We start from the raw sequence: 288,358 nt of genomic DNA, 5'->3' as shown, positions 1-288,358 counted from the left end.
GAACTGGAGCGGAGAGTGCTGTGGATTGGGACAGCGGCGGTGCCACCATGGACAACACGCTAAAGGCAGGCTGCGCCTCACGGAAACCCTCATCCACGGGGTCGTCGGGTGGAGGGGAAGGAGGGAAAAAGAGAGGCCGCAGGTTGCCTTCCTGCTTCAGCTCGTCCTGGATGCGCCTCAGCATGTTGTTGATGAGCACGCGTTTTTCCAAGCTGGGCTCAGTGAGCGCCCGGTGGTTGTACAGCTTCATCAGAGACATGTTGAAGATGGTCTGCCTCTGCAGCGTGTAGGAGACCTTTGAGAGCCCGTCGACCATCGCTCCGGGCCCTGCCGCCAACGCTTTGCCTTCCAGCCCCTCTTCATCCTCATCTAGTTTCCGCTTTGCCCCTTTACCCAACATATATCTGCTTAGAGTAAAGAGAGAGAGAGAGAGAGAGAGAGAGACACAGAGATTGTTAGCCACACAGCCACTCATTACGTTCATGACTCATTGCAGTTTATCTCTCTTATGACTCAACACTGGTTCCATATAAATCTCTTGATCTACAAAAAAATATCTAAATGGCAAAAAATGTCAAACATACACATTTCAAGAAACTGACATGTTAAAGGTGTAAATGTGTAATTCTATGTTAAAATACTTTCTCTATGCTAGTTGAATATAGAGAGACAACAATTTAGTCAATTTTAGGTTATGTGCCCTTCAAGTGGAGTCAGAAATGTTGTACTTAGGAGTTACGGGCACATGAGTGACCCGAGCAAAGTTATTTTTACAAGTGGGAAACTGTGAATTCTGGATATTACATCAGTTGCCAAGTAGTGACGTTAAAAGGACCATGTTGATTTGAAACATGGAGGAAACTAAGTTTTCAAAACTAATGTAATGCATATTTTTGAGTCATGAACAATGTGTTTAAACAAGCTTCAGTTATTAAATAACATTTTAAAGTATTTAAATTCATTTTTTGACTGTTTTTATGTTACAATCAAATAGTTATATGTATATACTGTAGTTATATCACCTGACATGGAAAGTGTACCAACCTAGCAAGTGTACCAAATTAGCAGGGGTTTTTTCACTCTGCCCCAAGGATCATTTGGGGTCCTCTGGATGATGCTTTATCATGTTTACTGTTATTACCTTGTCAATTCATAATGAAAGAGCCATGTTTCCAGTTGTGCGACCCTGACATTTGAGAATATACAAATTGCTGAACAAAAGTTTTTCAATTATCTCAACAGCTTTAAAGGTGCCCTAGAATCAAAAATTGAATTTATCTTGGCATAGTTGAATAACAAGAGTTCAGTACATGGAAAAGACATACAGTGATTCTCAAACACCATTGTTTCCTCCTTCTTGTGTAAATCTCATTTGTTTAAAAGACCTCAGAAGAACAGGCGAATCTCAACATAACACCGACTGTTACGTAACAGTCGGGATCATTAATATGTACGCCCCCAATATTTGCATATCAAGGCATTAGACAAGCCAGTATTAACATCTGGATGTGCACAGCTGAATCATCAGACTAGGTAAGCAAGCAAGGACAATAGCGAAAAATGGCAGATGGAGCAATAATAACTGACATGATCCATGATTACATTATATTTTTAGTGATATTTGTAAACTGTCTAAATGTTTCGTTAGCATGTTGCTAATGTACTGTTAAATGTGGTTAAAGTTACCATAGTTTATTACTGTATTCACAGAGACAAGAGCCGTCGCTATTTTAATTTTTAAACACTTGCAGTCTGTATAATGCATAAACACATCTTCATTCTATATAAATCTCTCCAACAGTGTGTAATGTTAGCTTTAGCCCATTAGCCACGCAGCATAGCCTCAAACTCATACAGAATCAAATGTAAACATCCAAATAAATACCATACTCACATGATCCGACGCATGCATGCAGAATTACACATTAGCTGTGTGAACTTTGTAAATGCACTGTATTATGGTCGAGAGCTCGAGGGGCAGGGAGCGTGCGATTTAAAGGGGCCGCAGCCTGAATCAGTGCATAGTTAATGATGCCACAAAATAGGCAGTTAAAAAAATGAATTAAAAAAAATCTATGGGGTATTTTGAGCTGAAACTTCAGAGACACATTCAGGGGACACCTTAGACTTATATTACATCTTGTAAAAACTGGTTCTAGGGCACCTTTAAAACTACTGATATTTATGAAATTTGTTTATATGCAAGGTTTCAAACCCAAAATGATGCCACAGTATTTTTATTATTAAGACACCATTTTAAATAGTTTTCTTAGTCTGTTCATTTGTTCGGACAGTTGCACCACCTAATATGTATTATTTAAATGTACTAAAAATGAATTCAAACTAAATAGGTTTTACAGAATAAAGTGATATATGTCATGAATTTATCAAATTATTTTAAAAGGAAATAATGCACTTGGACAAAAATGCATTTCCCCCATATACAGATCAGTGAGAGGAAAGCAAGTCATATCAAAAACTTTCACCATTTGTTTTAAGTAACAAAAACATTGATATTATTATTTATAAATAAGTAATTTATTTATTTACGCCATGTCAGCAACAAGGCTATTTTCATGGCGGAAACAGAATAAACGGCAAAATTCACACAATTAAGAAAAACTATATAAGACATTTTAGATGTAGTTATTCATTTGGGTTTATTGTTCACAATATAATTGTTTTGTTTTGTTTTGTTTTGTTGAGGCTACTTCCGTGTTATTTTTCCTACATGAATATGTGACATGGCATAATAACAAGGAACATACAGGAAAATACAGGCAGAGTGCCTGGGTCAACGTTTTGATAATTCACAAAAACACCACATTTTTGTTTAGAGATAATCAAAAAACTTTTTTTCGATAAAGATAATATAGTGTTTTAACTAAATTATGTACATATTTTTAGACTATATATGCAATAGATGAATAACAGATACAAACAGAACAGGCCACAGCAGTTATTTTGACCCAGCTGACCAAACAGACATGGTAAAAATTAGCATTCGGTGCCGTTTCTGGGGTGAGAGTCAGTACAGTCCCTGGGCATCAGTCGCTGACAGCCCACAATGCCTCGCGTTAACTGTGCCAAACAGAGAAGGTAACAATATAGGAACACACTTTGATGTACACACAGTCTCCAACAGGACATTAGCAACAACAATCTCCAAACATAAGAATTCAAACTTTTGAGTTGCAGGGGAAAGGTGTGCTTCTGAAATTAACTGTACGCCATGAGTCGCTACCGCAGGAGCGTTTACAGGAATACAGCTCTGACTACTCCTTCCTGAGCCGTGCTGCAGCGAAGAGGGAGGCAAATGTGTGTCAGACTTTCAGTAAGTACTCACGGTAAGAATGTGTCACACGAGCGCAAAGCCCTGATCACTCCCTGCTTAAATACATGTTGGCTGCAGGAAGACAAGATCCAGCTGAGTGTTTGGTGGAAAAGGGGGACGGAGAGGAGGAGCGAGTGTGTGACCTACGCTGAGCTTTGAATGTAGGTTCAGATACTGTAGTTCTAGGTTCATGATACAAGAGATTTAAATCAGATCACATGGGCCACCGTAATATTACAGTACACTGCTCAAGGAGAGAGGACAAAAAGGGTGTGGGGGTGTGGAGACGCAGATGGTCCAATCAACTTGAGTGTTAAACGTACACTGGAACGTTTCACCATGTTTACAACTTAGCGTGAGTATGTGTGTTCCCTGGGAGTTGAACCCATGACCTTGGAATCTGGTGCACCATGCTCTTCTAGTTGAGCTACATTAAAAGGTGCTGTATGTAATTTTTTTGACTGTATAAAGCACAAAAATACCATAATATGTTTGCAGAGATTTAGGAAACATGCCAAGTTCATGCCAAGTTTCTCCGAAAAAACAACCCCACAGCCAGTTATTCTACTTTGAAATGTGCGTTCCGTGTCGCAATGTCCGTTTTTGTTTTGGTCTGTGTGATCCCACCCGCTGCCAATTTACCCAATAATATTTGGACACCCCGGGTTGCCATTTGGTTGAAAACACAGCATATTGTATAGCCACGGAAGCAAGAAAACAAACTAGGTCTGACTCAGAGATCGCAGATACAACCCCACCTAGAAATCCTCAGCATCCATCTCAAAAGCTCTATGTCCAGAGGCATATTAAATCGCAGATAAATCAACTCATCAACTTACAGTGTAAAGCTGGATTTATACTTTCGCTTCGCTCCGCGAGCCTCCGCTGACTGCACGCGCATCTCCCCAAACGGACGAGGAGTTTATGCTCGCCGTTGTTCTATTCTTTGAAACGACAGGGGCCGACTAGGAGAAATTGTTCACTCGATCAGCAGTAAGCAGCGGTGCGAAGAAGAAAGGTACATGTGACGCTGTTTATTCTAATTTACACTTCACCAAAACCACACAGCAAAAAGAATCGTGTAAAACCCAGTAAACCTTGATTATTACTTTTGACATTAGAACAAAATATATGGATATGAGAACATGTATACAACTAAATTAACAATCTAATTTCACTAAACATTTTCATTTAGTTTCGTGAACATTTTTATTAAACATGGACATTTATTTTCATTAAAGGGGATTATTTCTGGTATTGTTGACATTTTGTAAATGGTAAACGATTAATTTAGATGCGAAAACTGGTGCTGGTGTGGTGAGATGTACATACTCGGCCAGATATGCCTCGCACTCCTGCAATTTCGGGATGCGTAGCCACGTGGAGTAACAAAATCTGACGTGCACACCGCAATGTGAAAAGACTTTGTGCCTACTTAATGCACACTTCCGCCAACGCCGCGATGACATCATTTTTGTTGCACGCACCCAAGCGAACTTGCGGGCGCGTCAAGTATAAATCAGTCTTAAGGCTCGTCGCCTGCATTGTCAATTGCACTTATTCATGTTGCATGTCCTCAATCTGGCAACCAGCATGAGCATTGAGTCTGAGGAGGACGGGGCAGGAGAAACAACCCTCTCCAATTTTTTTGAAATTGGACTGCAGTACCCATTTCAACCACTAGCTGTCAATATTACATACTGCACCTTTAATACATTTCATTCATTCTTTGAGACTCTAGTATGTTTAAAATGGCATTCTGTAACATACATAATACAATACAATACAATACAATACAACATAATATAATATAATATAATATAATATAATATAATTTGGTGCTTTAATGAATAAACAGCATTTACTTAAAATATAAATATTTTGTAAAATTATAAACACCTTTACTATCACTTTTGATCAACTTAATGCATCCTTGCTAAACAAAAAAAATTTATTTCTTCCATAAAAAATTTTACTAACCACAAATGGTAGTGTTTGTTCCAGTGAAATAGGATTTCCAACAAAGAAAAAAGGATGGCACTTGACTAAGATCTAAAATAAAAAAGTTTTTATTATGCAACTGATATGACTGAAGTCTTCACCTCATGTATGTGTACATGATTTTAAACATTTTATTAAAACTACAATTATGTGTGTAAAACTTTTAAAGAGGCAATAAATTCTGACTGTATACCTTAAGACAGTTCACACATTAAATATGGTGTCTAAACTGACTCTGGTCTATAAGAGAGGATTTGGTGATGAAAGTAGTTTCAGAAGCAAAGCATTTTATTACATTTTATATTAAAGATTATTAAGACCAATACTTTTTTCCTTTGGAATAAAAAGTGCCAATTAATCATTCACAAAAAGACCATGAATAGCCTATGTATTAGGAAAGTAAAAAGAGTGTATTTTGATTTCAAATTGACTTTAAGGTCAGTATGAGGGTTATTTATCGAGTAAAACATGTATGAGTCATTTAAAACAACACATCAATCTTCTCTTTAGCCCACAAGGAAAGCACAGAGATGGCAGCAAGGAGTCAGTGAGAGAGACAGAAAGACAAGGAAGCTCGTTCCTGAGGCCTCCCCTCATTAGCATAAAATGAAGCCCGGTAGCAGTAGGCAGCATTGCAGTGTGCTTGAACCTAATAAAGGCTGACAGCCTCACGCACCCTAGCCCTGCCTGCACACACACACGGCGCAGGCGCAGATCTGTCAGGCAGCTCCTCTCACTCAGGAAGTGCAAGTGGCTGGGCCTGTTGCCTTGCTGCCTGTTACCATGACAAACACAGTCAGCTGGGAATCCACCCAAAGACTTGACAAAGAGCGCGAGAGAAAGAGAGAAAGAGAGAGAGAGAGAGAGAGAGAGAGAGAGAGAGAGAGTTTGGGGGAGAAGAGGGGCTGAGGAAAGTTAAAGAAAGAAATGTTTCTTCCTTGACTGCAATGCTTCTGAGCAGATGAATCTAAAACAACATACGACCAGCTGGAAAGAAAAACAGGTTACATCTGCCAGAGTTGGATGCACATTCCAAAGCATGCAGTTTACATGCAGAGAACACAAATAATTCATAAGATGCAGATTTACAGTCATATGCCATTTGGTTCAGTTTCAGTAACATTTAGGGCGGACACAGAGTGAATGTTTCAGTTTAAAAAGATATCTGATGTTTAAAACAATAAGGCATGAGATAAAATAAGCCTAAAATTGGAAGTATAACCAATAAAATAAAATAAAATAAAATAGTAACATGGATATGATCACAAATTAGTCATTTAGTTTAACTTCTAAACACCTCCTCTGCTACAGTAAAGGATCAGCAATTACAATTGTAACGTCTATAACGTAACGTCAGACCGAAAGACAAATTTTACAGAAAAGCGTTACAGTAGAGAAGACAATTTCAGGCTGTTTTGAGAGGTTTTTTGGAGGATGAGTAAAAGAAAAGGCTGTAAGAATGACTCAAGTAATAAAAATAGCATCTTACTACGCAGCTAAAAAGTCACTGCAAATTTGGGTTGAGATCTATGAGTATTTCGGAGAGGCAGACACAAATATGACAGTAAATAACAGGCAAAAATCAGTACCACAGAAGTGTTTAGTCATTCGCTATGGCTATAAACTCACCCAGAGTAGCCCTAGAACTGTATGCCATTGTCTGAAGCTTTCAAGAAAGTCTCAAGCAAATAAAGTTTCCCACAGTAATCCACACAGAGGAATGCCACGGCAGCTGAACGCGTCCTTGTGACTCACGCTGAGGAGTGGATACGACTGTCTGCAGCGCTCAAATGCCACTGCCGCCCCACCCTACACATTCCTTCTGATTTTGCCTCTGTCTGCTTCTGCTTCCCTCCATCATTTCACTTTCATCTTCAGTGTAAAAGGTCAAAGTGTGTATCATTCTGCTCCCTAGTACAGAAGTACACTGGCCAGGGAGTTTCTAGGCCTGTTCTGTTCCATTGTCAAAATCACTTCAGTGCACTGAAACATTCACTCCCTAGAAATTCCCAGAATGTGTTGTAAAAGCCAGTACAGATTGGCTGCTCACTATATTCACTTACTGGAAATGTCATCAAAGGACAAGCACAAGTACCAATATACAAAGACAAAAGCTTATTTTCTGTCTTTAAAAGCGAGTTTGTTTGTAATTTATCTGTTTTACCCCACTAACATGCATGAAACTATTATTCAGGAATTAAGAAGATTGAAAAGATAATTTTCACTTTATTTGTCTATTTACTTGTACTGAGGTGCTAACATTTATAGTAGATCCATCTTTTCACACTGAGGACAATTGAGGGACATTTCAAACATTCACTGACGGTCCAGAAGGAAACACGATGCATTAAGAACCAGGGGGTGTAGACTTTGAGATTGAAGATCAAGGTAAATTATACATAATTTGTCTTCTGCAAGCGTCTTCTGTTGCTTCTGAAAGGGCAGTACTAAATGGGGACACAAAAAAAAAAAAGATATTTAAACAAAATAAGAAAAATTTGGACATAATGTTCAAAAGTTGTCAGCCCCCGGCTCTTGATGCATCAGTGATTGTTTCAACCTTTTTTTAATACTTGCGTATGAGTCCCTCAATTGTCCTCAGTGTGAAAAGATGGATCTTTTAGAGACTGGATGGAGAGTGATGCTCAACTTGTCTCTTCAGAATTCCCCAGTGGTGTTCGATTGGGTTCGGATCAGGAGCCACTGAATCACTTTCACCCTGTTCTTCTTCAGAAATCCAACAGTGGCCTTAGATGTGTGTAGGATCAATGTCATGTTGGAAAAGTGCATGGAGAACTAAGAAGGGAACTAAAAAGTATAATGATACCCAACTATAGAGATAGACAATATAAGTGTGGAGACCTTCACCACTACTGTGGCTTCTTGGTTCTCTTGGTTCTTTTACTCCATAAGCTGGTCAGCTGCCTTTACAAGAATTAACTGTTCAACCTGTACTTTGGCTCCTGACCTGGATATACTAACCACAGGAAGAGAACAGAAAGAATGAGGAAAAAGGGGAATATTGAATTCTCCTCAGTAAGAAGTGCTGGGGCAGCACACCGTGTTCCCTCACGCAAAGAGACATTCATAAACAGACAACCTGTCTCCACGCTCCCTAATGCACCAGCGCTGAGCAATGATCCTGAGTGAAAACTCTCCAAGGAGAGGAAAAGACACAACGTCAAAAAATGTCTATAGTGCAAGACAGGCTTTATAGAGTTTGACAAAATGGCTGGCAGAAGCCCACCTTTAAAGGACACTTGCAAAAGAGCAACTTAGTTCCTGGATATGGCTCCAGCCAGTAAGTACGTTTCTGAAACACAGCACCGGATAACGGTGGAATTAGCGTAAAAATGAAGGCAGAGACCTTTCCGGAGGAGAGCTCCGACTGAGTTGTCAGAGCAGAGCCTGGAAATATGTCAGGGCTGCTAGGCAGGCTGTACGTTCTGTTCCAATCCTACACATAACACATACGGCACATGAGGGACCGGGTGTGACGCCGGAGCTTCGGCACTTGGTGTACTGGTGGAGGCAGAGTGAGAGAATGCGGCAGAAAGGATGGTGTGAGCAGGCGAACAAGTGCAGCGGAGAGGATGGAGCACAGAGCGCAGAGTTTTCAGTGATATTATGATCCTGTAACAGGATCTGCACGTTTCCATGCCTGTGCTTCAGAGCTCCCCTCCCCCTTCACCTCCACACAGTGCTATTTCAGATCCGGAGGGTACTGATTCACACAAACACACACTCACACTGTCTCTAGCTCTCAAACACCTGCAGATACAAAAGCACAAACATAGACAAAGTCGAATGTATACTGAGAAACACTGAGATTCACTAATGGCAAGTGGGTGCATCAGATGACAAGCACAAATACAGACATAAATAATTTGCACACACATAAAGGACAACACCAGTCATGAAGCGTGAAAGAGTGATCTGGATGATGCTACTGGAATGGATGATGCTATTTTTCCCCACAGGGATTTAAGAGTCTTTGTTTAAGAGTCATAAGCTATGAACCTAACCAACCAGCTACAAGGTGAATCACAACATTACAAACTTTGATTTAAGGCAAACAAGCATTTGAAAAACAGATAAAAAGACAAAAGAACAAGACTTTTAATTAACGACTTTAATGATGAAGCGAATGACAACTGAATGAAAAATTGCAAAGCATGCATATTATTCATACAAATATTTGTAGAGACACTGTGTAGAGAAAGTGTAAAGACACTGACTCGATTACGTCATTCACAATGCATCATGGGAGTGGGTGGGCACTAAAAGTTGTTTTGGCATGATTTGCTTGTTTTCATTCTTTTTTGCAGAATCATGGGTAATGTGGTTTTCACCAGAAATTCCTCTGTTGAACACAATTATTCTAAAAAAGGCATATCCCATTGATTAACAACCTAGTTTGCACTAGGTCAGTCTTTGAGGGTTTATAAAATAGCATTAAAAAAATTATCTGTGAAGAAAATGATTATTAGTTATGCCACAGCCATTAACAATCACTTGCAATTGTTAGTCAGTTGCACTTAATTAAGGGGAGGGGCATTCACATTCTAGAGATCTCATTAGACAAAAAAAACTGTCTAGTTCAAGATGAGTAATCAATCATTTTAGTCCATTTTCCCAGATTAGAAAAATTAATTAAATTTTAAATAAAAGAGATTTTTGTTAAAAATTAACACATATCAACTAACAGGCACAAAACACAATTTTTCCCTTAACGGGGTCTTTAAAAGCATATGATAAGAGAGGGGAGAGACAGAAAAACACTCAAATCTGTAGTCTTACTGTTATTGTAGAAACATTTTAGATACGTGTTTCACCATCCTCTCCACTTGGGCTCTCTACTTAGTGTAATTTGTTGCAGCGGAAAGTTGGAGTGCAATTTAACGGGAACTCCTGATGAAGGCCCAATGACACTGAACAAACAAGCAAATAAATGAGAAAATGAGACAGACTAAGAAAAACAGGGGAAAAGGCAGTGAGAGAAAAGATAGAAGGAGAGAGAGAGATGTGTGAGACGGTAAACATAGAGCGATTGAGACAGACAGATGGAGAAGGCCCAGACACCACATTCTCACACAGCACTGAGCGAAAGCTGCAGGGGTCAGACAACCGTCTGACATCTTAAAAACTAACAAAATAACATGTCTGTAAAACTGTCGCATGGTGGGTCTGTACTGTACCTCACCCATGCCTGCCTCACGATCTTTACTTCACAGCAAAGTCTTACAATACTAAAGACAGTCAAACAAGCGGACAGATACACAACTGTTGCTGCACTGCTGTTTATTAGACTTTGATCTCAACTGTTTTGCCCAAAATTGAGAAGTAATAAAAGCAAACATCAATAAACAGAAAAATGAGACATGTGGCCATATAAAACGTTAGAGCTGCCTGTCTTTACTTTCAGATAGCTGATGAAAACTCATTCTGCAACTGATGCTCTTCAAATTAGCAGATAAGATGTCTGCAACAGCTTTTTTTGACCACTGTGAGTCATAACTAGTAACGATATGTAAAAAGAGTTACTAATGACTAATTATATAATATATATACACACACACACACACCGAATGTATCAAGAATACAGTAAAAACAGCAATATTGTAAAATATTATTAAAATTTAAAACAACTGTTTTCTATTTTAATCTATTATAAAATTTAATTTATTCCTGTGATGGCAAAGCTGAATTTTTAGCATCTCATTACTCCAGGCTTCAGTGTCACATGATCCTTCAGAAATCATTCTAAGATGCTGATTTGCTGCTCAATAAACATTTCTTATTACTATCAATATGTTTAATTATATATATATATATATATATATATATATATATATATATATATATATATATATATATATATATATATATATATATATATATATATATATATATATATATATATATATATATATATATATAGACATGAATCCTTTTTTAATTTGTGATAATTTTGCACTAATAAGGGACAACACAAACTACGAAAACATATTTTATTATCTAAACAGTTTATACATAGAAAAAAAACTTACATTTTCGATTCATCAAAATATCCAGCATTAGCAGCTATCTGACCTAAACTGGGTTCTAACTGGTTCATTGTATTCTAAACTTAATTGGCAATCAATTGTTGAAGCTATTAAGGTGTGCTGACCCAAAATCTTTTACAAACCTGGGCCAAGTTTAAACCAGTAACCAGGCATCACAGCTGGCAAAGGGGTATGTCTGACTTTGACATGTATATATTGCCATTATTATGTAATCAAAATGAAAATTATTATTGCTGGTCTTCAATGATAATGTCAAGTTACTTTAATGTATTTGCACCAAAAAATTATAAGGATTTATGCTGACATTGTCCAAAACCACAGTTTGCCAGGGGTGTTTCCAAATTTTTGGAGGGCAGTATATATATATATATATATATATATATATATATATATATATATATATATATATATAAAGCATAAAAGTGATAAAACTTTATGGAAGTCACTCATAAATGAAGTATGGGCTGGAGTGGGTGAGACTTCAGAGTAGGCAGAGCTGCGGGTCTCAGAGACCAGCAAAGAGGCGACACACTCTGAGAAACTTCTTTACGTCAGCAAGAGAAACAAGACAACCCACATTACAGATTTCCACAGGCAATGAATGTTGCAAATCACTGTATTACGCACTCATATACATACTTTTTAAATTACATTGGAGATGTTCACTTTGTTGGACAACTTTGTCCATACATTAAGGAAGGATGTATGAAAGCTTTGCACTTATTTTAACAGAAAATACTCAGTAGTTTGGCACTAAAATTATTCCCTAAAAAAATACCACAGTTTTTGGAGTACCCTAAACTGTGCTGTAATATATACTAAACAAAAACACCAAAAAAAAAAAATATATGTGCAATATACACGAGGAAAGATAAAAGCTTCCCTTGAACTTCTCCTAAATGTCAGAGTCCTGTTAAAAAACAGCTAAACAGTAGCATAGAGAGGAACGCAATTCAAACCGGTTTGACCAGAGGGGCAGAAGTCTTAGAGCACTATGTGAAGGCGTAAGATAGGCGCACACACACCATTTAAACGAAAATAAAACTCAAGCAACAGGTGACGTGAAATGAAACTATAATAAACAGTAATTATTAGTCTTCCTTCTTTTCATTACTAGTCCTCCTCACTACTAATCAGTTAGTGTCATATCTCATTTTAAGAGACTAGATTGTAAAACAAGCTATTTTATTTGCAACTGAAATAGCAATATATAACTGAAACTTATAGGATATCCTCTCTGGAACAATATCTAATTCACAACACTAACTAATAATACTAACTTTGCAGCATAAACTCTTTAGGAAATATATCAATATATATAATGGCAAAGAATAACTTTGTCCACTCGCACAACACTATAAAAGTCAAAAAGCTGAAATTCTCTGGACCTTCAATACACCCACTATATGTGGCATTTATGATTAATTGAGGGACAAAACCTCATTTTACTTCTGTGACTGTTGCAGGAAGGAAGTGCACATTTAAAGATGACACAGAGAGTACAACATGTAAATGTCAGGTTTTTTGTTTAAAGGAAATAAGACAGCAATACGATGAGCAGACTGACGAAAGCAGGGGTTGTAATCTACTTTGCTTAATGTGAACCGTGCATTCACTAGAAAATCCAACTGGACCTTGATCCTCTGAATTTACTGAGTGTGTGCGTGTGTGTGCGTGCATGTGAGTTATTCGGACTTTGAATGCCAGTGTGTCTGACAAGGATAGCAACTGCAAAATAAGTGCAGCTCTGAGTCGCCACAGATTCACAGACGTCTTTACAATAAAAGATAAAAAATAATCAGTTTAAGTTAGTATTTTTCACTACATTGTGATGAATTTATCACTGCAGGTTGTGACTTAAGATTTTACTTTAAAAAATAAACTTCAGTTTAACTCTGCAGGTTTTTTTTACAGTGTTAGTTTAAAGCAAATTTTTGAAAACCAAAACGAACAACTTTGCTCACACACCGAGACATATAGACACTGTCCTTCAATCCCCTCACTGCCATTTTCCAGCATGTGAATTTGTTCCATGACGACCAGATACATTTTTCTTAAATCAGATGCCAAATAAAATTGTGTCCAAACTATTCAATGAAAATTTACCGTCTAATCAAAACCAAAAAGTCAATTTACAAGCAACAAAGAAGTGAACATGCAAGCCTCAAATACACAATGAGGCTGTGAAAATAATCATATTAATATCTTTGTTTTCATTCATTTAACCTGTCACAATAATTTCAGAGTTACAACTTCAATAGCAGTTAAAAGTGGTTGAAAGGTGCAATGAACAGGCTGTCACTTTGATTTTACCTAAAAATAAATAAATAAATAAATAAAATAAATAAACTTTACAGTTAGTTACAGTAAGGCCCAACATCATGTTTTATCGGTTTCAGTTTAAAGTGTCTGTCTGGTTCTGGACCTCTGTCCCAGAGCTGAACTCTTTAGCCAGTTGTATCTGTATCTTTAATATCAGTAAAACAGAGCGCAAGCATAAACATTTAGAAACATTAAGATGTTTAATTTGATTAAACTAACGACTCGGTTCGGCTACAGAGCGGTTCTGCCTTGGGTTGCGACATGCTTCTGAACTTTCCGAAGATCGCACCGACCGCCAGACAACAATGCACGAATACATGTATGACTGTTGCCTCTGCTATGTGCAACATCAGTGACGCCGCAGCGTTTCCACGCCACTTACATGATCTCAGTTATTTATGAATAAGCCGCACGCTTACCTCGTCTACTTCAAGTGGAGGAATAAATTGAAGCATCGGGATGGATCTTTGTTTTATTGTTGACAGTCGGTACCGATAAAACTCTCGCAGCTGATGAGGAAGGTCGGCAGTGAGTTTGTGGAGAGAGAAAAGGACGGCAGACTATCCGCGAGCCCGGAGTCAGTCACTATGACCGACAATCGCCTTCGAAAGCGAATGACGTCGAGTGAGACTTGTGCTCGACTACACAGAGCCTGGCCTCGGAAAAGTCCAACCCCTACACACGCAAGCACACCCTCCACGCGTCCACCCACTAACTCTCGGGCTGTGTCTCAAAACCTAGCGTGCTGCCTACCTAGATAGCCTCACGGGCGCATTGCGTGAGTTGAACTGACGCCGAACGCGTTAGGTGAAGCAGGCAGCTCAATAGGTTTCGAGACACAGCCTTTGTCTCTCTACATAGCACATAGGCACATTATAAATAAGACTGACAAAAGTTCTTGTAGTCTACATGTCTTTTTTTCTTCTGAACCTAACAGGGCCCGAAGCTTTGGTCAGTGAATGCAGGCACTTTGTCTGCAGAAAATGTTAATGGCTACTTCAGGAGATCAAACTAAATTTCATGTGGTTTGATTTACTTTTCTTTAGGGGGTTGTGGTTTTTAACTCAAATTTGTGACAGTTTAAAACAGATGTGTGATTTTAGCAATTATCTTGAAATAAACATTATATAAAATATACACAAATAAAAAAACTACACAAGAATGGGTAATGGGATTACAATTTTAGCTTAAAGGTGCCCTAGAATTAAAAATTGAATTTATCTTGGCATAGTTGAATAACAAGAGTTCAGTACATGGAAATGACATACAGTGAGTCTCAAACTCCATTGTTTCCTCCTTCTTATGTAAATCTCATTTGTTTAAAAGACCTCCGAAGAACAGGCGAATCTCAACATAACACCGACTGTTATGTAACAGTCGGGATCATTAATAGCCTATGTACGCCCCCAATATTTGCATATCAAGGCATTAGACAAGCCAGTATTAACGTCTGGATGTGCACAGCTGAATCATCAGACTAGGTAAGCAAGCAAGAACAACAGCGAAAAATGGCAGATGGAGCAATAATAACTGACATGATCCATGATAACATGATATTTTTAGTGATATTTGTAAACTGTCTTTCTAAATGTTTCATTAGCATGTTGCTAATGTACTGTTAAATGTGGTTAAAGTTACCATCGTTTCTTACTGTATTCACGGAGACAAGAGAGCCGTCGTTATTTTCATTATTAAATACTTGCAGTCTGTATAATTCATAAACACATCTTCATTCTTTATAAATCTCTCCAACAGTGTAGCATTAGCCGTTAGCCACAGAGCACAGCCTCAAACTCATTCAGAATCAAATGTAAACGTCCAAATAAATACAATACTCACATAATCCGATGTACGCATGCAGCATGCATGACGAACACTTTGTAAAGATCCATTTTGAGGGTTATATTAGCTGTGTGAATTTTGTTTATGCTGTTAAAGGCAAGCGGGAGCTCCGTGGGCGGGGGAGCGCCAGATTTAAAGGGGCAGCAGCATTGGCTCATATTTAATGATGCCCCAAAATAGGCAGTTAAAAAAATTAATTTAAAAAAATCTATGGGGTATTTTGAAGTTGAAGGTTGAGCATGAGGAATGCAGTCAACACTACAGTTTGTATTAAAATTGAGAACATGAAATGAGATTATTTACTTGTCTTCCCACCATGCTGTAAAGTTCAAATGATGCTTCACAATTTCAGTTCAATTTATTGTCATTGAGCAAAGTATGAATACAGTTAATATCCAACAAGGATGCAGAAGGAATGTTAAATTTTTTGTAATGGTAGTCATGCGTTAAAAAGGTTTTGCACAAAATGAGGGAAACTGCTAAACATTGCATATTGATCATTAAAATTAGTTTTTTTTAAGTAAATAAATATTAATTATCTATATAAATTCAACAGATGCTTTAATGCTTTTAGTGTACTGTCATGCAAATGGTTAAGGCTAATAAAACAAAATGTTCTTAAGTAGATTTCATGTAATGAAAAAGGGTTTCTTTGTAAATAGAGTAATATGCATGCATGACTCCAGCTGCATATACTGTATGACCTTACTGATGATGTTCTTATAGAGGCCTCAAGCTATCAAACTGCCACCACATGGCAAGGACAAGCACTGCATGGTTCATGACTGCCTTATACTGTATTCCTGTACATTCGAACTCCAGCTGTATATTAACAGATAAAACCCAGACAGTTAAATTAAACAATATAATTCAAATGTATAACAAACAGCTCAAATGCATAAAGCATTTTCACAAATATGTTGCCAACCTTGTTCACACTGTCAATTCTGCCAGGAGAATAACATACAACATGAAAGAGAATATAATATCTGATTCAAAAAAATCATCCTTTCTGTAAACATTTAAAACTGGCTAAATGATTGCTTTGCCAGATATAAATACACATCATTTTAAACTGGACACAAGACGACATATGAGATCATAAAAGTGGCACACTTGTTTTAAGCAATGCATCATCCAAGAATAAAATGCTTCACTGTCTGCTCTTATTTTTAGACGTGATCCACTGTATTTATGTGGCAATTAAGTATTATTTCCAAAATAAATACGCAATCCAAAACACATAAATAAACTCTCTGAGGGAACCAACTAACACTGTTTGCACAGTTCAGCAATGTAGTGTGATTTATTGCTACCACTGCAATAACACAGGGCACGTATACAGTACACCATTCATGTACCATTGCTAGTGTATTTGACGGGCACAACACTCACCTATTTTAAGTTTCAGCCACTTTAGGATATTGCCTGTCTGAATGTTGAACAAAGCCTTGCATACTGTACAAACAACAACAAAATATACACAGTGAATTGCACAAAACTAAAGATGACCTATTATGCCCTTTTACAAAGTCTTGATTTTGTTTTTAGGGCTTACTAGAATAGGTTTTCATGTTTGAATTTTCAAAAAACACATTATATTTCACACATTTTACATTGTTGCAGCACCTCTCTTCCCAATTTGTCAGTAACGCTCTGGGGTGCGTTTCCCGAAAGCATCATTAGCCAACTATGGTCGTAAGTCCCATTGAACTCTACTGGTAATGACGGAACTTGTGACCATAGTTCGCTTTGGGAAACGCACCCCTGTTTATTTCCTGCCTCTATGAAGCCCCTCCTTCTGTAAAGCGCACTGTGCTCTGATTCGTCGGCTGGATCAGTGTGTTGTGATAGGTCAACTCTTTCAGTAATGTCAAACTCCTTACCATAACAGCTATTTTCATCACACTACTAATGCAATTCAGGCCTTTTTTGTGTGCGTGTGTGTGTGTGTGTGTGTGTGTGTGTGTGTGTGTGTGTGTGTGTGTGTGTGTGTGTGTGTGTAAGCTTTGGGCAGGAATTATTTAAATGAGGTATATTGTTACTTACACGGTCAGAAAACTGAAGACTACAATTTTCAGGGAATTCAGAAACAGTGCTTACTGATATAGTGAATCAACCTCTTGATTTACTATATCAGGACTTTGTGCTTTTTAACTTTGCAGACCTTTTTCATGTTCAAACAGCAACATTTCACTGAAGAAAATGTAAAAAGCATAATAGCTCCTCATCTAAAGTCACATCTCACACTTCACTATAGCTACAGCCCTCAAATATCCCACACAAAAACATCACTGGAGTAGATGTGAGACAAAAAAGCAGCGGTGTGAATCCATGTTCCTCTGCCTATCTCTGAGTTGTTATAAATGAGGAGGAGAGTGCTGAGCAGAAGGGTGGTTCTAAATAAAGATTTCAGGTCAAAAACAGGAAATGGCTCAGTGAGCAGTCGAGGTAGGACGGAGAAGTGCTGGCCACTGGGCGGCATCTACAACATCCCCTTTGTTCCCCCACACTGCAAGCAAGGAAACACAGCCCGTTCCATTTCTCTCTCTCCCCCTCTGTTTCTGTCTCCCTGTGTCTCTCTTTCTCCCCTCCCTTTCTCTCTCTCCGGATCTCTCCTGCCTTCATTTGCGAAACCTGTCTTATACATTGTGACAGTGTATGATCATTTGCTGTGGGAACCTCCCAACAATTGCCCCTTCAGCAGGAGCTCTGAACATGGCACGAACAGTGTGGGCATCCATTCAAAAAAACCATATGAGTCACTACCAAATAATGAGCAATTGCTTTACTTCCTGGACTAATCCTTCTACGATGTGCAAGTCTTTCATATTTAAGATGAGAAACAAAAAAAATCTGACATTTTTGCATTACATACACATGAATATGTGCACTGTAAAAAAAAAAAAAAAAAAAAAAAAAAAATTACCGGTAAAAGACAAAAAAAAAAACTGTAATAAATCTAATGGGACATTTAATGTCATTTTACAGTAAAATACTATTAAATTAAATTACAGTTTTTAGAAGTGAAAAATAACAGGTCGTTTATAATTTACAGTAAAAAAAAAAGTAAATTGACAGTCCCAGAATTCCCTGTGTGACACTTGTTTTTTATTGAAATAACTGTTTCTTAGTTTTTTCTTATCAGTTATGGGTTTTATAATCTTATGTTGTTAAATTAATTTTTATTACATTATTTTAGTGTTGTGTGTTACCATGATTGTGTTTATTTGTGTGCATGACACAGTGTACCTTCTACATATTAATATTTACCTCAGCTTGTGGAAAAGCTTGTGAGGAGCTTTGATTCAACATGTGGCTTTCCCATTACGCCTGTGTTTTTTGGTGGTTGTACGTATATTATAAAAGGTATATAAAACAGAGTTAGTACTTCAGTAGGTTGGTATTTTAACTATATCAGTTAAAGGGTTAGTTCACCCAAAAATGAAAATTATGTCATTAATGACTCACCCTCATGTCGTTCCAAACCCGTAAGACCTCCATTCATCTTTGGAACACAGTTTAAGATATTTTAGATTTAGTCTGAGAGCTTTCTGTCCCTCCATTGAAAATGTATGTACGGTATACTGTCCATGTCCAGAAAGGTAATAAAAACATCATCAAAGTAGTCCATGTGACATCAGTGGGTTAGTTGGAATTTTTTGAAGCATCGAAAATACATTTTGGTCCAAAAATAACAAAAACTACAACTTTATTCAGCATTGTCTTCTCTTCCGGAATCCTTTCCATTGAATTGATTCCATTGAATTGATTCCATTGAATCCTTTCATCTGTTGCCGTTGGTAATGCACTTTTACGTGGTTGTTTTTGCCGATTAGGACATCCGCGACATGCACACTTACGCACCATTTTACAAAAATATAGCAATACCAAAATACAAACAATGTAGAATAGCTTGAATACAGCGTGCGTCTTCCTCAGACTGTAAACGAAGCTCGGGCGCACCGGATAACACGTCAGCAGCGTCTTGCATCAGCAGCGTCACTGCGGAGTCGTGAACCCGGATTGACAACAGATCCGGAAGAGAATACAATGCTGAATAAAGTCGTAGTTTTTGTTATTTTTGGACCAATATGTATTTTCGTTCGATGCTTCAAAATTTCGCAGATGTCCTAATCGCCAAAAACAACCATGGCGACGTAAAAGTGCAATACCAACGCCGACAGATGAAAGGACTCAATGGAATCAATTCAATGGAATCAATTCAATGGAAAGGATTCCAGAAGAGAATACAATGCTGAATAAAGTCGTAGTTTTTGTTATTTTTGGACCAAAATGTATTTTCGATGCTTCAACAAATTCTAACTAACCCACTGATGTCACATGGACTACTTTGATGATGTTTTTATTACCTTTCTGGACATGGACAGTCTACCGTACATACATTTTCAATGGAGGGACAGAAAGCTCTCGGACTAAATCTAAAATATCTTAAACTGTGTTCCGAAGATGAATGGAGGTCTTACGGGTTTGGAACGACATGAGGGTGAGTCATTAATGACATAATTTTCATTTTTGGGTGAACTAACCCTTTAATGAAATGCAGGTTTTTACTGTAAATTTCACTTTTTTTTCAAGGGAAGTATCAAGGGAAAAAAGTGAAACCTCTGTGATCATTTACTTACCTTTATGTCATTCTTATCCCTATGTCTTTCTTTCTTTTGTGGAACTGAAGATCTGTTTTTGTCCATATAATGAAAGTCAATGGGGTCCAAAACAACACTGGACCCTACTGACTTTCCTTGTATGGACCAAAAACAAACAAAAAAACAAATTCTGATTATCTCCTTTATGGTTCCGGAGGAATGTTTTAATACTTCCTATAACTAATGGAGGAAGCTCCCGCTTTTTGGTGTTCGCACCGCAGAAACTGGGAATGATTTTAGTTATAGGTACACCTTTTTGGAGGACTAAGGCTGTTTCTCAATTCCAAGTCTAGGGAATCTATTATGGGAGAAAGAAGAGTAAAGCTTACAGGCTTCTGTACTGTCTTCTGGGATTTCTAACGGTTCGATTCTCTCAAGTCTGCATTTGATGCATCCTCGATATCAAGAACACATCTGGGTACTTCCATGCGTCCTCTGTACTTGCGTTCTTGAGTACTGGAATTGAACTTTTGATGATGACTTAGTACGAGGCGCAAGATCACTTAAGAATGCATATTTAGAAGCCTAAATTAGCTCCTACTTCAGAGTAGGGTGTAACCCTGAACAATATGAACTACCAGTGACGTAAGTGTACGTTGTCCGAACGTATACCATAAGAAACACCGGCACTCGCCATTTTTAACACAGTTTACATATAGTTACTCCAGGAACACGAAAAACAGCGATAGATGAGCGACAGGTAAATGCTTGTCTGTGGCGTTGTGTTCTTTTCTCAGACTCAATGATATGTAGCACTAAGTTGTCGTAGGAGATTTAGTCTCTTAGCCCACTTTTTTGTTCTTTCAAATGCATAATTTATACATCCCAGCTCTGTTATCACAAAACCCACGAAACACAACAAAAACACAGCTCCAATCGCTGTCGGCCCTCTTAAGTCACTTCAGAGTTCCTACTGGTGGTGCAAATGCAACCAGGAAAATGGCCCTAGGGAAAAAATTGTTCTCAGGGGACTGCCCTTGGCTATAACTAACCAGTACAAAAGCCCCTAAAGACACAGGTTTGCAATGACATGAGGCTGAGTAAATACTGCCAGAAGTTTAATTTATGTGTGAACTGTCCCTTTACGTGAAAAGCAGCAGATCAACAGGTCATGCCTGACCTAAGTAAATGTAAAGCATTTTAGTCCATGATATGATGACAGATATTTGGTGTTGATAACACCAAAAGTGGTGTGAAATCATTCTGCTCTATTACACACAGTTATGCAAACAAAAGAGCCTCTTGATTGCAGTGCTGTTAATTACAGGCCTCTTTAGGGTCCAAGTGACACAGACACAGAGTTTTGGTGCCAGCAGAAACGGCCCTGACTAAACTGCTGCTAAACCCTCCTTTCTACACCACAGTCCACTCCACTCCTCCTCTACACTCTGTCGAGTACCCTTGGCACGTCTGTCTCCCTCATTATCTAATTTGGCTCATTATTATGCAGACACACTTCAGCAGGGGGTGCTCCCTCATCTTAACGCCATAACTGATTGGAGCCATCGATAAATAGCTACTTATATCAGTGGCCTGGAAGAATGGGCGATATACACCACCATTCAAAAGTTTTGCATATTGTTCCTTGTCTTGTTATTCATAAATATGAGCATGTTAAAACATGCTTTCATAGCACTGGAATTTAAAAAGTACTATTCATTTCTCCAAAACAGAAAAAAAAAAAGATCAGTTCCAATAGTTGGCTTCAGTGAATCAATTTAGAACCGATTCAATGATTCATCATCACTCAAAATGTTCTGTGTGATTGTTCATATATTAAAATATTTTGTTAAAAAATATATGCAAGTAAATATTGCTGTTTAATACCAAGCATTTGTATATAGATGCATATAAATTAAAATAAAAAAACAAAAACCTTTTAAACCTTGATTCATTTAGTGTAAAACTAAGATTAGATTTAATTGTTTTACTTATTTAAAGATTGTTGGCCATAATGGGTGTTTGGTTGAAATGATGTTTCCACCGAATGCAAAGAAATTTTTTTTTCTAAAAAACATTTCTTGGGAGATTTTCTAGAGTATATTGCCCAGCATTGTGGCCAAGGAAGTTGAGAAGTTAAAGCCGGTCTGAAATCTGATTCCCTTTTTGTTCCTCATTTATTTATTATTTGCCGTGGTCAGCCCATGTGTGAGGTGCACCATGTGCCAGGCCGCCGGACAAGCATGGCATGATTCTTCCCCTGTGAATCCAGCTGCCCACTTTCCCAATGGCCAACATTATAGCATTTCTCTACTGCGCCACCTCCACATAAGAATCACTCAGACCCTCACGCCAAACCTCCTCTTACTGCATACATGTGTGAAGCAATTCTACAAATCTTGAGTCATGCAACATTTCAGAAAGAGAAATCACGAGGGAAAACCAGGAGATATGAGAGTGTGTGTAACACTCTTGCCTTGCAGATAGTGGGCAGGTAAAGAAAAGAGGACAAGATAAAGAGTGGAAACACAAAGAAAACAGATATTTAATTATACAGATCATCTTAACATGAGCAAGAGGGGGAATTTACAAGTAAGCCTACTAGCAATTTGCTGATAACAGTTATTTTGAAATAAGCAGAAAATGTGATAGCTTGATAACAATCATCATCTCAATAGCAAGGGAACAGAAGATAAATGAAAAAGGGTTATTTTAAGTCATCCATCACTGCTCTCCCTAAGGTGCTATGTATTAAGGCAAAGAAAAACAGGCTGTGCTATGAAGCATGCTGTGCTTTACGAAAAAAAAAAAAAAATGAACGAACGCCGAACTTTGTGTACACACGCTTGTGTTTTATCCCATTTCCATGGTGATTATGTAGAACAATATTGATATAACACAGGGTTTTCCTACCCTCCTCCAGACATTAATAGGTTTGCACGTCTCACATGAACATATGCTCACATAAATACACTTACACACCCCGGCTGGAGCAAAACCAATGCAGTGATGGTTGTGGTTTTGGAAGTGGACTCCATATATGACAGGACATCATACATCATGCTGTTTTTCTTTTTCATTCTGTGACTCTCCTGGCTGGCGCTGGAGAACTTCAAAACGCTCAAGATGTGTTTATTGGGAGCCAAATTTTTGAGTGGACACAAAGACCAAGAACGAGCGGAAAGGTCTTACATTAAAGGCATAAACTTTTGGCACAGAGTATCCTCAATAAAATACTGCAGGAAAAGGAAGATATTTCATTAAAGGCTGGTGCCACGACTAAAACGAAATTCTCTATGGGAGGATAAAAAGATAATAATTCAACAGAAATATGAAGTAAAAGGGTCAATGTCATTCTTTTGTCCGCATCTACTGATTTATTCACAAATACTTTAAAAAAATATAACTAATGAGTTCTATGATGAGTATATTTTTATTTTAATAAATAAATTGAATAATTTTAAAATATCAAATAATTTGTCCTGAAATCATAATAAAGAAAAATCCTCATTATAAAGATGAAATTCATGAAAAGAAAACCATGTTAAGAAGTTGGGTATAATTTTTTAATTATTATTTCTTAGAAAATGCAGAAAAACAACATAAAACAGGAAACTATATCATAAAGTTAAAGTCAGAGTTAATCTTAACATATCAAATAATTTTTCGACAAGGCAAAGTAACTCATGTGGTGCAATTCACCCAAAACATATATATACACTGATATTTATGAATTAATAATTCATGATATTTGATAAATGTTTTACTTTGAAAAATTTTAAAACTTTATTGAAAATAATAATTAAGATGTGTACATTCACATGTATTCAAGGTGTAAGGAAAATACTTTTTACTTGATATGGCTACACCACATAAAATATTACATTTCCCATCATCACATTTAAATTTGTCTTGGTCTAAAATGATAATAAAAAAAAAAAAACACATATACTGTATGACGTGCACATTTCTAAGAACTTGATTGTTTTTTTACCGTAAATTTTACTGGGATTTTTTTTTATAGTGTAGATTTTTATAGGTTTTTGTTGTTGTGGACACTCTTATTTGTCACTGGTGCGTTCAGTGTTTGTGAGTATGTCCACTGGCGCCAACAAAAAACTTTATCACGTGTGCATGTGAGTAATCTGCCATAATGTCTGTAAATAAAAGCATAATTACATGGGCGAGTACGAAAAACTGAGCAAGTCTTTCTTGTGTGTGTCTGTACACTTAATGCTCAATGAATTATTACATTCCTAGTGTGCTATTCATAGACTCACGACTAATGTAACAGTACCAAACCCATGTTGGGAGAGACAATAATTGCAGAAAAACAGGTACGTTTGTAGAGTGGTCAGGTCACACTTGACGGCAAACATTCCCCTATCATGAATTGCTTTTTTTTTTTTTCTCAGGCTGACTAATTCAATAAACATTCCAGCATTGGACATTGCACCATCTACAAATAGTGAAACTTCTTCTCTAAACATATCTTATATCGGTCTTCCTCACATCAAGCAGTTGTTTGATGGGGTACAGTTGACAACCCACAGCACCACTGATTAAAAAAAGCATGAATCTATGAATATTAGTCATAGCTGAAGATGGCCTGAGTCATAAAAGAACATGTTTTCACCAACATGGCAAGAGTTTTATGCTACATGGCTTCGAACTAAAAGACATGATAGAAGAAAAGAAAAACAGCAGGTTTTAAATGAAAAAGATCAAATGTCTTGATGAAAAACAACTCCTAGCAAAAAGCAATCATTTTGGTATTTAGGGCTTCTGCATGCCAGCACCTCCGTATTCAACATGTCTCTTGTGTTTTCAAAATTGTGGGCTCCTAAAGAATGTCTCAAATCCCAATTTCCATGTTCTTCTTTTTTCCCCCATTTAATTTTGGTATTTTGTGGTCAACTGCTTCAGTTATTTTAGTTTCTGTTTACTTGCTGAAAACACTACAGCATTTGTTGCTGTGTCTGCTCTCTCTGAAATGGCCTGTTGAAGAGAATGAAGCCACAGATGTCAGTAAGAACATCAAACACAGAAAAATGAAAGGCACCAGAGTGCTTAGGATTGTGGGTAATGAAATGATTAGACAACCCTGGACCAAAGCCACTGCTGATATATGTCACTTGGGATAAGAGCTCCACCAATAATCACTGATCACGGTGTGATGCTTTCATACCAGTATCAATATTAGCCAAATTCAGAGTTTCATGACCCAATTTATGTCTTCTAAAAAAAAGAAATATGACACAATTTCATATTTGTAGTCCAGACTCCCCTGAGCCAAGCCATTATGGGTACATTGTTCAGCCTGGTCAATGTGGCAGTTGGAGGAGCACAGTGGAGTGAACTTTGTGGTGGGTGCGTATGGAGAGACTGTTTACAATGGATGGAGGAAGACCCCTATGGAGAGAGTTTGCTGCTCCAATAACTAAAGTCCAGACTTACCACAACAAAAACACAACATTAAGGTCACCAAGAACACTTTTCTGGACATTTATGTTTTACTTTTTGCAAAACATGCAAAAAAAGTGCAAAAATTGTACCTTCAGGGGCACAACAGTTTGTCACTGAGGCTGAACCCTTATAGGGACAACTTTGCACCTTGTATACAATTTAAAGGTTTATTGTAGAACCTTAAGAGTACATTTGGTTCGGTATGTTTTCGGTACAGCAGAGGGAAAATATTAAATTGAGTTTCTTTTTTATTAAACAGTGATTTACTGAAAAAACTATGGTGCTGTCTTTAAATTAAATGCAAAATATTTTAGCAAAATGTAAATTTAATCAGAATTATTGTGCTCTCTTAGTCTGTTAGATGTACATGCATGCTGGCACTTTGTCAGTAAAGTTTAACAGAGACTCATTTGCTGTCAGGACAAACCTTTATGCAAAATGTAAATACTGGACTTTCTAACATTTATAGATAATGACATAACTGTAAGACATAGGTAATGGGCTGAGGAAAGCAGGTCTCAAATGCATTAAGCAGCATACGCATCTGACAGGAGGTGTATCACTGCACAAAAATATCAGTAGTATGTTCAAGTTGTAGTCAGGTGACTATAGTATAGCATGGTATAATTTTATTTAATGCCATGTCAGCATCTGAGGCTATTTTCATGGCAAAAACTCAATTTAAAAATACAAATATCAAATAAATACAATAAAAACCAAGCAAACAAACACAGCAAATCAGGTGACAATAGAAAACACATTCTGTGAATATTCACTGCACAAAAATTCAATGTAAACACACAAGCTTCAAGTTTAGAACTGTTAAATCCTTCAAAATAAAAGCCTCTTTGCAGAGCCTGATAATATGAGAGGTTCACATTAACAATCAGCAATAAAATGTGCAGCTCAAAGTTGGAGTGAAATTATCTTACAACCATTATTGGGATTATTATATTCATGTAAAAGATGAATTTTCAGCATCATTACTTCAGTCTTCAGTGTCACATGATTCTTCAGAAATCATTCTAATATGCTGATTTGGTGCACAAGAAACATTTATTATTACTAGCTGTGTTGCTTAATGTTTTTGTGGAAAGCGTGATAATTTTTTTCAAGATTCTTTGATGTCTAGAAAGTTCAAAAGATATAAATATTTTGCAACATTATAAATGTCTTTGCTGTCACTTTTGATCAATTTAATTCATCCTTCCTTGATGAATAAAATAATTAATTTCTTAAAAAAAAAAAAAAAATCTTATAAATCTCACCCCAAACTTTTGAATGGCAGTGTATATATGCCTTTAACTCTCTATGTCTCGTTCCATTTCTGTGACTACATTTCCCAGCATCCTCTTCAACACAAAGCCATATGAACTAATTTGCTTCAGCAGTCACTTTTTTTGTACTAATTGCACTCACTTACACAGTGATTACCTGACCTTCATAAGAGCACTAATGCCTCCTTCTGTTAATATCAGCCTCCTTTTCCCTTTCTTTTTCCCCTCTCCCTGGTACAGACAGACACACAAAACAGCTTAATGTGTGTGTGTGTGTGTGTGTGTGTGTGTGTGTATCTGTGTATGTGCCTCAGGGCTTCTCCGACAGAGTGAAAGAGAAAAGCTTTGGCCATCACAGCTGTTCCCAATGCTTTAGTCCCCATTGCTCAGCAACAGAGAACAAAACAAAAGCACATCCCTCCCCTCCAACCCTTTCCATCTCCTCCCATCCTCTCCAGCACCACTGCCACATTACAAACTGTTCGCTCTACCCCTGCTCACACACACACACACACACACACACACACACACACACACACCCCTTCTGTCCTCATACCCTCACCCCTCCCACCATCCTCACACACAAACACCAAGTCCTTTGTCCACATTCACTTGGCAAAATATATATATTCTGCACTAACAGTGATTAGGAGTCTAGCCAGAAAAGTAGTAGGAACAAGTCATGTTCTGCTGAAGCAAACCAATAACTAAACAAATCAAAGTAAATCTCCATTCCAACTTATTTTTCTTGCTGTTGTGGTTCACTTGCTGAATAACTTAATTAGGTAAACACATTGTCACAGGTCTAATCTGCCAACATAATTTTGGGAAACAAAGACTGAATATATGAGGCTAAAAGAAACATACACTTTTATGTGGACTACGTCCCGACAAAATGTGTAGACCCAGGCTAAATGTAAACACTGAGAGCATTATTTTAACTGACATGGTAAATATAACATTGGCTTGAAACATTGAAGGCATTTTTAAGGTATCTTGCCCTCCTTAATGCAGACATATTGCTAGTCACACAAGATACAGTGAGAAGGAGGCCCAGACACAAATATATAAGGGGTCCAAACTTGGCCAATATTAGTTTAATAAATAAAAAAAATGTATAATATCAACTGTTAAGGTACTAATATATTGTGCGTGCATTGTAGGGGTGTGTGATATTGACCTATTGACCAAAAAAAAAAAAAAAAAAAAAATCTCGATATTGAAATATGAAATGATTATTAAATAAAAGGAGATGATACTTTAAATATGAAACTAAAACTGGCAATAGGTTTCGCAGATTCATTCAAACGGCTGATTCATTCAGGAACGAAGCAAGTGGCTTTGGTCATTGAATCATCGACTTAAGGCCCCGGTATACTTCAAATGTAATCGAAGAACGAACTGATGTGACGTCATTTCGAACAAAATCAGGCCAAAGTGAAGTTCATTTTGTGTTCTTTTTGGAAGTTCGAAACGGCTTGCCAAAGCGAACTTTCAGGAAAAGTTCACTCCAGCTGCAAAACACCTTCATGCCACCATAGAGTGCCTCAGGGATGACGCATTTTTGTAGGCAAAATCCGGAAGCGAGTTAGCATTTTAGGACTTCTGGTTCCAACGCCGTCAAGTCTATGGGTTTTTTGAATGGGTTTTTGCTAAATCGCCTGAAATAAGGTCTGTGGTTAACAAAGCCTCTAAATACTTTCATGTTTTGATCTATGACATAAAACACACCAGTTATAACCCACTTTTGATTTTTTTTGCTAACAAATTGCTAAAAGGGACTACTTCCTTTGGCGGGGACTTTAGACGTCATCATTAAAAACAGGACATTTGGACAGCATTTCTCATGAAAAAGTGGATAAGTATTAATAAAAGTGCAGATCATAATCAGCGAGCATGTTTTTAAATAAAGTTGTTTTCTAAATAAAGTTTGATGAAGCTTGGTGGTGACAACGTTGATCCGTGACTATGGTGTGCTGTAGTCCGTTTATAGCCTACTGTTAGCCTTTTATATCAGACTTGATTTAGGCTTCAAAATCTATAAATGTTGTGTTAACTTGTAAAGATTATCTTGATAGACAAAACGTGTAAGTGTCATAATCCTTTATTAAACACAGAGCTTATTTTCTGCGATTTTCCAAAAGTCTATGGGGAAAATGCATAGGCTTTCAACCGAGGGAACCCGTGCGCCGCTAACTTCCGGTTTGGCCTACAAAAACGCATCATCCCTGGGGCACTCTATTGGTCAGTGACGATAACGTAACAGGAGGTGTGCGCTGAGGCTCCGCCTTCACTCATGTGGGACGCGTCTTTGACTCATTCCGTGTGTTTGAGTTTGTTGAGGTAAGATCTCCGCGGGTGAAAACATGAACACTCTGGATAGCCGCTTTATAGTACAAAATGAAGTTGTGCTTGTAAAAAAAAAATGAGGCACTAACACTGTTTTTCATGTTTGATACTGTAAAGCTGCTTGATTTTAAGCAATCTATTGAATAAAGTGCTATATGAAGACGTGACGTGACTGGAGTGCTAATTTGCAGAGCTTGTGCTAACATACCCATGTTGTTATGATCAGACGCTTTCTTATGCTTTATATAATAAATGCTTGCTGTTTTCTGATTTTTTTTTTTTTGTGTGTGTGTGTGTGTTTATTTTGAGAAGAAAGTGCACGGCACATATTTAAATATTCATCTAAACGCCGATCTCAGCAGTGTGAGCGGCGTCAGATGTTCATTTACAGTGTCGCTGGTCTCGCATTTCGAACTTCGTTTTACACCTAAATGAAGAACGAAAAAGAACTTCGTTTGAAGTATACCGAGCCTTTACCCGATTTGTTCAAAAACGCGGTTTCATTCAGTAAAGAAACAACTGTTGCTTGAAGACGTCATTTTTGTTGGTGAAACAGAGCGAAAAACATACAACATTGACAATATTGTTTAAATCTAAGTCAATTTATATTTCTTTTTTAGTGCTCTGTTGTCAATCAATATCACATTTGCAATTGTGCTGATATTTAGGTAAAAAACAGCACTCGTTTGTGTGATATTCTTATATCATATGATATAAATATAAAAAACAAGGACTCATACAGGGGCATTTTTGCCCTTATATCTTGAATTTTGATTATATCTTGAAGGATTGCAATATTATCATAGACATCAAACAATGCATCTTATGTAGTGTTGTCAAAAGTACCGACTTAAAAACATGACACATTGAGTGCCGTCGAGCGGATTTGTAAGAGTAGATTCGTAAACACCTCTGACTGGCCATTGTGTTCACGCGCTCATCAGATATGTCTGTGATTAGCTACAATGATCAACACTTCAAAACAAGTTGTAAATAGACATCAATGACGCTCTTCACCAAGTGCTTACACTGAGACACGCTCCCGCTTTCAAATTCAAACACTTCTGTGTGCTTTCAAACGCTGCGTTGATTGTTGTAGCCAATCATAGACATATATGTTGAGTGTGTGAACACAATGGCCAATCAGAGGTGTTTACGAATCTGCTCAACAGCACTAAAAGCATCACATTTGTCGACATGGTATGGAAGTCGGTACTTTTGCAACACTAATCCGTAGTGAAAATGCTATAAAACTTTTGGCTTATTTCCAGTTTAAATTAGTCTTTGAATCCCAGATTTTCAATATGACCTTTGACTTTTAAACCCCACTGCCGGTTTGTAAAAACATAGACTGACATAAGGAGGTTGGTGGTGTCTCTGTCTGGATGTTGTACTCAGGCAGGACAGTAAATAGCTGTCTATCTCTTATTTCCAAACTTTATTTATGCTGGCTACCATAATGAGAATTAAACAGAAATACAATATGTGTCTCCAAACAGAGCTTTAAGGTGCTCAGTTTCCTAATAGCCAGCTGACAATAGGGAGGAGCAGGGTCTGTCAAACAGCAGGTCACAATGCTGACAACCCACCCTATCACGACAAGCAGGAGGGTGGAATCTCATATGGCACACAGTGCCCACAGCCTTTTCTCACACTCGGCCATGATTTTGACCCTGACACGCTACGTGAATGAGTCGGATTAGATATCGAGCATCTGTTTGATGAAGTGGTGAAGGCGTCTGCATGGTCTGCCTTTCTCCGAGACAGCTGCTGCGCTATTAAAACTAGATGCTCCGATGGTTCACACCTCAACACTGAACACATGATAATAAAAATATGTTTCCCTCTAAGGGATCTCTCAGTAACCTTCATCTGTATCAGTAGTCTTCAACCTTTTCAGGCCATGGGACTCTTGCTGGATCAGGCACCCCGCTGTATAGCATACTGTATAAAACTGAGTGTTGCATGTTAAGCCTGATCTATAATATATGAAAAAATGTCATCAGTGTATTTACATACTTTGTTATGATCCTCCAAATACTTGGAGGACTACCTGTTGAAGACCCTTGATCTATAAATTTTGACGCTTTCTTTAAAGAGTTGCAGTATCAGTGTTGTTCAAAAACCTTATCAAATTAAGAAAACAGGCCATCATGCCATCAAGATGTTTCGAAAGACCACTGCTTACAAGAGTGAACTTGCTTCAACACGTCAGCTTCATTGTTTCTGTTAACTTACTGTACTGAGAGGCCTTTTTGTACAAGATAGTTATTTTACAGCTTCTGGCGGTGGGAGAAGAGAAGTTGGCTCAATGCGGTGTGATAATAGACAGTTTTATAATAAGAGTCGAGTCGACTTTGCTCCACTCCACAGACATAATGAGGAGGTTGAACGAGAGGGCCAGGCATGTGAGAATGCGCCCTTTATTCCTGCAGCTCAGAGCCTCACTAAAGCCTCTGTTGTGCGGGCCTGGCATACATTTATGACACAGGGCACCAAACCAGCGCCGGTTCTGCGTCTTTGACTACAACATGGGGCTCAGATGTTAACACATGGTGCACACTGTGCAATGAGCCCACAGCAGTTAATCAGCTGATAATTATCCCGCTGGTGTAAACACAATCACGACCACGGGCACCAGAGTGACTGTGGAATGACAAGAGGTTTATTATTTAAGTATTCCGATAAGGTACCAAGCGTGCAAAGTAATGACACCCATGGTATAAATCGTAACTAAAAATGCACATTAAGACATATCTGAGATTCGTGGCCGAAAATAATAAGCTGTGGTTTGTAACTAGTTGTTGAAAGGTAGGGGTTTGATCTCTCTTACTGTACTCAGTGTCCTGCTGCCTGTCTGATAAGATCCCTGAGACAGACACACCCCCGGATTCTCCTCATCTATTATTCAATAATACCAACAATTCACAGCACAATGAGACTAGGGAAGAGACCATTTGAAAAGCAATAACAACACTATGCCTCTGACATACAATGAGATCAGGCAGCATGCAGAAGTTTAATGCCTATGCAGGCTACTTGTTTCTTTGCATAAGGAAATTAACAAATACTAACTGATCAATAAACACATTACAGTAAGAGCGGTTTCAAAATGGTATCCTTTGGCAAGAAAATGTTTGAATTAAATCAATCCTGGATGATACTGCCCCCTTCAACCGTAATATATTTATTTAAATGAAAATTCTGTATCATTTTCTCACATATAAGAAGAATGTGAAGAATGTATTGGCTGTTCTTTTGATTGTAATTAAAGGTTCTGAAATTTTCAAGCATAAAAAAAAGGATGAAAAAAGTCTATTTTCTTTGTCTTTTATAATTACTGCAGTTCAAAAGTTTGGGGTCTGTAAGATTTTTTAAAATGTTTTTAAAGAATTGTTTACGCTCACTAGGGCTGCATTTATTTTCTGAAAAATATAACAAAAACGGTAATATTGTGAAATATATATATTTTTTTAGTATATTCTAAAATGTAATTTATTCCTGTGATGGCAAAGCTGAACTTTCAGCAGCCATTTCTTCAATCTTAAGTGTCATATGATCCTTCAGACATCATTTTAACATGCTGCTTTGGTGCTCAAGAAATATTTTATTATTACTAAGTAACCGTGATTAATTTTTCCCAGAATTCTTTAATGAACAGAAGTTAAAAAAAAACAAAATTATTTGAAATCTTTCACATAGAGTCACATATATATCTTTCATATATAATTGAGTTGTTATTGATGAAAATCAAACTCTCCTTGGCATATTCATGATGATTCATGAGGAAAAATAGCACAAATTAATTCTCATTGATTCCACTGATCCAAATCACACACACACACAAAAAAACTATGTATAAATGTATTTGAATTTGTTCAGTTCTTCTCAGCCAAAGCTACAGTGTTACTTCAAAGATCTGGAATATGGCACACAAGTCATACAGACCTTTTTAATGACATTTTTATGGTGCTTTTTCATGCTTTTAAAACCTTTAAAGCAACATCCAACATGCATTAATTGTATAGATAGCACAACCAGCAAATTTCTCATTTTTATGTTCAAAGGAAGAAATAAAAAATGACATGATGGTGAATAAATGATGACAGAATGTTCATTTCAGGGATGAACTGTCCCTTTAAGACATGTTCACTGCAGGTCAGAGATCTTGTATGTCCAGCAGAAGATGTGTGCTTTAGTGCTTAGTCATCAAAATTCCCCTGCCTTCTGCAATACACACAGGAGTGTATCAAAGCAAACCTCAGGGAGAAAAACACAGATGCCTGAAAATGTACTACACCACAATATTATTCAATTATCAAATATTACTGATTACAGCTATATTTATATCCGCTTAAGAAAAAAAAAAAGAAATGAACAGAGAACAATTATCTGAGACATTATAAATGATGAGCTTATGTTGATTCCAAGCATTTATTTCCAAACATGCACACATTGACTCCTCACTATCCAAATTAAAGAGGTGTTTACAGACAATGTATTCAGAACTGATCATGGATATGCCATTATTCCACCCCAATATTCAAACATCTTATAAAATACCATAATATTTTACACAAGAGCAGAAGGAAAAATTTTCTCATGCACAACTTAGGCATGCTGCACAAATGTTTCTCATGCTAGAGGGGGGGGGGGGGGAAGTAAGGCTGCATTGAAAATACGCCAGAAAGACAGAGGAACAGAGAGCTAGAGAGACTGGGATTCTTTATCAGGGGGTTTCCTGCATTTTTGGAATAATATCTGACATAATCTGTGTTTTAATGTGGGAATCACTAAATGCGTTTCCCAACTGAACCACAGTGCGTATGGCTGGATAACACAAAGCAGATTACTTGTGTGAACCACTGCATAATATACAGACCTGAGTGACCCATTTGAACTCTACACAGATTTTTATACTTTAAAACACATTGGAAGAAATTAAACATTTCAACTGAACATTCTGAACCACAACGACAAAAGAGGAAGAACTATGTCAATCAATGCAGTAACATCAACAGTGGTAACTGTGTCTAAATTCATATTCAATAATCATTCAGGGGAATGAGGAAGTTTGCTTTATTTTTATTACAACTATAGCAGTTGTAGTTATAGATTAATCTTATAGTTTAGATGATCAGGATGAATACGCATGGCTATAGTCATATTATTTTAAATAGCCCAATAGCCCCAATAGCCCCAATTCAAAAGGCTCCAGATGCTTAGATCAATAATAACTATAAAAATAAAAGGTAATTATGTTAAATATTAATCAACTAACAACCCAGTACATAAACTACCTCCAAAAACTATTTTGTCCCAGAAAATTCACAAAAACATTCAATATTTCCATATCAGGCTGGATGGACATACAGCTTGGTTCAACATTAAATCCACAAAGGCGGAGCAGTCGAATTTGAGCATGTATAAAGTGGAAAATGAACTTAGTATTGGAGAGTATTTGAAGCTTCATGCATCGTCATGGTGTGTGCAGATGCTTAGCATGCTTTATTGAGCCATGGAGAATGCCCTCTGAGCTACGCTTTTCTGAGGCCTCTCTCCAGCTCGTTCTCTCAGCCCTCCTCGTTCTTTAAAGGTGGGTGTATGAAATATTAATGCTGCAGTACAACTGGCTGTAGGAAAGCGGCCTCTCTCTTAATGTGTGTGCGTGTGTGTTAGAGAGACAGCCGGCTAACTCTGGCATTGCCGCTGTTCCAGAGACACCCGATCTCTACAAGGCTCCCCAACCTGCTGGGGCCTTCGCTGCTACTGCTGCTACTGCAGATCATTTGAGAGTAAATACTCGAGAACACTGACTCAATATCAGCACTTTATTATAATGGGATTTAGATAACTGAAGACAAAGTATAAGCAGTAGATCTTGCATGTGTCATGCATATTTTTTCAAATGTCTAGAAGTCTAAATGACTGGATCTCTCTTGACTTTATCAAAGAAAACTGCTGAAATACGCTTATGAATGAACATTGATATTAGAGCTACCTGTATCAGCAATCTGAGAGATGAGAAAATCAACCAAATTTCTCAAATCAGGATCATTGTGGCAACATTTCTTCAAAATTATATTATATTGCCTCTTTGCATGTTTCACAGAAGTATCAAAATGAAACGTCCAATTGGTGGTGCTAAATGTGCGTTCAGTTTTATCTGAAACAGATGAATGTGAATCTTTGTGTTTAATCACGTTGGATTTTGTACGTATCGCACCAGTTTGAAAAAGAAATGGCTTAAAGGATAATGCTCATGTTTGAAAATAATGCAATTTTAGCTTGCCTTTGAGCTCTTTTATCTTGACTCGTGTTGCACGGGACTCGACCCAAGTGTTCCAGAGCGCAAGTGAAATTCTGTGTCAGGTGAGCTACCGAGCAAGTTTACTACATCAGAAAAGCCAAAAAGCAAATCTCAAAATATGTTAGTTTATTAATCGTAGACTATGGTGGTAAGTGTTTTGAGGTCATAACATAGCATTGTGCAAGGAACCCAATGAAAATAAGTATTTATTAATGTATAATCTACCTCGTAATCATAATTTGTGTGAAAAGGAATAAAAGGTTTTGGCATTTTGCATTGGAGACTGCAGTACATTGTAGAGGAACTATTTCTATTGCCAATCAGAAACACTGTTCTTGAAAATTAAGACAAAAATATACATGAACAATACCTGAACTAACCTTTTGTAAAATCACTCTTGTAAAAGGGAACTGCATGATAATAAAAAAATCTGGTGCTGATCAAACTATGTTGACAACATATAACACAGCGATACAATACAGCAATACAACAGGATGCAGGCCACAGGTTATAAAGTTCTTAAGGGGACTTTTGACATCTCCCTAGAGGTTTAGCATTCAAAATCCCCAGGTCATCAGTGTGCCTGATGCTTCAGAGTTCAACACAGTGAATGTGCTTCCTGCACATTATAATGAAAAGCAGGTCACTGCCCCAGGCACTGGCAGTTCATTTACACAGAATTCAATGCAAATGCATTTGAGCAATTCAGTAACACTAGACTCATAATTTATAGCACATTAAAACATTATAGGCTGGCAGAAAATGTTACTATGACCATGTTATGGATTTAAGTCTTCCATGGGAAGCTTATTCAGGCTTGGCCTAAGCACATGTTAAAGGAATACAAAACAGACTATGGAATTACAGTCAAGGAAAGCGCTTAATGAAACTATGAGCTCCACTTGCTCCTATAACTGGTGAAAGTTATCTCCAGGCTCTGTTACACAGGATACCTCCTTTATCTATGCAAGCTACACACTGCAGCTAAATACAGTTGTAACTTCTCTTCTGAGTGCTTAAACACAGAGTTTGGTTATTAATGAGTGTGATAACAGTATTCTACAACCAAGTACATTTCTTAGTGGCAGTCAGGAGAAAGATGCTTTTGTATCCTTTTAAAATTTAAAAACAAGTCACTATCCACTGCTATTATACATGGAAATGTCAAAATGTCTTTTTGTGTTCCATTTGGAATGGCATGAGGCTGGGTAAATAATTACATAACTGTCATTTTCGGTGAACTATCTCTTTCAAATCAAATATTGCATAAAAACAAAACGTTAAAGTTTGACAACATAAATATTGTTAAACATAACAGGCTGGCTGGAGACTGTATTAATTTATCAAAAAGTGACCTCTAATGAGGTGACGAGTCTCTGAGCTCTCTGACCCAACAAAGCACTGTACGCAGCACACACCCTAATCTGGATTATCAACTAAATTAGATGTGTCTCTAATCCGCAATTGCCAAACTCTTGCCTTAACCACTTGATTCCAGACCGGCAGGACACACAAACCATTGCAGCCTCCATAACTGTATTGATCTTATTGTGAAAGAATCATTCAAGTATATGTTTTATTTATTTTTTGACCTTGTAATCTTTAATCAAAATATCAAATCCTTCTGGTGAAATGACAGACTTCTCTCTGGTGACCTATGCAGGACTTCTCCAATCACGAAGCTTGAGATGAGCAAAATCTGCGCAGAACCGATCACCGTGAGATGCATGCTGACGTACATCAAAAAACTCTTGCGACAGCGAGGTGGCTGTGCAAGACTGCGGAGTTGGGCGCAGTTGCTCTCCACCGACTGCACTGATCAAAAGCTCGATGGGAAACGGCTTACTGACAACACATCTTTATCCTCATTGGTTTAAACAACCATGATGCATTGTTCCTTTTCTAAAAGCTTTGATTTTGAAACTCTGATATTGTTTTTATGTGTATAAATTATGTGTGAATATTCCCAAATTCTCTGACAATGCGACTGCCATAGTGATTAAGTGATTGTTGAATCTAAAATACATCTGTATTAAAGTAAAAATGGATGGAAAACACATCTTTCAGATAGAATAAAATAAGTACTTGTTTGGGTGTCTTACTCATCACGTTTGTTTTCATATAAAAGAGAACTTAAATTACATTCAGTTTATTAGCAACACAACGCATGAGCTTGAATAACGCAATATCCATGTTTGACCTCGTAGGTGTATATGATCCACTACTAGAAGAGAGAAGTGTCCGTCTTGACTGCATTTATTTCACTCCTCCCCTCACTGCAGCCGCCTACTCTTGTCTGAATTCCAGGCCATCTTAAACTAGCCTATTTAGTCCAGTGGTTCCCAACCCTGGTCCTGGAGTACCCCCAACTCTGCACATTTCGTATGTCGCCCTAATCAAACACACCTGATTCAACTCATCAGCTCCTTAGTAGATGAGCTACTTCAAGATCTGAAGGGTACTTCACAATTAGAAGTCTGCATCCTAGCGAGGCTGCGCCCTTACACCAGTCCCCCTGAGGATTGTGGGCTAGAGTCCTCCTCAGAATTACATGCTAGAATGAGATGGTCTAGCAAGAGCGCATGGCTACATACATCATAAAGGTTTCCACACCCATGGTCACGGCATGAACATACTATTAAAACTGTGGAAAAATACTTTATATTAAAAATTATCTGATATATGCAATACAGTCAATGACAACTGTCTATGGTCACCCAATGGTTTACTTTACGGTGTTATAATTTACAACAAAACAAAAGAATGCCTCTGAAATCCTTTTTTTTTTTTTTTTTGCATTAGACAATGAAATTGGATGAGCTCACTGCTCATTTTCTGCCTTTTTTCCCCCCTTTTTTTGTGAATTGGAATGTGTGCAAAGGATTGTGGGTGACTGAAGGACATAAAGGATACACTTGATGCATCCTTCAAAATAAGCAGATTGAAGGACACAAAAGGAAGGCTGCCTTCCAAGGATGCTTCAAATTAAGATGGTCTTTGATGGAACTTGATGATGAGATATGCAGCCTTACTAGGATGCAGCCTTTGAAGCACCCGAAATGGTTGTGTCAGATTAGAGAAACATACAAAATACATACTTATTGGGGTTCTCCTGGACCAGGATTTGAGGTGCGTTCACGCCATTTCATAATTACTGTAACTACGAGATTCTGGCTCGTAAAAAGCATTCACGTCCTCGTAAAGCTCATAATTACAGTTTGTAAGCTGGGAGTTTTCTGCTGTACCACCTGACCACTGTAGATTCATTTTGGCATTGATAGTGGTGCCATAGATGCATAATTCCCAGTCCGAGAACGTGAACAACTCCGAATATCTTAATATTTCGGTAATTATGTGGTGGCATGAATGCAGCATTCGTCAGCTTAAACCCCACCCACATCTCAAAGTCCAATCAACAACCAGTGAACTGAACTAAGTCCCTGCCCTCAATAATCTGATACACTCGGATATACATCACAATACGGAAGAGAAGATCGGTCTCTACTTTGGTTTCATCACAACTTTAAAAGAACTTTCATTCAGTAATTTTCTATTCTCAAATGATTGAGGTGTGTTTTGACCAACCCAAATTTTCCTCTGAATTCACGCGATCTGGAGTTTCACATAAGGGTGAAAAAAGTTCCCACCACAGATTTTGCTCATGTTCAAGCTGTTCCCTCAAATTTTCTGCATTGACCAACAGAAAACTGGTTTAAAAGTGACTTCTGAGTGAGCTGTGCTTTATGAATTGCTACAATATTGGCAATGGACAATTTTTTTTCACTAATGTGACTGCACTTTAAGTTAATTTTTGAGGTTACTAAAAAGTTTTTTGAAAACGCTGTTGAAATGCATATATACTTGCATGTAAAAATACACACTTTTAATGCACACTTTTAATACCCCCTTCCCTTTGACCTCCTTTTCAAGCCTTACTTATGGAGTCATAATTGACAATACTGAATATTATTATTGCAGTAATCATTCCATAAAAACTATTTTAGCTTTGGAAGTTGCAACAGACTGCATCAGCAGCTTTCACCACTCATTTCTATATTTAGGCCTTTTTTTTAAATCAGAAAAAAACCTATGAAAGCCACTGGTAACTCTTCAATCTTTAGTTAATCTAGCAGGAATACTGTACAAAACATCAAGTACTGTACGCCATATGGGCGAACACTGCAGCAGCACGTCTCAACGGCTTCAGAAAACAGTTATATAATAACATCAAAACAAAACAAAAATGCACTGCTTACTCGGGTCGATTACAGAAAACTATCAACAAGCAGCAATCATAAGAATGTCTTGTGGCTCTCCTCGTTTAAAACATTAACTATTTTGCATCCACGCCAGTGGTGGTCTTCTACAACTGGCAGGTTGTGTTTACAGATATGCCAATTGCCACGTTTGTAGACATAGGCTATACACTGTAAGCAAACAGGTTACTGCTGCTGGGGTCAGTATATGCAAGTCAGCACACTTGCAGGAGCGACCCACATCAAAACTGACCTGTCAAAACACACTTTATGTTGATAATTCAGTAGGAACGTCCACTCACCCTTCTGAAGGACTTGTACGATCCGGTTAAATGACTGTAAATCACTGAGTGCTCAGCGGATTTATTCTCGAATGCGTTTACATTGTATCAGTGCTTTCTGCATGCCTTGCTAGTCGACATGAATTCACATAGCACTTTTTAAGCGTCCCGTGCCCCATCAGCCTGAGAAAAAAAGTAAACAGTTGCACATACGAGAGTCAGACTTCAAAGTGCCCCCAAAAGTAGTAGTAGGCAGGTTGCCTTCGGTGACTCTGCGCGTGGTCGCAGTAGCAAGACATTGGATTTGAATGATAGGTTGTTCTGTGAGTCGAGGCGGAATCCCAGTTCGCAAGTCCCGCCCCCTCTGGTAGAATCAACAAATCAAAATGCAGAACAGGCTGCTGTTGGACATGTTATTTAAAGAGCCTAACAGTCTAGTAATGTGATATTTACAGCACGACGAAAAAGTGACGGAGCAAAATGTGAGCTCACAAATCAGTCTAAAAGTCATGTCACACTGACACATTATGCATGGCGAACATATCTAGACTTTAAAATGTATATTTAAATATATATAATGCGTATATTGTGTTGCTGCAACACCTACTGTACTTGAAGCATCAATGGTCACTTCTAGAGGACTTCAGATGGCCAGAGTTGAATTCTGAAGTGGCGGAACCGAGAAAAGGCAGCATGCTCTGGCAAGATGCCCACCGACAGCTTGGCTCAATCTTTTTTGTTACAAGTTCAATCTCTGCTGCATAACAGGAAATGGAGTGTTCAAAAAAGCCTGCCACTGCGGAAAATAGGCATTAACTTAAAAAAAAAAAAAAAAAAAAGCAGGGAAAGAGGTGAAAGATGTTTTCTCTCATATGCTTGTTCTTAAGTGAATTCACCGGTAAAGGAAAACATGGAGTGTTTACCCTAATGTTTGACTAAATGGGACAAAGAGCCAAGAAAGCCTACCTACACTTGTGTGTTTGTGTGTGTGTGTGTGTGCCACAGCTGATGGAGCGTGGACTGATGGAATAAGTGCAAACAGTCATTAATCTTGGGAGTCTGACATTTGATTTCAGGTTTTCAGGGTGAAGCTTGCTGCCCTGACAGACTGCTCATTATCTGCTAACCATAACCTCCCTATTAGATTGTAGGCCTCTTAAAAATTAAATTTTTATGATAATATAAATTATACTAAGGTAAGTGTAATGTTATAATTCTCATTGAGAGAAGTGACTTCATAAATCACCACAATAAAGCACAAAAATCACCATAAAATGATTAACATTACTTTTATAAGAAAAGCGTGAATATGAACAAAAAGATTTTTTTGCTGTGCATCAATATAATATTACAAGATTCTGTGCTTATATATGTCGAAGAAGCAATGATCAGTAGTGCCTGATGGTTTACACCCAGTTTTCTTCTCAACCACAGAAAGGACTTTACAAGACAAAGGAACGCCATCTGGTGGTTGGAGAATATTATTACAGTCTTGAGGAGTTAATCTACATCCCTTTTTCTTATTTAACATACAGTATGTTGCAATTTGTATATCTAGTTTTTGATAACAATAATGCAGTTTTGAACCACAATTTAATCTTTTAGGAGCTATTTCTTAAAGTAGACTATAATCTTGCTAATAATGTACAGATTACTGTAATGAGTAAACATAAAATATACATTTAGAAGTATGTTTATTTTTTAACAAACCATATTTTGGTATGGAAGTCAAATTTAATCCAATTTCTCTGCAGAACATACAGTTAAACCTGGTACAGAAAGCAGAGGAGAGACTTTTTTAACTAGATTAGGAGGGGGTCTTATGGACAGAGCTCATCTTTCTTCGGCATGACAGCAGCTGCAAGATTTGGTCTGATTTTACATACAGTCAGCTGTTTGTTTACCACCTTTCTTGTTACTGTTTTGTATTACATATTGTATTACTTTTGCAATACTTTGTAACAATATTATACCTTTAATGCAAGCTACTTTTGAAGATTCTTTTCAGTGTACAAGAAGAAGACATATTGGGGCCTAAAATCTTCACAGTCTTGTTCCGTCCCAGCCTCCTCACAGTGGGGTTCAGTATATTATAGCAAAGACTGGAGAGCAAACTCAGCTTCCTGTGCTCCTGGTTTGGCAGCTGTGAAATGTTATTTTTGGAACAGAATAGTTGAGGTTCAGGGGAAAGCAACTACAGACAGCTAAAAAGAACTGAAGTTTTCACATCTTAGCCTCTTTAACTTGGGGGAAAATGTACAGTATGTGGGAGTCTAAAATTATGATTTATATAATTTGATTATAAGCACAGAACGCAGAAATTGCCCTCACAGAAAATGTTGCAAATATGGCAACTGAAAATTGTGCAAATATTAATGAAAAATAAATCTACCGTTGTCTTAAAAATGACAAACAACAATGGAATTTACAGTAATAATGGGATCATTCAATGAAAATATTAAATTATTTTTGTCATCTTTAACAATGAAAAGCGGACACTACATTGTTCTTAACACATAAACAGAAATCCATGTTTTTTGAAGATTAGATAGATAGAGAGATAGATAGATAGATAGATTAAACCTTTGTCTTGTTGCAATTTATTAGCACACGAAATGGAAAAAGCACACATATGAAATCACCCAATAATAATAAAATAATAGCCTAGTAATAATAATAATAATAATAATAATAATAATAATAATAATTCATTAATTGGTTTTAGCCTATATCAGCAACCCTTTGCCTTGTTGCATCATTTCATCGTGGTCCAGGAGTGCGCATGCCCTGAGTCTTCATCTTTAGAAGACCCCTCGTCATTGGTAGATGCAGCACATGTATAAGTGCCGGCCGGTTTTTACAAGCGCTCTCCAGTCCGCTCCCTCCCAAGCGCGCGCACGCTGCTGATGAGAAAAGCCTGGTACCTCTTATAAACGAGTGGAAAAACTGAGCGTGTAGGGAAAATCATGGAGGAGAAGAGCGAAATCAATGGACACGCCGGGCACAAAAGCCCGTTGCCAGCGGTCTCAATAAAATCAGAAAAGAAAAGCTTTAAAGACAGGTTGATGGTCTTCTTAAAAAGAAATCTCTTAGTGATCCTGACGGTGTCCGGGGTTCTGGTGGGCGTAGGGCTCGGGATGATGGTCCGGAACATGAACCTGACCCGAGCGCAGATGACTTATTTCGCCTTCCCCGGAGAGATGCTGCTGAGGATGCTCAAGATGATCATCCTTCCTTTAGTGGTTTGCAGTCTGATTTCTGGCGCTGCGAGTCTGGACACGCGCTCGCTGGGAAAGCTCGGAGGGATCGCCGTGTCTTACTTTCTGGTGACCACTCTGATCGCTTCATCCATCGGGGTTGCGCTCGCCTTCATCATCAAACCCGGCGTGGGAGCCGGAGCGCTGAACACCAACAACTTGGGGCTGGAAGACGTGAGCTCCAACAAAGAGACAGCGGATTCGTTTTTAGACCTTGCAAGGTATCATTTTGGTAACATTACTGCTAATAATATAGGCCTATAGTAAACATTGGTGATAACAATATAATTTAACATGAGAAATAAAGCAGTCCATTAGCAGCAATTAATCCGCTTCTGAAGTTGCCGGTAACACTGGCGTGATTAGAAGACCATGCTGAGATTGAACTCACACTTTACCTGCAGATCATGTGACAATAATTTCATACTTTGCATCTTTATTTATTTATTTTAGGTATTTAAGTCACCTATGCTGTGCATCCTAATTATTGCCTCAGACAGAAAAAGAAGAGCTGGAAAAACAGATGGAAAATCTGAAAAAAAGAGGGATAAAGAGGGACAAAAAAAATATTGATAAGCTTCTAAAAATCAGGAAACAATCAAATGTTAGTAATTAATTAATAACTGTCACATGGGCCATTGTCATTCTGAAAACGTTATTATTTGCCTGGTATCATAATGGACATCATCATGTTCAACATATAGGAAAATCCATCAACAAATTGAACTAACCCTCTAAAAGCCTCTATAAAAATGTCAAAACACTGACACTACACTTTTATTAGTGTTTTTTAATGATGATCAGATGGACAATTACAAAAAATATTTTATTTAATTTTGTCTGTTTTAAGTGCCGTATCTTTTTTTAACGTCAAGGTATAATGTGACACTTTTTGAAACTTTCTAATTGATTTTGACCATTATGCATCATACTATTAGTTAACCTGGCATATGGTAGCCTACAAGAGTTATGATATTTCATAACAGCCCAATTGTTGCTGTGCTATAGGACAAAAATAAGGCTATGCCTCCCTAGGAGTTATCTTTTTGATGGTTGCTGGTTTTTTTTTTTTTTTTTTGCTGGACATATATGGTGGTTTTTATTCATCCAAGTTGATGGACAAAATGGATACCAGCTGGTGGAGTTGACCTGGTAGACCTGTTATGGTTGGTAGACCACCACAGACCAGTAACAAATCAGCTACAATGTTGCAAAAAAAAAAAAAAAAAAAAAAAAAAAAAAATTGTTTTGTTTTGATTTTCCAGCTGGAAAATAATTGTGACAATTTGATTTTTCATTCAAGGAAATTACATTTTTGTAAATTCCAGCAAACGTCCTAGCTATTAACAACATCACTGTCCTGCTTTTTCCACTAATTTGTAATTTACACATAGAAATTACATCAATTCCACAGAATTGTTCACCCCATGTGGAAGAAATGTGCACATATCTTGAAACCTGAAACCTGTTACTAAAAAGTCTTGAAAGTTCCTCTTGTTGGAGTATAAATCTTCTATCCAATTATGTAATCAGAACTTGAAGAATGACTGTATAATAGGCTTGCATGAACCTGGAGAAAATACACTTCTCTTTGCCACAGGGTTACTATATTAATCCTCTTTTAACTCAGGTCATATGATGAATAAGAACTAAAACTCAGTTTAGTTTAAAATAATCCACTCTGTAGCCTGAGTGAATGGATATCTGTTTGTAGATAAAGATATTGATCTGTCTGGATCAATGCAGAACTTCCTTTACAGGTCCATCATGATGCAAACTGGTGGGAATTTAGCAATGGAACACCAGTTGTGTCCATCTGTGATGATAAGAGCTCATTTTTACACATGTCTGCATCACTGGTTTATCTTTCTTGCTTGTTTTTCCTTTTCAGAAACCTGTTTCCATCCAACCTGGTGGCTGCAGCTTTCCGCTCAGTGAGTTACTTTTGTTCTCCAGCTGTCCCCAAAAACACACACACACAGGCGCGCACACACACACACACACACACACACGCACGCACTCACTCTCACACACACACACACACACACTCTTACACAGCAATGGTTATGTCCAGAATTAATATTTGTTGATCACTTCCTCCATGTTAACAGCTCCTTCATCTCTAATTGAGAGAGTCTCAAAATGGAGTAACCATTTTTGTCCCTGCTTAATAAATACCTCCCATCCTCTCTCACCACTAAACAACCAGGCAGTTACCATAGAAAGCTGATTCCATTCCTTGGTGCCTGGCAACCTGACTAAGTTCACTGAGTTGTACCACACGGTCAGCTGCTCAACAGTGAGCACGCTTTGCTCAAAGGAAGGTCAGGGGTTTCGGTGGTCGGGGTGGGAGATAACGTCTCTGTGCCCAGACTATAGCATGTGCACAACCTCACTGACACAAACTGAACAGGGTACCCAGTTGTTATCTATTTGCAAAAAAATATGTTTTCCTAAAGGCCAGAGTAGCTTTAGAAAAAGAAACAGGGTCATTAGGTGCAAATGGATGTTTCTTTATCCAATGGGAGAATGTTTCTCTATTCAGTGGGATTTCCATCAACACTTGCCTGGATGGAGTCCAGACAGGCTTTAAAGAAAAAGAGACACAGATTAACAGGATTAATACAGAAATGCCTGGGAATTATTTTAATCGCCATCTACATATGGACTTGTCCAAACTCATTTTTGTAGATCCATTCCAGGTTGTCTTAATTATCTCTAACTGAAATATGTTTATGCACGTCAACATCAGATTATCCAAACACAGTGTAAATTCATCTAAGTTAAGGAACCATTACAGATAGGGTGTCTGTGAACCTTTAGAGCCAGTTCACAAATGAGTTTTTGCTTTCCACTGGACTGATATTTTAATATGTAAACATATGTTTTTCTATGTAATCATGAGATACATGGACATCTATCACTACTGAGATGTAGCTGTTTTTTTTTTTTTTTACGACAAAGTTCAACTTTTTTTACAACTTAGTCCAACTTTTATAAAAATGTATCTTGAGACCTCACGTTCTTTTCTAATCCATGGCATGTATCACATTTTTTAAAATGCAAGAAAGCATTCTGTGAGAGCGGTGCCCCACTCTTCTAAACTTTTCAAAAAGGCACCTTCTTTCATTAAAGCTGGCGTGAAATTGAAGTGTCCTTTCTTTCCTTTTGTGGCATATATCTGAGTGAAATGGCTTCTCGAACAAGAAAAATGTAGGGCGAGATTTGATTTTGGCCATCTGGAATTGATTGGATCATTGGATTATTGTCATTTGCTATTGCTGTTATCTCATGAGAGTGACAAGTTGTTCCGCCCTCACACCACATTGCAAGAGGGAGGGGAAGTTATTTTGATTAAAGATTACGAAGGCATGTGAATAAAAAAAAAGAAAAAAGAGGTGCACGGATAAATAATTTATAGTAAATACTGCAATATTCCATTAAAAAATAAGAATTCCGCAGCAATTTTGCTGCTTTTTTTTACATCGCCAAAAAGTTTAAACCTTAAAAATGTCTCGAAACCCAGCATTTTTTCAGTGCCATCTTTACATTTCGTGTTTTTAAGGCAAGAACACATTGTGTGCGAATGGTGCTTACTCCATTTGAGGTAGGAAGTAGGCGAAAACTAAACTGTGAGCTTAGTGGCTTAGCTCATATAATTGGAGTTTTTGAGAAGAGGTTCTGAATAGGAGAGTTGTGGGGGATCACTGTCATTGTCTCTGTGTGTACCAGTCTCAAAGTCCTCTTGAGCTAACTTTAAATGCTGCTTTTGTGAGTATTTTGGCACTAGACATGCACATAAACACGCTCAGTGCAGAGAAATAATCGAATGCATCGCAGTTCATGAAGCCGCACACTGGAATGGACTGAAATTGGCCAAAATAGCTCTTTGATAAGCACTACATGTAGCTCATGATGTTTTTCTCCTCTGTCTCTCACTTTTGTCACAGTATGTCACTGATTACAAGATGATCCTTGTTGGAAATGGAACAAATGGAACCCTCAACTACCAGAAGGTACATGATCTCTTTATTTTTAATAATATTTTATTATTATATTAATTCATTACATTCATTGTATTGAAATATTATTAATTTACATTAGTATGAACAGTGATAATAATATATTTATAATAATTATAATTATTAATATATATTATATTAATTAATATAATTATTAGTAGCATTAGGTCCTTCCTTTTCTTATATTAAGCATGCACTGTCAACATTTGTCAACACACATCATGTCACTTGCTGAAATGTCAATTTAACCTAGTAGTTTTGCACTTTTTAAAAAATTAAACTCAAGTCCAGTTGGGGTTTCTTGGCTGGTTTTGTCAGACCACTCAGTAGTGTTTGGCTCTTTGGCAGCCTTGAATGAGCTTGCTGTTTGTTTGCACAGGGCCAGGGTTGACGCAGCCGGTTTTGCTGCTCCTGTCTACTGAGCTCTCAAGCAGCTGGAGATGGCAAGCCTTTCCCAGAGGGCTTTTTTCTATGTGCCTCCCATGTGTCTGCATTGTAGTCTCAGCAAAGTGCTTGTAGAATGACTCAAGATGTGCTAAGAGATATTCAGATTTCAAATAATTTTCCAATTAACATTATCTGTCATTATATTATTAGTATACCCTTACGAAAAAGTATACTTCAAGTTAATTTTATTAGGTATACTTAAGTAATGTTCAAGTATATATTTAAGTATACTTTATGTAGTAAGTATACTAATATCAATGTACTAGTAGTAAATGTGACGATGACTTGGGATCCATAAGTGGTTTATTGGTAAACAGCAAGCTCACAGTACAGGCAGGCGTGGGGCTTATCACCAGTGTAAACAACAGTGTCAGAGGCAGCACAATAATTGTAGTCATAACTGGGCAAAGGATCAGGGTAGGCAGCAAACAATCAAAATAGCCCAGGCAAACAACAGGGTAACAGGCAGGCGACAAACAATCCAAGGTCAGTAATCCAAACAAGGCCAATACACAGGCAGACACAAACAGGAATCAAACACTCAGAATTGTAACAGGGCAAACAATACTTCACAAGGAGTGTGTGTGTGTGTGGCTTAAATAGCTGGTTGATATGAAACAGGTGTGCAGTAATCAGGCCAGGTATGTGGGTGCTTGGGATTTGTAGTCCATTAATACTCTGGAGAGTGAGACCTCCGGTGGCTGATTGAGGGATCTTCGCTGGCATTCGTAACAGTAAACTTGTAAGTGTACTATTTCAATACTGCTTGGGACTAAATTGGCCAACTTTTAAGTATATAAAGTATACGTTTAAGTGTACTATAAGCGTAACAGTAGTAAACTTTAAGTGGACAACTAGTGAACGTAACACCATACAGTTTAGTATTTATATATTATTTTTGCACTTTAAGTATACTACTATGTTCCTATTTAGGGATAAATCTTTTATACTTGAAATATACCTTTAACTGGACTTTAACTCTTTCTATTTTAAAAACATTTTATTCTAGCTTCATGCATTCTTTTTATCAACACTTGAATGAAGGTAAGTTTCATTAAAAAAAAAAGCAACACAATTTTATACAAAAAGCTGAGAAAATCACATTTTTGTCAAAGACTTACGTCCGGATGGGATTCAGAACGATGATCAAAACATAGACGGACTAGATCAAGTCCATCAACACCACCCAAAGCTTCACAATCGTTTCTTCTTCATATCATTTGGTAATGTTAGGTAGTTTTGAACTTATATGCTGTTTAATGTTCGATGATTGCTTTATTATCAATCTTCTGTTGCTGCTTCTTCTTTACCTGTCTTTTGATCCGGATATTCTGTACTCTTCAGAAGATACGTAATAGCGCCATCTACTGTACAACAGTGAAAACATGGATAATTCAGTCAATGGCGTGGAAAGAGTAGATTTGAAGTAAATTCCTATGCACACTACCAGCTAGCCTAGCCTACACAAAAATTCAGATATTTAGGAACATATCTGATTTCTTTATAAATCAATAGTTTCAAACAATGTAATTTTATAAGAGGGTATGTAAAACTATGTGAAAAAAATAGGCTACTAAATAGGCAAACTCCAGACCTACATGCATGTATATTTCCACAGAATTGGAATGACCTTCATTAACAAAGTTTATATGTCCTGCGACTCCTGCCTCTTGCATATTTGTGAATGTTTAAATATATTCCATCAGTGTATCCTTCAAATTCAGTGCAAAATATGCAAAAATAAAAACATTCACAGATTGCAAATGAACTACTCTATCTGCTGTATGTGATTAGCCTTTGAATAAATCATTGGGTCTTCATTACATCCTGGCTCAGATAAAATGTCTCATATCTGCTGGTGCATGGGCAAATATGTGGGCAATCCCTCAGAACGCTTGAGGTCCGTAATTGCTTAAGTAGGGCTTACAGAACAACCAGTGCTGTGTGCCAAATAATGAGCCATGCCTGGATGTGTGAAAAAGCCCAGAACAAGAGAGGGATTCAGTTGAACAGTAGCTCAGTCCCTTCAGATCTTCATCACCTGTGACCCCACTGCCACAACCGCTGAGGGACAGTCTGTCTGAGAGCCAAGCTTCATCACTTTTTTGGCTTTTGAAAATCACTTGTCCATGTACAATCATATCAAGTTCAGTGACAGGAAATATGAAACTGCACCAGTGAGTGGGAACGTTATTTATATAGGTTATTAGCAAATTCAGCAGTTATCAGAGCACATTTACATGTCACATTTTGTTGCTTAAAACAATGTTATCATCAGATCTGTTTTACTCTTGCATTGTTCGCCTTAAACCAGTTCTTAACTGTGTGCTGCCAAGACAACATTGAAAAGGCTGAATGGCAATATTTGAATGTCTACTTATGTAAGCCACTTTATAACAATGGCAAACATGTTTTGGTGGGTTTCAGGTTCCCTATGGAACAGATGCAGATGGAATGAATATTCTGGGCCTTGTTCTCTTCGCTATGGTTTTTGGAGTTGCTTTGAGAAAACTTGGGACAGAAGGAGAGGAGCTCATTCGCTTTTTCAATGCCTTCAATGAAGCCACCATGGTATTAGTGTCCTGGATCATGTGGTAAGTAAAGGTCAAATTGACATCTAATCCAGTCTAAGGCACAGAGCCTTAAAGATAATATAATATAATATAATATAATATAATATAATATAATATAATATAATATAATATATAAATGATTATATAATATATATCGCGATTAATCGCATCTAACATATGTGTGTCTATATATACTTATATACTATATATACTCATCATTACTTCAGTCTTCAGTGTCACATGATCCTTTAGAAATCATTCTAATATGCTGATTTGCTGCTGAAGAAACATTTATTAGTATCATTATCAATGCTGAAATCATTTGTGTATTTTTTTAGGATTCCTTGATGAATAGAAAGCTCAAAAGAACAGCATTTATTTAAAATAGAATCTTTTGTAACATTATAAATGTCTTTACTGTCACTTTTGAACATTGTAATGCATAATCACTGAAAAAAAAAAATATTTCTTTAATTTCTTGGTGAGCATAATATTAATATTCAACACTGAAATCTCAAAGAAAGTAAAACTTTTACACATTCTAAAAATTTAAGTTGTACTATATGCACATGATATCTGATCTGATTCTGTTGTTTTGTCCTTCAGGTATGTGCCATTTGGCATCATGTTCTTGGTTGGCAGTAAGATTGTGGAAATGGAAGATGTGGTTCTGTTGGTCACTAGTTTGGGGAAGTACATCTTTGCCTCTATCCTGGGCCACATCATCCATGGTGGCTTTGTCTTGCCTCTTATCTACTTTGGGTTCACTCGTAAAAACCCCTTCAGTTTCCTGTCTGGCCTCATCACACCTTTCACCACAGCCTTTGCTACCTGCTCCAGGTATTTTTTTTACTTATTTCATACAGTATGTAATCCTAAAAGCAGTTTTAGATGAGCTAACCTACATTCATACAATAGCTTAATGCAGGCAATAATGCAGCTTAATGTTTGGGTTTATTTGGTTCCCAAAATGTGACTAACAAGCTTTGTTTCCTTTTTTCCTGGAACCACCAGTTTGCTAAATCTTAAGTAGTGTTGTTGGAAATGCAAAAACCTTGATTCGTTGGCAAAGGGCCCTTAATCGGGTTGACAAAGTAAGATTCTTGAATGGTCTTTTCCATAATTTGATGGTTCAATTGCAGTCTCAGTCCTTTTAGACCAATCTAAAGCAGTGTTGTTAACTAAAACTAAAACTATTGCATAATGTTTTTGTTAATTGAGATAAAATTGAAATGAAGTTAATTGTAAATATTACATGAAAACTCAATATATAAAAAGAAGCTAATTCAAAGCAATAAATACTATAATAGTATATAAGTACTATGAAAATAACACTGATTCAAAGTTATGTAATGGTTTTGATGTTACTAAAAGTTGGTTATATACCTTTTTTCCACCAATAGAATGTCTATGGCCACTATTACATCTATTTTGCCATTACATACTCAAACTCTGTCTGTTTTCTATGCCTGTGCAGCTCAGCGACCCTGCCCACCATGATGAAATGTGTAGAGGAGAACAACGGTGTTGACAAACGAATCAGTCGGTTCATTCTACCGATTGGAGCCACTGTCAACATGGACGGAGCAGCCATTTTCCAGTGCGTTGCGGCTGTGTTTATTGCCCAGCTCAACAATGTTGACCTCAACGCAGGCCAGATCTTCACAATCCTGTGAGTGTACATCCCTATGAGGTCTTTCTTGAATCAGCAGGAGTATTCATAGATACTCTGAACATTCCTGTGTCTACATGTGCTCTGTATCTAATTTTACAAGCAACATACACTCACTTTCTGGAGCCTAGCCCAGTGTGGCAGGTTATGCTGGCCTATGCAGAACTGAGGCTCTGATGGAAGGATGGATGGTGACAGCTTTTAGCATCATGGAATTTGTCCCTGTAATAAGTGTACCATTTGTCACTTTGGATAAAGCATCAGCTAAATGACTGCTAATTTGCATATTCACAGGGTGACAGCCACCGCTTCCAGTGTGGGAGCAGCAGGTATCCCAGCTGGTGGGATCATCACCATCGCTATCATTCTGGAGGCCATTGGTCTGCCCACCCATGACCTGTCACTCATGTTGGCTGTGGACTGGATTGTGTAAGACAGTTTCTCCCATTTTACTTATATTTATATTGGTGTCAATCAACAAATGAATACATGATATCGATATTGTAATTAATACACTTAACCTCATAGATCAGTGTTGTGTTTTTGAGATGCCATATCAGTGACAAATTTACTTATGGGACGGGATATGATTAATTGTATGTAATGTAAAAAAAAAAAAAAATCAATTTTATTTATGTAAACTATTTAAATGTAATTTAAAAGGTTCTTAAAGGGATAGTTCACCCAAAAATGAAAATTTGATGTTTATCTGCTTACCCCCAGGGCATCCAAGATGTAGGTGACTTTGTTTCTTCAGTAGAACACAAATGATGATTTTTAACTCCAACCGTTGCGGTCTATCAGTCGTATAATGCATGTCAATGGGAACTTCGTCTATGAGAGTAAAAAAAAAACATGCACAGACAAATCCAAATTAAACCCTGTGGCTCGTGTCGACACATTGATGTCCTAAGACACGAAACGATCGGTTTGTGTGAGAAACCGAACAGTATTTATATAATTTTTTACCTCTAAAACACCACTATGTCCAACTACCAAACAAAGTCACCTTGGATGCCCTGGGGGTAAGCAGATAAACATCAAATTTTCATTTTTGGGTGAACTATCCCTTTAAGGGTCTTCTAAAGTCTTTTAAAGCTTCTTTTCATGATCAGAAACATACTTATAAGAAACTTACATCCTGTATATGCATGAATACATGTAAAGTTTTCAATATGAAATACAAAACATTGCTTTTATCCAAAGCAACTTATATTTGAACCCATGGCCTTGGTATCGCTAGTCAAGCGCCATGCTCTACTGTTTGAGCTACATGAATATGATTTTCTTATGTCTGATGTGTTATCAGTGACCGCACCACCACCGTTGTGAACGTGGAGGGAGATGCCCTCGGTGCTGGAATCCTTCACCACATCAATGAGCAAGAGATGAAGAAACAACAACAGCATCAAGAGGAGCAGGAACTGCAAGAGGTGAAGGTGGAGGTGGTGGCTAATGTCAAGGCAGAAGAAGAGACCTCCCCTCTCGTCACACACCAGAACCAAGGAGAAAGCTCCTCACGTGAAACACTCAGCGAAAAGGACGGTGTGGAGTCTGTGCTGTAAAGTGTTGACTCTGGTCTCCCATCTCTTTCTTCACTCTTTCCTCTCTTTCACTCTTTAAAAACCACTATAGACATGATGTCGCCACCAGTGTGAAGTTTACATCAAAAGTACAGTTTACTTATTCCTGTGAATGGAACACTAATGGTCAGTTTGCTTTTACATTTAGTTTGAAGTACTTGATAAAAGAACAGGTTTTGTTATGATAATCTTATCCAACTGTGCCAAAATTATTTCTTTTTATCAGTTTTTGTGTTTGAGAACATGTCCCAGATTATGTGCGAACTGTCTAAAAGGGAATATTTCCAGTCTGCAAACAGAGATGGGCGGTAATGAAAATCATTCACAGACTGACCTCTTGCTCTTTGTTTGTTTGCTATATTTTTACTGACTGTGTGAAATATTAACTAATTTCAAAGATATACCGGAAAGTATTTGCTGTAAATATTTGCGTCCCTAATGGAAAATCCTGTTGCATTGTGGTATAGTCTGGTGATTTTGGGGGGTTGTATCAAAACTGTGCATGTGTGCTTGTGAAGTACTAGCAGATTCAGAGCTTGTGCTTTATAGTTTTAGTTCTTTCAAATCTGATTTAAGTCAACGCCAAGCTCAGAGATTGAGACAAAACTCAGGATCACATGTGATATTAAACCTGATGATGAGACATTGTAGGGTCAAACATTTCCTGATAGACCTCCGTTCTCTACATAAAAGATTTATTTTGTTGTTTGACCCAACAACATCACCCATGGTATCTAGTGACATCTAGTGGTAAGTGGGATTATGAGCAAAGACTTTGTCTAGACTTTTTTGTACATTTTCTGCCCAACTTTTAGGTTTGGTCATTAGTTAAGAAGTAAACCATTTTAAAACGACAATTTGATAAGTATGAATGAGTTTAATTTATTCTAATTGTTTAGCCTTTTGTACCGCATTGAAAATTATTTTCGTAATCTGTCGCTATGAAAATATTCAGATGTTATTTAGATGAACTCTAAAAGCTATTAATTAGCACTTGATTGTTGTGTTTTTATATGCATTTTACCTCCATATACTTTTCCACTATCTTTTAACTGTAAGTTATCTTCTTGTTACCGATGTGTCTGTGTCTCTGCTTACAATTAAATCAAAAGCATTTGTGTCTCTGATTTACATGTGCTTTTGCCATTTTTTACACAATTGCATTATTATAAGAAGCAAATCTTAGATTTACACTGAATTCACATTTTCCTGCGTTTGACAGGGATTGTTGATAGTAATAATGTAGGCCTAACTGTAATTAACATTTGTAAACTTTAATTTTTTTTTTTTTTATTTAGTTAAACTTAAGATAAACTTTAATTTAGATTTATAGCTAACAATCAAACTGAATCCAGACACAATAATTATTTTTAAATCAAATAATCGCAAACTACTGTGATTGGTTGATTCTGACAAGCGCTGAGATATGTAACACGTATGGCGTGATAAGGCGTTATTTCAGCAGCGGTCTGAACAACAATTTATATATTAATGACAATAAAAATCCTTTAATAAACATTCTATTGTCTCAACCAGTGGACTCGCCACAATAACTAGTATTTTACAAATTGTCATGCGCATGCGTATTAATAAGAAACTTGAGTCGGTATTACTGAATTTAGGCTCGTGCAGTTTTATGTCGCTATTGGCTGGAGAGGCGACAATCTGCGCTACTTGTCCCGCCTCAGTGTTATGAACCGTTTCCTTAACCGCTTGGATTCCTCAACAGCACAGCGGTGTTTATTATTTACCCTATTATATCTCTAATTCACAGACACGTAGTTCATGGAGCTGTCGATAGACCTTCCATAGCCAAAAGCGGTACGTAAACACAGTTTAAGATCAATTATGCAGGGTGTTTCGTGAAAGTGAAAGTGATATCGACATAGGTGTGAAGCCGTTGTGTGACAGATCAATTTTTCTGGCTGATACATATTAGCATAACATTATTCACTTTGTTTTCTGGTGCTGTGACCGATGCCCAGATACATTTAATCTATCATTCCATCATCGATGAGTGCAACAGTTACTTTCTTTATTCTAAGCAAACAGGTACTGGTTGCAGATTGTGGCTTTCAAAACAAGTAGATTGTATATTGTGAATCATACATTGTGTGTTTTATATTTGAATCATTTTAAAGCATTTCTTAGAGGCCTTGTATAATGCAGACACTGTGCCATCTATCTATCTATTTATCTATCTATCTATCTATCTATCTATCTATCTATATATATATGGTGTCGTCTCTACTAGGCATTTGTTTGATGACTAGGTTGCTATGGTAACTGCCAATCAAGCCTGTATATGACATTCTATAGGATTTCGCACTGCCTTATTTGATCTAGTGCCATTGTAGCCCACAGGATCTTGCTGGCTTTTTATGTCCACAAAAACATATTGATTTAATTTGTTTTGCTTCCTTGCTCTACAATACAAAGTAAACAAATTCATAAATATTGCCTTGCTAATGGTCAATAACAATTATGCGAACCGACTAGCCGTGTAAGTATTATATTAAAAATAAAAGGAAGTCCATGAGGGTTCTGTGGTGAAGACACATGATTGTCTTTGTTTGCAAGCAGGCTACGATTTAAATGTACCCACGTGATCACCTCTCATGACATGCCATTTTCTGTCGGTTGCCATGGAATCCAGAAGAATGAGCCAATCAAAAAACAGTTCCAGCCTAGTATTTCACAGAAATACAAGAAACTGCTTTGTCTGCACCCTGTTGCATTTATTACAGTTCATCTGACACATATTAATACTCATAAAAGATTATATATATATTTTGTCAGTGTACAGTAAGTATTATTTTATTACTAAATAATTTTTAGCTATTAAATTTAATTACTTTATCTTTTTTTTTTTAACAACAAAATTGAGCATTCATGACAGAGCATTCGTGCATTTCAGGCAAGCCTGAACATGTAGATAATGAGATTACATATCCAGAGCAGAAGTAAACCTAATACAGTAAACGAGTCCTGCATCATGTTAAGACCACATATATCACAGAGCCTCCTTCTGTGATAATTTTCAAGCCTTTGCAGAGTTTAAAACACAGTGTGGTTATGACCTTTTAGCTGTCGCTCTGGACAAATGAGGAACTACAGAATCTGGATGTGTTGCTATGGCTCTCGGAGTTGACAAGGCTTTATCAGACACCTCCTCGCAGATGGAGAACAAGAGCTATGTGAGGTGGAAGACCAGTATCCCAGAGTTCATTCGCAGCGGTCACTCTAAACCCCTCAGTCAAAAGGCAACTGAGAAGACAAGGCCTACAAATGTCCAGGGAGCCAAAGACTCAGACAAAGAGAGGAGTGGCTGCAAAAAGACAGTCACCATGGCACCTGTTTCCAGGTATATGACAGACAGAAGCCTCTATACCATGAGGAAACCACTGATCTCCACACAATGCCAGATGCCCATCCTGAAGAACTCATCCACACATGAAGACTCGGAGAGGGTAAGAATCTAATGACGCACATAAAGATGATGTCTTAGTGGACTGTTAATAGAAATGTTGTGAGTTTATATGCAGTTCATGTTGAATCAGGAACTATACGACCACTATTTACTAACTGAAACAATAAAAGAGCATTTTACTGCAAGTGTTAATTAAAAATTAGTTCGGAAAGCTTTCTGCGAGTCCAAATGTGCGAGTGCCAACCAGGGTTTCCTGCACACAGCAACAAACAGCACAAAGCTGTGATGTCCAATTCGCAAACTGTTGATGTTTTTTTTTTTCAGTGAGATTTGTGAATCTGTTTCAAACTTGCTTGTGAGTTTAATCAGATTAATTTAGTCAGTGAATAATTCAGATATTACTGCGCCATAACTCACTGAACCACAAGTCATTATTATTTTTGGTTATGTCTTATTCGAAATGAACAAGAAATTGTTACTTCTAATTAAAGATACATATTCACAGTTGTGTTACCTGTTCTAAATGGTATTCTGAAATATTCAGATATCTACAAAAACTATATTATTGATCATGGTTTAGCATAGTAAGGTCCAATTGTAATGTTTGGGAATTTGGGAACTTTGGTTGAATAAAACTGTAAAAACAATATGCACTACCGTTCAAAAGTTTAGGGGATATTTTAAAAGAAATACTTTTTTTAGCATGGATGCATTTAATTAATCAAAAGTGACAGTAAACTGTTTTCAACATTGATTTCTTGAGCACCAAAACAGCGTGTTAGAATGATTTCTGAAGGATCATATATGACACTGAAGACTGGAGTAATGGCTGCCGAACATTCAGCTTTTCTGTGACGACAGGAATATATTAAAGGTGCCATCGAACGTTTTTTTACAAGATGTAATATAAGTCTAAGGTGTCCCCTGAATGTGTCTGTGAAGTTTCAGCTCAAAATACCCCATAGATTTTTTTTAACTGCCTATTTTGGGGCATAATTAAATATGAGCCGATTTATGCTGCGGCCCCTTTAAATCTCGTGCTCTCCGCCCACGGAGCTCGCGCTTTCCTTAAACAGTGCATAAACAAAGTTCACACAGCTAATATAACCCTCAAATGGATCTTTACAAAGTGTTCGTCATGCATACTGCATGCATGCGTTGGATTATGTGTATGCTGTTATATTGTTTACATTTGATTCTGAATGAATTTGAGGCTGTGCTCCGTGGCTAAAGCCATGGACGCACTTAACGATTGTAAGGCCGATTATAAATGTAAATTGATACTTATGACTGATCTCGCTCAAACGCATCCAGTCAGAGCCAGTTGCGATTAGTCTGCGATTACAGTCGGTGTTCAAATTCCATGTGTGAGTTTATAAATCAGCTCCAGTCTTAGGAAACAATCGGTATGTGTGTTCAGTTCAGTCTTAGAATGTTTCAGCTAATCGTTAGGTGTGTCCCCGGCTTAACGGCTAATGCTACACTGTTGGAGAGATTTATAAAGAATGAAGTTGTGTTTATGCATTATACAGACTGCAAGTGTTTAAAAATGAAAATAGCGACGGATCTTGTCTCCGTGAATACAACAATGGTAACTTTAACCACATTTAACAGTACATTAGCAACATGCTAACGAAACATTTAGAAAGACAATTTACAAATATCACTAAAAATATCATGATATCATGGATCATGTCAGTTATTATCGCTCCATCTGCCATTTTTCGCTGTTGTTCTTGCTTGCTTGCTTACCTAGTCTGTTGATTCAGCTGTGCAGATCCAGACGTTACTGGCTGCCCTTGTCTAATGCCTTTCATAATGTTGGGAACATGGGCTGGCATATGCAAATATTGGGGGCGTACACCCCGACTGTTACGTAACAGTCGGTGTTATGTTGAGATTCGCCTGTTCTTCTGAGGTCTTTTAAACAAATGAGATTTATATAAGGAGGAAACAATGGAGTTTGAGACTCACTGTATGTCATTTCCATGTACTGAACTCTTGTTATTTAACTATGCCAAGATAAATTCAATTTTTAATTCAAGGGCACCTTTAATATATAAAACATTTATTTAAAATTGCAATAATATTTCACACTGTTACTGTTTTTCCTGTATCTTTGATCAAATAAACATAGCCTCGGTAAGCACAACAGACTTCTTTCAAAAACGTGAAAAAATCTTTTCGCCCTAAAAGTTTGAATGGTAATGTATGTTTATAGGAGCCAATGGCTTTCCGGTCATGTTTTAGTCTACAACCCAGGATTTCCAATTAACATGTCCTGTTTTTGATTATTTTTTCCTCAGATCAGTTACAAAGCAGATTCCTCTAAAGAAAAGGACAAAAGTCTGCCCAAAGAATCATTCAGAAGTATCACACAAGTTTCTCCATATTATAAACCCTCCCCGGCATTATCCAGAGAAGACCTGGATACTTCCATGAACGTATCGGACCTCAGACCATGGTCACGTGACAAGGATCCTATTTTTAACACTTCGGCTGCTAAACGCAGTTTGTCCAGTCCCCCTTCAGCTTCCTTGAGCCTCACAGAACCCCCAGTGCCTAAGTGGATGTCCACTCCTAGAAGCGCTTCTCACTCGTCCAGTCATACGTCTCATTTCACAAGAAAGGTAAAAACAAGAACAGGTGAGATGACGGACACAGGAAGAGATTCTCTTCTTAACACAGGATCTTCTGAGTTTTACAACAAGAACCATCAACGTGGGTTCAAACACATGTCACCTTATCAGGCCAACTATTGGGCATGTGCCATCCCCAAATCCATGCCACCCTCCCCAAACCGCAAATCCCCCAGCTGGGATCCTGAAAAGGAATACGAGGCGCTCCTAGACTACACGTACCCTCTGAGACCCAACATCACAGGCACAAGCACATTGGGTTCACCAGAAGGAGATCTTCTCTTACGAAATGATCTGTTGTTGCAAGACTCAGGCATTGAGTTGGACCGCTTTTGCAGCTCTTCCACCCTGTCCGGTTTGGACTTATCCCATACAGGGACTCGGCAGGGATGGGGTAGTCCAGGAACAGGTCGAAAGTCAACTGAGTTTCATGCACTAAACCAATCACATTCAAAGACCTCAGACGGTATCATGTCCAGTAGCCTGTACTCCTCACTAGACCAAGCTGGCTTGTCAGTTGAGAGTCTAGACTACGACAGGCAACCAGGGGGTCATTACCGTAAATTTGGCATCTTCTCAACGTTCAGATCTGTCCCCACTTTCATTAGTTCAACACATATCCTTCCCCGTCCTAATGCGCAAGACGAGTTAGACGAAGAGTTCCTTCGCCTACCAGAACGTCTACAGGAACTTCAGGTGCTTTCACAGCAACTGAGGGACATTAGTGACCAGATAAGCCAGCCGGTCATCACCAGCTGGGAATCCCTGGAGAGCGGGATTACCTCCATTAGATCGCCAACGGTTCAAGTGGGAAAGCATGAACCGTTGATGGAAGAAAGGGGCAATGAAGATATTGAAGCAGAGAGGGCATCTGAAGTTCCTCTCACACCTGAGGATCATTTAGAGAAAGCAAAGGAGCCTGGTACCAGAATCCAGATGATTAGCCCAGACGTGAATCGAAGGAACCTGAGGGAAGTGGAAGCTATTATGGATCAGCTGAGTGGACTGTCAATGTCAGAGCTTCAGAGGACAATACAAACAGATCAGGATGAATATGAGACCCAGGAGTCACTAATGCAGCACATACAGGTGAGTAGACTTTTCTCTGGTGATTGCGAAGTTCTGAGATGGCTGAGAATTAATGAGAACTGTTACGTCCTTTCTCCAACAGGTATTTTGCTCAAACCTAGAAAAGCTGGTTCAGTGGCTGCACAAGGTGGTAGAGAAAGTAGAGTTTCTATCTCCTCCCATGGTTGAATTGGAGAGTGTCAAAGCCTCCTTGGCTGATTACAAGGTTTGTAAACTACACTACCATTCAGAAGTTTGGGGTTGGAAAGATTTTTATTATTATTGAGAGAAAGTAATATGTTTGTTCTCCAAGGATGCATTAAATTGATTGAAAGTGACTGTAAAGACATTTATGATGTTCCAAAAGATTTCTGTTTCAAATAAATGCTGACCTTTTAAACTTTCTATTCATCAAAAAACCTGAAAAAAGTATCACTGTTTCCACTACTGTAAGAATTTCCTTCAGGATTAATAAAGTATCAATCAACTGTTTCTTGTGCACCAAATCAGCATGATTTCTGAAGGATCATGTGACACTGAAGACTGGCGTAATGGCAGCTAAAAATTCAGCTTTGCCATCACAGGAATTAATTACATTTTAAAATATATTAAAATAGAAAACAGTTGTTTTAAATTGTAATAATATTTCACAATATTACTGTTTTACAGTATTTTCGATCAAATAAATGCAGCCTTGGTGAGCATAAGAGACTTGTTTCAAAACATTAAAAAGCTTACCCACCTCAGACTTTTGAACAGTAATGTATATGCATCTAATAAGAAATAATAATTTTATTCCAAAAAGAAGTTCATTAAAAAAGAACATAACTGCATCACATGATATTTTTCAGAGTTTTCAGGAAGAAGTTCAGGCTCATAAGCCCCTCACAGCAGATGTTCTTCAGACTGGAGAGATGCTTTTGCATTGCATGAATTCAGCCTCTCCGTGTGAGTCTTGTTAGCTCTATCAAACTATAATACAGTAAGATAATATAATTGTTTTTTGAAGAACAGCTGCAACAGCTGAAAAGCTGCATTTTGTTACTGAACCCTCAGTAGTGGCTCCAGAACTGTGAAGTGAGAAATTATATTTTAAATTAGATGAAGCATTAGAGCTTTTTACCTTCCAAATCACTATAATGGACTTTTTGTTTCTTTATCATTCGGTACACTTCCACAAGTGTCTACAGCTTCTCAGTTTTGGACATGTTGTTCAGTGTAACCCAATACTCACAGTCTCATCGGACAGAAACAGGAAACGCTCTGCTGGGAGAATGCGGCCATGCATGCATGAATTAGAGAGCATTCTGCATTCACATCAAGCATTAACACCATTACTTTTGTCAACACATCACTAGTCTTTAGATGTTCTCATACTGCTGCTAATATTTTTTTCTCTGATCCTACAGTTCTGAAAGACACACTGGTGCTGATAGAGAGACAGTCTCACACACTGGAAACTCATTCAGAGTTTCTTTTCTCCTCTATTCTGTCAGCCATGGACTGCCTCACTGACCCTAGATCTGAGGAAGCATCAGGTAAACGATCTACCATTATGTATAATGCCCTCTAGTGTCATCAAATGGTTATATATAGTTACATATAATAGTGGTTCATTGATGACATTTTTGTTGTACAACCTAGAAGTTGAATAGAATTTCTCCATTGGCTTTTGGAATCCAACAACAGTTTATGATTCTGACATGTTTTGTAAATCATGATAATCTTCACAAATGAACACAATTTTTAGGCATTTTGATGCCTAAATACAATGGCAGAAGTAAAAAGCTAAATGTAGGCTATACATTAACTACACCACAGTCACGTGACTAACATCAGCACCATTAGGCTTCCAATAACTCTTTAAGTTCTTATTTAAAGAACATTTTCCTTAATAGTTTGAGCTAGAATAGATTGCAAGAGCTTGTCTATAAACACAATGATGCTGTAAATGCGGACTACTGTGTAGTTGAGTGTTCCTCTTCGGTGTGCTGTTTAATGTAACCGACAACCTCTGTGGTCCCATTTAGCCACTTGTTAGCAAATGCCTTTTTCAAAAAAATCACAAGGGGGAAATATTGACGTAATTTATGTTGTAGAATAAAATGTGAAAGTAATTTGAGCTTTTATTAACCACATACTTTATTTCAGGCATTTAGCCAAAAAAACAAAACAAAAAACACTGGCTAAAATTCTGATTTCTGGGTTTTGACCTACAAAAATATTTTATCCCTGCAGCACTTTACTGGAATCCCTATACTATACAGTTCATTATTCACATTTTTCCCTCTGACTGTCGCCTCTTTTGAAAGTGCCGCATTACTTTTTTCACTCTTTCTCCCCAGAAGCAATTTCCTGAGAATTATTAGGAATCTGAGAAGGCGAATGTCTGGTCTGCACACTGTCTTCACTGAGACGTCCTTTTTGGTGTTTTCACATGAAAAGCACTTCTAACTAGAATCATGTCACAAATATCTTTGTTTTACACGTTTACTGAATCCAGAACTGGTGTTAGGTTCTGTTGTCACAATTATCTGTCTCAACAAATGTGTTAAACTTTTCACTTTGTATTTTTACATACTGTCTATACATATTGTAACATACTGATGTCAGAAAATGTCCTGAGATGGCTTAATTTAGTAATACTGTTCGGCTCTGCTGAAGATGTGCACAATGCACATACATGGTGCCAATCGTGATTGTGATCTCAGGTTATTACCCTATTAAGTTTTAATGGAGGACAGCTCAGCCTTCATTAGCATCACTGCAGCTTCAGTTTCTCTTCTGAGTAACCTGTGCCTCGAAGATATATTGTATTTTTTGACTGATATTAGTGTCAGTAATGGTATCATGACTGAATATATGAATAATCTGTTGGATGAGCATTCATACTTTTTAAAATGTTTCTGATTAGGAATATATTTTTTATTGTTCACCCAAGAATGAAAATGATCATTTACTCACCCCTGTCGTTCTAAAACTATGATTTTCTTCTGTTGAACATAATATATATAAATAAAGAAATGATTCAGTGTTATTTTTTCTCTACACAATGCAAGTCGAAGAGGGCCAGTGTTGTTTAGTTACCAACATTGTTCAAATATCTTTTTCCTGTAGCTCAGTGGTTAGAGCATGGCACTAGCAATGCCAAGGTCATGGGTTCGATCCCAGGGATTGCACACACTCAGATACAAATGTATAGTATAATGCAATGTAAGTCGCTTTGGATAAAAGCGTCTGCCAAATGCATAAATGTAAATGTAAATGTAAATCTTTTGTGTTCCACAGGAAAAAAAGAAAGCTTAGAGAGACATGAGGGTGAATAGATGACAGGATTTTCATTTATGTATGAACTAAACCTCTAGGGTGAAAGCAATATCAGTATGTTAACATTAGGAGATGTCAAAGGAACAAAATGCAAAAAAATAAGTTATGGTGCATAATGCATGTGAAATGGATTCAGCTGAAAGAATGACAAAAAACTAAACCTTGAGGCAGAAAGTTTGAGAACTTCAGCTGTAGAGATCACAGATTGATGTGTAACTGTTTTTGGATTTATGTATGTATAAAAACAGTCTTTTTAACAATAAAGTCTCCTTTTTGATAGTTTTCTTGTGTTTTAAGTTAATATTTCTGTATATATTTTTATATCATTTTCTGTATAATATATTTCTGTTGGTTTCGATAAGGATACTTGATTAAATGAAAAAGTACTCAATTACAAGTATGCACATAATGTACTGAAGTATTACCATTCATGCATACAGATTCATATACAGTGTATTAAAAGAGGTCCTCAATTAATTCAGGCCTTTATCTGCGAGAAGTGAAATATTCATCTAAAACTTCAAAAAAATGATGATAAACTAGACATGAGCGGTTTCCAAGTTCATTCAAAAAATGAATTCATTTGCCTTTATTATGAAAAAGAGAACATAGTGTTTGTCACATATGCGACCGTGAAATTGTTTCTTTCAATGTATTCCGCAGGTAAATGGCCAATATCGAGAGATTGTAGATTATTGGATCAATATATTTGCATATAAATGTCGAATAAATAAAACACAAAGGGTTTCTACATGTCCCACCAAGAATTGCAGACATACTGATATTGTACAGTATGGTCGTACAATATTTATTTATATTTTTGTTAACTGTTACACATTGCGCAACAACTACACGTCTGCAGCCACAACTTAAATGAAAAGTAAGGTAAAACTACTCGAATCATGTATTTAACTCTACAGAGCTGTCAATTCAGATCTTACATATATATACATAATGTATATGTACATATATTTTACTAAACAGATGTTGGGCTGTGAACCACCGCTGCCCGGTCGATCGCAACAGACTGGCAAAACAATCTGTGGGGACAGAAACCTACACATGCAAATATAAACAGTAAAATAATCAAGTAAGAATAAAGTAAGAAAAGCATAAGGACAGAAAAACAAAACGTCATTGAATTTTGACCACAGACCAGCCCTGCAGTAGGAATGCAGTGAGATAAATACACACATTATTCTTAGAAACCTGCACACAGAGGATTTAAAATCGTTGAATGAGAATGAAATCCATCCTTTCTTGATGTGGGGTTGGTTAAAAGCAGCCCCTGACAGACGGCAGGGGTGAAGGGGACTGACCGTTACCAAATCTCGGACATCTCATCAGTTATAGTTTGTGAAAAGCAAGGGGGGAGGGGGCAGCAGATTTTTGAATGTTTTTGGTAGTGCGGCTACATACAGTACAACTTGGGTAACTTAAATTGTTGCCTGTTTCACACTCTCTCTTTTATTCTTTCTATTCTCCATATTCACTCTTTGCTCCATAACAAAATGATCTATTCCCCTTTCTTTCTCCTATTGTGGGGACTCTTGCTCCAAGATCCAGGGGCCGAGGTGCGGGGGGTCGGGGTTGAGGGGGCCTCAGCAGCAGCCTCCAGATGCAGGCTTCACCGGAGTGCTCTGGATCTTCACGTTAGACTTCTCAGCGCCTCCAGCTGTGGCTCCGGGGCCCATTCTCTTCTTGATCTCAGCAGCCATGGTCATGAAGGCCTGCTCCACGTTGGTAGCATTCTTAGCGCTAGTTTCCAAGAAAGGAATGCCAAGGGAATCTGCAAATTCCTAGAGATAAACCAAGCAGTTCTTTCTGTTAGAACACTGGAAAAGTGAACAATTGCAAGTCTTATGTACATATAGGCTCTGCTCCAAAACCCGGTGATCTGCATTTGTAGGCAGAAATTTAAAGCACACTCCAGACCCTCATTGTACAACATTAGTCATCTCTGGTCGCAAGTTCCTTTCACTTGTGTTGATAACACGGAACTTGTGACCACAGTTGGCTTCAGGAAACGCACCCCACTGTTGTTAACCAAAACTAAAACTATTAAACATCATTGATTGAAATAAAGCGGAAATAAAATATTACATGAAAAACTTGCTGCCTAAGTAACTAACTGAAATAAAATAAGTTGAATTACTGAAATTACTAAAACTGAAATAAAAACTAAATAGAAGTATTTCTTAAAAAAAAAAAAAAAAAAAAAAAAAAAAAAAAAAAAAACTACAACTAATAAAAATGACAAAAGCACATAATAAAAACTTTAAAAGTGAAAATATAAAAATTAAACAATTCAAAATATTAATAAATACAATAATAGCATATATAAATACTAAAGGCAGTTCTATAGGGTAGGCAGCATCACATCCAAAATGCCAATCATAGATACTTTTCAGTATTGAATGAATTATATCAGTTAAAATAGTTCAAGCGAATTAATATATTGACTATTTGAATAAATATGTGCATTCTATACATTTTCAAACTTGTTACAGCATCACGTCAATAGCGTAGCAACACATTAACACTTAAGTCTATTGAAAATCAACAGTTTATAATGCAATGTGTTGCTGCCCAAGTATAGCATTCCAAATCAGTCAGTTAGGAAGTCTCATTTTAGTTAGAAGGCAGCTGGCTATGTAGAGAGTAGACAGCATGGTAGCTCACTAGGATTGGAACAGAGCCATAAAAATAGTGGTATAAATGGTGTAATATAATGGAGTATAGCAGTATTACCTTTGCTGTTGTGTAGTCCACCACTTTTTTTGTTGTTAAGTCACATTTGTTGCCAACCAATAACTTGTTAACATTTTCACTGGCATAGCGGTCAATCTCCTGTAGCCACTGTTTAACATTATTGAAGGACTCCTGAGGGCAATGGAAAAAAAAACAAACATAAATACAGTGGAGCAGAAGTACAAACAGTTTTGTTTCAAGGCATTTCCACAGGTGTTTAAAGCAAAATCAGGACACTTGCTTAAAGTTTGGACGAGCTCACCTGATCTGTAACATCATAGACTACAATAATGCCATGTGCTCCTCTGTAGTAGCTGGATGTGATTGTGCGAAACCTCTCTTGCCCTGCTGTATCCCACTGTAAGGGAGAAGGAATAATATGACACCAGAATCAAACACAAAAATAGGCTCACAAAATATTATTTCAACTATAGCAGCAACAGTAGTGCTGGGCATTGATACACAGATTTCACAAAGCGATTATTTTCTAAACTAATGCTGTAAACTATATAGAGAACCCAGTTGGTGCATTACTATAATATTAAAAGTTAAAATTAACAAACTATTTAATTCATTTGGCATTTCTTTTTAGATATAATGATAAACACTAACAAACACTGAAGTTGTATACAAACATTTGAATTCCACACAAGGCAATTTTAAATTTAAACTTCTTAATGATACAATTATGTTTTCTACTGTTTTTCTTAAGCTTGTTATCCTGACAGACTCATTCAAACATGCATTAAATAAGACCATTAACAGCTCAAGTATAAATATAATGGGTATGTAATACAGTGCATATATTTCAACAAAAATTTTTCTTTAGCTTGTGTTATGTTGCTTTTACAAGCTTTTTTACTTTTCACGGTTAAGACAGATTGAGCAGTTACATGATACATTTCTGTAGGTTGTAATGTTTCTTTCAAGCTTATTTGTTCATTTATGCACATTTCATGCTATAGAATGCTAGAAGTAAAGAGGAAGAGACGATTGTTCTTGTGCGCTCATGCTGCTGCTTAAAATGAGGCGCTACAGCGATCTGTCCTGTCACATTAAAGTGTGGTAAAATTACATTTATTGTTTGAATTTCTGATAAAATCTTACAGAGTTTCAATTCTGAGACTTTGTTTCTTTTCAGAAGTAACAAAGCACAAAGCTTATGCTATTATTGACAGGCGTGCTACAAAAACAAAGTTGTGAAATGTTCTGTAGTGAAGTTCTTCATGCTTTAACAGAAAACAACATAGAAAAGAGATCAATTTATGGGATTTAAGAATTGATATCGGTTCATCAAAATTAGATTAAAATTGAGTAATCAATATTATCAACCCAGCCCTATTCAATAGTTAGCAGAGATCAAACAAAAAGATTTAAAAAAAAAAAAAATTAAAAAAAAAAACAGATTCTGAGATGTGACCATTTTAAGCATGACATAAACCTTTTCTCTCTAATGATGTCCCAAAATAATTAAAATGATCATACCATCTAAACACCAAATGTTCACTTTTCTTCAATCACATGGTTGAATATTAATTTCATGTCATCTTATTCACAAACACTCATTTCACAACAGGATATAAAGGAACTTACGATTTGAAGTTTGATGGTCTTTCCGTCTAATTCTATAGTTCTTATTTTAAAGTCCACACCAATAGTGCTAATGTAGCTTTCTGTGTATGTGTCATCCTGAAAGAAGCAAAATAGCAGAATTAGATGTTTCAGTAATCAAATCTCTCCCTACAGTGCTTTTAAGTTAAATATAAATGTCTTATTTTTCCAGTTCAATTTAATTCACTATAAATGCGATACAACATTCTTTTAGTACACCAATTCATTTCATCCATGAAATAAGACAGCTGATTATTAATACCTCTGACCAGAAATTCTAAAATGATAGGAATGCCTGCATAAGGGCAAGAGTAGGTAAACTTATAGCCTACTTACTGCAAATCGGAGAAGAAGGCAAGACTTTCCAACACCAGAGTCACCAATCAAGAGCAGCTTGAATAAATAGTCACTGCAAGAAGAGAAATATCAACAAAACATTAGACCATCAATATTTGACAGTGCAATTGTCTGAAAATTACACTACAATACAAAAGTTTGAGTCGGTAAGACACGTCTATTATGTTCGACAAAGCTGCATTTATATGATCAGAAATACAGTAATAAAAAGTAATTTTGTAATTTTATATTTGTAATATTATACTTTAAAATGACTTATTCTTATAAATTATTTTTTCTTATTGTTACATCGTTCAAACGTTTGAGCCGTTTTATGTTTACCAAGGATACATTTATTTGAACAAAAAAAAAATACTGTAAAAACAGTAACATTGTGAAATATTATTACAATTTATAAAGTTAATATATTTAATATAATTTATTCCTGTGATGGCAAAGTTAAATTTTCAGCAGTCATTACTCCAGCCTTCAGTGTCACATGATCCTTCAAAAATCATTCTATTATACTAATTTGATGCTCAAGAAACATTTCTTATTATCAATGATGAAAACGGTAGTGATACTTAATGTGTTTTGGAAACCTTTAAACTTTTTTTTTTCCAGGATTCTTTGATGAATAAAGTTTAAAAGAACAGCATTTATTTGAAATAGAAATCTTTTGTAACATAAATGTCTTTACTGACACTTTTGATCAATTTAATGCATCCTTGCTGAATAAAAATATTAATTTCTTTCAAAAAAGTAAAGTCTTACGGACCCAAAACATTTGAACGATAGTATACCCATTATACTGATGCAAACAGTATGCCATACATTTCAAAAGACCTATATGAAACCAACTGTTGCTTTCTTTCATTGTATATTTCGCATTGTTCATTTTGTAGGCATACATTAGCAATGAGGTCATTAAAATCCCCCTGCAACATGTGAAATAGGTCAGACCATTGCTATCTGTATGTACTATTACTGACCATTGATGTAACAGATGAAAATGCGGTAAATCAGTCACTAGTCGACTTTTGTATGTAGAAAATAAAATGTCATTTTATTTTTAATAGAGACAATGTGCTTGAGGACCTCTGAGGTCAGGAAACTTGAGTAAGCTGATTAAGCATTCACAGAGAGGGAATTTTGCCTGTTGTGCTAAATCCTCTGGCCCTATTCAACATGGCCTAGTAAGAAAAGACCATAGGAAGGAAATTCAGCGGATCGGTCTGGTCAAGACCAGCTCATCGACTCAGCAGATAGGCTGATGTTTCCCTCTCTCTCCCTCTCTCTCGCCCACTGCACAGAATTCAAGTCATGCTCTCCTTGTTAGGTTGACTGCAACAAACGCTTCTGTGTAGGGAGCCACTACACAAAAAAACTGCGTGTAAAGATCCTCTGTTTATACTCTGCAACATTTTCTGATTTCTATCAAACAGAATAAGCAGGAGTAGTAAAAGTTCCTTTACAGTTAGTTCAAGTATGGATTTAAAATATGTAGTTTAAATATTATTACTACTATAAAAACTTCTTTTTCATCAAAAATGAGAGACAGGTTCAGGAAAGTGTGTCGTGCACATCTGAAATTCTGCATTTAAAGCCTACAATTAGGCTGGACATTAAAAACTGGTGTCAGAAAAGACAGAGACGATATGCATTAAGTCCTACTTGCCAACTATCTTTATTTAATCACGATTCGGTCAATCTTAGGAAGCCACATCAATGTCTGTATGTGCTTTAGTATTGAATCTTTGATACAATTTGTGAAGAACTGAAAGAGAAACTACCAATGAGTGTTAACCACTAAAGGAACAGCATTTTAATAGCTATTAACTTTGAAAGAACATATTTCACCTCTATTCTGCCCATGTAAAATCGTAACAGCTGATATTAAGTCTGTTAAGTAACGGAGTTGCTTAACACTCACACTAGTGATAGTTGTAATAGACCGTGTAGCTTGTCATTTGGCATGTGACCTACACATGACTACCTTGCAAAAGGAAGGGATGGGCACTTCAGTTCCTTGAGACATACTTCACATCTGCACATTCAGACATTTGGACAGGAGTATAGAAACCTCACAATTCAGTGCCAATGAACACAGGAAACATGGAATCAATGACAAAACACCTATTTAAGATTATGTAAACTACTACCGATAAGGAAATAAAGATAGCACAAATCAGACTGGTGTTGTGGAAATGTGGCTTTTAAGTCTTGCTAAACAATCTTTTATTTCTAAGAACCAGATATAGTAACCCTGACTTTTATGTTTTACTTTAGTGTCAAAGTGCACAGTAATTATACACCTGTGGTTAAAAATTTAGTGTTAAACAACAAGGCACGTGATTGTATTTCTGTGCACAGCAACTTCAGGTGATAAAAACGCATGAATAAAAAGATAATAAAATTACATTCAGAACTACTTTGAAAGCTGTATTAGCAAATAAATGAACGCGACTGGCTGATTACTCAGTCATTTATAAGTCCACCTTCCTGACACTGACAAAAAAAAAAAAAACTTGCAACTTAAATCAAAACCCTCTTTCTGACCAAATTGGATATCAGCAACAGGTTACTAAACATATTAAGATATTTAGCCACTTCACCACATCGTCAAGATGTTTAAAAAGTAAGTGAAAAGCTACCTGGAGACGTTAGCTTACATCAGCTAGCCTTCATATTTACTTTTACTGATGCCTGACAGCTAACATCTGCTTTGACGAGTGGAAATTAAAATATCACAGTATAAGAAATGATAAAGGTGTGGTATGACTAACTACTGAGCTCTACTTGTCATAAATGTAACGCGGATGGATATTTAACTTGGCCGAGCTCCGCTATACAACAGCCGTTTAATTACAAAAGTTTTTACTTCTTTAGAGAAAGCGATGCGTTAAAAAGGCTAGTTTTGAAAATCACGAATCTTTTCGGCTTTTACCGGTGAAATACATATAGTACAGTGATATGGGTTGCTGGTAAGATTGAACACACAGCTAGTCATCATTGCTGCTGCCTGTCAAAAGTAGCTACAGGTAAATTATGAGCTCTGTAACGACAAACAAACCGTGCAATAACTTATTCACTTACTATTCGGGATTCATCGTGGACTGGACACTGTGAAACCGCTTGTCTTCTAACAAAACAACTCCGCGGCGTGAAGATATGCTAGAAACAATAACCTTCCTCCCGATTAAAAAGTAACTAGCTGGCTAGCTGCTGCCGCAAAGTCTAGTCGGTTGAAACCCAAAATGGCTGACTCTTCAACCAGGAAATAGGAACTCCTTAAACAGATTGCGTAGGCAATGTCGTCATCAGAACTTGTGCGGAAGTTGTAGTTCAATTCAGAGATCATCTGGCCCGCGCGAACGGTACAAGTCTGTTTAAAGGACTACAATACCCACATATATTTATTAAACCGCCACGATTAGTTCATAGTGACTTGAATCGTTCATGCTGAGGACTGGCGAAATCCTGCCCCCTATCATGAGGGGTAGAAAATTACGTCATTTGTGAAACGTGGCATTGGATAATGTGAGTGCGAGTCACTGATCAATACTCGTCAGAATGAAGAACCAACTTTTTATTGATTATGAAGAATAATGAACAATGTGTTTTTTCACAGAACACTTAGAAAAGTTAAACATAAATGTCAAAAGTAATGACGTTTTATGACCTCCCATATACTTAATGAGTAGAAATTAAATATTTAGGGGTTTTCGTTGGTTAATAACTAGCTCCTCCACTGAATCCAGCCCTTGTTTCCAGAATGTGTATGGAAATTCCACTGAGGATGCAGCTCCGACCTCTCCCTGTGGGAAGACCATTATTTCAATTAGGCTGATAGAAATTGGAATCAGCTGCAATTAAGGGTATGAGCTGCTAGAAAGCAAATTTATCAAAAGTAACAAAATTACTCTACAAAATTATATTTCTGTCATAAGTACAGGAATCACATTAAGCATGAGTAAAATGTAGCATACAACACAACAGCATACAAACAATATTTAATAATGATTATGTTGAGTAAAGGAAAAACAGTGGACCAAATAAAAGGTGTTTACCTTCATATTCAAAGAAATAAAGGCCAATTTCAAAGCATTTATCGTCACCTATTCTCCTCTGTATGTCGGCAAGCACAGCACGACAGGCGTCATTAGGAGATGAGCCCTTGGTAGCAGACAACAGCAGATGTGAGAAATGTGAGCCAGATCTAATTTACTGAAGTACAAACATGTTGCTAATGGTTTAATGAGATTTTCATTGACCGTCTTCAATTTACACCACCACTATTGTCAGGGTGCCCCAGATGCTCCTAGTATTCAACATGAAATGTACTGCTGAAGAAAAATTACAGCTCCACCTTTGGATACATTTTGACATAATCCTATGTATAATTACCAAAATAAATACACAACTGTATGTTCATCCAAGGAGATAATTTAATTTATACCAAAACAGAATTACATACTTGTTTCATCAGCTGCACAACATGAAAGCTTGGGCAGTAGCACATGATTTTGTCTCCATCACCTGTAGCTGCAAACAGAGAGAATATATATTTTGAAACTATATACACTATATGGACAAAAGTATTGGGACACCTGACCATAACACCAGCAAGGACTTTAATTACATTGCTTTTGAAATACATAAACATTAATATGGAGTTGGTTCCCCCCATTGCAGCTGTATCAGATTCCACTCTTCTGGAAAGCATTTCCACAAGATTTTGGGGTCTTTCTGTGGGATTTTTTTTTTTCCCATTTATCCAGGAGAGCATCTGAGAGGTCAGGCACTGATATCAGATAAGAAGGCCTGGCTCACAATGTCCATTCCGGTTCATCCCAATGTCTTAGATGGGTTTGAGGTCGGGGCTCTGTGGGGGTCAGTCAAGTTCTTCCACACTGAAACTCATCCAACCATGTCTTTATGGACCTTGCTTTGTGCACTGGGGCACATTCATGCTGGAATAGAAAAAGGCCTTCCCCAAACTGTTCATACAAAGTTTGACATTTCTACATGTTCAATAGTAAAAACTAATTTAGTGTCAAATTAAATTTGTAGAACAAGCTCAGATGCAATGTCAACAAAGTCAAAAGCAGAAAAAAACCCCACCCTACCTGCTGCAGCACCCACCTGAAAATACAGAGAATACAGCAGCTGTCATACTGAAATGGAATAAAACTGAAACTTGTCATACTATAAAAAGCAATATAACTTGACAGTAAAGAAACAGGTTATGAGTTTAATGATAAAAAGCCCTGCAGGTCCCACGACCCATAAAGTTGCACAGCTTACTGTATGGTCAGCATATAGACCACAGCCTGGAAGCGGAGAATCCCCCACCCTCCCTGGTGATTTGAAGGGAGCTCCTGATGTTGAAACTCCTGCACAATATTTGTAAATTTAGGAACATAAAAATGTTTGCACAAAAATACCTGTCGAATATCTCATTTGTATAATTAGAATAATATTGATGGTGAATTATGGTATAATTATGAAATATGAACACAAACCTAACTACTACATCAGAACAATATTTTTATTGAAATAAAGATAATGGGAAGTGTAGACATTTTCAACTTTACCTACTGTTATGTTACCACTTAGATCGAGAGCAATAAGGCCTATGAGAAAGTAAACAAAATTAAGATGGAATCTGCACAAAATGCACTGCTTAACTACTATAAAGCTGTCACAAAACGTATATTATAAACCAAACCTGTGAGATTTTTTCATTCTTAATATTGTCAATCTCAACTATCCCACTGCAATTAGTCAGTGCATTAATGATTTATTGTAATATGCATAATTATATATTTTTTGAATCTATATTCATAATCATAAAATTTAAACAACAGTGATTATATACTAAATGTCACAATTACATTTTATGACATAGGCCATACTCAAAAAAAAAAAAAAAAAAAAATTGAGTTATGTAAGATGTTTCCCTGCTAAGTGATTTACACTTAGCCCTTATGATTCACTCATCGATTCATATTAATGATTCATATTAATCACTTACCTATTGTATCATGCCCACCTGCAACAGGTTTATTTTTTTCAAGGAATTCCTTTTGTTGTATATATAAAAAATAAAACAGAAAAAGTCACTGAATAAATATTCTCTCTAGGCATTGAAATAATAAGTAACCGTGTGTGTGTGAATACCCGGTAAGCAGTAGCTGTATGGTGAGAGAGCATATTTTCATTTGCCTCAGATGTAAAACCCAGTTCCTGAGCAAATGCTTCTGCTCCATCTCCTACAAGCAAGCTGTGAGGACTCTTCTCCATCACTTTGCGAGCTACACGACATGGCTGTGCAATACTAGCAATGAAAACAAAAGTATACAAGATGGTTTCAGGCCAGGCATTTTGGGGGCAAAAGCAAATATAAGAGATTCTACTTGTGAAAAAAATAATACTCAGAAGACTTATTTTACCCACGCAGTGCAGCCACTGCCCCAAATCTCCCTGGCACACCTTCCATAATTGCAGCATCACATTCAACCACTCCCTTGAAATTTGGATATCCTCCTCTGCCAACAATGTGCCGTCCCGTGTCTACATCATCTTCAACCTCTGAAAGAATATACCTTTTATTCTTAATCAGAAAAGCATAGATGCCTCATTTGGTTTATAAATGAAAGATGCCATAATATCAAAAACTATTTACTTCATATGTATGGCATATTTAATAATTATTTTTCTTAAAATACTTCCAATACATCCCTTAAATAAACAAAGTGTGCTGGATTAATATGAAAAAATGGGAATGCATTCTCTAATGATAATTACTGAATCTCTAGTAAACAGTTACATAAACAATTGTTGAAGGTCCAAACAGATCCATAATTATTAACAGTACTTGTATTTATCAACCAACTTTAAATAATAAAAGTTAAAGTATATGACTGATGAAGAGCACAACAGGTGTGTATTTACCTGCCACTGCTGTTTCTACAACATCTGTAGCATTTTGTCCAGCTAGCAGCATACATCTCATTCTCTCCATTGCAGGACGAGAGAAAGACCATGTCCCCACAGCTGCCATTGGACTTCATTAAAATATGTATAGGCCTACACGTATTAATCTACGGGAAACATTAATTTCCCTCTTTAGTGAGAGTTATGCTGCCTTCACGTGCTATCGGAATGATTTGATCATTCCCACTTCTCAAATCGTGATTCCGAACTCATCGCTGGAAGGGGGATCATGTGCACTGTGCAATTTTAACCAGGAAACTCGTATTTATGATGATTCCGAGAGCACATAAGCCCGAGGGTTGTTAAAACACCGTTTCAAAATAAAAGTCAGGGTGTTAATTGAAAGTGACATGTTTTTTTTTAATGTCCATGAGAGAGAGAGAAAAATAAACATGTATTATACGGTCATTTACTGTCGAAGTTGCATATACATACAATTAAGTGGTCTGGCTTTCCAGTTTTGTTTTAATTTCATACATGATTAAAAATACTAGTGTTCTGAATAAATGTACGAGCAAAACGTCTATTATTATTAATATTAATATTAGTAATATTCTGAAATATTTTATTAATAAATGAAGCAGCAGCAGCTTTTGACTTTTACCACACTCTTTTTACGCTTATTTTTTTTTTTTGCATTATTGAATCATTTCCCGTTATATTTTATAAAATTATTAAAAAAAAAATTCTTGGTGTTGTTTATATGAATGTGTATATATAACTTAAATTAAAATAGCCCATGATGCACCGGAAACGCATAAAGAAGTCGGCGGAAGTTGTTGTGAAATCTCATGTTGTGCGCGCTCCCTGCGCTTCTGGAACTATTCCACTCAAACTCACAGCCCGCCTGGTGGATGCTGCGAATTATCGGTTTGTTTTGCCCTTTTTCATGCACAATCCATGATACTATTTCGGGAAAGATGTCTGTTATATATTTAATATGAACTGTTTGAGTTTGTAACGAACAGATTAGCGCCGCCAAGCTAGCCATGTTGGGCTCTTCAGTCTGTTCCGTAGACAGTAGTCTTGTTCTGATCACTACTAACGTTACCTGATTAATTGTCAACTCTGTTGTTGCTTTCCATTGAATGTGAATTATCTTATGTTTAGGAGCTTTGATAATGTGATACAACATTGAGCCACACTGCAAAAAAGCATAAGCCTTTATCTATAAACTTATCTTGATGCGTTCTGTACTTTACTTTTAAATTTACTTTCCTAATAAACTTGGAATAATGACACTCCGCAGGTTTTTATTTCACAACCAAACCCTGCAATTGTGTTCCTCCTGTAGATATGTATATATTTATTGATTTAACGTTACCTGTCTACAGTACACGCAAGTTTCTCGGAAGTATTGTTGTGTAAGTGTTTTTGTTTGTTCTTTATTTCAGCACAGGTCTTTTGAATCCATTGAGGTCTTCAAGCTAGTCTTGAAATCACTACTAGGTTGTTTTGCTTCATAACTTGTCGATATGGAGCAGAACAACAGTATACCTCCTTTCCCTCAAGGGCTGGCATCTCCACAGGTGAGTAATGTAGTGTTGAGTAAACATAGTTAAAGCTGGAATACACAGTTTTAAAAATCTCACCCAATTTTAAAATGCATGCATCTAACTAACACTTACCAACTTTGTAACTGAGTATCAGAGTTTCAAGTCATTCCGAACACAACAAACTCACACAGAAATGCCTTGTAGCTAGGAGAAATGTGACAAATTAAAATAATGTGTGTTATAAAATCGGCTCAGTCTGAAGCTAAAAAAAAAAAAAAAAAAATTTTGAGTCTATCAACTCAAATCTGCACAAATCTGACTTTCAGCAAGTAGTGTTGACCGCTCCAGGCTTTAAATTACTTGGGGCAAAAGTCATGTTGTGTATTGCAGGCTTTACATAATACAGATATTTTAATCAACTTATTCAATTCATCAATGCATGAAATTAATTCACCTCGTTTCTATTCAAAGAGCGCCATGACACCTGGCATTCCCATTTTCAGTCCTATGATGCCGTATGGCACGGGACTTACACCACAGCCAGTGCAGAACACCAACAGCTTGTCCCTCCTGGAGGAGCAGCAGCGACAACAGCAGCAGCAGCAGCAGCAGCAACAGGCAGCCTCACAACAGCAGGGTGGGATGGTGGGAGGTTCAGGCCAGACACCCCAGCTGTACCACTCGCAGGTCTCCACGACGACGGCACTGCCAGGCAACACGCCACTTTATACCACACCTCTCACCCCTATGACCCCCGTCACTCCTGCCACACCAGCCTCAGAGAGCTCTGGCATCGTTCCCCAGTTACAGTGAGTTCTTAAGCTGTCATCACTGTACATTTCTGTTAGAAATGTTGTTGATTGCCTTTAAGACCAAAAAAAGTTTTTTTGAGCTATTAAAAAATAACTCCAGTCCTGGGCCACTGCAGAGTACAACTCCAACCCCAGTTAAACACAGCTAATCAAGGTCTTACTAGGCATACTAGAAACTTCCAGGCAGGTGTATTGAGGCAAGTTGGAGCTAAACTCTACAGGACAGTGGCCCTCCAGGACTGATTTTGGACACCCCTGTTCTAGAAGCTCATAACATGACTGCTCTTTAGAATTTATCATATGTATTTCCATGTTTTGTTAAAAAAAAGTTAAATTATAATAAATTTTACTTTTAAGGAATATTGTGTCCACTGTGAACTTGGGGTGCAAACTTGACTTGAAGACGATAGCACTTCGAGCCAGAAATGCTGAATATAATCCAAAGGTAAGATTAGTTAAGAATTTCTTTTTTTTTTTTAAAAAGACCTTAGTCTTTTATGCAACTTTTTTGATCATTGATAATGCCATTTGACCATTAAAAAATAATTAGGTTGTCAGATTTGTATTTTTCTGATTTGAAATATGTTATTTAAATGTGAGTTTGGCAAGCAGCTTTTGATATTTCAGTATTTCCCCATTTAAGTAGATAAGAGTTGGTCTTGCTTGCCCGAAATAGCTGTCTGTAGTTGTTGCAAATATGACCGCAGAGTGAACTGACTTACCTCGAAAGGGATTTTGCCTATTGTTAGTCTAACAGTTCATAAAAATAAAAGTCACACTTGCAAGTGTATACTTTTTTCTAAACATTTCATAGAAGTCATCCACTTTGATTTAACAAAAATTTCCGTTAATAACTATTTCAGCGTTTTGCTGCTGTCATCATGAGAATACGAGAACCCAGAACAACTGCTCTCATCTTCAGCTCAGGGAAGATGGTGTGCACAGGAGCTAAAAGGTACGATTGCCATCTTGCTGTCGTTTTCTTCCTCTCGCACATGTAGAACTAACAGCAGTGTGTGTGTTTACCTTTCTTGTGTGCACTCGCTTCTGCAGTGAGGAACAGTCCCGATTGGCAGCCAGAAAATATGCCAGAGTGGTGCAGAAGTTGGGTTTTCCTGCCAAATTCTTAGACTTCAAAATTCAGAACATGGTGGGCAGCTGCGATGTCAAGTTTCCCATCCGATTAGAGGGCCTGGTGCTTACACACCAGCAGTTTAGCAGGTTTGTCCTTTTTTTTTTTTTTATATATATATATATATTTTTTTTTTTTTTTTTTTATTAATTAATATTATTTTATAGTACATCTCAAACTAAATTGAATGCTTTTCTATGCCTTATGAATAAGTTAGTAATATTCTACATTACTGTTTGAGCCCCTTAAAGGGTTAGTTAATTACTCATGTCGTTCCACATCCGTAAGACCTTTGTTCATCTTCAGAACACAAATTAAGATATTTTTGATGAAATCCGAGAGGTTTTTTTTTTTTTTTTTTTTTTTTTTTTTTCCAAGATCCAGCAAAGTAGTAAAGACATTGTTAAAATAGTCAACGTGACTGCAGTGGTTCAACCTTAATTTTAAGAAGTGATGGGAATACTTTTTGTGTGCAAAAACAAAATAAAAATGACTTTATTCAACAATTTAATCTCTCCCCCATCAGTCTCCTACGCTGTTTACTTTTTTTTTTTTTTTTAGACAGTGCAGTGCTTCCAGGTTCTACATCAGAACGCCGGCTCAGTATTATCCGGCTCTCGACCAGTAATGAGCCGGAGTTCTGACGTAGAACCTGGAAGCGCTGCACTGTCTAAAAAAAGTAAACAGCGTAGGAGACTGATGGGGGAGAGATTAAATTGTTGAATACTTTTTTTTTTTTTTTTTTTTGCGCACAAAGTCGTCTTATCACTAATCCCCTGAGATTTTGAATCCTTTGTGAGCATCATTCTGACTGTGAGATAGAAAAACTGTAATACCATTTGATATAAAATCTAATATCCTGCTTATACTTTTCCCCAGCTATGAACCCGAGTTATTTCCAGGATTAATCTACAGAATGATCAAACCAAGAATCGTCCTTTTAATATTCGTTTCAGGCAAAGTTGTACTCACAGGTGAGGTCATTGTTGTAATTAAAATAGCACAAACGGTACGTTTCAATACTAGTATGAGATTCTAAGTGAAATTGAGGTTACACAATGAAAATTTACCCTTTTTTTTTTTTTTTCAGGTGCAAAGGTTAGAGGAGAAATCTATGAAGCTTTTGAGAATATATACCCAATCTTAAAAGGGTTCAGGAAGACTACGTAATCTCTGTGCAGCTCACCGTTCTGTTACCGCTAGTGAATTACTTGCTGAGCCCACCGGTATGTCTGGGGTGACCTACGCTGTTTCATTTTACTTTTGTAAGCTTGTAAATATGAAGGACACCTGTTTCTTCACTCAGAAAGTGAACCAATCTGAGGATAATGCTTTTATTTTACCTTTTTAAAAATGTTTCTCACCCGCCATTTGGTTTTGAAAATACTGTTTTATCCATGTCTGATCATTTTAACAATCTTTTATTGTTTTATGATGTTATAATGTTCAGCGTTTCATACATACTTTTACACATTCCCTTTGTTAGCAGGTTTTATGTGTATTGCATTACTGATTGACTGTCTGTGTTGGCTGTCCATCAGTGAGGAATCAGTTTGTGGCAAGTAATGCCCATGTTGACCAGTGCAAGAAAATTTTGTTTGAAGGAGCGCATTTAGGTTATTTTCTAACAAAGCTTTGCAAACATGTATGCGGATCCTTCGGTTGTTGAAATCATTATGTGGATTTGACCATTAAGTTACAGTTTTGAATGAGTTAATCGTTGGCATATTGAACAACTGAATTCCCATTTCATTGTATGATGTGCTGTAGGTCTCCCAAAAGCCCCCTGTAAAGCACTGACATTTTAATTTAATTTGTTTGTCTATGTAACTAACTTACTTTGCTACTTTTGAATGCAAATAAATGTTTGCCAACTTCAGCTTATCTCTTCAGTTGTACATTTTTTTTTACCTCCAAATATATTAAACCTCCTGGAATGGCAATAAGACATTATTTTGGTTCTGTTTTGATGAGTTTTTACAATCAAAGGAATTGGGTAGTGTGAGATTAATTTGGATTTCATTCCAGAACTATAAATAAAAATGACACAATTGTATTACAAATAACACCATTTTCCTGCCTTGTTAAGATTTTGCTTTAGAAATAACAGGTTTTAATTAATGCTAATACAGACTCTGAGTCAGACTTGACAATACTACTGTTCAAAAGTCTGGGGTTGGTAAGGTTTATTTTTACATTTTGAAGCAAGTCTCTTTTTATATATACTGTATATATGACATCTTTTAATTTCAGTTAGGCACACAAATGGTGTATGTGGTTGCCTCAAAAGAACCAGTCCTTTCTTTATTACAAATGTGCTTTATGATACACAAGTCCAAATAGTAGTTCATCTGCATGGAGTAATTCTACACTGCTTGTTCTCCTGAAAAGTCTTGTTTCCAGATGAATTCGGCAGAATATTTGGTGCCTTGGTCACAGCTGTCAGCACATGTGTAGATGGCCACTGTACCCCAGTCTATGCTGGCATCTGTCCTATCCACTTTGAGGTGATTAAGTAACTGAGGCATAATCTGAAATAAACACAGCCACAATTTAAAGTGTTAGGATAAAATCTCAGCGTTGCTTCAGAGTAATGCATTAATCTAATTGTATTACATGTAAGAGAAATATTAAAACATAGCTGTGTATTTTAAAACAAGGAGTGGTACCATTTACAGTATTGTTCAAAAGGTTTGGTAAGATTAAGAAGTCTCAATGTTTATCAAGACTGGATTTATTTGATCTTAATTTAAGATGTGACATTCCTGTAATGGCAAAGCTGAATTAGCAGCTATTACTCCTTGTGTCACAAGATCCTTCAAAAATAATTTCAATATGCTGATTATGGTGCTTAAAGGGATAGTTCACCCAAAAATCAAAATTCTGTCATAATTTACTCACCCTCAGGTTGTTCAAAACCTGTATACATTTCTGTTCCGTTGAACATAAAAGAAATTTTTTCAGAACGTGGGAAACTGAACAGTTCTGGAACACCATTGACTTACATAGTATTTTTTTCCTACTATGGAAGTCAATGGTGCCCCAAAACGGCCTGCTTACAAATTCTCTTCAAAATTGTGTACAGTAGAAGAAAGAAATTTATACAGATTTGGAACAACTTAAGGCTGAATAAATGATAACAGAATTTTCATTTTTGGGTGAACTATCCCTTTAAGAAATATTTCTAATTATTATAAATGTTGAAAACAGTTGTGCTGCTTAATATTTTTATGGAAACATACATTTTTTTCAGGATTCTTTGATGAATAGAAAGTTTGAAATACAAATCTTTAGTAACATTAAACATTTTACATTACATGTACATTAAACATTTTAATTTACTGTCATTTTTTCATCAATTTAATACATCCTTGCTGAATAAAAGCATTTATTTCTTGAAAAAAAAAAATCTCTGACCCCAAACTTTTAAATGGTAATGTTTAAATGACAATGTGCTTTTTATATTTAACATGTATTTTACATTACCTGAAATTCAAAGAGACGTTTAGCACCACATGGACATTCTGGAACTTCTTCATCACGTGGCACATGTTCAGCTGACACCCAAAGAGGAGATCCTTCTTTACAATACCGCAAAACCTTAAAAAATACATAATCACATAGCCGTTGAACATATAACAGACACAAGCCATAGGTAGCATTTGCTCTTCAGGCTCTTGTAACTGACCTGTTGTGGTTCATTAGCAATTCGCTTCTTGAACTTCTGAAACACTTTAGTGTCTTGTGTTTCATGAAGCGCCATACTCTCTAGCTCACTGTTCTCCAAACCTGAGAGAGTACATAAAAACTGTGAATGACAAATCCTTGACAAGATGTAGAAATATCAAGCTGCTGAATCTGTTCAAAGGCATACCGTTATTTACGCACGTCATGCTCTCTTGATCCAAACTATGGGATTCATGGAGTTTCTCATCTTTTCCTGGAAGCTCTTCTGGTTCGGTAACCAGCTCCCACTCAGGAAAGAGAAATGAATTGAGCTCCTCTGAACTTTGAGAAACTATAGAAACAAATATGAAGAAAATCACAAGTATATATTAAAGTTGCAATCATTAGAAATAATGCATAATCAAAGCATTCACTCACCTTCATTTGAACATTCTTTCTTGTGCCGGTGTTTCCAGTCTATAGTCTGATGCTCTTTACTGCAGTATGTGACAGAGTGACATCTAGAGCAGGCTTTCTGTCCCAGACAGCCACACAGTCTGCACAGTTTGAGCCCAGAGCTCAGAACCTGATGATCATCCATAAGCTGGTCTGGTTTCTCATCAGAAGGTGGATCAAAAGGGTAAAAGTCATTTTTCCTTGGCAGTTGACATCTGAACACTGGAAATGGGGATAAAGCAAAATACTGTAACTTTATACATATGTTATACAGACCCTTGTACGATTAATACTAAACCACTTTTAGACAATATGAGAGATGATTCCCAAATGAATACCTCTTTAATTAAAATATAACATATATATATATATATATATATATATATATATATATATATATATATATATATATATACATATATACATCAGACAGCTCATGAATTACCTTTAAAACACTTGTTGTCATTTCTTGAATAGCAGGCTGGTGTCTTGCAGCAGAACACAAATAGTGTTCTGTGAAAGCATCGATCATGTTCCGTAACAGGCGCATACACCTGCAGAAGAAACACTGTTGGGAGTTTGCACTTCTCGCACTGTAACTCGGACACAGTTGGCAAATCCACCTGGCTTAACCACGCAGGTCTCCCTCCGACTTTACTTGGAAACTGGTTGCTGAGGAGCTGCCATGATTCTGCCTCCTCTAAGAAGCCCAGCACGACCTCACGGTTTGTTTTAGTTTCTTTACCAGCTTTTGCAGCCATCTGTCAAACTCTCACACAAAGCTAAGGGTTTCAGAATCATGTGCGGGTGTGTGTGTTCATCTGAGACCGGGGCTCGGGGCAAACAAGATCTGCGACTAACGTTCCACACAAAAATAAACGGCAAGAGCAATAAAAACGCACATAATGTACATGAAACCCACAAAATGTGCCTTATTATATATGTGAAAATTATTAATAGTTAATATTATTAACTAATATTCTCTATTGACTAGAGTTAAACGTCTTTCTCTTGTTCTTAGGTGAATTTACACCGTTTTTGCGTTTGTCCAATAGATGGCGTCACAATTCAATGAATTGGATATTTTTTTGTTGCTTAAATTGCACATAAATTCCACTTAGCCATTAATTAAAAACAACATTAGAGACACAAATTACACATATATAAAAACTATATATATTCCATATAAATATATAGCTTTATTTCAATTAACGAGAACAGTTTTGAGTAGTTTTAGTTACAACACTGATCCACAAACACTCAATATATCGACAATGGCAATGCATCAAAAATGTGATCTCAATGCAGTCAGTTGTCTATACAGGTTCACTGATGGGTCATTGATGTTTATTCATCATACATAAACACATTGTATCGGAAAGTGGCAAAAACTAATTTACTTTAATTATATTTACTTTAATTATTACTATTTGAAGAATTTTATGATAGTGTCGATATCATAGACTGTAAAAAAAATGGTCGATATCCATACTGAACGTTCTTCTAGAAAAAAAAAAAGCATTCAACACTAAAGAGATTTGTCAAATACAAATTTATATGCACTTCGTCCATTTCTATTTTCAAGGACATTATCACTGATAACAAATAAAAATGCTGACGCGTGTATTCGCAGCAGTTCAGTTGAGTTTATCAGTAATGACAACAGGTCTGCTGAACTTCAGTTCACGGATGAATGCAGCTCTCAGTAGATGATGTCATGGGCTCTGTCCCAAATCCTCCTCAGCTGCCTACCTCGGGTACGACCGAAAATGCTGCGCGCGCCTCAAAGCGCTGTCTAGCAGGCGGCTGACTCTGCATTGAGACACAGCCGCAGTGTTTGGGAGTAAAGGAGTAAAAGTGCTCAGATCAGTTTTAGAGAGGGCGGAGGATGGCTCGCCTCATGAGGGCATAACGTCAGTGTATGTGTGGGCTTCGTATTTATTTTTGCTTTAGCGTTTCTTTGTTTTATGTCCAGATAAAGCAAACACTTTTTGATTTGAAATGTAGCTTTAGCGGACTTTTTCCCCCCTCAAAAATAAATGGACACCGCGGTGAAACCGGAGACGGGCGCTCCAATCTCTCATTCACAAGCGAGATGAATCACTGAACCTGGCGTTAAAACTCCTGGACGGTCAGAGTTTTCAGCGATGCCTCCGCAGGGAGGTGGAGAATATAAGCCTGTCCCAGGTACGGTTGTGCCGCCGGTACCCCCGAGGAGATTCAGGGGCAAAGATTTGTCATCCGCGGTGAAGAGCCGCTTCGGGTCTGCAGCGGAGCGCAGGGTGAAGTGCGTGTTGGTTGGTGATGGTGCAGTGGGTAAAACTAGTCTTATTGTGAGCTATACCACCAATGGGTATCCCACCGAGTATGTTCCAACAGCGTTTGACAACTTTGCAGGTAAATATCACTCCAGCATTTAAAATCAAAACATAAAAACTAAATGTAAAAAGTAAATAAAGTTAGTAAATTCAAAACTTTAACTACTCTAACCACCTGCTACCAAATTTAGTTTAGGCTGGTGCTGCTGCTGTGTATTGGGTAATGGTAGCTGGTTTCTAGCTGGTCTAAGATGGCCATTAGCTTGTCCAAACTGCTGGTCATTTGCTTGATAGACCACCTTAGACCAGCAACAAACCAGTTACCATCTGGTCATTTCAGCTCAACCAACCAACCAATTATCAGCTTGAACTAACTAATGTCAATTTAGAATATATATATATATATATATATATATATATATATTGTTGTATGTATGTATATGTATGTATATATATATATATATATATATATATATATATATATATATATATATATATATATACATACATACATACATACATTTTATATATATGTATATTATGTATGTGTATATATATATATATATATATATATATATATATATATATATATATATATATATATAAAATGTATGTATGTATATGTATATTATGTATATATATATATATATATATATATATATATATAATGTATGTATGTGTATATATTATGCATGTGTATATATATATATATATATATATATATATATATATATATATATACATAATATGGGTCAAAGATGAAAGTGTTTTCAAGTGTCACAACAACAAAACAATAAGTAATACAGCTTTGAATTGTTGTTTTTCAATATGTCAGAATGGGTCCTGCTTAATTTGTTTGGTTTTTTCTGAGCAAAAATTACATATCATACATTTCAACCACGATTTACAGAATTGCAAGTGCTAATTACTTTTACACTTTTTACTACATTTTTAAACTTTGCCACTATCCTAGGTTTTGCCTATTTGTCAGCAAGAATTTTTGTACTCATTTAAAATGCAATAAAAATTAGTATGCTCTCTTATTCTTTTATATATTTTATTACGTACAGGTCAGAATAAATATGTTGTTTCAATTTTTACATAAATATAAATGTTAGACTGAATGACAATGGAACATTATTTCACCCACATTTTGACATTTTATTCTCCTCAAACTTATTTGAAACCTTAAAAGTGGATGTTTTACTTGCATTTAATGTGCTTTCTATGTATATAAAATCACTTTTGTAAATTATATTATATATATTATAATATTATAATTATATTATATTATATATATATATACAGTACAGTCCAAAAGTTTGGAACCACTAAGATTTTTAATGTTTTTAAAAGAAGTTTCGTCTGCTCACCAAGGCTACATTTATTTAATTAAAAATACAGTAAAAAACAGTAATATTGTGAAATATTATTACAATTTAAAATAACTGTTTTCTATTTGAATATATTTCACAAAGTAATTTATTCCTGTGATGCAAAGCTGAATTTTCAGCATCATTACTCCAGTCTTCAGTGTCACATGATCCTTCAGAAATCATTCTAATATGCTGATCTGCTGCTCAAGAAACATTTAATGTGTACAATTGTACAAAATATTTGTGTACAATATTTTTTTTCAGGATTATTTGATGAATAGAAAGTTCAAAAGAACAGTGTTTATCTGAAATCTAATCTTTTGTAACATTATAAATGTCTTTACTGCCACTTTTGATTGATTTAATGCATCCTTGCTGAATAAAAGTATTCATTTCTTTAATTTTTTTTCAAAAAAATAAAAATAAAAATTCTTACTGACCCCAAACTTTTGAACGGTAGTGTATAATGCTACAGAAGCTTTGTATTTCAGATAAATGCTGTTCTTTTGAACTTTCTATTCATCAAGGAATCCTGAAAAAAAAAGTACACAACTGTTTTCAACATTGAAAATAATCATAAATGTTTATTTAGCAGCAAATCAGCATATTAGAATGATTTCTGAAGGATCATGTGACACTGAAGACTGGAGTAACGATGCTGAAAATTCAGCTTTGCATCACAGGAATAAATTACTTTGTGAAATATATTCAAATAGAAAACAGTTATTTTAAATTGTAATAATATTTCACAATATTACTGTTTTTTACTGTATTTTTAATTAAATAAATGTAGCCTTGGTGAGCAGACAAAACTTCTTTTAAAAACATTAAAAATCTTAGTGGTTCCAAACTTTTGGACTGTACTGTATATATATATATATATATATATATATATATATATATATATATATATATATATATATATATATATAAATGATGAAGATTGATCAATTGAGTGACCTAATTCAATTGATCACATGGCCACATGATGTTTGGCTGATGTTTTTATGGTGTGTTTTTGTAAGATCAGCAAGTTCACCAACCCAATTCAGTCTCATTAATCACAGTCCGTGTGTCTTAATGATGTGCACTGACTAAAGAGGGATAAAATGTCGAATTGAATCTGTTCTCCATTGCAGCGGTTGTAGCTGTGGATGGCAAGCCTGTGAAACTTCAGCTTTGTGACACAGCCGGTCAGGTCAGTCCAGGGAGCCCACTCAGCACCACCAGACCCAAACAAACCACCTCACACAAACACATTCAAGGCAGTGCAACTCCATCATGTCGCTGTATAAGGATGACATATTGTTTGCATAAACACATACTGGTAGAAGCCCTCCGCTCTTAACTGTAAACAGACTTGTGAGTCATGTCCTAATTAGTCATATGGTTGCCTATCTGTTAGATAAGAACAAAAGTGATTCAGTGTTGTTTTGCTTACTCATGATAAGAGTTTCTGGTAAAGTTCAGCTGAAGTTTGCAGTCCAGGCATCATAAGGAAGTATATGCTTTATCCTATGGGAGCACACTATTATAGGTCAGTAAGTGTCTCTCTCCCTTTGTGGGAGTGGGAAACCAGCTCTAGGGGATCACAAATGGGAAGCAGTCTAATTGTGATGAATTGGGCTTGATCCGAGGGAAAGGGAGACCTACTTTCAGCCAGGGTACAGCTGGGGCTAGTCACTGGAAACGTGAGATCAGTGTGTTTTCGATGAGTTTAGCAAGCTAAGGGGAGACAGTGAAGGGAGGCAAGCCAAGAGAGATTTGGATCAGTCCTGTTTAGGTCAGTGGAAAGAGAAGGAGAGAGACACACAGAAAGACTTGAGAATTTTTTTTATTTATAAGTTTGTGAGCTCATTTCCTCTACTTTTACATTTAGTTTTGCTTTTATTAAACATTATTTAAAATTCATCTTTAAAAGCACTAATAATTTAATTAATAACACTGGTAAATTAAATAGAATTTTAATATCAGCCATTTATTGGGTATCAGCCGTAACATAAAAGTTACTATCAGTGAGTATTTAAATGTGATGATACACAGGGCAATTTTTTGAGCAATGTTGCCGAGCGATGTTTCTTAGGCACTTTCCCATTGAGAATGGGCAACAAATATTGAAATATTGATCTAAAGCATCCAGATAGAAATTTGCCCATTCTCAATGGGAGAGTGCCCAAGCAACATCGCTGGGCAATATTGCCTGGCAGTATTGCTCAAAAAGTTGCCCCGTGTATCATCACCTTTAATTTCATAAACCAGATACCAACATACTTGCATATAAATTATATAATTGGATAAATTATACTGTTGGATGATTGTTTCTCATAGGTTAGAATGTGTCCAGTTGACTAATATGAGAAGAAAGCTTCCTTGGTGTATCAACAAAAACCAAGCTGGAGACTCTAAAGGAAGAGTAAAAGAGATGGAATGCAGCAGTAATAAACAACAGATCTCACATTTTCTGTTCTAGATTGTATCATTTGTGCCGCTGACATCACAGCGGGTTCTGATATTTCAGAGATATGGAATCATAAGCATGACCTGGAAGTTGCCAGTTTAGAAGATTAAAGTACCATTACTGTAAGATAAGGCTGCTTATTGGCGTTTGGAGAAGTTTTTACACTACTAAATTTATTTGCACTACAATTTTGATGAAAAGAAGAGAAAAGAATACTTTTATTCTGTAAGGATGCATTAAAAAGTAACAGTAAAAACATTTACAATGTTACAAAAGATTTACAAAACGTCAAATAAATGTTGTTTTTTTAACTTTATATTCACTAAAGAATCCTGAAAAAATGATCAAAGTTTCCACAAAATATTAAGCAGCACAACTGTTTTCAACATTGATAATAAGAAAAGTTTCTTGAGCACCAAATCAGCGTATTAGCATAATTTCTGAAGGATCCTGTGACACTGTAGTCTGGAATGGCTGCTGAAAATAGTTATTTTAAATTGTAATAATGTTTCACAATATTACTGTTTTTACTGTAATAAATATAACCTTGGTGAGCATAAGAGACTTATTTCAAAAACAATAAAAAATCTTACCAACCCCATACTTTTGAATGGTAATGTATGATATTTCAAAAGTTTGTTTACAATAAACAACCAGAAAGAAAAAATAAAGAATATAATACATAGACAACAAATTACTGACAACTGACAAGATGTTTAATAGAAAATCACAACTTCATAACTAAAGAAATCTAACAATTAACAATATGAAGTTCTAAATGCAGATGTTCATTTTTGAGGGATCCAGCAGTTTCATTAACAGAAAAAAAAAAAAAGTTAGTCCTTTTTGTAAGAAAATATATAATGTAAAACAGAGCGAGCAGAACAAACACCCTTGGGGCCATTCACATTTTACATGTAACTACTTTTAACATTCCAAAACAGTATCAAGTGTTAGTTTCTCCTTGATGTTTATCACTACTGAATCTTTCTTTGCTCTGGGCAGGATGAGTTTGACAAGCTCCGGCCGCTGTGCTACACCAACGCTGACGTCTTCCTGCTCTGCTTCAGTGTGGTAAGTCCCTCCTCGTTCCAGAATGTGAGGGAGAAGTGGGTTCCTGAGATCCGCCGGCACTGCCCGAGGGCACCGATACTGCTGGTCGGCACTCAGGCTGACCTCCGGCAAGACGTCAAAGTGCTCATCCAGCTGGCCCAGTACAAGGAGAGGCCGGTCGACCCCGAGGAGGCCTGTGTGTGTGCTGAGGAAGTGCAGGCTGTCTCGTACATGGAGTGTTCAGCGCTCACCCAGAAGAACCTAAAGGAGGTGTTTGACACTGCTATAGTGGCCAGCATCCAGTACTCGGACAGCCAGCAACAGAAAAGGCTGAAGAAGCGGACGCCCGATAAAATGAGGAAGCTCTCCGAGTCATGGTGGAGGAAATACTGCTGTTTGGCGTAGATGCGAGAATATGATTGTACTGTTGACGTGGATTCGGTGAGACTTTTATGGATAGAAACGGACACAGATCCATCTGCTTTATGAGACTGTGTTTGTGGGTGAACTGGAGAACAGGTGGCTGTGAAATGAATGGGACAGTTTAGAAAAGATCGGCAAGCTTTTGTCATAAAATGGAAACATTCATAGAGACTAGTAGTTGTCAGCTACATTTTAAGATCTGCTCTCCATTTGGAAAGTCCCAGGTTAACCTCAAATGCTCATGTGAACAATTCAGGGCAAGAGTCATCTGTCTTTCTTTACCTTATCTTTTGTTGAAGAGGGTTTCAAGTGGACTTAAGGGCTGTTTTACTATCAAAGATCTAGTTTAGACTGCCAGATTTTCCTTCTTCATTTAGGCACTGTGAAAAGCAACCCTATTGGTCAGTCTCAGCAAAAACATGGCATTTTATTGGTGTTTTAACACTTGCACGAACAGGATTACTTGCCTTTGTTATCCAGAGTGACTCAAGTGCTTCGTCATGTATCTGTCAAAGCATTAAGTGTGATGTAGAGTACAAGCAGATGTTTGGACACACTACCAACTTGACATCATCGACATTTACCTTGTTGTCCAGTGAGGGTGAATGATTGTCCATTTTAGAGACAGCAGGACGCTGGCACATCTCTCCAGCCTGTCTTGTTTACATTTGGAGTTAAGTCCAGACTCAAACACGCCATGAGGTCAGGGTCTTTGAGTGTAAGTAAGTAGACTTAGTAGGCCAGTTGGATTATATATCTGGTCATTGAACCTGGAGTTTCTTCAAAATCACAGTGTTTTGAGTGAAGCGTTTCAGTGGTGTCAGGAGGATTCTGATTAGCTCAGACATTCTTGGTTATTTATTGGAATATACACTAACATTCAAAAGTTTGGGGTCTGTACATTTTTTTGTTTACTCACCGAGGCTGGAATTATTTGATCAGAAATACAGTAAAAACATTGTGAAATATTATTACAATTTAAATAATTGTTTTCTATTTTAATACATTTTAAAATATAATTTATTCCTGTGATGGCAAAGCTGAATTTTCAGCATCATTACTCCAGTCTTCAGTGTCACACGATCCTTCGGAAATCATTCTAATAATCTGATTTGATGCTGAAGAAACATTTCTTCTTATTATTATCAACATTGAAAACAGTTGTGCAGCTTAAAATGGAAACCGTGATACATTTTTTTCAAGATTCTTTGATGCATAGAAAGTTAAGAAACATTTATTTGTAATAGAAATCCATCATCATAAATGTCTTTACTGTCACTTTTGATCAATTTAATGCATCCTTGCTGAATAAATGCATTAATTTTAAAAAAGGTCTTACTAACCCAAACTTTTGAATGGGGTGTATGCTGGTCATTTTGGATGAAGGAAAAACTATTTTAGAGGAGCCAGAGTTTTCAACCAGAACTAATGGTTGACATTGCTTTCCAGTTTCCGTTTAAGCTGATAAAATATTTGTGCCTGAAATTTCTAATTAGGTTTTTCATGCCTTTGCAGTTTATGGCACTTTTTAAAAGGTGAAATGTGTAATTTCCGCCCCACTTGCAGTCTTTTTGTTTGAGTTGGACATTATAACAACACAAACAATGGTGTAAGTTTGAGGACGGGACTATCTGTATGCTCAAATGATGAGAGATTTTAGTGTTGTTGTTTTATTTCAATTCTGTTCTTTCAAAAATTATTTCAAAATTATGTAATTATTAATTCAGTTCAGTTCTCAATTATTAATTCAATTATTTTGCAAATTGGGGACATTAGTGGCGCAGACATGACACACTTCACCTTCACAGAAAATCTTTAAAAAACTATTCTTCAATAATTGTGTGAATACGTTTGTCAGGCACTTTTATCCAAAGCAACTTACATTGCCTTTTAAGGTTTAAGCTACTAGTTGTGTATTTGTCGCCCCTAAACCATGATGTCAGCCACATCATGCTTTGATAAGCATTGCAGTCATATAAATAAATTAATTCTATATAAAATACGTGGAATGCTGTTCCAGGCCAAACTGCACATTTTATCAGGCTTCCACGTAGGACAAACTGGAAAAGTCGCCTGCTGCTGTGCGACGTGAATGAGTATTAAGCTGAATGACAGAGTAAGGAAAAGTTAATGTTTCACTGCATAAGCTGGGTTAGGTGAGGAAGAATCACTAACGTCACTAGTGGCAAACATTTTTCTCTCATGAGCGCAGAATGAACCAAGAATGAAATCAAGATGAGTTTTATGCTTGCCACTTGTACTGTTGGATTGTGCCAGAATGTGGCGAGGCGCTGAAACAGCGTTGAAAAATAAGTGAATGGCTCTCAGCAAGTGATTACAGTGATGTAAACCGCAAGTGTTAAAGGTGGCATAGTGAGAGTTGAACCCCAAACCAAACAATCATATTGATTTTAAAGGGATAGTTTGCAAAAATGAAAGTTCTGTCTTCATGTTGTGTTCAAACTTGTATGAGTTTCTTCTGTTGAACACAAAAGAAGAGTTTTTTGTCCATAAAGTAAAAGTGTTGTTTTAAAACCTAATGACTTTCATTCTCAAAAACAGTTATATAAAATATACTCTTTTGTGTTCCACACATAGGCCCCACAGATAAAAGAAAGTCATACGCATTTTGAACGACATCAGGGTGAGAAGATGGGACAGACTTTTCACTTTTAGATGAAATATCTCTTTATGCATAAGCATATTGTAATCATAATCATGTATCAAGAAGTATATTGGTGGCATTCCTTATATTGTGAATCTAAGAATTGTTTCATATGTTTCAAACAACAGGCCTTAAGTTCAGACTGACCAAAGCAAATGAGTGCTACAGTGCTGTGTACTTTCACAGGGCAGGATCAATTACTTAGAGGTTTTTGACAAGTCGCCAAACTATCACTTTGGACACGCAGTGTGTTTATTCACTGCTTTGATTTGCACGCGAGTTGCATTGCAGTGTTGTATATTTACTGTGTGAGTGAGCTCATTGCTGCAACGTCCCACCAGACGGAACTGTTCAGGATCTGGTGGTCGTTCAGACAAAAAGCCGACATGCAATAACAGAGACCTCCCTGTACTGTAGATTGTTATCTTTCTCAGAATAAATATACTTTTTGTCTACTTATTGTCTGTGTGCATCATATTTAATTTTCTTGGGATATGTTATGAAAAGCTATCAGTAAAGGGGATCATTTCATTATCTCAGTGCCTTTTATAGTTAATAATTGGTAAACACTGTCTTACCTGCAGAAATAATGAGGCTTAATGGTGTCTGTTAGGGTTGTGTACAGTTCACTGTCTATGTTGTCTTATCACATTTGAGAAAATGTAGCTATTTTCCAGTATTTTCTTCTCATTAATGCTTAAATTATACTATTGTATGGTTATAGCTTAAAGGTGCCCTAGAACTTTTTTTTAAAAGATGTAATATAAGTCTAAGGTGTCCCCTGAATGTGTCTGTGAAGTTTCAGCTCAAAATACCCCATAGATTTTTTTAAATAAATTTTTTTAACTGCCTATTTTGGGGCATCATTATAAATGAGCCGATTCAGGGCTGCTGGCCCTTTAATTGCTCGTGCTCCACGCCCACGGAGCTCGCGCTTGCCTTAAACAACATAAAAAAAAGTTCAAACAGCTAATATAACCCTCAAAATGGATCTTTACAAAGTGTTCGTCATGCAGCATGTCTAATCGCGTAAGTACAGTGTTTATTTGAATGATTACATTTGGTTATGAATGAGTTTGATAGTGCTCCGTGGCTAACGGCTAACATTACACAGTGTTGGAGAGATTTATAAAGAATGAAGTTGTGTTTATGAATTATACAGACTGCAAGTGTTTAAAAAATGAAAATAACGACGGCTCTTGTCTCCGTGAATACAGTAAGAAACGATGGTAGCTTTAACCACATTTAACAGTACATTAGCAACATGCTAACAAAACATTTAGAAAGACAATTTACAAATATCACTAAAAATATCATGTTATCATGAATCATGTCAGTTATTATTGCTCCATCTGCCTTTTTTTCGCTATTGTTATTGCTTGCTTACCTATTCTGTTGATTCGGCTGTGCACAGATCCAGACGTTACTGGCTGCGTTAATGTCTAATGACTTTCATAATGTTGGGAACATGGGCTGGCATATGCAAATATTGGGGCGTACACCCGACTGTTACGTAACAGTCGGTGTTATGTTGAGATTCGCCTGTTCTTCGGAGGTCTTTTAAACAAATGAGATTTATATAAGAAGGAGGAAACAATGGAGTTTGAGACTCACTGTATGTCTTTTCCATGTACTGAACTCTTGTTATTTAACTATGCCAAGGTAAATTCAATTTTTGAATCAAGGGCACCTTTAAATGTTACATTTCGCCAATGATATCTTATGTGACGTTGTATCTCAAATTATGACTTTATATCTCACAATGTGACTTTATATGTCAAAATATGACTCTCACAATTGAGACTATATCTCACAATTTGACTTTATTTCTCACAGTGTAACTTTATCTCGCAGTGTGACTTTAAATCTCATAATGTGACTTTCTCAAAATCTTACTGTCTCACAATTGCGACTATATCTCAGACAATTTACTTTATATTTCACAACTTTTTATCTCGCTGTGTGACTTAAAATTTCGTAATCTGACTTTATATCTCAAAATTGCAAAAATATCTCAAATTATGACTTGATATCTCACCATGTGACTTTAAATCTGTTAATGTGACTTTATGTAACCCGTGCGGCTCGCTTATGCCCAGCGTGATGTGCGGCCAGCGACACCGGGTATTAAAACTTGGTCTGCGTTGTGTTACGTTGTGTGGGTGTAGAAACAGACACGGGACAGCAGGCAGCAGATTCACTGGATCATTTACTGTATAACAGAGACAAAATAAGCAGCCTCAGATTGAGTGGCCCTTATAACACTCTCTTCCATAGAATCACATTTCAAAAGGGAGGAAGAAAACATGAACATAAGGAAAATAATAATACAGAAAAACATACCTGTATAACAGAGACAAAATAAGCAGCCTCAGATTGAGTGGCCCTTATAACACTCTATAAAACAAATATGATGCGCCTCCATTACCATGTGCTTGTTTCACATAAAAGACAGAAATATACCTCAAAGAATGTAAAATAACAAAAATAATCCCAAGGATAGATAAAATAGTACTTTACACATAAGTTTGGGTTGAAATACAGATATAAAAGATATAATTAACATAAGGATTAAATAAAATTAACAGGATGACAAAAGAAACCTACCTCTTCCATAGAATCACATTTCAAAAGGGAAGAGGAGGAGTTAGGACAGGAAATTAGGTCATACTGTGACCACGCAACACTTAAAGGAGAAGCGCACCTTTAGATCAGGTATCATAAAACGTACAATAGAACAATTTTGTGTGAATTATAACAATATTTAGTATTATACTTTGTATACCTGTTACATTTATATGTCAAAATATGACTCACAATTGGGACTCTATCTCACAATTTGACGAAAATATCTCAAATTATGACTTGATATCTCACAGTGTGACTTTAAATCTTGTAATGTGACTTTATATCTCATAACTATGACTTTATATCTCAAAATGTGATGTTTTACCTTTAAATATGACTTTATATCTCACATTGTGACATTATACATCGCAGTGGCAACTTCGTTTCTTGTACCAGTGACTTTATTTCACGCAATGTAACTTTTATCTCAAAATGTGATTTTATATTTAAATACTTAAATTATAGTCACTTGTTAAAGGTGCTAAAGAGGATCTTTTCGTCGACTAAGAAACCAAAGACCGTTAGTGAGTTTTTGAAATGAGTGCATGCGTAAGAACAACCCCCCTCCTTCACAGCTCATTTCGAGGGAACGCCTCCCAAAACTCGTGCACGAGTATTGGAACACGAGTGTTTACCACCGGCATTCGCTGTGTTGTGTTAGTGGATTCATTATGTCGGACTCACCGCAGGTAACTCATAATCTGCGGTTGTTACGCATGCACTGTCTCCTGACAAAAACATTGCATGCGGCGCCTGTAGAGTGTGGAAAGTTACTGGAGCGCGCAGCCGTGCACGTCTCTCACAAGGAACGTCATGGCAGTGATTGACAAGCCAGAGGGCCAATCCGCGCACGTCTCTCACAAGGAACGTCATGGCAGTGATTGACAAGCCAGAGGGCCAATCGTTTACGCGATGATCACGTAAACGATTGGCTGATGTTTTTAAGGCCCTACCTCGTGCACAGATGATGCATATTAATATTATTCCTTTCAGTGCACCTAATAAATAGTCTTTTATCAGTTAGTAAAGACAGGTTCAAGTAATTTTGCAAAAAATTTATAAAACAAAACATCCTGTATATACTTCATGTGAACAGACTAGACTTTATCTGTAGGCGATGAAATGACTAACATAAGCGGGGAAGCTATGGTGGTTGCTCTGTGATGCCTTTGTCAGTTTGGTTGCTTTATTGCCAAGGGTTTGTTTTATCTGGCTTTTAATCACATTTCCTCAAGTACTCAAAACAATTAAACTGGCGTCTGGGTTCATTAGCTCCATTGAGCTGCTTTCTTAAACATCTGACATGTTCTCTCTGAGCTCTAGACGCCTTAACTGTTAACAATGACATATTTGGGCCACTTTTATCCAGTTGCTTCATATTGCATGTTTCTGTGTGGCAGATTAACAAAGGAAAACGTCAATTTGAAGAGCTCATGCTACAAATAGCTTTTAACATTCGGGCCATGAATGAATCAAACATGACAGGCTATAACTTTTGATAGTTTAGATACATCATCCTACACAGGGAGCTGGAACTCAGTGTCCATTGATGGACGGTATTCAAAATTCTGACAAAACTGATGGAACATTTGACTTCATCACAGCTGTGGTGACATAAGTGATATGAATTGTAGAAAGAAAAGCTACATTCTCATCATACAATGTTCATAAGAAGCTCTTGATCTGAAGCAGGCCTGTCACGATAGCTACTTTTTGTTGTACGATATATTGCCCCAGAAATAACTGCGATATGTGATTATTGTCATTGCGATAAAATGATTATTGTCATTTTAAGACCATTTTATGCCATTGAATATATAGTCATAATATAGCAGCATAATAATGCAAGTAGGCCTACACACTTTCAAATGACAATGAACTTGACTCTTAAGAATATTTAGACTATTTAGGCTACTGGAATTAATAAAAAAAATTAATAATGTTGAATAAATAATAAATAAACCTTTGCTAACAAAAATGGCAAAAACAACTAGTAGAAAAAAAACAACTTTCAAATGCACAAAAGGCACTTATATGGAGATTTTACATCTACAGGTTTTTCCCTGACCTTATTTTCTCAGTAAAGTAAGGGTGCACGCTATTGTCAGATGTCAATATGAACAAAGACTCAATTTTAGCAGTCAGAAATGGCCTTATGAGGTATCTGTTTTTCTAGAGGCATGTTTGAAAAACTCATATTTACAATAATTCAGAGAGCACATGAAGGCAGCATAACTGCTTTGTCGGATATAACAGCAGATTCTGTGTTATGATAGGTTAGATTGCCTGTCAATCAAACTCCCATGACTTTATATCCTATTTTTATATATCACAATTGTGAATATGTCTCACAAAGTTACTTTATATCTCAAACCATTACTGCATAATGTTACAACTTTTGGTTACACTTTTCAAAAAGTTTCCATTTGTTAACATTAGTTAACTATATTAGTTATCATGAACTAACAATAAAAACTACTTAAAGCATTTATTAATCTTTGTTAATATGATTCCAACATTTATCAGATGTAATCTGTTATTATCTGTTATTATCTGTTATTATTAACAGATAATAAATCTGTATCTGTTAATATTATTTAATGGACCTGAGCTAACATGAACTAACAATGAACAGCTGTATTTTTATTAACTAACATTAACAACAATTAATACTTTAACAAATGTATTGCTCATCCTTAATGCTAGTTAATGCATTAATGGGACATTATTGTAAAGTGTTACTTTCTTTTGCACATTTTTTTTTATATCTAACAATGTGAATTTTGCTTTTTTATTATTTTATTAGAACTTTTTTTTCACTCTAAGTCTAAAACTTCTATATACAAACCCGATTCCAAAAAAGTTGGGACACGGTACAAATTGTGAATAAAAACAGAATGCAATGATGTGGAAGTTTCAAATTTCAATATTTTATTCAGAATACAACATAGATGACATATCAAATGTTTAAACTGAGAAAATGTATAATTTTAAAGGAAAAATAAGTTGATTTTAAATTTCATGGCATCAACACATCTCAAAAAAGTTGGGACAAGGCCATGTTTACCATTATGTGGCATCCCCTCTTCTTTTTATAACAGTCTGCAAACGTCTGGGGACTGAGGAGACAAGTTGCTCAAGTTTAGGAATAGGAATGTTGTCCCATTCTTGTCTAATACAGGCTTCTAGTTGCTCAACTGTCTTAGGTCTTCTTTGTCGCATCTTCCTCTTTATGATGCGACAAATGTTTTCCATGGGTGAAAGATCTGGACTGCAGGCTGGCCATTTCAGTACCCGGATCCTTCTTCTACGCAGCCATGATGTTGTAATTGATGCAGTATGTGGTCTGGCATTGTCATGTTGGAAAATGCAAGGTCTTCCCTGAAAGAGACGACGTCTGGATGGGAGCATATGTTGTTCTAGAACTTGGATATACCTTTCAGCATTGATGGTGCCTTTCCAGATGTGTAAGCTGCCCATCCCACACGCACTCATGCAACCCCATAGCATCAGAGATGCAGGCTTCTGAACTGAGCGCTGATAACAACTTGGGTTGTCCTTGTCCTCTTTAGTCCGGATGACATGGCGTCCCAGTTTTCCAAAAAGAACTTCAAATTTTGATTTGTCTGACCACAGAACAGTTTTCCATTTTGCCACAGTCCATTTTAAATGAGCCTTGGCCCAGAGAAAACGCCTGCGCTTCTGGATCATGTTTAGATATGGCTTCTTTTTTGACCTATAGAGTTTTAGCCGGCAACGGCGAATGGCACAGTGGATTGTGTTCACCGACAATGTTTTCTGGAAGTATGCCTGAGCCCATACAGCCCATTCCTGAGCCCATACCATTACAGTAGCATTCCTGTATGTGATGCAGTGCCGTCTAAGGGCCCGAAGATCACGGGCATCCAGCTGTTCCTTATATGTACATTTATTGCTACCTGTCCCAACTTTTTTAGAATGTGTAGCTCTCATGAAATCAAAATGAGCCAATATTTGGCATGACATTTCAAAATGTCTCACTTTCAACATTTGATATGTTATCTATATTCTATTGTGAATAAAATATAAGTTTATGAGATTTGTAAATTATTGCATTCCTTTTTTATTCACAATTTGTACAGTGTCCCAACTTTTTTGGAATCGGGTTTGTATTTCTACATGCAGGATAAAGTAAAAAAAAAAAAAAAAAGCCTGTCTGTGTAGGCTATATGAGAGGAATATTATGACACAGCAAGACAAGATGCAGGAGGATTTGCCTCCCGGAGACTCCCGATCAAGCAGGAAATGAAGGTTCAGTCATATTCTTCAGTGCTGAAGAGGACAGACAGGAAGAGAGCTGATCTGGTGATCACAGATATCTTTATCAGACAATCACAGTGCTACTTGGTTATTTATTGCTCTCAGCTCATAGTTATAATTAGACCTTTACGGGTGCATGTCATCCTATAACCTCTGCACATCTTCCACATATAAGAGCGTTATCAACAGGGACAGAAGAAGCAGTGACAGCAACTAAACTATGGAGTTTCCGTGAAGTAAATCAATCTTCTGTGCTTGTTATGCATGCTCAGGACCTTGGGAAAATTCCAGTGTTACTTCCCAGTGACATCATCACCTCACAAAGTAGCTCTGTTTAGTTATCAGGGTCCGTGCACGCATTCATTCCAAACACAATGAAATGAAATCTGCGCTGGCGTATATTCTGTTGTGACTGCTCACAATGCAGGTGAGGGTTAATTCAATCGACCAGCTACCCAAAATCTCGGAGTCTGGTGGCCATTCCACTCGGCCTGATGCTTTGTGCGATTATGGGTCAGGGTTGAAGGATCTGTGTACCATTGCAAGGGCTCCCACAAAGCACTAAACGCACTGTGAAAGCAAGGATTTGACGGCTGCTGACAGGCTGAGGAATTCCAGAGTACCACAGTGTCTGAGAAAGCCATTGCCATGTCCCGTGTAGCCAAGAGAAACTATTTTCACTTGCAACCTCTTTGAACAACAGAAAAAGCTCTTTGACAGATCATTTCTAACTCCTACGCATAGCTTTTGCTTCCATGGATAATGGGAGGTTACTGGATTTACCTCAGCAATTCAGAGCAATATAAAAAGAATAAAACTAAATGAGGGTTTATCACAGTCCATGAAGGTTATCGTACTGAGTGCAGTGAACAAAGCATAATTCAATGACAGCAGGATGCAAGTCTTTCTGTTTGTGGATGAAAAACAATGAAACAATACAATAGAAATAGCTTGATTCTATCACAACAGCTGAAGTTCGCAAAATCTGATGGGACATAATTGCAATTTTGGTCAATCCACGTTTCAATCAAGTCTTTTGTTTCTTTAGACATGCTTTAGTGTGAAAACTAAGCACAATGAGTGAACTGTGATCATTTACTGTTTGTTTGAGAAACAAGCGCGCAGCCATTTTTGGAATTTTACCTTTGAACTTACGTTTTTGCATAGCTCTGTATATTACTATGTGTGACGAGCAGGGCGGGCGAGAGCCGTGAGGGAACGGCGCGAGGCCGGTGGCGCGAGTGATAATGAGCATCACCTGCGAGGCGCGCCGGCCTCGAATCTCTCACGGAGGAGCTCCGGAGGCATAAAAGGAGGAGCGACGTCCGTGAAGGACGAGAGAGGACCAGGCCTGGACTTTATGTTATGTTTTATTATGTTTGTGTGGCCGGCAGACGTCCGCGAGGGTCTGCCGGCATTACTTTCGTTTTGTTCTTTGTTTATTTTATATTAAAGTTTGGTTGAATGTTCGCCGGTTCCCGCCTCCTTCTTCCCGTATCTACTAACCGTGTTACATTGGTGCCGAAACCCGGGAGGAAGGAGGGACATGCTGTCGGAGAGCCCTCGCTGCTGAGGGGGATCGCGGTGCTGCGGAGTTCGGGCAGCGCGGGAGTGTGAAGACCGCGAGAGGCTGCCCGAGGCGGTGGTGCTGGAGCCTAGTGACAGGTGGGACGGAGAGCTCGAGGCCGGCGCGCCTCGCAGGTGATGCTCATTATCACTCGCGTCACCGGCCTCGTGCCGTTCCCTCACCCTCTCTCGCCCGCCCTGCTCGTCACATACCCCCAACGCCCCTCGCAGGCCGGGGGGTACTCCCGAGACTGCGCTCTACTCCCCCCCGGGGCCTGTCTCGGCGGCCGCAGCACCTGGGGGTAAGGACAGACGAGACGAGAGAAAGGAGACGGAACCAAGCGACAGGACGACAGCACTGGAGCGACAGGACGAGAGAGGGGAGAGAGGAAAAAAGAGAAAAAAAATTCTTGGTCCGGTTCCCCGACACACTGCCGCTCGGTCCTCAGCCAGCCGGGAGGCTCTTCCTCGCGGTGCCATGCGGTGGCACTGGACGCTCGGTGGACGGCCCGATCCTCGACCGCCTCCTGGCGGCCGGCGATGGCTCCTCCGGACTGAGGGCAGCCGGCAGCGAGTCCCCCGTTCCCTGCTCCTCCCCTTTATGGCGGACGGCAGCAGGCTCCGGCCCACGGCGAACGGCGGCGACTCCTCCGCTCCCTCTTGGACGGCAGCCACCCCACCTCGTCCCAGGGGCACGGCCTCGAGCTCTCCGTCCCACCTGTCACTAGGCTCCAGCACCACCGCCTCGGGCAGCCTCTCGCGGTCTTCACACTCCCGCGCTGCCCGAACTCCGCAGCACCGCGATCCCCCTCAGCAGCGAGGGCTCTCCGACAGCATGTCCCTCCTTCCTCCCGGGTTTCGGCACCAATGTAACATGGTTAGTAGATGTGGGAAGAAGGAGGCGGGAACCTGCGAACGTTCAACAAAAGTTTAATCTCAAAATAAACAAAGAACAAAACGAAAGTAACGTTAATGCCGGCAGACCCTCGCGGACGTCTGCCGGCCACACAAACATAATAAAACATAAAATAAAGTCCAGGCCTGGTCCTCTCTCGTCCTTCACTGATGTCGCTCCTCCTTTTATGCCTCCGGAGCTCCTCCGTGAGAGACTCGAGGCCGGCGCGCCTCGCAGGTGATGCTCATTATCACTCGCGTCACCGGCCTCGTGCCGTTCCCTCACGGCTCTCGCCCGCCCTGCTCGTCACACTATGGTATCGCTGTCAAAGAGTAATTAGTTGGTGAAGTGGATTTACTTATTTTCATGAGCATTGTAATGTTTGAAGCTGATGTCATAACAAATGTCAGTAGACAGGGAAGGTTTTAAAACGAGCGGTTCATTCATAAATCCGTAAGATCTTACCTTCATGCTGTGGAAATACAAACCGGAAGACAGCGCTGAAAAGAGGTGGGGCTACATAAGGTCTATAATTTTCAATAAATTAGGGTTTTAAGGGATTTAATCAAGATGTTTGAAACCATCTGAGAAAACAGTCATTTATGCAATATTTACTTCCCTATGTGACAGCTAGCCCTGGTTTCTCCTGCATCAACAGTTTCACATACTGGAGGCAGAGCAGAAGGGAGGGCACTACAGAACAAAATGGCTCAGGGTAGACTTACAATCCCCTTACACTTATTAAGTTGCATAAGCACATACTGTCACCCAAATTTTCACAGAAATTAGTCTTAGTGCTTAGTTACTGGAAAAAGAGGTGGGAGAGGGTAAGAAGAAAAAAGAGAGCCTCTTTATGAGAACATGTGTTAAGTGAATGAAAACTCATGTGTTACTATGGAGCATTGTTTCTCAGCACTGTGATTACAGTATAGAAGACAGCTGCGAGCCAGTCATGTCACTGTAAAGAGGTGAAATACACCCTGATCCCATGTCTTATGTAAGCGCTCTTTTGTCAGGGCTGTTAACCAGGGGGCACTTGTGTTTGTGTGTGTTTGATTGTTTGTGAGGAGAGGTCAGGAGAGACCAGCATCATGTGTAACAGTTCTGGCTACAGACCAACTCTTTCAAACACCACATGTATAGACTATAATTGGGTCCAGGCCTTTCATTTGGAAGGTCTGGAGCTGCTTGCAATCATGAAAGCAAAAGGTGAAGAATATGACGTGACCTCACCCTTCGTCTCACAAATAAAGTGTATTTATATATATTTATATAATAATTTTTAAAATAAAAGTTAGTTCATTAAATAAATATTCTGGGTAACACTTTAAAATAAGGTTCAATTCATTAGTGTTGTTCACCCCAAGTCGTATTTGACAAGCTGTTCTCGGACTCAGAATTATGTGTTTTTATGGCAACATTTTCAATGCCAAAATGAATATGCAGTGGTCAGGTGGTACAGCAGTCACATGGTACAAGCTCTCAGAAAATTCAGAGTGTACAAGTTGTAATCAGTAATTCCGTGTAAATGTTAGTTATTGCACTGCTCACAGAAACACTTAATTCTGATTGGTCAATCGCACCATCCAGCAGTTTAATGTTTTATAACATTAGCTGTCACCCATGGCAATGTCATACCTGTCAGCTCATCCCATCTAGTTAACTGAAACCAGCGCTACTTTCATGTCTCTTGTATATCACACTTTATACTCGCTAATGTTATTGAAACGCACCTGGCGCACAGTTAGCACCTGGTGTGGTCACGTTTACTATTGTTTGATGAATTTTCATGGACAAAAAACGTCCATTGTCTATTTTCAATAGTAAAGTGACATACTGTATGAAGCATAGCACGCACAGATGTCACTTTCAAATCAAGCATTCTGTGGCGAATCCTATATCCTGTTGCAAAATCTGCATGGGGGAATCGTTCGCCCTCACGTGAAATTGTCAGTCGCATGGATTCCTATTGAAATTACTGGATTTGTTGAAAAGTGACCACAGCTATCGACTTGTTTCTGGGCATATTGTTTTGTATGTTGTACTGGACTATTGTTTCTTAATGGAAGCTTTAAGATAAGGTACACTCTAAAAAATGCTGAGTTAAAAACAACCCAAGTTGGGTTGAAAATGGACAAACCCAGCAACTGGGTTGTTTTAACTCATCGATTGGGTTAAATGTTTCCCCAACGTGCTGGGCAGTTTTATTTAACCCAACTATTGTTTAAAAATGACTATATGGCTGGCTTAAAATGAAGGTTGGAAATTAAAAAAAATAATATTTATATAATAATTTTTTAAATAAAAGTTAGTTTATTAAATAAATATTCTGGGTAACACTTTACAATAAGGTTGGAAATTAAAAATCAATATTTATATAATAATTTTTAAAATAAAAGTTAGTTTATTAAATAAATATTCTGAGTAACACTTTACAATAAGTTTCAATTCATTATTGCATAATTACTAGAGACAACAATAATAATCAAAAGGTGAACATTTATTAATAAGCAATTTAATAAATGTTTATTGTTTAATTATCATTCATTATACTTATTAATAAATGTTAATTTATTAAATATATTAATAAATGTTAATTTCCAACACTTTAATGTTAATTTCCAACACTGGGTTCATTTTAAGCAAGCAATACAGTAATTTTTAAACAATAGTTGAGTTAAATAAAACTACCCAGAAGGTTGGGCAAACATGGGTTAAAACAAGCCAATTGCTGGGTTTGTTCATTTTCAATCCAACTTGGGTTGTTTTTAACCCAGCATTTTTTAGTGTAAGATTAGATCATTTCAACTCAAATTAATATTTCATGTCCACTTATTTATAGATGTGCAATAAGCAAGATAAAGTAAAGTCAGTCGGCATTCATTATTGCATTCATTATTGATCAGGATCCTGATGTGTATTAATACGAATTGAACGTGTAGCTAAAATCCGCCAGAATTTTTATGGCTCTTCTAACTTGTGATGCTCACTTTTTCCTGTAAAAGTATTAAAATGATTCCTAACAAAGATGGAAAGAGGAACTACATTTGCATCACATAAAGTTTACCACACAAACTGCACTCCAGCTCTCTAACTCTAAACTGTTTTAATACTTTGGCTTCAAAGGAACTCTGGAACAAAATTGAGCAACTCTGGAACTACCACCTTTAGAGCTGGTTGAGGAGCATTTGGCTTCAAGGATCAATTCTTTGAAAAATCTCTTAGCAGCAGGTGAGGATTAGTTATGTAACCTAAAATGGAAAGGTGCTCATATGACATTTCTTCTAAATCCAATTCAAATTAGACAATATACATGCACGTTAATGAGTTTGTAATGCATTGTGAAAACCTACAGTCAATATTTACCTTATAAGAAAAAAGTTTATTTTATTTCCACCTAGTATCTATTTAATGAGACACCAATGACGTCATCTTCTGCCTTTACTGTGATTGGAGCCACAAAGCTTAACTTAGCTGAAGTGTCTGTGTCCCAGTTTGAGCTCTATAAAACTGCTTTGGGGCTCTTTGAGAGTTGATGTGATTGATGGTCGGCGTGTGAATACTAAACAGTGAAAATGGTGGCATGCTGAGAGAGCTCTACACAGAATAGGGTGAATGGTGTGTGTGTGCTGTGTGCTTGCTTATGTGTGTATCCTAAGGCTCGGTGCTGTTCTGGGTCTTACAAACAAGAGTTAAGCTCTGACTATCTGCCCTTACTGCCAATGAGTCAAAGCACAGGCTCAGAGAAAGCATTAGCCACGCCTCCAAAGCCACAAATGATTGCACACAGCTGTTTGCAAATACACCTTCACGTTGTGGTATAGAGAAATGAAAGCTCTTTGTTAAGTTCGTTGATCCCTGCTGGCCCCTAAATCTGGTCTGCGGGGGGTCTTGTGGTGTTTTTTGTTCCACAAATATACTTTTCGCCCACAAAATGTGTATACCGACTGGATTGAACATTAGCTGCTGTTTTAGCAATGACATTCACAAATTATGATGATAAAAGTGACTGAACTAGTATGTGTTATTTTAGGAGTTTCCACTCTTTCCGCTCTACTGCTTTAGTCAGATGAATGGCATTAATCCAAAGTGTTTTGACTTGTTTTTGGATTTTCTCTGCTGACACAGTAAAAAAACAGCAAGTGTTTTATTAGAACAGTAAATCATTTTCCCATTAAAACAGACACCAAGCCTGACACACATTTTAGATGAGCATGAGTTTGTGTATGACACTTGAGATGTGCTATGGAGAATAAAACGGCTTTTTATACTTTCTCATGATCAGCATAAAGACCAGTACTCTAAATCTTGGGAACAAGAACTTCTTTCTTTTCACTTACAACATTTCTTTATTGACTCTCTTCAAATTTGCTGAATGAATGCTAAAGCACTTTTGTGTTTTACCCCAAAGCTGCATTCAAGTCCTGTCAGAATGATCATCTTTATGGCTTGAGAGCCCATGAAAGCCACCACCATTATAAAGTTATAATTACTAGTGGGGAAACTCTTTAGAACCAGATTTTCTGAATTGGAAGTGTCCAAAATAAGTTGTTAATGTAGTTTATACAGTTTAGTTTAGTTAGACTACATTTTTCATCATTCTCTGTGGCCACATCCTTTGCTCTGTATTTTGTAAGGCTAAAATTCTTTTTTAGAAATTCAGAAACAGAGAAAGAAAAATTAATTGCCCAACACATTTATTTTATTTACAAAATGCTGCAAATTTTATTTCCAATTATGCTGCAATGTCCGAGCAGAAAGCACCATATCATTTTTTAAATTTGGTTACTTTTATTATCAGATAAAGTATATACATAATTCTGTCATGAAACTCTAGATGGCACAGGCTGATAGTCCATGTCACATCTGCAGCCAATGAGCTTGTTGCTTACACTTTTAAATGGCTGGTTACATTCACTATAGCAGTTTGCAGCGCACTTCAGAGTTCCTCTAAAACCCTCCACCTTCCCCAGCTCCACCTGTATAGGTCTGCTGTTGGTTATTGATGCTATTTGTGCAGCAGTACAATGTCTTACTCGCAGAAGCGTATCAGCGTATGTATTGCCAGTAGCAAATTCCTGTACTTGCTCTGCAGCAGCAGCAATAATCAGCAGCAGCAATAATCTACAACAACAGCAATAATCTACATTCAGCAGCAGCGTAGCAGATCTATTCCGCCAAGACCAAATACATTAACATTGTCTTATCCATTACCATGCTAAAGATCGTCCGAGAGTTGTCATGATAGAAATAACATTACTGTGTATATTTTATTTTTGTTGTTTTTTTGGACCATTTTATACACAAATTATGCACAAAAACAACACTAAAAATAAACTATAGGCCTAATATTATAAAAAACAATAAATATTATTTAAAATATATTATATTATATTATATATGGCCATAGTATTGTCAGAAAAAAAAAAAGTTGCTTTTATGCATTGTATACAGATACTAGAAAAATGACATTAAAATACATCAAAATACATCAACATCTCAATTTAGGGAGACTTGTCTGAAACCATTATATGCACTGGGTATTGTGGATTCAACCAGGTCACACCCAGAGAACAAATATACAGTCCATTAACAGAGGCTTCCTCAGAAATCCTCCCCTGACTGCAGATCAGCTGATTATATTCAGCCTAAAACCCTCCTTTTATCAAAAGTACATCACAGAGTTCAGACAGGAGTCACTGCTGCACCGAGAGGCTGATGAGCAATGAGAGGAGGAGAGCTGAAGCATATAAAGAATAGATAAAATATGACTTTATTGTGTAATGTCATTTTAAAGACATTACACTAAACCAGTGTTAACAGGTGAGTTGCATCATGAATGTGTCCAAAGCATTTAACTGTAACCAGAAAGCTGTCCTCCAAAACTTTCCCTTTTCCAAGTAAGCCATTTGATCATAAGCTGCGTTTCACAGCTGAAATCTCAAAGGGGAGATGGGATGGAGAGATCAGATAGGACATTTGAGTTGAAGCACAACGGTTTTTCTCCCACTCACTTCTCTCTCTGACCTCTCCACCCTCTCTGCATTAATCATCAACACACATCCAGAGAAGAACGGACCCAGTTCAGTCTCAAAACACCATGAGTGATCAACGGAACATTTGAATGCATTTTATTTAGTGTTAAGGTGCACTGTAAAAAATGACCGTGATTTTAACAGTAAAAGACTGTAAAAATGCTGCGGTGAAAAACTGTCAATTGGTTTACAGAAAGTTTCCGTACTATATACGGTGAATAACTGTAATAGATCTAATGGTACATTTAATGTAATTTTACGGTAAAATACCGTTAAATTCACAGTTTTTGGAAGTGAAAAATAACAATTCATTGTAAAATTTACAGTGAAAAAACGTAAATTGACATTCCCACAATTCCCTGCGTGACACTTCACATTTGATATATTTCCGTTGAAATAACTCTGTTTCTTCTTAGTTTTTCTCATTTTTTTCTAATCAGTTATGTACATTAGGGTTTTATGTTACATCTAATGTTGTTAAATTAATGTTTATTGCATTTTTAAAATTTCATGCATGTTACCATGATGGTGTTTAGTGTGTGTGTGAATGACACTGTGTGCACCTTCTATATGTTAGTGTTGTCCTTCTCAGCTAGTGATGAACTTTGATTTATCATGTGACTCTTATCACCACTGTGTTTGGTGACTGTCAGTGTATTATAAAGGTACAAAACAGATATATTAGTACTTCATTAGGTTGGTAAATTAACATTATATCAGTTAATGAAATACGTTATTTTACCGTAAATTTAACAGATTTTTTTTACGTTGCTACTGTATTTTTTACGGTAAAGTTCTGGAAACCACAGCTGCCGGTTTTTTACCATAAATTTTACTGGGATTTTTTTTACAGTGTGATTTATAGATATTCATACTTTACATTTGGTCAAAAATGTTGTTGACACAAGAAAAACCCTACACTGTAAAAAAAAAAAAAAAAAAAAAAACATTCTGTGAAATTTACAGTAAAAAAACAGCAGTTGTGGTTGCCAAAAAATTATCGGAAAAAAAAATATGGTAGCAACATTTTAGGTTTTACAGATTTATCTTAAATTTATGGTAAAAAAAAAGCATTTCATATAATATAATGTTAATATACCAACCTATTGAAGTACTAAAATCTGTTTTGTACCTTTCTAATACACTTACAACAACCAAAAACAGTTGGTGATGAGAAAGTCACATGATGAATCAAAACTCATCACAATAAGCTTTTTAATACTAATATATAAAAGGTGCATGCCTTTTTCGTCCTGGAAAATTAATAAAAAAAAATAATGATGACTCATCCTGCACTACACAGATTTTTGTCCTATCAGATTCTCTCTAGACTGAGAATGTCCCACCCACTAACATGCAGATGTACTAACCTTTTCATTGCCACATTTTTTTTCTTCCTTTTCTTTTTTTTTTTTACATCACTGCATAAAATATACACAAAATCTGCACAAAAAATAATTGAGACTGTACTGCTGATGGTCAGATTGCAGTATATACAGTAGTCAACATTTGAAGTGGATCAAAACCTTTCATCAAAGTTGTCCTAAAACCTTCTTCTTAGGACAACTTATTTCTTAGGACAACTTTGATTAACTTTTTTGATCCACTTCAAATGTTGACTACTATAGTTAAAAATAACAGATATGTTTTGTGGCTGTATAAAAAAAGTGGAAATGGAAGAGTTTCGCCCGCGGTACACATACTTTTCGAAAGAGACGAAAACCATGCATATACTCGAAATGGTTCAAGAACAGCATGCAATTTACTTTGGGTATGCCTTTTTTAGGCATTTTAGGAATTTTACAGGAATGCTAAGGGGTTAAATGGCCAGAATTTGTCATATTTCTTAAAACTTACAACCTCAAGTATCTGATTTTGTTTTACTTTATAGTTCAATTTTAGCTTTTTAAAACTCTATCTATATTCTAGCCTATAAGCCTCTCACAATTCTCCAAATACTGTTTGGTTTCTGGGTCTTATTCTATTTGTCACGTAATTGTATTCATTGGTGTTGCCTTGCCCAGATCCGGTATTTATTCAACATGTCTGTGCGGGAGAGGAACAGCAGCCGTTATCTCCAATGATAATAGCGCTGTGACATAAGAGGAGCCATTGGTGTGGGCCCAGCCGTGTTTTGGAGAAAAGAAGGCAGAGGGGAAAAGAACAAAACAGAGTGGAACAACATGGAAAAGCAGTGCAGAACCGGCTGTGGCCAGATTTGTTGTCATTATGAGTGCACAGAGAGTGATAAATGCAATAAACAAGGAACGCATAATATATTTATCTCACATAGGCTTCACACATACACTTACAACATTACGCTAATATGCTTTAGAAGCTAATTTAATGTAGAGATATTGATGCATAGATTTACATAACTTTTCAAAAATACTATATATATAGATATAGATATATTAGGGGTTTAACACAGTACACAAAAATGACGGTTTGTACATACCTTGGTTTTGAAGTCACAGTTCGGTACAGCAGGGTTAGAAAATTAAACTCTTTTTTCTTTAAATAGTGGTTTACTGAATTATTATTAGCATTAATTATTTTTAGCATTAAATCTAAGTCTAAATGTACCATTTCTTGGTATGTTCACCTGAAACAAATAGTATGGATCACATTCAGTGATCAATGTGTTGTTTTTTTGGTATCTATGTTGAAATGTTTTTGTATTCACTGCCATTACTTTTGATGCAGAAAAAAGTAATGTGGCTGAAACAGATAAATATGCCACTTCACATGCAACTACTGTGCCAACTTTCCAGTGTAAAGATGACATTAGACTATGATAGGTGTGGCTCAACTGCTCAGATTTAGAGAAAATTTATGTAAAAAAATTAATCTAAAAACTTTGTAGCCATCTTTCCCTGTTCCTCTTAGGTAAGTACAGCTTTTTGCCTTGCAAGCTACAGTGAATTATAGTACAATTTAGAAAATGACCAGCAGACAACTGTTTTTGCCAATAAAAATGTCTAAGGTTATGCTATATGGAATAAGTTATGTAATTGCTGGAGACAGCCAAGCACAATACGTCAGCATATGGAAACCTCAACTATAGTTCCTGGTCAATCCATTACATTACATGAGAAAACATATTAATCTATGCTCTATGATTTTACCCATCATTCAGTTCACCCATAAGATCAGTAGCTTATGGCATTTTCAAATAAATACATCATGTTATCAAACTGTGTAAGCGTGTTAAAAAACATTTTGAGGGGTCACAGACATACACAAATAGACAAAAAAATTATAAAGATCACACTGTTGTTTTAGACAGTATTTCAGTCCTGATTCACATCCGAAAATGTGCAGGAAACTCATTGGCGTGTAATGATGACAGCAGATTGTCTGTAATGCATGAACTGCCTCCCCTTTTCTGCATCTCATGTGAATGTGCGAGGCCTGTGCAGTGGCTCATGACAGGGATCCAAGCACGTTCTCAATGAGATAAATCTGCAATTGCATTTTCCACTTATCTGCCTTATCTCATGGAGCCGTCCCTACCTCCTTCCACCCATTTCTTTGTAAAAACACTGTACAATTTCAGCTCTTTTAAATGGGTGATTCAGTGGAATATTGTATTTTACAGTTATTTTCATCTCATCATCTCCTAAACCACAGTCCAACCACAGTTTCCTGTAGAACTCAGCCGTTTGCAAGAATTTCTTTTTCAGGGCAATATTAATATTATTTAATGTTAATTATTGTATGTAATAAAATATATTTATATTTTTCTCATAATATATCAGTAATTACGACATGGTGTGAATGCAGCATAAACTCGTTGTTTTAGTTTAGGAGGAACTGTAAAGGGTAGCTGCTGTTTGTTTGTGGCGTTCGTTGACGGGTAGGTAGGACATCAGGGGCCGTATGTATTAAACTTCTAAAAAATGCTCTTAAAGGTGCTAAAGAGGATCTTTTCGTCGACTGAGAAACCAAAGACTGTTACTGAGTTTTTTAAATGAGCGCATGCGTAAGAACAACCCCCCTCCTTCACAGCTCATTTCGAGGGAACGCCTCCCAAAACTCGTGCACGAGTACTGGAACACGAGTGTTTACCACCGGCATTCGCTGTGTCGTGTTAGTGGATTCATTATGTTGGACTCACCGCAGGTAACTCATAATCTGCAGTTGTTACTCCTGTCTCCTGACAAAAACATTGCATGCGGCGCCTGTGGAGTGTGGAAAGTTACTGGAGCGCGCAGCCGAGCACGTCTCGCACAAGGAACGTCACGGCAGTGATTGACAAGCCAGAGGGTGAATCGTTTACGCGATGATCGCGTAAACGATTGGCTGATGTTTTTAAGGCCCTACCTCGTGCACAGATGATGTATATTAATATTATTACTTTCAGTGCACCTAATAAATAGTCTTTTATCAGTTAGTAAAGACAGTTTCAAGTAATATTGCAAAAATGTATAAAACAAAACATCCTCTGTAGCACCTTTAAGAAGGGCTTAAAGGGTTAGTTCACCCAAAAATGAAAATTCTGTCATTTATTACTTACCCTCATGCCGTTCCACACCTGTAAGACCTTCGTTTATCTTCAGAACACAAATTAAGATATTTTAGTTGAAATCCGATAGCTCCGTGAGGCCTGCATAGGGAGCAATAGACACTTCCTCTCTCAAGATCCATAAAGGTACTAAAAACATATTTAAATCGGTTCATGTGAGTACAGTGGTTCAATATTAATATTATAAAGCGACGAGAATATTTTTGGAGTGCCAAAAAACAAAATAACGACTTATTTAGTGATGGCCGATTTCAAAACACTGCTTCATGAAGCATCGGAGCATAAATGAATCAGTGTGTCGAATCATGATTGGGATCGCGTGTCAAACTGCCAACGGCTGAAATCACGTGACTTTGGCACTCCGAACAGCAGATTCGACACGCTGATTCATTATCCTCCGAAGCTTCCTGAAGCATTGTTTTGAAATCGGCCATCACTAAATAAGTCGTTATTTAGTTTTTTTGGCGCTCCAAAAATATTCTCGTCGCTTTATAATATTAATATTGAACCACTGTACTCACATGAACCGATTTAAATATGTTTTTAGTACCTTTATGGACCTTGAGAGAGGAAGTGTCATTGCTCCCTATGAAGGCCTCACGGAGCTATCGAATTTCAACTAAAATATCTTAATTTGTGTTCTGAAGATGAACGAAGGTTTTACAGGTGTGGAACGGCATGAGGGTAAGTAATAAATGACAGAATTTTCATTTTTGGGTGAACTAACCCTTTAAGCTTTGACTTAAGTTTCAAAAAATTCTTAGTAAACAGTAGGACTTGTTTAAGATTAGGAGCTATTTATAAAGAAGCTAAAAGCAGCTCTTAAGTGTTGTGAACTAATGACTACAATGATGTCAACCCAAAAAGTGGCTGCCCTCAACCTTTGAATCAGCCAATACTGGGCCTGCAAGGGTGAAGTCACAGCAGCATGACACCAATCATTTCATGCAATTATAATAAAATTATTTAATTAAGACACTAAAACATTTTAATAATTACATTTATTTAAAAAAATGCATTGTGCAAAATTATCTTCAGTATTGATGCTGTGGAATCCTTTTCTATTTATATATGTCTCCTCATTTACAGTTATGTTGTAATGATGCAAACATGAGTTCCATCAACAGCTCCAAGGAAGCATGCAATAAAAAATAAATGTGGCTTGCTTTTGCCACATGGTTTGAAGATCAGTTGGAAAGTCAATGAACTATACAGTATAGGCCAAAAGTGATGTCAGGCCTAGGAAAATTGACGTTAACTCTTTATCCAGATATTATTAAAAACGTGTTAAAGATTTTGTAAACATATTGCATACTGTGCTTGGAGTCAGTTGTTTTATTTTTGATAATGCATTGAAACATGTCAAAATGTGCCAACATAATTTTTGGCCAGGCTGTCATACAAAAACAAGAGAGAACCAACAAAACATTATTTTTCTATGCATTATCTGTAGGTTAAAAAAACCTGTAGGTTTTTTTTTTTTTTTTTTTTTTTAGAGATTTGTAGAGTGGGAGAAGTCATCAAATTACTATATATACAGTGGGTATGGAAAGTATTCAGACCCCCCTACATTTTTTACTCTTTGTTATATTGCAGCAATTATATTTGTTATATTTGCTAAAATCATTTAAGTTCATTTTTTTTTTCCTCATTAATGTACACACAGCACCCCATATTGACAGAAAAACACAGAATTGTTGACATTTTTGCAGATTTATTAAAAAAGAAAAACTGAAATATCCTAAGTATTCAGACTCTTTGCTTAGTATGTAGTAGAAGCACCCTTTTGATCTAATACAGCCATGAGTCCTTTGGGAAAGATGCAACAAGTTTTTCATACCTGGATTTGGGGATCCTCTGCCATTCCTCCTTGCTGATCTTCTCCAGTTCTGTCAGGTTGGATGGTAAACGTTGGTGGACAACAATTTTTAGGTCTTTCCAGAGATGCTCAATTGGGCTTTGGCTGAGCCATTCAAGAACAGTCACAGATTGTTGTGAAGCCACTCCTTTGTTATTTTAGCTGTGTGCTTAGGGTCATTGTCTTGTTGGAAGGTAAACCTTCGCCCAGTCTGAGGTCCTGAGCACTCTGGAGAAGGTTTTCGTCCAGGATATCCCTGTACTTGGCCGCATTCATCTTTCCCTCGATTGCAACCATTCGTCCTGTCCCTGCAGCTGAAAAACACCCCCACAGCATGATGCTGCCACCACCATGCTTCACTGTTGGGACTGTATTGGACAGGTGTTGAGCAGTGCCTGGTTTTCTCCACACATACTGCTTAGAATTAAGGCCAAAAAGTTCTATCTTGGTCTCATCAGACCAGAGAATTTTATTTCTCACCATCTTGGCAAACTTCATGCGGGCTTTCATGTGTCTTGCACTGAGGAGAGGCTTCCGTCAGGCCACTCTGCCATAAAGCCCCAACTGGTGGAGGGCAGCAGTGATGGTTGACTTTCTACAACTTTCTCCCATCTCCCGACTGCATCTCTGGAGCTCAGCCACAGTGATCTTTGGGTTCTTCTTTACCTCTCTCACCAAGGCTCTTCTTCCCCGATAGCTTAGTTTGGCCGGACGGCCAGCTCTAGGAAGGGTTCTGGTCGCCCCAGACGTCTTCCATTTAAGGATTATGGAGGCCACTGTGCTCTTAGGAACCTTAAGTGCAGCAGAAATTTTTTTGTAACCTTGGCCAGATCTGTGCCTTGCCACAATTCTGTCTCTGAGCTCTTCAGGCAGTTCCTTTGACCTCATGATTCTCATTTGCTCTGACATGCACTGTGAGCTGTAAGGTCTTATATAGACAGGTGTGTGGCTTTCCTAATCAAGTCTGAATCAGTATAATCAAACACAGCTGGACTCAAATGAAGGTGTAGAACCATCTCAAGGATGATCAGAAGAAATGGACAGCACCTGAGTTAAATATTTGAGCGTCATAGCAACGGGTCTGAATACTTTTAGGACCATGTGATATTTCAGTTTTTCTTTTTTAATAAATCTGCAAAAATGTCAACAATTCTGTGTTTTTCTGTCAGTATGGGGTGCTGTGTGTACATTAATGAGGAAAAAAAATGAACTTAAATGATTTTAGCAATATTCTGCAATATAACAAAGAGTGAAAAATTTAAGGGGGTCTGAATACTTTCCGTACTATATATATATAGTGGTCAATATATATATTATTATACTATTATTGATTGCTATCAGGATGTGAAGAAGATGTGAAAAGAGTTTCAGGATTTGCAGAGAGTTTCAACCAGTATAACAATAAGTGGTTATGAAAAACTTTGCCTAGCTTTAAGTGTGGAAGGAAAAGTCCTCAATATGCTTTATTAAATGTATAAGTTGCATGGGGAGAGGATGTAAATCACATTTGATATTTTGATATTTAATCCAAATTATTCACTATCACTCCCATGACCGCATGGCCAGTATTTATAGACTGTAGACAGCATAAGATGTTGTGAGAGGGAGGTTGGATTGGTTGCAGTGAATAAGTTTCAGTGTGGTAGACACTCTAATCCTCTACAATCCCTGTTGTCTCAAAGGCAACATTTCCATCTCCTCTCGTCCACACTTTGCTAGTCTCCCCAGAGCTCAACTCGTTATATTCTAATTATCAGCGATTGTGTTTCGCACCTTCGGCAAGAAAGACACAATGAATAAAAGAACACTATTTTTCTTAGGTCATTGGCGGTGGAAGATTAGTCGACATCGGAGTACAGACACATCTGTTTAATTCAAGCGTGAATGTGGCCATGTGTGAATAAACTGATGCTAATTGTGAGAGAATGTGATCTTTTCTTCCCTTTCATTTGGAAGGATTTGTACAGTGCAAGTTTATTGTAGTTTGTTATTCTTCAATTTTGAGCAAACAATAAAAAATACTGTTTAAATTCCCACAGATGTCTTCTGCTGAGGACACCATAAGGGCTGCAGCTGTAATAGATACAACAGCTGGGCTAATTTGTTGAGGAAAAAAAAACAGTTATGAGTCACATTATCGTTTATTGCGTGCTTCTGGACTTTATCTGCCTTCATTCTTTTTGGTGTGTATTTATGACTTCATACCCTGGTACCTTGAGAAAGATGGTCCTATAGCATATGTGTTCTTGAGTGCACATGAACCCTTCTGACAGAATCTCTGTCCCCATGGAGACTCAAAGGGGTCATGCAGTGGAACAATTGACTAGTGCATCTGCATCATGACAGCTGGGCTAACCCCATTAGTATTCAATTCAAGGCCTGGTGAATACAACCACTTTCCTAGAGAGACACGCATTCAACTCAAGCATATTGTCACAGATCAAGTCCATCTATCATGGTGTCCTTGGTCCTGACCATCCCTAGACCATCAAACATTTACCAGTCTGGTTCAAAGGCTGTGAGTTGCAAATATTGTGAGAATGAGAGATAAAGATGAAATTTCTGATAAAGTTGTTCTGAGTCTGAGACCACTGGAGAAAATGTTGTTTTCTATTTTACATTATGTAATTTAATAAAAAAAATGTTTTACTACAAATTATATTATCTGCATAGCAATTAAGAGTGAAAATTTCTTTAATATTTACGTATGTCTAACTTTTGCTTTAAAAGTTCACACAGTTGATGTCACAAATTTGCTTGTTTCATTTATTCATTAACCATTTCAGTTGTATCCAACTCTTGGTGATTCTATTGTGATTCGATTATGAACTTTTTGAAGTGTCAAAGTGGTAATTGCGTGGACTGTCGGTGGAGGGACAAATCTCTCAGATTTCATTTTAAATATCTTCATTTGTTTGTTGAAGATGAGCGAAAGTCTTTTAATGACATGAGGGTAAGTAATTGATGACAATTTTTTTTAATTTTCGGATGAACTAACCCTTTAAGTTACGTCAAAGAACTGTGTGTAAAATGAATGTTTAAAGGTGCCCTAGATTATGTTTTTAAAAGATGTAATATAAGTCTAAGGTGTCCCCTAAATGTGTCTGTGAAGTTTCAGCTCAAAATACCCCATAGATTTTTTTTTATTAATTTTTTTTAACTGCCTATTTTGGGGCATCATTATAAACATGCCGATTTATGGTGCGGCCCCTTTAAATCTCATGCTCTCCGCCCACAGAGCTCGCGCTTGCCTTAAACAGCGCCTTAACAAAGTTTACACAGCTAATATAACCCTCAAAATCGATCTTTACAAAGTGTTCGTCATGCATGCGGCATGCGTGCGTCGGATTATGTGAGTATTGTATACTGTTATATTGTTTACATTGATTCTGAATGAGTTTGATAGTGCACCGTGGCTAAAGCTAACATTACACACTGTTGGAGAGATTTATAAAGAATGAAGTTGTGTTTATGAATTATACAGACTGCAAGTGTTTATAAATGAAAATAGCGACGGATCTTGTCTCCGTGAATACAGTAAGAAACGATGGTAACTTTAATCACATTTAACAGTACATTAGCAACATGCTAACGAAACATTTAGAAAGATAATTTACAAATATCACTAAAAATATCATGATATCATGGATCATGTCAGTTATTATTGCTCCATCTGCCATTTTTCACTGTTGTTCTTGCTTGCTTACCTAGTTTGTTGATTCAGCTATGCACATCCAGTCATTCTGCCCTTGTCTAATGCCTTTCATAATGATAATGTTGGGAACGTGGGCTGGCATATGCAAATATTGGGGGCGTACATATTAATGATCCCGACTGTTACGTAACAGTCGGTGTTATGTTGAGATTCGCCTGTTCTTCGGAGGTCTTTTAAACAAATGAGATTTATATAAGAAGGAGGAAACAATGGAGTTTGAGACTCACTGTATGTCATTTCCATGTACTGAACTCTTGTTATTTAACTATGCCAAGATAAATTCAATTTTTAATTCTAGGGCACCTTTAACATGTTCTGACCCAGTGTGCAGTGATGTAGCCGTGTAGCGACAGACTCACACTGACCCAAGGCAGACATGCCAAGTGACCCAACTCCCCTTTGTGCCAGGTTAATGAACGCTGGAGTGATCAAAACAAGGCCAAGTCCCGCCTCCTCCATCCCTCTCTTTTCAGCCCTCCCCTTCTCTCTCTCTTTCTTGTTCGACTGTCCACTGCCTCCCAGGCTGTCTGTCTCCAATAGTGATGTGCTGGGAACAATGGTGAACTCTTTGTACCATGAAGTGCTATGGAGGCAGGGGCCGCATGAAAGAGTGCTTTCAATAAAAAGCCTTTTAGAAAGGAAGGGAATCATTTTTTTCTGCTAAAATATTGCAGTTTGATTGCATATTAGATCTTCTGATAACAAGTGTGCCATTATGGAGATAACTGATATAGTAGGTAGCTAACATCAACTCCTGTTCAGCTGAGCTCAGCTGTGACCTTTAGGATGAATGTCCAATGACCAAGCTCCCTCATACATATTACATCAGATTATTAAAGGAGTTTGGTTACTCTGTGCTGACAATAGAGAGCTGGCCACAAATCACTTTCAAACTCAGGCCAGGCAAGGTTTTCAGAGCAGGATGGTGAGTATTGCCACCCAGGCAGTGTTTGAATGAGTTCTATGTATATATCTGATTTCTGAGGCCCAAACATTCAGTTAACTGCCTAATACTTTGAAACTTTTATCAGGTGAGATGCTTCTATGCTATCTGATTCCCCCCAAAACAAGCTTTTGTCTTTGTATTTTCTTAAAGTCTGTATGATATGGAAATACATTCTATAAATAAAAATATATTTTAGCAAAATTTCATATCCTAATCTTCCGATGAAACAACAGACCTCTCTCTCATGATGTATGCTGGTCTTCTCCAATCAGTGAGTCTGCATAAACCCCGCCCTTTTCTTTCAAATGACCACAAAAGCTTGCATTCAGATCTGCCTTCCAGTCAACAACAATTGGATAGAAACAAGTCCCGGTCTACATTTTTTCATTTTTAATAATCTGTTTCACTCGGAAGCACCATATGGAAGAAAAGATCTGTCACTATTTCTGTTACATTGCAACTTTAACAAAATAAATGCAAGTGAATTTAAAGTGAATGATACAATACAATGAATAACAGAAAAACAAAACTGGACTTTTCAAAATCACTTCAGTATTTTGATTCATCCCAAATCTACTGTTTTGAATCTGCTCATTGAAAGACAAAGACTTTTGACGAATTGGTTGTGGGGATTATTCAATGACTCACTTAAAACAAAGAATTCACCTTTCGCCAACTACTAAAATGTACCCTACATTGTTAGTAGTTGGCGAAAGGTGAATTCTTTGTTTTAAATGAGTCATTGAATAATCCCCACAACCAATTCGTCAAAAGTAGTCAGTAACACTTTACTTTACAGTGTCATTGTTACATATGTTACACATAGTTACTATAGTAATAACTATAAATTATGCATAATTACATGCAACTAACCCTAATCCAAACCAAACTCTAATCCACACCCTATAGTAAGTACATGTAGTTGCCTAATATTTCTCAGTACTTTAAATGTATAATTACAGTGTAACAAAGACACCTTAAAATAAAGTGTAACAAAATAGTCTCACATTTCTAAAGGCTGTAGCTTTGTGAAATTGCCCCATAGTGCAATATACGTGTCATTCGCATTAAAGTTAATGAGAGAATGAGTGATTTCGGTAGAAACTTTTACTTCAGTGAGTTCACCTAAACAATTAGTTCAAAACAACAAATCATTCACAAAACTAAAACACTACCCAACTTTAGGCCTACATATCCAAGACAGGGCTCATGTAAGCTTAGTGTCTGGTGAAGCTTTTCTTCCTTTCACCACGTTAATCTGTCAAGTCTCTGAGCAGCTTTCGCCTTTCCTGGACGCAACACAACGGCAGTATTCAGTGTGGTTGTGATTTAGAGTGTGCTACTTTACTTGGTCCCAGAGTTAAATCTTTAGCATTTGTCTGTATAGAGGATACTGTGCTACAGGATAAACAGCTGCTTAACAGCATGCTGCGTTTGAAAGACAGAAACACTGATGCACTGATCGCAGATGAAGGCACCCAGTCAAAACCCTCACTGTTAATTCAATGCATGACTCTCTGGTGAGCATTCCCAGTCACCTTAAACTAACAAGCCATATGTTGTTCCGCAAGGCACGGGGGGAAAAAAAATCAGGAATTTGGTTGTGTCTGTGCTGTTTATGCTATTAGTGTCATAAAAAGTGAATTGATTCCATATATAAGGGCTCAGATTCAAACAACCTGTAAAGTAATTGAAAACCTTTAATGTACTGCAGCATGAAGCACCACAACATCTGTTGAATATGTATGCTGCACATAGCATACAAACTCTTCAACACCTGCAAAGAAATATCTGTATGCACATTTACTACTTAGTATCTCATTCCTTCAATGTAATGTGTCAGCACACCTCCATTTAAACATTCTGACAGAAAATTGGGCAAAACAAACTAAACAATAGCATTTCAAGTCCTGACGTGACAGCAGTTGTGATACTGTTTTGTGCTATCGCACATTCTCTGCCCTGAGGTTTAACCTGGCACAGATGCAAGCATTTCTAATCATTGGTTTGAGCTGAAAAAACCTCCCACATTTCAAAATAACATCCTGGTGCAGACAGTATGATGACAATTTTAGATTCCAAGGACAGTTAACTTCCCTTCTTCCTGGTTACCATTGTGCTCTTGTGATAGCAGAGATCCTCAGGGATGAATGCAACCCCCCTTTTTCTATACCACAAACTTACAATGGCTTAGGAAGAACTTTTACACGCAAGACACAAATCTTATTGGACGCTGGCGTACTAAGTATTGCTGTATTAAGCACACCTACATTAAACATTTTTTCCATCAAACAATTTTAAAAAATCTTTTAATCTTCTGCTTAAATGCACACACACACACACACACACACACACACACACACACACACACACACACACACACATATATATGTATGTATATTTGTATATTTGTGTGTCCAAACATTGTTTGACTTAGCATACATGTCTGTATACATAAAAGCATGTTAGCTGAGTGGATTTAGTTATATGTTGACATATAAGCTCAGATCCCATTGTTTAGCCATGTATCTTTGACATATATAGAGAGAGCCAGGAAAGATCTAAAACAAACAGGACATGTGAACAGAACAGAAATCTGCAGTCTATACATCCTGAGGCATTATGCACTAAACCCAGGACCAATGCACAGCCATCTGGAGAAGATATGTGGCACTTCTTCTGCAAGCAGCCTTGTTCTTGGGTGTTGACATGATTTTAGATTTTCTAGAAGATCTTCAGCTGGAATGCCTTGATGACATAGACTGTTGGTTTAACAAATAAGAACTCTTTGACCTTTTTGCCTGTTGATTTCAAAGTGACTAATTTATAAATTAAAGAAAAGCAGAAACTGATTATACCATCACGGAAAGATGAAATAAAACTAATTGATGTAATACCCTTTCTTTCATATGCTCCACATTATGTTTGTGTGTAATAACATCCATCAGTCATTACAGAATGACATGTGGTCTACAATTTACAGAGGGCAATTTACATCAGTCATAAATAACTGCTGCCCAAGCATCCATGATATCCTTTCAAGTAGGCCTACGGAATCTTGATTTCATTTAGAAAGTTTTGACTCACCATGCAATTTTCCTGATCAATCCTGTGTAGTCTGTGTTGCAATTACAGCTTTATAAAATTCTGGGGTTAATGTAAGGGTAACATACCCTCACAATTATTAAATGTGGACATAAAAACAAAATTTAATCTATTAGCTGACTTGTGAGAGGTACAAAGAGATCAGCCCTATAAAATCTGGTACAAATTATCATGAGTTGGTGTGTTTTTTAGAACAGATCCAACTCTTACAGACAACTAACTACCACCCCCAAGTGGTTGAAGCAAGATCTAAACGTCAGCAAGAGCTAAACGTTGAAGATGTGTAAGAGTTTCAAATTTAGAAATGCAAAAAATACTTTTTTAACATTTATATTTGCATTCAATAGGCAAGTCAAGTCACCTTTATTTATATAGCGCTTTTTACAATGTAGATTGTTTCAAAACAGCTTTACAGCGATAGAGGGAACATAATTTTGGCTTAAATAAGTTCAGTATTGATTCATCATTCGATACAGTTAAATGCTTGATTCTTGAGTCTTGTAATACATTTTGTGTCACTGGAAAAAAAAATCCTTGACTTTTATTTTGAAAATCTCAGCAGGAAGTAGTCGTTGCACAAACTTCCGACAAGGATGCGCGAAACCCTGTAAGGGATTTCCCTTTATTTGATATCCTTGTTGATTGCCGTGAAAGAGAAGAAACGCAGTATTGAAAGGCTAGAAACACAGCGCCAGTCATGTCAGAGACATACGGTAGGGCTGACTAATTTATCTTTTCTCTTGCCACACTTCTTATCGACAGCATAGCATGATTTTAGCAGGTGTCCCGAGCTCATTCATCACAGTATTTGCTTACAAGCTGTGTTTAGTGCCAGCTAGGCAGCCTTTCTGCCATATGTTTCATCTCTCGACGCCAGTCTTATACGTGTTTGTTTTTGATTAGTCAATTAAAACGATACTGACAGCAATAATTACTATAGAAAGAACGTTATTTGTTTGGATATACTGGATGTTATGATAAATATATTTAGTGAGTATTGACAGTATTGATAGCGTGTGGTTAATGTTATGATATAGTAACATGCATTCCTATACTATCCTATTTATATGAGGTACAATTTCTATGCACTTTTTTTAACAAAAAAATCTTTGTTTTTGTTTTCTTCCTCTCTAGATTTCCTGTTTAAGTTTCTTGTGATAGGAAATGCAGGAACTGGAAAATCTTGTCTGCTTCATCAGTTTATAGAAAAAAGATGTATGCAATGTTATCTTATCAAAAAACATTAAGAATCAAGTTTGAAATGTTACACACGGCATTATTCTGTTGCTAATGTCTTTTCCCTGTTCCTCCAGTCAAAGATGACTCGAATCACACTATTGGGGTTGAATTTGGCTCAAAGATAATCAGTGTGGTCAATAAGTTTGTCAAGCTCCAGATCTGGGATACAGCCGGACAGGAACGTTTCAGGTGTGTTTATACGGCTGTTATTTTTCTAAAACTGTTTCCTACTTAGATTGGCCCTCTTTGTTATGACCACTGTGAGATATGACTTATGATGATAATTTCCAGATTTGTTCTCAGGCAGTCAGATGGTGGACATTTTGGTGAGGGAGTGATTCAACTCCAGATTTCATGTACTTTAAACAGATTAATTTGTCTGCACTGTCAACATAAAGCTTAATTTGCACTGAACGTTTGCCAGCAGCTTCTTCTTGGAGCCAAAATACATTTATGTCACACAAACCGCTTTTTGTTTTTGTAGTTTCTTCTTTAAAAAGACTTCTTAAAAAGATTTTAAATTTTTTTTTCGTTAATCATGTCTTGTCTTTCATAGGGCATCAAGTGTTAATGTATTTTTCATTAGCTTTTGTTTTTTAATATATATTTTTATTTAGCTTTTTATATCAGTTTGTCATTTTTGTACTTCAGCTTATTTCATTTAGTTTCCAACGCATCATTTCTAATTTTAGTTTTTCAACTAATATTTTATTTCAGCTTTATTTCTTTTAATGAAAATGATTTTTTTAATAGTTTTAGCTATCAATAGCTACACTACTGGAGAGGATTAGGGCCAAGCAATAATAAAAAAATAAAACCATCTCGAAATTAAAGTTGTTAAATTTTGAGAAAAAAGTCGTTAAATTTCGAGAAAAAAGTCGAGATAAAATGTTGAGAATAAAGTCATTAAATTACGAGAAAAAAGTCGTTAAATTACGAGAACAAATTCGTTAAATTTCGAGAAAAAGTCGAGATAAAATGTTGAGAATAAAGTCATAATTTAATGAGTTCATTCTCAACATTTTATCTCGACTTTTTTCTCAATTTAATGAGTTTTTTTTCTCGTAATTTAACGAGTTTATTCTCAACATTTTCTCGACTTTTTTCTCGAAATTTAACGAGTTTTTTCTCGCAATTTAACGAGTTTATTCTCAACATTTTATCTCGACTTTTTTCTCGAAATTTAATGACATTTTTCTCATAATTTAACGAATTTGTTCTCGTAATTTAACGACTTTTTTCTCATAATTTAATGACTTTTTTCTCAACATTTTATCTCGACTTTTTTCTCAATTTAATGAGTTTTTTTCTCGTAATTTAACGAGTTTATTCTCAACATTTTCTCGACTTTTTTCTCGAAATTTAACGACATTTTTCTCATAATTTAACGAATTTGTTCTCGTAATTTAACGACTTTTTTCTCATAATTTAATGACTTTATTCTCAACATTTTATCTCGACTTTTTTCTCGAAATTTAACGACATTTTTCTCATCATTTAACGAATTTGTTCTCGTAATTTAACAACTTTATTCTCAACATTTTATCTCGACTTTTTTCTCGTAATTTAACGAGTTTATTCTCAACATTTGATTTAGACTTTTTTCTCGAAATTTAACGAGTTTTTTCTCGAAATTTAACATCTTGAGATGGTTTTATTTTTTTATTATTGCTTGGCCCTAATGCTCTTCCGTACTACACTGTGCACAACCCCTTTGAGTAGAATCTATTTTTGTCATTTGCAAAGTAAAAACTGTTTTTTTTTCATTACAGTTACAAAATAAATAAATAAAAAAAATCACAAGATAACCTGAAGCAAAACATTATATAATTTGTCTTTTCCTCAAACAGCATTGAGCTTTTGGCACTGTTGGGCTCTGTTTGCAGCTGCAGCTCATTTTATAATACATTAAAGAGCCCTTTGATTTGTTAGATTAATTAGATGTAGCCTGTCGTGTGCAGTAAAACATTGCCCTACATGATATTCATTTCTGAATTACAAGGCCTAATATCCTACATAAGATGATATGTTGTAGTCATTCAGGAAACAAATGCTATAGATTAAACAGAAAAGTGTCAGCCGCTGATGTTGGAGGCCTGAGTTATACAGTCCTGCTATTGTGAGCAGGTGTGATTTGACTAGTGGTCAGTAAATATTGATTTTTCAGTGCCCAGTGACGTTATCTAGACTGAGCAGGGTGGGTGATTGCTAATATAATACCAATATACAATCCAGACAGAGTACTAATTAATATCAGTAACGTCATTTGGACGTCAATGTTTTAGACGTCAACTTGCATTCGTCTTTCTGTTCATGCCCACTGTTCACAATCCAATCAATTCTAGATGAATAAAAACATTTTTTTTCTCATTGATTATTCTGTTTTAAGTTAAATGTGTTTGTGAATGACACTTCAGCCTTTAAGCAAATAATTATTTTAACAATATTTATATCAATAATAATTTTATTTACTTAAAATGAACTCAAGTTACACTATTATTCAAAAAGTTTCTTATGCTCACCAAGGCTGCGTTTATTTGATCAAAAGTATAGTAAACAGTAATATTGTGTAATATTATTGCAAATTAAAAATAACTGTTTTCTGTTTTAATATATTTTAAAATGTTATTTATTCCTGTGATGCAAAGCTGAATTTTCAGCATCATTACTCTTCAGTGTCACATGATCCTTCAGAAATCATTCTAATATGCTGATTTAAGAAACATTTATTATTATCAAATGTTGAAAACAGTTGTGCTGCTTAATTTTTGTGGAAACCAGGATGCTTTTTTTCAAGGCTCTTTTGTAAATAGAAAATTCCTAAGAACATATATTTTGTAACAATCTAAATATCTTTACTGTCACTTTTGATCAATTTAATGCTGAATAATAGTATTATTATTTTTTTGTCCATTATCTATTGACTAATTGTCAATGCTGGGTAGCTCTAAAATGTCCAAATATCAGCCATTAAATTGGTTGGTTGATATTTTGGTTTATCACTAGGTTTGACCAACTGTTATGCCAAACTCTTGCAGAAATTACAGAGGTTTAATTGTATAAATGTTTGTCCTCCTAAGGTCTGTAACACGCAGCTACTACAGAGGGGCAGCAGGGGCTCTTCTTGTGTATGACATCACTAGGTAAAGTCACACTTGTATATCCAGTGCCTGTGCATAATATTATGTGTGTGACTCTATTGTCTTAGAAATTCATATATTTCCAGATGTTTTCCTAGAGCTAGATTATGGTATGTATTTATAGATCCTTAAGTGTATTGATTTCTCACACTTTCTGTCTCTGGATGGAAGTCGAGAAACATACAACGCTCTGACTAACTGGCTGACAGATGCCAGGATGTTGGCCAGCCAGAACATAGTGATCATACTGTGTGGAAATAAGAAGGATCTGGATGCTGACCGTGAAGTCACCTTCCTGGAGGCCTCGCGCTTCGCTCAAGAGAACGGTGTGTATGTCAGACCTGCAGTTACCTGCTGATTACCATTGATCTTCTTGCATACTGTGACTGCACCACTAGAGGGCAAAACAGGATAGAATTACTAACATAAACATGAGCCCACTATTGAATGTGTGTATACTCACAACTGGCTGCATTGAGATCACAAGGGCGTACTCAGAGACTAAACAGTGATTGGTGCATTGCTATTGTGTATATACCAGTGTTTAAGAATCTGTGTTGTTGTTGTTAACTAAAAGCATTAAAAATGATTTGTGTTAACTGAAATAAAGCTATCAATATTAGATTAAAATCTTCAAAAAAAAAAAAAAAAAAAAAAATTGGGAATGTTGCTTTGACGACTAACTGAAATAAAACGTTTAAGTAGGTGTACTAGAAGCTAAAACTGCAATAAATATAAATTAGAGCTAAATAGAGATATTTAAATAAAACAAAACTAATAAAAATGCCAAAAGCAAAAAGCACAGAACAAATGACTAAATCTCAGTGAAAACTTAAAAATATTAATAAATATTATAACAGTATATAAATAATAAAAAAATAAACACAGTTATGGAATATTTTGCAAAATAATCCCAATCTTTAAGTCTTTTTGTGAATGCATTTATTTCTGAATATTATTCATTTAACAAAACAGATGTGATTGTTTATATCTTTACTTTCAGAGCTCATGTTTTTGGAGACCAGTGCTCTAACAGGGGAGAATGTGGAGGAAGCGTTCGTCCAGTGTGCTCGGAAAATCCTTAACAAAATAGAGTCAGGTAGGAAAAATGCCTTGTGCTCTTACTTATAAGCTTATAAAGACACTTGAATCAAGCTGATGTGCTTGTCATTTGGTTGTGTAGGAGAGCTGGACCCGGAGCGGATGGGTTCAGGAATCCAGTACGGAGATGCAGCATTGCGGCAGCTGCGTTCTCCCAGACGGGCTCAGGCAGAGAGCGTGCAGGAGTGTGGCTGTTAACACAGATCCCAGACAACCGACCAACCAGGTGAAGGTCCAGAGGCTTAACTTCTCTCTGCTTGCTTTTCAGTTCTGAGGTTTTAACATTAGAAGGTTGTCCAAGCTCTGTCCTGGGGGGGTTCAGCAGTTTCTTAACATTGTGATGTGCAATACTTCTTATTAATCATTTTCTTCATGTTGCTATATCATAACCTTGGTCTCTAAAAGAAAAAGGTGCTGTTCTTCCTCTACTGGCTGTCTGTACCACTCATAATGGCAACATCCACTAAAAATAGCTGCGCTGCATTCAGATTTAATCAGATACAGTTGTCCACTGTGCTCAGAACATCATTCCCTGCATATTAGATTTAAGTGTCTTGTTCCATGTGGTAATGGTTCTGTTCTGTCCTTGACCTTTATTCAATAATTGAATCATATTTTAATCTTTTAGTCTTTAGTTTGGAATTTAGTTTTTGGCAAAAAATCAGACACACGTTAACCTTGTAAGAAACTATGATTAAAAAAAGAATAAAAAACATTGAGTCTGAAAATACAAACATAGGACATTTCTGTGTAAATTGTTTGTAAAACCATTTTTGTATAGATTGTTGCATTGAATTGAATCTGACATTACACAAATGAATTTACACAGAAAATTTACTAGTTGTGTTTTTGAAAGAGTGCCAATTAGGGATGGGCATTTCAAGCAAAAATAATATTCGAAAATCGCTGGGAATTATTCGATTATTATTCGAAAATCGCACCCCTCCCCTGCACGCACGCATGTACACACAAACAGAGAGAGAGAGAGGGAGAGAGACCATTCACGCTTTCTATCTGTATGATATTGATAAACTGTTTAATTAATTGGAGAACATGCTGTCTTAACTCAAGCCATATAATGATTGTAATGTGCTAAAACATATTAATATGTTCTTTAATATAAGTGAAAGTAAAATCCGCACGGCCATTCATAACAGTGCGAAGCGAGCGAGCTTCCGTAGGAATAAACTGAAAACGCTCGCTCTTCGCCAGTGGACTATCAGTGTCGCTCGCTCGCGGCGTTCGCCTCGCTTTTGTCCAGTCCGGCACCTTATAGTGGACACGCACCATGAATGACCGAGGGAATTTTACTTTCACTTTCAAATTAGCGCCAATTCGGGAGCGGTGACAAGTGATGATACCGATGTTGTTCCTGAACACCGGCAACACCGACTATCGCAGCAAGCCTACCTCAAGCCATATTGATTTTAGGCTGCCCAAACGCGTTATATCATTGTGAACAGCTTGAATGACGGCTCGTGTGTCGTGTGAACATTGATTTTGACGTCTATGTTCTGCTGTTGTCTAGTTGATTGACAGCTTTTTAGGTGCGTTATTGGCAGCGCGCGCGCCACCCTCTGGTTACATGAACGTGTCACCATTGAAAACATGAGGATTTTTTTAAGACGACAATCGCACAGCCTATTCGATATTCTATAATTAAATCAACTAATCGAATATTCGAAAATCGTGACACATCCCTAGTGCCAATATCTCCAATAACATAATTATTTTGCATGCATTTTTGTTCACTACTAGTGTTTAGATTTTCTCATTACCCTTTCCGCCTGAAAAGATGTTGTTGGTTTCCCTTTTTATGGTATAAAAATCCTGGTAACACTTTACAGTATGGTTCTATATGTAAATGCTAACATGAACGTACACTGACCAGTACTTTTACAGCATTTATCAGTCTAGAATGATGTTAAATTCTATATGAACCACCATTCAAAAGTTTAAAACCATTTTCAATATTGATAATAATACAAATGTTTTCTTGAGCAGCCAATTAGCATATAAAAATGATTTCTGAAGAGTCATGTGACACTGAACACCAGAGTAATGATGCCTTACCAGCCCTAAACATTTGAACATAGTACTAATTCAGTTGTTACATTTCAGATTGCATAAAGCAACAATAATGTATTATAAACCAACAATGACTAACAATTAACATTAACCTAAATTAGTAAATGCTTTAAATGCATGAACTAATACACTGCATTCCAAATTATTATGCAAGTGACATATCAGTAAGATTTTAGTACAATAAACATTCAGATTTTAGTTTTTCTAAGAAAATGTTTGTTTGTTTGTTTATTTATCCATGTCTTTTTAGATAACTGGTATCAATCTCAGACAAAATAATTTGCCAGCTCTAGGAAAACCCTACTTAGAGGTTGTTCCACATTATTAAGCAAGTCACAGTTCTCATGCAATATGGAGAGGAAGAAAGATCTTTCTGAAGATGAAAAGCATGAAAAGGTGCAATGTTGTGCAAAAGGCATGAAAACAACTAATATTGTGTGAAAACTGAATGAAGATTATCGAATTATCATAATATCTGTGAGTGATTTAGAGCACAGCAGAACTCGGTCAGATAAAGGCTTATTAATGAAAGTTCCTGTCAAAAAAATTAATTGTATTAAAAGGGCAGCTATAATAAAACAAATGTTGAGCAGCAAACAGGTATTTGAAGCTTCTGGTGTCTTTGGAGTCTCAAGAAGCTCTCCATGCAGGCTGGCAGTTGTGCATAAAGATGCATTTTAGACACCACTAACCAAACCTCACAAAGAGAAACATTTACAGTGGGTTTAGAAATAAATTTTCAAAAAGTTTTATTGCTGTGGGGGTTTTTTTGCAGCATGGGATAGTGCATAGTGCATTTCAGAAGGCACTATCCTCCTTTTTATACCATAGTTGAAAATGGCCAGTTATGAACTCCACATATCTTGCAAAAGTCATTTAAATACCCTCCATCTCACTTCCCAATAATCCAGCACAAATCATCACCCGCCAGCTCCTTGCTGACGTCACAGTAAAAAATGAGTCTTCATGTATTTCTAAACCCACTGTTAATGTTTCTCTTTGTGAGGTTTGATTAGGGGTGGCTAAAATGCATCTTTATGCACAACTGCCAGCCTGCATGGTGAGGTTCTCGAGACTCCAGAGACACCAGCAGCTTCAAATACCTGTTTGCTGCTCAACACTGGCTTTTTTATAGCTGCCCTTTTAATGCAATTACGTTTTTTGACAGGAACTTTCCTTAATAACCCTTTATCTGACCGAGTTCTGCTGTGCTCTAAATCACTCACAGATCTTATGATAATTCGATAATCTTCATTCAGTTTTCACACAATATTAGTTGTTTTCATGCCTTTTGCACAACATTGCACCATTTCATGCTTTTCATCTTCAGAAAGATCTTTCTTCCTCTCCATATTACATGAGAACTGTGACTTGCTTAATAATGTGGAACAACCTCTAAGTAGGGTTTCCATTGACCTGGCAAATTATTTTGTCTGAGATTGATACCAGTTATCTAAAAAGACATCGTTAAATAAACAAACAAACATTTTCTTAGAAAAACTAAAATCTGAATGTTTATTGTACTGAAATCTTACTGATATGTCACTTGCATAATAATTTGGAACGCAGTGTAGTAATGAACTGAACTGTATTTTAAAGTGATACAGCATACTTCATAACACAATTTTAGCTTTAGTCAAAGTGTTGTCATAAACCCGTTGTCTGTAAAAGGATGTTGATAGCCGCCCCTCAGCATCTCTACTGTATTTGGCATGCTCTAGCGGGAGGAGCTCTCTTCAAGAGGTGCTATTTTTGTCTCTGACACCAACCAAATGCCACTCAAGTTTGCTTCTGCATGCCTTGCATACAAGTGATGACACAGCACCAGCACACACACACACACACACACACACAAATGGTCAAATATTTTACCTTCTTCCACCCCCTCTTGAGAACAGACAAGTCCTCCAAACCCCTTCTCCCTCTTATCAGTCAAATGCCACACGAGAAACAGTGTCAGAGGAATGGATATATTTAACTCCAGATACACAGCCCTCGCAGGCACTTTCCGAAGTTTCTGAGGTGCCTTATTTGGAATGCAAGCTAGAAATAGAGATTCAAGATGTCTGAGGAAGATCAAGGCTGATTAGGAAGCTGCACCTTCAGTTTGTAGACATGAAGAAAGCGGTCTGAAAAGACCATCTATATGATTACCTGCACTTTTTCTGTGTCCTTTGGCCAAGGTTTTGTGAACACGAGGAGGAGGACATTAGTGGGGCGTGTGACGTACGGCTCATCGTGTTGGAGCGACTGTTTCCCTCACCTTACTTTTACTTCTGTTCTGACATGCCGGGGACCCCCTTGAACTCCAGAAGGAACCGGAAAATGTTTACTGTCCCCCTCGCGGGCCCAGGCAAAGACATCTGTGGTACCCAAAACCCTGAGGGTAGTTAAAAGATCTGGCCCTTGCCCCTGAGAATACTGCACTGAGCCCCTGCCCCGTCTTTCCCTTTTCCATATGTAGTTGTTGTGTAGAGAAGCGTTTATATTATCACCGTGGAGCATGTTTCATGGTTGCAGTGCTATAACATATTCATAAATGACTATATACAGCATATATATATATAGCTGCATCACTGCTCTGTGGCAAGCACCTGTAATTCTTATCAATGATGTGCATTATCTCGCTTTAATTAGGTTTATTTTTTTCCATTATTGTTAGTATGTTTTAGGAAAGTATATTAGAAAATGTTTTTGACATTTGTCAAGAAATCTTTTTTCTTGTGTTATAATTTACATTCAGAAATGTCAGCCGGTGCACACTTACATTCATATAACACTGTAATACACTGTCAGTATGAACAGCTTCAAAATCAGTGTTACATGCTCTATATTTATTGTAAAGCATTTCTGTGCTGCAGTCCCATTTTTAGTTGTTGGAATGGCACGGATGTATTTAAAGTGATTCCTTGTTTTCTTTTTTAAAAAAAATGTGTGTTTCTTTTTTTAATCTTCTACTTTTCCCCTGTTCTTCTCCTATACATTTTAAATGTACATATCTCAAACAAGCTTGTATCGAAAATGAATGATAAATCATTGTGGATCCCACTTCACAATGCTTATCATTATGTCTTTATATCAGTAATTTTATGTTTGTAAAAATTTGAAATGGGATCGATTGCCAATAGTCATGTTTAACATTGTACTGAATGGTAGTTCCTTGTTTTTTTCATCAATGCTGCAGCTTCACTTTACATCAACCTCAAAAAAGTACATTTTAGCTGCTGAATGTAAATCAGTGTTTATAAATTTGTGTAAAACTTCCAATCCTATTTTGCTGGACACTCAAGTTTTCTTAAAAAAAAAAAAAAAAAAGCATTAAATGAATTAATTTAAAGTGAATAAGAGAGACAATGCCAGACTTTTAAATTGCTCCTTGGGTCTGACACATGGATAAGATCTTGGCAGGCTTGCAGAATCCCAGTGTCCAGGAACAGCATGCTCTAATGAGTTGGTGATATAATACATTTGACTTGTGCATTAGTGAGAATAGAGTTTCATATATTAATGGCAGGCCTGTGTACAAAGAATCCTTAACTACAAACATAAGAACTACTTTTACATCCATATTATGCTTGTGAAAAGTTTTATACTTTTTTTTTTTTTACATTAACATTACAATAACTCCCTCTAAACAGCAACCTGTTTAAATGTTAAGACTGAAAAATAACATTTACTACCAGACTGCATCCTCATAAGGTTTAAAAATTCACTATTAATGACCTATTAGTGTGGTGAAACACCATTGTAAATGTTACACATTTAAACGCATCTCAGTTTCACAAGCTGAAATCGAAACACATAAACTTTAATACCCTTCAAACTTGTTTTTGAATCAGTGGAGTGCATATTCATCATCTTTATGATAAACATCATTTAATAAACATTATGGCTTCAATACTTTTACACTAAAACCAACACTATTCGCATAATACATGCCAGAACTGACCAAAAAGATGCGATGAGGAAAAATACCTGTACATTTGTTCATACAACACATGCATTCTTCCATTAAAGATGATGGAAGAATGATTTCTTCATCTGTTTTTTCCACTTCCTGTCTGGTTTTTGCTCGCAATTCTGACTCGTGGATCTGAAATAATTATAACTACTGAATTCAGAATCAGTTCAATATCCTTATATAAATAGTGTACAAATATCTCAATCTCATTATTCCTAAAAAATAAGTTACATACAGTAAAATACAACACGAAATACCTGAGTGCTACTAAAAACCAAATAACATCACACCGAATGAAAGTTATTCTTGATGATGAACAGCTGGAATGGCTTTGATGTGTATGATCTCATTCAAACATGATTTGTCATTTTGCTGTGTATGTTTCATGCTTTGGATACCAGTGACTTTTTACAAATGTACAAGTAAAATCTAATAGAGCTCATATCAAAGAAAACAGATTAATATAATAGAATGACTATTTAAGTAAGTGTTGCTTAACACTTCACAAAGATTCATGTTGACGCAACTAATATCTGTAAAATACAAAACAGATTTCTTTACGTTAACTCTAAATGTTAATCAATGTAAACAATGGAGATAATACACAACATTACAACACATCACATTATATGCCTCTAATTGTCTGACAATTACTGAACACTTTTAAATAATTGTTTGGCTAAGAGTGTAAAGAGACGCTGGTAAATCTCATGGCCTGTAAATCTACGCAACCTACCAAACCAACAAGGCATGTGATTGTTTGACAGTTTGCCCTGCAGCATCAATGGATTGTGTTTTCATGTTTGATATGTACCAGTAAATGCAACATATCCATGGTGTAAATAAACCCCTAAAAAACCTTGAGTTATAATCTGAGTTTAATTCATTGTGACCCATTCTGGAAGACTGGAAGTGAACTGGACAGATGCCCCAGTCATTACGTGGAGTGTTTTGGGTTGTTTAGCCTGAGAGGTTTAGATAGTCACAGACATTTTCTGAAAGTAATACTACCGAGACCGAGCAGAAAAGCAGCGCATGTACTCTGTCATCCAGGGGTTGAAATCGGGGACAATCTTATTTATGTTCTTTTCTAAGTCAACAGATTTGGCTCTTTGTTTGTCAAATTTCTTCATCTGTTTTTCCACCTCCCTTCTGGTTTTTGCTCGCAACGCTGACTCATGGATCTAGACAGAAGAAAGAAATGCATGAAAAATGCTAAACAAATGAATGCATCAAGGGTTAGTTCACCCAAAAATGAATATTCTGTTATCATTTACTCACAAAACAACATTACACGACATTGACATTCATGGACAACAGGCAGTTGAAACATCATTTAAAATAATAGTAATGTAATGACAAAATTTTCATCCCTTTAAAGTTGGCATGAAATGGAAGTTACAACAGTCTTTTCTTCCCTATTTTGAAAAAAGAAAAAAAAAGGGAACTGTTTGACGTGACTTTAAAGTTGTAACAATCAAAACTAAGAGAGTAATTGTTAATTTCAATATATAAGGACTATTTATATTAACCAAACTCTAATATTTGTCTTATTTTAGTAGTCTTTTTTTTTCAGTAGTTTTCTTACTGGTCAAGAGCCTCTTATGATTTGATGTCCTTCGTGAAAGGATACTCACCTCTGCAGTTGATGTTGCAGGACCAACATTATGGGTTTTCTTAGAAGCCATATCTGTCTGCCTCTCTCCTGAGCCATACAGGGCAAAAGGGTGACGGTTCTCTTTGTCAGGGTCTTTGGTGACATGAGGAATGACCTTTGATCTTGTATGCTTGTGTGAAGAGCGACGTTTGCTCTTTGGTGAGTTCAGGATATGCGTGTCAGTTTCTGGGTTGAGAGCAGGAAAGCATTCTCTGGTATTTTCTTCCTCCCGCTCCTGATGAGTCTGCTCAGCAACTCTGGTAACTTGCTCTGATGAGAAAAGACAGAGAGATCGGCATGGATTTTTGCATTTTAAAGTGTTTGGAATCATTATAATTAAGTACCACAGATTATTGTGTCTTTATGCCATGCCGTTTAGTTTTCCATGTTTTGAACATTACTTTAAAAATGATGCTAAACTGTGCAGATGTAAATATTTCACTAAGGTAAAGTTATCTACTGTAAATATGTTTTTAGCATCAGCATCTTTGCAACTGATTGAAAATTATAATCAGTAAAGTTTCTCTCAGTATGTCATAATTTACCAAGTATTTATGACACTTGTAGCTGTATTATAGCTGTAAAAATCAATACAAACATTGATTCATATAAGTTTTTATTTCCATAAATATGGATGTTTAATGAAAAATAGAATCTATTTTTCTGACACATATATATTTTTTAAAACAGTCAGTGGAAGTAAATATTGCATACTGTAGAATGTGAGTAATAACTTATTAACTAGTTATTCTAGTATTATTTATACACTATTATAGTATTTATTCATATTTTAAATTAGATTATTATTATATTTTTGTTTCAGTTTACATTCGAGTCATTTTGCTTTTGACATTTTTTTAATTAGTTTTTCGTTTTAATATTTCTATTTATCTTTTTAATTTCAGTAATTTTAGTACTTCATCTTTTCACATATTTTTAGTTAGGTATTGAGACGATTTTCATTCAGTTTTTGAAAGTTTAAAGGGATAGTTCACCCAAAAATGAAAACTCTGTCATCATTTACTCCCCCTCAAGTTGTTCCAAACCAGTCAACTGTTTGATTACCCATATATTCTTCAAAATATCTTCTCTTGTGTTCAGCAGAAGAAAGAAATTCATACAGGTCTGGAACAACTTGAGGGTGAATAAATGATGACAGAATTTTCATTTTTGGTGAACTATGCCTTTAAGAATTCATCTAATATTTAGATTTTATTTCAGCTTTATTTAAATTTAGTTTCAGGATTAATTTAAAACAACAACACTCAAAAACACAAGCTATTTTAGTAAATAATATAAAAGAGAAACTATATAAGATGACAACCTGTAGCTCAGGACTTACTGCTGTGTGCCGCGTCTCTGTCCTGGACTTCTCCCTGTGGTTCTGGTTCAGCTGCAGGTTCTGGTGTCACACATGCAGATCGTTCTGGTTTCTCATCATGGAGCCTCAGAGGTTCGACTTTATTCCGACTTAGAGGAGTAGATTTGCCACTGGAGCCTGTCTCGCTTCCCCATTCTCCCCAAAACCAAGGGTTGTGCGCCTGCTCCAACAGCCGTCTTGACAGTCTGTACTTCAGCAAATCCTCATAACATTTTGCATAAGTGTCCCATCTCGGATCTTTAAATTTCTTCATGTATTCCGACCTAATTCTCTTCGTCACCATATTTCACTATCGTTCGACTGCAGAGAAATATATAAATGTCACATTATATAGCGAAGTAACAGTCTGATGAAACGGAATTATGCAATTCTATTTCGAATCAGCCCTCCTCTCGCGCCAGACTTTTAAACCAAATTACTATGGCAACAGAATTCTAATACGCAAGCGAAAGCCAATCGCTGACCAGCAGTGAGTTGCGCTCTTCGACACGCCCCCTCAACGTACACACCTACTTTAAGCCATGGCGTCATCTCGGAGCTCTCTGAACCTCTTAACTCATTTGCATATTAAGGTTCATAAGGTGACGATAAACATGAATGCTAACTTAAGACAGTTCACTAATCCAAAACACACGAATAAGGGGACGACATTAGTACATTTTTTATACGTAGCATTATATATAATGTGCGGTCATCGACAGTGCGACTGAACAGAGAAACGACAGACCTTTTCTTTATCTCCTGTAAGTAGTCAACGTTAAATATCAGCGTTTGACACAATGACTCTAAAAGCAATCAAACAGTGTGCGGTATAGTAATTAAAATAGATGTTAAAGCTACATTAGAACGTCGACTAAGCGAGTGTCATGTGACAGCAATGAGCGGAAGCAAGTTGAATGAAAATTCACGCCATAAAAACCTGTCAACAGTAACATGAGCCGTGTTTTGACAATATATTTGCTTACCGTTTTGATTAAGGCAGGGACGAGAAGGTAAACAGATGGCGCTTGTTGTCTGCAGACGTCAACCTTGCTTTGTAAAACACGGTTGTAGCTCCGCCCTGTGGTGAAAGCGCTGGAAATCACTCGAAGGCATCAACAGGTATCGTTGTCTACGGTTAAAACTTGACCTCGCAAAGGAGGGGTTTGAGGGTCTTAAAAGTATTGTTTTATATATACGTGTAACTGATTATGACATTTGAACAGCGATTTAAACGACTACAAAACACGTTACAGTATGCGCTCGCGAACATTTGTGCCATAAAGTAACCATATTCTCGTTATTTATAGCGTTTTCTATTTACAAATTAACATAGTGATAAGATGGTGTTTATCTGGAAAAACTAGACCAGACCACAAAACCCACCCAAAAGAATCACCTTTTGATCTCAAGAATTTGAATCATGCACATTTTAGTTTTAGGATTTGTGACTCATTCATGGCAAATGAAATACTTTTAAAGAAATTGTATTATTTAAATGTAATTACTTATTCTCTTCTATCAAATTGGTGAGGATCCCACCCTGGTTCCCCAGGAGGAAATTGTAGCACATTGCAGTCAGGTCAGATGGTCACCGTGTTTTTGCCAAGTAAGACATGTTCCTGGATCAACATCTTTGTTGATCCTGGAAACAACATTCCAATCAACCAATCAGATTTGAGGGACAAGTTTACCGTTTATGTCAAGTTTAGGCTTGCAACCAGGGTTAGGTGCTTCTACATCAGTGAAGGTTTAGAATGGTTTTGGATCTATGGATTTAGGTTTAGAATGTTGTTCCAGGATCAACAAATATGTTGATCCAGGAACATGTATGTCTTGGCAAAATCACAGTGACCCAGGTGAGATGGAGGTCAACTTTCACCATTTTCAGGAATATTGGAAGGGTTAAATGACCTTATGTGTGACCATATGATGACTTTTTGATTTTTGTAAACTTAAATACTTTGTACACCAAGTAAACTGCTCTATGAATCTTACTTTATTACCTATGCTTCCTGAAAATAATTAGATCATACTTTTTTTTTTTTACTAGAATTTACTTATTTGCTTTTCAGCAACACGCTAGATTGCCAAGTTTCCAGTTTCAAGTCAAACAATTTATTAACACAAACGCGTCACAAATACCAAATAATGGATTTTAATAAATTAATGACTATTTATGTACAGATTACATTCTTGTGATAGACAACATGGTATAATGGTTTTCTGGATCTCGATTGTGTCTGGACAATGCTGGGGCCTGCCTCGTCGTGTTCCTGCTTGGTAATCCAGGGTATGTTCAAGTAACATATGGGTACAAAATAAATCTGTACCAAAGCTGTCCCATAATGATGAATGTACAGTATTCTCCATTATTGCGTGATCCACAGCAAACAGATGCAGATGGTGGATTTAGAAGCACTTGCGGTGGACAATGCTGGGGCCTGCCTCATCGTATTCCTGCTTGGTGATCCACATCTGCTGGAAGGTGGACAGGGAAGCCAAGATGGAGCCACCGATCCATACGGAGTATTTACGCTCAGGTGGGGCAATGATCTGTCAGAATGAGGAGACACACGAACATGTCAGTGATGCATTTTGCTATATCAATAGGAAATGGGAACATTTAAAAAGATAACCACAGGTGCATTACCTTGATCTTCATTGTGCTGGGGGCCAGGGCAGTGATCTCCTTCTGCATACGGTCAGCAATACCTGGGTACATGGTGGTACCACCTGACAAGACATTGTTGGCATACAGGTCCTTCCTGATGTCAATGTCGCACTTCATGATGCTGTTGTAGGCGGTCTCGTGGATTCCAGCAGACTCCATACCTGTTCAGAAACACCTTATTAATCAAACTAAAAGCTGTATGGAAAAATGCAGCATTTTCTAATACTTTTTGTCTTTACGCACCAATGAAAGAAGGCTGGAAGAGGGTCTCTGGGCAACGGAAACGCTCATTACCAATGGTGATGACCTGGCCGTCGGGCAACTCGTAGCTTTTCTCCAGGGAAGAGAAGAGGCGGCAGTGGCCATCTCATTCTCAAAGTCCAGAGCCACATAGCACAGCTTCTCCTTGATGTCACGGACAATCTCACGCTCAGCTGGAAACAGAGTTTCAGAGTAAGTCAGTTGTTTCCAACATAACAAAAACAAATCAAAAATTGTGTTGGACATGTTTGGGGTAGGTACTATTTTTTGAAAGAAGTCTCTTATGCTCACCAAGGCTGCATTTATTTAATTAAAACAAACAGTAAAATTGGGGAAAATATATTATTACAGTTTAAAATAACAGTTTTATTAGAAACTTAAAAAGAAAAACTGCATTTATTTTAAATAAAAATAGACATTTTAAAAGTATTTTCTGACACTTTTGATCAATTTAATGCATTCTTGCTGATACAGATTTCTTTTTTTTTTTTGTTTAAGTGGTACGGTATTATATCCAACAATGACTGATATGATAAATTAAAAACAAAACTTTGGCCAATAACCATTATGGTACTAAAATATTGTGCTTCCCTCAACAAATAAAGACATATTTGAAAAGAAATTCGATGAGTTGTGACAAATCTTATATAAACAGAAGAAAACAACACAGAAATTAATGTGAAATTGAAAAATTGCATTTTCCTACCAGTTGTGACGAAAGAATAACCACGCTCGGTCAGGATCTTCATGAGGTAGTCGGTCAGATCGCGACCAGCCAGATCCAGACGCATGATGGCGTGGGGCAGAGCGTAACCCTCATAAATGGGGACATTGTGGGACACACCATCACCAGAGTCCAGCACAATACCTTAAATATAGAAAAAACGGGTCAGAAAAAACTTTTACAAAATAGCACATTTTGTGCAGATATGTAAAATCGCATATTAGATCCCATAAAATTATTTGTAAATTAGATCTTTAACATATACGATTGAGTGTTAAAATAATTGTCTCACCAGTGGTACGGCCAGAAGCATACAGGGACAGCACAGCCTGAATGGCCACATACATGGCTGGGACGTTGAAGGTCTCAAACATGATCTGGGTCATCTTCTCACGGTTAGCTTTGGGGTTAAGAGGGGCTTCAGTCAGCAGAGTTGGGTGCTCCTCAGGGGCCACGCGGAGCTCGTTGTAGAAGGTGTGGTGCCAGATCTTCTCCATATCATCCCAGTTGGTAATGATACCGTGCTCGATGGGGTACTTCAAAGTCAGGATACCCCTCTTGCTCTGAGCTTCATCTCCTACGTATGAGTCCTTCTGACCCATACCCACCATGACACCCTGGAAGAAGAAAAAGGGTATTTGTAATGTTGCAATATTTAAATGGAACAATAGCTTAAGCTTATCCATGTTAATGATTTTAAAAATGGCAAAATGCGACATACCTGGTGACGGGGGCGACCAACGATGGAGGGGAAGACAGCTCTGGGAGCGTCATCACCGGCAAATCCAGCCTTGACCAGGCCTGAACCATTGTCGCACACCAGGGCGGTAGTCTCGTCGTCGTCACACATCTTGATGGATTCTAATGTGGGACATAACATGGCAATATTAACTATACGTTGTGGTGAATTGTTGAATAATTCATATGAATTCATATGATCTGATTTGTACGTTTTATTACATTCTGCTTACACCCCACTGACTGTTAGGGGTGGACCTTCATGCTTATTTTTTTCTAAACATTGTACATTTCAATAAGAATCACATATGAATTCATACGAAACCACCTTGTAAAACAGTTGCGTTTTCTTGGGTTGAACATTAAGAAATATTGGATTTGTGCAAAAAGTTAAATAGAATTAGTTGATTCTACAGCAATGCATGCATCGGTTATATATACTGTAAAACTGTTTTCATCATAACATCTTTCCATCCATTTAACTTTAATAATATTTTGTATTATGAATATTTAGTCTTTTGTACTTTAGTTCTATAAGTCAGTTTCATGACTCATTTTATGAGTCAGCATTTTTAACTTTATTTTATTCATCAGTAATGAAATTCAAAGTGGTTAAAAACTCCAGTCATGACTGCACTTAAGACTGCAGGTTGTAACTTAAATTTTACCTAAATTTTACTTGAACAATTAAAATTAAAATAAGTTTAGTTGATTTTTTTTTTATACAGTGTACAAGTGCTGTGGAAATGGCAACATTAATGAGTAAATCAATTACTAATGAGTGAGTATAGTAGTAAAGTAATATTATAAGTTAAATACATATTAATTTTCCAATATATGATTCTAACATGCTGTAAAGTCAAGTATACAAATGTATACGAGTGACAATTCAAAATATACAAGTCATCTATTATGAATGCATTCATTGATTAATTCATGAAAACATAATTATGCAAATATTGTTTATGCCCGATCAATATATAACTTAATGCAAACCCGTTATCTATATTTTGTAGACGTTGACGCCAAATAACAATAATTAGTTGCCTTACATTGACTAAAAGTTAGTCTGTTAGTCAGTGTAACTACACTAGTAGTAGCGCATGTGTTTAATCCATTTCTCCTACCTTTCTCTGATGAAGCTCAGTGCAGAACACAACCGCTGATGGATCCAGTCACGGACTGACTGACCCATGAAAACCTTATATATATACTCTTCGTGTTTGTCTCCATGCGCACTATTGAGGATATCTGTATGTTCAGTTGGAGTTTTCCCCATCCTTCAACCATATTAGGCTCTTGCAGGGTAAGCGAGGGGTGACTTCCTAGTGAAGCGGCGTGTCTCCCGCTATCCCCAGGTTCGTAGTGAGCATGACTGTCCTTTTATGGTTTGATAGTCATCATTCCAGTCCACAGCTTGAGCTGTATATGGTGTGGGGGCGGTGTTTATGTTGCTACCAGCCTTTTCCCACATGGTGCTTCCTCCTAGTATATTTCTGTCAAATGAGATTTAGATATTTGTGCACAGCCAATATTTGATCTCATTATTCTCGCTCTTTGCGCAGTGTTGTCCGATATAAAATCTTGACCAAAGAGATGTGTTATGTGAAATTAAAATAATGTGATTTCAGGTAAGGCGCTAACAATTTTCATTACGAAAATTAATTTCTTTTTGATGTGTTCAGTACTTTATTAATATTGTTATTATTATATAAACAATATGTACAAAAATGTATTGATTGTACTAGCCTAAATTGTATTTTTAGCTGTTAATATAGCCTAAGTGAGTCATTGTTGCGAGTAATGTTATAAAAAATACCTCCCCCACCAACACATAAATGTGCAATAATCGTAAACGAAGTCATAAGTGAATTGTGGGTAGTCTAAACTTCTTATAGACTTGCATTTTCTATTTTAGACTCTTGAGGACATTTGGACCATCTGTTCACAACTGCACTACTGCCAGTTTTCATAGCAAATGAATTAGATGGTGTTCATGTTAGCTTACTAAATATTCATTCAATTGATAACATGATATGTTTGTATTTGTGAGATATTTTAAAATGCTATATTTTACAATCTTTTTGGCAATTTTTCTCCTAACTCTGTAGTCTATGCTCTGACAATAAGTCTTAATGTGCTATTTTGCTTCTCAAGTAAATATTGTTTTAAAGATATATTGATATTTTTAGTGGAAAACAAGACAATAAAAAAAAAAAAAATCATAATGATTCCTGGTGATGATTTTTTTTTTTCAGTGCAGGGAGGTGTGTGGCTGCTCTGCATGCTTTACTCAAAAGAGGCCCGTCTCTGTGCAAGCAGATATCCTGCCATAGTTGGCCCTAGAGCTTATGTTGTGCAAGTCAATGAAGGGGGCAGCCACAGTCACTGGGGCTAAGCAGCTTACTGCTTCAGCAAACACAGCCTGAGCTACAATCTCCCTGCTTGAACTTAATCAGACTTTGTGGTTTAGTTTCTGAGGTTAAGAGAGGGGCACAATTGAGGCAATTAATGAAACCACTTTATCGGTGAGGTGTAGTAGTAGAGTTGCTTACATAACCATTTTGGAGACTGATAGATTACAGTGAACAGTCAAGAACATTTTCCATAGTAGATCCAATTCGACAGTTTTCACCTCTTTCATTTATCCCACTTTTGCTGCCCCTCTTAGTTTCAAGTATAGCTTGTAATTTATTTTCAAGGGTCAAAACAAGCGCCCTCTTCTGGTCACTAAAGTTGTTTAAATGTTCTTGAACACAGGCTTGTGGACAGGGCAGTGTTTTAAGTAATGTTTCAATGTAATTTATTAAGAATGCAGATAAAACAATAGAAAATAAACAACATACAAACATACACATTTCACTACCCGAAAACTAATAAGTTACCACACGAAATATTAAAATGTTCTAAAATTCTGAATAGATTTCATCTTGTCTCAATTGTACATATATAAATATATATTGTCTAAAAGTAAAAGTTACATTAAAATCTCTCTCTTATAGTGTCTGTTCTCTTCTCAAATACAACTGAGACAATAATATATATCCTTCTTTCTTTTACAATGGTCTATACAGATGCTCCTTCTAAAACAGTATCTTCATTACTGGCAAAACACAATGGAGTTGGATTTCATCCCAGTAAAAGCTTTGCGGTTTATGATTTAGGCACGATACATTGACATCTGTGTCATTAACAAAGGTGATAAGAAAAGACAGAAGCACCATTGTTTCTGTAATTCCCCCACCAACAAAATCTTCATTATCTGTATTACTTATAAAACATTTGCAGAATGAATTTGTGTAAATTGTTCATAAATCATTCTTGTGTAATTTTTCCCACTGAATCAAATGCAACCTTTTACTTAATGGTTTTATGTATAGTTTACACAGAATTTAATTCTGCTCATGTTTCATGAATAAGGCCCTATGTACACTTCAATTAACTGATTATCACCCGTTCCTTAATAAAGGACTGACATGATTTATTAAAAGTAATAATAGCATCAAGTAACTTGGTCTCATATTTCAAATCTACCTCATATCCCTTTCAAGCTTTTCCATTCAAATATATTAAATGTTTTTCTTGGGCTATGAAAGCATAAAACAATTTTAAAAGCAGTGTTTTTGCAACTCTGATGAGTAATAAATCATGTCCACAGCATGTACGCTGTGACTGTCTGCCATTGTAATTAACAATGATCAGTATACAACTGGTTTCCAGTTACTTGGCAGTTTATGATACTGCAAAGGTTAAATAGCTACATTTCAGTCTTTTGTCATTTCAGAGTGCTCAAAACACAGTAAAACATATAAAGAGCATTTAAAGATGTTTGAATGCATGCACTCTCTTTGTTGTCTTTAAATGACTGTGTTTCTCCTATTTGTAGAGAGCCTTTTTTTGCTCAGACTGCAGGAAGGCCTGCTTCTCCATCAGCTTGCGGAAGAGCCCCTGGTCATCGGCAAGGAGTTGGGCATGGCTGCCGATCTCCATCACCCGGTGCTGGTCCATCACAGCCACGGCATCTGCGCTCTGGATGGTGGAGAGACGGTGAGCGATGATCAGCACTGTGCGACCGTGCATCAGCCTCTCTAATGCCTCCTGTACCAGAAACTCATTCTCTGCATCCAGAGCACTGAAACAGAGACCAGGGCAAGTCATATATATATATATATATATATATATATATATATATATATATATATATATATATATATATATACACACACACAAGCCATTATTCTATACACAGATGCATTTTCCATTTTAAAAAGATGGTTTCTGTTTTTTAAGATTTTAAACATTCTTTCAGAAAAATAATGTTAAAGTAAACAGCATTGTGCACATCAAGATAAATACATTTAAAAGTGTTGACAAGTTGAGAGTTTGACAAGCTTATTACAGGCCTTGTGCTTAAGGTTCTGTACTTAATCATGGCAACAAGATAAATACTTAAAGATTGTACAGTACTGTACTGACACATATAATGAAACAAGATAAGTGATGATAAAGTCAAGACCTTTACTTGTCCTCCAATTACCCTGAAAGGATGATGCCTTTTTTGTAGTTCATTATTATTTTAAAAATGTAAAAATATTATTATAAAGGATTGACACATAACCCGAGGACACATCTTTTAAAATAATAAATTGTTAACTAAAATATGAACTAAAATATATATTGTATAGACAAAGAATAAAGACTAAAAATCTAGCTTTTATTTCCATGTATATTTTTAATTAAAGGTGCCCAAGAATGCTTTTTCACAAGATGTAATATAAGTCTAAGGTGTCTCCTGAATGTGTCTGTGAAGTTTCAGCTCAAAATACCCCATAGATTTTTTTTTAATAAATTTTTTTAACTGCCTATTTTGGGGCATCATTAACAATGCACTTATTTAGGCAGCGCCGCCCCTTTAATTCGCGTGCTCCCTGCCACATGAGCTGTCGACTATATTACAGCGCATTTACAAAGTTCACACAGCTAATATAACCCTCAAATGGATCTTTACAAGATGTTTGTCATGCATGCTGTATGCATGCTTCGAATTATGTGAGTAAAGTATTTATTTGGATGTTAACGTTTTATTCTAAATGAATTTGAGGCTGTCCTCCGTGGCTAACGGCTAATGCTACACTGTTGGAGAGATTTATAAAGAATGAAGTTGTGTTTATGAATTATACAGACTGCAAGTGTTTAAAAATGAAAATAGCGACGGCTCTTGTCTCCGTGAATACAGTAAGAAACGATGGTAACTTTAACCACATTTAACAGTACATTAGCAACATGCTAACGAAACATTTAGAAAGACAATTTACAAATATCACTAAAAATATCATGTTATAATGGATCACGTCAGTTATTGTTGCTCCATCTGCCATTTTTTGCTATTGTTATTGCTTGCTTACCTAGTCTGTTGATTCACCTGTGCACAGATCCAGACGTTACTGGCTGCCCTTGTCTAATGCCTTTTATAATGTTGGGAACATGGGCTGGCATTATGCAAATATTGGGGCGTTCACCCCGACTGTTACGTAACAGTCGGTGTTATGTTGAGATTCGCCTATTCTTCGGAGGTCATTTAAACAAATGAGATTTATATAAGAAGGAGGAAACAATGGAGTTTGAGACTCAATGTATGTCTTTTTCGTGTACTGAACTCTTGTTATTTAACTATGCTGAGGTAAATTCAATTTTTGAATCTAGGGCACCTTTAAAGTGCCCCTATTATGGATTTAAAAACAAAGTGAATGAAAACAAAATTTTAAATCTGAAAGTGCATTGTATATAAAGTTATTGTCTCTCAAATGTAACAGTCCACTCTGTGTCAATTAAACGAGTCGTTTGTAAAACGAATCCCAACCCGTTTCGTTGTGACATCACAGCGAAACATTAGCATATTGCCCGCCCACTTATTGCGCACACAGACTCCAGGGAAAATTCATTTTTTTCAACAATACCACAGCAGTACAATCTTTTGTTGTGTTCCCGTCATTTTACTGATGACTGCTTCTCAAACCTCTGAGAGTTTGACACAGGATTCACAAAGCACAAAACGCTTCTCAACCTGTAAGTATGATTAATAATTGATGTTTATATTTTCTAGCGATCGTTCAAAATTCGTAGTTTTGTATGTTATGTTGTGTAACATACACCGTAGTCTGTATGTCTCCTGCTAACCGGCTAACTCACGTTTTTGTAGTTCTGCTATTCAGATGTGGGTCCAGTATTGTGCAGTAAAATGTGTCGATTAATGCAGCTTGTCTGTCTTATTACTTGGAGTAATGATCAAGGATCGAGCACAACTTTTGTATATAAGTGTAATGCATTATCAGCTATTGTGCTCAGCTAACGTGGGAGTTTACAACATAGCTGTGGGCTCGGTTCGCTTACATAACTGTAAAACAAACAGTTTTTTTTACTCTGCGTTTTTATTATTACGATAGAGTAGAGCTCTATCTGTATTGTAATAGGATGTTAAGACGATAGTCCACACAAACTAGTTGAAGTATTCTCTCTGTAAACAGTAAACACCCATTGTAATGTCAAACAATGGTAAAGCCATTTTTACTTTGTTCATAGTTAAGGTGAAAAAGTCTGTGTACACATCTGGCCTTAATGTTTTTGTTATGTTAGAGGTTTTCAGCTACACTTGGCATTCCAATACAGCACACCTACACCTAAGTATAACAGTGACGCTGCTATCACATCATAAAAATAAAGCAAACTAAGATGACACTTGTTATAGAGAAACGTCCTGCTCCAATCATGATTGCTAATCAGTTTCTGGTTGATCGACTACTTCAGACGTTTCATCATCGGACTTGGGCTCGAATTGATACGGTAAAATCGATGCCATCTTTTCTGTCCATACATTGTATACAATGTCTTGCTAATTGATAGCTGTCATTCAGTTATGGCAGTAGACCAATCACAAAGAATTGGGCCATCTGACCAATCAGAGCAGTGTAGGCTCGTGGAAAGGAGGGGTTTAGAGAGACTGATTTTTAAAACTGCTTCTAATTAAATGTATATTATGAGAAAACAAAAGTGTTTTTTGACCTTGCATGCATGCAAACCTGTTGTAAGAGACTCCCAAAACAATATTAGGAACCTTAAAAAAGGCATAATGAGGCACTTTAAAACATTTTTCCTAATACTAATATAAAAGGAAAAGTTAGAAAAGTAAGAAACATGGTGGTGGGGACAAGCCAAAAATATAAGAAATTTTGTTTATAATAAAGTTGTTAAAGTCAAAGTGGCAGCAGCTGTTCATTGTATTTTTTACATTTTTTTTTACATTTACAAACTTACAATTTGAAAATATTATTATTAATATTTGAACTGGTATGCTTCTGCTCATCTGTTCATCAATTTATTTTTAAGTACTGTATAAACATCTCACCTCGTGGCTTCATCCAATAAAAGTATCTTGGGATTCTGTGAAAAGCATAAAAAAAGCATGAGATAAATATAAACAACAAATATTTAAACATTCAATCTAATACTAAAGAGGACAGATTACCTTCAGCATGGCTCGTGCTATAGCGACTCTCTGCTTCTGTCCTCCTGTTTATTCAACAAATCAGTGTAGTTATGCATGAATTACAAACAGAGACATTTGTCCCATCACAAACACGAGTTTCACTGGAGGTTTTTTCATACCTGACAGCAGTACCCCCTTCTCTCCTACCACTGTATCATAGCCCTTAGGGAATTCCTGGATGAAGTCATGAGCATTGGCTATTTTTGCTGCCCTGTAGATTTCCTCTACTGTGACCTGACTTGAGTCTGTCGCCCCATAAGCGATGTTCTCAGCAATGGAACAGGAAAAAAGAACAGGCTCCTACAAAAAACATATTCACACACAGAACTTAGTAAAATGGAGGTAGGATATGGTCTAATTCTCTTTCTTCTGGTGGCTTTTCTTACCTGGCTTACAGTACCAATGTGACTCCTCAGCCAGTAAGGATTCAAGTCTCGTATATCGTGGCCATCAACAGTGACCACACCTGCATTTAAATCAAAACTACACATTTATCTCTGCATTTTTACTGTTCTCACATCTTAGTTGTTAACATCAGTTTCAACATTTTTCACTGTATTCTTAGTCTCAGTTCTCACCTGAATCAGGATCATACAGCCGGAGTAACAATGACACCAGTGTGGATTTGCCAGAGCCACTGGATCCCACTACTGCCATTACTGACCCCGCCGGCACAGACAAACTTAGATCCTGGAAGATGGGCGAATCCTTTCTCGTTGGGTAAGCAAAACACACATTACGAAACTCCAGTTCTCCTTTTAACTGCTCTGGTTTTAACACAAGCCCCTCTAAAGAAGAAAAAAAAATCAACAAAAAGATAATTACTTTACTGCCATTCACATAAGAAAAGATAAAAGTATTTTGCATTTTAGGCATTATTCAGAAGGACATTCTATTTACCATTGAGGGGAAATTCAGGCTTTCGGTCCATGAGTTCCCACAGACGAGTCCCAGCACCAAGCCCCTTCATCAACTCAGAGTAGAATGAGCTGAAACCTTAAATTAATCCACAGAAAATGACAAGTTGTACATACTTTAAAAACTTCTACACAGAGCAAAAATTACAGCTAAACAGGTTTCTACCTATGAATAAGGCCCAGTGTTCCACCCCCACAAGAGCCGTTTTGTTGGGAAATCCCAACAGAACTGTGTTGAAAGAAACATATTCTTTTCTAAATGTTGCACACTGGCTACAAAAATGATAAAGCCTGTCTTGGGACCTAATGCCCTAAATGAAGTGAATTCTATGTAAACCAGCCCATGTTGAAACTGAAAACTGAACTTCCTTGTTCTATAAAGTCCCTCCTTCAGAAATACGTAACGAGTTCTGATTGTGCCAGCGGTTCCTGTGTTGTGATTGGACAGCAGCTTAGCGCTCCTTGCCCGGAAAAGTCACGCCTCTTACCATAACGTGGAGATGCACGCGCTCAGTGTTATTGTAAACATGTCTTTAATTTTACCCTATCAATTTGAGCCGGAATCAGACCCGGTGATTGGACTGCGGGATGAAAATAACAGCGTTTCGACGACATGGCGACAAACACACTCTACAAACGTAACTCTTGTGTATTCCTGTGGGCGGAGGTTAGTCAAAAAACTGTTTTAGTGACGTCATTAAAGAAGGAAGTAGAGGGATGTAGTCCAAACTGGCCGTTCGATGTAGGCGACTTCTGTTAAATAAAATATCTCGCTTGGCATTGAACTTTGAGCTTTAAAATTTTACAGATTTTATTTATACTCTAACAACAACATTACACACTAACTAAAGTTTGAAACATGGGATCACGAAGAACAGGACCTTTAAAACATTTTTGAAAGAAATTTCTTATGCTCGCCAAGGTTGCATTCATTTGATCAAAAATACAGTAAAAACAGTAATATTGAGAGAGTTTTATGATTTAAAATAACTTTTTTATTTTTATAAAAATATATTTTTAATATATTTTAAATTTTATTTAATTCCTGTGATGGTAATGCTGAATTTTTATCATTATTACTCCAGTCTTCAGTGTCACATGATCCTTCAGAAATCATTCTAATATGCTGATTTAGTGCTCAAGAAACATTTATTATTATTATCAATGTTGAAAATGATGTGGAAACCATGATGCTTTTTTTCAAGTTTCTTTGACAAATTCAAAGTTCATAAGAACAGCATTTATTTGAAATAGAAATCTTTTGTAAAAATATAAATGTCTTTACTGTCACTTTTGATTAATTTAATGCATGCTTGATTAATAAATGTATTCATTTCTTTGCAAAAAACAAACAAATATACATCTTACTGACTCCAAACTTTTGGACAGTAGTGTATATTCATACAGTGTATATAGTGTTGCTCTGAGCTAACATCCTCACCTGCGATGCTGATGCCCACCCAGAAGGAATACATTAGGAAAGATGAGAGCTGCCCAACGGTCATGGCCTCACTGGCCATCAACAGACCTCCCTTATACAACACACTCAGGATGATGACATTTCCACTCAGTCCCGTCTGCAACAGAAATGAAAACATCAGAGCAGAAGTACTGGACTGGACAAATGATCTTAAACTGCCTTACTGATTAAATACTACTTTTAAACCATCAGTTCTGATAATCATGCAATACAAATTAAACATTTACACAACAAGTAAGATGAATCTCACCACTCCATAGAATCCAGCGGAAAGCATCGCCTCTTTCTTAGCTAGTTCAAAAATATGGTCAGTCTTTTCTGAGTACTTCTGCACCTCTGTCAGCTCTTTTCCAAAAGCTCGAACTGTCCGCATGTTGCTGATCCTCTCTTCTGCCAACTAGGAGATGCAGAGCAGCTACAGAGTATAAGGATCGCTTGGCCACTTGCTGTTATTACACTTACAATAGAGCAATGAATTCAGCTATCAAATTATTACTGTTCAAGGCTTGGTTTCATATCTGCAATAAAACAAGCAATAAAGCCCCACTGAAAGGAAACATGACCTCTCACCTGCGTAGCCTCTGCCAATGCATCCTGTGTGCGTCTTGATATGGATCGTATGAATTTACCAAAAATTACAGCCAGGCAGGCAATAGGAGGAACAACCATCAGCACAAAGGCTGTCAGACTAGGTGACACATATAACTGAGGAAGAGAAAGAGAAAGTTCAAGAGTTGAATTAGTCAGTGATAATAAACATAGATGCGTTTATGAATACAAACAGTATACCAGAATTACTGCATTCCACTATAGCTTCTGTTTTAGAAACAGATGAGAAAGTAATGGGAGTGAAATGTTTTTATATAAAGCAGAATCATGGTGGCTGGTTTCACATAAGTGCAGTTAAAATGTGATATTCGTAAAGAGAATTAGCTGCTAAAATGTCAAACTATCCCAAGCGTCTCACCATCATGCCAACTCCGGCCCCCGCCTGGGCGAGGGATCGCAGCCCATTAGACAGGTTGTCAGTGAGGCAGTTTCCGACGATGGCCGTGTCTGCCGAAAGCCGGTTAATGAGCTCACCGGTTCGGGTCTTATCAAAGAATCCCACCTCCTGCTTCAAAATCGAGGAGAAAAGGGTTTCACGCAAGTTTCGCACAATCTGTTGCCCTGTGAAAGCAGAGAAAGACTTTTTAAAGAGAGAGTACAGTATGCAACTCAATGAATCACATGGAATGATTCTAATTAATGGAGTAAAGAATAAAAAACTAGACCTAACCATTTACAGAACAAATACATTCAATCAATAAATACATAGATTACCTTTCAAAAGTTTGGGATCGATAAGATTTTTGTTTTGTTTTAAAAAGGTCTCTTATGCTCACCAAGGCTGCATTATTTAATCAAAAATACAGTAAAAACGAATAATTTCTATTTTAAAGCTGCAATATGTAAGATTTTTGCAGTAAAATATCCAAAAACCACTAGGCCAGTGTTATATATTTTGTTCACTTGAGTACTTACAATATCCCAAATGTTTCCAATTATTTGTAAATTGTGAGAAAATTGTGATTTTAGGAGTCCCCTGTCAATGGCGTCATACCCGCGTTACCCTCGGTTTCCGGTTTTATTTTGTAGAAACCATGGAAACACCAAAGATGCTTGAATATATTACATATTTTATTAGACAAGGGAACAACTGTTTCGTTAAATTTATAGACAGAAAACTAATTATTGTTGCATGCCATTTATCAACACAAGCCATCCAGCATTTATTAATATGATATTCTAATATCGATCTAGCTTACTGCAGTGTGCAACAAGTGTCTCACAGCAGCCGCCGAGCGAACGCTCAGAGTAATGTTATAACATCATTTTCAACACACTCAAATGTATCTAATATGATAAACAGCGCTTGACTGGAAGAAGCGGAAAGAAACCATGATATAACCGTTTTCTTTTTAGAATTCTTTGATGGATAGAAAGTTCAAAAGAACCTCATTTATTTGAAATACAATCTTTTGAAACACCATAAATGTCTTTAATGCATCTTTGTTGATTAAAAGTGTTAATTTCTTTCCATAAAAAAATAAAAAAATCTTATTGACCCCAAACATTTGAACAGTAACATAAGCCACAAAATTCTCCAAAAAAACAAACAACAACAAATCCCTACTGCACTATAAAGCATCTTTATTGTTTCATGTGATGTGCATTGAGACTTCACCTGAGATCTGCATGAGGTAAACACGAGCAGCATTTGCAGCGCCTCCGAAGAGGAAGACACCTGTTAGCATGAAACACAGGGAGGTAAGGGAGGCGGTGAAGTCCTCTGTGGGGCTAGAGTAGATGGTGTCAATCACTTTTCCCAGAAAAAATGGTGCAGACATGGTGACAGAGCTGGAGATCACCAGAAAGCCCACGGCAGCTATGAGGAGAGTCAGAAACAAATCATAAGGGACAAATAAAATATCAATTCATAAATCAGGTACATTTAGCAAAAGGTACATTTGCATAAGAAGATTTTTTTTTTTTTTTTTTTTTGATGGTGATGATGATTTGCTTTGTTTTGACAAGAACATAATTTTCATCATTAACATTAAGATATTTACAAAATTTACACAGTATAGTTCTAGCTCTAATATCAACCCTCCATCAATATTTAGATGGTGTAAACATATGTAAACAGCCTGATAATCTGTTTGTTCCTTGAAGAAACAAAGATATTTGGATATGGCTGCCATTTACTCTGGCATCCATCTGAAACTGAAAAACCCTCGCACACCCTGGCCAGGCAAACTCAAACTTGCTCGATTTCTTCCTAACAAAAAGCAGGTCATTTATCCTATTGAAATTTAGGCTTATTCTCAGTCTGCATATTTGTGAGAGTATAACAGTATTCTCTCTACTCCTAATGTGTGTGCATTAACTTGCAGAGGTGTAAAGTACTTGAGTAAATGTAATTAGTTACTGTACTTAAGTATCTTTTTGGCTACTTTGTAGTTGTAATGAGTTTAAAAGATATTAGCAACTTTTACTCTCTACTTGACTACATTTTTGAGCAAGTAAATGTACTTTTCACTCCACTACATTTGTGACGAGTAATGCAGTTACAAATTACATTTTTCATGGCAGATAACTTTTTCTGCAGCAGTTTTTTTCTCATATAAAGAAGCAATATCTTGTGCATTTTCCCTTTACTCACCCAAAACGTGTCAACAAGGATACTTTATGTGAATGTGAGTGCATTAGCAGGTAGCTGCTGATCGCAGATGTTTTATTTATTAGATGAGGAAATGACTGCAGCTGGTGATGAGGCTCAAACCATCACATACATACAGTAGTCTTTGACTATTTAATTTGACTTAACATTGTTTATTTATCCGCTATATTGACAAGACCATTTTGAAGGATATTGGTTTACTTATGGCCTTTCTGTGCACTTGAGCTCAACTGAGACTTGAGAGTTTGTAGAAGTTTAAGAGGTTGTTGTGTCGACCTTGATTTATTGCAACATTGAGGTGTTCAGTTTTATTTTGATTTTAGAAAATAAACATGATTTCTCATCTTACAAATCAATGGTTTCTTATTTTCACTGGTATGTCTCTCAGGTCTAGTGCATCTCTGAGCCTACATTCAGCATGAGTAAAATACTGAAGTACTGTTAAAATCAGATACTTTAAGACTTTTACTCAAGTCGTATTGGAATTGGCTACTTGTAACTTGTAGTGGAGTCATTTTTGATGTAAGGTATCAGTACTTTTACTCAAGTATGGTTTTCAGGTACTCTTTACACCTCTGTTAACTTGGATGGGTTAAATGCAGAGGACAAATTCCGAGTATGGTTTACCTTACTTGGCCTTCAAATGTCACTTTAACTCTCTTTCACTTTCACTCTTTAAAATGTTCTTCGGTCCATTTATGTATCTCTAATTAGTAAATAACATTTTTGATGTAATCATTTGCATTCTTTTCTTTTTTATTTTTATCAAAAAATGTAAATATTTACAAAATGCAAACGGTATAGATATCCATTTCAAAAACTATTTTTTTCCAATATGGTGTTTTGGACAATTTTTAAAGGGATGTAAAACTCTACACATCTCAGGAAACAGTCAAAACCAATCAAGTGCCTCCAAATGTAACTAAACACAGAACATAAGCACTGTTTGACTTGCCTGTCAGTCTCCATCTCTGGGGATACGCCAGATGTAGCAACTTCTTGACATCTTCTGAGGGTACACGTAACGTGTTTTCTGAGGTTTTATCGTTACTCTCCTGGTTTACCAGAGTCTTTGAGGTTTGTTTGGAGTCGGTAGATGTGCTGTAGAGAGCAACCGTGTGTCTGGAGTGTGTCCATATACTTTTGGGTAAAAATAACCCTCCAGTTCTGAGACAAGAGAGCCTGGACACGTTCCTTCCCTTATACACAGGCAACACAAGGGCATCAAACGATCCATTCGTGCACAATTGCTTTTTCCACGGTGTTTTTGATGTCCGATTAGGCAAAAGATAAAATGTATCTGAACGAGAGCAGGTACTGTTACACTGTTGCAGTTTCACTATTGTATATCTTGTCATTCGCAACATTGTCCTATACATTTGGAGAAAAAGACGAGCGAAACGAAGTTTACGAGTCTCAACTAATCATTATCTGTCGAAACTTACTGTATAAAGTCAGACGGCCAATGCATCGAGCAGTGCTGTAAACAGTGGAGTGTCTGGACACACTTTTGACTGCATGACACAGTAGAAAGACGGACTTATTGTGGGCCGAGGGTCGACGGTTACTAAGGTTTATCTGTTCCTGACAGTTTTCACATCCAGCCCTTGTTTGCGTTATCTTCACACACGCCCAGCGCATTCACTGGCAGCGCCCTGTCACAAAAACCTGCCGCAGGACATCTGTCGGTCTTTACTCAACACAACGTCAATGACTGTTCCAGTAACATAAAAGTGGGATTTGGAGTGTTTTAAAATAAAATAAGAATAAAAAGGTGACCCCGGTGATTTCCTTGACTTTTGAGGAAGCGAAGCACTACTACGTCATTAAACGATCTCCGTCATAGATATTAATACAGAGATGTCGCGTTGGTCAGATCAATAGAGCCGCCATCTTGGAAAGGTCAGCAAGGAGAACTGTTCGAAGTAAATATAACAGTTGTAATACATAATTAATTATTTTTATATATATATATATATATATATATATATATATATATATATATATATATATATATATACAAAAGTCTTAGGCACGTCAGTATTTTCACCCCCCCAAAAAGGTTTTAAGCCAGTTATTTATCTTTTTCTGTAGTGTGTCAATAGGAAATATCTGTTCACATTTCCAAACATTCATTTTGCTATTATTTGTATATTATTTGATTTTTGAATACACAATAAGACTGATAACAGCCGGTGCTCCACATGGAGATCAGAGCTCACCATCATCAAATCCGTCTGTGATTACATGAAGAAACAGATGAAATTGAGACAAACCAAATCCAGAAGATCTGTGGCCGTGTCTCTAAGAGATTTTAAGAAACCTGCCTCCAAAGCTACCTGAAAATCTATGCGCAAGTGTACCTGGACATCAGCTGTTTTAAATGCAAAGGGTGGTCACACAAAATATTGTTTTGATTTAGTTAATATAAGTTAATTGATGAATAAAATCTATTTATAACAGTATTTTTTAAAAACATCCTCACTTTACAGTATTTTTACACAAGTGCCTAAAACTCTTCACAGTACTGTATCTTTGCAGGCAGGTTTCTACTACAGCAAAAGATATAAATAACTGGCTTAAAACTTTTTTGGGGGGTGACTTTTTACTTACAGTAGCCTACTGTATATATCTATATCTATCTATCTATCTATCTATCTATCTATCTATCTATATATATATATATATATATATATATATATATATTTAAAAATTCCTTGCTACGAGCACTTTACTAACGAAACTGTGACTTCACACAGCACTTACATACTGTTGTACTCATGTTGATTTGATTGCTTCTACTATTCTCATTTGTAATTCGCTTTGGAGAAAAGCTTCTGCTAAATGACTAAATGTAAATGTAGAGAGAGAGAGAGATTACTATGTTGCTATTTACTATGATTTCATAATAGAATATATTCTGAATGTTTTTGGATTGCTAGATTCACTTATGACGTTCTCACTCCAACGCATTAAAATGGAAGCTTTAAAGACATTATACCATGTTTATGATAAGCTGTATTATTATTATTATTTACTAATACTCTTTTTTTTTTTTACGTTTTTATCTTATACAACATGCATAATTGGCCAACGTCTATGATAAACCCAATCTTGTGAAAATAGGTTGGAAGGGGGATAATGCTGCCTGTTGCACACACGGACGGATACTGACCTTTCCAATATGGCGGACCTGCAAACACGGCTGCTAATGCAGAATCTACTTATTCAGTTCTATAATCTCTGACGAAACCATTTTCAGACATGATAAGTCAAAAAGGTTTAATTAACCGTAGAACGTCATACAACAAGTGCTGCATCTGTTTATATGATATCTACTTATTATTTTGCCACCGTTGTGGGTTTCTGACATTTCTTTGTGAAATCACCGGTGTTAAGACATAATTTAATTATCATGTCAAGCAATGAACGAGTTTGAAGTGTTGATGCTTGTTCTCGATTATTACTGTCTGGTGTCAAAGTGTAGAGGTTAGAGGTCTTTACAGTCTTCGCAGTGGTAGCACGTGTGTGATGAGATTGTAAGTGTATTGAAAGTTGTTTACTATAATACTTGTTATATTACGGTACGTTTGATTCAATAAATTCTAGAACGCTTTTTGAGATTGTTTTGCGATATGATTCGCTAGGATATCCGCTAGCGACTGTTAAAAATGTTAACAAAAAGAGAGAGAAAAAACTCAAATTTTTGTGTAATTTTTACGTGACATGGAAAATCTGAAAATGCATATTTCATGTTTATAAAATACTAGTATTCAATTTCTCTCTGTTCATATTCGTATGCATAAAATGTATCCATGTAATAACAATCATACAAATATTTATTACAAATGATTTATTATTACTATGCTGTCGTTGTTTACAACATAATAATGCAAAATAGTTTTGTGTTCGAGATGGACTGAAATGTATCTTCATTTTTCAAACTACAGATTCTTCACTTAAAGATGGATGTTATTTCAAAACTTTAGTAATTTATCCAAACTATAGGTAAAATGAGTTAAAATACCTGTGAATACCAATGGGTATATATATATATATATATATATACACATATACATACATACATACATTTTATATATATATATATATATATATATATATATATATATATATATATATATGCACGCATACATACATACACGCATATATTTGTCAAACTGATTATCGGTTCATCTCTAATATCAACCCTCAAGCAACATTTAATTGGTGTGAACATATGTAAAAAATGGGCTGAATAATCTATGTTTTTGTTCCTTTAGACACAAATATATTTAGATATGGCTGCCATTTACTCTGGCATCCATCTGAAACTGAAAAACCCTCGCACACCCTGGCCAGACAAACTCAAACTTGCTCGATTTGCATGGATATCAACACAGTGCCTTCTTCCTAACAAAGAGCAGGTAATTTATCCTATTGAAATACAGACTTGTTTTCAGTCTGCATATTTTTGAGAGTATAACAGTAAACCATGACATAAAATTCATTTTATTTTAGGGTCCAATTCTCAGTATTAACTATGACTTTTGCCTCAATAAACTCCTAATTACTGCTTCTTAATAGTTAGTAAGGTAGTTGTTAAGTTTATTGGGTAAGATTAAGGGATGTAGAATATGGCCATGCAGAATAAGGCATTCATATGTGCTTAATAAGTACTAATAACCAGACATGCACAGAATTGGACAATAAAACTAAAGTGTTACCTAAATTTCTCATAAAATTGTCATTTTATTTGGATATATATATAGCAGATTGATTGATTGTAGTGTTTTTAAGTCTATGTTGTTTAAACATTTATGTATCTCGTATTATTAAGCATGTAACATTTTTCCCCATCACAGGTTCTGTTTGACTGGACAAGTCATGCCCTCACTGGTTTTTACAATAAGAAAATGGAGGTGCCCCCGGAGGTGGTGGAGGGTTTATGGACCTACCTAGATGATATTCTCCACAGCCGGAAGCTTCATAATGTGCTGAGTCAGGGAAAAACCATTAGCCTTCGTCTCACAGTAGCACAGGTATTTACTAATACTTCAATTTTGCAAGAATTTCACTCCACTGTTCTGTTCTCTCCTACTTAAGTGTGGTACTATTCCATCACTCAGTTATTATTATACGGAAGAGGATTAGGGCCAAGCAATAATAAAAAAATAAAACCATTTTGAGATTAAAGTTGTTAAATTTCGAGAAAAAAGTCAAGATAAAATGTTGAGAATAAAGTCATTAAATTATGAGAAAAAAGTCATTAAATTACGAGAACAAATTCATTAAATTACGAATTTGTTCTCATAATTTAACGACTTTTTTCTCGTAATTTAATGACTTTATTCTCATATTTTAATGAGTTTATTCTCAACATTTTATCTCGACTTTTTTCTCGAAATTTAACGACATTTTTCTCATAATTTAATGAATTTGTTCTTGTAATTTAACGACTTTTTTCTCGTAATTTAATGACTTTATTCTCAACATTTTATCTCGACTTTTTTCTCGAAATTTAACAACTTTAATCTCGAGATGGTTTTATTGTTTTATTATTGCTTGGCCCTAATCCTCTTCCGTATTATTAGGTATAGTAGCACTAATATTGTTTTTAATAATAATAAATAATTTCTACTTGTATTATTCTTATTTGCAAGTCTCTTTCATTTTGTCTATTAGGTTAATTTACTCAAAATTACTTATATATTAGGTTTCTTTTATTTTGTCAACGTTAACAAAGATGATACATAATTATACTGATGATTATTAAATGCTATTATTTAAAACACTATTGCTAAAAATGTGATGAGTAAAAAAATACACCTCAACTTATTCACAATGTGCTAAGTTTTTGAAAGATTTAGAAAGAATATATCAAATAACCCAAATATAGTGAAAATGAAGGTCAAGTTGTAAATGCACTCTTGCACACTAAGACACAGACAATGAATAATTAAAGCATAAAGAATTCACAATATTGTATTACAATAGTGTAATGTAATGTTTTATTTACAAGGAGTTTTTACATGCTGTTTTTCAAATGATGATGATGCATGTTTAACTTTTTTTTTTTAAATGTTATTTTTGTTGATTAAAATTAGATGTAATTTTAGTCAGAATAAAACTGACTAAAAATTAATTAATATGACATGAATAATTATATTTTATGGATATTTTTGTCAGAAGACTAAAAATACAGATGTATAAATGAACATTGGCACCAATGCATTTCTCATATGTTTTATTTTATCCTAGATGATCAATGACAGGATTCTGGAATATTCTTCAGGACTCACATCTGTCAGTTTCCACACTGTTCTGAGCTGTTGCCATGGCATCTTGACCTCTCCAGTGCTCTCTGTGGCCTACACTGCTAAGTATGAGTTGTTAGTGGAGCTCTTGTCTCGACTCTGTGGCTTGTCCAGCATGCAGCTCAGGCAGCAAAAATCTGAGGAGCCTCTCTCGCCCAAAGTCTTTGAGGTTCTGCTTGTTGTTCTCAGCACCTATCTCACAGTGCAGAAACAGCAGGCGAACTCCAACCGAGTGTTTTCCCAGGTGACGGCACACCTTCTTCATCCGCTTCTCCTGCTCAGACACTTACTGAACACTAGAGTATGGACAGAGAATGATGACGTCAAGATTCGACAGAATCTGAGCAAGGAAATCCGGAACAAAGTGGACGCTGTCCTTCAGTCAGCACTCTTCATCCCTGATCATTTACCTTCCTACAAAGATGAAGTTTTACCATCGGAGGATGAATCTCGTGCCAAAAAGAGCCACGCGGGAAAGGGCTTGCAAGGCCCAGTCAATATTATCCTTTCGAAACTTTGCGTCCAAGGAGCTAACGAAGAGGAAGAGGCATTATTTTACGCTGTAAAGTCAAACTCTCTTGCCCTGCTGTTTAAATTCGCCTTAGATTCATTTTGCAAAGGGGGAGAGAACAAGCAAGTGATCTTCCACCTCATGGCTAAGCTCATTATTGCTTTGGGGTTCACAGATGAACTGGATATTGATGAGAAATTTAGTGCATCGAACTGGGGTATTGCTTTACTCGCTCTTGAGAACCTCATTAACTCCTGTTTGGCTGGTGATATCTATAATGTGGCTGCAGACAGAATAAAACACGGAGAGGTGCAATTGAATTTCTACAGGAAACTGGCTCGCCTATTATTTAACAATACACAGATGGGCATCCCAGCTTGGTACCGCTGTCTCAGGACTCTGCTTGCACTGAATCATCATATCCTGGAGCCAGATTTAGATGAGCTCCTTTCGGCTGTGTGGGTTGATGCAGACAACATAGAACTACGTGTTAGGAAAGCCAGAGAAGCACTTGTGTCTGCTGTTTTGCAAACTTACAGCAAACTTCGACAGCTGCCTAAACTTATCGAAGAGCTGCTTGATGTAGTGTGTCGGCCTGCAGCCGATGAATTGAGACCAGCGTTGTTGCCCGAAGCGATACAAAAGACCCTGACTCAGTGTTTGTTAGACAATCCTCCGAGCCAAAATCTTGAGATCTGTTGGCTCATTTTAAATAGGATGCAGTGCTATATGCTCCCCCACATCCAAGATGAAACGTCAGATTTGGCACTGAAAATGTTTTCTGTAAGTTTGCTCCTCTATGCTGTACTCTTCAGTTTTAAGACCCTGGACAACAGCACCCCGGTGCCAATTGTGAAGCAAACTCAGAATGTGATGACAGCGATACTGAAGGTTGTTGAAGACCTGTTGAAACAGAACCTTGTCATTGAAGGTGCTTGGAGGGAAAAGGTCCAAGAGGTGACCCTTCTGCTTACTCATACTTGGGTTGAGGCGGATGCGCTCTTCCAGATACACTGTGCTAAGTACACATCGCCGGCTGTCTCACAGAGTGGCTCTTTAGTGGACAAAGCCCTGACACTAAGGGACATGGACAGTCCACTTGGTAAATTTTTACAGAAACTCCTTACACTCCACAAGCTGAAGATACACATGCTCAAATCATTTACTGTAACGTCAGATGCTTCAGAGATGCAGAAAATGGCCCAGTTTATTCTAAACAGGCAAGAACTTTCAATAATGCTCGACGCCAACCAGATCTGGGACCTTCAATTTTGTAGTGTTAACACCAACACTTATAAGGCAGCTCACTGGTTTCTTGTTACCTCCAACCTTCCTTTAATTGCCCCTTATCTCGAACCAAACGACATGTCTGTTTTTGCAGAATGCATGTTGAAGTCTTTGCTTCAGGGCTTGGATGCCTCTGGAAGCAATTTGGAGAACACTGGGATCTCTGTCTCCTTAATATCCAGACAATTACTCGAGAGTCCTGTTCTTTGTGAGCTCCCTGAGATTTTTTCAGCAGTGATGAAGTGCATCATCAAGGCATTTTTTGGACTGCTGGACTCATCACACATGCAGTTAATCAGTCCTTCGTTTTTCAAACCTTGTATGGAAATGGTTGGAGTTGACAATGGCGAAACAGGCATGACACCTTCTCTGAACAGACTGAAAGCCATTGGACAGGAGATGTTAGACTCTGTCAAAAAGAGATCTTCCATACCTCTATCTAAAACACAGGTAGATCAATTACTGCAGCTACTCAAAATCACAAGTGTCCTGAATGGATACGCAATGTCCCCTGAAGACTATTCAGAACTTTTTCTGAGCTTGTTCACACTGACTTCTTGTGTTCAGGGTGATGAAAGCGTCAATCTCTCTGCATCTCTTGGATTGCTCAAAGAGCTTTTCAGTGTTATGGCTTCAGTTCTGCTGGTTAAAAACTCTCAAACACTTCTGAAAGTTGTTCATGGAAGTAATCTCTTAGAGGCAACAATGACATCCCTATTCTCTCGGAGCAACAAGGGGCTCTTCAAAGGTGTGGATGGCCTGACATGGTTGTCTTTCCTTCAGTCAGTTCAAGACTTCATTCAGTCCCTAATTCAGCTAATAATCGACAGGAAGAGCAGCATGTGCCTCAATCTGGAGAAGTTTATCTCCTTCATGGTTGAGAGTAACATTGCCGCAGGAGTTCTGGCTGTAGACACAGGGGATCTCTGCTCGCTACAGCTCCATCTGGTAATTTTAAGCGTGCTTTGCAAAGAAATGATCACAACCCTCGGCAAGAACAAACAGCTGGATCAGACTCTGACTCATTTGTTAGAGAAGGCCACTTCTGTCATGGAGCCAGCCGTTCTGGCTGTGCTAATGGGCAAGGGAAGTAGTCTCCTCAGGCAGTCCTTCTCTGTTGATGTGGTAACGGTCATGATCAGGAGTGAACTAGCAAGAGCCTCAAGCTCTGAGGATGACGGGCTGGAGAAAATATCCCGAATGACGTTCTACCGGAGCTTCTATCAGCAGATCTTAAAGGAACTGTTCCCGTCACCTCGCCCTATGGACTTCCTCATTTCATCAGTTAATTATCTCTCTGCTTTTTACACGATTATGGAAAAGACCAAAACAGCAGATCTTGAAGAAGTCCATATTGAGATTTTGCATAGTATTCATGCACTGCTGTCAGGTACAAGGTCCTAAAACTTTTCAAAACATTTGCTTGACTAGAATAAAATTGATGCTACAAATTTTTGTGAACCCTCTGTCTGTTCTGAAAACAGTCTCTCAATCATTTCATCAGGAACTTGGATGTCGTTGTCGGATGTGAAGGAGCTGGAGGGGCCAGTAAAGGAGCTGCTTAATCAGCTGGTGTCCAACTGTTCTCAAGAGCAGTTCCATCTATTACTGATGATGCTCAGAGAGGGGCTTGTGCCGGCAAAGATTGAAGAAGGCCACGCCACTGTAAGATTGTGTGTTTTTGTTGTGTTCTTATTATAGCTGTAATAGTTAATGTATGCAATAAATGTATCACTTAATACAGTTAATTTATTTACAAGGTTAACGCATTTATTCCTTTTCATGGTTTAATTGTGTTCTGTGCAATTTGTGAAAACTTACGGAACAAAAGTCCCTAGCAGAGCACCCATTATCAGTGAATAACTGAAAAAGACACCCTTTATATGTAATTTCTTTGGATATAAAACCCAGACTGGACACATAATAAAAGTAAAGTAATTTTCATTCTTTATATGGTGAAATTTAAGTATTATTGAATTTGGGCTGAAATGAAATATCACCCAAGAGTGACACACTCTCTTTCACTGAATTAAGAACACCAGTGGAGGACTTCAGGTCAGAGTGCAAAATCATCTAAATGAATGTGAAATTACATCAGAAATGAGTTGGGAAAGTTTTATTAGAATTATTGGAGAGAATAGTTCCGTTTTTGCATTTCCCGAGGGGTTTGATGCAATATGAGAAAGAGTCTATGAAATAGTCTTTGTTGTTGCATAAATTTATGCTATGAATGTCATTCACACAAATTACTGAACCTAATAGGTCTGTGTAGTTTTCTTTTCTTAAAACATTAACATTAAACATTTTAACTGCAAAGAGGTATGTGATTAACGATCATCATTTCGGTGAATGACAGCCTTAGGTCTAATATTTAAAATTCTGCCTCCTGTTTTTGATAGATTCTTTGTGTGTGTCTTTGTTCTGCAAAGTGAAATGGATGATTGATGTTAACATGAAAACATAAAATCCATTCCTTTTTTTTCTAAGCATGCTTGTAGTGTGCAGTGATGATGTTGTTTTTTTTCTTTCACAGGAAGTTCTGTCTGCAGTTACTTCCATAAAGCTGCTCTCCTGTTGTCTGCTTCCAGAGCATTGCTTAAAGGCTTTTTGGCTTATCACCCCACAAATCATATCCACTCTCATAGTAAGTATTTCAATTCCTGTTTTCAATTTATTTCCCATTTGATGTTTTTTTCCCCCCCCGAATAAGATTAATCACACATGCATTTCTGTTTTACCGGTTTCTTTTTAATGTGATGCTCTTTTCAAGATGAAAGTATCATAATATCCTATTTTTTATGTGTAAGCATCTGCCTAAGGACTGGACTTTAAGTCCTTAGGCAGTCCTTAAGTCCTAACACTGGATAGACAATATTTCCCCCAATTTGTCTTCCTAACAACCTTAAAAATGTTCCATGACCATGTAAAGTCACTAAACTCAGGAACCTTTGCACTTTTCGATTTAGACTACTTTAAATAACACATAAGAATTGCTTTAATCAAAAATACGAGGATCACATTACAACTTTTAAAACTTTGATGTGCCTGGCACTGTTTACTTCCTTTATACGTGATTTCCTGGACTTCTTGGTTAAAATCAGTGGGGCATATTTCAATAAATTCGTTAAAGCTTTACTTCTATTGTGGCTGGAACATTCCTTTAAGGGTGCCTAGAGAATTGGCTGGCAGTAAAAAAACACCATGCAGCTAGCTTTGCAAAACATATCACATACCTCACCCACCGGCCTGACTCTCTTGTCTTGATTTAGCATTAAAATTCATCTGCCTGGAAAAGTCAGGTTTCAAAGCCTTGTCTATGTCACTGAGTTCACTCAGAGAAGGACTGTGTGTGCCTGTCAGGTTACTTTTATCACTGCACCTTTCTTCTCAGCATCAGAACTTGACATACTAGAGCTACCGCTAGCAGAGTTCAGCACAGCGACCAGACGCTTTGTTAACCTACTCACATCTCCACTGTCTTTAGTACACACACATAAGAACAAGCTCTGTAATCGTGGCTTTTGTCATTAATATTTTATAGCACTGATCGTTTGCTGAGCAGTTGAAAAGTATTCTGTGTGAACTACGTTTGAAGATGTCTACAGGATTTCTGGTAAAAGTCAGCCTGGTTTGTTAGAGCTCTGCAGTGCTTATATTGTATATATTTCATAATACTCTTAAGTACTCTTTGAACTCATTTTTTTTTTCTTTTAAATAACACCTACACCTAAGGAAATCAAAAGTGACAGTAAAGACTTTTGTAATGTTACACAAAATTTCAGCTCGAGTTTCTCTTCATTTGCGCATAAATCTTTTGTCTTTTACTAAAGATTTCCGTGAAAAGGAACATTTGTGTGTTTTTGGTATTTTTCGGGTGCTCTGCGCACATCAGAGCTATCTTGGGCAGTTGCGGCCTAATGGTTAGACAGTCAGACTTGTAGCCCGATGGTTGTGGGTTCGAGTCTCAGTACCAGCAGGAAAATGTAGGTTGGGGGAGTGAATGAACAGCAGAGCACAGATTCCGGTGTACGGGACACCATACTTGGCCCCACATCACGTCACTTTCTTTATTTCTTAATTTATATTTCATGCTGTATCATGGTTACAATTTTGTACAATTTCAATTGAATTGAAAAATGATTCCCAAGGAAACCTATCTGCTAAATGCATTAATGTTATGTAATATGAAATTTCATCCTACTGTTTTTGTAATCCAGAAATTATTTTATTTCAGTCAAACATCTCATGACTGATAACAAGGAATATGTTAGCAGTATCCATTTGAGAGACATTACTCTTGAATTTCACAGATTTCCTTCCTTGTTTTCAGTTTGTAATAAAGGAGTCCAGCAAGCTCCCCTCTCTGACCCGTGCGCTGACGTTGCCAACTCTCGAGGCTTTGACTGTCCTGCTCTTGCAGGGTGAAGCACAGATCTCCAATCCACACAATGTGATTGTGGTTCTGGGTGCACTGCAGTTTGTGCCTCTTGACAGTCATTCCATGGAGGACTATCATGCTGCTTTTGAGGCCATCCATGAAGCCCTGTTTGCAATTATCCACTGCTACCCTCAGGTGAGTATCCTCAGGCTGGAAGGAGAGAGAGATAAGAGCTTAAACCTGATAAAACCTAAACATTTTATTGCACTTTTTCCAAGTTGAATTATATCCTTATACATTTTAAATTGACTTTAGAAATCTCCTAGAGGCTGTGGAGGTAGAAACTGTGCCTATCAGTTTTTTAAAGGCGGGTGTCTGACATTTGTTTATCTGCACTTTGGGAAAATGTTTTATTAATACGGTTTTGTTTCATGAACACACCCAACGTACTGTCTGGTGGACAAAAAAATATTCCCATTGTGTGGATCAAGAATTTAATATATCCATCAGTAAAAACAAAATGACATGGATTTTCTTGAGATGAAAATCATTGTATTACTTTACTGTTTTCAGTAAAAAAAAAAGTGTAAGTAAAATTCTGTAATTTGCTCTTATTATGTTCAATTAAAATGGTGGATGTCATGGTAAACAAGTAACATTCAGCAGAATTGGTAAATTAGATAAGTTTTATATGTTTATGCAAATAGGTGTGTTATACAGGCTAATGCTGCGTGATGTTAGGAGCGAACATTACAGTGTCCTGGAGAGACGTTTAATTTGCACTTAATACGAGTGAAAATTAGAATGTAGTTTGGAAAGCTGCCACAGATCCTGAGGGGAAGGAGCCCACGGAGTCCGGTAGGTGAGGAATGCTGAGATTGTGCGAGACTTCAAGGTGTACAGCTTACTTTGCCAGTGAAAGTGGGAATCTTTGTACAATCTCAACACGACCTTGTGTTTGATGGACTTTATAAAGTGAAATGAGAGCACAAATTAGGGTTAGCAGAATGGAGTAGTACATGACCATTAGACATAATGAACAATGTGCATTATCCAGCTGAAAGAGGCCACTTTTACCAGGGAACACTATTGTCATGAAGGGGTGTACCTGGTCTGCAACATTGTTTAGGTAGGTGGCATGTGTCAAATTTGCCTCCACATGAATGGCTGGACCCAGGGTTCAATACATCAATGCATCACGAATCGAGAAATGATTCTGGATCGATTCCGATATTTTCCGTTTGTATCACAATTCTCTCTCAAATCAATTCTGAGCTTAGTTTTTAACAGCAGATGGCACTGTATGGCAATTCCTTACGCACACCTCTTGAACCTTCTATAAAATAATTCATGAAGTTTGAAAAGGTTGAAGCGAAATGTGTTTGCTTTGGGCTGTTTACATTAATCTCACATCATAAAAGCATTCTGAGGTTCAAATACATTCTCAGGCCCTTTCCCAAATGGCACCCTAAACACTCACGGTCTTCCTATGAGTCCGCACTTTCGTGACGTAACGCCACTGTCGGGAAGAAGTCTGCTGCGGAGCTCGCACCAATGTGGGCTCAGCAAAAGTGTGCATCGGGGGTGCATATCGGCCGCAAAGTAACCCTTCTGAAACCTAAAATTGACAATTGGGACACCCTACGGTGGACTTTACGGACATGTGCACATAGTAGCCATTGGAAGACCGAAAGTGCATAGAAGTGTGCCTTTTTTTTGACAGACAAATGCACAAGCAGTCTTCTTCATGAGCATTTGAGCATGCAGTTAAAAAACAGTCTAGAGTGCCATCTGCTGTTAAAAACTAAGCTCAGAAAAGATTTTCTATGCATTTGGAAAATATCAGAAATGATTTAACGAATTGAGATGCATCGATATATATCGACAATACTTCGCTTCACCTGTGACTGGTCATAATGTTTTGGCTCATCAGTGTGCATATACTGTACCCACACACACATATTTTCTTGCCAGTCATTGTAAAGATGTTGCTTACGTTGTTGCTATGATTCAACTAAAAATCGGCATTTAATTAAAATATTAAAATACATCAGGATTTTTGAATCATTCCATAGTGTTCTTTTTCCAGGCATCTATGGACGTATCTAAAAATGTTTAGCTTGCCCTTTTTTTGGCACAGAAGATTATTGGTTTTTGTGTTCGACTTGCACAATGCAATAAATCTGGAGTAGTATTCATTGGATAAACATAAAGGCCAATGGATTTTACACCGAGCCCAGCTGTGCACCAATTTTGAGAGCTTTAAATGTTTGCAGGTGATGCTGAAGGCTTCTCCCGCCTTCCTGAATTGCTTTCATCGCTTGGTTTCATCAGTCATGCATGAAGGCAGACAGCGGGGCGACTCTGACAGATGTAAGCACACCTATTATACCCACATTCAGAAGTGCTCTAAATTCATGCTTAAATTTAAGCATTATATATACCTTTCAAAAATTTGGGGTTAGTAGATATTTGTAATGTTTTTGAAAGAAGTCTCTTATGCTCACAAAGGCCACATTTATTTACAGTAAAATAGTAATATTGTTGTTTATTACAATGTATAATAATTTTTTTTCTGTTTGAATACATTTTAAAATGTCATTTATTCCTTTGATGGCAAAGCAGAATTTTCAGCATCATTACTCCAGTCTTCAGTGTCACATGATCCTTCAGAAATCATTCTAATATGCTGATTTGCTGCTCAAGAAACATTTCTTTTTATTAGGGATGTTGAAAACATTTGTGCTGATTCATATTTTTGTCAGTGCTAAGTTTCTCCTGGCTATTAATCTTCTATTCATCACTATCTTGTAACCTTTTTCATAAGACTTTTGTGCAAGAAGACAAATTTGACATCAGTGAATTCAAATGCCCTTTTTGTCAGTATGTCTGCACTTATTGTTGGCTGTAGCTGACACAATGAAAGTGGAAATCACCTGTTGCTGGCCAACCATTACTTTCGAAACTTGATATAAAAAGTGTCGTATTCTCAACCATAGAGTCGTTAATTGAGTATCAACGAAGCCATGTGTCTGCTGATACTTTTTCATCTACAAGTTGCCTTGAGTTCATTTATTGTGCAGGAAGAAAAAGATGTTACTTGAGGTATGATTCACCTAATAAGACAAGCACCTTGCAGAGCTGTGTTCAGAGACACACGCTTGCAGACTGTGGCTCTGTGGATTGAATTTCAAAGTGAAAAAATTCCATGAAAAAAGAAGGTTGAATTTGATCCCGAAGCTCGAGGCTCAACACATTTCAGCACTGAAGGCGTATCCCTTTTAAATTGAGAATTCTTTTTATGACTTGAGATTTAAAGACTTTTTTGGCAGTAGCATCAGTACACTTAGTCTTTCTTCATTTCTTATACTTTCATATTTGACATCAAAGCTCAGTCAGAACTAAAATGTATTCAGATGTGAGGCAATTTCAATCTTACTGATCATCTTGTGGTAACTTCCTTAAAGCATGAATGTGATTCGATGATCACTCACTCTGATCTGTCTGACTCCACAGATAATGTGGCTTTGAAAAGATTTAACCTGGAATAATAATAATAATATCATGATTGGTGGTTAATGCATTATGTTCCATTTTAAAGAGAACAGAATAAAGCAATAAGCCACAAGTAGCTGTGTTTTACAGTGAATTTATAACAGCTAAGGGGAGTTGTTAGGCACGACGCGAAGCGGAGACCCTTAGCTTCACTGTAAACCACGGCTTCATGGGGCTTATTGCTTTTTATAAAAAGGTTACCACACAATATGAAAATTAAAGACAAAAAATATGTATCAATGTAACTTTCATGAAGTAAAATCATTAAAAGGCTTCCTTCCGCTGGAAAAAAATAGTCCCTGACCGTGAACAGCAACAGAAGTTACAATATTACGCCATTAGATGGCGGCAGCGACTGTCTTTATGAGCGAGTCACTCAGTCTCAAAGACTTGTATATTGAAACTTGTGAACACGGAACAAGACGCAAATGACAAATGCTTTGCCTAGCGCTGTCAGTGTCAGTAGGGCACGGGAAATCCCATTAAACGTTAAAAGGACAGGATTGCAGTGGACATTCAAATGGATTTTTTATTATGAACATAGACAGACCTGAAGGAAAATGCTAAATCTGAACGCAGGTAATACAATCGGTCACTCGATATCTCTCTCACAATACTCTTCTACATAATACAGTAAGCTTCAATGAACAAAATCAATAGAGAACAAACATGTCTACGTTGCTAAGAGTGGTTGCTAAGACAGAAGCAGCAACATACACATTCAGTGGCGCAGATATTTATGTAATGTGGGAGTTTTACAACGAATTCGAACGCAACTCAACCGATCAGAATCAATGGCCGGAACCATCCGTTTTATAGTGTGTAATTAAAGTTTGACCATTTGGAATATATTTGCATATATTTAAAGACACTGGACAGAGATACACTACCATTCAAATGTTTGGGATCAGTGTTTTTTTTTTTTTTTTTTTTTTTTTTTTTAAAGAAATCAATATTTTTATTCAGCAAAGATGAATTAAATTGATGAAAAGTGACTATTTAATTAAGTAAAGAGTTTTACATTGTTACAAATGTAAATAAATGTTTTTAAAATAAATGTTGTTCTTTTGAACTTAATCAAAGAATCTTGAAAAAACTGTATCATGATTTCCACAAAAATATCAAACGGCACAAATGTTGATAATGAGAAGTTAATAATATAACAGAAATAAGATAATAAAAAATGTTTCTTGAGCAGCATATCAGAATAATTTCTGAAAGATCATGTGACACTGAAGACTGGAGTAATGATGCTGAAAATTCAGCTTTGCCATCACAGAAATAAATTACACTTTAAAATATATTAAATTAGTAAAGTTATTTTGCAGGGCATTGTTTTGGAGAGAGGGTGCATGGCTTAAGTTATGATCTTAATGCACCAATGGCATTAAGCATAATTAATCACGTTTTGTTTGGACGGTTCTAATTAAAATATTACAATTACTTTATGTGATCTCTTTCAGCCTCTGAGAAAGACAGAGAAAGTCTTCTGAAGTGTGCTAGGCTGGTAGAGAGGATGTACACTCATATTGCCAATGCATCTGAAGATTTCACAGTCCTGTCCTCATTCATGGTTGCACAATATGTCTGTGAACTGCAAAGGGTAAGACACTAGTCATCAGTTTTTACCTACCACATGCCCATGCCAATTTCTACTCAAATGTTTCCTGAAATTGTCTTTTCTGCTCTCGTGAACCGCAATATTTGCAAAAATGTTTGAGTAGAATCTTCGCAGTGTTATAAATCTTAAACCAGACAATTATAGCTTGAGAGTTCATGCACTAGGACTTATCCGATGTGTATGGTATTCTAACAGATAACCTTTAAACTGGAGGAGGAACACTATGTGCCAGTTGTTTTTGTCACTTTAAAGTGTGAAATGCATTTGACATACTAACTGGCCTGAGACTCATGTTACTGCACTGAATAATCACGTTAGCACACATTGCAGAATTGTTGTCTTTGTATACCCTCACTATGAGTTTCGGTCTTATTTCCTAGGTGACGCTTCAGCCAGAAATCAAGGCACATCTAACAGAGGGCATATACTGTATCCTGGACCATTGTGCTGAACAAGGCATTAAGTTTTTGAACACCACCCTTCAAATGGGTGTCAAGGAAGTGTTCAATGAACTGTACAATAGTTATATACAATATCACAAATCTCAAAGGCAAGGGGAAGAAAAGTACACCGTCTGACAATTGCATCATCTGTCTTTAACTGTTTGTGTGAAGTGAAATAAATCTAATTTTTACTTATAAGTAATGTTATAGTTAAGCATATCTCTCAAAATTTCAGCATTTATTCACCCTCATGTTGTTCCTAATGTGTATGACTTTATACTGTGGAACACAAAAGAAGATATCTTGAGATTTCTTCTTGTTTTTTGTCCATACAATGGAAATCAATGGTTTCTATTGTTTGATTCCCAACATTCTTCAAAATAACCTTTCCTTGTGTGTGTTCTGCAGAAGAAAGAAACTCATACAGGTTTGAAATGCCATGAAGGTTAATAAATGATGACAGATTGTCACCACCATGTATTTTATACGGTTTTTGTACATGACAAACAAGACTTTTTTATGAGAACAGTACATTTTATTCTGTGCAGTATTATGTATTCTTGGAGTAAAAGACCTATAACAAAAAAAAGAGTTAAGGTGTTATATGCTTATCTGAATTGACAACCTGAAGTCCTGAAACAAATGTCCGTCTGGTAAAATTCTGTCTCAGGATTGTGCTTCTGAGCAAACCAATTAACCTGAGGTTGCTCCAGGTGGACTCTATAAAACTTAGTGTACTGTAAAAGTGTCTCCTGGATGACAAATATCCAATTATAAATGTACCCCATTAGACCTATATTGTAAAATGGTGTTAAACATTTATAGAGCAGTCACACTAACTGCTCTGGTGTGCCTCAACTTCTTTAGCTTTCCTGCAGTGTACAAAGATATTGTGTTCCTGATGTTCCCTTTGAAGAGAATTTAGATGCAAAAGAGGAGCAAGTTTTGCAGACTGAAAAAATGTACAACTATATGAACATAATGCCATTACAATACAAAAAAAAAAAAAGTTCAACATACACTGTACAAATGTAAAGGCATTGGATGGAAGTTACAGACTTTGAGGAAATTATCTGGTGAAATTAGCTGGTAGCTAAAGCTATTTTCAAGACAACTGTTTTTACATTTAAAGGTGCCCTTGATTCAAAAATTGAATTTACCTTGGCATAGTTAAATAACAAGAGTTCAGTACATGGAAAAGACATACAGTGAGTCTCAAACTCCATTGTTTCCTCCTTCTTATATAAATCTCATTTGTTTAAAAGACCTCCGAAAAACAGGCGAATCTCAACATAACACCGACTGTTACGTAACAGTTGGGGTGTACGCCCCAATATTTGCATATGCCAGCCCATGTTCCCAACATTATGAAAGGCATTAGACAAGGGCAGCCAGTAACGTCTGGATCTGTGCACAGCCGAATCAACAGACTAGGTAAGCAAGCAATAACAACAGCGAAAAATGGCAGATGGAGCAATAATAACTGACATGATTCATGATAACATGATATTTTTAGTGATATTTGTAAATTGTCTTTCTAAATGTTTCGTTAGCATGTTGCTAATGTACTGTTAAATGTGGTTAAAGCTACCATCGTTTCTTACAGTATTCATGGAGACAAGAGCAGTTATTATTTTTATTTTTTAAACACTTGCAGTCTGTATAATTCATAAACACAACTTCATTCTCTATAAATCTCTCCAACAGTGTGTAATGTTAGCTTTAGCCACGGAGCACTATCAAACTCATTCATAACCAAATGTAAACATTCAAATAAACACTGTACTTACGCGATTAGACATGCTGCATGACGAACACTTTGTAAAGATCCATTTTGAGGGTTATATTAGCTGTTTGAACTTTTTTTTATGTTGTTTACGGCAAGCGCGAGCTCCGTGGGCGGAGAGCACGAGCAATTAAAGGGCCAGCAGCCCTGAATCGGCTCATTTATAGTGATGCCTCAAAATAGGCAGTTAAAAAAATTAATAAAAAAAAATCTATGGGGTATTTTGAGCTGAAACGTCACAGACACATTCAGGGGACACCTTAGACTTTAGATTACATCTTTTAAAAAAAGTTCTAGGGCACCTTTAAGGAACTTGAGTTTTTTTAAATAGGGAATCCTGCAGGTGGTTTATACTTCATTGTGCTTTCATGTTGCTCACAACCATGTCAGTTACACTATCCTGCATGAAGTAAAGGGATTTGACTATGGTTCCTGGCTTTCCAAGTGGCACTTGGCTCTGTGGAACATCTAGGTGTGTGTCTGGTGGGCAAACTGATGGTGGAGCCCTTTCACAACTGATCAGTAGTCCTTCAGGCTTGTGTTTGAAATGTTGGAAGTCTTAAGAGTTGCACCACCCTCTACAGCCATTCCTGCATGAAGCTTCCCCAGCTTTCGTCTCCCTTGTTCAGCAGAGTCAGGAAATGGCGGGTACCCTAAAATTGGTGTCTGTAGGGGATCTCGCAGGAAAGCGAAGTGCTAGAGCGGGGTAGAAAGCATCCCAGACGGCACCCAGGAACTGGCAAGGATGATCAGACCAGTGGCCGAGAGCCAAGTCTGTTGCAAAAACAGATTCGGCTCATTAGCTCTAGTGAATGCTCAAATGTTGGGGCTTAGATACAACAAACCACTGAATGTAGGGGAAAAAGACATTTGCCTACATAAGAATTACTGCTATAAGATAGAAGCAGTCCTGTTCACACTCACAGCCTGTGGAGTTCCGTCTGGATTTTTTTGGATGACAATTAAATTGCACATTTATCAAAGGTTAAAATAACATGTGTCAATGTGTGTTTAATATAGAGTTCCAATGTTATTTCTGCCATATTTCATATTTATTGTTGTAATAGTCAGCTGGCCTCATATTTGTGTCTGAATCACTCAGTGAGAGTTGCTCAGTGTTGGCATGTTTGAAAATCTCCACCGATTTAAATATGACAAGTTGTCTTTTGGAAGCAAATTGTTTTTGAATGAGTTTTTTTTTTTTTTTTCAATCGGTGGTTATGTCGTTGTCTTCATGTCGTTAAAAAGTGCAGCAGCCAGTTTTGAGAATGCCGCGTTATTTCCCTATGGAGATGGATGGAGCTTTCATAAAAACATGTTGACCTATTAAAGCCACTGGGAGATATTTATTTTCTATAAATGCCTTTGATGTTTTTACAATTCACTCCAGGCTGTCTCAGAACAGAACTATCTTATTGTAGGTTTATGATCTTGTCATCTTGACAATCGTACACTGAAAATCTGTCACCCAAACATGACTAAATGGTAGGTCAGAATTATAAGTTCCCTAACTAAATAAGCCAGTTTAAGCATAGCCTGACCTTTCATACTTCTAGAGGAAGTCCTTACAACTGATTTAGAGGGACTGAAAAGAGGTGGAAGGGTGGGGGAGCAATAAAGTATTATAGACCTTTTACAATAAATGGACACCATAGGAAATGACATGCATTCTCCAATTGTAAGCTACAAGCCAAATGTTCCCTCTGTGAAGAGGTTTCAAATGCCAAGTTTAAGAGAAGGAAATGCACAACCACACAGTTACAGAAAAATTAGTGACATTCTTGAGGCTTGTGCTGGTTTTTGACAATAAAACCATTTTATTAAGCTTCAAATTAGTTAAGAGTGTTAAAATACTGTGGTATTGAGGTAGTTATTTTTGCTATGAAGGGACACTGACAGAATTACATTGTGACGAGACAGAAATATATAAAAAGACACAGCAATTCAGTTCATTGTGATGCAGAAAATCACTCAAAACAAAATATACAGGCTCAAAACTTGAACCAGACATGGGGAACTCTTAACTTTGTGTCTGCGGGCGATTTACTCCATTGGCATTCCTAACATGACATTTGAAAATCTTAAATTATTGAAAATATTTAAATTTCATCCTCAGAAGCCAGAGGTTATTCTACATTTGTAGTATTTGGATACAATTTGCACATTCTTCCAGACATCAAGATCTAATTTTTGTATTTTTATTAACTACTGTATGTATTTGTGTAATCTGTAAATAAATATATACATAAACACAAATAAATAACCCAAACCCTTTACCTTATTATATTATTATATGAGTGCTCTGAGTCTAGGCACATCATGATAGAATCATCTGGCTATTGGTTATTTCAAAGACACTCAATCCTAATCATTTTAGAGCACACTTACAACATCAACAGCTGTCCTGGAGCAATCTGAGGATAAGTGCTTTGCTCAAGTTTGAAGGGAGATTGAATGGGGTGCCACTTGCCAGCCCAAATCTTTAACTGCAGCACTATGTGTACATAAAGATCCAGTCTGCAGAGCTTGTCAGCATAGGAAAAGTAGGTCATTCAAGTGTTTCCTTGGAAGTGCAGCAGTGTTTCTAAATCAGCCCCGTCCTTTATTCAAATTATTAGATGGCTCAAAACATTTTGGATTTCAGGTCAAATTTTACTGGGTTAATGTAGCTCGTCCAACTGTGGCTTATATTATTAATTACAGTAGGCTACAGTAGCATTTATATATATATATATATATATATATATATATATATATATATATATATATATATATATATATATAAGCTGCATTTTTAAAAAACACTATCAAACGTCTGAAATCAGACAGCTATTGCAGGGACCAGTGCGGCTCATTCTGAAATCTCTGAAGGTTTCTTTCAAATATTTAAACTAAAACTCCTCGAGATTCCAGCAGACATCAAGCATCAAAGTGTATAACTGCTTTCATTCCGGTGAGAAAATAATATTTTCCGAAGCTTTTATTAAGCTCCGATCAGACTTGGGCTGCGTGTTGGTTCTCCTGACACACAGGGCAGTAACAAAACTGGTAAAAGTTGGGAATGATTCTAGCAGTGGTTCTCAACCAGGGGGCCTCAAAAAGTCTTAAAATTATTTACATTTAATTATGTTAATTATGTACAACATTAAATTGACATCATATTTTTGAGTTTATTTGTTTTATTACAACAGAAGCCCTACATACAGATAAGAGGGCCTTCAAATAATATCGTCTCGGATAAAGGGGGGCCTTGGAGTCAAAAAGGATGAGAATCACTGCCACAATATAGCTTAGATAACTGTGATTGATTGCTTTAAAGGTCAGTCACAAGGCTCTTACTGTATAAATAGACAGTTCTTGACCAAAATGAGCTGCTGTAATGTACCCTTTTCACATTTCCCATATACAGAGGTTTGGGAAATCATAGCAAATATATTAGCTCCAAACGGTGTAAAATAAAATCTGCAATTGCTTTCCCATGATTCCAAAAGGATGGATTATTGCAGTCAGAAGGAGTGTTATTTTAGTATCTTACTATTATAGTTTTTAATAATATTTTAATTAATTTTTGTATTTTGTGTTTTCATTTTAGTTATGTTTTTGTCATTTTTATTTGTTTCAGTTTTTAAAGTATGTTTTTTAATTTTTTATTTAATATTTTAATTTTATTTTTATTTATTTTAGCTTTATTTATTTTAGTAGTTTATTTTATTTCAGGTAACATTTCATTTAAAGTAACAAACAATATTTATAGTTTTTTTTTTTTTTACAATGAAAAATTGTATTAGGCCTTTTTTACATTTTGTTGAAAATTAGGTAAATGCATAATTTTACAGTCATGGGGCTCAGAATTCTTGGTTACAGCCCTGCTCACATAAACTAATTCTTTCCACATATGAAACCATTCAAAGTTTAATTGGATGCATTTTTGTTACTAAATTACTTAATTAAAGTTAAAAAACAATAGTCTAGTAAGCCGGCCAAAAGACAGTGTGTGCACAATATAAGGCAGTACACATCAGGTTACATAAATGTGTGCATTAGCGGAAAGCGAAGATATTTTTCTGACTTCAGTAAAAAGAGCGTTACACTATAATAATATGTAGTAGTAAGATCTCGACAATGTAACAAACAATGATTCCTCGGTGCATCTTGAGGTACAGGCTAACGATGGATGTCCCCACCCCCACCCCTCCTCCGTACGTGTCTCTGCGGAGCGTGATTGGATTAAAGTCGGTTACCCTTTCCCCTCTAACCCGGTGATGCTGGCTGTTTCCTGCTTCTTCCTCTATCCAACCGCTGCTGCTGGTGAATTCGTGTTAGTTGAGCGCTGTAGCCACAGCGAGACGCAGAACGTGGACGTCAGTGGCTTTTCACGGCACAAACCCCGAGTCAGCCACTGTATTATCCCTTCCAAAATCACAGCAATGCGCAGGAAATCTAGGATATTATTATGTTTTGCTGTGCTTTGGGTTCTTGGCATAGCATATTATTTCTATTCGGGGACAACGCTGAGTCGAAAGGTAGGTTTTTCTTTTCGCTGCTTTCTTCATGTTACATGCTGCTGGATCGGTGCAAATATAAGTTGTTTGGGGTGATTGTTTCGAGATATTTCGTTTGTGGATGAATGAGGAAAAACAGTCACTACGGCGATAGAGAAGACGAGAGAAGCCCGCACGTTTAAATAGCCAAAGTCTGTTGAGTGTGGACTCACAAAGATAGATAGTGTTATCGCTACGTGCTGTGATTTGACTGCGAGACTACCCCGTTTGGTATAACTGAATTAAAGACCAATGATGTTATGCTTCTTTCTAAAAGGCGCATTTAGTTAGTCGTCTAAAGTCGTTTTCTTTGAAACGCCTATTTTCTTTATTAACGAGAGGGACGTTGACTGGCTATACAAACGTGAGTAACTTGTCTACATGTAACATAAGTGATATAAATGTTACGCTACTCATGTTTGTATGTTATACTAGCTATGAGCAGTTTGTACCATTTGCAGTGTTAAAAGGTAGTGCTAAAAAGCTACAGTTAATACATGAGTTAGTTCCGTTTATCACAGCTGAAAGCTAATATTTATTCAAGAAGTTTTTTTTTTTTTTTTTTTTTTACTGGTTGTGGCGCCGAGTCTTGTGAGTGACTCGAGTAATTTGAGTACGTTCAGTGAAAGATTCGTAGTGAAGCTTTCTGCTGTTTACGGTACGTCCAGTAGGTGGCGTCACAATGAAGTATGTTTTTGTGTGTTGAAAGTCGTTGAATCGTTCGCTATCAAAATAAGAAACTCTGAAGCGGAGTGATATTCACTACAACAGCGCAGACGTGAGCACCATTGTGATATTGCTTTTGTACTGTACTACAAATCTGTGAACAAGTAGTTGACTAACAAAAATGTGCCCTGTTTGTATCCATCTTAGTTGGTTAGGCTATTTTTAATGTTATGCCGCGTTCCAGGCAGGTTTTTGAGCCCGTAAGTCACGACTTCAAACCACGACTCACGACTTTGTAGCGTTCCAGGCAAGTCAAGCCAAACTGCCCGAGTATAAACAAACCAGCATGGTGGACCGTACGGGGCTTATACTCAATAACAATAATTACTATCACCAAAGATGCTTACTCCTTGCTTATTTGAGGGAAACGGAGGAGGAAAAAGGCGCATAAGGCAGGTGAAGCTGTTATACCTTATATTTTACCGTGCACTTGCATAAACAACGCATCCGTAGGGGCTGCCGTTGTTGTTTCGCGGGCTATGTGGCGTCAGAACCCGTAACTGGGAGTACATCGATCTAGTACGAGTTCACGGGTGGGAAGTCATGGGTTTGACTGCTGTTCCAGTGCACTTTCACGGGTAGAAGGTTGGAAAAACACGGGTTGCATTTAGTGTGCAGCAGTTTTTTATTAGCTGTACTAAAACAGTCTGTTTTTGCTGCAAAGTGGTACTTGATATAGAAACTTATTGTGATAATCATAAAACACTACTTTTAAGCAAATAATTTTACTGTTTACTGCACTTTGTTAATTTTCTAGTTATGTGGTTACTTATAAGTTTGCATATTAGAAGGTGGATATACGAATCAGAACTGACTGACGTATAAAGTTCTAATGTCGTATAAAGAAAATTCTAATTTCAACGCATTTACATTAAGTTTTGATCTCTAAAAGCTGCATGTCTGGATTCCATTAATCATCACTTGACAGTGTGTACAAGTTGCACTTTTGAGTGAGGGTGGTGTACCATGAAGCCACACTTTTTAAGTGACGAACCATCTGTCTCAAGGATGTTTGCTGAAATTCCTTTGCTCACAGGCAAATACTCAGCTCTTGTGCTCTCCTTTTATATTGAGTGACACACACACTGTCTTGAGGTTTTGTTGTGTTTCATGTTTTGTTTCCATAGCCGTCCATCAGCCGCATTCAGCCAACTCATTTCTGTTATGAGTGCATTTGATATTGTGATCAAGGCACAATGAGGTGAATGGACCGCTGCACATCTGGGAATTGCGCCCTTTTGCATTCTGAATGTAATGCTATTGTTTGTTAGTGTATCATCGATCACAAGTTGTTATTGTCCTTTAAGTTGTACTACAGACCTCTGGAATTGTTGTATTTTGTATTCATGGCTGAAATGGCAATATGCTGGACTTCAAAGACTGCTGCACTACAAATTTATTACAGCTTTTATCATATAACCTCATAATGTATGAAGACTGCTGCTTGTGGATGTTTTTAAAGCTTCATGTAGTGTAGCATAAGCAAGTGGCTGAACAGCTGGTTAGCGCTCCTTCATCTGGCCAAGGGCACTTCACATTCAATTCCTCTTTGTTGAACGAGACATCGATATTGTGTTGTACGCATCTTGTTTTCCTTTTATATCCTTAAAAGTGCTCAATGAATTCATTTTATTGAAGAGTTTAAATTGACATGACCTTTGACTTGTCCTTTTGCATTTATTTCTGTGAGAACTGTGCTAGTTACGCAATAGATTTCAAACAGATGTCAAAGATCAAGTCTCGGCGAGGAAATGAGTTCCCGCAACCAGCGAGGGTGGACGACAGCCTCGGGATAGCGGCGGGGTTGTACAGATGCTCATCACAGATTCTGGTACCTCGGTTATGCAAGGGTCAGATTCTGAACGTTTTCTCTTTCGGACTGTTTTTTGGAGCCAGCCATAGGATGCGGGCAGGATGGGGAAACGGGGGCGCTTTTATCTCCACCGAGAAATGCGTTTGATCTGATATCTGCTCCACAACACAATTATTGACATGCTGATTGTTCTGCCCCTGTTGGCAGGATTACAGTGGCGGTGCTGGGATGGGGCCGTACTGCTTTCACTCAATTGTTTGAATCAAAGCTTGTTAACATCAGGATGAACCAAAGTGCATGACAGATTTGGTCAGCTCTCACAAAGCTGTGTGTCTCTTCCTTTTTCTTTGTTTCTCCCTTTGATACCAGAGGAGAATATGTAATTTGAGTCTGATGACTGTCATACAGATGAACTTAATTCGAGAAATGAAAGCAAAGCAGGGACCCTCGTTTTATGGTGACTAGAGACTGTGAGTTTCTCATTTTCTGATATCGCGGAGATGCTTGGCTAAATGCCACCGTGCAGTGAATTTTGAGGACGACCGATGCTAAATACTAGCAAATGCCAGAGAGCTCAAATAGCGCCTCTGGGTCCCAATCGGTTTTGCCTGGAAGAATGTCCTGGTCGTTGATGTATGAATTGCCAGAGGGTGAATTGGGTTTTAAATTTGAAGGGCAATATTTGAAAGCTTCTTTGGCTTTATCTCTTCCCTGAGATTCTGTCTGCAACAACTCTGCAGCCTTGAAAATATGATGCATTTGTAGTTCTTTGCCATAGGATGTTTTTATACCTCTTATCTACCAGCTGAGCTTCAAAAGACCTCAATATTTATTTGGTTGCTTTTAAATTGGCAACCAGATTTTATGAGATTATGTTTTGTCATCTTGTTGAATCAGCAGAGTTTAATTCCAGAGATTGAATCGATGCCTTACGTTTTAAACAATCCCATGAGCTAGTTACAAACTATCCCGTGTAAGAGTTCCTCCTAATGTTTTCACCTTTGATACGAGCAGAAAGTAATATATGAGACACATTGCTTTTTATGACCTGACCTTTAACAGGAACATGGTTATATATGTATTCATAAAAGATTTAAAGGCACTAAAAGAGACTCTTCTGTAACTTTGGATACAATGGATAACTGAGTGACCTCAGTGGTCAAAGGTCATTGAGTTGCAGAGTTTATGACCATGGAATTCCTCTTTCTCCATCCACGCTACTCTACTCTACTCCACTCTACCAGATGGAGACAAGGGCTTTACTGAAATAGTGAGAGAGAATGGGCAAGTTTTAAATTATTATTATTATTATTATTATTATTATTTTTTTTTTATATATATAAATATCTGAAATAACTAAGGTCTGTGCATACAAGCTTAAGATATTTTCATGTTTTATTCTATGACATAAAATTAATCAGCAATACCCCACTCATGAGATTTGTCAGCATCTTATTGGTGGTGACGTTAAAGTCATGCAACTGGTGTAGTTCATTTATAGACTGACTTTTAGCTTTTTTTACTTTGTTTTCAGGTTTCACAATTCACCTTTATTTGATTATTTTATTGTGCATGCTCATTTCCACTATATTGTTATATTTTAGATTTTCATCTTACAATAATTGATTTATTTTCTAAAGATCTTTTTGTTAATAACTGTTAAATGTAACTTTGAAAATCTCAAAATAATTATCCATTTTCATACTGTAAAATATTTTAAATAATTTTTTTTTTAATTTAGACATCCTTTTTAAGTTACATCTCCTAAGATATGTCATTTTTTTTTATATCAAATACAATATTATAATTTTTTTCTAAGTAAAATATTGTATTACAGAAGACATGAAGCACAGTGATTACTTTTGAAGTATTGTCTTGTCCAAAGATTTTTCCAAAACATTTTTACCGAGGTCTTCGGCACTGGAGATTAATTTTCTGTAATATTTGGTAAGATAAAGGAGTCTGTGGGGATTTGCAGAAATCCTTTTCAATTCTCCCACAGCTGCCTGTTCTGTTAGGGAGTGAGATATGAACAAAATTAATACATCCCTGCTTACCACTTCAGTTTATAACCACATTGTCAGAGACAATTTCTCATATTCTCTATTCTTAGAATCGTTCTTTATGCACTCATGCTTGATTCTAGACTTGTAAACTAAAGGCATTGTTCTTTTTCTCATCAAGCAGCAATTTCCTGGTTGTTTTTAGATGATTGAGTCTGCCTGAGTGAACAGTGGAAAAGGAAGGACTATTTTGGTTCCAGTTCAGACTCACCCAAAGGCTTGTAATCACACTGGCCATGAGCCAGGAGGAAGTGAAACATGGATGATGTAAGAAAATAGAATGAAAAATGTGTATAGAAAACTTACATCTGTGGACACCTTAACTACCAAGGGATCTGCAAATATTACATGTAGAGGTGAAAATGGTAAGCCTGTTTACCCAAAGGGCCAATGTCTAGGGAAATGTATCTCCATCTGAATATGTGATTAGAGAAAATCGATTATCCTCTGCAGGTAGTCATCTTTCTCTGTTTTTCACATTTGGTTCAATCATCAGTCTTGCATGTCTCTGTGAAATATGTATGAGCAACTGCGAGATGTATATGAGTGCAATGCAAATGAGAAGAAATGAGCTTTTGATGTAAAGGGTCATTCATTCTTCAAGAGGGTTTACTTACTGGATATTCCCCTTGTGGCAACTCGGTGACATCATTCTGTGATGTTATCTTTTATGATTAACACAGTCAGCTGCCTTATTGGTCCATCGAGACCTAGATACCATAAAGAGTGTTTTTCCACATTTTGTATGAGTCTTTGCAGGAAAGATAGTTTGTAAAGGTTTTTTTTTTTTTTTTTGGGTGTAATTTGTTGGTAAATGATTGTTTAGTCCCTAGTTTAGGGCCCTTTAACACAGTTTGTTTTTGTTAGACGAACGTTGTGTTTACGTCAGTTACAGTGTCTCACGACGAACGTCTCTTTTAATCTTTAGACCGCTAAAATGTCATATGCCATATATAAACATTTTTATTTCTGTTAAAATGAGTATTAATGCAGCTTTTAGGACCTTGTATTAATTAAGAGACTTACATGGGATATTTATAGCTTTTAAAAATTAGTTTGTCACAGGGCAAATCATTATAATGAATTGATGAAGGCAGAAAGTTGATTAGAAATGGAGAATAGATAAAAGGAACTAAGATACACATTTCAATTTTATATTTATGGGTATTTTAACCTAAATTTGATGATTAAAAAAGTCTATGGAGACATTATGCGTCAACTACACTTTACATAAATGATTGTCCTTCATCTTTTTACTTTTGAGTACTGTTGGCAAATTTAACATTCTTGTGTCGTGACTTGTGATGATAAACATATCATCTCCAAGACATAACAAAAACTGAGTGCTTGTTCTTGATAAGCACTTACTGGCTCAAGCTTTTCAAGATATCTGTGGTGAAATTAGTTTAGACATGTTTTAAGCCAAGCTTCCCACCAGGCAATCTTAGAATGGAAAGTAGAGGGTATGGAGCTCATGAAGGGAATATTTGTATTCTCCGAAAACAGATGTAACTCATGATTTTCTTGCGTAAGCAACCAATACCACAGCAGAGAGTTTAGCCTTGGGTTAGAATTTTTTTAAAAATTTTTTTTTCTTCTGAGGATATTTGTCCAGTGATGCCAGGTGGGCCATATATATGCTTGGTGTATCTTCAAATGATCTTTCTGATGGAGTAGATGTAACATATTGAACAGTACAGTAACAGTCTAACTTAAAGATCAGGGTATAATTGACTGGCTATTTAGAAGATTTTGCCACAAGAGCAACACAATCCTCCTCCATCCTTTGAAATAGAGATGAATATCAAATGCAGTCAAGTGTGTCTCATTGTTCCCAGTGTTCAGGCCTAAAGGCAGCTCTCTCACAGCTAGAATGTGAGGACTTCAAAAGACCCATGAAAAATTAACCAAATATTTTTTAGTTAATTATTTAATTTAAATTCAGGGAAAAGATACAGTCTGATTTCATATAGGTTTTTAGTGGTGCTATGACAATGTGTCATTTAGATATGTTATTCAGAGTCATTGTTAGGGATTCACAATATATGTGCAGATTGTGCACCCTACCGGTTATTTATTTTTGTGAAATATTTATTCATTGTTTATTTTATCAGTATTGGTTGATACCCTTTTGGATATTTATTGGTTAAATTTTGAATATAATTTTTTTCTGCTAATTTTAATATTACTTTTGCCATAATCTATCATTTAATTAAAGGTATAATGATAGATCAGTAATGTGTTTGTGCTTAAATTTATTTATTATTTGAAAAACGTACCAAGTACTTAGAAATGTGTAAACTCTATATCACACTCTATATAATACCAACTAATCATTAAAGGTGCCATCGAACATTTTTTTTTACAAGATGTAATATAAGTCTAAGGTGTCCCCTGAATGTGTCTATGAAGTTTCAGCTCAAAATACCCCATAGATTTTTTTTTTTAACTGCCTATTTTGAGGCATAATTAGAAATGTGCCGATTCAGGCTGCGCAGCCCCTTTAATTGCTCGCGCTCTCCGCCCCCTCCCGAGCTCTCGACTCTATCATTGCATAAACACAGTTTACACAGCTAATATAACCCTCAAAATGGATCTTTACAAAGTGTTCGTCATGCATGCTGCATGCATACATCGGATTATGTGAGTATTGTATTTATTTGGATGTTTACATTTGATTCTGAATGAGTTTGATAGTGCTCCGTGGCTAACGGCTAATGCTACACTGTTGGAGAGATTTATAAAGAATGAAGTTGTTTATGAATTATACAGACTGCAAGTGTTTAATAATGAAAATAACGACGGCTCTCTTGTCTCCGTCATGTCAGTTATTATCGCTCCATCTGCCATTTTTCGCTATTGTTCTTGCTTGCTTACCTAGTCTGTTGATTCAGCTGTGCACATCCAGACGTTAATACTGGCTGCCCTTGACTAATGGCTTGATCATGGGCTGGCATATGCAAATATTGGGGGCGTACACCCCGACTGTTTCGTAACAGTCGGTGTTATGTTGAGATTCGCCTGTTCTTCAGAGGTCTTTTAAACAAATGAGATTTATATAAGGAGGAAACAATGGAGTTTGAGACTCACTGTATGTCATTTCCATGTACTGAACTTAACAATGTTAAGGTAAATTCAATTTTTAATTCTAGGGAACTTTCTAATCTGCATCCTATAGCTCCCTCCTATATTAATGTGAGGACTTATCTGTCTTACCTATCAATCAATACAATGAATATTTATGTATCTTACATTATCATGATGAGATGCCTAAATACAATTGTAGCATGCTAACCATTTATTGCACAGTAGTCAACATTTGAAGTGGATCAAAAAAGTTCAAAGTTGTCCTAAGAAGAAGATTTTAGGACAACTTTGAACTTTTTTGATTTACTTCAAATGTTGGCATCTCAACATAATAGTTTATAGACACTATAGTTTTCAGTGTCTTTCTCTCTTTTTAAAAAACAAAATAGTATAGACTTATAGTATTGTATATTTGTAGTTGTTTTGAATGGCAATAGCAATCCTGTACAGTACAGAGTTTTTCTTCAGTCATTTTTCATGGAAACCAGTAACACATCCTGAGATTGAACATCTGCTTTGTGTCTACGGCAGACACATCTGCTCTGTCAGCTTGTGTTTGAAATATCATAGCATGTTTCCCACATAGATTAAACAAAGATTGTCTATATGCGCTGAGCAGTCATAGTTGTTTAGACGATATGTAAGAGCCCGGTTCTTCATGTATCGAGACATGTACGCTAATGGGAAAACACTGAGAATATTGCCAGAGGCCATGAACGTGTTGAAGATGAGGTTTTCCTAGCCAAGTGTTTCCAGGCTGTTTGCTGCCTCGGCATCTCAGAGAGACCGAGAGACCAACAGACCAATGAAATTACAGCCATATAATTTTAATGATCTTGGGTTTTTGAATAGGCTTCAGTGATGTATCATCATATCACCGAAAGACTTTACAATGCTGCTGATTAAAAGCTACTTTTGTGCCATGGGAAGCTACATACACACCTTGCACTAAAAATACACTTGAATACACAACCCTAAAGTAAAAACCTCTTTTTCTCCTCACAAAAAGTAAAAATGTCATTGTGCTTAAGATATTTAGGGTTTTCATAATATCAGAAAAGCATATATTTCTTTTAAAATACTCAGCCAGTGGAAAAACTACATCAGAGCGACGCTTACTATGTGACTGGTGAGCTGGTAGAAGTTATTCTCACCAGATGTTTGGTCTAACCCTAACCCTACCAACCGGTGTTTGCTTTATTTGCTTCACAAGTTCATTTCAAGCCTTAGGGACAAGTAGTAGAAGAGCACCATAGTTGTTTCATCAAGTTTGAGCCACAGGAAGTCACTATCTTCTCTGACTGACTGAAATCAACTGCAGCGGTGGACTTGGTTCACTGAAGCCGAGCTAGTTTTGTCAGCTTGTATGTGGCTCTTGTAGCCTGATTGAAAGCATTTATTCAGAATGGTTTCCATTTTTCAGAGCAATCCCTCAATTTGTTCAGTGCGAGATGGAGAACGACCACGTGCCTGCTTGGATGCTTTGTATATCTGATGTGATGTTTGAACTAAATTGCCTTCACTGATGCCACAATGTATAATTTAACCCATACAATTTTGTCTAAAATTCTTCTGCACCAGATTTCAAACTAAATTGAGAATGCAACAGTGTAATCATTCTCGTGGCTTTGTAAAGCTCAAAAGCATCAATTACATACTAATTAACATGCAGTGGAGGGCAGACGGTGGTCAGGAACTGCTGACTGCAGTCCCTTGTCTTTCAGCCTGATGTTACCTTTCATGCATATGCAACCACAGACTCCTCAGAGAATTTTACCCCTGTCATTTCAAAGACAGAAGATGAAAATGTTTTGAGTTGGTTTTTCCTGTATATTCTCTAGACACTCAAGGGTAATTTAATTGTCGTAATTATTTAATTTTAGTCATGAAAGGCCTGTAAGTGCATTTACATACAAAATCTGAACACTGGAGATCATACACTTGCCAACTTTGTAAATGGTTAGAGAGAAAAATTAGGCATCGTATAATAAATGACTGAGGGTCACACAGACTTTCAGGTCATTCCGAACACAACAAACACACGCAGAAACACGCAACTTGTTGCTAGGAGATGCATGACAAATAAACAGTATGTGTTCTAAAATCGGCTCAAAATATCAAACATGTTTAATATCTTCTGACTTGGTGGAATCAGAGTCTGAAACTAAAAAATCAGAGTCTGTGCCCATCATACTCTGCAAGTGAAATCTGTCAACTCTGACTTCTTGACGGGTTAGTTCACTCAAAAATTAAAATTCTGTCATTAATTACTCATCCTTATGTCGTTCCAAACCCGTAAGACCTTCGTTCATCTTCGGAACACAAATGAAGATCTTTTTGATGAAATCCGAGAGCTTTCTAGCCTTCAATAGACTGCAACACAATTACCACTTTCAAGGCCCAGAAAGGTAGTAAAGACATCGTTAAATAAAGTCCATGTGACTACAGTGGTTCAACCTTGATGTTATGAAGTGATGAGAATACTTTTTGTGTGCAAAAAACAAACAAAAATAACAACTCGATTTAACAATTTCTTCCATGTCAGTCTCCTATGCTGTTTACATTGTATAGACAGTGCGGCTCTTCCAGGTTCTACGTCAGAACACCATCTCATTATTGGCCGGCTCCTGCGTCAGCATCACACGCATGCATTGTGGGGCTCATGTGTGCAGCGTTGGCCAATAATAAGCCGCCGTTCTGACGTAGAACCCGGAAGTGCCGCACTGTGTTTACTATGTCAAGAGCGTAGGAGGCTGACAGGGAAGAGAAGTTGTTTAATAAAGTCATTATTTTGTTTTGCCTTTGAACACAAAAAGTATTCTCGTCACTTCACAACATTAAGGTTGAACATCTATAGTCACATGGACTATTTTTATGGTGTCTTTACTACCTTTCTTGGCCTTGAAATTTTTGATGTTGCTGTGTATAGGGTAATCAGAAAGATCTCGAATTTCATTAAAAATATCTTAATTTGTGTTCTGAAGATGAACGAAGGTCTTACGGGTTTGGGACTTCTGTGTAGAATACAGGACAAGATGTTTTGAAAAATATTTTTTCCATAAAATGAAATGTGCAAGTCAGTTTGGTTCAGAGTTGTTTTAGGCCCCAAATTTTCTCAATGTGTTTTGTCTTCCACAGAAGACACACAGTTTAGGAATGATGTAAGGATGAGCAAATAATGACAGAATTTTAATTTTTGGGCAAACTATCCATTTAAACTAAAGTAAATGATCGATCTTTTCTTCCATATTTGTGATGTTTTGTAAGAAAGAGACAGGGTTTATAAGGCTGAAATGATTAAAGAAGTCTGGCTTATTGAGTTATGTCATTTTGATTAAGAATGACAAGATAAAAAGAAACAAAGAAATGTATAATCGTTTGCAATAAGATCGGTAACTTTTGTTTAGAAAATAGGGTAAATTACTATTTCATGCTGACTTTAAAGGTGCACTATGCAGGGTTTCTGAAAACAAACAAACACAAACAAACAAACAAACAAACAAACAAACAAAAAAGACTCATACAAAAATAATGCATCTCAATGGTTAATTATGGTTCACTAGAAGTGTGTGGTGGTGTTTGTGTCTATAGAAACACTGTACTGTGCCTTTATTTTCTTATTTTGTTCTTGAGCTGCTGTGCTCAGAACATTTCTGGGCCGGAACCTTTGGTCATTGGGTGTGTCGTCCCAGCCAATAATGACACGCATCAGTTGTATCTGAAGCTCAGGAAGCTCCACTAAGTTGTCCTGTCTTGATACAAAGACGGTTTGCTAATGCTCTGTCTGGTCAAGTTTGAATGTTGTGTTTACAAACATTAACTGATGAAAATCCTGCATAGTGCACCTTTTAAGAATGTAACTTTATTATAACTGTTTATGTAAATGTACCCTTTTCATTAATATATCTTCTCTAATGAATGTTTTGACCATGAGATTAAAGTTTGTAAATTAGGCAGGCTTAGGTAGACCCGTTTCCATGTGTCTCATTTAAATGAGCAGGCTCTCATTTGGATATTTTGTTTGGGCAAAGCCAGCTTTGCTTTTAGGGAGGTGTGGCATCCGGCAGAGGTTCACTGCTTATCTAATTATTTGCAGGAACATCCTGAGCCTCTGCCAGGTCTGTGACTTCCATGAGTGCTCCACATGCATCTTCATTAACATTACAGACCAACCAATAAACCATTTGGCTTTGTATTGCAGGTCTCTGTCGTTTTTTTTTATTTTTTTATTATTATTATTATTATTATTTTTTTACCCTAACTGTGCCTGAGGGCTCTGACTGTTCTTCATACCTGTCCTGTTTAGTTCATTTACATACCTTTTTAATGAAAGGTGAACATCTGTGCTGTGAGTTATACCACCTGGTCCAGATCAGTGAAGGACACAAGAGAAAGGAACTTGCACAATAATCTTTGTGCTTTGTTACTTTGATATGAAGCAAAGTCTCAAATCACATCCATCTTATTATGAAATTCAAAAAATAAATACCATTTTGGTGCTGTTTAATGTGGCTTGACAGATCGCTGTAGTGCCTCAGTTAAAGAGAAGCGGCAGCATTGAGTGTAATTTATGTTTGTATATAAATAAGTTAAATTTTAACCTTCAGTATTATAGTAATGTAGTACCAACTGACTCCCATGTGTAGTTTACAGCATTAGTTGAGAGATTTTTTTTCCTTTAGAAAATTTGCCATGAATTGTATCTGATATACATCCAAAATAATCGATATTGAATCGAATAGCAAGCATGTGAATAGGAATCGAATCGAATCGTGAAAATGGTCAATACCCAGCCCTAGTGTAGCTATTGATTAAACTTTTCGGTAACCTCTAGTTACAGGGTTCCCACATTCCTGGAAAAAAGGCCTTTTAGTTTAGATTTGCTTCTGGATGGTTTTTATTATCAGACAATGTGAATGTATCCAGATAACAAAGGAGGTGAGGTTGTTCTTCTGCTTATTCAAGACAAACCACTTATTCATCAGATTCCTTCACCTCCCTTCTTGGTAACCTTGCACAGACGCTGTGCCAACATTACTAGGTTTACAGGCTTTACCTGTTGTTATGACAATGAAATTGCAAGTCATTTTACACCAGACAAGGCTATGGAAACGGATCAATTATTTTAGTTTTCAGTTTTATTGTAACAGCAGTTTTTGCTTTTGTCAAACTATGCGATATATCAATTGTTTCCTGCTGTAATCTACATGACACCATATACGCTGTCGATTGAGATTAACTTGTGCTGAACCCGGAACATTCATTTAAATGATTATCAGTAAATGGATGCTTTGCATGTTGATGCATGTGGGAGTTTTATGGTTGTGCAGTATCATTCTTGCATTAAAAAATGTAAGTAAATAAAACTTCATTGTCATTGTATAACCAATGAAATGTATTCCTTTTGTTAGTGTTGTAATTAATATTTTTGAGAATTCCCCAGCTTTGCTATTGAAGCTTTAGCATAGGGCATAGCTCAGACAGATGGGTGAAGGACGACAGGGCTGGTAAACTGATCTCAGCAGGCTCTAGATTGACATGCTGGGCCTGCAGGGCAGCCAATTTGCACTTGTCTCCATATACAAAGTGACTGCCTCTGGATGCCCAGTGCATATTCACAGTCGACAGCTTCTCACCTTTTGCCGTAGCAGTTCGCTAGCATGTCAGTGAGAGGTAGTCTCTCTGACAGGATGCCTGATTTTGTTTGGCATAATTTTGCTCTCTGCATAACAGGTTTCATTTCGTCTTGATAGAGGGTATACTGCTGAAAAATAGTTTTGTTGCCACTACACTCACTGAGAGATTGGCAAGAACTCCTTCTCCTCAGTCTTCATTTTTATCACAAGCATCTTAAGTGGACAGTTCACCCAAAAATGAAAATGACTTCATTTTTCTTTCTAATACGGAGAAGATATTTTACCTTTATTGTGCATAGAATGAAAGTCAGTGAAGTTCAAAATATCATTGCACCCCACTGACTTTTATTGTACTGACTTTTGTGTTCCACAGAAGAAAAAAAAAGTGATACAGGTTTGAAAAAAGACATGAGCCTGAGGAAATTAGTTTTCTTTCAGGTTCTTTTCTTTTGGGTGAACTGTCCCTTTAAGATCTTTTAAGATGAGACTTAATCTCACACAAAACAACTGATTCCATAGTACAGAACAGCACTGCTGTTATTTTACTGTACAAACACTCTGAATGTCATTACTATTATGACAGAGAGGTCAACGCACCTCTTTTATTGACCATGTCCATAGAGGAAAATATAGGTGACAGTTCAGGCAACACATAGGTTTCCTAGCTAATACTGTAAATCGACCATACATTATTATTTGGTTTATTCAGAATTTATACTGTTTGTATGCAGTGCACCTTTTAATGATTTTCCTTGAATGCAAAATAGCTAAAACTACCAGTAGAAATTTGTCATGGCACTTCTATTAAAATGAAACCTCTTGGGTGAACTGCATAACATACCCTCGATCGTACTCAAACATCATCAGGCCAAGGACAACATGCAACCTTTCAGTTCAAATTGTTGTCACAAATAAATTATTAAGAAAAAAAATCCTGTGAGCTTATTTTTATGCTTTCTCTTCAAGTCTTTAGTTTTTCCATTATAATCAAATTTGATTATTCACTTTTGAAGAAAATGCTCACATCTGCAGAGTAATTACTTTCCCTGATTTGACATGCAAATAATTGTTTAGGAATGGACAAATAGCTCAGTTCAGTTGAAGGCTGGTATATTTGTTCCATATACTGATTTATTATTTGGGGATGTTATTTGAAGAAGAATTACTTTGTGGAGAGGAACTGAGTTCCAAGCAGTCAGATATTGAACGGATAAGCCAATAATTGACAACAGATTCACTGAACACATGATCTAGCACGTGTTTAACTGCTGCTTTTTAGGCGTTTCTTATGTACCAATTATGTCAAGGGACTTTTGGAGTTTAACAGAATTTCTTATGGTTGTTCCTTACATGACGCAATTGGGGCAGTAACCATCGTAGTTGAGTCTACCAATTGTTTCAGACTCCGAGCCATGTAACGGGTCAGGCACATATTTATTATATATATATATATATATATATATATATATATATATATATATATATATATATATATATATATATATATATATATATATATATAATATAATATAATATATATATATATATATATATATATATATATATATATATACATATATATATATATATATATATATATATATATATATATATATATATATATATATACAGTATATGTGTGTGTGTATACAGTATGTGTGTGTGTGTGTAATCTAATAATAATAATAATAATAATAATAATAATAATAATAATAATAATAATAATAATAATAATAATAATAATAATCTACACAATGTGGTGATTAATTAACTGAAAGTTAATCGCGCATCAAATTTGGCTGAGAAATTACCCCCAAAATATAATTTACAGTTGTTATTATTGTGTAAAATGTGGAAAGCATCAGATAGACATTAAAAAAGTTAACTTTAGAAAGAAATGATAATATTTGATTCAACATAGAATTTATTACACAAACTTTTAGGCTGCGATGGCCATGAGGGTGAGTAAATGATGACAGAATTTTCATTTTTGGGTGAACTATACCTTTTAATGTGTTTTTATTTTTTATTTATTTATTTTTATTTTTTATTATTACCATGGAATATTAAATTATATTGAATACTCTAAATAAGAAACTATAACTCCATTACGCAATGAGCTATTGCCCTGCATCATGTTTGTCACTATCAACTGTGGGTGTGTAAAATGCGTTAATAAATTTAAATGGGTTATTTTTTCCCCGTAACTAATTGATAGTAGTACATGTGCACACATGCGCACACACACACACACACACACACACTTTAAAGTGAAAAACACTCAATGTGGCTTAATGTAGTAAAGCAATCACTAAGGAGAAACAGATTTATTTTAAACATTACTAAACATTATCTACTGCCAAAAGAATGAAACCGTAAGACATGGAAAATGACTATATTTTTTGTGTGAAGCATAAAATAGAAGCTCATGATAAGGAAACAGCTTAACATTGCTTAACATACCAAAGCAACAACGGATCTAAAATTGCTCTCAAACCTGAGTGGTCATAAACACTGTCTGCATGTTAAAAAAGGATGTCATAATCAAAACACCAAGCTTTTCCTAATTTCACCTTAAAAATCTGCTATAAAGGAAAGCATTAAGGTGCTGTCTTTGGAGAGATGGTGTGTGTGGTTAAAGTTGCAAAACAGGAAGTTAGCAAAATCTGCTGAAATGCCTTCTAAGCATCTTTTGACAGAGAAATATGGTCTTAATGAATTATGGCATTGTTTTTTTTTTTTTTTGCCATTTATATTGTATTTATATTTTATATAACATTTATATTGTTTATAACATTATAATAACAGCATTAAAAGGAGAGTTTGAGGATAATTGAGGAGTCCTCCTACCTAGACCATGGTTTTATCAGGCTAAATATGGCTTAAAATCATTTTGTAAAGCCATTTTCAATGGAAAAATATTTAATTTTTACATTTCAGGTTATTTCCATATTAGTTTGTCCGTTGACCAATGTTATGATCTGACATTCAAAAGTGTGGTCTTTTTATATTAACTTGACTGTTTCTTTATAACAAACTTTTATGAAAGAGAGGCTGCTTAACATAAAAATGATTGTCTTTCTGCTAGGGCTGCACAATATATCATTTTAGCATTGAAATCGCGATGTGCGCATCCACGATAGTCACATCGCAGGAAGTGCGACGTCTAGTATAGGGATCGTTAATCCGTACGGACCAGACACCACGGTTCAAAATGTGTGTGATTCTCTGATTAATTGCAAAGTTTGACCATCATACAATGAAACTTTATCATTTGAATGCCAGTCAGTTTAAACATTCAAGAGAATTTATTCCATTTGAGCGCACGAAAAGGTGAAAGAGAACGCAATTCTGAATGTGCGGTTGTTTTTTGTTTTCACACACAGACACACAGAGCCACGCAAATGCACGTGAACACCACATGCCATTCTCTTCCCCGTCTCTTTGTGCCTAAATGGACACTGATTATGGCTTAGGTGAATGAAACAATTGAGAAGGAAAACTGGATGTGTAACAGCATTTTAGATGTACGCCGCGCATTCGGTCTTAAAGTGACTTTCTGTCATGAATGTTAATCAAACGACAAAAGACAAAGAAAGAAAAAATCACTTTTGTAGTTTTAACGCAGATTGTTTAATTTATACAGCCGATGTAGTTTCACATCAATCCATATTTAGTGTTTTTCATGTAAAACATTGTCCAACAATGACTCAATGATTGACACTTTTTATTCTGCTTATAGAGCTAAATAAAGGCCAAGCTGAGGGAAAAGTCAGTATATCACCAGATAATTAGGTTTGTATGATATTATGAGTTTTGGGTCAAGCAGGTTTTCAGGCCGAGTTGTACGTATTCTTGCAAGCTCATTGTGCTCTCCATATTGGTCTTGGAAACTCTGCTTTATCTCAATCTGATTAAGTGAAATAAGATATTTAGGCAGAATGGTGAGAAGATAAGCTTCCATTCGAGTTGTTTAGAGTTCTGAATTATTGAAGTATGTACCGCACCACACTACTGCTGTGGTGCTTTTAATGGCAGGTTTAGGTCTCCTCTAAACTTTTGATGCGCATAGTACTATAAAATTATCATGTGCACAGGATATTCCTTCTCAAACCATTCCCATATCAGACCGTAAAGTGCTTTGAGATCATCATTCAGCATCCGCTGTGCAGAAATACACTTTGTATTCAGTTTTCTAACTCTAAACTTCTGTTGTACATTAAGCAGTTTGTTGGCTGCCAACATTGACGCGAAGCACCACCTGTGTCCATGCGCAAAACTTGACGCATTCTTCCTCAGGTTTCAACTTGTTGTACAATTTTCCTCCCTTAAGTCATAGATTTTAAATGTATGTCCAGAAATGGTGAATGTTGAAGTTAGATGGAGGCTTTTAACACAGATAGAGGGAGGGTTGTGGGTATTTTGGGCTTTGCATGAGATGTGAGCATGGCTTGCAGGTTCAGCCTCAGATTTATTTTTTTATTGCATTATCACAATAAGAACCAGTTGTCGTTTGCAATAGGAAACCATAGGAAGTGTTTCTCAGTTGGATTATTATTATTTATTTTTTTGTGCAGAAAATTGAGAAACTCTGCTCAGAACCCCTCAAAGGTTTTTCCATGTATGGGAATAATGTATTTTTAGCCTACAGTTTCCCCATCCCGAAGGCTTGGAGAATGGGTGCCCCTCTCCTGGTGAATGAGGTAATCATCCTTTAATCTAACAGTGGAGTTAACAAGAATAAAACAAAAGCAAGCTACATGTTTTAACCCTTTCTGCCCTGACGGCAGTGCTTTCTGGCATCTAAAACTCGCCATTGCTGAGATCTGTGAAGCTTAAACCACAATAATGTTTGTAGGCAAGATTGGAACTTCATTCACATCATTTGTATATTCTCTTCTGTAACTTCACGAACACAGACAAGTGAAATGATCTGAAGGTTCAAATCTTCCAGTGCTGTTATACTAAATATCATCAGTCTTCGAATGCAGCTTGGACAATCATAATAAAGAACCGGAACTAAAATATTGTAGAAGTTATGGTATACCTGGAGCTGGAAATGAGAGATTTTTTTTATGCAACATGCTCTTGATCTCAAGGCTATAATATGCAGAACTATTCTGCATAAACGCAGCGTTTTTTGTCAGTCTGGGTCATGCCCTTGCCCACAGCATGACAGAGGCAAGTGTGCATGTGTAGCCTGTATTTTCAGCTGTCTGCCCTCCCTCACTCGGTGGCATTGTTTGGGTTGTCAGGATTCAATGTTTGGCAGTTATTTTATTTATTTACAGTCACAGTTTCTCCAAATCCTGGTGTCTTATATTTAGTATATTTAGTAGAGAGTGGAGTGAGGATAAGATGTGCAACTTTTTAACCTGCAATGTTTTACATTTTTAAATAAAAATGGCAATAAAGAAAAAACAATTTACTAACGTACATTAGTGTTGTCAAAAGTTCCAACTGCGATACCAAGTCGGTACTGAAATTTTAAAAATGTGACGCTTTGAGCGCTGTCGAGCAGATTCGAAAACACCTCTGATTGGCCACTGTGTTCACGCGCTCATCAGATATGTCTGTGGTTGGCTACAATGATCAACGCACGAGAGCGTTTAAAAGCACACGGAAGTGTTTGTATTTGAAAGTGGGAGCATCTGAAAGCAGACTCCTGCAAGCACTTGGTGAAGAGCGTCATTGATGTCGATTTACAACATGTTTTTGAAGCATTGATCATTGTAGCCAATCACAGACATATAATGTGAACACAATTGCAAATCAGAGGTGTTTACGAATCTGCTCAAAGCGTCACGTTTTTTTAAAAATTTCAAGTGTACATTGCCATGTGCATAGGCGCCAATCCTGTGGGTGCTTCAGGGCTTGAGCACCCATGCAAAAAAAAAAAAAGATATTCTCCATTAATTTAATTTGAACCAATCAAAAAATCTATTTAAATTCAGGAATCTCTCTGATTGGTGGATCTCACATTAGGTCCTGAATTAGCTTGGTGGTAATACACACACAGTTCTATTGTATTTAGCATTATGGCATGACATAACCTGACAAAAAAACTTTTGCTTTCTGTTTTTATGCACGATGATAAATGGCATTTTAAGTAAGTACTGGTTATGGAGGGTGGGCACTCACCGGCAGAAACATAAATCGCCGCATATGGCCAAGTCTGTTTTTGCTGTACATTTTCTGCATTTCTATAAAAATGTTCATAATATTTGTGTTTGAACGTGAGTATTGTTTTAATGGAAAAAATTCAATTAAATAATTTATTGCTTTAGACAAATATATTTGGCAATTCACCAACATGTATGAACACTACTGTTCAGAAGTTTGGGGTCGATTAAGATTTTGTAAAAATGTTTATGAAAAAAGTCTTTTATGTTCACAAATTCTGCATTTATTTGATCATTTATAGTAAAATTTATAGTAATTTATTAAAAATAGTAATTTTTTTTAATATTGTGAAATTTTTTTTTTTTTTTTTTTTTTTTTTAAATAACTGGTTTCTATTTGAATATATTTTAAAATGTCATTTATTTCTGTGATGGCAAAGCTGAATTTTCAGTATCATTACTCCAGTCTTCAGTGTCACGTGATTCTTCAGAAATCATTCTAATATGCTGAATTGCTGCTCGAGAAATGAGACGTGGAAAATGATTGTGCTGCTCAATATTTTTGAGGAAACGGTCATACATTTTTTTTTTTTTTTTTTTTTTTTTTTCAGGATTATTTGATGAAGCGAAAGTTTAGAAATCATATAGAAATCTGATGGATTCTTTTGTAATATTATAAATATTTTCAGTCACTTTTGATCAAATAAATGTGTCCTTTCTAAATAAATAAAGGTATTAATTTCTTAAAAAAAAAAAAAAAAAAAAACTCTTCCTGACCCCAAACTTTAAACTTTACATAGTCATATGACAAAGAATTGAGCACAGTGTGTTAGATTATAGCAACACCCACTGACCCATCTTACCTCTCTCTCCCCTACTAGAGAAATGTATCAAAATGTAAGACCTTTTTCTCTCCCTCATGGGTGAGAAAGTTGAAGTGTGACATTAAATTACTGCACAAGCGACTCCTCAGCCTGAAGTGCATTCGCGCTCTGCCGTCTTTTCTGCAGCTTATCACATGCTATCACCATCTCCATCTGAAGCGGTAGAAGGATTTCTTTTACCCTGAGGACCTGTTTGGCATTCAAGGCAAAGGGAGACTAATTAAACATGACTGCCTTTTTATTGTGTGAGCGGGCATCTCGTATCATGCTGCTTGAATGATCCAGTCAAAAGAAATCTCAGGCAACGCATGAGATTGCACATTTTTGCACATTTCTGTCTGCTCCTGTCCATCCGTGTACCAGTTTTGTTAAAGACCCTGCATGTGTTGCGTTCTTAATGTTCTTTGTTCTGTATTACTTTTCTCCCTATGTATAGTATGTGTGTATATAATGTAGATAATTATCTAATTATGTTTTATATACAGTTATATATATAAGTATACTGTATTTTATAAGCAGTATTTTTTTGAGTGTGTTAAGAGTTCTTGACTACAAAATTACTCATAAGACCCACCCCTATCAATAAGTGTCAAGCAATCAGGCAGTTAAATGTGTAATGGCTTGTTTTGACATGTCAGAGACAATCAATGGGAATTAAGACAGGATGTACTGGCGACACTTCTGAAGCATTGACCCAGATCATTACAACATTTTGAGCTCTAATGGATCTGCTCTCTCTTACAATATTCTCGCCATCTTTTCTCCCTTCTTTTTCTTTGCTGTGCGCTGTTTCATTGCTCTGATAGACCAGGTCTGCTGTGCTGTCACATGTTGTTTACAGCTCAGTTGCCACTGGTCAGATCTTCCCAATTTTCCAACAAGAATGCTTTTGTCAAACCCATCACGTCCTGTGGTTCACAAGTGTTTTTGAGAGAATCATTGTAAGTCCTCTGGCATTAATGTGTTTCTTGTGACTGAACAATAAAGCTGAGCTATTCAAAGGCTTATCTGTCTGAAACTCCCGCTTCTGGTTGCACAATCAAATTTTAACAATGAGGATTTTTCCATTGGCCAAATCATGACTTTTTTTCAGTTTTCACTGGCCCATCACACTTTTTTGTTTTTTTTTTGGCAACATTTTATAGTTGTGACAAACATGTATTTAAAGGTGCCCTAGATTCAAAATTTGAATTTATCTTGGCATAGCTGAATAACAAGAGTTCAGTACATGGAAAAGACATACATTGAGTTTCAAACTCCATTGCTTTCTCTTTCTTATGTAAATCTCATTTGTTTAAAAGACTTCCGGAAAACACGCAGATCTTAACATAACACTGACTGTTACGTAACAGTCGGGGTGTACGCCCCAATATTTGCATATGCCAGCCCATGTTCCCAACATTATGAAAGGCATTAGACAAGGGCAGCCAGTAACGTCTGGATCTGCACAGGTGAATCAACAGACTAGGTAAGCAAGCAAGGACAACAGCGAAAATGGCAGATGGAGCAATAATAACTGACATGATCCATGATAGCATGATATTTTTAGTGATATTTGTAAATTGTCTATCAAAATGTTTCGTTAGCATGTTGCTAATGTACTGTTAAATGAGGTTAAAGTTACCATCGTTTCTTACTGAATTCACGGAGACAAGCGCCGTCGCTATTTTCATTTTTAAACACTTGCAGTCTGTATAATTCATAAACACAACTTCATTCTTTATAAATCTCTCCAACAGTGTAGCATTAGCCGTTAGCCACGGAGCACAGCCTCAAACTCATAGAGAATCAAATATAAACATCAAAATAAATACTTTACTCACATAATTCGAAGCATGCATACAGCATGCATGACGAACATCTTGTAAAGATCCATTTGAGGGTTACATTAGCTGTGTGAACTTCGTAAATGTGCTGTAATATAATCGAGAGCTCGTGTGGCAGGGAGCATGCGAATTAAAGGGGGCGGCGCGCTGAAAAAAATCAGTGCATAGTTAATGATGCCCCAAAATAGGCAGTTAAAAAAATTAATTTAAAAAAAATCTATGGGGTATTTTGAGCTGAAACTTCAGACACATTCAGGAGACACCTTAGACTTATATTACATCTTGTGAAAAAGCATTCTTGGGCACCTTTAAATGTTCACATATATAATTTTTATATTATGTTATTTGTATACATAACCATTCAAAGGCTTGAGGTAAGTAAGATTTTTGTTGTTGAAAGAAATAATACTTTTTTTCAGAAAGGATGCATTAAATTAATCAATCGTAAAGAAAATACATTTATAATGTTATAAAAGATTTCTATTTCAAATAAATGTTCATTTGAACTTTTGACACCAAAGACTGGAGTAATGATGCTGAAAATTCAGATTCGCCATCACAGGAATAATTACATTTTAAAATGTATTAAAATAGAGAAAAAAAATTTAATTTGGTAATAATAATTTATGTTTTGATCAAATAAATGCAGTCTTGGAGAGCAGAAGAATTGTGCATTTGTGTGATTGGCATTTCTCCAGGTGAAATTTTCCATTTTAAAAGAAAGATACTACACAAATATGCAATCTTGAAAAGTTAAGGTGCTTCCAGCATAGTCACGGCGGATTCAGCAGCACTGTGGGAACTTTGGAGTGAGCAATTTGTGGCCTGGCCTGTCTGTCACTACATGTCCTTGGGTTTCCTCTCAAGAACTGTAATTATGATCAGTTGGCCTCTGAGCTTTCAGTCAGCAGTCGAGGCTAGAGTTGCAAACTGGTTTCATGAGTGCTTTTGTACCTAGTTCCTCAGTTTCTCTGAATTCTCTCTGGGATAAGAGTGAGCTACATGTAATTTTCTCTGTATGAACCTAGCTCCTTTCATGAATACAAACCTCCAACATCAACTACTCTGGCATAGGGATGAGAGAAATTATTTTTAGTTTTAAAATAAGTAGTTTTGGGAGCAGGGCTGCAGGTTAATCAACAGGCTATATATATTAAAGGGATAGTTCACCCAAAACTGAAAGTTCTGTCATTTACTCACCCCCATGTTGTATCTTAACCTGTATATAGGGCCCTATAAAATCAGTTTTATTTTTTCCCAAATTCCGTTTTATTTTTTCTTAAATTCCGTTTTCCGTTTTAATTTTTCTGGATTCCTTTTTTTTTTTTCCGTTTTATTTATCTTTTGACTCCATTTTAATGGTTAAATTAAATTTTTAGTAATCAAAAAGCATGTCTAATTATTGAAATAATGAATCTTGTCCAATTTACCAACAATTTAACAAAAGTTTAACAAAAACAATTACTTTTTTTTTTTTTTTTTTTTTTTTTTTTTTTTTTTTTTTTTTTAGGGCGCTACGTTTTCTGGATTCCATTTTAATGGTTTAATTCCATTTTAATAATCAAAAAGCATGTCTAATTAATTGAATTCTTAAAAACAACAATATTGATTAATTTAAAAAATATATTTTTATATTTTTTATGATTTTTCTTCAGAAGTTCTGTTAAATTTTTCTGGCAATCAAATGAATGCATACCATTTAATTTATCTTTTAATCATGAAATTAAACTTTTTTTTGTCAAACAATGTGCTGCCCAACAGAGCTTTACTGTTAAAATTAAAACATGGAAGAAACACTGATATTATTGTTTAAAATATATTTTAATAATTTATTATTAAATTAATTTATCTAAATTCTACTGTATAACAGTAATATGTTTTTGTCAACTTAAATCGAACTTTTATTTTGACTGTTTGCCTAGAGCTTTGAGTTTCTCTGTTTATCACGGTAGTTTTCTCAAACGAAGCGGTTAAATGCTGATGAAGTGACTTTCAGAGCAGCTCTGGAGATGAATTTGTGCATCCATATAGTGAGGCGACAGAGGATGAAAACACCGCGAGCGTCGCACGTGCTTCAGTGTGTGTGGCGTGTGAGGTAAATGAAACTGCGCTTCCGCATCATTCATTTCGGAGGCACACAGACATGCAGGATTCATGTTTAAATAGTGTTTTTGTGGTTTAATATTCAGTCACTAGTCTATATTGCTATTTAATTTACGTGTACTGACCTGCTTTTAATTCATTCATCAAAAATTTGACAAATTCCGTGACATTCCGCGTTATACAGTAAATTCCGTTTTATGAATGGATTCCGTGATTCCGTGATCACGGAAATTATAGGGCCCCATGTATAGATTTCTTTCTTCTGCCTAACACAAAAGAAAATATTTTTAAAGAACTTTGGTAACCAAACAGTTGATCATTTTTTGGTGAACTATCTCTTTAAATTCAATATCCCAGTGTTATTCAGACCTGGATGTTGTGTGCGTTTTGTTTATTTTTCTCTGCCAGTGACCTGATTGTGCCAGTTTGGGGGCAGTGCATGTCAGACCTCCAGTTCCTCTCACACCTTAGAGACCTGGACAGTGGACAAACACAGTGGAGGGCTCAAGGCTATACAATTGTCTCATTGAATGTCCTTAGCTCTGCTTGCACTCGAGCGTGACTTCTCACAGTTTGTTTTGTGCAGGTTTTGCCCTCGAACCGTCAGCTGTGCCTGTTAGTCAGTCCTAAGCTGTGTGCGCACAGCACGATTTTTGCTGAAATTAGGAGAGATTTCTTTCGTGGGAGGGCAAATATTTACAGTCTTTGAAGGTGAAGTATAACAGATAATCAAAATAACCTTTTAAAACAAGACACTGCAGGGCCAGGCAAAACCATTGTTTTTTTTTTTAATCGCTATTTTGCTTCAATGGCTTTTCTTCTTTCAAAATGGTGGAAAGAAAACGAAAACATCCAAAATACACATTTAAGTGTTTATTTCATTACAATTACATTTATTTTCATTTGTAGATTTCAGTTACAACATATCTTTGTAATGAGTCTCATACACTGTCTGAGCCAGAAATCTCCACTTCAGCAGCACTTATATATTCCAGACTTTCCAGGTCTTATCTATATTCTGAAGGTTTCAGAGAGATTCATATCCTTACTGTAAAAACCTTTTACTCTAATATATCAGCAAAATGAAAATAATTTTGAACCTGGCTTTATCCATTGTTCAGTTTTCTGTTCTGGAAATATATGCTAATTAGTACATTTAATTAAATAATACATCATTTGCATATTTAAACAACATTTCAGAAACATTTCATTTTTGAAACAACATTTCAAACAATTTTGCAGTTGTTAATGTTGGTTATCAATTGGGAAAGTTTGTTGATATTAAGTATAGTTTTAGTTAGTGGTCTTTTGCCTTAAAATAAGTTTATTGAAGTTTGTTTTAAAGAATGTAAGTTCCTCTGTCACTCAGCCGTGCCAACTTTTGATGTGTTTTTTTTTTTTTTTTTTTTTTTTTTTTTTCAAGAGATTGCTTGGGTTTATGCAACGGTACCATTTCAATTTCGTGAGTCAATGAGGATGTCAGAAAGTGACATGATCGGGGGAAAAAAGGCGACGCTGCCAGTCGTAACCAAAGTCTGATATATGATACAGTCTGATGTAATACTGTTGATATCAGACAGTTTGCCTTAAAGTTTACCCGAGATCTCACTTGGGTCGTATCATATGGCATGGAACAAACACAAAGGACGGGGAAAAAAAAATACCTGGCTTATTTCTTCCACTTCCTCCCCCACAATACAGAACAGAGTGTGAGAGGATGAGAAAACAGACTCCAGAACATTTGTATTCTCAGTTTGTGCAGTTTTGGTTCTTGTCAACACTACAGTGGGCATCTCACAGCCACAGCTGCAGAAGAACAACGGCTCTTGTTTCACTGCCGAAGGTCTTTTTGTGGACAAAGCGCATTCCTTTTTACAGGCACAATATAAAACGTACTATTAAGGGATTTATCATTCTGTTGTTTGAAATGGCCTGCTATTTTGCTCACAATATAGAGTTATGTTTGTGAAAAACGACCCACCTGCACTGAACTGCAAGGATAAGTGTTGGAAAAGAATCGAGTCTGATCCTAAGGGGTTTATTTAAAAGCCCTTTTCTCATTAAAAGTCGGCCCATGTTCCACTGAAGCCATTAAATAAAACTGTTGTATATAAAAAAAATTGTTACAGTTCATTACAAGTACCTGGAACTTACGACAACATTGTGTCATTGTTTATATCGTCAACTGTAATTTATGATTGAGCAATACCTAGCCTGTTTCCTCATGCTTACCATAACCAGGTTAGCATGAGGAAACAGGCATGCTCTCATTAGAATTGCTCTCATTCGATCTTCATTTATGCCTTTTGTATCTGTGCATTGATACTTTGGTTGTTTAATAATGTCCAAATCTGAAACATATTCCAGAAGGTGGCATTGGTGCTGGGCTTTCATTTGAATAAAGCCACTAGTTTCAAAGCAAGTGTTAACTGACTCTAGGCTAGTTGCATAAACAGTCGCTAAGTTAAAACTGTCTTAAAGTCCCTGTGAACCGGAAGTTGCAAATGACTTTTCTCTAGTGTTGTGACGTATTTCCAAGTGAGGGCAGGGTTTCATTTTAGCGCTCCTCCTCTCCATCTCTCCATCTCTCGCTCATAGCAGACTAACGGTTGCAGGGGAGTGGTTTAAGGGTGCTTTCACACTTGGTTCGATTGCCTGGACCGAACCTGAGTTCGATTGCTCCCCCCTCCCCCTGCGCCCACTGGACTGTGTTCACATTATATTATTTGGGTCCGACCCGCGGTTCGTTTGCGTCATCAAACCAGCAGCTGTTTACTACGTTGCTTAGTAACGATGGCACAGGAGAAGGCGGCAAAGTGCATAACGTTGCTCTCCTCACTTTTATATTTTTGTTTTTGAACCGTTGGTTTTGTTCATAATGGCTCTTGCGTCTATCTGCCGCGAATGTAGAATGCTGAAGGCGAGCAGAAATGAGAAAAGCTACGCTACAGCTCTCTGTTTGCAGCACGTCAGTCACGCTCATCGGGAAAGTGAGTGAAACACACACACAAACACACATTTTTATCAAATAATACGGCATTAATAACGGTTTACTTCCGCAATTTGGTACGTTTGCATTCATATCAGAAGCGAACCGTACCGGAGTTCACTTGAACCGCACCCCAGACCACCCTTTTAAGCGGTCTCGGGTACGGTTCGCGGGTGCGCACCCGAGTTCAGAAGACAGTGTTCACATTATCCAAACGTACTGAACTCTGACGTCAATCGAACCCGGGTGCGCACCAAAAGTGCTAATGTGAAAGCAAGTGTTTTCAACCCAAGTCGTCAAACTGACGTCATCAGAGAGGGAACGCCATTCCAGACTGAAAGTAACGTTTCAGATTTTGATTTAAAGATTACCACGACAAACAATTTTTTTTCTTTGTATTAACTTGCACGGATTTATTGTTCAACACAAGACTAGTCATATGCACTAACAAAGTAAATAGTGTCAATTTTGATTTCATGATGACTTTAAAGGGTTAGTTCACCCATAAATGAAAATTATTATATATTATATGATGAACAGATTGAGTTTAGGCTTATATTCACATATAAACATTCATCAACTCACACATCAGTTGTGGTAAGAGAAGGCTCAAGCATGTTTGCTTGATGTGCGAGAACCAGTTCCGAGATTCATTCTCGTGTGTCACGGAGCACGTTTGAGCTTTGAACTCAAAAGTGTCAGTTGTGTAGCTGTCTGTGGAGGGGGATTTCATCAAAAAGATCTTCATTTTCGTTTCAAAGATAAACGAAAGTCTTACAGGTTTGAAACGACATGAGAGTGAGTAATTAATGACAGAATTTTCATTTTTGGGCGAACTAACCCTTTAAAAACTAGTCTGACCAACTAGAAATTAGTTAAGGCTAATCAGTCTTACTTTTCAGATTTAAATTAGACCAGTCTATCTTTTTATGTAACTAACTTAAAAAAATGATGACCAATTTGTAAGACTAGTCCAAGCAATTTATGCAACTGACTACACTGGAGAAAAGCCTGTAAATTTACTCACAGAGTGCTATAGCAGCTGGTGTTTGCTTAAAACTCCTGACATGTCCTTCAACGTCTTGTCATTACAACCAAAAGGAGAAGAGCTCAGTGACATTTGAAACAAACAAACTGAAAGTGTTTGGTTATTGTGCCCTTGTATGGATCAGTTCACACAGGATATCATCTATTGTCTGCCTCTGTAAACTTGCGCATAAACAGGCATCTTTGAAGGTTTTGATTCATTTTTGTGCCAATAGCGTTGCATTTTTTTCAGACACATTGTCCCGTTATAAACTGTTAAGCACTTCTCTATATTTTGTTTAACACAATAACGTGTCCTGTGAACCTTTTGTTACTGTATTGTACTATAAATACTTTTAAATGGACCAATCAGCATCCAGGACCAGAACTGTTTTATAATTTAGATTTTAAGCATTATACATTATCCAGTAGGCTGGCAGTGTGCAGTGTAATGTTCTCTCTTAAGGTCCCTTTCTCTTCTGTTTTCTTGGTCTCGTATTTCCTCAACGGGCAGTTAAAGACGAGTGGGCAGGCTTGAGTGACAGTGAGGTTGGCCGTTAATGCCCCTGCCACATTCAGACTCCAGCACCTCGCTCGAATTTTTATTGGGAAATTGGAAACAGTGGGTAGTCTGATGGAATAACGCTGTGTAGATGCTTTCGTGGAGCATGTCTTTAGTCCAGGCCTTGGTAACCATGGTTACAGGCTCCTCTGCTTGCAGAAGACCATGAGGAGTCATGGCTGTTTGAGTTGCCCTGAGAAGAGTAAATGTTGTAATAAATATCTGATTGGATTTCATTAGATTTGCACACACTGGACGTAGCTTTCTATCATCTCTATGGTTTTGCTCAGCTTGGGGCATTTAGAGAGACAGAAAGGTAATTGCTATTGGTAGGTCTTATCACATTCTCAACTGTTTGAACTACTTGTGTGATTTTTTTTTTTTTTTTTTTTTTTTTTTTTTTTTTTTTTTACTTGCAATAACTGCAATTTAATTTACCCTTTAAATCACAGATTGACATTCTAATAAGTTATTTATTAGATAAAACATGGGAATGTATTGTACTCAGGTTTCAGTTGCTTTTAGCAAATGTTTTTGTATATAAAAGTTATGGCTGTATGTACTTATTCAACAGCAATAAGCTTCATTGTCATCGATATTATAGTACTTTAATATTCAGGCTGGCTTTCAAAAACATCAGTGTGAGTGGAAAGTGGACCCAAAAGAGAAATATTCATATATTATTCATGTAATTCTATCCCTGTGTTTTCACAAAGCCTTAAAGGTACAATATGTTATAATGTTGTCCGCTAGAGGTCGCTAGAAGCGTATTCAAAACAAAGGCGTAGCTTGATGACGCCAAGTTTTAGAGCGGAATCTTGGGACGTGTGGTCTCCATCTCAACGGACGGTGCAAAGAAGAACTCATGTTCATGGATGAGATTATTAACGTTACTGTAATATGAAGCAGAGCAGGACCGAGTGTTGTGGGAGCTGAATGAGGCCGTTGGAGCGATTGCTCAACACACGCCTCACGAGCAGCAGAACTTTTATTATGCCACAGTCGCTGGTGTCGCTTTTCCGGTCATGAGTATGAGGTAACGCAGCTCTGTTTATCATATTACATACATTTGAGTGTGTTGAAACGCAGGATGGCTTGTGTTGATAAATGGCATGCAATTAATTTTAAAACATATTGTATGATGGAGAAAATTATGTATAACTTAAAATAAAGCTGCATCTGATTATGCGATGTTAGCTATCTGAGGCATGGTAAAGCATGGTACTTGAAAAAAATCAAGAAAATTGATTTAAACAATAAGACTAAACGTGTTGAGCTATATAACAACTGGCCTAGTGGTTTTTGGATATTTTACTGCAAAAATATTACATATTGCACCTTTAAAGAGAAAACAACTATTTTATGGGATGATTCCAAGTTTAATATGATAAAATGACTTCTAATATTGTACACTACCATTCAGTTTGGGATTGGTAATTTTTTGTTTTGTTTTGTTTTTAATGTTTTAGAAAGTTTCTTATACTTACCAAGGCTTCATTTTTTTTTTTTTTTTTTTTAAGTGATGCACAATATATCGGCCACCATATTTGTTTTGGCCGCTATTTGTTCATTTTTAATGTTATCGTTATCAGTTCGATAATTTTTTGGATTATTTCCTTAAACTGAGACACTTCTGATGCACACTGTTCTCCATTGGGTTCGAATTGCTTGAAATATGATTGGAATCACTTTGAGAAGGAAAATAGTGCAAGTCTGTCATATAGGCTACATAAGCTTTTTGCGTTTCTTTTAAATTTTATCAGTACTACTATATTGCTGGAAGAGATTTTAAGCTAAGGGTATTGAAGGAAAATTAAAGGTGAAGATATATGTAAATTGGCTTAAATGGATTTGATATGAGAAGTTTTAGTGATTCTATGTAAATTAGTATCTTGTATTGTTAAAAATGGGAGCTAATCAGTTTTTTGCTAAAAAAGAGACATACCGTTTTATCATTGCTGTTTGCAACAATATCATCTGGTTTCCAACAGCCTGTGGTACTTTTTGTTCAGAGTTGCTTTTCCTCATAAATCTTGATCTTTTTGCTCAGTTCTCAGTGTTTGCTGGCAGCAATAGTTCAGTTATTGGTCGCAGTCCATTATGACAACATGTGACTGTGTCTGACTGCAGGGTTTTATGGGGGATATAGCCAGCAATTACTTTTTAATGATTCTGAACTACTTCAGTAGTGACTACAATATAAGTTTAGCCGTAACTCCATTAGTGCATCACCTTCACCCACAATCAGCCAAACGTAAATCGAAAGCCCTCTCTTGTGTATCGTTTTCAACGTCATAAAATTTCGATCTATCAGCATCATCCCACTTTCCTTTCGGTGCTTGATGTAAGTCGTTATTTTGTCCATGAAACAATCTTGTAGATGGTTGTGGCTCTTATTTTGTTTCTGTCTTTCTGAAGTTTTACATTTCCTTGAGAGATGGATTGCTCCTGTTTTTGATCTTCTATGTAAATGCTAGATTAGAAAATGCCTTTGCATGCATGCATATGTTTTGTGTTGGCTAAATTTATGAAAGCACTGTATTTTAAAGCATGCCCATTTTTACAGCCTTATAATCAGGGATTCTCCGATCTGATCTGCAGCTGATCTTATCGGCTGATAATCACATTCTGTGACTCAATCAGTTTTGGCCAATCTCATGAACCGATCGCAATTTAAAGGGTTAGCTCACCCATAAATGAAAATTCTGTCATTACTCACCCTCATGTTGTTCCAAACCCGTAAGACCTTCGTTCATCTTCGGAACACAAATTAAGATAAAATCCAATGGCTCAGTGATGCCTCCGTTGCCAGCAAGACAATTAACACTTTCAGATGCCCAGAAAGGTACTAAAAACATATTTAAAACAGTTCATGTGACTACAGTGGTTCAACCTTAAAGGGTTAGTTCACCCAAAAATGAAAATAATGTCATTTATTACTCGCCCTCATGCCGTTCCACTACCGTAAGACCTTCGTTAATCTTCGGAACACAAATTAATATATTTTTGTTGAAATCCGATGGCTCAGTGAGTCCTCCATAGCCAGCAATGACATTTCCTCTCTCAAGATCCATTAATTTACTAAAAACATATTTAAATCAGTTCATGTGAGTACAGTGGTTCAATATTAATATTATAAAGTGACGAGAATATTTTTGGTGCGCCAAAAAAACAAAATAATGACTTATATAGTGATGACCAATTTCAAAACACTGCTTCAGGAAGCTTTGGAGTGTTATTCGGAGTGTCAAACCGCCAAACTGCTGAAATCACGTGACTTTGGCGCTCCGAACCTCTGATTCGACACGCTGATTCATAATGCTCCGAAGCTTCCTGAAGCAGTGTTTTGAAATTGGTCATCACTATATAAGTCATTATTTTGTTTTTTGGCGCACCAAAAATATTCTCGTCGCTTTATAATATTAATATTGAACCACTGTACTCACATGAACTGATTTAAATATGTTTTTAGTACCTTTATGGATCTTGAGAGAGGAAGTGTCATTGCTCCCTATGCAGGCCTCACGGAGCCATTGGATTTCAACAAAAATATCGTAATTTGTGTTCCGAAGATTAATGAAGGTCTTACGGATTTGGAGCGGCATGGGGGTGAGTAATAAATGACAGAATTTTCATTTTTGGGTGAACTAACCCTTTAATCTTATGAAGCGACGAGAATACTTTTTGTGCATCAAAAAAACAAAACAATTCAATTCACATTTATTAGTATAGCGCTTTTCACGATACATATCATTTCAAAGCAGCTTTACAGAGAATGCATGTCAACATTAGCAAATAACGTTAGCAAATAATGTAATAATTTAGGCAATTAATTTACAATCACAGTTAGCAGTTTAACTGAAAGTAGAAACAATGAGCTCCTGGAAAAATGAATTACATTAACAATAATTAGGATATATAGAAATTGGGCAATGTGCATGTTGATCCAGATGATTGCGTCTTCTGAAGTCCTCGCAGGAGTTGTCGCCGTCTCTTCATAGGTGTTGGTCATCTGAGGTCTTAAGATATAAAAGTACAGACAAAATAACGACTTTATTCAACAATATCTAGTGATGGGTGATTTCAAAACACTGCTTCATGAAGTTTTACGAATCTTTTGTTTCGAATCAGTGATTCAGAGCGTGTATCGAACTGCCAAAGTAACGTGATTTCAGTAAACGAAGCTTCGTTACGTCATAAGTGTTTCGAAGATTCAATGGTTCACCACTGGGGGGCATGACTTTGGCAGATGAAAAGTCTTACGGGTGTGGAACGATGAGGGTGAGTAATTAATGACAGAATTTTCATTTTTTGGTGAACTAACCCTTTAATGACGTAAAAAAAAGTGCATGCAAACAGTATACAAATGAGGATATGCTTCGTAACATCGTGAAACATTTGTGAACCATAGTAACATAGCAAACCATCGCACATCTTTATTTAGAGCAGTTTGTCCCGATTCAAGTGAGCCCACATATACCATAACATGATGCATAGGCTAGATCTTGAGAAAATCCTCACAGAGTGACATGACATGCTGCTTGGCTAAAACTATAGGACTTCTGGGATCATGACGCATTTTCTAACATTGATTGAAATTTAACCAATGTGAATGCGATCTCGTTAGGGATGACCCGTCACTTGGATTGGATCGATTGCTCAAATTGACAGGTCTTGATTTACCATGCACCAGAGAGTAGGAGCGAATAGCTGAAACGGCACTGGAAGATCATCACTCATCGACCGCTCATCAATCTTATTACTTGTTACTTATTCTATATAATTATAAATATTTTTATGCTTTGTGGCATTTACATATGTAAGTAGTTATTATGTTCAGTAAAACACTCCACTTGTTTGGAGAGATTTTGATAAAAAGGCTACCATGGTTCCAAAAACCATCACTTTTGATTGCTTTGAGATTTCAACACAAAATCTGGCCCAGATGCAGCTGTCATGATTGTGAACAACTTGATTATATCCCATTATACTTTCTAAAGTCATCATGTCAAGTATAAATAGTATCAAAATAAATCAATAAATTGCATCACTTTTCTGGGGAATCTCCAAACATGATCAAATTCTTTTTTTTTTTCTTTTTTTTTTTCCCCCCCCAAATTTAAAATGTTTTCTATCAAATGAGACCATGTGCTTGATGATATCATGACAAGAAATCTGTTGTCAGTATCGGCTGCAAAAATCCTTATGGTTTCTCTAATGACAAATAAAATAGTTCATTTTGGCATTCATAATAGCCAATGCAACAGTAACTTTATTTTACATTTTTTTTTAGCTGCATGTTTGCTTGGATTGCACAGATGCCCATTAGAGAATCTCAACCAACACTATAAATGAGCAGGATGTTGCCATTTAGCAGATTCTGTTCATTCAAAGCAATTTACAGTAGACCGCTTGCTGAGAGGTGCCCCCCTCCCTCCCAGCCCCGCAGGAACCTGAAGTTAACAGCTTTGTTCAATCGCACAACTGTGATAAGAACTCAGCGCTGAACGATAAGGGGGCCAGTCGACAGAAATGTAACTTAAATGTGTTAAGTATGAATTTAAAAAATATTATAAGGTTGTGTTGGTGGCCATGTCTTTATTCCTTGGCTTACACCAGCATGTACTGTACGTCACATTGAATTCTGGCTGTTGGAGTTGGTAGAGGTTCCGGAAGGACACTTAATTGTTCCACCGTGAAGACAATTTTCTCTTGTAGTAAGTTTTGATACTCTACTAGTTCAGCACTTCCATTTCACTTAGTCTGCAAGCAGTGGCTCTGAATCTTAAGCAAACAGAATTGTCTGGATTGCTCTGTGCAAATCTTCATCAACACTGGCGTTTTAGCTACATAATTGGGGTCTGTGTTCTTGGTGGCTCTCTGTGCGGAAAAAATAAAGTTCATTCAGCCACACTAACATGACAAGTCTTGGTCAAATCGACTCACAGGTTCTGAGCGGCTCTCCTGCAGAGGGATGATGGGAATGAGGCCGAGGCCATGGGCTGTCAGCACACGCAGGGTGCCGTGGTTGATCTCTTGGCAGGTAATTGCAGTAATTCTGTGATGCTGGGCTTGATTAGCGAGCTGTCTGTGGGTGGGAGAACAGAGGTTTTGGCTCTTCAAAGCCTCTGTGCTCTGGCCAGGTGCTCTTCATTAGTTATACCAGCCCCGGGCAGCATGCTAATGGTTTTTCCTCATTCCGTCAGTGTATCAAGCAGTGAGAACGCAAGGTCATTTATCTCTGTTTAACGTAAGCTGTATCTACTGATTCTTGTAATTAGAGATGGGGTCATGATGGTTGACTATTCATCCAACAACCAACTAGCAGATTGGTGAGTTTGGATAGTTTGTTTATTTATTTTATTTTTGTCATTGGAGCGGCAGTGGATTTATTAGCATACGGACAGACCCCCCCAGGAAACGGATATGATAAGAGTGAAGTGAACCCGAACCCAACCCCCCCTCCCAATTATTCAGATCGTGCTGAAGACTTGTGGACTAGACAAGGATAAAGCTTATTGATGCATAATAATGTCTGTCTACGATAAAGAAATATCTAATTTAGTTATCTAATGGTTTTGAAAAACTTTTATACAATCAAGAAACATTTACATGTTACGACTCTAAAAATGTTGTGGTGTAACGTTCAAGTTAAAAGTAATAACATATTTTCCTTGCATGTTTGACTGTTTAGATTTTAATCATTTTCAAAATGTTTTTAGTTTTTCTCAAGGTAATTTTTTTTTTTTTTTTTAATAAATATTAATTATTATAGTTTTTGGGAAGTGGCATCATATAACATTTTGCATGAACTAACCTTGCCTTTTAATAAAAAAGGTCAAATCTGATATTATAAGAGCTTTATTTACCTTGACACATTTATGAGGGTCTGCAGGGGTCCTCTCTCAGTGATATCATTTCCTGTTTTTTCTCCCTGAATGTTAGTTATTTAAATATTAGTAAGTAGTCAAGCAGTTTTGCAAAAGTATGTTTTTCTAATATATAAATAATTGACAACCTCAACAAGAATCTCAGTCTTTTAATAAGGTTATAGGAAAGGTTAAAGGAAATGAGTTGGCTGTTGAGCTTTCAGCACACATCTGCACATATCTGTACTTGACCGTTTTTACTTGTACTTGACCGTTTTTTAGTTGTACTTGACCATTTTTAGTTGCCTTTGTTCCAGCTATATCTCAACTATTATGCATTATTGCATATTTCTGATTGTAAGCTGGAGGAGTTGAAGTGCCTTCTGGGGCTCTTTGTTTTATTATCCTTAGTTTTGCCATGCCTAGTCTAATGTTGTAAATCCAGCACAATGTAATCATTAGACCTCGCAGTCAATTTTTCAGCCAGCATGCAAAAAGTGAGGTTGGCTTCAGCAAACAAGAAAGCATGACTAATTCCAAAGATGCAAATTTTGGAAGGTAGAGTTTCAAATTCCAAAGATCCAAAGATTTAGCATACAGATGGTAAAAACGTTAGTCTCAGCTGAAGCAGTCCAAGCCTTATTACCTTATCCACCTCCATCATACGCCCCATCACTGTTGCTTTTCAGCAGTGTCTGTCTTGGCATGATGCAAAACTTTGTCATTGAATGGCAATGCATTATAAATATATATTTCCTTATGAAAATACCTGAGATGGCTTGAAGAACACAGATAAACCATATACTTTTACAATGGTGTTAATTCTCTTCATGTTTAATCAGTCAAAATGTCTCTATCAACATTTTATTCATCTACAGTGATAGCTGGATGTCTTGGTCCATAATAGGGATTTCTGTCATAGGTTTTATTACTTCTATGGGTTTCACATGTAAACTTTATGCGTAAGGGATCATATCCAACAACATATCAGGGATCATATCCAACAACATACTTGCGCGCTGTCTGCTTGGCTGTGTCCGAAATCGCCCCCTATACACCCTTAAATAGGGCACTCTTTGAGGGGAAAGCCATTTGTAGTGGTGTCAGAAACCATAGTGGACATTATCAAGTGCACTCATTCAATCCCATTATGCACCGCAATAACGAGTGTACAACTGATGTACGTTCAATGGCTAAAGAATACAGATTATGCACTGAGTCACGTGCCGCATGAATTCCCGCGTCTCGCCAGAAGATGGTGCCAGTTGAATCATCCATCCATTTTCCAAACTGCTGGTCCAATGTCGGTACAGCATAATAACATATAGACCTTATGTAGCCCCGCCCCTTTTCAGCGCTGCGCTCGTTGTCTTTTGACTTCCGGCTTGTATTTCCACAGCGATCGTATGTATTTATGAATGAACTGCTCATTTTAAAATCTTCCCGTTCTACTGACATTTGTTAAGACACCCGCTTTAAACATAACAATGCTCATGATAACTTTCATTAACTCTACAACACGTAAATCCACTTCACCAGCTAATTCTTCTTCAACAGCGATGCCATAGAAATATACAGGGCTATCGCGAAAACGGAAGTTCAAAGACAATATTCTAAAGATGGCGGCGCGCATGTTTCTCTGGAAAATAAGGTCTATAGGTATAAATTTATTTTTGATTTGATTTATTAAATTGTTTAATAAGGTTTATGCATGCTGGTTTCCATGACAGAATTCAAGATAAATCTTTTCATGACTACTGGAGCTGCCAGTTTGCTAAGCAAGCACAAACTATGGAAGAGTCAGCCCTTCCGGGTCACTCTGTGATTCACTCACTCGTTTTCGTTCACTCCTTCATGTGGACTATATTAGTTGAGTAACGTAGGGAATAGTGAGTGAGGTTATAGGGGGCGTTTTCGAACACAGCCCTTGTGTTTTATGACAGGTGGCAACCAGCGTTAAGGTGCAGTACCGCTACCTACTGTACATTGGGGTCTCAACCAGATACTGGCGCTGGATTATTTAAGTGTAATTTTATAATGTGGACTATTAATTTTAAATATTACGTTTATCACTAATACTGGTATATTGTGTAACACCTAAGTGACGCGATAACGATAGTTCGTTTTTTAAATATCCCGATTATCATCAATTCCAGTATATTGCGACACCCCATTACAAATGTGTAATTAGCAGAGTAAAGAGTAGTTTACTGTAATATGCACCAAACAGACAACCAGCAATTTCACTATTAAGATGAATTCATTCATAGCCGTACAACAAAAACACAATGGAAAAATCTTGTAAGAGTTTCATGAAGAAAACCGTTCAGTGAAGAATGTCATGTTGAATCCAGGGATGCTTCTGATCATCATTGAAGGTCCATCTAATGATAAAAGAAACATTTGGTTAGAAATGATGAGACGTGTACTTTATAAATGGTTTAATTCTCTGAGTCATTGAAGAGTCATAGATGTAGTTTCTGTAACACACCTTAGGTATCGGATTTGGTTGGAGTCAGAGAGCTTGTGTGGTCTAGGGCCTGATATGATACCGTTCAAGAGTCTGGGGATCAGGAAGGCTGATTAATTAATTACTTAATTAATTGATCAAATGTAAAAGTAAAGACATTTATAATGTTACAAAAGATTTCTATTCTAAAACACTGTTCTTTTGGGAAAAAAAAAAAAGTATCTTTTTTTTTTTTTCCTCAAAAAATATTAAGCAGCACAACCGTTTTCAACATTGATAATAAGAAATGTTTCTTGAGCAGCAAATCAGCATATTAGAATGATTTCAGTGACACTGAAAACTGAAATAATGATGTTGAAAATTTAGCTTTGCCATCACTGGAATAAATTACATTTTAACATATATTAAGACAGAAAACATTTATTTAAAATTAATATTTCACAATATTACCGTATTTTGATAAAACAGCCTTGGTGAGCATAAGAGACTTCTTTCAAAAACATATGAAAAATTGTACCAACCCCAAACTTTTGAACTGTAGTGTAGACCAGGTTGCTGTTTTTAGTAACTGGACATTGTGTTTATGTACGTCTCTTATATTGAACTCTGGTTTCAGTGTCATTTGCTCAAAGACCTTAGGAATTTAATTAAATAAAATATAAAATTGTAATGTCTGTGGTTGGTGCACTGCCTGATTAATATTCTTAAAGGATTCTACCATAGGATTCTTAAAGGGGTTAGTTCAGCCAAAAATGAAATTTCTGTCATTAATTACTCACCCTGATGTTGCTCCAAACCTGTAAGACCTTTGTTTATCTTTAAAACAACACAAATTAAGACATTTTTGATGAAATCCATGAGATATCAGGCCTCCGATAGACTGCAACACAATGACCACTTTCAAGGCCCAGAAAAGTAGTAAAGACATTGTTAAAATAGTCCATGTGGGACTATTTTACGGGAAGTGTGTTGTAAGTTAAAATGGTGCAGACTTGTACCTCAAAACAAGTTAACTGGATTTGGAAAATGTGTGCCAGATTCAATTTAGTATGATTGAATTATATTAAACAAAATAATTGAAGCTGGCCCAGATTTCTTATTTAGTTTTGTTTATTCTTTTCTCTGTACAAAGTTATTTAATTGTCTTTTTTTCAGTACAAATGTAATCTAATAATTCATTCATTTCATGGAAATAAAATGGCTAATTAAATGTGCTTTCTTTTTGGTTAATTTAGCAGACTGATGATTTTAAAATACCTCACTGTTTATTAAAAATATAAGAGGTTGAATTTATAAAATGGTAGGTGGACGCATGACAAAACTTCCTCATTTCACTTCCTTATTTTTTTAGCCTTTCTTTTTTAAATTTTGTAGGGGGGGTTTTCCCACACTTAGCCTTCTTCAGAGCTTGGAGATTGTGTGGATATATAAAAACACTCTTAGAATAAATTACATCCAGCTGTCAACTCTTTGATGAATGTTTCCCATCACTGATCAAACTGAATCTTTAATTAAGCTCTGTCACCTGCTAGGAGTCAGAGGCCAGACTGTGACTCATTTCATTCCCCAGTTCACAGCATGACTGCTGATTTCTGGGTGTGACTGGGTTGAATAATACTCTCCTAAGACAGCAGGTGAGGCTGAACTCGCCTTGAGTTTTTCCATCTATGAGGAGTTGCCGTGTCGGGTGGTAACTGGTTGTCTGAATGCAAGGCGCACACACTCATGGACGTTTGGTGGAACGGCACAGCTGAACCCCCCCCCCCCCCCCCCGTAAACCCTTTGCCACAAAAACATCAGTTTAGGTCTGGAGCTGTTGGATGGCTCAAGCAGTCAAATGTGTTTGGACTTTTCAGTATTACCATTACAAATATTTACATCCATCTGTCTATTACAGAGCCTCCTTTATAGAGCGAAAGCACTTCTAGTTTTTATTTTCTCTTTGTAAATTTTTAAATACACCAGTATAAACTAATTTAAAGGAGTAATTCACCCAAAAATAAATACTCAACCTCATGTTAATCTCCAGAATGACAAAAATGCACCATAGAATTTGACTTGTGCTGTATTCCAAGTGTTTTGAAGCCATACAACAGAGACTGTGTGAGAAATTACTGAAAATGTAGTTGTAGTGTACATTTAGTTTGAGCTGAACTGATTATGATTAATTGAAAATGACTGATTTGTTCACATCACTGCGTCTCTTATGAACATGCCATGCAGAGCTACTGTCAGCAGATGTCAAACGGCATTTCATAATGCTTTTTCTGTGCTGTTTTTGTCATTTTGAAGCTTGACATGCTCAGTCTTCATTCACTATCCCTTTAAGAAATGTGGCTACATGATGTGGACTGGCTCTGTACAAACATGCAGTAAAACCAAGCTAAATGTAGACACTTTAAGATCTGCTTGGAGCAATTTGCTAGGATGTAACAAGCATTAAATCTGTCCTCACCTGTGCTGTCAATCAGCTTCCCACCCAATAGTCGGTGGTTGAAAGTAATGCAATGGTTCCCTTGGTAAATGTATTACATTTCGATGTAAATGAAAGATGTCTGCTAATTGCTTCACATTTCCTGTCTCGGCATCACACAGTAGATTTAATTAGATTATTTTAAGAAGTGTCAAGTGATATTTGCGATTGAAACACTTTTTACTGCATGGAATATTTAGCCCTCACATATGGGTTTGTCAAAACGCATGACGTTGTGCATTGAGCTGTGATGAAAAATGTTTTTGATTTGTTTAGACACCCAACCATGGATTGCGAGTGTGCGGCCTGCTCCTGTTGTAACACAGCACTGTGGAAACTCATTTGTTCCACCCTGTAGCACACAGTAATGAAGGGATAAAATAGTCCTTTTATTTTGTGCTGAGGTGAATTGCATCTTCTACGCCTTCCTGGCAGCTGACGATGAGAGCAGTCGCTTGCTTGTCTCAATAATTTCTGCCGAAAGTATTTTAATAATGTTTTAATGATTGATTGATGCTACCTTTTCTTGAATTTACTTTTATAGCAATGACCTTGTTGTCATAGCAGATTGGAGTTTAAATATGGGAACCAGTGAATTGATTGAAAAGAGAGCTCAAGGGCTTAAGGAGCATGTTCTTTTTTTGCAGTTTCGCAAACTTGAGTAGGCTTCCCATGAATAGGGTTTCTCCCATTTCAAAGGATGCTTGAATTTTACTTGGGTATATTTTTATTTTATTTTTTAACTGTAAAAGGGTGCTTAACCTTTAGAAAAATTGATTGTCAAACTTGTGGTCGGACTAAATATTTAGAGCTTTTTTTTAGTTTGAGGTTTTGCAACGGTTACCAAAAGTTGTCCAGCACCCAAATAAATTGAATATAAGCAGAAAATTATGACATTCTTGTGTGATTTTAATACTTGGACACAGATGAGAAGGAACATTTTTTTTAAATGGTTTGTTTTTATAGTTGTTACTTCAGAAATCATGGGATCTGTGCCTTGAATATTTGAAAAAATGAAAGTGGTATTGGGACACCAAAGTGTAAAAACCCCTTACAACATGAAATGATGAATGGACATAGATTGCAAATTTAATGTGTTCTGAACTCTAAGATTGCTTATCTGGCATGTCATTGCCAATAGCTCGTAATAGGTCATGGGCTGTAGAAGAAGTCCAGCTGCTGAGGGGAAGCTCCGTGAAGCTTGGCTGGACGTTCCTATGTGCTCAGCGTTCTCTCGCACCTGCTCCCTCACCCTGCTGACCCAAGAGCCAGAATTCCCTAACATGAATCACAATCTGGGTCAGGTGAAAACTCTAGCTTTGCTTGAATATTCAACAAAGACGCCATAATGATTTGAGTTATTGTAGCACTGGGAATCCAGTTACAATTCTAACATTATTTGGTTTATATTAAAATAATTGATCCATGTCAGTGGCTTTAATCATTTTGACATTGAAAAGTGAGCTGTTAGCTGCTCAATGCTGACATGTTCATTTGAGGCATTGACCCTCTAAAGGAAGTTACAGCAAAAATCTGTGCTAAGTATATAAAATGGTCATAAGTGATTATATATTTTTACAGTGGAACATTTGTGGTTTTAATCCTCAGAGTCATGTTTTGCTGGGCTTGTTGACCAGATGCTTGTCCAAATGAGCTTTGGAAGTAGCTCCGCTAACCGAATCTGCCCTGCCTGTCCAGACTGCACATTTATTTACTGCTAACCTTGGCAGTGGGTCGGGTGTGAATTATTACTAGCTCTGTTTTGTTGCATGGTTGTTTGTTACTCGTGGGCTTGGCCTTGACACGATTGACAGAATACCCATATTTTCCGACATTTGTTATCTAGGGAGGTGAAATGAACTGACTGTTTTGTTGATGCCAAGCCTCTTGTAGATTGGGTAATCTTCACTAGCTTTCTGTTTGCTCTGGGCTTTGTTTTGCCCTGGTTTTGTGGGAGTAGTGTCTGCTCGGGCTTTCTTCTTGCGTTCATGGTCTATTTGGTTATCACAATACCAAGCTTTTCAGTAGTGGGTACCAATTCCAGTGGAATATCATGGTTCTTGACACCAATTCTCAGACTCGTCTATAATCTGTAAGCGAGTTATTTTCATTGTTTATTAGCATGTAACTAATAGAGTTTGAACAAAGACAGTCATGGTTGAATTACTGTATAAATGACCATATACAGTAGTCAACATTTGAAGTGGATCAAAAACTTTCATCAAAGTTGTCCTAAAACCAAAATGCAATACCCGTTCATGTTTTAGGACAACTTTGATTAACTTTTTTATATATATTAAGCTCAAGTACCCATTAAGCACACTACCATCTCAGTGTGCTCTTTAAGCTCATCCACATTAAACATCTATGTAAATACTTCATAAACAAACTTTAAATATTAACTGATGGTTGTCACTTTAAGTTAATCTTTATAAAATGATGAATAACTTATTTTCACAGCCTTAAAGGGTTAGTTCACCCAAAAATAAAAATTACCCCACGATTTACTCACCATCAAGCTATTCTAGGTGTATCTTGAGACTAGTACAATCAAAGTTATATTAACACTTTTGGTATTAAATAATGTCCTGGGTCTTCCAAGATTTATAATGACCTTAAATAGAGGATGAGATTTTGAAGCCCAAAAAAGTGCAACCATCCATAATAAAAGAAATCCACACGGCTCCGGGGGGTTAATAAAGGCCTTCTGAAGCAAAGCGATGCATTTGTGTAAGAAAAATATCCATATTTAAAACCTTAAAAACTAAAATAACTAGCTTCCGACAGACGGCCGTACACATTGATTTATGGCGAAAGAGTGAACTCCTGGGAATGATTAACTGATACTTACAGATTACACACTAGTCTAAAACACTCACAGACTCAAGGAAAAACCATCAGAAAGCACTCAAAATGGACTTTAATGAACAGCTTGCACAAAACAGGGCCTTGGGTTTTTCTGCTTGTCCCGGAGATTACCATAATTTCCATATTAGGCACACAGTTATTTTCATGCATCTGTCTTGAACGTTGCAGCAGTATTGGGGTACAAAATTGTTTGTTTGGTTGGATGGTTGGTACTACTGATACTGTGAAAAGACTTGGTATAGTTGTGTTTAATTACTTTAGATGAGTGTGGTCATATAAAACAATTGCTGTCATTTCATTTTGTTAAAGCATTTATTGTTGGGGAGGGGGAAATCTCTCTCAAACACCTTGGTTGGTTATGTGCTGCTAGAATTCCCTTGAAAATGAGTGGTTATGATCAAACTCAACAGGAGGAGAGAGATATGCAACACAACAAAAGCTCCTGGTCGTGGGATCCGTGGTTACTACAGCAACTAGAAAATGAACTTAATTATTAAAACTGGACTTGATACAATGGAGAATACATTGGATTTGAAGTAATCTCGAGTTTTTAGGTTTGGACTTCATCACGTAATTTGGCAAAAAGTTCTTCTGTTCTCTTGGAAACTGCATGAAGAAAAATATGTCAGAGCCAGGGTATTAGTACTGTTCTATGAATGTTTTACTATAGTACCAAAGGCAGTATTCTGCAGCACCACTGACTTGTTATAACGACTGTAACCGCTTCCTCAATACCAGCTCAAAACATTTCATTTGTTGTTCAGTTACCATTTTAATCTGCACAATATATGACTTTATGCTCATGATCTGTTCCTCTCTTTGGCAGGATGACTGGAGTGGCATTAATTCAAACAGAATTCAATCACACAGCAATGCAGATGACAAAGCCCACAGCCTAGAGACTCTTCCTCCAGGTAAGAGCCAACCTGACAACCCATGTGCATAATCAGCTCATGTCAGGATTAGCCCGCTCTCATAATTCAAGTTTTCTTTTTCCGTCCCAAATGAATAATGGAGTGTTTCTTCTCAGGGAAACGCTCAAAGATGGACTTTAATGAACAGTTTGCACAAAACAGGGCATTAGGTTTTTCTTCTCCCATAAACAGGACTTAACCTGAGGTTATTTGTGGAAGTAGGTGTAGAAAATCTCTCTTGAGGGCACTTAAAAATGCATGAGACTGATTTGAGAGTGGCTGTATTACTGGCCTGAAGACAAGAACTTGGTGTCTTCACTCTTATTGTATTCCCTTTTGGAAATGTACTTCACTGCGATCCAACTACTTAATACATTAAGATATTAGCATATGCTTTTTATAGGCTTCCTGCATTTAAAAGCAGTATTGTAGTAGGGTTGTGAATGCATTATTTATTTAGCTCGTTAGTTTCTGTGGCATGCAGTCACTCTGGAGCTGAGGTCCACGGAGAGCTGTTCTATTAAATTTGTCATAAACATCAAATTACATTCATGTGTCGTTGCATGCCATAAAATATGTTTCCTGTCTGTTGTTGTTCTCCCAGGCACTGTTTCTGGGAATCATCAGTAGTTTCTTGTCTCCCTATGTTACTCCTGTAATTTAGGTCACCCAAAAGATTTCCACAGAGCTAAACATTCACATAGGAGTACCTGATTTCATCTGTAATAATTAAGAGAACAGATTTAAAGTGATAGTGCGCCTAGAAATTGCCATCTGCTCACCTTCATGTTGTTCCAGTTTGATTTTTCTTCCGCTTGTGGAATATGGACATGACAACTTGCTATACAATTAACAATACAATCTGCATTTTTAAATTTTGCTTTCAGAATTTATTTTTACACTATTCTCGACAGTAATAACCTGTAGTTCAGTGCCACACGAGCTCTCGATTATATTACAGCACATTTACAAAGTTCACACAGCTAATATAACTCTCAAATGGATCTTTACAAGATGTTCGTCATGCATGCTGTATGCATGCTTCGAATTATGTGAGTAAAGTATTTATTTTGATGTTTATATTTGATTCTGAATGAATTTGAGGCTGTGCTCCATGGCTAACGGCTAATGCTACACTGTTGGAGAGATTTAAAAGAATGAAGTTGTTTATGAATTATACAGACTGCAAGTGTTTAAAAATGAAAATAGCGACAGCTCTTGTCTCCGTGAATTCAGTAAGAAATGATGGTAACTTTAACCACATTTAACAGTACATTAGCAACATGTTAACGAAACATTTAGAAAGACAATTTACAAATATCACTAAAAATATCATGCTATCATGGATCATGTCAGTTATTATTGCTCCATCTGCCATTTTCGCTGTTGTTCTTGCTTATCTAGTCTGTTGATTCACCTGTGCAGATCCAGACGTTACTGGCTGCCCTTGTCTAATGCCTTTCATAATGTTGGGAACATGGGCTGGCATATGCAAATATTGGGGCGTACACCCCGACTGTTACGTAACAGTCGGTGTTATGTTGAGATCCGCGTGTTTTCCGGAAGTCTTTTAAACAAATGAGATTTACATAAGAAAGAGAAAGCAATGGAGTTTGAAACTCAATGTATTTCTTTTCCATGTACTGAACTCTTGTTATTCAGCTATGCCGAGGTAAATTCAAATTTTGAATCTAGGGCACCTTTAAGAAAAAACTACATATTTTTCCAGTTTGTGACCTTTTGAGTCACAAATAGTAAGAAATGTGAATTTCTTGAAACTACATAACTCATCTTAAGCCCTATTCGGACGGGATTAGTTTTACATGGGGATTTGGGGGTAAAGTAATTATTACCAGAGCTTCTCAGTGATTTTAGTCCCGTCCGAATGTGCCATCTCGGTAATCATTACGGATAATGTCAGTAAAAATTATGGCGACTTTTACCTTCTGTAAAAAGGTCCAGAAAAATTACCTCAGGTAATACTAATCCATTTCGAATAGACCCTCTGTAAATATGTACGGTAAAATTCCGTCATTTCCTGTTTAAAAGTAGTTTTCTGTGCATTTTTCAAGCATGGAAGCACTTGAAGAAACATTCATTTGTGTTGTAGGTGGTGGGACAAGTCTGTGGCAAACCTCAAGTATTTTCTACATACCATTCAGAGCAAAAAGAAGATTGAAGCAATTGTCAGAGGCACAAAACTAATTTTATCTTTAGCTAAGTGCCTATTACCATCATAATCCAATCAGAATTTAATTAATAAATCGGACCTAACTGTTATTTATAGTTTATATATTTAGATTATATGTGTTTTCGCACATTGTATCAGGAAGCAACGTATACCCACATGACGACAGGGAGGTGACGGCGGTGCGTAAATCGAGTTACCCCTCCCACTTCTGCTAGTTTTACTGAGATGTCTTGTCCCGTGCAAATTGGCCAATTAATATTACAGACATCCTGAGGTAAAATTACTTTACTCCACCTCCCCATGTAAAACTAATCCCGTCCGAATAGGGCTTTAGACCAAGAAAATTCCCCTAAATTATGTCCCCAGATGCATAATTTATTTGCTGAATGAGGCATTTTACATTTAGTCAACAAACATATTCAAATTGACTAAATAAAGAAGTGTTATTTAGAACGATTTTAAGACAATAGTTGAGAGAACCTAAAAATCTGAACGCTTCAGGTTGCTATGAATTCTTAACAGTTCCTTTTTTACAGTGTGTTTGACTCTTTGTTCTTTTTAGATTTGTCAGTCGGTTCCACTGATTCGTTAAAGAGAATCATCTCAATCAAATGATTTGTTAATGAATTGCACTTAGTTTGTTGACCCTGACTGTCAATGACTATACGAAGGCAATATTTTTATGAATAATTACTTAAATTTCAGTGTGTTCATCACACAAAGCCATTTCGACTTTAGAAGACCTGGAATAAACCACACAAGTTGTTTTTATAGTACTTTAGTAATATTTTAAAACTTTTGTCATATTGAATGGAAAAGAGGCTTTGTCATCCTGCTAAATATCCCTTTTTGCTTTATAGACAAAAAACCTCATACAGATATAAAAAAATAAGTCTTGCACTAAATTAAAGGTGGGGTAAGCCATATTTCAAAAACGCTGTTGGACATTGTTGATTTTTGAAAACCCAAACAAATACACCCCTCTCTTCAATACTCCAAAACTCACCCTCCAATCCTAACCACCCTTCTCCGAGTCAGTCTTGAACCCCGATCGCTGCTGGCAGGCAAGGCAAGTGCACTAACAATGACGCTAAACGCCGCATTGTCTAGCGGTTGTCAGTACACCTCTTGAGATGGGTTTACCTGCACAACTCTCACTAACTGGTTGCTGTATAGTATTTCAGCATAGAAAGTGGTGATGTTCACATTCTTCCTCTTACTCTCTGTCTATGTGTGCATGCTGCGTGTCGGAGAGCACTTTGTCTAGAATCTCACAGTGTCAAGTGAAGTGTGGAGGTCGCAGCTGAGATGCTCTGTTCTCCTTTGAGCATCTAATTAGTCTGATGACAGCCCCTACAGTCCTCTGCTGTGGGACAAGCTATCGACCTCACACAAGGAGAGTTCGTGTTGTTTCTGAGTGTTCTCGCTGAGCTTTCAACAGTGTTATGCATTGTATTGGAGATGCCAGACTTTTCTGTGGGCATCTTTTTTGACCCAAATTATAGTCCTAAACTACTGAGATGACCTTTTTCTAATCGTTCTGTCCCAGCCAGGTATTGCAGAGTTTATTTATATTGTGTGACAGGGCTGTTATAAATGTGACTGACACCCAATGGTAGATGCACCAGTGCATTTGGTGCATTGCAGTTCAGGATAATTAACCTCAGCTTTAATTAACCTGAGCGTCCTAGATTACATCACTGTTGTACATCAAGCGTAACGTTGATCCATTGACATCTTTACTTTTCTATTTACATAACACCTCTTGCTTTTTACCAAAAATAAATAAATAAATAAAAATAAAAAATTCTAGTGTGCTATGTAATAGTAAAAGTGCCAGTATTTTTGCTAATGTGAGTTGAATTTTTGAATTTCCCCAAATGGCTTGAAAGGGACTCTTTATCTGCTTGAATTAAACTTTTATGCTGTCTTTTCATGTTGAACACAACTGGTCTGTACTCTGCAGTGCAGACATGAGCGCCGGTCCCCTTTAGTACCTTTTTGGGACATTTATGGGTTTCATAATGTTGACAAATGATCACTAGTTGTTGCACTTAAGAGTATTTGATTTCACCTTGAGGATTCTGGTTCAAAACAATGTGACGCGTAGATTACATCCTTACATTATTTATTTCAAACTTTGTGGCCCTTTCTGGATTTCCTCAAGTCTGCATAATGTACCCTTGCTTAAAATTCTTCCTGTAACAATTTTAAACACTTTAAGTCTAATTCTTTGCTTATGTTTGTTAGCCCTTTTTTTTTGTGTGTGTGTGTGTTCTTTAGTTATTGTTTTGTACGTATTCCTTCCAGTATATATAATGTTAAAAACGTAAAGACAGGCTTTTTTATTATTATTAATGATAATGATGGTGATGATAATAATCATTTATCTTTTTTAAATTACATTATTAGTCTGTTGTTGTTGTTGTTTGTTTTTATTTGTGGTATTATTATTCTGTTCTATTCTTATTTCAGGTTTCTAAAATCATACATGATACTACAAGATATATATAGAAATGAACATGATAGAAACGTGCTTTGTGTAGTAGTGTATAATGAAGTAGTAAATACTTATAGACCATTATCTTTTCCTTTTGGTCCTGCTCCTAATTTGAAGCGTTGTCCCTTGTTCATTAACAATTCCCGTGGCAGTGGTCTTGGCCTCGGAATCGATGTTAGCGCTCTGCTGGATAGCTGGCATCGGTGGCATGTAATTCTCAAACAGGTCGGCCTAATTATAATGCAGAAGATGTCTGCCAGAGCCCTGCTAAATTAATTGCTTATAGTCTTTTGTAATGATAGATAACATAATCGAATTCTGCCACATGTTTCAGAGGTCTAAGTATCATCCCAGCAATCTGCCGTTTAACTCAATGACAACGGTCTTTTAGCGACCACTGCTGATGTGACTGACATCAAAATGGAAAAATAACACTCTGTTCTTCAAGAGGAAAAGCTGAGCTTGTGGTTGGGAAATAATTTAATGCAGACAGTTATGGAATTGCTCCATTTGGCAAATATCCTCATATATATTATCATTTGGCAAATGTCTTCTTTGACAGATTCACCTGGGTTGTAATCAACTAAAGATGTCTAGCCAGCTCCTTTCATGTTCTTTTGGGCAATTGTGATTTATTATGTAATAATGGGCTGCAGTGCATTCAGGGTTTTTGTCTTGGCTAAAAGAGACGTTTCTGAGAAACACGAGTATTTCATTCAAAAATGTGCAGTTTACTTTTGTTCTTTATTTTATAGTGTGGAAATTTGTCCTTTAGTAAATGACAAGCATGATGTCTTGAGTGATATGGGTGTCTTTGGACATGTACTTACTGACAAATTGAAAGTTCCAGAGTTGTTTAGATGGAAAGTAGCCTACCCGTATGTTAAAGTAATCAGTTTATAGTATTTGATTTATGTGCACACTGGTTAAATATATAAGTTTTTTTTTTTTTTTTTTCCTAATGGAAATTGCAGGAAAAACAAACTACTTTTTTGTTTTGTTGCAAAGATCCTATGACATCTAGTGTTTAATCATCTGTTTGCCACATTTTTCAGGGAAGGTTAGGTGGCAGGACTTTGACCAGGACCTGTACGTGGGAGCAACTGTGGTGAGGCCAGGGCAGGATCCCTACGCCCGCAACAAGTTCAACCAGGTTGAGAGTGACAAACTCAGAATGGACCGCAGTGTCCCTGACACCAGACATGACCAGTAAGTCCCAGTCAACGCTTTAGTTCAACTCAAGAAATGAGTCAAAATCTGCTAAAAATTGTCATCTTTTATTGGAAATTTAAACAACATTTGATCAAACATTGATAATTGCCTTAATCTTTTAAACAACTAAGATGGTGATCAAACTGCATTTTATAAAAATCACCTGTCAAGTTCCCGAATCTATGCTTATGAGAGTCAGTTAGGTATTAGGTATGTTATCATCTCTGACAGACAGCATGTTGAAGCCTTAGGCCGCCATTTTCTCCCTCTTCTCGGAAAGCGATGACGTAGTCAGAACATTCGGTAGTGTGGGTTTTCCAGGAAATGCGTATACTTGCTGGACCTGCGTTTCTCGTAAATGTTACAGTGTATTGTGCACGTTATTTTGTGACAGACATCGATTTTAATATTCAAATGATGTGGATTTGAAAACTTATGGATCGTATGGTGGTAATTATTTATTTATTAGCCGGCAAGTATTCATTGAAGTGATTGATGCCCATGAGTGTGTTATGTTCATGTTTTTAGTTCTAATATTTCAACCAACAGCCAGCCTATATACGTTTTTGACGACATGATAATGTGCGTGAGGGGTGAACTATGTTTGATTTTTGGGTAATTATAAAATGTGCTGGAGATGTTCAAAATGCTTTTTGTGTAGTTCATTATAGTTATTTTACGGATTAATTTATCTTGTGGCTTAAATAAATTACTTTTTTTTTTAAAAAAATTTTAACCAGGAAAGGAGTGGTTTTGATGCATTTGTTGTTTTTATTGTCTCTTATAACAAAAATCTTTTATTTAAACCAATAAAAATGCAGATCCTGTTGAAAAAAATCACCTTTTTCAGTATTACCCCTTAGCAGATTTTGACTCAAATAGAGTTTTGCTACTTGCTCAGTTCACTAGTGATGGGAAGTTTGGATCATTTTACTGACTCATGACTGACTGAATCTCATTCAGCAAAATGAACAAATCTTTTTTTCAAGTCATTTTGTTTGTTTAGTTCATTTCAGCAGAATTTAATTAGAATGTTACGTTAATTGCCTATTTCCCCCCAAAGCATCTCTAGCCAAATTATGAGAAACAGAAATGATTAATTCATTATTTCGTGACAGCCACATAAGCTCTGTAATCTGTACAAGAAAAAGAAATGATTAGTTCTCCTCCCGAGTCTTCTGGTCCGAGTCGTTCATTCTTTTGTCACGTGACATCCCAATAGGCTGAATCTATGCAGTCTGTACCAGAAACAGAAATGATTAGTTCTCCTCCCAAGACTTCTGGATCTGAAACATTTGTTCTTTTGCTCAGTATTAGTCTATAGGTGTGTTCAACTTGAAGCGGCGCTGCGCAGACCGATTGGTGTATGACATTAAAATATTGCGAGAGCATGAGCGAGCAAATGGCTCCGTATGCTTTTGAATCGCTCTCGTGGTGACACTGACAACGTCGCTTCAAGTCGAACACACCTTTTAATACTAATGTAATGTTGTATTTGTTGTATTATATTTAGGAATTATTCTGTGCAAGACCATAGTTGAATACTTGAATGAATGAATGAATGAGGCATTTATATAGTTGAATTCTTCCATAGAAGCACAGTTGCTTCAGACAAGCTCAAGGCCACACAAAAACAGATTGGTCAAGAGCAGTTGCAATTGTGGCCAATTTAACATTCTACATGTTGAAAAGATTCACTGAAATCAAGGATCATCTCCATCCTGGCACTCACTAAAGCATCTCTGCCAACCTTGCCGCCAGATGAATGGGAAATTGCCCAAAAAATTGTGCACAATTTGAACAAAAGAGTGTGTACTGCGTTTATATTGTGTAGTGCATCATTGCTATGTTGAAAATGTGTAGGCTACACAGACAGTCTCTATTATTAAGTAACTGCACATTTTCCCATACCTTTTGTATTATGATTTTTTTTTTTCTGAAGAGAAGATAAAAGTAAATCCACTATAAACAAGTATCTTGCTTTATAAACATGATTTTCCCCATCATATGTCAAAGTTTAAACCATTAACCAACTCTTTATTACCACATTCAGTGTTATGGAAAATATCCATCTTGACAGAAATTCACAAATTTTTAAATTGGAAGAAATAAAAAATCAACCATTTTTTTTGACCAGAAATGCATCATGTAATTGTAAGAGTAAAATAAAAACTAACTACCCGCTTGTTTGTAAGGAAGGTTGTGAAATAATAATGTATGCAATACAGAATAAATGCGGCCGTCACATGACAAAAGAACGAACGACTCAGACCAGAAGGCTCGGGAGGTGAACTAGTCATTTCTGTTTCCTGTACAGAGCTTATGCTGGAACCAAAGGATGTTGCTCATGCGCAGCCATCACAAAATGAATGTCTCTGAGACAACTCGTTATTCCCGAATCGTTCATGAACGACCCATCACTACAGTTCACTTTATTGAAATAAGCTAATGCTCAACACAATTTCTTTTTGTCACTAATTAATTTCATGGTGTGCAGTCGGTTTGAATTGGTATAATAGAAGTTTATTAATTTGTTTGCATTGGGACAACATTAATCATTTTCATTCGAGTTCCTAGCATGCATTGCATGAGTCTTGGTGGGCACAGTAAATGTTGAAATTAAGTACTATTACATCTGTTTTTGAGCAAGATGATTGACTTGGGTGAGATTTGCTAAGCCCTGTTTCCACCGCAGGAACTTTCCCCAGGAACTAAGGACTTTGGGGTGGTACTCTGTATTTTTCGACCGCAGGAACCAGGGTCTAAATAAAGTTCTGGATAAAAAATTCTCCCCTCAAAAAGTCCCCACTCACGAGGTAGTACTTTTTCAAAGTTCAGGAACTTTCTGTTTTCCGTTGCAGTGCGTGCAGTTAGAGTTGTTTGCTATTCGAATCTTACGACCGATGGACCGACGACGAGGTTCAGGCTATATTAAGTTTATATGCAGAGGTCAAAGTCCAGCGGAAACTGGAAAGTCGCGCACAGTCCTACATCCAGACTAATCTTCATGGTACTTTAGACTGCTATGGAAACGCAGACAGCAACAGGTCTGGGGGGAAAAAATTCCTGGGGAAAAAATGTCCTGGGACAAATTGTTCCGGGTAATTTCGGTGGAAACGAGGCTTTAGTGTTTAATGATCATGTTGGGATTTAGAGGAGTTTCTATTATAATGTGAACATAGTTTCAATGTTGGTTGGGGTTATCACACAGAGTTTCTGCCAATCTCATGTTAATCTTAAGTACCTAATATTAGTAGTGCATCCTTCATATCTCCGAAAAGTCTTTAGTTTTATCATATTTATAAAAGATAGATACACTGTACTGAGTCTTTCCGAAAACAGCCGAGTGCCTACAGGCGTGTCGTGTGAGCGGAGCTAAAGAGTAATAACAATTATTGGAGCTGAGAGTTTTGTGCTCACCCATTACATTGATGCTCTCTCACTTAATGCTGGGTTCTTTGGGAAGCAAGGTTATCTTTCCCTCACAACCAAAAACACACTTCTTTGGTGACATTGTTGATTTTGTAAAGTCCTGTGACCTGTGCAGTGCTGCCGATGACTTCCGTAAAGCCAAACATGCGTTGATGGGCGTGCTCTTGCTCTCTCGCTCTGGTCGACGCGCGCTGTTCCGGGGGAAGTGCCTGTACAAGGAATTCCGTCCTTTCTGACGTCACACAGGCACATACTTGAAAAAAAGACTGCAAAGTTTGAGTATTTTTGGCACAGAAATACTCCGTCATGCGTCCAACGCTGTTTTGAATCTTTGGCCATGTTTAGCATAAGAATACAACTCTTTAACAGTGTAAATAAGTCAGAATACATGAAATAGCATTACCCCCCCCCCCCCCCCCCTTTAAGGATTCCTTGATGAAAGGAACGTTCAAAAGAACAGCATTTCTTTGAAATAGAAATCGTTTGTAACATTATGAATCTCTTGAGTCACTTTTAATCAATTTTCTGCATCCTTTCTGAGTAAAAGCATTCATTTCTTATAAAAAAATTCTTACTGACCCCAAAATTTTGAATAGTAGTGTCCAAATAAAATATTACTTTTAGCATGCTTGATTGTTCGTAAGCTGCAAGAGATTCAGTTGGATTAACTTATAATGTCTAATTTTATATCATTTACTCAATTCTGTTATATTTCCACTGCACAGCACATGCTCGAGTAGAGTTTACAGTTTAGTTTATGTAAGCCCATTTCCAATGTGATACTTTTTACAGTTGAATTCAGTGAAGGCATTATTTAAAGTGAAGTAACTCTCATATCTGAACATTAGACACAGGCTTCTCACCATAAAATCAAATTATAACCATTTCCTTGTTAATCATTTGATTCTTTAGAGCATTAAAGCACCCTTTCCACTAATAATGAACTCTTCATATTACACAGAGTATTTGCCCTGCATGTATGGTTTCTCCTATTGCCTAATATATCCGATTTATAATCTAGTGTGCCTTACAACACATAGTGAATATGAAGAACAGTGTCCGTGCTGCTTTGTGATAAAGTCAGTCAAAATTAATGTGCTAAATTAATTTCTGATTCTCATATAGAGAGGCTTGTCATTTGGTGGAGAGATGCTTACACAGCACAATGATAGAGAAATGCATGAAAAGCACTTCCCCAGTGAATCTGTGAGTCTTTCAAAACTTCGTTTTCATCTGTCTGTCGGTCATAGTGCCCTTGAGGTCCAGATTGTCTTCAGGGCTTAAATGGCTGTCAGAGATGTCATGGCAGGATTGACTATACTGAATCATCAGGGTGTGTATGAGTAGACCGGTGAATGTATAAGTGGAAAGTAAATTAGTTTAAATGGAGAATGAGATTGTTCTCTTAGATGCAGACAGTAAATGTTCTTGGGTGTTATGACTGTTACAGCTGATAATATCCATACTTGTTTAAACTCAAGGGTCTCACAGGGGAAAATCATTTACTACTGAGTGGGGATCTGAGGAAACGTCATATTTGCTGATGAATCACATGGAAATATATGGGCACTCTTTTTTTCTGCTGATTAAATCGGCCAAATCTTTTATATCAAATAATGTGTTGCAAATGTTGAGCGAAACTATATATTGGGTTTGGACAGGTTTAGTGTTACTTTTGCATTTTAGGATTCATTTTGGTTTTCCATCATCTTTTGAAATGATAGTTTCACATTTTTCAATGTTTTGCTGAGCTCAGAACTTCCTCTGCAGTCAGTTTTATCGAATAAGCTTTTTTTGCTAACTTGGGTTACTTTTTGGATTACTTTTTTTTTTTTTTTTTTTTTTTCCCAACAACTTGACCGTTCTGAAATTGTTTTTTTTTTTTTTTAAAGATCTTTTTTAAAATTATTATTACTATTTTACATATGAAGAGGGCATTTGCATGCAACACAAGTCTTGTCACTATCATTTAAAAGTTTGGGGTCAATGTGATGATTTTAAGGTTCTTGAAATAAGTCTTTTTTTGCTAAGCTGCATTTATTTGATCAAAATACAACAGTAATATTGTGAAATTTGAAATGGAAATATTGTTTAACATTTATAATTGTTTTTACTGTCACATTTGATCTATTTCATGTACCATAGCTGGAAAAAAGTGTTAATTTCTTAAAAAAAAAAAAAAAAAAAAAAATCATACTGACCCCAAATTTTTGAACAGTGGTGGAATTAGTAAAAGATAGCAAGAGGCTGTTGAATTTTGAGTCAGAGAAAGAAAAATGGTCATCTAAAACTAAATTGAGTCACCATTAGGAGTCAAGTCACCTTTATTTATATAGTGCTTTAGACTATACAGATTGTTTCAAAGAAGCTTTAAGTGATAAACAGGGCAATAATGATTCAATGATGCAAACAGAATTCAATTCTGCTTTAAAGCGGCACTAAAAAGGCTAGTAAACAGCCAATATTCAGTTGAAATCAGTTCACTGTTGATTTAGTTCAGTTCAATAACTGTGTAAAGTTCATCAATTATGGAATGTGTTCAAATCATTTATAAAGCAAATCTGGAGAAAACAGTGATGTATCTTCCAGTGATGTAGTGTCAGTGCATTCAAGTCAATAATATAGCCAAATATTAAGTGGACATTAGTAAATGGCAATTAATATTAAAATTAATATTTTAATTTTTACACAAACCCATCTTTCTAGTGCAGTTTGAACATGGCATAACTCTCGAGTTTCAAAAGGCTTCAGGATCCTTAGAAATGTTATCTGGGCCCCTTGGTTGTAACATCATTAGGGCTGCACTTAGCTGAGACTGTATTCGACTGCATGAAAAAATGAGGTTTCCATCAAACACTCATGTTACTGCTGTGTTATAATGACCAGATAACTGTAATTCAGAGAGCCTAGATGGCTTCATACAACCACTTTGAGCATCTTCACAGGAAACGCGTTTTCCTTATCTCAGAGGGCTGATGTAAACAGTAATAGGGGTTGGTAGTGCCTAAATGAATATAAATTGGTCCCACAGCCAACTGTTGACTGTGAATTAGCTGTTGTGAACGGTATGATGAATTAGTGCTCTTTTTTTTAACTATGTGATGTTAGGCAGAAACAGATTGCTCTGGATATTTCAAGGATGATGTTTACTGGGTCCCAGCGGGTTCTTAAAAAGTCTTAATTTAAATTAATTTTAATCAAATTTAAAGTCATAACAATCTTAAAGGGTTAGTTCACCCAAAAATGAAAATTCTGTCATTAATTACTCACCCTCATGTCGTTCCAAACCTACATGTATAAGACATTTGTTCATCTTCAGAACACAAATGAAGATATTTTTGATGAAATCTGAGAGCTTTCTGTCCCTCCATAGACAGCTAAGCAACTGAATCTTTGACGCTTCAAAAAGTTCAAAAGAGGTAGCTAAACTAATCCATTTTATGAATTGAGTGGTTTAGTCCAAATTTTCTGAAGAGATACGATCACTTTGTGATGAGCAGATTGAATTTAGGCTTATATTCACATGTTAAATGTGTGTGTATATTATATTATATACATTTTTTTTTTTTTTTTTTTTTTTTTTTTTTTTTTTTGCATTTGAGTGCCACAGCTGGTTCAGTTAAGTAAAAGAATCAGATATACATGATTTATTTTGAGATTGTATTGGTTTGTTTTGTGTGGACGCAAGCTATTATCTTCTTATTATCTTTTTTTTTTTTTTTTTTTTTTTTTTTGATCTTAAAGATTGATTTTAAAAACCTTTGCAGATACACTTTGTTTGCCAACATAGCAAAGGCTTTAGCTCTGAAAAAATATATGAATAATAGTAATTATTATTATTATTATCATTATTATTATTATTTGTTTTTTGCTGAGAGTTTGCTGTTGTTTCATACTTTGGTTCAGTTTAATGATGTGTTTTAGTTACATAACAGATGTGGACATGGCATTCATTGGTCTATTAAATGGTTTATGGAGAAACTCCTGAAAGCAAAGTGGGTAAGAGCACACTCCTCAAACATTTATCACCATCTCCACTGTCTGTGGGCCTCTCATGTGGACTGATAGAGGTGTTTGAAAAAGCCCAGTGTGAGGGGTGGAGGTTCAGACAGTTTAGGTTGGCCAGCGAGTGCTGTCTTCAACCATTGTTTCCACTGAAGGCGTGCAGGGCTGGGCTCACAGGACTCACAGGATTTACTGCTGACATGCAGGAAGACTTGTCAAGTGGAGGGCAGCCCTCTTGTCGGTTCTCCGCTCAACATAAACAGGCTGCTTGGGAGATGCTGCCTTCTTAGGAAATTGCCCTCCCATCACACAGGGATGAGCTTGGCCCTTGATTAAAAAACATTTATAAATAGTCCTCTGCAACATTTTGACCCCAAAAAACACCATCACTAACTTGTGTGGTGATTTGTGGTTACAGGATGGAATGTTCAATGTTGGCGTGACTGTGTTGTTTACACGGTACTGCAGTGAGTTGCTTGGACACTTCAAGTTCCTGACCTCAAGGCGTCCAATTTCCCAACTGGCAATGTGAACGTACAGTTTAAGAATTGGATGTTTGTTACTATTTAAAAATCCATCCTGTAATTCCAGGAATTCAAGTGCCCTTTTACCATTGGATTATGATTTGAGGAAATGTGGTAACTCTTCACCTTTCACACAGGGCATCCATCTTTGCTGTTTTTAGATCTCTTTTTTTTTATATATTGAACATACACTAGACAAACTAGACATTATTATTATAATTATTATTATTATTATTATTATTATTATTATTGGAAAAACAGGGGAATTGAGAATGCATACTTACTGTATCCTGTGTCATACAGTACAGATACATTTTAGGGCTGTCAAACAATTAATCGTGATTAATTGTGATTTACATAATATATGTGTGTGTGCTGTGTATAATTATTGTGTGTATTTAAATACACACACTTATACACATATATATTTAAGAAATAATTGCATGTGTAAGGAACCCCCCGTCAGCCCAAAAACGGATTCCGATGGCCTGGGCGAAGTTATAATGCGTGTATGTCTTTTTAGCACCCCAGTGAAGTTCACTCAATTTTTAGAATTTAGTTTCAATTTTACTTTAGCTGCTCATTTAATCTGACTCCAATTTCAAATGATTATTACTCTTAGATCATGTTTCTAATTAAGGAATTAATCATTGGTCATGCATTAATTTAGATATTTGATTATTCTGGGTATCCCGTACTTTCAATTATTCGTTCATTATGGACCCGATATCACACAGGAAGATTATATACTTCCACAATCACAAATTTGTCAGTTTCTGATACTTGGTCAGAGGCAGAGTTTACTAATGCATTTGAGTCGAACCGCCACATGCTTGTTCATACAAAAACAGTTTTTTTTAGTCACGATACTGCAACTTGCTAAGTCAGTGATAGACAGAAATCCGAGGGTCTCACTTGATGTGCAACATCAGTTAGTTTGACCTATCCTGACGCAGATTTGCGAAAATATGGACTCCAATAATCTGTTGGTCATAATGATTTCAGAAGAATCCAGAGTAAATCAAATATAACATTTTATTTGTCAGGTAAAAATGTATCATGCCAATTACATAGACAATTAGAAGCCAATTCAGAAATAATAAATGCATAACATTAATTACTCAAAGATGACTAGAGTATGAAATGCATATACACACAGTGGTGTGTGAGTCTTCAGAAGATCCCACATGGCTGCTCTGCACTTTCCCTTAAATACCCAGACCAGAACAAAAGGATTGTAAATATTTACTACACCAACACCTGTTTTGGGGGGAGAGGAGTGGGTTATCAGATATCTTGAAAAGACAACACCCAAAAAGGAGAACAGAATTCTCATAAGTTTTCAACTGCTGTGAAATTGAGACCATTTTACCAATCGCACTGAGACATTTAAAATGATACTAAACATGAAAGTTAGATACACAAGATGCATCATACATAGAATATGCGTTCTTGGAGAGCTTTTAGTGACTTGAATTAAAGGGAAAGGAAAGGAGTGAAGGGGAGGGGGAGGAGAGGGAGGGGGTGAGTGAGGTGAGAAGTTTGAGCAAGGCGGTGTCCTATGCATTTTGTTGATCTTCTCTTCAGATGAGTTTTATTGCTTTATTATAGGGTGCTTGATCTCAGCTTTTTGTCTTAGCATGAAAATCAAGTCTTACACATATATATTTAGATAATTTATATTATATATAAATATAAATATTACATATAACAAAATTTTCATAAATATATACATGCATGTGTGTATTTATATATACATAATTATACACAGTACACACACATATATAATGTAAACAAACTATTATTTTGGATGCGATTAATCGTTTGTCAGCCCTAATGCATTTAATAAATTCTGATGCAATACATATCTGATTAAAGGTCTATACTAGAGCCCTGCGTGGGTCTGATTTCTTGAACCTGCACCCGCCCGCTCCCGCTGAACGTCCTACCAGGACCGCCCGCTCCCTCAACCCACGTGTTCCACTCCCGCCCGCGCCCGCAATGTTTGTCCACTACCGCGGACTTTCTCTCAGAGCTTGTGAAAAATGTAGGCCTACACAAATACTAAATTCGTTCAAGTTAACATCCAAAATAACAGACTTTAAACATGATTGCGTTTAAATAAGATGAAGTAGCCGCTAAACCAAAGCACCACACGTGATAAAAACATTGGGTATTTTTTTATTAGCGTTATAAAACATTAACCGTTAAAACAAAACCACAACTAGCGGCACCTTAGTTTTTAAACGCAGGCAACTGCATACACACTCACCAAACGGTTGCCTAAACAAACTGTTAACAGTTTAAGTAAATAAGCCAAAGCACAATAAGAAATAACTTTAACTTATTAAATAAACACAGGACTTACAAAGTAGGCTAGATATACTATAGATATAAACAAATTAAATGCAAAACAAAATAAATAGAATGCCTCAAAGTAACCTACTTAAATGAATTTGATCACTGGGCCTTGCATTGCTTACTCCATATTACTATGAAGGAAAAGTATATTGCTGACTGACTGCGGTCCCAGACTTGTGCGTCTTTCTTCCATGATCCTCCCACACACACTGAATGCCCTCTCTGACGGTGCACTAGATGCGAGACTGCTCAAAATAAAATGCGCAAAGAATTTTGAGAATTGTTTCCAAGTGTCTGACTTGTCTTGCTTTGCTTTTGTCAAGTAAACAGCCGCTTTAATGTGTTGACTCCATTTCTATTACACACCAAGTCACACCATTCCCCGCGGGTCTCCCGCAAAATTTTCTGACCGCCCACTCCCGCCCGCAGCAAAGGTAAAACAGCCCGCTCCCGCGAGATTTGCATTGGGTCCCGCGGGAGCCCAAACCCAATGCAGCCCTCTAGTCTAGACTATGATGTATAAATGAATAATAAAAAAACACGAACTAAAATCAATCATTTTAAATTCTATTTAGGCATCACAACATAATGTACAGTTGTTATAAAATACTATATTTTGACTTGATTTGATTAAATTACATTTATTATTTATTTTATGATCTGAATGTAAAAATAAAGGAAATAAGCAACGGATATGCAAAATATCCAATATCTTACAATACCAATACATAGAAAAATCTGGCACAGATATTGTGCATCTCTAAACGAAGCATTTCGAGACACCTGTCATGTGCCATCTAGCTGTTTTAGTTCACATGAACACATCCTATTTGAACGGCTCCTGATTCAAGAGTTTGGATGGAATTGAATATTCTGCTGTATGGGAACAAAAGTTTAATTTCTAGTGCTTCACTAAGCCCAGCAGCCGATATTTGCACCAATAAGCCGGTAACAGATCTCTGAATGATGAGAACATGCGGTTTTTTGTTGAGTTTTTTGGAGCTACATCAAGCAGCAAGGACATCTGTTCATCTTTTCTTTCTTCACTCTCTTGAGCATGACCTTTTTAAGCCTGCCTGATTTTCAAAATCCCTCTGAACTCTCTGAGTTCTGGCCTTTTCTTGCAGAAAAACTACTGTGTGCTTTGGCCGCTGCCTGCCTGGCTTTTGGGAATATCTCACAGTGCTGCCAACCACTGCAACTGGCAGAGTAGTCATGAAGTCATTGACTAAAGTCTCCATGAGCCACATAAGCAAACATTGACCCACTGTTGTATGACTGCCACACAGACTGTGTAATTAAGATGCGTTTCTCGCTCACACTGCCCGGTCCCATTTCCTCTCTTTGTGTCTGTATTCCATATCGATCTGATTCCTCCAGGTCCAAAGTTTCATTTGACACGTTTGTACAATTGCAGTGAAATGTTTAGCCTGCCCACCTCCCATGAGATTGTTGTGGCATTAAAAAGAAAGAGAAAGAGAAAGAGAATCCAACACTAGAAAGGGGAAAACACTGGAGATATATGCAAATAAAGGATAAAGGTGCAAAAGGTGCAAATTTGCCTTGTTCAAGTTGTATGAAACCTGATGAACGATTTCTCTATGATCCAAAGAGCATTTGAGCTTCAATGGAAGAACAATTGACCGTCTGTATAAAGAGTCACTCTATCAATAACACACATTTGATTACTTGATTAGTGAGCTACTACTATTCTCATTTTACTTGACGTTTCTTTGTTTTACATTTTTCAAAATCGCAGCTTTTTCCAAATTGAAATGGAACTTTAAATCCCAGATATTCAAAGTGGTCTCAGACATTTGACCTCCAAATGTGTAGAGGGGGAATGCTGTTGAATACATAGTGGTTGATATGTTTATTCTTGGGCATTGTAATCTCACGTCAGCTGGATGTTTGTTTTAGTCATTTGGCAGGGGATGTTACTGGCATGGCTATCAAACGTTGTTGACTGTAGTTAGGTTGGACAGAGTTCAAATTGCATTGTAAATGGATGTGCGTTTGAAAACGTCACATGTGACCTGAACGGAGCAAGAACAAGCTGTTCAGATCATATTCTGGTATGATTTCCCAAACACCTCTTCTCATCTCTTCCTGAGAAGTGGGTTATGATGTAAACATTAGCTGCAGGGGTAATTCCTTTAAGACAGAAGCTCAAGAGTTTAAGTCTTTCATTGACATACTGCCGTTAAAGCGTTTGGGTTGGTATGCGTTTTTTTAATGTCTCTTACACCGTGTCTTAACCAGACGCATTGCGACACATGATAAAAGGTATCTTTTCCATGTTAATCAGAGTTTTTGTCCTAACCAGCCGCAACTGCAATACACAACGATTCTATTTTAGGAACGCTTTCTATTTTTCTCCAACGTCGTGGCTGGAACAACATAGCAATGATAATCTCAGGTACTGTTTATGTGCTTTATTGAATGTCAAAAGCATCTAATAGGAGTTTGAATATCGTTTTGTGTGCCCTTTATAGCCATACTGAATGTGGCAATAGTAATTCACCTCTGATCTTGAAAATAAATAAAAGCAAACAGGAACGTTCAAACTGTGACCTAAATGTGAACACATAAGTGAATTTTATGACAAAGATTGTTAAACTTGGTATGTATTTTTTTTATAATGTTAAAATGGTGAAATATTTCCTTATGTACATTTGCTTGCGATTGCAGTGTGCTTGCAGAGAGAGCCCGCCCACACGCTGATCTGATTGGCTGTGATTTTTGGTTGATTTTGTCACCTCTCGTAGTTGCGTCGCATCTAGTGTGGACAGACAAATTGCTTGTTGCTGGAATCTTATTGTCCGGTTAGGACATAATGTTATGCTTACCAAGGCTACATTTATTTGATTAGAAATACAGTAAAAAACAGTAATATTGATTTGGAAACTGATGTAATTTTTCTGTTGTTTAATGAATAGGAAAAACACTTATGTTTTTATACGTTTTTAAATATATTTTATAATGTAATGATTTCACAGTTAATGTCCAAATTAAAACAACATAAAGAAACAACATGAAGACAGTATATTTTAAATACTTGTTTAATGGCATCTTTTTATGAATGAAGGCCAGTATCACTGATACTAATACTGATACTAATGTCTCTGTAAAATTGATTTTTTTTTTTTCACCCCAATTTTAAACAGTCATTCAACATTACAGTGTAATTGAAAGATTTCATTTTTTACATTTATTAGGCTTCAAAAATATAACAACTTTTAATTTAAGTGAACAATCCTCACATAAACCCATAATAAATGTCATATTTACCTGTGCCTTTCCAACCTGTCTAACAGATAGGAAAAATACAGAAATTGAATAAAGTTACCAAACAGTCTGCACTGCATAATTTATAGCCTAAATTACGTATAGATAATCATTATTAAAGCTACAAAAGTTCTTTAGTCAAGAGCAGTAAGTAATTTTCTCTGTTAGCTTTGTTCTTTCATTATCTTCAATGACAGGCATTAGTGGTTGCTGTCACTTTAAGAAGCTGCCGCTGCTGCACAAGACGCGGATCTCACACGCGTCCCACTTTCTCACAGCTCTTTACTTTAGTTTTAAGACTTTATTTAGCTCATTCGATGCTGCTCTTATGGGGATACTTGACAAAACGGATATTTTTGGCATTATTGTGTGTTATTGTTCATTCAAGCGTGACAGAACTCGCTTTCTGTGCGTCGTGTGTGTGACAGGACATTCACAGACAGCGCGTTCTCTTTTTCTCTTTTGGCGCTTTTTAATGGTTTAAAATATATATATGTATATACAGTACAGTCCAAAAGTTTGGAACCACTAAGATTTTTAATGTTTTTAAATTAAAAATACAGTAAAAACAGTAATATTGTGAAATATTATTACAATTTAAAATAACTGTTTTCTATTTGAATATATTTCACAAAGTAATTTATCCCTGTTATGCAAAGCTGAATTTTCAGCATCATTACTCCAGTCTTCAGTGTCACATGATCCTTCAGAAATCATTCTAATATGCTGATCTGCTGCTCAAGAAACATTTAATGTGTACAATTGTACAAAATATTTGTGTACAATATTTTTTTTCAGGATTATTTGATGAATAGAAAGTTCAAAAGAACAGTGTTTATCTGAAATCTAATCTTTTGTAACATTATAAATGTCTTTACTGCCACTTTTGATTGATTTAATGCATCCTTGCTGAATAAAAGTATTCATTTCTTTAATTTCTTTTCAAAAAAATAAAAATAAAAATTCTTACTGACCCCAAACTTTTGAACGGTAGTGTATAATGCTACAGAAGCTTTGTATTTCAGATAAATGCTGTTCTTTTGAACTTTCTATTCATCAAGGAATCCTGAAAAAAAAAAAGTACACAACTGTTTTCAACATTGAAAATAATCATAAATGTTTATTGAGCAGCAAATCAGCATATTAGAATGATTTCTGATGGATCATGTGACACTGAAGACTGGAGTAATGATGCTGAAAATTCAGCTTTGCATCACAGGGATAAATTACTTTGTCAAATATATTTAAATAGTACACAGTTATTTTAAATTGTAATAATATTTCACAATATTACTGTTTTTTACTGTATTTTTAATTAAATAAATGTAGCCTTGGTGAGCAGACGAAACTTCTTTTAAAAACATTAAAAATCTTAGTGGTTCCAAACTTTTGGACTATATATATATATATATATAATATATATTAGCTTTAACAGAAGAATTTAGAGGGAATTTACTTCAGATAACTATACTGCAGCTGATGCTTTCAGCAAATGTGAAGCATTATCAGGGCTAAAGCTATTAACTTTATTTCATATTTTCATTGCCAACACAACTGGATGTTAACAAATTAAACTTAATATTGTTTTATTATTATTAAGCCCCAGAAAGCCTTGTTGAAGGCTTATTGTATGACTGAATAGACCACCAAGATGAATTTATCAAAATGCCCAGATGGGAACTGGGAAAAAGACCATATATTTAAGCTTTCTGTCTTATTAGATCATTTAATGGTTTGTGCAGTATTACAGACATTGCACACAGAATTAAAAATTGGATGTGTGGAAGCATATTCATCATAATACAAGAATGCTTTAATATCCGAGAATTTGGTTTGCTCTTATTTGGTTTTGATGGCCGTTTGTGCTGTGGTGTCCCATTTTAAAGCACATGGGTTCTTTTATTCTCATAACCAGTGGAAGATGTGTCTAGGTTTGATGCTTTAAATGTGTTTGGCTTGGCCAATGTTCCTCTTTGCAGTTTCATGTAAACGTCTTGTCACTATGTGTCAGTCAGTTTCCCTCCTGGAGAGTTGCTGATGCTGCAGATGACATTATCCTTGTTGTAAGTCTTCTTATCGCTGCCCTTTCACCATTCCTGCAGTGTGTGAGCTGCATTCCCAATGCAGTAGTCACGTTCAGCACAAAAGACACACAAACCTTGTGTTTAAAACGGCCACGAGACCTTTTTAAAGGTCAGAGCATTGTAGTTTGTTTGCTGGAATGCCAACCTTTTGTATTTTCTCACAAAAGTAGGGAGTTACAGAATTTCTCCTCTGAATTTTTGCACCATTAACTTCTAGTAAATTTACCCAGAACTGAACGAATGAAGCACACTAGTCTTAAATCCCTCTGTTAAACACTTACCTAAGCTGGTAATGAGGAACACATGCTCTTTGTTTACTCCTGAGAGACTATGCTTCTGTTTTGTTACCCCTGATGGCAGCAGGCCATGTGTCTTATTGGAAATGTTTTTGGCGGGAATAGTTGTTGTCTTGCTGAGCCCGTAGCCCGTGTCCGGTGTTCAGACTGCACCACTGCTCTAATTAAAAAAAAAATAGACCTGCTTGCCAATCAATTAATGAATGATGCCTTTCTGCTCATGCCATCTTTGTTTGTTTCATATTCAGTCCATTTATTTATTTATTTATTTATTTATTTATTATTTTAAATATTTAAAAAAAAAATGTAATTTTCATATTACTGCAGAGTATCTTCCTTACATGAATATACTTACTGGTCATAAATGTGCAGCAAGTTTAGAAATCAGAAATCATTCTAATATGCTGATTTAATGCTCAAGAAACATTTATTATTATCAGTGATGGAAACATGTATGAATACAGTGATAAACTACCATTTAAATGAAATAAAAAATTTTACGCATCAGTAGCACTTTATTTTACAGTACGTGTACTTTCCTGGTACATATGTAGTAATTATGCTGTACGTACAGGTAAAAGAGTGGTAACACAAGGTACTTACCTGACATGAATGTACATGGAAACTAATAAGAAACACTGCTGTACTTACCAATGGTACATACATGGTAATTACTTGTACCTATAGACAAGTGTTGGGTAATAACAGGTGCTTACTTATAGTGTCCGTATATGGTAACTAACAGACACATTACTGTACTTACTAACGGTATGTACATGGAAACTATGTAGTACTTACAGACAAGTGTGGGTAATAACAGGCACTTATGTGTGGCAACTAGTAAGACACATTAATGTACTTACTAATGGTATATACATGGTAACTATGTTGTACTCACGGGCAAGTGTGGACACACATAACAAACACTTACTTACATGTGTGTATGTTAACAACAGTACAAAACAGAGGTTTACCAAATAGTGTTTTCTTACTGATGCCATTTTAAAAAACAAAATTCTCAAGAAATAAAGTAATTGTTTTGCTGCACTATGTATGTACTTTATTTAGTGTTTTATGCACTGTTAATGCTAAATTGCTCTCTACAATAGTGCATCTTATTTTGCAGTCCTTACTCGTTAATATGCTTAAGCTTATTAATACAAAGATTAAAGAGCTGGTAATTCCTATGTAATGTTTATGTACAGGGGTGCACTTTATTTTACAGTCCTATTTCCATGTACTTACTATGAACGTACTAGTAAATATACAAAATAGTTAATGTGTAAGTTACACCTGTGGCCGGTTGCATAAACTTAGCCTCTAAGTTAAGACTGTGACTTAAGATCTAGTTTGACCAACTAGCACTTAGTTAGGGCTAATCTTACTTTTCTGATTAGACTGATCTACCTTTTTATGTAACTGACTTTATGATTATGATTATGATTATGTATAAGGATGCACTTTATTTTACAGTCCTATTTCCATGTACTTACTATGAATGTACTAGTGAATATGCCACTTAGTTAATGTGTAAGTTATACATTACTTAGGTTGGGGGGGTCCTGTTATTACCCACAATTGTCCGTAAGTACTACGTTGTTACCATGTACATACCGTTAGTAAGTACAGTAATGTGTCTGTTAGTTACCATATACGGACACTATAAGTAAGCACCTGTTATTACCCAACACTTGTCTGTAGGTACAAAGTAATTACCATGTATGTACCATTGGAAAGTACAGCAGTGTTTCTTATTAGTTTCCATGTACATACATGTCAGGTAAGTACCTTGTGTTACCACTCTTTTACTTGCATGTACAACATAATTACTACATATGTACCAGGAAAGTACACGTACTGTAAAAATAAAAGTGCTACCATAAATGGCTACAAATATTAATTTAAAAATTAAGCCATGCCATGTTGTTTTCTGTTTTAAATGTATTTGAATTATCCTCATTTTATAGGAACCTTCATTTTTCTATGCAAATATTGATGTTTAACCACAATTACTTGGATTAGCTAATCAATATATGTAATTATTTAAAATCTTAAAACATAGTAGCAGGCATTCAGCATGCTGAAACCAGAATATTTATTCTATTAGCTATTGACTTGAGCTGTAACACTGGAAGTATTTGAGAGTTTATTTGGTGCCATGCTGGGTAGTTGGAGGCCAGCGGAGGGAAGCATGCCAGTGGGATATGCTCTAAAAAGTGCTTGTCTTCTAGTCAAAGCCTCCATTCTATTAATGGTCTACTGCACAGTTATTCCTCTCGAGACCTCCAGCAAACAGTGCTAGAAATGTGTGCTGGCCCCTTAATGTATTACGGAGAAGTCCAAGAGTATAAAATGGTAGAACCGCCTATACCTTTTCACTGCAAAGATTGATAAAGTTGGGAAAAAATATGGATGTACCCTCTATGCTACCTTATACCTTTCTGAATGTTATTTCTCTGACTGTCATGGAATTAGATATGATGTGTAGAGTTAGTGTCGAGGAGGACAGTAATCTCATTCCTTTGCTAAAGTCAGTTTTGAGCCTTGATGGTGGGCTCTCAACCATGACCTGTTGTTTAACAGTAGTGTAGGAGGAATTGACCCCGATTCTCCTGCCAGGAATCAAGTGGCCACAAAATCGATGGCATCAGTGCAGAGGAAGCTTTGTGCGCTTTTATCCTCAATGAGAGGTGCTAGGAAACCAGAGGATTAGCCCCGTGGCTGTCAAATTAAAACCTCCGGGATATAAACTGTGTGTGTATGTGTGGCTGAAACCTTTATTGTGTGTGTGTGTGTGTGTGTGTATGCATGTTTGGAGATGCAAGTCCAGAGAGTTTAAGCATGCATGACCTCCTGTCCATCTCAGCCTCAGAGAAGCATTAAATTAATGTGGGCTTTGAGCTCCTCTAAGGGTGTGAGACTTCATTCAGGTGTAGCAATGTGACAATGGGGTTTTGCTGTGTAGTGCTTCCCTTCAATACAAATGCTACTGTTATCATTTGATATTTTGAGTTGTATCAAAGTGTATAAATTTTATATTTTGAGTTGTATCAGTGTGTATGTTGCAGTGTATGAAATCCTTTGCACTAAAAGGAAATGGAAGAGGAGTTTTATCTTCCAACTTTATCTTAATATGTTCTTTTCCTCTCTCTCAGCTGTCGTCACAAACAGTGGAAGACGGATCTTCCTGCGTCCAGTGTGGTTATCACTTTCCACAACGAGGCCCGTTCAGCCCTGCTGCGTACTGTGGTCAGGTAATCAATGTCAAGTAATAATGTTTAAAGGGATGGTTGATTATGATTTCACTTTTTTAACTTTAGTTAGTGTAATGTTGCTGTTAGAGCATAAACAACATCTGTAAAGTTATGGTGCTCAAAGTTTAATCTTTTAAAGAATTCTCTAAGGACTACAACAAACTGCTGGTAGGGACTACAAGCTTCTTCCTGGGTTAGTGACATCACTAACCCTAAAATTTACATAAACCCTACCCCCAAGAACACACAACAAAGGGGGTGAGGCCATGTTGGGCTGCTTTAGAGAAGAGGAAGAGTTGTAGTAGAGCGTCATTTTATGCTGGACTGCTTCACAAACGAGCGTCAGCGCTGGATTTGCACAAAAGATTAACGTGACTGCACATGCTAGTCGATGAATAACCGTTTAGAAACGTCCAGTTGCATTCTATAAGTTGTAACTTCTTTCTGAGTCTCTCCATCAGTGTCTGACTCCGGTTTAAACAATGTAAGACTGAACACCGTTACTGACAATCGTCATTTCTGCTGCATAAGATTCTCCAGCTTTGTTGCTGTTGAGCAACTGAAGCGCGAGCTGTTAAAGCTCTACCCACTTTTGGAAAGTGGGATGGGAGCAGCAGCTCATTTGCATTTAAAGGGACACACAAAAACGGCGTGTTTCTGTTCTCATCCAAATAGGGGCAAATTTGACAAGCTATAATAAATGATCTGTGGGTTACTTTGAGCTGAAACTTCACAGACACATTCTGGGGACACCAGAGACTTATATTTCATCTTGTAGGTCCCCTTTAATGGACTATGATGCATAAAATTTGGTTGCCAATACCAGTGAAATTTCACTTTCTGTTACTAATTGCGATATCACAGCAAAAACAATTATTGAACACACTCCTTTCTTTAAAATATTATAATAATGTTAATAATATTATATAATTTTAACAAACTAAATTGAAATGGTGACATGCGGCCTAGCCTTTAGTATTTCTTAATATTTCTTAGTATTTCTTAATCAAGTAAACATTATTTCATGTTTTTAAAAATAAGTAGATAGTCAGTAATAAAGAAGAAAAGAAAGAAGTGCATTGTTTTTCTTTTTTTTTCTTGTCAGTATTTGTAATTCATATTACTAATGTCTGTTAAAGCTGCATTTACACTACAGTGTTGAATACAGAATATTTTCACATATACACATTAGCATAGAAGTTCACTACTATTCAAATATACAGTAGAAGAAAGACATCAGGAAGATTATCAATGTTGAAAACAGTTGTGGTGTTTAATATTTCTGTGGAAACTGTAATACATTTTATTTTCAGGATTCTGTGATTTATTCAGCATTTATTTTGAATTATAACATTTTTCATAATGTAAAAGTCTTTAGTGTATCTTTTGATCAATTTAATGCATTCTTGCTATTTAAGAGTATTAATTTCTTGAATAATAATAAAAAATCTTATTAACCCTAAATTTTTGAATGGCAGTATACCTCTATTTTTGATGTATCTACTGAGATCTTGGCTAAGACCTCCTACTCTCTTCCCACACTTCTGAACATACATTTAATCTATTCAACCTTGTCTCTTTCCCTGTCTTCAGTGTGCTGAAGAAGAGTCCTCCTCATCTGGTCAAAGAGATCATCTTAGTGGATGACTACAGTGACAACCGTAAGTGTCCTCATCTTTAGCCCCCACTCAAACTCAATGGTACAGAACTATATAAATCAGATCTCATTATCGTATACAGTCTTTTAACTGCTCTTCATGATTTTTGGTCAGTGTTTTACCCCATCCGTATAGCAGAACACACCAGCAGTGGAGCTGAGATTTGTATGATTTTATAAAGTGTGTCACCATGGTGCCAGCCGTGCTCCTGAGCCCCCAATCCCATTACACTTTTTGTTTTTGGATGCCAAACTCCTTGTTTGACCTCTTCAGATGTCTGAACTCTGTATGAACCCTGTCCTGAAGGCACTGCTGCCCTGCTTTATAACGATCTGCTGCAGGGAGCGTGACAGACACCGGTCTTATTAGTCCTCGTGTTTCTTCTGTGTTTTTACATGTGTGGATTGTGGTCCTGCTTTTGCATATTGGCATATTAAGTATGGTCTTTTCTTTTTGGATTTTTGCATTAGTGTTTGGAAATAAGAAACACTGCTCCTACCTTTCCGTTTCCTTTAACTTTATGAGATGAATTAGCTTCTTCAGGATGCAAGTTTGTGGGGGGAAAAATCCTTGATCATTTTCTCTTTGCCAGCTCTCCCTTGGATTTTTCAAAAAAAAAAAAAAAAATTGGCCCCTACTTCCATGCCTTTTAAAGTTTCTCAAGACCAAAAAGAAGTGCATCTCTTAGTCATATGCAGCTGTATAAGATGTGCTCTACAAAATTGTGCAGACTATTTCTGGATTAAGGAGGTGGCACATCTGACGTCTTATCACATTTCTCCTGTGTATATTAACTACATCATATAAAATGAAAGAGATGTATTGTCCTAATCACTTGAGCTGACACAATATTTTCTCTGGACTTTCAGCTGAAGATGGTGCCTTACTCGGGAAAATCGAGAAAGTCAGAGTCCTACGGAACGATCGCCGAGAGGGTGAGTGATTTATTACCCTCTAAATCACAGTAACACTATTAATTAACACTAACTATTAATCAAAACTATACCCAAGTTAATATGTAAGGTCTTTTTTAGTATCCACTCTCATGTCGTCATTAAAATCTAGGCATCTATTAAAACTATAGCTGAAGTTTTACTATTGCGACTAATTGTGACCAGCCTCGGGATGAAGTCATTAAAAGCACTGCATACTTCATAGATGCAAATATGGAGAAAATAAAACTAGAGAAAAGCAAATGGTCTGTTTTGAGCTGGAGTGTATTTTTGGAAGGTGTTTTATATATCTGTCAAGCAAAAAATGCTGTTCTGTAGCCAAAACTGCAGTTTGTTTATTTGATTCCAAAACCTTTTGTTCAAATCCTTTCCCAGTCCAACTAAACAAGCTCTCTGTATTTGCTTTCAAAAGTTTTTTTGATACACAAATTACTTGATGGTAAGGAAACAAAGAACTGAAGTTTTAGTCCCTGGTGAAGCTCATAGTGAAATAAAGATAACATTTGCATGTGAGTGTAGGAATTAAAAGTGTGCTCGTACAGATTATATAGATTTGGATGTGATATTATATAAAGAAGCAAACTGGTTAATTAGTATTTAATGTCTCTTAGTGTTTGAACTTTGAAAATGGATTCTAAGTTGTCCATATAAGCCACTAGATGAGCTTTCACATATAATCCTATTAATTTATGTATAGGTAAAGTGATTCATTTACTTCATGTCAAACATAATACATAATACAAAATACTTTGGCATGATGACAACTTTGGTTTGGTTTTTTGTTTAAGTTTAATTTTGTGATTTGGCTTTTGTTTCTTGGTTTGGCTTTTGTTCTTTTGTTAAGTAATTATAAATAAACAGTAGGTAAAAATAAAATAGCAAACAATCACAAGCAATAGAACAAATAAAGGTTCAGGTATGTAACAGCATTATATTCAGATAAACATTCAGGAAAAAAAAGAAAAGGTGATCGAATGTCAAATGTATTGCATGATTAGATATGATGCATGATGCAATACTGATATTGTCAGGGTTTCTCCTTTTCCCCATTTTCCCCATAGGTGATTTTTTTTTTTTTTTTTTGTCTACCTGTATACATTCAGACATAACTGACTTAACACCTCACCAATTTTAATAATAATTCCTGACCAAGATGGGCATCATATCATTACCTTTTCCAAAACTACTTTTTACCAAACTTGTTATCAAAGCACTGGTACTTTTGACTATCATTATGGTTCCCTGCACATGTGTTGTAGATCATTAGGTTAGGATACAGGGATAACAACCTTCTGTGTAGTTCAGATTGCATCAGATTGCTTTGAGTCTCAATCCTGTGTGTGTGTCCGTGTGTTGTGTATTATCAGGCTTGATGCGATCCCGAGTCAGAGGGGCGGATGCAGCCACGGCCAATGTACTGACCTTCCTTGACAGCCACTGCGAGTGTAATGAACACTGGTTGGAGCCCCTTCTAGAAAGGGTTGCTGAGGTCAGCCATATTTTTCTTTCTCTGCCTTTTTTTTTCTTCTTCTGAAACACAAACAAGCAGAGAAACGTTGTGTCTTACAATTCTCAGATTTGGCAAATTAATCATTGCTTTTGGAGGCTATAATCAAACATGCTCATTACAGCAGCGGACGTTTAGCAGCTCACTGCAATTGCAAATGTCAGGCCAAGATGATAAAAGAAAAGAGTGGATGAGAAGTTATTGTGTTTTTTTTGGCTGTCTGTCTTGATGTACAAACTTTGCTTGCAAACCTTGCAGTGCCATATCATTATACCTGTTTGAGTCCAATCCTGCTGTCTACTGCCAAAAATTCTCAAACAAGCCATAAAAAAGTATGGAGGGAAGCTAGTGCTATCCAACACTTATATAGCATGTAGAGAGTATGGATAAGACATCTGTGTGTGTGTGTGTGTGTGTGTGTGTGTGTGTGTGTGTGTGTGTGTGTGTGTGTGTGTGTGTGTGTGTGTGTGTGTGTGTGTGTGTGTGTGTGTGTGTGTGTGTGTGTGTGTGTGTGTGTGTGTGTGTGTGTGTGTGTGTGTGTGTGTGTGTGTGTGCACAGGTGTGTTGAATCCAGGTAAACACACCCAAATGGCGGATGTGCAGGTCCGGTCTGGTTCAGGATCAGACTGACCTTAAAGAAATATTTGCTTCAGTTCCTTCCCTAGGCACACATTATTACTCTGATATTGCCTCACGCCTTTTGACTCACAAAGTAAATAACAGGGAGTAGAATAACAAGACACTGAAAGTACAAATTACTGGCATTAATGTAGTAATACATTTCATAACCCCATTTATATTGTTAGGTGTCTTCATTTCCAGTTAGATGACCCAGATAATCACATAATCAAACTGTGGAGTTAGTGACCCCAGAATTTATCCAAGCGCTTCATCATGATGATTATACCGAGCATGAATTAAATGTTGTTCTGTTTCTGGAGAAGTACCTTTAAACAGAACTTATGTTTAAAGCGGAATAATAATTATAATTGAAAATGTATGTGTGCCGCGTAAGCAGAAATATACTGCCTTAATTTTCAGAACAGATCTGGTCAAGAGCGGAACTCCTACTGAATCTGTTTTTAATGGTTTTTGACATTAGTCACTTTTCCACTTGTTGCATCCACTCATCATTAGTCCTCATCAAGCTAAGTTCTTCCAGTTTTATATCAGTGCTTGCCTTAATACAAACCACATGCGGTCAATACAATGGATTTCCAGTGAATGTACATATAGCCAAAAAATATGTTTCTGTTTTGATGATATTCATTTTTATTTATATATTGCTAAACATGTATTTATGAAGCCATTAGTTTATAGGAAATATAGGTCTATATATGAAAACCATTTAGTTTATTGGCAAAATTTGCAAAATGGTATAATTTAGAAAAATTATTTTTGTACCATTCACTGAAATAGGCTCCACTGTGTGAGAACAAACCCTTTATGTTCAGAATTTCAGAGCATGGAAGTATTTTCCCATCACTAGACATATGAAAGATGATTTTAAATATCAGTACTGTTATGCGTAGTTTTTATCCATATTTAGTGAAAGTTTGATATTTTAATTGGTATTATTTTTCAATTACAAAATCTTTTTAACCAAACAGTGATTTATTGTTTCAAAATGTTTAATGCAGTAAAAAAGCTTGTTTTTATTCAGCAATACAATGTCTTTCACAATTGAGTAAATGTGATAATATATAAATATATATTTATTAATTGAATATATTAATTTATCAATTTATTCATGTGTTGCATTAATATAACAAACCATATTTACATAGAATATATTTTAGAAAAATTATATCAAATTATTGCCACGTAGAAACATTACAGCACTGTGACAAATGAATTTGTAAATTCAGAGGTGAAGCCACCGTTGGGATGATTTGATTCGTCAGGGTGTCCCAGAATTGTCATGATGAATATTGGAAGATGTCTGAGGAGCAATACATTTATATTTAGTGTTAAATTCTCCACGCTTGTCACGTAGAGTTGATTGCCTGTCTTTTCTGGAGTGTTAACTCATGGTACTTGACTTTAAATACTTCAGTGATGTGTCAGCGAAGCTCACGAGATTAATGGGATTTTCCTAGGTATTTCTGATGGATTTGCCGTGATTTGTAATGGCAGTGCGGTGCACGTTTCTTAGTTCCATGATCAGCATACGTCAAGACTTTAAGTGATTTTAATTCTGGTTTAATTTTATTGTCTGTCAGTTGCTACATCTTTAAAGAATGCTTTGTATCAGAGATGTGTTTTCATATGCTTGTACTCTAACTGTCATTGTACTGTCAGCCCAGCTTCACATCATTTATTCTTCTCGGCAGGATAAAACTCGGGTTGTGTCACCCATCATAGATGTCATTAACATGGACAATTTCCAGTATGTGGGGGCATCTGCAGATCTTAAAGGAGGTAAATCTCTTTCATCAGCTCTTTTAACACAACAGTACAATCACTATCCAGAGCTGTTTGTGTGTGTGTTTGATGTGATTACATCCTTTCATGCACTTGTTTAAGAATAATACAGCAGATGTCACTTGTTATGTTTCATGTGCAGGGCTATTCTGTGTGTGGTAGGTTTAAATGCATGCATGGAGTGAGAGCAATACAGAGAGAATCCGTGGAGGCAGCACAATGTGTAAAAGAGTGAGAGAGCATGATGAATCTCAAAAAGAGGAAATGTCCTTTTGGAATGGAAACCATTTGATTGATTTTTGTCTGGGGGTTTTAGGCATAATGGCTCTATATCTCTGAGTGGAATAGCTTTTCCTCTGAGCTCTGAGGCTTCTGGATGCAGTGGGAAATAATATGGAAATGGATCAATCTATCCATGTTGGTTTCACTGTATTTTATAAAGCAGCATGGGTTATAAATATCATTTTATTTATATAAGGCTTTTTTCAGTACATTCTGATTAAATGAGAGCTCTATATGCTAGTTAACTGGCATTCAGACTTTCTCCTCAAATGTATGACACATAGTCATCTGGCATTTTCTCCCTTCTTTCGGAATATGTTCAGAATTGAATACTGCACACAGTTTTTACTGTATACATTAAAAAACAATACCAAACATTTTAAACAGTAGTAGTGTCAATTTGATATGCTTCATTTTGATATTTATAGTTATTTATAGTTACTATTAATAGTTAATTACTGCTTTTTATCTTCTCTACAAATTTCTGCTTTTAAACACTTTAAAATACATAATCTGTTTAAACTTACGTTTTAGTGGCTGTTTACACAACAGTTTTCAACTAAAAACGGAAAACTTTTTATGCATTTTGGCCGTTCATTTACATGGCAACGGCATTTTTGTGGCCTGAAAACGCTTTGAAAACGGGTTTCAAAGTGCAAGTTTTTAAAAACGGTCTCTAAACAACAAAAACATGAATTTGTGAAAACGATGATGTCATGTACATGCGCGTTACATGTTCAGTCTATTGTTTCATCGCCATCTAATGGCCTGTCAGCAGAATACAGCTTTTTTTTGTCATTTTTACGGTCATTGTTGTCTGTACGTGGAAAACTCTAAGGAAAAACTTTTCCGTTTTAACCAAACGTACCCTTAAAGTCCCCCTGAAACAAAAAGTTTTTTAGCTTTTAGTAGGAATATGTTAGCCTTAAGGTTATGAATAAGCTGGTGTGTTCCAAAACAATGACAAAATTCGCATTTAGGAGATATAAGCATTCAAAACTTAGTCTCTCACTTCCACTAAAATGGATCATGGATTTTCATGACATCACATCGCACTTCAGCTTCTCATCAAATCATCTGTCCAATCAAATACTCTCTAGAATCTGAAGTCCCGCCCCCTCCTACACTGTAGCTGCAGCTGAAATCGGTCAGTTCACACATTTACCAGTTTCTACATGGTGAATGGCACATGGTGCACTATGTAGCTTTCCATTGACGCGAATGAAGTCCATTTTCACGTTAGTGTCACATGAACCGCCGCAGCGCGAGCACAGTCTGCTCTGGCCCAGAGACACAAGAGCACAGAACGGATCATATCCGCGAGTTGGCTCAGACCACGAAAGGTATCGGACCCATTTAAATTCTGCACAGAATGCTATATTTCAAAGTGATATAGAGGAGATTAGGAGGATAAACGGTTAGAGATTAGAAGGAAACAGAGGTTTTACTGAGTTTAACAGCTCTGGCCGATCTGTGATATAAACGAAACGCTATTAGCTATTTAAAAAAAAGGGGTGGGGCTGTTCGATATATCGCCCTGTCTTCCTGTTTCAGTTATAATTACGTCAAAACATTGAATAATGCTGCGTGTTCCAAGACACTTCAGCGGGCCTTTAATCCGTAGGTTTTGTATCTGTATACTTCTGAAATAAATCTGAAACTTACATTTTATGGAATGTTCAGAACTCAATCTATCCTTCGTAATATTTAACCATCTAAAGCTACCGAGTGTCGCATTATGTTGATTCTTATGTACAGCCGACAGAAAACAAGACACACTGCAGAAAATAAGACAAGTGTTGTGCCAACAGCAAGGTTTAAGGATGCAGCTTTTCATTTACACAGAGCCAACGCCTAAAACTCATCATTACTTAAAACTTTAATACTATTCTTTTGTCGTCTGGCAAGCACTGGTGTTTCCTACTGGAAATGCAAATGTTGTTTTAAGCCAGTTTTGTGTAAAATGTATTTTAAGGAAAAGAAACGTTACACGCAAACATTTGCATGCTGTGTACAGTATACAGTACATGCTGCATACTCTTAAAATAGTATGGCAGTATGCTGTTCTGAACAAAGCCTTTTGGTTTCTTCATGAGTGAAATTGCAGTATCATTAATATGCTCCCTTATTCCCTTACCTGACACATGGCTGAGCCAGAACATCTACATTTAAAATCAAGAGCTTCATCCCTAAAGTAATGTGTAATCTTTATCCAGGTTTTGATTGGAATCTAGTTTTTAAATGGGACTACATGACCCTGGAACAAAGACGGGCACGGCAAGGAAACCCCATTGCTCCTATCAAGTAAGAATTCATCTTTTCTTAAATATCTGCTTTGCGAATGTTTTGGATCAATAATCTGGTGACATATGACTGTCAGCTGATTTGGGAGCTGCTTTTTATCTTTCTCACACTTTCTCTATTGGTGTGCATTCTAACTCCCACTGACCAGTGCTGATAGAATACTGAGGATGATGTCATTGTTACATTTGCATACTGAATTGTGATTGGTTTTCAAACATCAGCGGTTATATATATCCAGGATTATTTGGTTCGTTTTGCCTAACGTTATTATTTTACTGACTTACGAGCACTGGTGTTTCCTTAAGGAAATTGAATTACTGACAGTGTTATTTTAGTTATTATTTACTATTATAGTATTTTTCGTCTAATCGTTTAATTTATTCCAGCTTTATTTACATTACCGAAAATCATTTTTAATTATTTTAGGTAACAATAACAACACTGATTGCTGATTTGCTTATTTTATTTTTTGAAGATTTCCTTGTCCAACTTCTATGCTCTCAAACATTGCACAGTAAACAAATGTAAAATTCTGTTGTCAACATGAGAAATGGATATAATAACAATAATCTTGTAATAACAGAACAACAAGTTTGTCCGAGGAGCCCATGTACTTGCTGCTTGCTTGCTTGCTTGTTTGTTTGTAAAAGGTCCATCCTCCAGGGAGTGACTCGAATCATTAACAGCTAAAAGCGAGTGGGAAAGAGAAAGGTGTAAAGCGACCGAAATGGGAGATTGTATAGACGGTGCATTGCTGATGTGAAATCTCAATCACTGTGCAGCAAGTACATTAAAAGTACATTAAGATAATAAACTGTGCAGTTTCTCTTGACAGTGCCTTTATGGGATGTGTTGTGTAAAAGTCTTCTTGACACAGCACTCTTCATTCTTGTTTAATGATTCCAGTGTTGTTTAATGACTTTATTTATGGAGCTCTGATCAGATTGCTCTATCACAGTGTCAGAGAGGGAAATGAGTAAAGTAAAGTCACAAATGGCAACTATAAAGCAACACACATCACCAGTTTGTGAGATAGTTGCTTAGTATAAAGGAAAGTAAGTTCTATGAAGTATGCAAGTGCTAAGTAATTTCAAGATTTGGTTTGTTCTTATCTCATTTTTCATATTTTGCGTTATGTTCTCCAGGACTCCCATGATTGCCGGTGGCCTCTTTGTAATGGACAAGAACTACTTTGAGGAGCTGGGGAAGTACGACATGATGATGGATGTGTGGGGAGGAGAGAATCTCGGTGAGTTGAGGCTTTATTTTTCTAAATGCCTTGTATTTCATCTGTTGTGCTGGGACAAGCTGATTGGAGCTGACTGACTGAAGTCACAGTGGATCTTATCAGTGTACCAGTGTTTCCTTTATTAAGTCAAACATTTGCTCATTTAAAGTGTGTGTATACGCACACGCACTCAAAGTATAATATAACACACTGAAATGTATAGACACACACACACAAAAAAAATCATTGTCAAATTTTTGGCAGATGATACAACTCTTTTAGCCAGTTTGATAAATGCATAAAGCATCATGTGCTTAATTTCCTATAAAGCAAGACAAACGAAAAGGAGAGAAAGAAATAGTAAATTGTCTAATGCATTCATTTTTATTCCTACCAAAGTCACTTTAATGCACATCACATTGTAATTGCTACTTATGAACTTGTAAGTAGGATCTATTTATGAGGGTTTGACTTCATACATCCACTAAAATGATTTTAGGACTAGTTAGTCACATGCAAAAATGACTCGAGTATGAAAAAAGGTCAAGCACTGATTGTTTACAAAGACCGCATGGTTTAATTTAATGCCATGAAATTCATGAATTTGTGTCACATGAGTGTGGCTTAAGTGTTCAAATACTTTGTGGCGCCGCTGTATATGAATACTGAATATGAGATCATGGTACTTCTATCATTAGATTGTATGAGATAATGCCTTACCCATCCAAAATGTAATGTGCCCATCTAAGGGGCCATTCAGGTCACCACAGAAGAACTATTGCTTTTTTTATATGATTAGCAACGAGACTTGAATAGAAACTGCAGTGTAAGACTCAATGAGGTGGAGATTTTCAGGCTTTGACATAATGTCTGTGGCATGATGGATTCTGAAAGAAATTTCAGCTCATTCCACAAACACAGCACTTTTCTCAGCTGTGCTGCTTGTGGAAAAGTTTACAAGAACTCTTGAAATTATCCTTCAGCCTGGAAAAACTTTTACTGTATTTTGCATGTGTGTCTGAGAAGTTTGCAAAGACCAAGAAGTTTCACAGAGTAGTGCTTGTTTGTTTGTTTGTTTAGATGTCACACATGCAGTTATGAGTTTTGGCACTTTGGAAATCTGCATTTATGAACTGATTGTTTGTGTGTTTATATGATGTGTCTTATTAATCTATGATTTCTGTTGTGCTTCTCAGAGATCTCATTTCGGGTCTGGCAGTGCGGAGGCAGCTTGGAGATCATTCCCTGCAGTCGAGTGGGTCATGTCTTCAGGAAACAGCATCCATACACTTTCCCAGGTGGCAGCGGCACTGTGTTTGCCAGGTATACGTTACGTTACGTTACGTTACGTTACGTTACGTTACGTTACGTTACGTTACGTTACGTTACGTTACGTTACGTTACGTTACGTTACGTTACGTTATGTTATGATTTATTATATTATATTCAAAAATGTGGGATTAGTAAACAAATCTTTTAAAGAAATGAATACTTTTTTTTCAGCAAGGATCTATTAAATTGATCAAAAGTGAGAGTAAAGACATTTATAATGTTATTATATTATATTATATTATATCCAGTCTATTTTTCAGTCCATGTTACAAGATACTTAAATGTCAGTATTGTTGTAATCATGCTAGACGTTATATTTTTTCACACCGAGGGTGAGCAGCGCTACAGTCACTAAAGAACACAATCCCTTTAGTAGTCTGGATCATGTACTCCATCCAGTGGGTGAATCCAGCACTGCAGCCAATGATAAGTGGGCTGTTGTGAGGCAGTACAGTTGAAATTTGAAGTGACATTCTGTCCAAATTATAAAGGACCCAGTAATGTGCTGCAGAAGGTCCATTAGTGTTGAAGTTAGATTCAGGAATAATGGACATGTTATATGGTCATTAGCAGAACATCATTATCGCTATATAAAATGTATAAATTACTCTCATCTGCCTGTGTTTGTCTTTACAGGAACACAAGGCGAGCGGCAGAAGTTTGGATGGACGATTACAAGAATTTCTACTATGCTGCTGTGCCCTCAGCCCGTAATGTGCCCTATGGCAAGTAAGTGTGTAACTTTCTTAAATAGCAAGTATTATTGCTTAGAGAAAAGTTTGGAACAAAGTAGGACATCACTGACTATTTTCAACATGAGAAGCTCATTGGTCACTGCCAAGGCCACATGAGTACAGACAGCCTCTGAAGAATAATTTCTAACATGGCTAATTGAAAATCACAGTCATCAAAAACATTTAGACCATTTGAAATGAACTCCAACTTTCCTCGTTATTTGCAGCATTCAAAGCAGGCTGGAAATGAAGAAGAGGTTAGGCTGCAAACCATTTAAGTGGTACCTGGAGAACGTCTATCCTGAGTTACGGTGAGTGTATGACCTGGGAATAATAAAAATAGCTTTTGCATCACTTTGGCCTTGATTACATGTGCTATTATAATCTGAATGGTCTGTGAAGTTTTGTGCATAAATGTGTATGAGCTTTTTGATTCAGATGGTTTTCTGTACATAACCGGCCATTTAAAACCCTGATTGATTAATAGGCGAGTAGGTGGTTCTTTTTGATGTTTCTGAGTACTTCTAAATGTGGATTGAGTGATTGGATCACAAAACATTTTAATAAGACTAATGTTAATACCAAGTATAAACGGAGCCTTTAACTCTTTCACTTATACCTAGACATGAGACAAGTTTATTCATGATAAACCTTTTGGGCTGCAGTTCAAAAATTAGCTTAATCATACCCAACTTGATGTCTCTGTATTGTTTAGGGTCCCGGATCATCAGGACATAGCCTTTGGAGCACTACAGCAGGGCCAGAACTGTCTGGACACACTGGGGCACTTTGCTGACGGTGTGGTGGGGGTGTACGAGTGCCACAACGCAGGGGGCAATCAGGTACCAATCCGATCTCAGGTACTGAACAGTCTTATGTCTGATGTGGCAGCAGAGCACTGGGTGATGGACTTGCCATTGAGTTTGGGTTAGTTTTAAAGGAACAATGCACTTGTGAAGGGTGAGTGATGTATAGATAAGGGCCACACGGTAGTTTCTGGATCACTTTAGCAGCTTTTATCTTCTCACAGTGTGTAGGTCTGAGGAATTTAAGGGGTTCATCACACTTAGGGTGCTTTCACATTGGCACTTTTGGTGCGCACCCAGGTTCGATTGATGTCAGAGTTCAGTTTGTTTGGACGATGTGAACACTGTTTTCCAAATTCGGATGCAGTCAAACTCTGGTTCATACCAAGCAATCAAACCAAGTGTGAAAGTACCCATATACATACTTTTCTATTTATGAAAATTATATTATATTATATTATATTATATTATATTATATTATATTATATTATATTATATTATATTATATTATATTATATTAATTTAAAACTTTTTCTTCCCTAGTGGTACTACAGTGTGAAAAATGTAATTAACAATTTTAAATGATAAAGTATAATATATGTGTTTTCATACATTATATATATTATTCTATATTTATTATGTTGTTTTCTTGTTTCTTGAGCTGTTTTTTGTTTTGTGTAGATTTATATGGAATGAATGTATTTAATGCACATGTTCCCTGCTTATGTTTCTGATGAACAGGAATGGGCTCTGACTAAAGACAAATCAGTAAAACACATGGACCTTTGCCTGACGGTGGTGGATCGCACCGCTGGCTCACAGATCAAACTGCAGGGCTGCAGGGAGAACGACAGCAGACAGGTGAGCATGCTATGCTCAAAGCGGGGGGTTTGGAGGAAGCGCTGCTGCTCAGACTTTCAACATCATCATCGTTATTTTTCTATTACAGAAATGGGAGCAGATCGACAACAACTCCAAACTGCGGTACGTCGGCAGCAATCTGTGCCTGGACAGCCGAAGCGCGCGGAACGGCGGTCTGACGGTGGAGGTGTGCAGCCCGTCGCTCACCCAGCAGTGGAAGTTCACTCTCAACCTGCAGCCGTAGCTCGACACCGCCGATTCCATCCCTCCCCTTCTCGCCCTCGGACAGCCCGTGCTGGGCACGCACTCGCCCCTCAGAGAAAATCGCTGCCCAGATACAGACTCGGGGCCGCCACGGTGCGGTCTGGTGGTCCTCAAGGGCCACGGGGCAACGAAAACACAAACAAGATGATGATGACTATTTCCATCTAACTATATACCTCACTGTTTCATCTGTTGTCCAGCTCTTGGAAAGTGAATCTTAAGTGTCTAAACTGTATCCATTTTTGGAGGTTTTCTTCCCATTTTCCGATGCAAAGGATGCATTTTTTTTTTTTTGTCTTTTCTTATTTTTCGCCTTTTCATGTCTCATTTTCTTGAATTCCAGCACATTTTCTTTTTTTACAATGGACATCCATTGTTCTTTTATTTTTGTAGTCACGTTTCCAATATTGTTGAATGTAAATGACGTTTTATGGAGGCTCCCTTCCTGCGCTGTGATTGGACTGGATTCCAAGACTGTTGTAGTTTGGGTTTGATTTAATTTGAGGGTTCATGGGATTGAGGGGAGGACTCATTTATGCGCGCACCGACACACTTTGACTGTGGAGGACAGCGGCAGCCTCGTGCTTTTCAGCTCACGGCGCGCAGGGGGAAAAAAAAAAAATCAAGAGACCATTTTTGTTGTTTTCTAGTTTTTATTAAATTGTCAATATGTCTTTTTCTGGTAAAGGTGCAATGTGTAAAGTTTCATCCCGCTTTCCGTAAGGGCCCCTGGTGTGTTCCGAAGGAGAACCGAGGCATTGTACAGAACATGACTGCTGGATTCACATACTGTAGCACTGGCTGCTAACAAATCTAAAACAGGTCTTCAAACAAACAAATGTTTCTCAGCCACATTTTTCTCAGTAATCATTTATTTCTTAATTTTATGTAGCCTTTATTTACTTCGCCAAGTGTATTATGTAAAATAATCATGGTAATAACCTAGTAGGCTGATCTGAAGCTTTGCTCCCTCTTTGGGTTTTAAAGCAAAGATGGATGTGTGTATTACTCCTCATCTTCCATGATTTCTTCTGACTTTGTGCAGTGCGTGCTCTGGATCATAACATGAGCGTTGGAAAGGCTCTTTTCCTGCCTCCTTAAAGTCCTGGATGTTTTATTCTCAAGATCAATCATGATCCTCAGCAGCTTTGGCCGAACGTGGCACATTATGTCATTACTTGAGCATCCTCATTCTTCTTCTTTTCATGGTTAAAAGTTACTGCCTTTGTTATCCATGATACTGTAAAGAAAATGTGAGTTTTTTTTTTTTTTGTGTATGAGTGTGTTTCTAAGCAGCTTTCAAAATGCACATTTGAGAAGCATCTGGACTAAATGGAGAAGCGCAGCACAGTTTGTTTGTGTGTCCTTTTAATCGCCATTTAATTCATCGCCCGAAATACTTTTTTTCACATCCAACCTTTGTGAATTATTGTGGTACTTCAGTTGATCTTAAAAGAACTTGTTACTGTAAATCCGACAGACAAAGAAGCCTGTGATATGTGAAACCGAATCAGTTAACCCACCTACCTTTCATGTATAACGCCGTAGCATTCTGACTAACTTATTGTAGGCTAGGAAATCCAGACTAAATGAGTCCCTGACTGCCTTTCGGTCAGCTCTCCTCATGTATCAGCATTAAGTGTTATGTTAATCTTAGACTTGTATATGTTCGATTGGTCTGCACCACCCTGTGTTGTCCCAGAATCGCAGTTCTCCATTAGTGAGTATGAAGACGGCAACAGAAACACATGGAAGACTCTTTGTCTTGATGTTTCAGAGTCTGGGCAGAGATTGTGTGGCCTTTAGTAAGAAAATCAGTCCTTTACCTGAATTTTACTGTCCGTGTTCTGTAGCGTCATCAAGTTTCCTGCAGTCAGATGAGTCTGCTGGACGGGAAAGCAGGTGTAGATGTGGACTGCACTTTTGCCATAGTGAATCACACCACCTTTCTCCAGTTTAAAAGGAGAAGCCTATGAAATGGTATAAAGTTTGGGCTTTGAACGATGGGTGTTTTTAAAGAACTTAGCCAAATTTGGAGCAATACATGATGGCTAATCTTTGAATTGGATGAAATGTTTACATAGCACAGTGTGCCAAAGTCATTTGCTGTTTGATTGAATATGGAAACAGACTAATACTCCAGACTAGGACCGTTTGTGACCCCACCTTTTTTTTCTCTTTAGTTTCCTTGAAAGCCAATTTTAGGAAGGTCTTGATGTTGCATTAAACGGCAAAGGAAACAGCATGGGGTCAACAGTTGTAATAGTGTATATGTGTGTATATACAGTATGTATGTCCATGCATGTACATTTACACATTCAGTTGCAGTTATAGTGATTTGGTCAACTGTACAGCGCTTGTATTTGTTCATTGTTTTATAGATATTGCAAAAGTTTGAATGACGAAAAATAATTAACTTAAATAAAAAAAAAATTATATACATATCCAGTGTCCGTTAGTGTTTTCACATATTAACAAAACTAAAAGGAAAAATAATTGCATAAAAATCAGGGTTATGTTCCACTTTGAGGACCATTACAATTTTTGCATTGTAAATTATATTTATATTTAGTCACAGTGTGACTTGCAGTAAAAAAAAAAATAATAATAAAAAAAAAAATATATATATATATATATATATATATATATATATATATATATATATATATATATATATATATATATATATATATATATTACTATTTGCATTTTTGTTAAAGGCAGTACAACAAATGCTACAATAATTTAATTTATATATGAATATTTTTTTCTTTCATGTTCCTGTAAGTACTGCTTTTAATTTTAACCTTTTATTTTAAAAATCATTGAAAAAAATAAACCTAAATGTTATGTAACAAAAATGTATTTAGAGCAATAAGAAACCTCAAAACTTCTCATTAAAAATGAGACTATACTAGATGCGTTAGGATAACGAATGAGCAAAATATGCTTGCCTAAAGGGTTAGTTCACACAAAAATGAAAATTATGTCATTTATTACTTACCCTCATGTCGTTCCACACCCGTAAGACCTTCGTTAATCTTCGGAACACTAATTAAGATATTTTAGTTGATAAAGGTACTAAAAACATATTTAAATCAGTTCATGTGAGTACAGTGGTTCAATATTAATATAAAGCGACAAGAATAATTTTGGAGCGCCAAAAACACAAAATAACGACTTATTTAGTGATGGCTGATTTCAAAATAATGCTTCATGAAGCATCGGAGCATAAATGAATCAGTGTGTTGAATCATGACTCGGATCGCGTGTCAAACTGTCAACGGCTGAAATCACGTGACTTTGGCGCTCCGAACAGCAGATTCGACACACTGATTCATCTGTGCTCCGATGCTTCCTGAAGCAGTGTTTTGAAATCGGCCATCACTAAATAAGTCGTTATTTAGTTTTTTTTTTGGCGCTCCAAAAATATTCTCGTCACTTTATAATATTAATATTGAACCACTGTACTCACATGAACCGATTTAAATATGTTTTTAGTACCTTTAAGGATCTTGAGAGAGGAAATGTCATTGCTCACTATGAAGGCCTCACGGAGCCATCGGATTTCAACTAAAATATCTTAATTTGTGTTCCGAAGATTAACGAAGGTCTTACGGGTGTGGAACGGCATGAGGGTGAGTAATAAATGACAGAATTTTCATTTTTGGGTGAACTAACCCTTTAATTGCCCTGAAAATAAAGTAACAACTTTTGTTTGAGCATTGGTAACTCAGTGGTTGTTTGTGCTAGAGCTCTCAAAATTTGATACAGCCACATTTGTCTACAAATATAACTTGGACGTTTACTACACAATCACAGATTATGTGAGTTATGCTGCCTTCACGTGCTCTCGGAATTATCGTAAATACGAGTTTCCTAGGTAGAAATTGCACATGAACGCCTTCCAATTTCGAAACTTGAATGCGATGAGCTCGTAATCACAACTTGAGAAGTGTGAATTATCAAATTTCCGATAGCACGTGAAGACAGCATTAATATCAAACACAAAGACTTATGTTGTTACAGCCTACCCCACTATGAAACAACGATAGCTAATTTGCTGAAATAGGATTCACACAATCTAAATTTATGCAAGAACGTTATTGAAAAAAATCAGTTTTGAAATTAAAGTGAACAATTTAAAGTGACAAAAAATGTATTGTATGCCTATTGCTTTTATTATTTTAAATTTAACACATTTGCCGTGTGTATGTCTGCGTGAGTCTGTACTGTATTCCTGTCACATAAGGGTTCAGTCACTAGCCATGTTGCCATCTGCCTTTTTTATCAGAATTTTTGGATATCACATAAAAAAAAAAACACGGGATGGAAATGCCAAGATTCGCATAAATTCTAAAAATGTGCCTCAAAAAAAAATGTATGTGCTCAAGTGTGGTTTAAGATTTAATGGGAGCACATTCACCACACAAATCCCTCAATGCGCAAAAAAAAATAAATAAAAAATAAAAATAACTCATGTTACTTTGCCTTAACAGCAGAAGTGATCGATAACTGAATTACTGCCTAGACTGCAACATAGTGTGTTGCTGTCAGGGTGGAATCATCATAAGGAGTCGGTTGTAACATTTTTAATGAACTTACAACTATCCCCACCCCAAACAGCCATAACATAGTTAACTGTTTTGAGTTTGAAGTTAGCATAAATGCAAAGCATCAAATTAAGCTAGAGAAACAGCTACTTTACATTATCCAAGTCAAATAACTGTATCTACAATGATTGCTAGGAAAAACAAAACAAAAAAACTTTCTTTCCTGAACTTTTTTTGGTCATAAAATATACAAGGTTACTCAGTCACATGCCACTTCTGCCATGAGCTCAAAAAGGTGAGGAGAGTGTATAATATTGATGACATCACTACAGATCTTTTCTGACTTGTCAAAACTGACAGTGTTACAACTGACCCCATGTTACATCACTCCCCAGTCTATACTTGTTTTCTGTACTTTACTTATTTTTTGGTGTGAAATGTGACCTGGACACATTTGCGATTCACGCGCTTCTAGGATTAGTGCACCGAATGTTGCAACCAAGACTGTAGGAAAAAAAAAAATAGTATAAACAACATTTATTAGTGTGCAAATTGGTGTAAACTCACATAGAGGCAGGGAGGTGAAGCACAGGTTGACATACAGTGAGGGTGAACATTACAGATAACACATAGATACTCACATACAGCTTAATCATTTCAACATTCACAGTGAGAAGACAAGTGAGGGTACACCAAGCATTTTACAGCAAGACACGACACATTCACAACATTCATACATGAAAATAGATACATGTCCATCACTGGGTTCTTGTTAAATTGACCAGATATTGAGGAATTTGGTCCAGTAAATAATTATTCACAGACTATATAGTTAACATAGCTGTTTGGTTATTAAAATGACATTTTTTACCTGCTATCATGCCCCATGAAGCTGACCCTAAGGTATATCGTACAACGTTAGCGCCACTGCAAAAGCAGAATCGGAAGGTTTTTTTTCTAATGCACTGCACCAGCAAGAGCTTTCATTAAAAGTCTTGGTCATACCGACCATTTTCTGGCTTACAGAGTATGTTCTTGGCAGAGATGTTCATAGCACCCGAACCGATCTCCTACTATATATTGCACTACAGTATATGTTGTAGTTACAAAACCCTGAGGTCACCCAAGATGAGGTCAAACATCTCTACCATTACGGTTCACTGTCTGCCTGATTAAAGTAATTCCCACTGTGGTGCAAACACCCAAAAGATGCTCTGGAAAACACAGATATGCAATCTCAAAATCATCTGTTGCATTTTATATTAGATAAGCACAGGTGGCAGTTATCGCCTGAATTGTATTTGTTAATATATTGACGTTCTATTTGTAGATTAGATTATTAGTAGCAAAATATTACAATAAAGTGAAATAAAATGTTTGCAACATTCATGACAAACAAAAAAACAATCATGTCTATGATCACACCTGCAGAGATACATTGCTTTTGTCTGTTTAAAACTAAATATGCAGGTATAAAATATGGCGTATCTATCATTGTGATGGAATTACTGCAGCTGACATTACAAAGACTTTTTGTACAGATTTGTGTAGACTGAAACCAAAGCTTCAAAAGAATGTTTTTGTGACGTTCAGTAGTATACATCCTAATTGGTTTGTTAGTTTGCAGCATTTCAGTCAGTGCAAAGTAAAACCGTAAGTGATGGCACAGTTAACTGTAAATAAAAGAAAAGCCAAGGAAATAATAAGCATGTCTGGTACATCTAAGACACAAATTCCCTCACAATAGTACATCTGTCTCTTACAGTGGTCATTGTCCAGTATGAATATTACACAGTGATACAGTGGGAGATGTTTGACTAAATATATTACCTGAGGGAAATCTTCTAAAATGAATCTGCTTCAGTTCTTTGAAGTGACAAATTACACCATGCGCTTCGATTGAATACCGTCATTACTTCAGTTACAACATAGCGACATGGAGAACTGATCTTTTGATAGATTCTGGAACAACGAAAGACCGCATAAATCCACCCAGTTACAGGTAGAGAAACATTCCAGTTCTTATAAGTCCATTCTTTTTTTTTTTAAATTCATTCACATCAATGCCCCTAGATAATCAATTAAAATTACACATAATAAAAATATATCAATGGATTATTAGAAATCATATTTACATTTTTTTTTTTTTTTGGTATACTACTGTATATTGGGCCCTTTTACTAGATTCTTAATTTTATTGACAAAATGATATGGATATTAATGATAGGCAGACAAAGGAGTTTATATGTTAGTTTGATGGGAAAGCTAATTTGGGATCAATATTACTGAAAATCTGCAAATCTTAGTTAAGTGGCATTTGCGAATACTTCCAAGTGCAAAAAAGACCGGGAAAGCATAGTAGTAGAGCCACGTTAATCGGTATCTGTGTGGCATTATGCATCACTAATGTTGTTGCCTTTTAAAAAAAGAGTCATAAAGATAAAGATCATAAATATTAAGTGATATAAAATAGAAAAAAGCCCAGATATTTGGGAGAACATCTACTATGTTCTGTGATCTAACGTGTGAATTGCATTACATTCTTGTTTTGCTGATAAAACACTTCAATCAGTAAGTATATACAGTATATTTATCAGTGCTGAATGTTGGATATGCTGCTCACAAACAGAGAGAATTCACAAAACATTGTACCTCAGGGTTCAAAACTACGTCAACACTATTACTGGAACTCTATTGATAAAAATCAATGAACGTCTACAAAGGGCACATTATTGTGTTTCTCATGCAGCAAGTGTTACTGTGACATATGTACAATAGTCCTGTAGTATCCAAACACACTTGTCAAATGGCCAAATGGGGTTATAAATGTGAGTTAAGTTGGGAAACATCCCTTTTTCAACCAACTTGGCACATTTTGCTTCATGTATAGGGTTTGTTCATTCACAATGACCCTGAAGTGCAGGTGTATTTGAGTATGTTAGTATGAATGCGTTGTCGTGGGTGGGTTTGAGACCGCATGCGGATCCTTTCACTGAGTGGGTGAGCAGTCGTCCATATCCAGAAGCTCCTTGACCAGCCTCTCGCCGAACTGCGCCCGGCTATAGCGTTTCACGTGGTAGGCATCTGACATCTTGTAAAGAATATAGGCGTTGTTGATGGCAATGCTGATGGTCAGCCAAAACACCTGCTGCCAGGTCTTATTGGGCTTGTGGAAAATGAAATACCTAGTTGGAAACCATGAGTTTAGTGAACTATCAAATCCATGTACATTCAGGTTACAAAGTGCTGTGTCCTAAGGGCTTATTGTAAAACTTAGTCAAACTCACTTGCTGTACTTGTCATCATATTTGCAGATGTAACTCAGGTGTGCAGCAAAGGCCTCAACAGCAAGGGGACATGGGATTTCTCCGCTCTTCCTCTTAATGATCAACCCTAGGGTAGTCCGGGCAGAAATGTCAATCACGGAAACCATACAACAGGATGTAACATCTGACAAACATTCAGTAAGGAAAGACTGTTCAGTTATCTGCTGTAAGTTCACTGAAGTAGCTATTTTAGCAGTGACAAGATGGACAAAATTACTAATCACAAGCATAAATGTAGTTTAAAAGCAACACAATCTAGACACAAATACCCCTGGACTTCATCACTTCTGCTTTAAGAAATCCAATTTGTTGTATTTCCACTTGATTCAATCTCTAAATTGAATTGGCCACAAACCACAGGGAGTTAAATTGGAATTTTAAAGAAAATCAAAGAAAACCAACACATGTAATACATTCTGGGAAAGTTTTTTGGTCCAGAAAAGATAATTTCTTAAATGTGTTGAAATATATAAAATAATCTATTTATCTGTAAGTCCTTTAAAACTTCAAGGCTTTTTTTTTAACGGAGTGTCTATTTAAGTGCAAATAGCATCACTTGTTGGCAAACGCTATTTACACTAGCTCCGCCCACCAATGTCTGGTTGGGCCAATCAGGTTTTAAAAATGACGCCCAGAGTTCAACGTCTTCAGTGGCGCAGCAGTAGCGAGTAAGGCTCGCAGACCTGGCCATTAACGCGATCGACGCGGGACCAAATCTGCCTTTTGCAATAAAAATATGTTCTAAAAGTGGAAACAAACTGCAATCGAGTGTTTAATAATATTAAAAGTGTTCATTGGGTAGGGTTAGGGGGGTTTTTATTCACCTATTTAATAATTGTAATAATATAATCATTTACACTCTGTGATATTATTGCATCCTGTTAATGTGCAAAAATACCGAGGTGCAAACAGTATCTGACAATATATAGCATCTAATTACTGTTTACTCTTATTGCACAGAAAGAACTGATACTTTAACATGGTGTAAATAGAATCTATCGCTATTTTCACCTAGTGTAAATAGCATATCACTAAGAAAATGTTGCTATTGTCACTTAGTGTAAATAGAATATATTGCTATTTTCATTTAGTGCAAAAAGCCGCTGCCTTTTTTTAATTGCAGTTCACTTACATCCAAATTTGAATACAGTTCTGTATCTTTTCTGCAGCCTTAATTCAAATTCAGTTCAAATTCTGGAATTTAATTAGCATATAAAATACATTCTCGGTTCAATTCTGAATGGCGCACAACCTTGGTAGGTGTCCTTCCTGTGTAATCACTCATCATAAAACCTCTGTATAGTTATAATCTGAGTCACATGTAATTACATTTGAATCAAAACAATGATGTCACTGATCAGTATGAAGGTAGTTAAAGTGCCAGTCATTAGATCTGTACCCTTATTAACCATCTGATTTTGTCAGAGTACAATTAACTACCATCTGTTGCTTTCAGTATCTGCTGCTCATTAGAGCACAATGTACTGCCTTCCTCAGGATTGCTTGTGGCATGTAAATTGCAATGCTGGCAGACTTTTTGGAAATTAAAACAGGCTATTTTGAATCCTGAAGACTACGGGGAAAAGCATTGAAATAACTTTTATAGACTGGATTTACACAATGTCTAAAAGTTGAGGCTGAATACCGGTGGGATGATAGTTTTAGTTCAGGTTATGTATAGAAGACGTGGCAGAGCTTTAGCAGTGAGTTTTCACTGAAATTGTATAGCCCCATTAATCACCTGCTCTCAAAGAGGAAACGGTGCAAGCAGAAGAAGCTTTTACTATATAAACGGATTATTTCAGATTCCTGAGAATGAAATAGGCCTATAAATCGTAATTTAATCTCCCTTTTGCCTGACCTAAAAAACCAGGAGCAATGTTATTTGTTTAACACACATATACATACATACATATCCCTTTTGGGAATGTCATGTGCTTTTACTCCAGCACTTCATGCATATATTTGCTTTTTGACTGGTTTATAATACAAGAACAAAAAGGAGAGATGATTGAATTCATGTTATTTACATGCTTTTCAACGCATTATTGAAAATGCCTATCAGCTCTGACATTTATCACGTGAAGCTGCTGTCAGAACAGATCAAAGCACAATATGATGAGGATTTGGCTTTTATAATCTTATGATGTATCCGCTTAATCCATGCCATCAGCGTAAAACCAATCTAAGCTCACACTACTATAGTGAAAACACAGGCACTTTGCTTCAGTTTCTGAGTGTCATTCGTACTTTGCATGTTTTCTTTTTATTATAAACTGATGGAACTGCATCATTTAAGCAAGAAGAAACATTCAATCTGCCAGTCCTGTGTGTGTTTTTCTTACCTTCTTTGGTGGGAGAGTAGGCATTAGTGAGGAACCTGAAGCTGCCTTTGTTGTACCAGTTGATTATGGACGTATTGCCTCTCATCTTGATGTGAGACTGGCCACGTTGCTGTGGAGCCTCGGTATTGATCAGCATAGACTGAGGAAGACCTGTACAATCACTCTTCCTGGTGCTCAGCAACCCGCAGCAGTAGATGCCTGCAGGAGAGAGAATGTACAACAGAAAAAAGTAAATAACCCATCTTTGGAGAAGGCTGAGAATGAATATTCAGCCTCAGCATTCAGATTCACATTTGAATGCTGACTGAATGAATAGAGGTCACATGAATAGAGCCCTGCATGTGTGAGCTACGAAGCTGTGAGCAGATGTCTTCTCCTCAGCACTGACAGATTCTGAATGCAGCCTAGAAATCTGATTGAGATATGATGATTACTCATATTCATCCTCCCTGCAAGGGAAAGGGGATAAGTGCGTGACTAATCTTTCCTTGAAGATTTCCATTCTCATATTCATCTCCATTTTATATATGCAATGAAGTCAACTTTGTCCTGGAGGATTCACTCAGGAAAATTATGACTACTTTTAAATTTATTGCTAAAATGTTTCGCCACTCCGACAAGCTCCAGTTTTGGATATTTCCCAGCAGTTAAACTCATTACAAAATATCACATCTTGCAAATCTGTGGAGCTCACCTACCTGATGTTGTGTGAATCTAGTGAAATTCCAGACAGCAACATAGTGTCGGCCCAGATCCGGCCCACATCTGGTCCACGTGTAATCCACATTTACCAGATGTGGACCGGATCTGGGCCACACTACGTTGCTGTCTGCTGGGGTAAAAATGTCAGAACAGCAATGTTGAGGCAACTACTCTGAAACTGGCATGCTATAAGATTTCCATAATTTAAAGTAGTTAAATTACAATCAAGATATCTATTAAAATTAATTGGCTCACTACTATCTAGTAACATAGATACTATTTAAGAGGCCAATATCTATTTAAAATATATATTTTATGAAATATAATTTATTTGTAATCAAATTAACTATTAATTTGGCACAAAGACTATGGGGATCTCAATTAAGATAAGATATGTTTAGGCTATGCTATAAAAAAAAAAAAGATAAAATTACAAAAAATTAAGATATGTTTAGGCTATGCTATATAAAAAAAAAAAAGATAAAATTACAAAAAATGCTAAAGTCAAAAACAGTGAGGGTTTAAAGTACCCCTAAAATTTTTAGCTTTTAGTATGAACGTGTTAGCATTAAAGGATTAGTTCACTTTTAAATAAACTTTTCCTGACAATTTACTCACCCCCATGTCATTCAAGATGTCCATGTCTTTCTTTCTTCAGTCGAAAAGAAATTAAGGTTTTTGATGAAAACATTCCAGGATTATTCTCCTTATAGTAGACTTCAATGGGCACCAAACAGTTGAAGGTCATAATTAGTTTCACTGCAGCTTCAAACTGTTCAACACGATCCCAGATGAGAAATAAGGGTCTTATCTAGTGAAACCATCGTTCATTTTCTGAAAAAAATTGAAAATTATATAAGTTTTAACCAGAAATGCTCATCTTGAACTAGCTCTCTTCTTCTTCTCCTCTATTAGAATTCCAGCAATGTAGACGCTGCTAAGCATAATACTGCCCTCCACAGGCCAAAGTTTGAACTAATTGTTATATACTATTGAACTAGCATATTGCATATAAAAATGAGTTCAAACTTTGGCCTGTGGAGGGCAGTAATACACTTAGCAGCATCTACACTGCTGGAATTCTAATAGAGGTGAAGAAGAAGAGAGCTAGTTCAAGATGAGCATTTCTGGTTAAAACTTAACTTAACTTAATATAATTTTCAATTTTTTTCAGAAAATGAGCGATGGTTTCACTAGATAAGACCCTTATTTCTCATCTGGGATCGTGTTGAACAATTTGAAGCTGCAGTGAAACTAATTATGACCTTCAACTGTTTGGTGCCCATTGAAGTCCACTATAAGGAGAATAATCCTGGAATGTTTTCATCAAAAACTTTAATTTCTTTTCGACTGAAGAAAGAAAGACATGGACATCTTGGATGACATGGGGGTGAGTAAATTATCAGGAAAAGTTTATTTAAAAGTGAACTAATCCTTTAAGGTTATGAATAAGCTGGTGTTTTCCAAAACAATGACAAAATTCGCATTTAAGAGATATAAGCATTCAAAACTTACAGTCTCTCACTTCCACAAATTTTCATGACATCACCGCGCACCTCAGCTTCTCATCAAATCTTCTGTCCAATCAAATGCTCTCTAGAATCTGAAGTCCCGCCCCCTCCTACACTGAAGCTGTGGCTGAAATCGGTCATTTGTTCACACATTTATTATTTTCTACATGGTGAATGGCACATAGTGCACTATATAGAGGATAGGGAACGATTCAGACAGTGTAAATATGCTTTCCATTAGTGTCACGTGAACCGTCGCAGCGCGAGCAGTCTGCACCGGTCAAGAGACACGAGAGCACAGAGTGGATCATATGCACGAGTCGGCGCAGACCACAAAACGTATTGGACCCATTTGAATTCTGAACAGAATGCTATATTTTAAAGCGATATAGAGGAGAAACGGTTAGAGATTAGAAGGAAACCATTTAATTTGTTCATAAATCGGACGCGTTGTGTGATGTTTTGCTTGCAGCATTATCATCAGACTGCAAACTGAGGTAAATATGATTTCTTTTGCTGTGGCACTGAAGATAAATAAAACTGTGTAATTGTGATATTAAAAAACATGATGTGTTTTACACAGATACATGTGGAAAAAGCTACGCTGTGAGCTTTTAGTTATATACTCCCTAAATACCATTGAACCTTTTTGTATGAAGCTGATATAAATTCTACAAGACATTCAATTATGACCTAGATCTCAAATAATATTTAAAAAAAAAAAAAGTTTCAACTCAAATGCAGAGAGAAAGAGTGAAGCTGGACACTAGCCTAATCCACTCTAACTGTGTTAACATTCACTCCCAGCTGGAGGCATTCAAATAATCTTTGAGTATGAAACACACGTTTGCTGTGAGAACTCAAGGTCAACTTCCTCTCACTCTCTCCATTTATTCCTTGCCATAGGATGCTGTTGCTGTGTAATTAAAAACTGCAGGGGATGAGGAGCATCAGATGGAGAGAAGATTAAAGAGATGGAAAAAAAAGAAGCAGAGCCAAGGCAGAATTCACTGAGAGAAGTAGAGCAGATAAGGATGCAAGGAATTGACAGATGCAGCACTGTTGCACACACGTTACAGCACCTACCCTGTTTCTCAAATTCTTGAAACAAGTTGAGACTTGTGATGCTTGGTCCAGTGAAGATGATAGCATTACGGCCAGCCAGATTCAGACAGAGCTGCTTGGCAACCAGACTGTGAAGCTGCGGTTTATTCTTCAGTGTGTCCAAACCATCTGGACCTGGACCCTCCTTCAGATGGACATAGATCTGAGGGGAAAGAAAAACAGAGTTTAAAGTTACTTAAACATTAAATCAAAATTGACACTATTTACTTCATAAATGCACATTCTGCATATTACTGTGAAAGATTCATCAATCACCCGGCCATCCACGTGATATAAAAGAAAGCCCTGATTCGTCAGACCAGGCCACCTTTTTCCATTGCTCCAGTTCTGATGCTCACGTGTCCACTGCGGTGGACAGGGGTCAGCACGGGCACCCTGACTGGTCTGTGGCTATGCAGCCCCATACGCACTCATATGTGTATTCTGACACCTTTCTATCAGATCCAGCATTAACTTCTTGAGCAATTTGAGCTACAGTAGCTCGTCTGTTGGATCGGACCACACGGGCCAGCCTTCGCTCCCCACGTGCATCAGTGAGCCTTGGCCGCCCATGACCCTGTCGCCGGTTCACCACGGTTCCTTCATCGGATCACTTTTGATAGATACTGACCACTGCAGACCAGGAACACCCCACAAGAGCTGCAGCTTTGGAGATGCGTGACCCAGTCGTCTAGCCATCATAATTTGGCCCTTGTCAAACTCGCTCAAATCCTTACGCTTGCCCATTTTTCCTGCTTTTAACACATCAACTTTGAGGACAAAATGTTCACTTGCTGCCTAATATATCCCACACACTAACAGGTGCCGTGATGAAGAGATAATCAGTGTTATTCACTTCACCTGTCAGTGCTCATAATGTTATGCCTGATCGGTGTGTGTGTATACGCTGTTTCACAATGTGACTGTTTTATTGTATTTCTGATCAAATAAAATTCAGCCTTGGTTGCCATCAAAGAAAAAAAAAACAATAAAAAGTCTTAGCGACTTACCAAACTTTTGAATGATAATGCTCATCAAAAATACTGAGGCAATGACAATATATTCTGTTGTCTGTTTGGCTCACTCCCCAGGCACACAGCAGTTATTTTCTCTAATAGGCACAGACCAAGAGAAGAATGCAATTATGCTAAGTGGTCTGGGCTCTCTTTTTCTTTGTTGACTCTATAAAAAATACTTTATTGATTCCATCTAGTAATGTGCCTCTCTGTAGTCCTTTATATATTTACTTAAACAAATAGCAAAGAATGGTGGAAAATTGCTTTGTGTCAACCGAGTAGCAAAATGTTTTCAATAAGTGAACATATTCCCTTTCTCATTAGAAACAATGCGATTTAACTTGGGGCAGTTGATAATTTTTTTGTGGGATATACGTGTGTACACTCACCTGACAGATGAAACCAGTGGAGCTGCACTGTCGCACCCAAAGGCTGAACTTCCTCTTCTTTCTCTTGCGCAGCTCCCTCTCTGTACATGTAGTAATGAACACGGGGTCCTCATCAATCAAGGGCTCATGGAGGACCTGAGGGAAAGCAGCAATTCCACCATTATAACACTTCAAATGCATCATTTGACAAAGTTTTTCTGTTCTCCACAGAAGGAGCAAGCTGGAATCCTGAGAAAAGGGGCCTATATAATGTGTGTACACAGATTTGAACTTAGAGTGTGCGTACATATTTACACAACGTTCATATTTATAAAAACGGTCTTTGATGTGGAAAAGTGCTTAGCGCCACATCAGAGTCTAAGCAGATGTACGCACTTTTCCTTGTAGCAGAGAGTCTGAGTACTGCGGGTATTTGGAAATCTAAGCATTTATAAATTTCACATCTGGAAGAGAGGCATGCAGATGTTTTCTGAGCATGCATTCGTTCTCTGAATCACACGTACGCACATTTAAGAAATGATCGTAAGGTCAAAAGAAGGACAGTTTCTATGCAACATTTTATAAATGAGGCCCAAGAAGTCATGAAGATGATAGAAAGAACTCTTTTCTGGTTATGTTCCCTAAAGATAATCATAAAGATATTTATTTTTATTAGTTTGTAAACCCTCTCATCAAACTGAAGCAGTTAAACAGGGCATGTGTGGCTGTACTGAATGCCTGACTGTTTGCCAGTAGGGGATAAGAACCAAACCCACACTGTGGCAGTCAAAGTGGGCTGGTTGGCACACATTGTCAAGGTGATATCTCCATGGCACTGAGAAAGCTGAGAGACGCAGATGGTGTTTGGTTTACTCATGGTAGGCGAGTAATTGAGGGGTGTCTCTGAGATGGGTCACACAAGGCCTCATGAAATGCAAATCTCTGATTTAGAAGCTGAAGCTGATTTATTAAAATCTATATGGTGATATACCAAGCTAAAATGCAGATGAATGACAATGGATAGTTCACATAAAATAAAAAATCTGTCATCTTTTACTAATCATCATGATGTTTTAAAGCTGTATGACTCATCTGCAGAGTACAAGAATATATTTGATCTTGATGTCTACCTCACTGACTTATATTTATGAAAAAACAAACAAACAAACAAAAAAAACTTGGGAGACATTTTTCAAAATATCTTCTTTTGTGTTCCACACAGTAAGTTTTCATTTTTTGGGTGAACTATCCCTTTAATATTAATAAGTTGTAAATGTAACAACCTACAATTTCCAGCATGGTGGATTATTAATTTAAATTGGAGTACTTAAATGACCTAGAAATGTCTCAAAAGTGCACTTTTGAACAGTGAACAGTAGTTAATGGGGTTTTCAAAGGGCAGGAGTTCACAGGACCTTAATTAGCATCAAATCCTAGGCACTGAAGCAGAATTAGAATGTTTCTCAGAGGAAATTTCAATTTAATTTTATTTAATTTGTCTAGATATCTGTATATCTCATACTTTCCCTCATACTAAATTACATAATAAATAAATAAATGTTTTAGTGTATTCTCACATACTAGGCTAGTCATGCTGGCCACTATGAATCAAAGAGGGGAAAAAAGAAAATGGCAATTTTTAAAAGAAATCCCTGATGGCTATTTAAAAGATGAATGTGCCGAGATGCATTATACTCTGTGAATTATTCATACATTGTCTTGAGTCAGGAAACACAAATCATTTATTCTAATTGTATATCAGGCCTTTAATTTGACTGAATGTAATGGTTCGCATTTGTGGAATAATGGCTCAGATTCTAGCCCATATTTCAAGAATACTTTTCACAACTCAGATCCAATTGTAATTCTAGTATCTGAAAGCAGAAGCCCAGATTATTCAATGTGCCAAAAACTCATTTTCCAAATGAAAAGAGAAAAACAGAACAAATGTAGGAGGGTGTTGAAATGTCTTACTTCTTAAAGACTTCTTGTCATTTAACATTAAACTCCCTGATGTTAGCCTGACATCTGAATGTCTGACACAATGAGTGCATAATTGTTGTCATTTTATTTAACAGAAGACTGCATTTAAAATGAGATTTGGGCACATTAAATGAACAGAATTGACAATTACTGTCTATGATCTGATTAGAATAATTATTTTTACAGCAAGTTTGACTGCTTTAATTAGGGCTGTCAATTAACATTTTATTTTAGTAAAATTATATAAAAAAAAAATATATATATATATATAATATAATAACATCTGTCACAATAATGTGATGTCTTTGATTTTTTGTAATTTCACTGAAATTAATAGCAATTATTCTGATTAAGTCATAAGCGTATCATGTGTGTTCAGTATCATGTGCGTTATTATTCCAATAACTGTTTTGTATTTTAATATTTTAAAATGTAATTTAATCCTGTGATGGCCTATCCTGTGATAGAGTTAAATTTTCAGCATCATTACTCCAGTCTTCATTGTCACATGACCCTTCAGAAATCATTCTAATATGCTGATTTGCTGCTCAAGAAACATTTTTTATTACTATCAATGTTAAAAACAGTTGTGCTGCTGATTTTTTTGGAAACTGACACTTTTTTTTCAGTATTCCTTGATGGATAGAAAGTTCAAAAGAACATGATTTATTTGTAATAGAAATCATTTGTAACATTTTAAATGTTTTTACTGTCACTTTTGATTAATTGAATGCATTCTTGCTGAATAAAAGTATTAATTTCTTTAAAAACAAAAATCTTACTGCCCCCAAACTTTTGAACGGTAGTGTAATTAATGTATTTAATTCTCAACCCTCGAGTTAAATATGAATTTAATAATATTTCAAATTTAATTAATTAAAAATTGTTTTATAAAGTCATAAGTTCCACACACATACTGAGAACTGGAACCTGAGGAATGATTACAAAGACTGAAGGTCAAAAATGTTGACTCCTGAGCTTATGAATAACTTAAGATGGGCCTGAGGTATTCATGCATTTAACTGTAATCTTTCAGAACAGATAACTGATTCTTTTTCAGTCTATGTAGGCTACAAATTAAGATACAAAGTACAATAGACCTTGAGTATTGCACTGAGCGACACTGAATAGCAGCAGATATAAAAGAGCCCTCAGACCTTTCAATGGTACCATAAAGCTCCCAGCCTGGGGACATGTGACGGGACTCCAGGCTCTCCCAATTACAGCAGAACGTGTTCTGATTTCAGTCTCAAACCCACTTTCCACTGGCACTGAAATCAAATGCTAGTCCTAGTTTCCAAAAAGTTAATACAGTGAGGATTTGTATCGAGCAGTTTTTCTTTGTACCGTCAACATGTTGATGTTTGCTGACTGACAGTGATTTCTGCATTGAACTGAAGTTTGATTTAATTGAAGGTATTCATTACCTGTGTTTGTGAGGGCCTGAAGGTAGAGCTGAAGCTTTTCTGAAGAGAGTCCAGGAAGGGTTGGATCTTATAGAGGCCCTGACTGCCACCTTGGCTGGAGCGGAAGGCTACAACGTGGAAGTACTTGAGAATCTTCTCGAAGCGCGCCTGGCTCATCTTGAGCGCGATGCTGCGATTACTGAAGAATCCGCTGCTCCAGATGCTCAGCACTGACTCGCAACGGTTCACGCTAGTAGAAGTAACGTAACCCAGAAAGGCCTTCATCTCAGCCAGCGTCACATTGGTCCATCCTTCATCACTGCCAAAGCGCTCCTGGTACTTTTTGGCATACATGTTGGTCTGGGTCACCATGTTCTGAATGACATTGTCGGGGACAAACAGCTGGAAGAAGTCCATGGCCGTGGCAGTGACCGACATTTTCTGCGTCGGACCTGCAAAATAAAATATTAAAGTTTTAACAGAATGATACATATTTTTTTAATTCTTTCATTTTTTTAGCCAAGGATGATTTTACCAGGCTGATGCTCTCTATGCACATGATTGCAGAGAGAGATATTGCATCATTTTATGATTCACAAAGGCAATTATTTTGAATTAAGTAAAATTTTAAAATCCCAAAACTGTTTAGCAATGAAAATGCATATGTGATTTTGATTTTACATGCAAAACACTGAGCAGCTGATTTACAAAAGACCTCTGAATCTCTGAACCATTATATGAATTCTCTATATTTCTTCTAAATAATAATACTTTTCAATATTCACAATAACTAAAACCTACAAGAAAATTAAAATTTGTTATCTTTTAAGAAGTGATTTTTTTTTGTTTATTTTTGTGATTTTATATATATATATATATATATATATATATATATATGCACCTTTGTTTGGAGACTGCTGGTTATTTATTTAGATAGCTATTTAGATATAATTTTCTTAAAGGGATGGTTTACTCAAAAAAAAAAAAAAAATTCTTTCAACATTTACTTGCCCTCATTTATCATTTGTCAAAATATGGGTTTTTTTGGTTTTCAATAGAGAAAAATAAAGTCATACAGGTTCGGAACAACATGAAAGTGAGTAAATGATGACAGAATGTATTTTTGGGTGAACTGTTTCTTTTACTGGGCATTGGATGCACAGCTGAACCTCTAATGACTTTTATCAGAACTGTTATCACCATCTACCTAATAGGGAGCATTCAGTAACTAATGAGTGTGCGGTACATCACTGTGCTTATCAGCTAATGACAAAAGTTGTAGAAAGTGGCTCACGAAAAGCTTAATTTGTTCCATTGTTATCGTTTACTCCACTTCCTCTAATGGACGTTTTGTCAATCTTAAAAGGCACCATGCAGCTCACACAAAAATGGAGCAAACAGCCAAGGAGGGTAATGGAATTGTCTCTTAAGCTCTTTATAGCCGATGTGTTATATTGTACAATAATTACAGTGGAAATAAGTACCATTTACAGTGTTGCTTAGTGTGAATGATTTGTATTGATCCAACCTAAATGATCTAAACTCACACTTGTATACGGCATTGTATGTTGAGATACATGACATGCTGCGAACACAACAGACAAAAAAAGTATGCTGCACATATGGTTATTATTGTAGTGACGGAAACCCCAAAGCACAGCACTGGCCAGCAACTGCAGCTACAACTTGCCACACATTTACTGTGTCAAAGTAACCTAATGACCCCAAAGCAAGAGAGTGTGTAATTTATTTGAGTATTTGTAATTGATTTGTGCAGTATACAACCGTGAGTAAACAACTGTCCAGGATTCTGATCTACACAGGAAATCAAGTACAAAATATAAAAATATAAACTACATAAAACAAATAAATACATTTAAATACATTTTTTGTTATTTTTTCTGAACAAATGGTTTAGTCATGCTTTCCAAATCCCCATGTATGACACACATCTTAACCAAACCACAGCAGCTGCTATTCAACCAGTAGCTCATCTCCCATTATGGCTCTGAAAAAGCTTGTGAAGCAAATGCAAACATTCCCTCAGGATAAAGTCCAAGTATTATGTTCATTCATCTGTGCATTTTTAGTATAAACGACTTCCCAAACATTTCAGTTAGGGGGAAAAACATCTCAGCAAAAATGCTGATTATAAAAAAAACTGCTGATTTAAAATATAAAAAATGTAATAAATTCACAAAAAAATATGCTGATTTATATAAAAAAAGGTTCAAACTTTCACTGATGCTCCAGAAGGAAACACGATGCATTAAGAGTCAAGGGTGAAAACTTTTGAACAGGGTAAATATGTCCATATTTTTCTTATTTTGTTTAAATATTCACTAAGTGGTTCACAAACTTTCAAGCAGCACTGTATATTAAATATTTCAGAATTTCAATGTTAATAAAAAAGCATAAAACATGAACTTGATAGAGAATTCAGTTCCATGTTTGTATCTGGCTTAAAATGTGTTATGGTATTAAATCAAAGTGTTATGTAATATGCTTAACTAAAATGCATGAACATACCAATGTACTACAGTGCTTTATATTTGTAGAACAACTATCCTTAAATTTAAAAAGTATAGTTTAATGCTTAAAGTGCTGCAGTGATACTTCATATAAGCTGGCTTTAACAGCTGATCCTATTCAAAGGTTTTTCTGTTCACACCCAGAAGGTCTATAAAACATCAAAATGTATTTATTTCTCTGTGTCTTTACAGTCAATCTTCCTGGAGAACAGCTGCTGGTGTGCTACATAGTTTCCTAGATTAATTATTGAGAAGAAGAAGCAGCAGCCCCTGCACCTTCTTTACACCTCCTTTGTACAAATAAGCAAGCTGGTATAAATCGATCTTATCTTTTTAGATCTCACAGCAGGTGCTGAATTACACCATATGGCCCTCAAACAGTCCAAACTATGCGTCTCAGTTTAACAAATTTGTCACAAAACTGTTGGGGAAGACAAAGATCTGTTTCAGGCTAAATGAAGGACAGCTTACAGCTTTTTTTTTTTTACTGTCCCTTGGTTTATTATTCTATATAACTTTCAAATTACTTGTCCAAAGAATGCAAGCGAAAGCACAAAATCTGACCTGACCTGAATAATATAGACCTTATATAAGTTTCACAGTCATTCTAAAGTGTTGTGCCAGACAAGGACACTACAATTACCTTTTACAAATAACACTGACATCTCGCTCCGACGAAACATTGTTTTTCAGTATCCACAAGCGTCACATTTTGATGAGCCATGACATAAAATGCAAAATGTCGGTGGACTGACTTTGTGTGTGTACTATTTCATGCATCATTTTGCAGCTTGTGCCAAAGCAAAGGCAGTCACCAGATGGCCCATTTTCCCCCTGTGGTGACAGACAGAACTTTCTGAGCAACCACGACAGATAGATGTGTCATTTAATCAACAGCACAGCATCTACTCCATTCGGAAAACATTCAAACCAAAACAATACAAGAAAATATTACATAAGGATTATAATACTTTCTACTAAAACATTATCTTAATATGTATTTCTCAGTGTATTTTGGTTCATTAAGTATCTGCTGATAGCATAATTCTTTGATTTTTCCATATTTGTGCAATGAAAGATCTTTACATGACATTTAAAACACACATTTAAACATGCTCTCTTGAGTCACTTTGACTTGAGTGAAATGAAGCATGATATTAGTATACTATATATCAGTCTATTGATCCATATGTCAACCAGTCAGAGTCTGTACATTAAGTGACGCCCAGGAGGCTCTACACTGTACCCATTTATGACAGTATTTTTAGACTGCCATCAAATGGCAATGAGATCAGAACATATTATAGAATAAAAGAAAGACTATCCTTGTTAAAAAAACAAAAAAACAAAACATGTTTTGTTATTGAGGCAGGAATGATTCCCTGCACATTATGTAAACCACATCATTTGAAAGTCTGTCTGGCATTAGCACATGATTATCTCTATGATTCATGGAGAAATATAGATAGACCTTCAGTATTGTGTGGCTGAAATCGAAAAAGAGCCCTTCTATTTCTCTCCATTTCTTTCATTACAGGCATGCATATTCAGAAAATGTATATCTTTCTTTGACATTGTACAAAGAGAACTATTCTTATAGAAGCTCGAGAATCATCTCATTTCATTTTATTTCCTAGTGAGAGAATTTAGTAAATCTGCAATGAATCACTGGCATCACAATATCTTTTACATTTAACAGGTTTGATCCCATTTCTGTGTCATAACTTTCATGACTTTAAAGGGATAGTTCACCCAAAAATGAAAATATTTATATATATATATATATATATATATATATATATATATATAATATCGCGATTAATCGCATACAAAATAAAAGTTTGAGTTTGCCTAATATATGTGTGAGTACTGTGTAATTATTATGTATATATAAATACACACAAATTTATGTATATATTTAAGAGAAATGTGTTATTTATGTACAAAATATTTTTATTTATATATAATAAAAATTACATAAAAATATAAATAAATACATATACTTGTAAGTATTTCTCAAATATATACATGAATGTGTTTGTATTTATATATACATAATAATTACACCCAGTACTCACACATATTTTAGGCAAACTCAAACTTTTATTTTGTATGCGATTAATCGCGATTAATCATTTGACAGCCCTAATATATATATATATATATATATATATATATATATATATATATATATATATATATATATATATATTAGAGATGTGCAACGATTAATCGCGATTAATCGTTTTCAAAATAAAAGTCTGTGTTTCCGTAATATATGTGTTCTGTATATTATAATTATGTATATATAAATACACACAGATACATGTATATATTTAAGAAATGTATGCATGTTTAAATAAATATATATATTTATATATATTTTATATTACATATAAATATAAATATAAATATTTTATATATAAATCTAACATTTTTCTTTTATATATGTAAATGTGTGTGTATTTATATATACATAATTATAATACAAAGAACACATATATTACGGAAACACAGACTTTTATTTTGCAAACGATTAATCGCGATTAATCATTGCACATCCCTAATATATATATATAATTATTTGACTGACAGACGGCAACAGTTGAAGTTAAAATCATAATTTGTGTTCTACTGAAGAAACAAAGTCACCTACATCTTGGATGCCCTGGGGGTAAGCAGATAAACATCAAATTTTCATTTTTGGGTGAACTATCCCTTTAATATAGTAATATGACACATGCACAACATCATTAACGGTTAAATAAAATAATACATGTTTTTTTTAGAGGATGGTTTGTATTTCTGGGCCAGCAATGGGACCACAGCATTTGGCTGTCAAGCATCTTAATATTAATAAGTGCAAAATTTATATTGATAATATGCAAAATTTGTCAGGTAAATTCAGTTCGTAAAAGTATAACTAAAGTAAATTAATTTATTTTTTTAATATGTTGATCTGACTTAAAGGGTTAGTTCAGCCAAAAATGAAAATTCTGTCATTTATTACTCACCCTCATGTCGTTCCACACCCGTAAGACCTTTGTTCATCTTTGGAACACAAATTAAGATATTTTTGATAAAATCCGATGGCTCAGTGAGGCCTGCATTGCCAGCAAGACAATTAACAATTTCAGATGCCCAGAAAGCTACCAAAGTCGTATTTAGTACAGTTCATGTGACTACAGTGGTTCAACCTTAATATTATAAAGTGACAAGAAAACTTTTTGTGCGCCAAAAAAACAAAATAATGACTTTTCAACAATATCTAGTGATGGGCGATTTCAAAACACTGCTTCATGAAGTTTCGAAGCTTTACGAATCTTTTGTTTCGAATCAGTGGTTCGGAGCACCAAAGACACGTGATTTCAGTAAATTAAGCTTCGTTATGTCATAAGTGTTTCGAAATTTCAATAGTTCACGTGACTTCGGCAGTTTGATACACGATCCGAACTACTGATTCGAAACAAAAGATTCGTAAATCTGCAAAGCTTCATGAAGCAGTGTTTTGAAATCGCCCATCACTAGATATTGTTGAAAAGTCGTTATTTTGTTTTTTTGCCGCACAAAAAGTATTCTCGTCACTTTATGATATTAAAGGTGCCCTTGAACGTTTTTTTACAAGATGTAATATAAGTCTAAGGTGTCCCCTGAATGTGTCTGTGAAGTTTCAGTTCAAAATACCCCATAGATTTTTTTAAATAAATTTTTTTAACTGTCTATTTTGGGGCATCATTAAATATGAGGCGATTTATGCTGCTGCCCCTTTAATTCTCGTGCTC

At 36.6% G+C, this 288,358-nt stretch overlaps 15 protein-coding genes, 1 long non-coding RNA gene and 1 other non-coding gene across 25 annotated transcripts in view; 8 read left to right on the top strand and 9 right to left on the bottom strand.

Moving 5' to 3' along the window:
• Positions 1–40,429, bottom strand: part of sertad2b (SERTA domain containing 2b) — a 44,308-nt gene extending 3,879 nt beyond the window's left edge. Inside the window, exons 1-3 of one of the 4 annotated variants that reach the window (XM_048204834.1) lie at positions 14,145–14,918; positions 6,965–10,266; positions 1–404 (exon numbers count right to left, since the gene is read on the bottom strand). The exon at positions 1–404 is cut by the window's left edge and continues 3,879 nt beyond it. In XM_048204834.1, the coding sequence (XP_048060791.1) occupies positions 1–400 (400 nt within the window). In that variant the 5' untranslated portion in view covers positions 401–404; positions 6,965–10,266; positions 14,145–14,918. Of the gene's footprint in view, positions 408–6,964; positions 10,267–14,144; positions 14,919–40,134 lie in introns of those variants that run through there. The other 3 variants (XM_048204832.1, XM_048204833.1, XM_048204830.1) reach the window with 3 other exon arrangements.
• Positions 40,430–42,908: 2,479 nt separating this feature from the next.
• Positions 42,909–54,794, top strand: slc1a4 (solute carrier family 1 member 4). The gene is made up of 8 exons (XM_048204829.1): positions 42,909–43,591; positions 45,262–45,304; positions 47,321–47,386; positions 50,267–50,433; positions 51,019–51,252; positions 51,890–52,084; positions 52,379–52,513; positions 53,394–54,794. Exons 1-8 carry the CDS (start codon positions 43,080–43,082, stop codon positions 53,647–53,649), a joined length of 1,608 nt encoding a protein of 535 aa, XP_048060786.1. The 5' UTR covers positions 42,909–43,079; the 3' UTR covers positions 53,650–54,794.
• Positions 54,795–55,193: 399 nt separating this feature from the next.
• Positions 55,194–64,092, top strand: cep68 (centrosomal protein 68). Of its 2 annotated transcripts, none has more exons than XM_048204828.1 (7): positions 55,194–55,488; positions 56,755–57,137; positions 59,404–60,825; positions 60,908–61,030; positions 61,656–61,752; positions 62,214–62,342; positions 63,153–64,092. In XM_048204828.1, the coding sequence occupies exons 2-7, from the start codon at positions 56,802–56,804 to the stop codon at positions 63,161–63,163; spliced, it is 2,118 nt and encodes a 705-aa protein (XP_048060785.1). In that variant the 5' UTR covers positions 55,194–55,488; positions 56,755–56,801; the 3' UTR covers positions 63,164–64,092. The 2 variants fall into 2 exon arrangements, with proteins under 2 accessions (XP_048060785.1, XP_048060784.1); XM_048204827.1 differs by having other exon boundaries at positions 55,195–55,488; positions 63,150–64,092.
• A 600-nt stretch (positions 64,093–64,692) lies between these two features.
• On the bottom strand, positions 64,693–72,104 carry rab1ab (RAB1A, member RAS oncogene family b). The gene is made up of 6 exons (XM_048204836.1): positions 71,926–72,104; positions 68,830–68,902; positions 68,476–68,571; positions 67,145–67,240; positions 66,883–67,014; positions 64,693–65,930 (listed from the first exon to the last, which is right to left on the bottom strand). Exons 1-6 carry the CDS (start codon positions 71,937–71,939, stop codon positions 65,733–65,735), a joined length of 609 nt encoding a protein of 202 aa, XP_048060793.1. The 5' UTR covers positions 71,940–72,104; the 3' UTR covers positions 64,693–65,732.
• A 297-nt stretch (positions 72,105–72,401) lies between these two features.
• On the bottom strand, positions 72,402–76,134 carry zgc:153169 (uncharacterized protein LOC767799 homolog). The gene is given in 11 exon segments (XM_048204835.1): positions 72,402–72,647; positions 72,900–72,917; positions 72,919–73,005; positions 73,307–73,374; positions 73,959–73,974; positions 74,137–74,225; positions 74,427–74,465; positions 74,867–74,915; positions 75,013–75,169; positions 75,285–75,423; positions 75,787–76,134. Coding segments are annotated over 11 exon segments (882 nt in total). The 5' UTR covers positions 75,896–76,134; the 3' UTR covers positions 72,402–72,536.
• A 426-nt stretch (positions 76,135–76,560) lies between these two features.
• LOC125276883 (TATA box binding protein) lies at positions 76,561–81,152 on the top strand. 2 transcript variants are annotated; one of them, XM_048204825.1, is made up of 8 exons: positions 76,561–76,698; positions 77,223–77,357; positions 77,796–78,133; positions 78,494–78,581; positions 79,000–79,091; positions 79,190–79,357; positions 80,148–80,242; positions 80,359–81,152. In XM_048204825.1, exons 2-8 carry the CDS (start codon positions 77,304–77,306, stop codon positions 80,436–80,438), a joined length of 915 nt encoding a protein of 304 aa, XP_048060782.1. In that variant the 5' UTR covers positions 76,561–76,698; positions 77,223–77,303; the 3' UTR covers positions 80,439–81,152. The 2 variants fall into 2 exon arrangements, with proteins under 2 accessions (XP_048060782.1, XP_048060783.1); XM_048204826.1 differs by having other exon boundaries at positions 76,569–76,698; positions 77,228–77,357.
• On the bottom strand, positions 80,674–84,243 carry pdcd2 (programmed cell death 2). The gene is made up of 6 exons (XM_048204824.1): positions 83,836–84,243; positions 83,373–83,612; positions 83,143–83,286; positions 82,957–83,057; positions 82,755–82,868; positions 80,674–81,799 (listed from the first exon to the last, which is right to left on the bottom strand). Exons 1-6 carry the CDS (start codon positions 84,149–84,151, stop codon positions 81,635–81,637), a joined length of 1,080 nt encoding a protein of 359 aa, XP_048060781.1. The 5' UTR covers positions 84,152–84,243; the 3' UTR covers positions 80,674–81,634.
• Positions 84,244–85,154: 911 nt separating this feature from the next.
• Positions 85,155–91,763, top strand: rhoua (ras homolog family member Ua). Its single transcript, XM_048204823.1, has 3 exons — positions 85,155–85,787; positions 88,224–88,282; positions 90,548–91,763. The coding sequence occupies exons 1-3, from the start codon at positions 85,538–85,540 to the stop codon at positions 90,998–91,000; spliced, it is 762 nt and encodes a 253-aa protein (XP_048060780.1). The 5' UTR covers positions 85,155–85,537; the 3' UTR covers positions 91,001–91,763.
• A 3,724-nt stretch (positions 91,764–95,487) lies between these two features.
• LOC125276881 lies at positions 95,488–96,754 on the bottom strand. The gene is made up of 3 exons (XR_007186770.1): positions 96,291–96,754; positions 96,027–96,080; positions 95,488–95,895 (listed from the first exon to the last, which is right to left on the bottom strand). It is a non-coding gene; the product is annotated as an uncharacterized LOC125276881 (long non-coding RNA).
• A 27,061-nt stretch (positions 96,755–123,815) lies between these two features.
• Positions 123,816–135,651, top strand: rab4a (RAB4a, member RAS oncogene family). Its single transcript, XM_048204822.1, has 8 exons — positions 123,816–123,971; positions 124,393–124,473; positions 124,572–124,686; positions 127,578–127,640; positions 127,809–127,963; positions 128,641–128,736; positions 128,821–128,964; positions 133,010–135,651. Exons 1-7 carry the CDS (start codon positions 123,956–123,958, stop codon positions 128,934–128,936), a joined length of 642 nt encoding a protein of 213 aa, XP_048060779.1. The 5' UTR covers positions 123,816–123,955; the 3' UTR covers positions 128,937–128,964; positions 133,010–135,651.
• Positions 134,686–138,927, bottom strand: ccsapb (centriole, cilia and spindle-associated protein b). The gene is made up of 4 exons (XM_048204821.1): positions 138,791–138,927; positions 137,787–138,125; positions 136,425–136,714; positions 134,686–135,971 (listed from the first exon to the last, which is right to left on the bottom strand). The coding sequence occupies exons 2-4, from the start codon at positions 138,106–138,108 to the stop codon at positions 135,795–135,797; spliced, it is 789 nt and encodes a 262-aa protein (XP_048060778.1). The 5' UTR covers positions 138,109–138,125; positions 138,791–138,927; the 3' UTR covers positions 134,686–135,794.
• Positions 138,928–139,946: 1,019 nt separating this feature from the next.
• On the bottom strand, positions 139,947–143,488 carry acta1b (actin alpha 1, skeletal muscle b). The gene is given in 8 exon segments (XM_048204819.1): positions 139,947–140,360; positions 140,458–140,639; positions 140,722–140,818; positions 140,821–140,912; positions 141,446–141,607; positions 141,756–142,080; positions 142,185–142,324; positions 143,329–143,488. Coding segments are annotated over 7 exon segments (1,131 nt in total). The 5' UTR covers positions 142,314–142,324; positions 143,329–143,488; the 3' UTR covers positions 139,947–140,216.
• A 1,491-nt stretch (positions 143,489–144,979) lies between these two features.
• abcb10 (ATP-binding cassette, sub-family B (MDR/TAP), member 10) lies at positions 144,980–157,204 on the bottom strand. Its single transcript, XM_048204818.1, has 13 exons — positions 156,320–157,204; positions 154,369–154,569; positions 153,109–153,311; positions 152,712–152,846; positions 152,392–152,538; positions 152,103–152,238; positions 150,645–150,740; positions 150,323–150,532; positions 150,131–150,210; positions 149,864–150,044; positions 149,724–149,767; positions 149,604–149,638; positions 144,980–146,333 (listed from the first exon to the last, which is right to left on the bottom strand). The coding sequence occupies exons 1-13, from the start codon at positions 156,741–156,743 to the stop codon at positions 146,078–146,080; spliced, it is 2,148 nt and encodes a 715-aa protein (XP_048060775.1). The 5' UTR covers positions 156,744–157,204; the 3' UTR covers positions 144,980–146,077.
• A 1,516-nt stretch (positions 157,205–158,720) lies between these two features.
• On the top strand, positions 158,721–174,062 carry urb2 (URB2 ribosome biogenesis homolog). Of its 2 annotated transcripts, none has more exons than XM_048204816.1 (10): positions 158,721–158,903; positions 159,645–159,788; positions 160,227–160,403; positions 161,623–164,866; positions 164,981–165,141; positions 166,010–166,120; positions 167,807–168,049; positions 170,131–170,227; positions 172,873–173,012; positions 173,411–174,062. In XM_048204816.1, the coding sequence occupies exons 2-10, from the start codon at positions 159,663–159,665 to the stop codon at positions 173,606–173,608; spliced, it is 4,497 nt and encodes a 1,498-aa protein (XP_048060773.1). In that variant the 5' UTR covers positions 158,721–158,903; positions 159,645–159,662; the 3' UTR covers positions 173,609–174,062. The 2 variants fall into 2 exon arrangements, with proteins under 2 accessions (XP_048060773.1, XP_048060774.1); XM_048204817.1 differs by having other exon boundaries at positions 158,891–158,948.
• On the top strand, positions 167,256–167,372 carry LOC125277682. Its single transcript, XR_007186966.1, has one exon. It is a non-coding gene; the product is annotated as a U5 spliceosomal RNA (small nuclear RNA).
• Positions 174,063–179,499: 5,437 nt separating the features above from the next.
• On the top strand, positions 179,500–266,173 carry galnt2 (UDP-N-acetyl-alpha-D-galactosamine:polypeptide N-acetylgalactosaminyltransferase 2). Of its 3 annotated transcripts, none has more exons than XM_048204810.1 (16): positions 179,500–179,782; positions 224,144–224,231; positions 229,978–230,131; positions 249,280–249,378; positions 250,972–251,039; positions 251,906–251,971; positions 253,357–253,478; positions 255,830–255,917; positions 258,419–258,506; positions 259,652–259,755; positions 260,931–261,057; positions 261,703–261,795; positions 262,028–262,111; positions 262,516–262,660; positions 263,348–263,467; positions 263,556–266,173. In XM_048204810.1, the coding sequence occupies exons 1-16, from the start codon at positions 179,522–179,524 to the stop codon at positions 263,709–263,711; spliced, it is 1,863 nt and encodes a 620-aa protein (XP_048060767.1). In that variant the 5' UTR covers positions 179,500–179,521; the 3' UTR covers positions 263,712–266,173. The 3 variants fall into 3 exon arrangements, with proteins under 3 accessions (XP_048060767.1, XP_048060768.1, XP_048060770.1); XM_048204811.1 differs by having other exon boundaries at positions 179,506–179,782; positions 262,516–262,642; XM_048204813.1 differs by lacking the exon at positions 179,500–179,782 and adding an exon at positions 206,765–207,050.
• A 2,633-nt stretch (positions 266,174–268,806) lies between these two features.
• The window catches only part of pgbd5 (piggyBac transposable element derived 5), a 22,201-nt gene continuing 2,649 nt past the window's right edge, over positions 268,807–288,358 (bottom strand). The window contains exons 2-7 of the mRNA XM_048204814.1: positions 282,067–282,497; positions 278,678–278,812; positions 277,255–277,435; positions 273,956–274,153; positions 271,572–271,677; positions 268,807–271,469 (exon numbers count right to left, since the gene is read on the bottom strand). Of these exons, the coding sequence (XP_048060771.1) occupies positions 271,274–271,469; positions 271,572–271,677; positions 273,956–274,153; positions 277,255–277,435; positions 278,678–278,812; positions 282,067–282,497 (1,247 nt within the window). The 3' untranslated portion in view covers positions 268,807–271,273. The remainder of the gene's footprint in view (positions 271,470–271,571; positions 271,678–273,955; positions 274,154–277,254; positions 277,436–278,677; positions 278,813–282,066; positions 282,498–288,358) is intronic.

The sequence above is a fragment of the Megalobrama amblycephala genome, linkage group LG10 (genome assembly GCF_018812025.1).
Source record: "Megalobrama amblycephala isolate DHTTF-2021 linkage group LG10, ASM1881202v1, whole genome shotgun sequence".
In the NCBI taxonomy this organism is placed as follows: Eukaryota; Metazoa; Chordata; class Actinopteri; order Cypriniformes; family Xenocyprididae; genus Megalobrama; species Megalobrama amblycephala.
Note: the sequence above shows the minus strand (reverse complement) of the source record. Positions and strands in the feature narration are given on the sequence as shown.

Coding starts and splice junctions, on each gene's coding strand:
- slc1a4 (XM_048204829.1), top strand. CDS start 43,080: ATGGAGGAGAAGAGCGAAATCAATGGACACGCCGGGCACAAAAGCCCG. Junction 52,085..52,378: donor GGCCAGATCTTCACAATCCT/GTGAGTGTACAT, acceptor GCATATTCACAG/GGTGACAGCCACCGCTTCCA. Junction 52,514..53,393: donor TTGGCTGTGGACTGGATTGT/GTAAGACAGTTT, acceptor ATGTGTTATCAG/TGACCGCACCACCACCGTTG.
- cep68 (XM_048204827.1), top strand. CDS start 56,802: ATGGCTCTCGGAGTTGACAAGGCTTTATCAGACACCTCCTCGCAGATG. Junction 57,138..59,403: donor CACATGAAGACTCGGAGAGG/GTAAGAATCTAA, acceptor TTTTTTCCTCAG/ATCAGTTACAAAGCAGATTC. Junction 61,753..62,213: donor CATGAATTCAGCCTCTCCGT/GTGAGTCTTGTT, acceptor CTGATCCTACAG/TTCTGAAAGACACACTGGTG.
- rab1ab (XM_048204836.1), bottom strand. Junction 67,241..68,475: donor AGACCATCAAACTTCAAATC/GTAAGTTCCTTT, acceptor TCTCCCTTACAG/TGGGATACAGCAGGGCAAGA. Junction 67,015..67,144: donor TCTATGATGTTACAGATCAG/GTGAGCTCGTCC, acceptor CATTGCCCTCAG/GAGTCCTTCAATAATGTTAA.
- LOC125276883 (XM_048204825.1), top strand. CDS start 77,304: ATGGAGCAGAACAACAGTATACCTCCTTTCCCTCAAGGGCTGGCATCT. Junction 77,358..77,795: donor AAGGGCTGGCATCTCCACAG/GTGAGTAATGTA, acceptor TTCTATTCAAAG/AGCGCCATGACACCTGGCAT. Junction 78,582..78,999: donor ATGCTGAATATAATCCAAAG/GTAAGATTAGTT, acceptor TAACTATTTCAG/CGTTTTGCTGCTGTCATCAT.
- pdcd2 (XM_048204824.1), bottom strand. CDS start 84,151: ATGGCTGCAAAAGCTGGTAAAGAAACTAAAACAAACCGTGAGGTCGTG. Junction 83,287..83,372: donor GAAAGAATGTTCAAATGAAG/GTGAGTGAATGC, acceptor TTGTTTCTATAG/TTTCTCAAAGTTCAGAGGAG. Junction 81,800..82,754: donor AACGTCTCTTTGAATTTCAG/GTAATGTAAAAT, acceptor TGTTTATTTCAG/ATTATGCCTCAGTTACTTAA.
- rhoua (XM_048204823.1), top strand. CDS start 85,538: ATGCCTCCGCAGGGAGGTGGAGAATATAAGCCTGTCCCAGGTACGGTT. Junction 85,788..88,223: donor AGCGTTTGACAACTTTGCAG/GTAAATATCACT, acceptor TCTCCATTGCAG/CGGTTGTAGCTGTGGATGGC. Junction 88,283..90,547: donor TTTGTGACACAGCCGGTCAG/GTCAGTCCAGGG, acceptor TGCTCTGGGCAG/GATGAGTTTGACAAGCTCCG.
- rab4a (XM_048204822.1), top strand. Junction 124,474..124,571: donor TCAGTTTATAGAAAAAAGAT/GTATGCAATGTT, acceptor CTGTTCCTCCAG/TCAAAGATGACTCGAATCAC. Junction 127,964..128,640: donor GCGCTTCGCTCAAGAGAACG/GTGTGTATGTCA, acceptor CTTTACTTTCAG/AGCTCATGTTTTTGGAGACC.
- ccsapb (XM_048204821.1), bottom strand. CDS start 138,108: ATGGTGACGAAGAGAATTAGGTCGGAATACATGAAGAAATTTAAAGAT. Junction 136,715..137,786: donor CAGAGACGCGGCACACAGCA/GTAAGTCCTGAG, acceptor TTTTCTCATCAG/AGCAAGTTACCAGAGTTGCT. Junction 135,972..136,424: donor CTGCAACATCAACTGCAGAG/GTGAGTATCCTT, acceptor TCTTCTGTCTAG/ATCCATGAGTCAGCGTTGCG.
- abcb10 (XM_048204818.1), bottom strand. CDS start 156,743: ATGTATAGGACAATGTTGCGAATGACAAGATATACAATAGTGAAACTG. Junction 154,570..156,319: donor CCAGAGATGGAGACTGACAG/GCAAGTCAAACA, acceptor CTCTCCTCATAG/CTGCCGTGGGCTTTCTGGTG. Junction 146,334..149,603: donor TTATTGGATGAAGCCACGAG/GTGAGATGTTTA, acceptor TCTCTGTTTCAG/TGCTCTGGATGCAGAGAATG.
- urb2 (XM_048204816.1), top strand. CDS start 159,663: ATGGCTGCCATTTACTCTGGCATCCATCTGAAACTGAAAAACCCTCGC. Junction 160,404..161,622: donor TTCGTCTCACAGTAGCACAG/GTATTTACTAAT, acceptor ATTTTATCCTAG/ATGATCAATGACAGGATTCT. Junction 173,013..173,410: donor ATGTCTGTGAACTGCAAAGG/GTAAGACACTAG, acceptor CTTATTTCCTAG/GTGACGCTTCAGCCAGAAAT.
- galnt2 (XM_048204810.1), top strand. CDS start 179,522: ATGCTGGCTGTTTCCTGCTTCTTCCTCTATCCAACCGCTGCTGCTGGT. Junction 179,783..224,143: donor GGACAACGCTGAGTCGAAAG/GTAGGTTTTTCT, acceptor TCTCTTTGGCAG/GATGACTGGAGTGGCATTAA. Junction 261,058..261,702: donor AGCGGCACTGTGTTTGCCAG/GTATACGTTACG, acceptor TTGTCTTTACAG/GAACACAAGGCGAGCGGCAG.